Source organism: Halichoeres trimaculatus, unplaced genomic scaffold (genome assembly GCF_033239565.1).
Source record: "Halichoeres trimaculatus isolate MK-OKI-2021-1 unplaced genomic scaffold, fHalTri1.1 fHalTri1_scaffold_15, whole genome shotgun sequence".
Classification (NCBI taxonomy): domain Eukaryota; kingdom Metazoa; phylum Chordata; class Actinopteri; order Labriformes; family Labridae; genus Halichoeres; species Halichoeres trimaculatus.
The window spans coordinates 24,762,865-24,993,414 of NW_027437193.1; the positions used below are offsets into that span (position 1 = coordinate 24,762,865).

Here is a 230,550-nt window from a genome sequence, read left to right on the forward strand (position 1 = left end):
TTGTATCCTCTGTTTCTCATTTTATTATTATTTTGTTTTTCTGTTAATATAATTTTTGTATTATTTTATTTTATTTTATTTTACTTTATTCTATTTCATTATCATCATTTTTCTCTTTATACTTCTGCATATTTGTTTATCTTAACTTTTTGTATATTTTATCTGCGTTTTCATTATTTTCTTGTCAAGTGTAAGCACCAACACACCAAGACAAACTCCTTGTATGTGCAAATGTACATGGCAATAAAACTTGTTTCTGATTCTGATTCTGAATATTTCAACTCTTTATTTTATGTAGAGGAGATTTTAAGAAAACACGCCAGTTTATCATCTCTGCAAATCACATCAACTCTAATGATGAAAAATAATTTACTTGTAAGTAGAGAATTTTCAGTGCCACTTTTTGGAACTGAGATGTTTATAAACCCTTTAAACAAAATAAAAAAAAATGTCTGTATCATACTGTTCATGATATATTTTTTTAATATCACATTCAACACATTTCTGGACACTTTTTATTCAGGTTTTTTAAGAATTATGTATTCTTAAATTGCAGAAAATAATTGTTTTGAAAAAACTTGATGACAATAAAGATGTGATTCTCACTGCAACTTCTAGAAAATAAGTATGTGGATAATTTCATGAGAGCAGCCATTTTTTAACAGGGATCGCTTATCAAGGGATCAATCGCTTAGTTCTCATAGCTAGCTACATAGATATATAGATATATAGAAAGATATATAGATATATAGATAGATAGATAGATAGATAGATAGATAGATAGATAGATAGATAGATAGATAGATAGATAGATAGATAGATAGATAGATAGACAGACAGACAGACAGACAGACAGACAGATAGATAGATAGATAGATAGATAGATAGATAGATAGATAGATAGATAGATAGATAGATAGATAGATAGATAGATAGATAGATAGAACTTTGTCTCTTCTGCAGTAAAAACTGAAATTTGTCTTTGACACGGCTCTGTGTACAAATTTAAACACACTTACAAACACAATAAATCTTGTTTTGAAAACTGGAGATGTATTGATTTTCATTTTATGTCATTTCATTTATGTGTGAGACCAAGTGTGTTTGTTAAACCCTGCGTGTAATGTGGCTCTTTGTAGTACCATGGTAATTTTTGTGGCTCTTGATCTCTGAGTGGTTGGCCACCCCTGGTTTAGAGTGACCAATTAACCTGGTGAGCATCTTTTAGGACTGAACCCACCCATGCACACAGAAAACATGCAAACTCCACACAGAAAGGCCCACCGGCAAAGCTGTGAATTGAACCATTGCCCTTCTTGCCGTGAGGCTGCAGCGCGAACTGTTGCGCCACCGTGGACAGCAAAGCCATTGGTCAATTTTCTGACACATTTTAAACTCACCATGTAGAGGGCACCCTTCTTCCTGTTGCAGATGTCCACCTTGTCATCGTCCGGACTAGCTGGGGCGATTTCAGGTTTGGGCCCCAAAGCCTAAAGACAGAAGGAATGAGTCAATATGTCCTCATTCTGTGACTTGAATTCAGCATTGAAGTTTAAATCAAATGAACACAAATTACGATCTGAAGCTGATTAAAACTGATGAAATGAATTGATAGAATATAATCTGTGAATCTTACACACACACACACACACACACACACACACACACACACACACACACACACACACACACACACACACACACACACTCTAATGAGGCCTCTCTGGAGTTTACCCTCCTCTCGTGTTGTAAAGGAAGTGTTGGCACATGAGCAGGACATCACAAAGGACGTCATTGTGTCCACTCATTCCCACGCTGTCTAACTCACCAACTGTGACATGCATCAAAACTCTCACAGCTTCTGCATACGGGAAACTACTTTCAGTTTCAAACCTCCAGAATGAGGCCAGGATTCACCAGAGGGAGAGAAACAGGATACATGTGAGTGTGTGTTGAGTGTGAGTGTGTCACCTCTATGACAGCAGCTGGCTCTTCCCCCTCTTCCACCATATGTGTTTTTGCTCGGCCGTTTCTCTCGTTGTCCCTGATGTCGATGGCCACCCCAGAAGCCTTTAACCTCTCAAAACGGTTACACTCACTGCCGCACCACTGGTACACATCCTGAAGGAGGGAGAAAATGAGAGATTGAGGATTCTTGTTGCATCACAGTGGCGCTGTATTCACTGGTTGTGAATATCGTGTGTGTAACAGGCAAATGACCGTAAGCTGACCTTGCCCAGGTCGATAATGAAACAGTCTCCCTTGTTGAAGCTGCGCCAGCTCATTTCCACCTCTGAGGCTCTGATTTCTCTACGACCCTTGACATGCAGCAGCCGCTGCACGCTCGAGTCATTGGTCACCACATGCTGGAAACCTGAGGCCACGCCCCCTTTCTGTGACCAAAGAATTACATGAGGTTATTAACAGGAAGGACTAATACATTCTGGGTGCCAATGGAAAATGGAAACTTGGTACACTGTGTGTTTTACACAACCTCAACATGTTGGCCAGGGGTTTGTAACAAAAGCACCACTGAGATGTTTAAGGCAGGATGTGTGGAAAACGGTGAGTGAACAACTCGCACAGTGAGGGTGAAATGAGTTTCACACATCAGCATAAAACCTCAAAGGGTAAAAGGCTTTACATTTTTTAGCAATATAATGAGATTAACATGTATGCAACCATAAATCACAGCCAACAAACCTTGAACACATGAAATGAAACTAACATGAGGCCTACTTCTAGAGAGGAGGAACATGTCTGTTCTGTACAGCAGTTTGGTACCTTTGGGGCAGGGTTTTCCTGTAATGAGCCGTCCTTTGTGAAGCCAGTAAACAAAAAAGGTATTTACAAGACATGCAAATGTAACGCAGCAAATGAGAAACAGATGCACTCTCTGCTGGAGGAAAACAGCCCTGTGACTGCTTTGATGGAGGGATTTGATGGTTTTGAACATGCAGAAGTTGAACTCAGGGCCTGTCATTCCCTGTGAACTCAAACGAAGAGGGACTTCTTGTTCTTAAAACGTCCAATGAGGGTTTTAGCATTCAGCCGCAAAGGCACAAAGTCTGGTTAGCATCTGGAGGAGTGGATTTTATTTATTCCAAAATGGAAACCACATTTTTGCTGTTTGTGTCTCTCTGAAGACAGAGGCAGTAAAATTTTCCACTGCAGAAACAACACAGGCTCAGTTTGTGTTAATGGCAGAACCGTTTCACCAAAACTATGAGGAGATAATTTGGTTAAGTTTGGCCTCTTACTGTTTTTCTGTTTCTAAAAAACATTGTGGCTAGATGTGCGCTAACATACGTTTGTGTAAGTGTGTTTGTTGTGTGTGTGAGTAACTTTTCTCTTCAAGTGTGGAGCAGAGTTTCCATCCTCAAGCTAAAAAAAAAGCAGCACACAAAGCTTCAGGGTAAGTAAGACAAACTGAAGCCAGATGTAGGTTGGGAGATGAGAATCAGACAGCTGGTTTAAAAAAAGAGAAAGCAGAGAACTGGTCTGGCTTGTGTCTCTTGAAGTGTTCCTCAGTGAGCAGACGTGGTGTTGCCTGAGCTGCACTCAGTGTGTGAGACACACCCTGAGAGGCTGTTGGGTAATGTTGCTCTTCCTCTGAACTTCAGACTCATTAGCTTCTCTACACGGCAAAGTCCACTAGATGCTGACAATCATTAAACCTTTGTCATATTTTTGCTTCAAAGACACATCTGACACAGTTTGTTGTTCACTGTCAATGCTAAGATCATAAATAAAAGGGTCAATGCTTTAAACTTCACTAATTTGCCAGTTCAATAATCAAGAGACACTGAAATCTTTGTCAAACATCTTTTCTTGCTAACTCTTAATTCACATAATGCCCATCAGGAAGGGGTTGGGATGTATGTTCTACAATAATCTAATTTTTTTTTTTTTACCTTCTCTGTCTGTCTTTTGATGCTTGTGGTCTAAAGTTTCAAAAATATGGAGCAGTTTAAAGGAAACAGCTCATACTGGCAGCTTTGTTACAAGCTACAGCAGTGCTTCAATCTAAATGCTCCTTATGCTACTAATAAACTCAAAATAACAAATCTAAAATAAAAATGTTCAGCTTGTGTTATGTTTACAATAAGAAGCGTGTTAGCTGACTGTCATAGTATGCTAATATTAGCTTATTAGTCCAACATAAATATGACACTTTTACAAACTTTGTGTTGCAATTTCAGATCTCACTTGTTGTTGAGTAACCATCTTAATTTAGCATGTTAGCATGCTAGCATTTGTTCATGAGTCCTGATAAGCAAGTGTATTATTTTTATTTTGTTTTGACTTTTTGTTTTCAACTTCAGTTCATTCAGTTTTTAAATGCTTTTTTATGCTTAGTGTTTATTTAGTTTTTGTTACATTTTATCTCAGTATTAGTTCAAGTCTTTTTGTTTTATGGGGTTGTTATCAGGGGTAAAATTCAAAAATGTCAGAAAAAGCATTTTGTTTTAAAAACCAATAAACAATGATGAAATGTCTCATTCATTTATTTTCTGAACCGCTTATCCTGTTTAGGGTTGCAGGTGTCTGGAGCCTATCCCAGCTGTCATTGGGCAAGAGGCAGGGTACACCCTGGACTGGTCGCCAGCCAATCACAGGGCTGACACAGAGACAGACAACCATTCACTCACACACTCACACTCAATTTCGAGTGCTCAATTAACCTGATGAGCATGTTTTTGGACATGCTCATCGGGGAGAACATGCAAACTCCACACAGAAAGGCCAAGCTGGGAATCGAACCAGTGACCTTCTTGCTGCGCCATCGTGCAGCCCATAAAATGTCTACCTTAGTGTTATTCTGTCTGGCCACTGAGTGGATGGTAAAAAAAAAATATTTTCTATATAAAATAGATTGACAGAGACAAAACTGAAGACATTCTTGTCATAGTTTTAGTTTGTTTTGTAAACTCAAACTCTAAGTCAGTTATCATTTTGTAAAGCCTTGCTTTAATTTGTACTTCAGTTTACAAAACAATTTTTTAATATTTTTTATAATGTTTTCATTATATTGTTATTTTGATAATTTTTGTTGACAATAATTATCTTGTTGATGAGCAGCTATAAATTGTGAGCAAGCAACAAATCTGTTAGGATTTCATGGCCATGGGTAAAGTTACAGCACTAATAATGCCATTAAAACTTAATCTGAAGGGAAAATTAAAATCCATCTAACAATTGTTGGCTCTTCTTTTTGAAAACTCTTCGGGGTGTTTAGCTGAAGTCAGCAGATGAAACCAATTCAGACCATGACTTTGTTTCATGTTAACCCTTAAGTTGAGGAATTTATTGGTGGCTGAAAGTCATGATCATCAGGAATTTATGAAACAAGGTCACATACAGTTTAAGATGCAGATTACAGGTAAAACAAACTGATTTCTTGACTGCACACCTTGTATCAGGAGTGTTGTCTTTCAGATTGGGACACTACATGTCTGAAGTTGTCTCCAGCGTACGGTTAAACCCACCTGGTACCTGATTCCCGACCTGAAGTACCCCAGAAAGGTTTTGGATTCACAGTTCTGCACCTCTCTGAACTGCACAGGACGACCACCCAGGAAGTCATCCAGCTGTGTGGCAAAGATGGCTGCTGCTCCACTCTCATCCTGTGAACACTCTCCCCCTGCAGGAAGGAGACTTTTTTAGTGTTCAGACACAAACTGCATCACATTAACTGTCAGGGATAAATCTCTCTTACGCGCTAAAAGTTATGGTGCATTAGACGAGGAAATGTTAGTTTCTGCAGTGACCTGACGGGACCTCTCGGGAATGACTGGAGGATCTGAATCATTTTAACCACATCTGCAGCAGAGGAGCTTTGTATCCTGTTATTACCATCTGATGGCACTCAGGATGGATAAACTATTACATAACTGTGCATGATCAGCATTGATTGTTGACAGACGAATTGAATGTGCATTCAGCTAGTTTATGCAGCTTCTTACACAGCGCTTCAGAGGATATTGCGACTAAAACTTCGCCTGTGTGCTGGCATCAGAATCGAACTGGCAGCACCAACTCCAAACACGGCTAAGCCTGTGTCTGTGGCCTGGAGGGGTTTTTCCAAGGGTGACTCATGCTGTGGTTTCTCTAAGGGCTCTGTTTCAGTTATGCAACCAAAAGTTTGGAGACCATGAGAACAAAATTTGAGAACTAGAGGATTAAAAAAATAGCTGTGTGTGATTGTCTGCTCTGTTTAGACCTGTAGTGAAAGCAGACAGCACCGTGAGGGAGCTGGGTGAAGGAGAGGAATTTCACAACCTGGTGTGGCTTGGATAGGTGTGTATCTCAGAGGCTCAGCCAGCAGAGGTTTTATGAGCTCAGAAAACAGCTTCATCTGGTTTATCAAGGCTGTGTAAACCACAATTGTTGTGTGAATCAATTAAATGAGAACACTTAAGTATCTCTGTCTTCTTAAGCTACAAGAAACCAATTGCAGTTTGTACTTTCATACATTTTCATTTGTTTTACTGGTCAGATAATTTCTGCCAATCCAGGACAATGAAAAAGAAGTGAAGTATCACGATATAATGTGAAAGATAAAACAGTAATGCAAGATCATTTTCGTATTTTTAACAGAAAAACAAATGTTGGGGCAATTCGTCATTAATCAAGTAGAGCCTGCACAGTGCTGCACAGAGGAATTTGCATGTTGTTTAGATATTCTCCTGTGGATGCTTGGTTTATCTCTGGGTACTCCAGGTTTCCTTCCTTTCCCTCAGTCCAAAAACATAATCATGAGGTCATTGATTGGTCTAACTTGCAGCACATGAGTTGAATATAAATGTTTTGTGCATAAATGTGTGAACAGCTGTCTGTCCCTGTGACCTGTTCAGGGTGTAACTCAGCTCAACGCCCTGTGTCAGCTGTGATTCGCTCCTAGAATGGATGGATAGATGACACATCATATACAATTAGACAGTTTTCAAGCTGATTTTATTAAATCATATTTAATAGTATCTGTGTATTCAGCTGCAGAGCCAATGGGCTATCCCTACAATCTGATTGGCTATCCTGAAATTCAAAACCATGACCAGCTATCTGCATTACAGGAAGCAGCACTTATATCAGAATCTGAAACTTGGGTTGTTTAAACCGGCTGCTAGAAGCTTCTCTGCATTTCATTTTCTTCTTTTGGTACTTTAAGTAATAACTTTGGACAAACATCTTCCTCTTCACTTACTTAAATATTTCTGCCGGCCTGTTGCTAGGCGCCGCCCTGTCAACCTTGTATTTGGAGTGGATCATTACTTCGTATGGCTCATAAGTTGGTCTTGACACCAAACTTTTTGTGGCTTCAGTGATACTTTTACTAATTTTTCTCCTGTGTTTGTCTGGAGATCCTACATGTAACCATGGCTGCATTGTTTACATGTGAACTCAGCTGTTAGCAGCCTGTAGCATGTCAATGCTAACTGGTGCAAGGCCTGATGTCTTCCCACAAGCTGAGGAGGAGGTGAGGACGACGTGCTGGTTCTCAGCTGTAAGCTAAGAAGTGACGACATGAACCTGTCCTTCCATCCATCGCTATTGGGAACCTAAGATCTATCTCCAATAAGATGGATGAGCTAGCCGTGCTAACCCAGCAACAAAGGGAATACCAGAATGCAGAGTAGCGTCATGCTATTCACAGACATGGCTAAAGGAGCTAACATCGGACACCAACGCCACATTTGAAGAGCTTCACCTGCTGTGAGCAGACAGGATCCAGGAGACAGAGACTGAACAGACTGCTGAAGAAGCTCAGTCCTGGACCCTGTGGAGGTGGAGGCTGGCTGAACTGGACAATGATGGACAAGCTGTCATCATCTATTTTCTTATGGACCTTTTTGCACTTTCTATACACTTTCTTACTTTTGTTTTCTTGATTGCTGCTGTGACTTCAATTTCGTTTTACTTGTAACAATGACAATGAACTTCTATTCTATTCTATTCTATTCTATTCTATTCTATTCTATTCTATTCAGTTACCAGAAAATGAAAGGTCTGCATGAGACTGAAACCGTTTTTTGGATTTTTTTTAAACAAGAGGCTGGATTTAGAGCAAGAGCTCATACTTTTTAACACACTCGGACACACTTCAAAAGTCAGCACCCCAGTTTGTATACCATGACTTTTTCATTTCAAAGTAACTTTTCTGCTTTTCAAATGAAAATAAAAAAATCAAACCAGGTCTGAGGAAAGAACTGAAACCTGGTTTTATGAGGCACACAACTATACACCAACCCCATCATTTTAGCTTAAAAAAAAGGTTGTTACAGCAACCAAAATGTGAATTAAAAGACAAAAAATGTTCTCACGTGACTGAACATGCTTCATTAAAATGTCTTCAGAAATGTCCTGTAGGACTATAAAGAACAGTCCCATCTTCAGCCAGAGCTACTCTGTCCTCTAAGCATCCCACAGAGGGGTTAACTGTGTGATTTCATGTCTTACCCAGCCACATGTGTAAGTAGTATGAGGGGGCTGAAGTGGTGTAAAGCAGCAGGTAGGCATCCCCAACGTAGAAGCTGCCATACAGGGCTTCAGGGACCGGCTTCAGATCCATGTTCTCAATACGCCACACCTGCAGGCCCGGCTTCTTCCCAGCAGTCAGAAACTCCTGATGGGAAACCATGATGTCGCTCTGGATAGATATGAAAAACACAGAAACACGAATAGAAACAGGAGAAAGAGGGTTTCATGCTTTTGACTTATAACTTTGTGACATGTAGCATCTTGACAACACAAACCAAACGTTACATAAGAGACAGTTTGTTTTTTTTCTTCTCGTTGTGTGTTTCCTCGACGTGATGTTTCTGCGCTGTTGTTGGTAACATCTGTGTGACACAAACCCACTGTGGGTATAAATAAATGTGGCCATATGACAGGAAGCTTCTTGCCTTATTTGGACATTCAGTGTAAAGACCAAACCAGAAAAACTAGTTCCTTGAGCTGTGATGAAAACAGCAATTTGCAGTGCTGCTGCTATGAGACATCAGTGAATATTTCAGATATCATGACTGTTTATTGTTTTTTAAGGTAAATATGTTAAAACATTTTCAATGTAACAGGATAAGCTGTTTGGAAACACAGTGAAAAGCTTTTAAAGACTACTCAAGTTGTCACTTTAACCCAATGAGTGCACGGTCAAAGACTTTGTCTTGATTTCTGTGAAGAAAGCAGACAAAGGCCATAAACCTGTCCAGGATAAGAGGGTATGTATATGACTGAAGCTGGATTGATGCCCTTTGAACCGCTAACAGTGAATATTTAATCAGTAATTTGCTTTCCTGAGCCAACAGCAGAGATATTACTCCAGTACACACCTGACCTAGTTTGTTTACACACCTTTTTATGTGTTTATTGTTGATAAGGAGAGAAAATAAGAAGCCATGTCCTTATTACTGCACAAATCTTACCGCATCTACTAGCTTTCACCATCACAGTCACTTCGTAATGAATGTTAACATTTGGAAAATAAATAAACCTTGGAGTTGAGAGGTTGTAAGGATTAATGTTTTTAAAGATTACACAAGATTACAAGACAGATTACAAGTCACTGTGGCAGTAGGATTACTGCTGATGTTGACTGATGACGCAAAATGTAACTTCCTCACAAATGTTACAGTTTACAATCTATATTTCACTCTGTGATACTTCTCTAGTCTGCAGGCCATGCATGCAGAGGGTCATGAATAACAGCATCAACAACCTGATGCATCTTCCTCCAGAGCCTTCAGTGCTGTTTCCCTATTTTCAACTGGACAATATTACAAAAATTAAATCTGGTAAATGTATCACACAGCTGTCCTGGTCACACACTAAAGCTCCCATTATTTTACAAAAAAGTATCAGGCAAGCAGGTGAGAAGTGCTTTTTAAATGAAGAGATGAGTTAATCTGCTGGTGGGCCACCAATCCAGGAAGTGATGATAAACTAGAGCTTAGGGACTCTTTTTGAATCGAAGCTCTCCATGGCATACAGTACATTGAGAGGATGCTAACATGAAACATTGTTGGACCCAAACAGGGGCGCAGAAGTAGCAGCAACATGTTTTGTGCATCCTGGATCATCCCTGGTATTTTTTAGAAGTGGAGCAGTGAATGAAAGTATCATCTGCATATATATAAAAACATTATGACTAGTACTTGAGATATTAATTGCAAATACCAATGGTCCCAAGGCTGAGCCCTGGGGCACGCCCTTTATTTTCTCAAGAGAGATGAGATGGTGCCATCAGCTTGTTTGCCAACTTAAAGCCACCAGACCGGCTGTATCTTAAATAACAGCATTAATTCCAGCCACAGATGAATCTGTTTATCCCCCATCATTTAGCATTCAGGGGTTTTATTGCAGAGTTTGTTTTGCTTTGTGTAATAAGTGTCATGTTTCAGCCTGCAGAGTGATAACACTGCAGAGCTCTTCCTGTAACAGGCTGGTCAATAAATGCAGCATCATGAACAAAATGTTCAGACCACTTCAGATTCATGGAGGCTTCCTGTACAGAGCTTAATGCACCCTGTGTAACAGGCCTGTGACGTCATGCAGAGGCATGATGCTGCAGATCTTTGAGCTGGAAAAGCATCTTTGATGGGAAACGTCATCTGATCTGTGTTTCTTCTGCTGCTGCCATAGCAGGCTGGAGTCTGTTTCCTCTTTCCTTCCTCCTTTTACGGGAATAGGTTCATTTGCAAAATTAAATCAAAGATTGCATTTAAAACTGCATGAATATGAAAACAAAAGCATCAAATGAGCTCTGTCGCTCTTAAAAGTTGTTATATTCACACTTTGCACAGCCCTTTCCTTTTTTTAAAGTATTACATAACATCTAAAATACAACTTCCTGTACTACAATCGCAGGATTTTCTCCAGCTCATTTACAAAATAAAAGCGGGGCATAACAAAGTGTCTTCTCAGGAATAAGCATTAAAACAGTCTATTTCCACATCATAATAAACAGAACTGCTTCAGTTCCTGTTGTCGATGCTTTCTCCAGCTGCTCTGACTCACAGCGGCGAAATGACAGAGATTTTCCACGTCTGGAAAACCTTTCATTCAAACTTCACGATCATGATCAACTCTAACGGCCTCATTGGACCAGAAGAAAAAAAACAACAAAGTATGCTTTCTAACGAGAAATCTTACTATGGATCATGAAAAAAAAAACTCGTTACAAACTGTTTCAAAGTCCAGAAAGTCGCTAACTGTGCATGCAGCTTGTCGAGTGGAGAAGAAAAACGGTGAACTCACAGTTTGTGGGATGATCCACGCAGGACAGAGGAGCAGAGGCGCTGATTGAGGCTGGAGAGGAGGGAGTGAGCTGTCTATGCTCAGGTCTAATGTTTAAATGTGAAGTATAACAGCAACAGGAGGAGCAGGAGGAGGAGGAGGAGGAGGAGGAGGAGGGAGGGTCCTGGTTTCGCTGAAAGGGCCGAAAAGAGCGAGATCTGATTGGTCGAAGAGCAGCAGCGAAGATAGAGATGCTTCTGTCAGACTCTAAAGGCGGATTTCCTCAAAGCTGCATCTCAAATGTGTTGGGTTTGATCAGAAACATCTTTAACGTACTCAAAGTTTCTTTCTTGTGTGAAAACTGTGGACTGTGAGCTCTTGCTGTTTTCTGTGCAGGTCCACAGTGATAAGGAGTAAAGAGAGTTTTTTTTCTGAGGCAGCACTTAAATCAACTGTGTATATGTTTGAATTGAGCTTTAACAGGCGTGTGACTCCAAAAATAACAGAGAGTAAAAGGTGCCTCCCTTTGGGTTTCCTGTCATGCACCAGTGGACTGTTTATTTACATAAAATAAAAAATAAAAAGGAGACATAAAGAAGTGACTGTATTATTATTAATATTATTATTATTATTTGCAGAATATAGAAAAAAGTATATGAAACTCTAAACAGAGTAAAAATCCAGTCAATAATTTTCTAAATAATATTTTTGTGTGATTATAAAATTGTAAATGTGATGCTTCCATTTTTATCTGTAATGAAACTGCATTAAAAATTATATATACATATAAATTTTTGATACAAATTTACAAAATGTATGACATTTCAGTAAGTTGCAAAATTTAAAAAATTTCGAAATTTTAAATATTAGCAAAAAATGTTTAAAAAATGTGCAAAGAAATGCAAAAATTTGAAAAATGTTTGAAATCTGAAAAATTTGACAAATTTTGATGAATTTGCAAAAAAAAAAGGTTATTTCCTTAGTTTGCTACATTTTTTAAAAAAAATATGGAATATCAAAAATTGCCAAATATTGGCCATAATTAAGAAAAGAGGAAATTTGCAAAAATAAAAAAAATAAAAAATAAAAAAATAAAAAGGATTTTGTTTCTAGATTTGAAAAAAAAGTCAAAAAATAAAATAAAAAAAAGTTAGTAGATTTTCAAAAAAAAATCGTAAGCTTTTTTGCAATTTGTGATTCATATTTGGTTCAAAAAATGTTGGCACATGAATTTTATTAGTGTCGGTGTCTTTAATCATTAACACATTTTGCGAGAAAAATTCTGTACTTAATTTTTTTTTTAAGCAACAAGGAGCCTCTGCAAAGGAGTCAAAGAGCCGCATGAGGCTCCAGAGCCCCAGGTTGAAGACTGTTGCCCTAGGCAGGTCACAAGGTAGACATTTGATTAAAAGGCATTAAAGATATAGCAATAAGACATTAAACAGCAATTGAACAATGGAGGAGCCAGACTGTTTAGAATCCTGAACAAAAGACACAGACTAAATTTGACCTTGTCTTCGTTCAAAATGCTCTATGCAGACTCTGAACAGCTCCCCACGCACAGCTAACACATGGTTTACAACTGTGTTAGCACTGAGTACAAAACCTGCTCTGCAGCAAATCCCTCCTCAAACCTGAAGGCACGCTCACACAGGTCACACCCATAGACTGTAAAGAAAATATATTCATTTTATATACAGTCTATGGTCCCACCTGGACTCTACCACTGTATTTTTACTGTCTTTGCAGACAGTGTGTATGTTTGCATTGCCCTTCAGGCGTGATGAGAACCTGGTTGTACACATAGACGTTAAGCACACATGGAGGTCACTGTGTACACCCTGCAGAATGGAAATTAAACACAGACAAGAGGCCTGGCATAAGGACACAGCTTTGGCTCACAGAGAAGTGGGCATGTTACAAGTTTCATAACTTTAAACCAAACTTAAGTGGAAATATAACCATACATGCAGCTCACTTCTGCTTTAGTGTTGTTATGTACACAACTGACTGTAAAGATGAAGCTGAAAGTGATTAAAAACAGCTTCTATCAACATTTTAAAAGGAAGTGATTGGGGAAGGTTAACTGTTCTCACAGGCTGTTTCATCACAACTTTTTACAACACAGCGCTCAAAAACCTTGCGTAAGTTATTAGTGACCTGTATGGAGAACACAATGGCACAACTTCAAAGCTTTACTGTGTTTACTTTTAAAGTCCTGCTGTTTGTGATCCATTATGACTGCTCATTGAGCGATTTCAACAAGAAAAATGTTTTTTTTTTTTTTGTTCCTACATATGGTACCAGACTTAACCTTGACAGGAGAGACGTGTGACAGAACTTTAAAAAGAGGAACCACATATTTCACTGTCATTGTTTCAACCCGTCAACATGTCTGCATGTAGCTAAGTATGGAGTTAATGCTGCCTCTCTAAAATCAGCTGATAACAGGACGTGACAGACAGGCTGAATCTGCAATCTTATTGTGCCACGCGCTGACGGTTGACCAAAGCACATCCTCACTTACTATACAACCAGAGCGGCATGGATCAGACCCACAAGCGGAGGCTTACGCCAGGAGGAGGGAGAGGAGGACACCGAGGCAAATGAACCAGAAAGAGTCGCCAGTTTATTAAAAAGATCAATCAAGAGGTCAAGTTTAACCCAGTTGATTAAAAAGTGTTTTCTATCAAAGATTTGTTTTAGCTTTTAAATGTGAGCCACATTGAAGCAGTGTTATAAAAATGTAAACAAATACAATTAAGCGCTCTGTTTTCTTCTTTTACCAATTTACAATGTAGTTTTTCATAAGGCTCAGGAAAAATGGGGTATGGCACTTTTTGAACACAGGCCTCATGGGCCCACAGTCAGCATGTCAGGCACCTAACACGTTTTTTAATGTCACAACTTACCCCAAGCAAGTTTCTCTCAACTGTGCCTGAGTGCATTAGCGATGAGCTAGTCTGGCTAACAGCTAACAGCTGATTTTTTGTTGTTTTTTTCCCTCACGAACTGAGCTGTGTCTGCTTCAAAGCACAACTTCTTCACATGTGGACTAAGGACTAAACTGTGCATGTTCAGAGTAAATCAGGTGATTCCTAACTTGTTCCTGACTGGAGGGAATTCATGTGTAAAACTGACCCATGTTACAACTGCCCCCTGTCTCCCCTACTAAAATTTTATTTGTTTGTAAAACAAGAATTTGTGTTATTCATAAGAATCTGGCCTTTGCTTTGACCTTGCTTTGTTTTTGTTTTTAGTTTTTTGTTTGTTTAAATGGAGATGTTTTTAAATGTCCTGATATTCTAATTAAACACTCCCGTTAAACCTTATCATCTGGTTTAATGTTTCCTCCTTTTCCCTTTCAGAGCCTCGAGATTAAGATTCAAAAACAACAACACTGGTCTGCTGTTGTGACAACAGAAGAAAATCACTCATTCCTATATTTCTACATGTCACAGAAACTTGCCAACATAAAGATCTGTGACATTCTTCTGAGTTATACAGTAAACCTAAGGTGACCTTGAGTGTTAAGTGTCAGTCACTCCACACCTCCTCCAGGAACAACAGCAAACATCTCTTTGTCCTTAAGTGGACACAAAACGGTCACTAGGAGACCCACTCCCACACTTTAAAGGTTACGTTTAATGAGGCAAAGGTCAGAACCTGCAGCTCTGTGATTGTGGAGTCGTGTGTGGGAGGAGATAGCATTGACCTTTCATCAATGCTCGCCATTAGAGATGTTTTTACCCAGCCAAGATAAGGTGCAGGGTTAGCGAATGGTGGAACAACACTCCTGCTCCAATCCATTAAATAAAGTGTTAGAGATTGTTTTAAATATTACTTTCACTTTCATTTGATACATTTTTCTTTACATTTTGATAAAATCTTAAATTTATCTAAGTATTCATTTCATGTATTGAGTTGCTTTACCAACTGAGAGCATTTTATTTTTGAACAGTGCAACAATTAAAAAACAGAGTAAGACGTTAATGGGGCAGAACCTCCATAAAGGAAGGAGGAAACCGTCAAACTGTTTCTGTCACTTTTAAATCAAAGTTTAAAAAGTGTGTTTAAGAGGTCACAGTGCTCAGAGCAGATTTCTGTTTCTTCACTTAAAGGTATACTATCTGAAGTTTTGCGTATCAGAAAGAAATTTGATTTACGTCCCACATCACAATGATTTAACAGGTTGCTAACATTCAGTGAAAAGACTCATTGATTTTTCCAGAAAGCTATTATCAAATGATAATAAATCCTGTTTGGTGTCTGTGCAGCCAGATAAGGGTCCACATCATCTATTTCACCCCTTTAGATGCTATGCTAGAAGCTGTGAGGTGTATCCGCTCAGATCACCTGTACTGTTAACAAATCTGATCAGGTCTGGAGAAAGAGACATTTGTGACATGAAGATTAAAGTCAGACAGAAAGAAACAATCACCTAACCATTGTTTGAATCTTTCCATCAAATTAACTCAGCAAATCAGCCCAACATCCTGATGTCAGTGAGCAAATAAGGACTTTGTCGCTCCTTTCCTTGCACTAATACTTTATTGTCGGGTGCAGACGCAGTGAGACGCAGTGAGACGCAGTGAGACGCAGTGAGACGCAGTAAGACGCTGTCAGCTGTGGTTGGCTCGTGTGCCAGGCAGACAGTTAGTCTGAGTGCAGCGTGTGGTTAACGTGGACTCAGCACAGTCACCTGCGGCTCTGGGTTGTTGCACTGCAATTATTGTGAGAGCTGGTGAAAACCAAAGCAAGGGGCTTCAACGGTTAAACTCTTTCATTTCAAACTTTTAAAGTCAGGTAGCTATTGTTGTATTTTTTTGAAGATGTTTTGCTTTAGAGAAAAATAAAAAACTGTCTAAACTGAACCAATACTTAACATTTTCACTGATAGAATTCGGCAGTATTGATTAAGATCTACTTTGACCTCAAGGGGCACTACAACCCATGAAGGCCTAAGTTCTCCATGGGTTTAAAGAAGCAGTATTGAGTCTTTTTAGGGTTTTACTGTCCTTCTAGTACCCTTGTGGAAATTCACATGATTTACAGTATATATATATATATATATATATATATATATATATATATATATATATATATATATATATATATATATATATATATATATATATATATATATTTCAGTCTCCATCTGAAATTCTTATTTTTAGCCGCCGTACCTTAAAGGCTCCCCACTCAACAAACCCCCTTTCCTCTTCAATGTGACTTGAACAGTCGGAGCAGACTTATGACCTAATCATTTCAGCAAATCAGGAGTTAAGTTCTTGTGATTATCCTGTGATATTCATACTAAAAACCATCTTTATCCTGCTTTAGGCCACTGAGAATGATCTCTTTAAGTCATCAGAAAATATCTTTAATCTTTAATTCCTGATCCAATAGATGACTTCACTGAAAAAAAGTGTGCCTTCACCCTGAACTTAGAACAGTGACTGTGTGAAAAGCCCTGAGTGTTGGTGTAGTGCAGACATGGGGAGACAAGACTGTACTGAGGAAGTCCCAAGAAGGAACCAGAGCTCAGCTATATGGCACGTTATAAACCGCTGAGTGAACCACATCCTCCAAATTTTGAATTTCTTGTCATACAAGAACTAAGCAAGAAGAGAACACAGAGACAGAAACTGTCCTAATACTGGAAATACTTAAAAAAAACATCTGCCAGTCCATGAACACGTTTAGTTCAGATTTCTGTTCCCAGCTTCGTGGGAGAGAGGACGTGCAGGTTTGTTTACTGTGATGAGGATGATTGCAGTCTTTGCCGTCTCCTGTGGCAACGCACACAATCACATGAACAGCCCCCCTCCCCCCACGCAGACAGGAAGTAATTCTCTGTGACATTCACACATTAACAGGTCTGCTGATGGTCAGCCTGTGAACGCAAACACCTCCTGTGACAGCGGTGACGACTGGAATCAGAAACAACTGTTGATGTTTTCTGATTGTCATGCATTTAAATGTAATCTACAGAGGTAAAGATGCAAAAGGTTTGTTATAAATCTGAATAAAATGCCTTGGTAATGCAAGTTAAGTAAAGTAATTCTATTTTATTCTATTCCATATTTTCCCTTGATATGTAAAGCGCCATGGCTTGCCTTGATTCCACTTAGTTATGCTGAGAACCAGGATTCTGTAACTTCACATTTTTTCTGAAAGGGGATACATCTTTTTTTAGGGTTCATATTGCCATATTTTAGCCTACAACATATACACATGCAGTGGTTTGAAAATCTGCACACATTAAGTACAAACATCCAGCAGTGTTACTTTATACCCATCTTTAAATTATGGGACGTATAATACCCCTCTTTAATGGTAATATCAGGCCTCAAACTTTTTAAACTCACTCCAAAGAAACACAGTGATGTGTAAAACAGCTCTAAGAGTTAAAACTCTCCACAGACCTCATATTTCCAAAGTTCCTCTTATGTAATCAGCACAAGGCTTCCAAATCTAATTTAACCAGCTTCAGTCTGCATTAGATTCAGCTCAACCCCCACTGGGTCCAGAGCCAAATTCTTCTCCTGCTGCTGCCAGTTGTTCTGGAAACACAACCCCACGGACACTGAGGGTTTTGGTTGAGACAGATGCTGGAGTAAGACCGCTTTTATATCTCCCTGGCGAACGACCAAGTCACATGATCGTAGACAAACGAATAAGAAAGGAAAGGAAAATACTACTTCATGAACCATTTTATTCAGTTAGCTTTTATAAAACTGTGTACAAATATAAATACCAGATAAATACATGAATTGCTACATTTAAACAACATCACAGTAAATCACTTTCATAACAGTGATCATCCCACTGGTCGTTTCTCTGATGGAAGAAATGCATCCAGATTTCAGTAACGCACACACTGAAGCAGCAGACTGATGAGGAGTGTCCATGAATACAGGACTTTATTACACATACGTGATCCCACAGTGATGACACCAGAGTAAACAGCTGTTCTCCTCCTGGTCGCCCACTCAGGGACAGCTCATGTGTCCTTGATGTTTCTCTAAAGACAGGAAAAATAACATGGATCAGGAACACTTCAATGTGTTTACACTGTATTCACACCGTCATGTGTTTCGCTAAGGTAGTTTGATTGATACTTGTTTGACTTTGGTGGAGCTGAGAGTAGAAAAGAAAACACTATAGATCAACAAGGATTTCTTTGTAATCAGTGTTTAGTAAATGTAGTGAAAGTAATGAGTCATGACATGGTCTTATAACCTTAAAAAAACACCAAGTTGCTTCTAACAAGATTTTTTTGTCCGCCAAGTAGTCCAAAACCCTAAGATTTAAAATTTGGATGTTACAAAGGAAAGAAATACAAGAAAAGCTGGAGCCATTGGTTGTACATTAGTAAAGATGACACGCCTTTATCTCCTCCCATCATCAAAAAAGTGAAGCCAAAATACAGCCCTGATAAGGATGGACATACAGTGGGGGAAATAAGTATTGAACGCGTCAACTTTTTTCTCATCATATTTATTTCCAAAGATGCAATTCAAACAAAATTTCTAACAGACATTGGTATTAACTCAAATAATCTACACATGAAAAGAAATCACAGCATTCAGGTCCATAAATAATGATTATGTGGAATTAAGTGTGATAACACAGGAAAAAAGTATTGAACACGCTAACTGAGACTCATCTAATACTTAGTGGAGAAGCCTTTGTTTGCAATCACAGCTTCCAGTAGCTTCTTGTATGTTTGAACTCATCGCTCAGGTGTGATTTTGGCCCATTCCTCTGCACAGATTGTCTTTAAATCTGACATTTTCTTTGGTGTCCTCTGGTGAACCCCTTTCTTTAGTTCTTTCCACAAATGTTCAATTGGATTGAAGTCAGGTGATTGACTAGGCCATTCTGACAGACTGATTTTCTTTTTTTTAAAAAAAACCATTTGAGAGTCAACTTTGCCGTGTGCTTTGGATCGTTGTCCTGCTGTAAGGTCCAGCCACGTCTCATCTTCATCATCCTGGTGGATGGCAGCAGATTCAGATCAAGAATTTTCCCATACATGGCTCCATTCATTGCTCCCTCAATTATATGGAGTTTGCCAAAACCATGAGATGAGAAACAACCCCATGCCATGATGCTTCCACCTCCAAACTTCACTGTTGGTTTAGTGTTTTTGGGTGATGTGCAGAGCCATTTCTCCTCCAAACATGGTATGTAGTATGACAGCCCAAAAGTTCAGTTTTGGTCTCATCTGACCAGACAACATTCTCCCAGTATTCTACAGGCTTGTCAAGATGCTGTTTAGCAAACTTTAAACCAGCTTCAACATGCCTTTTCTTGAGGACTGGAGTCTTGTAGGCTGAGCATCCATAGAGGCCATGGCGGTGGAGTGCATTGCCTATTGTTTTCTCTGTAACAATTGTACCTGCTGCCTCCAGGTCTTTCTGGAGCACTTTCAGGGTGGTCCTTTGCTTGTTGAGTACTCTTCTGACTATCTTTCTGACTCCCTGGTCAGAAATCTTCAAGGAGCTCCTGTGTGTTGCCTGTTGATGGTAAGGTGGTGCTTCTTCCACTTGCGAATAATGGCCCCAACGGTGCTGACTGGAATATTCGGGTGCTTTGATATAAGTCTGTAACCAGTTCCATTCTGATGCTGAGCAACAATCAGGTTGTGAATGTCTTCAGAGAGCTCTTTGCCTTTACACATCATGAGGTGTGTCGTATTTAACTGCTTAGTGAAAAAACAACATTTTTTATAGGACCATCAATTTGCTCTAGCCCAGCTGATGTTGGTTTGCACTAATTGGAAGTTCAAGTAATAATTACTGACAGATTTCAGGTGGTATGGTGCATTTCCTTGCCAAGGTATACAGCCTTACCATGGTGTGTTCAATACTTCTTTCCTGTGTTATCATACTTAATTCACCATAATCATTATTTATGGACCTGAATGTTGTGATTTCTTTTCATGTGTGGATTATTTGATTAATACCAATGTCTGGTAGAAATTTTGTTTGAATTGCTGCTTTGAGAATAATTTTGATGAGAAAAAAGTTGACGTATTCAATATTTATTTTCCTTACTGTATGTGAAAGACTCAAAGACTTTTCCAATCAGGACACATGAATCATTTCAAATCAACTGACTGACTAATCTCTGCACATTTGAGACATAGCTCCAGTTTTTACCTGTGATGGAGGGCAGCCCTCTTTGGGAAATCGCCGTGGAGCTCCACAAAGACGAGTCCTCCTGCATCGCCAGCGTCTGATTAACAAACCTCAGCATCCCTGTCAGTGTGCTCATATCCGTCCCCTCCTCCTCCTCTTCAGCTACCAGCGTGCTCATGGACTCCCTCCTAGACTCACTCGTCTGCTCCTCCTCCTGCACACCTCCATCATCCTGCCTGTCCAGCATGTATGTAAGTGGGTTAAAGGAGAGGTCAGAGGTCGCTGTAGCCTCAGTGGTGTTCAGGCCATGCCAGTCATGGTCCACCGTAGACAAAGATGAGACAGAGGAGCAGGAATCCCATGGCTGCTTGCTCAGAGCCTCCTTCAGTGTGGCCCTCAGGCTCGGAGGGAGATCCAGAGAGGAGTCGATGCTGCTGCTCTGCAGGGAGTCACATGTTTGGTTTGACAAACAAGGAGCCGAGGAGTGCTGGAGGTGTGTGTTAGGAGGAGGCAACAAGAGTGTCCTGTGGTGGGATGGGGAGTACAGGTGAGGGGTTGGGGCAGTTGTCTGTGACTTTCTGGGTGAAGACAGAGGGAGGTGAGGAGGGGAGAAGCTCTGTGAGGAGGGCGCAGCAGGGACGGAGAGAGTGTGGTTGTAAAGATTCTGGCGGTCAGCGGCTCGCTCCAGACTGGAGATCCTGGCCTGGAGACGGGTCACCTCAGACTCCTGCTCGGAGACAAAAGAACGCAAACTGTGACTGAACAGAAAATTCTCCAAACAATGATTTTTACTGAGACACCAGCAGGCCTGATGAATGTACTGACCAATCAGAGGCTCCGTTATGAATGTCAGCCCGAAGTGTTCACAGTAAGACGATAACATCTGTCTTTCTTTGAAAGCTTTGAAATGAGCATGCAGAGTGAAAAGCAATCTTTTCACGTCAAAATACTCTAATTTCAATTTCATTTCAAGTTTTGTTTGGCAGATGGACAAAAAAAATCACTGAATAAAAACCTGAAGATAAAAATCCCTCACAGCAGAAGTGAACTGGGACCACTAAAACACATAGTTGGTAATTATTCTGAGTTCAAACTGAATGATAAAAATCTGAGATGGAAATCAGAATTCTGTTTTTGTAAAATTAAATGAAAAATCATCAGAACTCCAGAAACAGATTTGCAAGATTAAAGACTTTGAAAGTAATTTTTTTTTAATTAAAGTTTTTCCAAAAATTCTGACTTTGAGGCCACAATTTTCTTTTATCTAAATTTAAGTCTTGCGTTTTTAACTGATTCAACCTCACATCAAAGTCATAATCCTGTCTTTTATTCTCAGAGTTCTGTATTTTTTTCTGAGATTAAAGTTGAAATGAATTCACTATTTATTTTCCAAACTGCTTATCCAGTGCAAGGTTGCAGGAGATAAAATGTTCATCTTCTCCAAATCTTGACCTTAATATCAGATTTTTTTCCCTTTTTTCCTCACAATTCTGAAAGTAAAATCCTGACATTGACAATTTTGACAGTGAAGATTTTTGGCGTTGACGTTTTCTCAGAGTTCTGATTTTAATCTCAGAATTTTCCAAAGTCAGAAAAACAGGTGGACTTTTTATGAGCCTCACCCTAAACAAATCAATATCAATGGCACTAATCTTCGTCCAAACTCTCCAATCCAATCCACTTTATTTATATAGCACACATTCCAAAGTGCTGCACAGTAAAAAAACAAATACGACTAATTAAAATAGCACAACGAAACTAATAGGAGTCATAAAAACAAAGGGGTTAAGACCATAAAAAACATAAAAGGACATGCTGAATTAAAAGCCAAAGACTACAAATGAGTTTTAAGACGCGATTTAAAAGTCGTTAGGGTGGGGGATTTTTAAATTTCTTGCGGCAGGTCGTTCCATAAATTGGGAGCCACCACGGATAAAGCCTCGATCACCTCGGGTCTTTAAACAGGTTTTTGGAACCAGAAGGTGAAAGTGATCAGCAGACCTCAGGGGCCGTGAAGGAGTGTAAATATTGAAAAGATCAAAGATAAACTGAGGTGCTGCTCCATGTTTAGACTCAAAAACAAATAATGAAATTTTAGGGGTGATGTGTGCATGTTTTCAGTGCTCCTGTTAAAAGACGAGCAGCTGCATTTTGGACGACTATACTCTCACCCAATAACTGTTTGTTCACATAATTACTGTCTGGGAGCTCATGGTTGGCATGTGACTGTTACACAGTAAAAGTGCCACAGTGTAAACTTGCACTGATTCTTTTCTTTTTGAAAATCTGCCACAAAATCAGGTGCTTCAGATCACAACAATCAGAGAAAAGTCTGAGCCAGACTGAGGAATGTGAACACCAAAGTTTCCATTGTTTGACTTTTCCTAACAAGTGGCCTCCTTTAAAACAAGGAGGAAAAAAGAGAGAAAAAAAACAAGAAAAAGATTTAAGAGGTGAAATGTTGGCAACTCTATAAAACTGGGAGAAAGTCAGCACAGCGGTCACATGCAGGGAAAAGACAGATTGAAGTGGGTGATAAGAAATTAAATGTGTGTGGGTGGCAAAAAGATGCTGGAGATCAAAGGGGTTTGTGGAGTAAATTTGCTTATTGTAGAAACTAAAGAGGGATTAAAAAGATGAAAAACAATTAACTGAGGTGGAACAGAGTCACACAAAAGTTTAAATTTTTACAGCCAGTATTCAAACTCCTTCAGCCCTGAAACTCGAGTCAATAAAGAGGAAATAACTGTACCTTGATGAGGAGAGACTCGCTGGAGGTCTCCATGTCCTTCTCAGAGGTCAGGAGTCGGCTCTGGAGCTGGCTCGTCTGGACTCTGGCCTGATTTAACTGAGCAGCAAGCTGCTCCAGCTGGACCTGAAGGAGACTGTTCTGGGTCCTGTTCTGCTCGTACAGGATCCTGGTTTCTTCCAGCTGGGCTTTACTCTGCAGGAGCTCGGTCTGTGCCGCGTCTCTCTGAGTCTGTAGTCGGCCGAGTTGGTTTCGAGTGTGATCCAGCTCACTCTTGGTTTGGTCCAGCTGGGTTTTGGTCTGATCCAGCTCCACCTTGGCCTGCTCAAGCTGGTTCTGGCTCTGCTGAAGTTTAGCAGTGAGGTGCTCCTGGGAGGAGCGCATGGTGGAGGAGATCTGCTCAGAGACTTTGAGGAGCTGGCCTCGAGTCTGCTGCACTGACTCCAGCTGGAGGGGAAGAGAAAACAGGCACATGAGACGAGTTTGATTTGACATGTTGACATGTTTGGTGCTGTGAAAGGTAAGGCTGGCACAAAGGCCAAAGCAGGGTGAGGAAAATGTTTATCATCGATAAGCAGAAATCAACATGTTGTCATCTGTCTGTGGGAGAGACAGAGTTTTAAGAAGAGAAACTGAAAATGAGACAAAGAGGGAACTCACACAGTGATGCTGACGTCTCAAAAAGAGGAAAAGAAATCAGACAGAATGAGTGAAACATCTGTGGGGAACAAGACCCAATAGACCTTTATAACATATCAATAAAAGGAAGCAGTATGATGAAGTGTTTCTTTTGATTATCACAGAAAAATTAAGACCAAGCAAAAAACTCTTCATGGAAGCTTTGAAACCACGTAAGAGATAAACTTTTTTTTTTCAAGTTTAACTCCTCGTCCTTCCTCAACCTTTCATGAAAAGTTTCTACACATGCACTGCAGATAATCTGTACATACATGTCTCAGCATACAGAGACATACTCATATCAAGCAGTAACCTCCAGTCTCCAATATGAAGCTGAGAGTCCAACAAAATCCACACACACACACACAAAGCAAAAAAAAAAAGATCTTTACAGCAAAAATAAACATGTTTACAGCGTGGATTAAAAAACGGCATGGGTCTGGATCACTCAATTCTGTATCAGCACAAACTTTACAGCAGAGGGGGTGTTTTTTTTTTTTTATAACTCTTTATTTTCAGAGTTATCAAACTTACTATTTCAGCTCATATAAGTGCATGGCTGACTTGACTTTAATGTATTTACTTGTGGCTATGTAGCACTGAAACGTGACAAGGAAGAAACTTTGTGACTCAGTTTATGTCGTAGTTTAGTAAACAGGCTTTATTTGACACTATTTACTGTAGCTGTGACTTGTAGGTGGCGTGTAATGTTAGTGAATCCTGGTTATGTTCTGCCAGTGCTCAACTACCAACCCCAACCTCACCAAGCAGAGCTAACGCTAGGGATGGGTATCTTTCATATTTGAAACGATAAAGGACTGATGCTCGGTACCTGGCAATCTGTACCGGTACTCAACAAAACCAATTCTCAGTACTTGTTTGTGTTTATGTGGTAAGAAATATCAATTTGTTTGATAATAGAATTTTATTTTTTTTCAATTTAACATATTTATTCTTCAATATATGACCTTGCAATGCTGTGTTCATGTTCAGCATGGAAAATCACCTACTCTTCTACTCCCTCACAGTCACGAGAATGCATTTTGGTACCTAAACATGGTACCCTTTGGTTTTACGTGGATCGGTACCAGGTACTCTTGACAGAATTTGGTCGGTACCTATGGAAGTACCTAATTACACCCATCCCTATCTAACGTAACCTCACTCTTCATTTTATTGATAGACTCTCAAGTTTGAACAGACCACTGCAGAATAACTGCTGACTGTGGGTTGGAATGAACATTATCACAAACAGTTTAACCCGTGTTCTAGCTTTTGGGCCATGCTCTTTCAATCTCCTTTTAAGCTTTCTTCTCTTCTTCAGTTAGGCTCCAGTGTCCACCATTACAACAAAATTAATCCAAGAAATAATTTAGCATAGGAAAAAACAGATCTCTTTTCTTACTACTAAACTTTGTCCGCCGGCGTGGTGTTGTCATAGAGACTTCTACGTGCCGTAAATTGATCTGGTCCTGGCCGACCCAACCACAGGTACTGAGAAATGGCACTTAGATAACCTGATAATCTCATATCAAATCATGGATTATGATCAGGCATATACACTCACCAGCCATTTTATTAGGCACACCTGTCCAACTGCTTGTTAACGCAAATTTCTAATCAGCCAATCACATTACAGCAATTCAATGCATTAGGCATGTAGACATGGTCAAGACAATCTGCTGCAGATCAAACCGAGCATCAGAATGAGGAAGAAAGGTGATTTAAGGGACTTTGGACGTGGCATGGTTGTTGGTGCCAGACGAGCTGGTCTGAGTATTTCAGAAACTGCTGATCTACTGGGATTTTAACCAACAACCATCTCTAGGGTTTACAGAGAATGGTCCCAAAAAGAGAAAATATCCAGTGAGCAGCAGTTCTGTGGGACAAAATGCCTTGTTGATGCCAGAGGTCAGAGGAGAATGGACAGACTGCTTGGAGCTGATAGAAAGACAACAGTAACTCAAATAACCACTGGTTACAACCGAGGTCTGCAGAAGAGCATCTCTGGACGCACAACACGTCCAACCTTGAGGCAGATGAGCTACAACAGCAGAAGACCACACCGGGTGACCCTCCTGTCAGCTAAGAACAGGAAACTGAGGCTACAATTCACACAACAACACCAAAACTGGACATTTTCAATGAAAAATATATCTCAAAGAATGGAATGAAAATGGAGGATGACATGGATCATCAGTACCTCCTTGTTGTGCAGCTCCCTCTCCGCCTCCAGCTCCTGCTCTAAAGAAGAGATGGTGCTCTGCAGCCCAGCCTCCGACTGCAGCCAGCGAGCCTCCTTCAAAGCCAGCTCCTCCTCCACGCTGCCCAGCCGCACCTCCTGCAAACACACACACACCAAACTTACTACAAGTGGCAGACAAACAAAGCAAGTTGTTCATTCTTCCATTTATCCTCATTTACCAGGTGAAGTAATAAACTGTGCTCTCGTTTTTTTACCTTCTCTTTGTTCTGCAGCTTGGTGGCATCCAGCTCTCGGCTCAAAGCCTGACAGTGACGACGAGTTTCCTCAAGCTCCTGCAGAGAAGTTTGAAGTTTCTGCTGACAGAAGTGAAGCTGCTGTGTGAGCTCCTGGGACTCCTACATCAAACACACACACACACACATATGATCAAGAATCAAGGAGTGATCATTTGTTTATTAGAGACATCTGCTTTCAGGTGTGTGCATTTAGTTGATGATGAATTTCACTGAAACAATCCCTGCACGCTTTGAGACAGTTTGCAGGTTCCCTGTCAGATTTCATCGACATTTTCTGCTTCAACGTAAAGAAGGTTAAATTTAGTGATTAAATGAATCAAAGTTGACTGACTTTAACACTTTCTTACACATTTTTTCCTCTTGTTGCTCCTCACCTTCTTATTTCTGTCTGTGAGCTCTCCCAGCTCCCGCTCTCTGTCCTCCAGGCTCTGCTGCACCGACTCCACCTTCCTCTCCACCTCCTGCCTGTGAACTCTGATGGCCACCTCCAACTGGGCCAGCTTAAAGTGACACGAGAAAATGTACAAAAAAAGGGCAGAAAAAGTGAGATGCAGTCAAACAAAAACTGCAAATGAAATAAAATGTACTGATATTTGTTTTGTTTTATTTCCTACCAGCTGTGCTCGCTGCTGCAGCTCCCCCTGTCTTTCCTTCAGTGCAGTGTCCATGTCTAAGACCTCATGAGTCCTCTCCTCCAGCTCCCTCTGGGTCTCACTGTGAAGCCACAAACACATTTTTTAACTGAGAAGTTTATTAAACACCATTTCATCACCAAGTAACTAGATTACTCAAAGAACAGGCTGGGTGACTGTGTTACTTCTGCTGACTATGAGAGTCATGGACAGAGCTTTGGTTTGAGTGTTGAAAGAGGTCATTTCAGTGCCTTACTGAGCAGAATGGGGCTTGTGAACACGACTTTGATTGATCATAAAAAAGCTCTGTTCTTGATTTAAAGGTTAAGTTATTTATAGTCGTCATCTGCTTGTTCATTCTGCTCTGCTTCTGCTCCGACAGTTTTTTAACACCAGTCACTCCGTTTGTTGCTTAACGTCTACCACATGAAGCATTGTGTTGTTTTCTTCTTTTCCAACAGGAAATTACTTATGGATCCAGTTGAGTGCTCACCGAACAATGAATAATATTCAATGTTATGATTATATTTAAGCACAAAAACACCCACACAGCTCTGCACCCCACTGAAACTGAAATAAGATGCTTGCTCTCCACTCTGAGCTGTCTCTTGTCTTTGTGAGCAGGATGTAAAGAGTAAGTCCTCGTCATTTTATTAACAAGTCGATCTATGACCAGCATGACTATTTTCCAGTTCCTATCCAACTCACTGCCTAGAGCGAGCAAAATGCAGCTTGTCCAGATAGATAAATAAATAAATCACAAGATCGTGCTAAACGGCTCAACAGCTCCTTTGTGCAGGGGTTGAGCCTCAGACAGCTCCTGTTTGATTTAACTCCTGATTATTGATGATAGAAAGAAGCTTAAAGTGACAGAAATTAGATTTTTAGGTCATCTAGATGTGAACTGTTATTTTGATCCCTGAAAACTTCAGAGTGTAACAACATTCACAGAAACACTACGGTGCAGTTACCACCAGCTCGTAGCAAACGGTGAATATTTGACCTCATGTGTTAATTGCAATGAGGCTCATTTGACTATAAATGGACCTGTTTAGCTTAAAATTAATGTGTAATGACGCATTTACATGTATAAGAAAAAACACTGACACAGAGAAGAGACTCAGCGCAGCTTATGTAGCATTTTAACCCTTAATGAGTGCTTTGTGAGTTAGACAATGGTGTTTAGGGCCATTTGTACACATTTGGTAGCCACATGACCCTCCAGTGAATCGGGCTCAGAGTGATTCACATTTTGGGTCAGAGATGCCTTATGAATATATATTTTTTTAAACTACAATAATGTCACACAAAGATTCTTCGCCTGTTACTACACAACCTATGCGTTTTGTCATTTTGTCACACAGAAAAGTGCTGGACAGGGTTTATTGTGCTACTCAGACCTTAAACCTCTCGGTCCACAAAGCCAGAACAGAAACTGGGAAAAAAATCTTTTGGGTATTCTGCACCCCACACCTGAAATATAAAGTGAAATAAGTTGAAAATCATTGAGCTGGTGTCATTTAATATTTCAGATCCTAAATGAAAGACCTTGAAGCTGGAGCTGTATGTCTTGACCAGGTGTCCTTTGAAAATAAAAGGGTTTTTTTTATTTCAATGGGATCACCCTGGTTAAATAAATATAAATGTCACAAACCTGGGAAATATGTGGAAAACAGCCCCCACCCCACTCCCTCCAGAGAAAGGAACACATAACACATCACAAAGGTTCCACTTAGTGTAGTATAGTAAAGTAAATCAATATTCATATAAAACAATTCATATTGTAACATCTCAAACATCAAGGGATCAGGAGTAAGAATAACACAGTATTTTATCTGACAGAGAACAGATGCTTCATGGGACACTGCAGCAGAAGCAGGAGCAGGAGCCATGGCTGTGCTTGTGTGACTATTGTTGTGTTAAAAATACAAGTGAGTATTACATTTACACTGAAAATGGTTCCCAAACCGCCAGAAAAACAACAACATACGATTTCAGCCAGAGGTTCATCCTCACCTAAGCTGGAAAGTCAGTTTTTCCACCTTCTCTTGCCGCTCATCTGCAATTGTCTGGGTTCTCTGCAAAACATCCCTGAGTGTCTGTAGCTGCTCCAGAGTGTCGGCCAGCTCTTTCCTCACTTCCTGAAGCTGTTCCTCCAGGAGCTGGACTCGTCGGATGCTGTTGAGCCTGTCAGCCTCACAGCGATGGAGCTTCTCCTCCAGGTCGACCACTGAGAGAAGTGAGAAGAAAATAAAGTAAGACGAGGCAAAGAGGCTGGAAAATAGTAGAACAAATGCAAAATAAAACTGTGACATACCAGTGTCAGTCTTTTTATCGAGCTGGTTAGTCGTGTTTCTCAGAGTTTCCTCCATGCGGCTGATGTGAGACGTCTTGATGGCAACATCTCTCCTCAAACGTTTTAGCTCCGACTCCTTTGAATCCAGTTCGCCTCGGCACTCCTTCATCTCTGAGGACAGCTGGCTGCAGGACACAGAATATAACACAAAACAGAACAAAAAACACATCATTTCTGATTAAATGAGCTGTAGTAAAGAGAAAACTTGAGGCAGAAAAAGTAGAAAACATATTGTATTTAATATATCATTCCTTACCTTAATGTGAGCACAGCCCCCATCTTGAGTTCAAAGAAATTAAATCCCTTCAGAACTATTAGAGCTGATAAACTGAGCTACACAAACGTGCCTTTTTGTGGCACGTTTAAACAATCAACATGATTCAGCTTTGAAGCTTTTAAAGCCACAAACTAAAGCAGCTCGAGCCTGAGCACATCAGGCTTCTATCCCCACATTTATACACTCGCATGAACAGGGATGAAAGTGGCCGGGGAAGGGCTTCTTTCTGCCTGCAGACATATTGAATGTGGTGTAATCATGAGACTGTCCCACTCTCTGCTTTAGCTGCAGGTCAGTGAGACAAAAAAACACTGAGAATGTTCCGACAGAAAACAAAAGACTCATTCACACCGCTTTAAATGGCTGCAGGATTAAATGAAGATATTATGCAACATTCACAAAAAATGTACTTAAGAATATTTGGCATTAGTATTACTATTTCAAATTATTCTGTTAATTAATGTTAAAAAATGTTGCATATCACTGTTAAATTAATAAGTTGACCTTTCTCAGAACTGAAAGATGTGATTTCAATAAATTTTTCTTTATGAATTGAATGAATGTAATCATAAGAAATTGAAGCAGATCTGAAAAACTAAATTAAATAACATTTTAAAGTACAGCTGGGTCTCATATCCACAGCGTTTCCTCCTCACTCATGGTTACAAAAGCTGTCACAACAAAAATCAGCTCTAATTTCATAACTTTGGTAACCGTAAGTGAGGAGTGAAGGCAGTAGATATGAGACCCTGCTGTTCATTTAAATATTGTTCTTCAGGGGACACAGGTTGTCTGTGCTCCACAGCACTGACTAATGGTCTGTGCTCCATGGCACAGGGTCCTGTTCCTACTGACTTTTGCAGTGTGTTCCTAATGGTTGATATATTAATGAATGAAATGTTTGACTGGCCTATCATGCTGTTTTGACTCTTTTGGAAAATGTTAAAAGATATATTTATTTATTTTTGACACAGTCAGTCCACACCACATAGAGCATGGACAGCTGATCGATGCCACAAGAAGCACAGACAGCTGGTACGTGCTGTGACGCACAGCCTAACAGTCTGTATAATGTGGAGCACAGAGAACCTGTGCCACTGCTGCACGTCTAGAAGTTCAGCAGGGTCTCATATCGACTGCATCCCCTCCTCAGTCACTGTTACAAAACACAGTCACAAACTAATGATTTTAAGTTGTTCTTACTTAAACAGTAACAAAAGTTAAATCTACTCAAAAATCATCATTTTCAACTGAAAACTCAGACATTTGAGTAAACTGAACTTAATAACAAATTTTAAGTTTTCATAGCTTATTCAAATGGAGTATTTTGAACTTTGAGGTTTACGGTGCAAGATTTTATATTTTCAAATCACAGTTATTTAAAACACAAGTGTGTGGTTTTGTGTCCTTACCTGACAGATTCAGAGAGTCGTGTGTTCTGCTGCTTCATCTCCTGCAGGTTATCGTCTCTCTCCTGCACCTCTTGCTCTCTGTTCATTGTCTCATTCTGCAGGGCGGCTCGGGCTCGCTCCAGCTGCTGCTCCAGCACGGACACCTGTGGATAGATACAATGTCAGCTGGATCATCATTACTTTCCTCATCAGTGGAATAAAAACATATGGAGATCAGTGCTTTAGAGAAATGTGGTTGGAGTGTAGATCAGAAAGCTGCATCATGATGGAGGATCAACATACCCAGGATTCCTCTGCTGCTGTTGGCCAGAAAAAACCTTCAGCAGTCGTTAGAGGAAGGAAAAAAGTATCAATATCAGTGTTGCAGCTATTTGACCAGGTTAATGCCGGCGGTTGATTGATTGTTACTTTTCTGTTATCTTGAGCCAGTTTGTCTATTCTCCTCGAGCCTCTGGTATCAACAACACATTTTGTCCAGGAGAAAACTGCTGCACACTGCTGTTTTCTCCATTTGGGACCATTCTCTGTAGGTCCTGGATGGCTGTGTGTGAAAATCCCAGTAGATCAGCAGTTTGTGAAAGACTTCGACCAACCTGTCTGACACCAAAACCATGCCTTGTTCTAAGTTAAATCCTCTTTCTTCTCCATCATGATGCTCAGTTTGAACTTCAGCAGATTGTCTTGACCATGCCTACATGCCTAATTGCATTAAGTTGCTGCCATGTGATTGGCTAATGAGATATTTGCATTACAGATGTAACAGATGTAAACAAATAGTGCTAATAAAACTTAATCCCACATTTCCCTTACACAACAAAATAACGATAAATGACTTAAAGTAAACTGACCGAGTAAATGTAACTAATTAAATGAGTTTAAAAATGTGAACTCTGCATTTCTTCTTCAGGCTCTTGGGAACTAGTGTAAAAGTGGGCTTTGCTTACCTATTTTACACATAGAAAGAACCAGACACAGAACAGGATTTTGGTATTCTGGTGTATGGTTTTTAGAGTGCAGTAAAAGCTGTTTTATCTTACAGTGTTTGGGCTGGTTTGCAGTTTTGACCCCGCTGACCAGATCATCTCATGATGATTTAATCTTAATCTATGTATTCACACATATTTGTGCTAGCTCACACTCACACAGCACATCAAGAAGGACCTCTTGGCTTGATCCCACTTTGCAAGCCATCTGACCTTCTACTCAAAACGAAAATAACGATTTCTTTAATAATCCGTTCCCTTTAGCAACTGACCTGTCATTTCACCCACATCAGATGTGTACGGACAGATGCTAAATGTCTGTGTCCATGTACAGCTTTACTGACTGAATGGTGCTCATTTTGCTCTGTGTGTTGTAAATGACAGAGTGAAGCCAGATCGAATGTACCGAGCTATAAATGAAACAAGTTCAGACAAGAAGCAGTGATCCTTTAGCACGAGTTGTATTTGGTAGATTAAGTTTGAAGAGCCGTCTGTTACAGTGACGCCTCTCAGTAAACACTGCAGACTGATGAAGCAAATTAGAGCTTCACAAAAGAAGTGAAGAAGTGAGAAGAGCTCAGCTGATGAACTTCCAGGGGTGGGTATGAGCAAGATACGATACACATCACAATACTTGGGTCACAATACCATAATATCACAAAATCACAGTATTGTGATATATTGGGATAGACTACACAGCTAACTTTTTGACTGAAAGCAACTTTTCTATTTTATTGTGGTTAAAATAATTAAAGTCTGTTGCTGTGTTTTTATAAATACACTTAGCTTAAAAACATAAAGTGATGCAAGTTTGCCTCTTAAACTACTGTGACATTAAACTGATGTTGCAAAAAAATTGATTAGATAAAAGATGTGGTCCGATGGTAAAACTGAAAAATGTCACTTGGTGTAACCAATGTTACTCATAAAAAATCTAACATAGGACAAAACATGGCGATGATAATTATGTTATCCGTCTACTAAGCTGTAAAAATTAAACTTCAAGTTATTTCAAACCAACTGACCCAAAAATAGAGAGAAAATATTGATGTTTACAGCACCAAAACCCACATCAATAAGTTTAGGAATAAAACATTTTGAATCTACTTAAAGATCATGTCTATTTTACAGTTTATGGGCAACATACAGCAGAGTAGCTCTTCAGCGCCATCTACTGCAGTGGAGGTGTTAAAGACGTATTGTACTTGAAATTGACCTTAAATATGAATTTTTATTGTAACAAAAATATCGATATTGAGAGTTGAAATATTAATATTTTATTACAGGTCAAAGTGTCGAGATAATTTGCCATACCAATATTTATCACACCTCTAGTTCTAGCTCCCACATCCACTTTCTGCTCCTCTTTTAGTGCTGCGTCTGATAATAACAGTGTCGTGCATATTGCCACAGATGTCGCTCTGTTCTCCTTGTTTTGGCTTCTCATATGTGCACATATGACAGAGAGGGAACATGTGTTCTCCCACTCCAGGCTTGGGTTTTTAACAAAGGCAGGTGACAGGGCAGGGAGCTCCTAGAATATGGCCATACCGCCACATTGGGTTGCAAATAGGTGGTATATTTCTGGTAAATTTCAGGTAAGTTTCCTGAAAGTTTCATGAGAAATCAAGCTTGGGAATATTAGAAATTTTCAGAGTTTTATTGCTATTAGCTTTGTTAATTTTTCTAAAAATTTGATTGCTAAAAAATTATTTTATTTTTCACCATTTATGGTTTTTGTTGTTTGGTGAAAGAAATCATTTTCTGATACTAAAGATGAAGACCAGTCATAACAAGACAGCAGCCACTGATGATGAGGTCCAGCTCCTTGATGAGTAGAAAGCCTGGCCTGAGGAGAACCTAAACCAAATACTTTGACATCTTTGAATTTTATGTAATTTTTTATGGTTTTTGTTGGTCTGTGAAAAAGACCATTAAAGTTCTAAAGTTCTTAAAACTGATATTTGTCATTTATAAAATGTTGTATCAGGCATATTTACGAGTAGAGGTGTCCCAGTCCAATATTAATATCGGATATCGGTCCGATATCAGCAAAAAAACAAGTATCGGTATCGTATCGGAATGCATCTAAAATCTCCGATATAAGCAGTCCATTCCAGACTCCCCTCCTGCTGTTTTTATTTGATTTATTTAGGTTATTTTCTGGGTCTTCTTATTTATTCTTTATTTTATTCAATTACTATTATTATGTTTAATGTTAAAACTTCTGTCACCCATTGGTTAATAATAAATGGGTCAGTTTTTCCTCATACCTACTGTTGCTGACTACTGTTCTTTGTTTGAATAATATCACTTAATTAAGCCTTTTCTAACATGACAGACATACTACAGAATAAGTAATAAAAGTATGCATGTTTAATGCTGATATCGTATCGGATTAATATCGGTATCGGCCAATACTCAATGCTGCAGTATTGGTATCGTATCGGAAGTGAAAATGTAATATCGGGACATCCCTATTTACGAGCATGTTTGCTTATGACAAATATTCATTCCTATACTCTTGACAAATATTAATTCCTATACTCTTGACAGTTAGACTCTTTTAGGGGAAAATTCCCTGAAAGTTAATTTATAATGTCATTTGAAAATGTTGGATTAGAGTTGTTTGCATGCGTATCTACCTGTAACAAACCAAAATGTTTAATATTTGTTGATTTCCATCAGTTTACCTTAATAACCGAAAATGTAATGGAAAGTTTCCAACTTTATAAAATTGTCAGAATTTTGCAACCCTACCGCCAAATTTAACTTCCTGAAGGCAAATAAAGAAAAGCTTTTTAGGAGAGTTGTCCCGACTGAAATGTCTGTCGACAGCAGGGCAGTGAAACAGAACATGTTTAAGAAACTTGGCTTGTGTTTGTAAGATTGGTGAATTCAGTCGATTAATCTTACTCAACATTTGTTTTAATACATAACTTGTATCATGGTATTATGAAAGGGAGTTTGGCCTTTGGCGGCCCAACATGGAATTCTTTGTGACTAGATTAAAAAGCAGAAAGTCGCCCAGAGGCTGAAGTTTCACTGTGATGCAACTTGTTTGTGGGAACCCATAAACTGGAAATTTGAGAAGGTTTTAGATATTAGTTGATACTTATTCTACAAGTGGTATTTTCCTCAATTATGTGTAATTAATGCATTAACAGTACATCTGTTTGTTAAATATGATTCACAGGGAGTTATAGACACACTTTTTTTCAGAGGGTTTTATTGCTTGTTAAAGCTGATGTAATTTTCCGTTCCTCATTTGACTTTTTAACTCTTTGCTCATTAACTTCGCTTGTGATGTTCATAAAGTAAAAGGAATGAAAAAAAAGAAAGAAAATAAAGTAAGAAGAATGTAAATACATACAACATGTTCCTGTTAAATCTCAAACCCAGCCTCATGGTGTTTTAAATACTGGACACAGCTGTACATGGACCGGCCTACCTGTGTCTGCAGCTGGCTCTGACTCTCCTCCAGTTCAGAGATGTGAGCGGTGCTCTCCGTCAGCATGGTCTGCTGCTGCTGCAGGGAAAGCTGCAGCTGCAGGTTCTTTTCGCTGGAGCTCTGACACACCAGACTGGCACTGTGGAGCTTCTCCTGAAGGGAGGACATCTGAGGGGGAGAGACGGAGGAGAAAAATCAGCCTGAGAATCATGTGCAAGACGCAAAGACAGAAATGCTTACAGATAATAGTGGTCTGAAAGTTTCCCACAGAGCATGGCAGTTCACCTTGTCGTTGTTCTTCTGCAGCTCGGTCTCATAGTTCCTCTTCACCTCCTCCATCTGCTGCAGGTATAAGCTTATCTGCTCTCTGTATGCTGACAGGGAGGACTGCAGCTCACACACCTGATGTGCAAACAAAAGTCAAATCATCCTTTGGTTGTGGTACATTTCATGACGTGTCTGCGGTTGTGTGAAAGTTGTTTTGTGTTGGTCCAAAATGTTGATCATGTTTTTATACAAACCTTTGCAGCAGATTGAGTCGCCTCCTCTTTGAAACTCTGCAGCAACTCCTCACTTAGTCTTTCATCAGCCTGCTTCTGCTACACATTAAGCAAAATTAAAGTATTTAGCATGTACCAGGGTGGAATCCTAACTGCTGTGCCCACTTGTCGCTTCAGCACCTCCAACTCACTGAATTTTTGAGTCAGAGCTCTTAAACTGTGATGCAAAATTCCCACATTCATTTACTACAAATGGCACCAATTCAAACCTCTAAGAATATCACCGACCTCACCAGGTGATGTCAGATACATGTTGGTCCTTTGTCACAACTATCCCCACTACTGGGGTAGGTCCTGACACACGCTGGGGTAAGTTGATACAGTAAGACAAAAAAGGGAAAACAGAGGTCACGCCCCTCAAAAAGAGGTTTACTGAAATGGAACAATCCAGAACAATGTCTCTCTCTCTCTGTGACTGACCATAACTCACTTCCTGTTTGACTCAAGAGTTCATCCTTAACAGTTTGTATGCCCAAATACTACAGTGTAGCTGCGTAAAGAGCGCATAGGTCTAACAGAAAACTGTGTGTGTGTGTGTGTGTGTGTGTGTGTGTGTGTGTGTGTGTGTGTGTGTGTGTGTGTGTGTGTGTGTGTGTGTGTGTGTGTGTGTGTGTGTGTGTGTGTGCATTTTTAATTTAAGTCAAAGTCAGGTGACAAATGGTTGTTTGCATTTGTTTTTTTTTGAGGAGCAACATTTCATCCTGACCCTCAGAGAAAACCCTGCTGCTGCTCCAGAAACCCACACTGGGATAACAATCGGTCTGGTAACCTACACTGGGATATCACTGGACCCTCAGCTTCTTCAGTGATTTGTAGTAATGGCAGATCCCATGTGCCTTCTTGTCTGGTCTGACTGACTTCCTGTTCTTTGTGACTTCATTAGAGGCTTTAAAAAAAAAAAAACATCTGCAGGCACACCTCTGTCAGTCTGTCTTTTCCACTGCGCGGCCGTTATGTAGCATTTCTAAATTCAGGAAAATGTTCTTAGTTGAACAGAAGGGGATGGTTGTGATACTTTATAAAGATGTGTTACAACCATCACCACCCCTGTCAGCCAGTGTTTAGTTAGCTGTATTAGCACAGTAAAGTAGATTAGCATGAGAAAATGCACAACATTTTGCCTGGAAAACTACAGTTTATTCTGATATAAGTCAAATGGTTTTATCTGGAACAGTATAAGTCCTAAACAAAATATAGTCTTCACTTTTTTCTCTATTGAATCTGCATGCAACTGTTTCCAGCTCTGACAGTCATCCTGTGTGACCAGAGTGGAAGTGGGTAAATACAGAAATGATCACATGACTCCTATATTACTATATTATTGGTGGAATTGGTGATGTTAAAACTATCACCATGTTACAACCATACCTGGTCTCCCCTACTTTTTATGGTTTTAGTATCTTAAACTCAGGCAACACTCTGTAACTTCTGTTAAACTTGGAAGCCCAAAAGGGAAAGGGGTTTCAAATTAGCCCTAGTTTGACACCATCTACTTTATGAAGCAGTACTTATTGCATTGCCCCTGTCGAAGCAAATTCATATGAATAAATAGAGATAACAAGATTAGTGCTGACCTGTGTGAGCTGGTCTAAGGAGCTCTGCAGCAGGAGAGCTTCTTCCTGAGCATCGTCTCGCTCCCTCTGGACAGTGCTCAGTTCCTGCTTCATCTCCAAAACCTGAGACTGAGCCTCCTCCACAGACAACAGCAACTGCAGGAGAAAAAGATCATTACATACTGAAGGGCATACCACATCTGCATTTGACTCCTCTGTCTTTTTCTAAAACAGTTTTTGATTTAACGGGTAAACCTGAATAAGCTTGGTAAACAGAGGCTTAAAATTTTAACTGAAACTTTAAAGATTAACTGAAAAGACAGAGAGAGAATTGTGTTTATAGATCACCATTTCTGTTCTGTGCTGCTGCTCATTGAGCTGTTGAGTGTGAGACTGTCTACACTTCTCCAAAGACTGCTGGTACTCCCTTTGTTTTTTGGTCATCAGTGACTGGTAATGCTGCACAGTGTTGCTTTTCTCCTGTCATCACAAAAAGAAAGAGAGTCCATTTGCATGTAAGCACAAGTACAAGCAACAGGTAGTGGCAGCAGCTAAACAATGACCAAATGAACAATAAACGATAAAACAATATAAGAGCAGAGTTATACCAGCAGCTGATTTTCCAGCTCGGTGTTGGTCAGCGCGGCCTGAGTGTAGGCCGAGGTTTTTTCCTGCAACTGTTTCTCCAGCGCAGCAGCACGAGCAGTTTTTCTTTTTAACTGAAACGAAACAGATCACAAACAAACTGTGAGTTTAATAACTAAGACTGATGAGCCTGAAAGCACGCTCAATGTTATCCCCCACAGGGAGTTCTTATTAACAGAGGTAATGTTTTATTAATTTGTGCTAAATAAATACAGACTGATTCATAGTTGATTGATTGATGTTACAGTTAATATTCTCACCTTTGAGAATTAGTAATGAGCAACAAGCAGTAATATGTGTTTTATAAGCCTGTCAAAGCTAACATGATGATAAGACGGTATCATCATTTAAACATTTAGTGCAGGGAGAACCCTTTGAAACTTAAAAAAATTCTCCTTAAAGTTCTCTTAGAGGTCACATAAAAGCTTAGATGATCTGTAAAATAAATTTATGAGTTATTATTAGTGCAATTATTTGTGATTTAAAAAGTTCTTTGTTTGACTGCCCTAATGGTATTTTGTATTTATTGCTACCTGTTGGTTGTGGCTGCCTGTTGCAGCAGCTCTCTCTTCCTTGTCCATGTCTTGTAATTATTTCATCTCTTTTTCATCATTTTTGCATTTTAAGTGGATCATTACTTTGTATGGTTCATTTGTTGGTCATGGACACCAAACTGGTTTTGTCTTCAGTGATATCTTTTACTGTTTTTGTTCCTGTATTTGTCTGGAGATCCTACATGTAACCATGGCTGCATTAATTGTTTACATATGAAATCGGCTGTTAGCAGCCTGTAGCATGTCAATGCTAACTGGTGTAAGGCCTGATGTTTCCCCACAAGGTGAGGAGAAGGGGGTGAGGACGACATGCTGGTTCTCAGGTGTGAGCTAAGAAGTGACGACATGGACCTGTCCTTCCATCCATCACTATTGGGAACGTAAGATCTATCTCCAATAAGATGGACGAGCTAGCTGTGCTAACCCAGCAACAGAGGAAATATCAGAGGGCAGAGTAGCTTCATGCTATTCACAGACATGGCTAACGGAGCTGACATCAGACACCAACGCCACACTGGAAGAGCTTCACCTGCTGTGAGCAGACAGGATCCAGGAGACAGAGACTGAACAGACTGCTGAAGAAGCTCAGTCCTGGACCCTGTGGAGGTGGAGGCTGGCTGACTGGACAATGATGGACAAGCTGTCATCATCTATTTTCTTATGGACCTTTTTCCCCTTTCTATACACTTTCTTACTTTTGTTTTCTTGATTGCTGCTGTGACTCCTCCTGAATTTCCCCTTTGGGATAAGTAAAGTAATTTCTATTCTATTCTATTCTATTCTATTCTATTCTATGATGTTAAGAAGGTTGAAGATGTAGCCCTTCACAAGAAAAATTTGGTGTTTAAATGTCAAATTTAACAAATAAAGTATAGTTTTTGAAAAGAAAGGGTACTATCATAGTGGATTACGTTTTCACCTCTTTCTCTGTGTCTGTGGCCTGGCTGACTTTGTCCAGCAGCTCAGTGTGGAGGCTTTGGTACTGTGAGGCTCTCTGAGCCATGGAGCTCTGCAGGGTGGAGATCTCCTCCTGGGCTCTGCTCAGACGCTCCTGAAGACGCTCGACCAGGCTGTTCTGTTTGCTTCGTTCAGTTTCTTTTGACTGCAGCACTCGAAGAAGCTGCTGATAGCCTTCACCTGGGAGAAGTGGGTGACAGGGAATCAGTGAAAATACAGTTTTACAGTTTCATTTAGCAGACATGTCGTCCAAAGTGATGACAACACAAGCAAGAATTCAGACAGGAGAAAAACCTAGTTAGTGCGACAACAGTGCTACAAGTTATTTGGCGGCAGGTGCTGCCATCAAGTGCAGGATTTTTCTTTTTTTTGAAGTAGTGTAGAATAATCTAGCCAGCTAACCACAATTAATTGCTGCAACAATTTACAGCAACCTTCCACAACAGTTCAGTAATAGTGCTAATAAATCAATAAAAACAATAAATGAAAACTAAATAAACTTCTGTTTATGCAGTTTGGTACAGCGATGTTAAGTTATTGGCTGTAGTTTTACCTTAAACACAACATTTTATTATCAAATGAACATTTCTGAAGTACAAACCTACCTATCTCTGTTTGACAAAAACATCTACAGAAATGTTTCAAGTGCTACAACTGATGCAGAGTGAGTCTTTCCCTGACATAATTCAGTCTTGGTAAGCAAAAAGTAATTCCAGATTCAGAAAAGAATAATTAAGTTAGAAAAGTTGTGTATGGAGAGAAAAAAGCAGGAGGCAAAAGACAAAAGACTCTTTGTGTTTATACTACACGAGCAGCTTCACTGAAATGATAATGTCTGTAAATAATCCTTACTTAACACTTGATGAGGTAAACATGAGGTATGTCACAATACCTGGCTTTAGCTTGAGCAGGTGTGTAGTTCCTGAATAGTCTACATGAGGCAACATGCAGGGCCGAGTACACAATGCCCCCCCAGCAGCCTGCAATTATATAACACATGAGATCAGCAAACACGTAAATCCCTGCACAAGACCAGTGATAAAGATGACCGCCTGTTTCTGATAATCAAATGGAACCAAAACCAGTTTCCCGAAAACAAATACACTCTTCATTCATTGGTCCCTCAGGTCTACCTCTGTGGGATCCTGAAAAATAACATGTGATACGGAAGCACAACAGACAGAGTAACTCTGTGTGTACTCCTCTTCACCTCTCGTAGGTGCAGCAGACTCAGCACCGCCTCCAGGCTGCCCAGCTCCGTCTGGCTCTGCTGAGCTTCTCTGAGGCTCTGAGCCGCCTTCTGCTCCAGACTCTGGGTGAGGTGTCGTAACTCTTCGCGCTCCTTTTGCAGAGAGGCCAGCTCCCTGCACTCTGTTTCCTGCTCCCTAAGCCTCCTTTCCACCTCCTCCAGCCGCACCTGGAGGCTGGCAGCAGTGGACTCAGATCGCCTCACGTCTTCCTTTAGCCGACTGAAACGCAGACAAGAGGAAAGAAAATATAAAGATATTTCTAAAAAATAAAACTCCGCTACAATCTTACGGCTTCTAGTGATGAGATCATAAAATCAACCATAGGTGCAAACCTAATTGTTTGGTTTTGCTCAAGCTTCTCCCTTTCAAACACTGAACACTTCATTTCCAGCTCCTTTTTTTCTCTGTCACACACAATGAGGCTCTCCTTCAGTTTGCACTCACTCTCCATCACCTTTAAGACACAAATAAGCATACCTGGTTATGGCTTTTTCACGTTATTTGATATCAAAAACATCAGATTAGTAAGAAATAATGTTTAAATAAATCAGATGTACCATTTTAAGCTTTATGGAAATCGTGGCTTTGTATTCCTTGAATGCTTCTTTGAGTTTCTCAGCATTTTGTAGAGCTTGATTCCTTTGTTGCTCCGTTCTGTCAGGGGTGAGGAAGAACATCAGTAGTTCAAATATGACTCCACCATTAGTATGTAGAGTCAACAGTTAAAGTCAAACACTGCATAGAGTTAGAAAGTGGCAGGAAGGGCAAACTGCAGATGAAATAAAAATAGTGTTTGAGTTGTTTCTCGAGGTATCAAATTTGTTTATGCACAGAAAAACAAAAAACAGGATGAAGCTGTGAGCAGCATCACCGTTTGCACAGCGCTGTTACACCGTCCAGCTCTTCTCTGAGCACAGCCAGCTCCTCACTGAGATTTGTCACCACGATGTCACTTTGAGCTGCTGCTTCCTGACTACACTCTGCCCTCAGCTCTGCCGCTCTGTGAAACAAACACAAGTAGTCTGAATATCAGAGTGCAACCAGCTGGTGGTCAGATTGAAGCTTTCTGAAGAAGGATGAATCATAAAAGGCTACAATTAAACATGCTCCAGAACAAAAAGTTAAAGATCAAAGGTCAAAGGGGGTTGTTTTATATATAAATAGACAAGACCATTGTAAATTCATCAAAGCAGAAGAATGAATTGACAGTTACTTGAGATCTTTGGCCTGAGCCTCAAGCGCCGCTTGAAGTTGACAAATCTGTTCACTCATGACTGCGACATTGTTTTTAACTCCAACCCTGGAGCCCCTGAGGCCAGCCTGCAAAAAAACACAGAGCATTTATTTCAAATACTTTATGCTTACATAACAGACTTTTTAAATGCTATTACTTTTTGTATTTTAGCATCAGGGTGAAAAACTTTTTTTTGCAGACTAAAGAATAAACTAGAAAAGCCCTCAGAGAGCACAGACCTCCACCAAGCATATTGTGATTGTCACCAACACTTTAGTCCTACTTTAACGTTATACTCCCTTTCAGCAGACTGTTTGCTACAATTAAGTGTTAGTTGCAGGTTTGTACGATAATTTGTTTCCTGACAGTGTAAAAAATGATGATGACCCAGTACATATTTCATATTCGAGATCTTGGTATCCAGAATATTGCCAGGATCTGGATCGTACTTTCACATCTGTCAGAAATTATGGTGACCTTGTCTTGTGTTGTTTTGCAAAGCAATCCAACCATTCATCATGGAGTTATATACACATATGGTGAAAACAGCCCTATCTCACAATGATAAAGAATCCTTTAAAAAAATCCTGGATCCAGACGGTGATCCAGATCACCTCCAAAATTGAATCACTTCTTCCTTATCCCATTTTAAACATTTCCTGAAAATTTCACCCAGATCTGTTTGTTACAATTATGTTGCTCACAGACAAACAGACAAATTCTCACAAAAATATAACCTCCTTGGTGGAGGTAATAAAATAAGAACACATAGTGCCTCAGTGTAATCATTTGCACTCGAATGTGTGATATGAGAAATCTAGTTAAATTAATAAAAAAAATAAAATAAATAAATAAATAATAAATAAAATAAATCAATAAACGGTTGCTAGGCGCTACCCGGGTAGCTGCCTGTTGCAGCAGCTCTCTCGTCTTTGTCCGTTTCTTGTGGTTTTTTCGTCTCTTTTTCGTCGTCTTTGTGTTTGGAGTGGATCATCACTTTGTGTGGTTCGTTGTCGGTCACGGACACCAAACTTTTTGTGGCTTCGGCCGTATTTTTTTACTACTTTTCTCCTGTGTTTGTCTGGAGATCCTACATGTAACCATGGCTGCATTGTTTACATGCAAAATTAGCTGTTAGCAGCCTGTAGCATGTAAATGCTAACTAGTGTAGGGCTTGATGATTTCCCTCGAGCTGAGGAGAAGGAGGTGAGGACGACGTGCTTGTTCTCGGATGTGAGCTGGGAGGTGACGACGTGGACCTGTCCTTCCATCCATCGTTGTTGGGAACGTGGGATCTCGCTCCGGGGGATGGATGAGCTAGCTGTGCTAATCCAGCGGCATCATGCTGTTCACGGACGTGGCTGACGGAGCAGACATCAGACGCCGCGACACATCGGAGGAGCTTCGCCTGCTGTGAACAGACAGGATCCAGGAGACAGAGACTGAACAGAGTGCTGGGGAGGCTCAGTCCTGGACCCTGTGGAGGTGGAGGCTGGCTGGGCTGGAGAGTGGTGGACGAGTGGTGGACGGGATGTCGTCATCTAATTTCTTATGGACATTTTTGCACTTTCTATACTCTTTCTTACTTTTGTTTTCTTAAATGCTGCGGTGACTCCTGAATTTCCCCTCGGGGATAAATAAAGTATTTTCTATTCTATTCTATTCTATTCTAGTTTGTGCTGTGGATGATTGAAATACCTGCGTCTTAAAGGAGGCCAGTTCATATTGCACAGCATCAAGGTCGGTGATGAGCTGTTCATCCTGAAAGCTAAGACAGGCGTTCTCCTGGCGCACACAGCTAGTTTTCCTCCTCGGAGAAAGAGACTCCATTTCTCTGACTGAGGCTGGCTGACCTGATAAAGAGAAGAGTTTTTAGTTAAATTATTGTTGCCTTGATTACAGCCAAGCATCTTGCTAGAAAAAGTCAAAACACAACGTTTGAATATTTTCAATTCAGAATGCATGCATATTTCTGTACTTGTGTTTCTTTGTGAGGACATGATTGTGCTGTGTTTGGTTCACATACTGTCACTCTGTCTCTAAAAGAGTTGGAGTCCGGTTTGCTTGGTATGTGAACAGCATTATAATAAGGAAACAATGTTTACTGTGTCCCTATGGTTACATTCAGGTCTTGCTGGACCTTTCACATTTTTTCAAGGCCCAGAGATGATAAAATGATCCACAGAGGAAAGTTTATGTGATATGTCAGTGATGGGTCACATCTACAGAGTTTGACCAAAGTTTTGCCCTTACGCTGCCTGACTGTCTTAATTATTAAAAGTTTTTTTTTTACTGTGAATACTGATATGTAGTATATGGAGCTTACTGTGGAACCAAACTGAGTTGGAAACGTTAAGTCTGTGCACCATAATCTGCTGCTGCACCCGTCCACACTTACTGTTTTTTATTACCATCTCTTAATGCTAATTATTAAATACAGCCATGCAAATAAATCTTATAATTAATCCAATTCCTTATCAAGTTGCTTCGAATGAACCATAGAGAATTTAGAACTATGTTTTTTTCTATGCTTGATTACTGTATTGAATCTAGCGGGTTCAAACAATTCCCAAAGATCACAAGAGGAGGATCCATTTCTCAGCTCAGCATTTATTCTGGTTACAGGTATGGTAAGGAGCCAGAGGAATGAGCCCCACTATCCAGGAATCAATTCAATTTGATTCAGTTCATTGTTTTATGATTAAATTCTGAGTATGTCATGTGGTTTTTCATTCTTTTTTTTTTGTTATCACTACTGAAAGTCTAACTGAAAAAAATATTAAATGTTAAAATGACCAGATATAAAAGGAATAGTGAATAATAACACCTTAAGTCATCTTGATACACAAGTATTTCCAAGACATCATAAGACATCTATATATTTCTTCATATTTTAGACATGTTTTGACTTTACCAAGACGTCTTAAGGCATCTTAGCAAATGTGTCTTAAATCACATCTTCACTTCTTGAGACACTTTGATGGCTGGGTATGAACCCACAGCTAGTGTCATGTTTCAGATGTGCTGACTAAGTATTTGTTCAGTTAAAAACAAAAATAAAAAATAAGCATGTGTGAATTGACCCAGAGCATGGAGCTAGGAGAGTAGGTGAAAGTTTACACAAGGTCAAAGAGACTTCACAGACACAAGCTGAAGACAGGAGCTATCCTTCTGTCTGCCAGATAAACATCAACCCTTGTGATGCCGCTACTGTATATTTGCTGACTAGTAGTTTGTCATTCCCCGTCCTTCTCCTTGATCAGGAGCACAGCTTGGTTTGATTAGTCCACATGTTAATCTACTTTCCTGAAATGGAACTGACTATGCACCAATGTCTATACTGCTTATATTATCATGCATGTTTTCTATGTTTTTGTGTCTAAATTTGAATCTGCTGGAAATGAAATTGCCTTTCAAGGGACAAATTGATAAAATGAATGAATGAATGAATGAATGAATGAATGAAGGAGTTAGGTCAATCATTACAAAAATATATGACATTACAAATATGTTCCCTTTATAAACCATCATTGTTCACAATACAGCATGAAGGCTGATGATGTCTTGCATGACTGAATGGGTGTGTAACCCTTTGGTTCAAAAAGCTCTCCCTCATGACTCTGGGGTGCAGTAGGGTGGGCTTAAACCTCCAGCCATAGCAAGTCTCTGACATGAACCAGAGAGGTCTCTCCTGACTAACACAGCCTGACAGACTGTAGAAGATGCACATGGGAACAGAAGGATGAAGGGAAAGCAGCATGGAACTAAGGTTTACTCTTGACTATACAGGAAAAAAAGCTGGTTTCTTCTGTGTTTAAGTCATGTTGTAAGCTTACCTCTGTTTTTGTCACAACCTGTGCAAAATCAGCTCCGTCAGTTTGAGCGGACTCTTCAATCTGGTGACATCTCCGGCTAAACTGTCAGCGTACTCAAACATTAGACTATGGATACATGCATGTGGACTTCAACTAGTTTGTTGACGCGTTAGTGAATATTTGCAATGTACCGCATTAGTATACCTTTAATTTCGTCAAGTACAGTAGAGGGAGCAAACTAGCTAGCATGGCTACGCTCGCTAAATGTAAACAAAGATGTTCGCCGGATTAACAGGTTGCTGGACAGTCACGGTTAAAATGTCGTTACTTCAAACCAAAAAGCTACCAAATGAACGAGAAAGCATCAACGTTTGGAACTACGTCCACATTTTGTCTACTTCTCACATGCGAATATTAAATGTGACTCAAACTTTTCCAGTTACCAACTGAAGATGCAGCAGTGCTGTGCCGGACGTGAACGATCCGACTCTAAGAGCCAGCCTTTTCCAGGAAAGACACTTGGTGAATAGCTAAGATGTTTGACAGTTGCAGGTCAACAACGGCACGGAAACTGGATTGTAGCAACGCGCATCCCCTCAGAGATCATTTTCTCCAAAACAAGGCAGATAATAACAAGAAGAAACAGGATCCACACTTGGGACTTTATCAATTTATGTATCTTTTGCAATACCAATCTATTTTATGTTATGATTCGCTGAGCTAATCGTCATACCAAATGGCGATGTTTTTACTATTTAAAGTTCATAAATAATTAACATACAATGAGAAATTGAACCTTGTGTCCTGTCTGAGATGACTCTTGTATGTTGGGTATGTTAAATATATTAGGTCAAATGGTACAAGGTATATATTGTTAGTAATGAATTTACATATTTTGCATTACATTATTTTTGGTAATAATCTAATTAATGGATCAAAAAAAATCTGAGGAGCCACTTGCGAGCCGAAAGAGTCGGCTCTTTTAAGTGAGCCGAGCCAAAAAAAACGACTCACTAAAAAGAGACGGGATTCTACAAGGCAAAAAAACTCGAACGGTTTGTAAGTCATGTCCCGCCCAGGTTCTTAACAACGCCTCCTGTGATTGGCTCATACAGACTTGTCTGCGAAGTGACTGGTGCAGATGGTTGTCAGTAACAGCAGCCGCGAACAGTGGCGCGTGCTCTTAAAACTGTAAAAGTTCAACTGTTGGGTCGCAACTTACAATAAAGAATTAACATCTGATCAAAACAACAGCTCAAAATATCGGCTTTTATTTATCTTTTTACTAAACTGGTTCATAAGTAACACATCAAACTATATCGTGATTTATAAAAATGTAATAAGAAGAATCTCAAGGAAAAAAGCAGACTTTACATGTATGCTCTTTGGATACAGAGGCCTGTTGACAGCCAGTGTTAGCAACATGTAAGCTGAAACTGGCTGAACAGAGGTGAGAAGCTTCAAATGCAATGACTACATCCATTCACCGAAGAGGTATCAACGTCGAAAAGGTACGTCTATTTAAACAACTTTAACATCCCAAAATAGAGATAGCCAAACAAACTGAATATCTACCTCTTGTAGTTACATACAGCATATTTTCCAGTGGTTGTTAAGTGTGGCAGTAAAAAAAAAAGAAAAAAAAGGACCACTTGTTTTTGCTCATAGAACAACATGCATACATATGGGCAAAAGCAACAAGAGAAATGCAGCATATGACAAAAAATACTGACCAACAACACTGAGAGAATAACTTAAATCTAAACTTCCTGTCAAGCTGCAAATGTCGGCGCCTTTGTACTACAGTGAAGTTTTGAGGGCATATCCTGAGCGTGAAGACTACATGATGATAAAAGCAAGGTCCATTTGCATCTTTATGTTGACATTTTGTTTTTGGACCCGTTACATGTTGCAGAAACAAAACAAAAAAAAAAGTTAAAACATCACACAACCCAAAACCTCTCCTCTATAAAGCCATATGGTCACTTTATAGACTGAAAATTATCCTGGCCTTTCTTGCATAGGCAGCAAAAAGCAAAAGAGCTCTCAGTTTATGAAAAAAGGTATACAACATTCATATCAACACTTCATTTTCTGAGATACTATCTGATAAAGTCACAACGTAATAGGTCCTTTAATGATTTCAATGTTAATCTTTAACCATGTACAAATCAAAACGACGGGACAAATTTTCTTGGGTGTGGGCTCCTGAAAATGCACACAATGAAATTGTACTCTTTTTGGAGGAGCACTTTTAAGTTATAATACATATAAGCTTAAACAGAGTTATAACAAATCTGAAAATTAATGACATGAATTAACACTTGAAACGCTGCAAAGCCCAAATTATGTCTTAGATGAGATGAAGGCCTCATGAATGTTTGATATGTGCAGTACTTATTAAAAAAGAAAACCAGACTTCTACCCTGCTAAAAAGAAAACAGGCATATGAGAAAGTAGTATAAACAACAAAACAATGTAATTTTATCGTAGTACAAATCTATAATATAACATTTGCAGCAGCAGCTCTTTTGTTTTCAGTCTCACCTTGACTGCTCACACTACTTCTTATGAGCAAACTTAACAAAACATGACTGATAGATGTCTGCCCAGACAACAAGAGGTACTCAAAGATGGGACCAGAGAAGAATGGGACATAGACATACATTTGTCATAATAAAAAAAGGATGTGTTTTAACCAGAAAATCAATGACTGCTTAATGCATGCTTTGAAATAAATGGCATTTTTGTCCCTCTTTCCACCCTCACTGACATGACCATGTAATACCTGACCAGCTACATTCTGTCAAAAACGTACAGTTTCTTACTTAAGTGGTCTGGAAATAAAAAGCATACTCTGGGTGTAAAATAAAGCACAACAAGTCAATGAAAGCCTTCAGGTACATTGCAGTGATCATTTTTTTGCCCCTAAAAATGGAGATGATGTAAACATTCAAAGCAGACACTGAAAGCACGAAGCAGGAAAAGAAAATGACAACGAGTCATCTTGTTCAAGGAATTCTAATTTTTAAGCAAAATAAAAGACGTTAATAAATGCTATATGATCACCCTGGACTGCACTGACCCAGAAGGCTTTACAGTGAGCTTATCAGGCAACACTTCCTGTGGTCTATTCTAAATGAAGGCAAACATCAGTTAATGTTTTGAATGCATGCTGTGTACACATGTCCTCAGTACAGCCATTAACCTCCTGCCGGTTAGAAGTTAGAAGTGATGTTGACAATGATGAGTCTAGGAGGCAGTAACACCTTCCCACTCCACCAGGTACTGCACCTTGCCATCAAGGGTGACCCGTCGAGCTAGGACTTTGTACTTTTCCCCACAAGCCAGCCGCCCTGCTGCTCCAAAATAGCTGCTGATGGAACTCTTGAGGTGAGAGAGCTGACTGTTGGGGTCCATGCCATGAACTATGTCTGAGGAGTGAAGCCCTGGGAGCGGGCTCAGCACTTCTGTTGCTGATGGGTCTGGATCTGCATGGTTGGGTGGGGGGATCTCTGGGTTGGGGGGCTGCAGGGTCCGCCGGGGCCGCCCTCGTTTCCTCTTTAAAGGTGGAGCTGAAACAGGCATGGTGCTGGCTGTAGTGCGCGTCTTGCTGGAGCTACAGAGGCTTTGAGGTTCATGACGAGGAAAGAGGAAAAGAGACAATGTGAGTGACAGTTGAGATAAGTGTGAAGACAAGAAATGACAAAATGGTCAAGGACACAGCTCTTAGTAAAAATGGTTGAATTATTAGTTGTGGCTACATTTCCATGAGGAAAAAAATGGCATTCTTCTGGCACTAGATGGCAGCACCTGTGGCCAATGTAACTTGAAGCACTTAGTCACACTTACTAAGGTTTTTCCCTCCAATCTAAATTCTTGTTTGTGTTGTAAGGCCCCTTGGACAAAAGCGCCTGCTAAATAAAATTGTAGAATTGTGGAACAAAGAAACAGAGTCTAAAGTTATTTAGGGCTGTTAATCTAACAAAAGACAGAATCAAGCTTGGCAACTTGCACACAGCTTTATGTCATGATGCTTTAAGGGGCAACTATACTTTGTCAGCAAGATGATAAAACAGCTGGACTGGCTCTCAAATTTGATAATTTTCCAAACTGGACCTGATGAAGTGTATTACATGTTCTCTAATCTAAGATGTCGCTCATCTACCAAAACAACATTTGGTTTGGGAACCAGAGCAGCTTCCTTTAACCCTCACACAGACAGTTACAAGTGTAACAGCCTGTTCGATGCAGTACTGTTACACCTTTAACTGTCTGTAAAGTCACAGGAAGTAGGGGCAAGTCATTACTATTAAATCATTTAATGCCAATTTCAGAGACAAAGGAGTGTTAATCATGGGATATTAGACGACTTTAAGATAGGCCCCCCTCTCCCTGCGGTTAGTTAACAGCTTACATATCTACAATACAGTTACTGAACTTTATTGTTGTGGTCAAGCTGAATACGACACGGTCCGTTTTATTTTGAAAGTCACTTGGTCTTTTAAGGGGTGTTCCCGGTCACAACTTCCTGCCAGACCGCTGACTGACCACAAGTTTGCTAATGTAACAAAGGGGTAAGTGTGCAGTCACATGCAGGTATACCTGGACTGTCTAGAAATGCTAGTTGAGGTAGTTTCTGTGGTGCTCAGGGCTCCCAGGGATTCCACATCAGAGGACAGCAGAGACCGCTCAGTCCTGGTGTAAGAGTTGTTGAATGAAACAGAAAAGAATTAGACGAAGAGCAAAGTTGTTAAAATAATCAGTTGATTTATAAATCAGTCAATAATTCTTTCACATTTCTACTCAGATCATTCAGTGTATTTTTGAAAACAATGCAATACCATGACATCACCTCTACAGAAGTGAATAATCAGAGTTGCTGAGGGGGAGATCTCAGTTCAACTGTTGCACTTACTTGATAGAGGTTAGGTGATCCAATGTGTGGGACTCCAGTGGTAGAGGTTTCCTCATTTCCTTCAGAAAATAAATAAATGAATGAGGAAAAAAATTAGTGTGTCTCAGCAGGTTTCTGTTTAATCTGCCAGTTTTTAAATTTCCTCTGCTAAAGACACATTGTGAGACTACGCTACAATGACGCACAAACCAAATAAGATATACTCTGAGATGTACACACACACACACACACACACACACACCTGGGATAAGAGTTCACTGGAGCGTTGGGGTTTGGCTAAAGAACAGGCTTCTTGCTTCCTCTTTTTCTTCTTCTTGTCTGTGCCGTTGGTTAAAGTACTGCAAGCTCTGGAGTAACGACAACATCTTGTCAAAACAGCTTCACAAACAATGACAGCTAATAATAGAATGATGGTAAAGCCGCCAGGCAGCATGAAAGAAATGGGGCGGTGCAGGCAGCTCATGATGACATTATTTCTAATGCAGACTGCAGGACGGTAAACACGGAGTCTCACTGATTGATAAAAGTAACCACCATAAGATTTCACATGAGTCAACACAAAGAACACACTGAAGAGTACAGTTGTACGTGTTACAGGACTCAGGTTAATGAGTCATTCAAAGTTGTGCCGTTCATTTTTTTATGGGTTCCAAACTACCAGAAAAATTTAATTTGCTTGATTAAAAACTCCCTACATACCCGACTGACATAATTCCCACCCTACCTTATGCCAGTTAGGGCCTTATTGGACTTGCAACCCTTGATAGTGATCTCATGTGAAGCCCTCTCCATCATCCTGCTGGTTGGTTCCTCAGAGTTTGGGGGGACAGGGGGGAAACGGATCCTCAGCCCAAACAAGTGCTTCTTCTTCTTGACTTCCTTCCCTGACATGAACCTGGAGGAGACAGAGTGTGGAGTCAAAGTCAGGTAAGAAAAAAAAACAAGGTATGGTCGAACACAAACCAGAGAAGGAGCAACTTACATGCTGTTGTTGTTGTTTAATGCCTCCAGAACACATTCATATCGCTCAGATCTTGGAGTGTTGGCAAGCTGCAGAGATGGAGGGAGGGAGGTCAACAAACAGGAAGAACAGGGTGCACAAAGAGAAAAGAAAGGGTTTTTTAGAGTCCTTACCTCCCCCAGCTGCAGCAGCTCCCAGTTGTCATTGATGTATGTCATCAGATCCATCTCAGAGTCAAAGTACTTCTTCTTGTGGATCACGCTCAGGTTGTACAGACTCAAGTGTGTGACATCATCCCTAAAACATTTACGAGAACTGTGTTTTTACCTTATAAAGTCTGTTGTGAAATAATGCCATGAAAAGAGAAACAAATGTTTTGGGGATGGAAGAATTGGGATTCACAGAGCTGCCTAAATTTCAAGACTGGGCTTTTTTTCTAGAGGTCTTCACCATTTGGAGTAAAAAGGGCCTCCTATCTTGAACTACATTTGCTTTTTAAAGGAGCAACCCCACATGTTTATGTATTTATTTACCAAGTATACTGTTAGAAAAAAAAAGCTATCATAATCTTGAGTTGCACTCACCAGTTGAGGGGCAGTCGGCTGAGGTACTCTGGTCCGGCGTTGCAAACAGAACAAACAAACAAATAAAACCTAAAATTTAAAAGAAAAAAAGTTATTGGTGAATAAATTAAAGTCCGGAATTGTATGGTGTCCAAAATTTATAGTGAGAAGAAAGAACATTTTATACAAGCTAAACTAATAAAATATGAAAACATTGAGTGATCTGAAGAACGGATTAAAAAAAAATCATTTTCTCTTCTTAAACAGTCAATATGATAAAGATAAACAAAGTATACAAGAACTGGAAGTTTTTTGCTGTGATTCTAAATTGATTAAGACTGGGGATGGAACGGTTCGTGAAAAACACAAACTGGTCGGTTTTCCCTCCCTTGGTTTGGGGCGCGTGTGCTCTGTTCAGTTTGTGTTTTTCTTTTTTCTTAATTTATAGCTTTGTTGAAGAGAGTATGAAGCTCCAATCATATACATGCACAATGTGAGGCGGAGGATACAACTGATCAGTTGCGACTGCAGTAAAACTGTGAGTTTGGAGTCTGACGCTGAAGCATGTTTTGATCGCCTGAATGAGCAGCGTGTGCTATCCTGAGCCCCTCCCCTATCCAAAACACAGAGACAGTCCTCACTCGCAGCAGATGAAATCACGTTAGTGTGTGTCTTATTATGGTCACTTCTGCCGCTCCCCAGCCCAGATAAAGGAGGATGGTTGATATTTAGACATTAAAAAAAACAAGAATGAACAGAATAAAGTTGATTTATAGTTCTTAACATATTTATGATGTTGAGTTTTACCTGCTTTCTGTCTCTCCCACATTATTTCTCTCTCCTACAAAGTCCATGACAATTACATGCAAATGAATCATTATCCAAATTAGACAGTGGCGTCATTTAGTGACTTTTAGTGACTTCTGGGACAGACGATAGGGACTTTCCCTACTGAGGAGTTGGCATGTTGAAACTAGCAATGTTTCACTCAGCTTTAATGATGTTTCAAATGACAAACAGCCTCATTCTTTCAGGTTTTTCATAACTATACATGAGATAATTGATTAAAAATAATCTGTTAACAGTGGATTATTAGGGTATACAGTAAAAATAAAGGTGTTAAAACAACAACAATGTACACTGAACCAAAAACAATTACTACAAAACCGTGATAAGAACTGAATCGTGGATTTTGTGAACCGTTCCATCCCTAATTGAGACTGATTTATCTTCTTGTGGCACCAACTGTGAACACTTCTAATAGATTTAGTTTTGTTTGGTTATACTTGCTGTACCCAATTCCTGCCAACCATTTAGAGGTCCCTTGCACACATTTTTTTTTACCATGATTATATTATGAAACATAGAGATATAAATTTAGAGTACCTGTCCCCATAGAGCATGGGCATCTTTAAGCACTGCAGACAGGCTTCATGGAACCACTGCTGACACCTTTCACACCGCAGCATCTTCAGGAACCAGCTACAGGGACAGAGGAAGAGAGAGGTACTTGGTGATACCAGGAAAGGTGTTGGAAAGATGTGAGTTCAAACACAGGCATACTTGTTACAGGGATGCTGAAGCCTGACCTATGACATGTTTTACTCACTCTCCTGGACCTCCACAGTAGCAGTAGCACTGCTGGTCATTGGTCTTGTGACCCTCATCCCAGACCAGATCCTCCAGAGCGTAGGGGAAAGACAGATGAAGCCCCATGTGCTGCTGCTGAGGCCCATGCTGTAGGTAGCCTTTAGCAGCTGCTCCCCTCCTGTGTGAGCTTCCTCTCTGTAAACAGAAACAGATCAGATGTTTGTTTCATCCAAAAAAAGATGTGTAATAACATGTACAATATTCAATCTAAGAATATTCTCCAGTGACTCATGCAAAAGACTTTCATCATAAAAATACTGCAAATGATACATCACAAAAATACAGTTTTTATGTTCCTGTAGTCAAAACAATGCTGTACCTTCGGCATAGAGGTGAGCTCACACTCCGAGCAGAGCCACTTGTCGTCTGAGTCGATGACAGAGGCATCGATGATGGGGGTGTGGCACAGCTGATGGTAGCCTAAAAAACAATCAACAAATATAAATGATGCTTCAGTCTACTGTACTTTTTCTTAAAGTGTGGCTAATGACCTAAATTACAATAGACATAAGCTTTAAAGAGGTGGTATTTATGCTTTTGCAAAAAAAAAAAAAAAAAAAAAAAAAAAAAAAAACAGAAAAGGTAATGTCAAAGTTAAACTTTATTAAAAGTCAAGACTGAACATGGTCCAGGTTCAAGATTGTGAGATAGATGTAGGATTGTGTAATCTCTGGATAAGACTGTGGACTGCCCTGAAGTCTCGTTCACTGAGGTTACATGGGTTTAACACACGATTTGTTCAATTTGTGACATCACCTGTTGGTGAATCTTATTTAAAGAGTTATTTAGTTGTGTGAAAAGTGATCAAGAGAGTTAGACACCACCAGCAGTACCTTGTCCACATTTGTCACAAATGACAATCTCATTGGGTTCCTCTGAGGTTTCATCCTGGCATATAGAACAAACAATGTCATCATCATCATCATCTTCATCATCTTCATCCCCTGAAAAAGACAAAAAAAAAAGTCAATGCATAGGATCTCAACTTCTTCTTTCACACACATGAGGCCAGCCACACTTCTGACAGTCAGGGTAACTTAAGATACTGTTTCTCTGAGCTTACATTTATTCATCATCTCCACTGGAGGTCAGCAAAAAACAACTATTTTAAAAACCAGTAAATAAGCACAACACTGTGTGCATGGAGCCTGTACACTGTCACTGGGTTTTTTTTGTGCTAGACGCTGGGGACAGTTAACTGCCAGCATCGGGGGAAAGGAGATAAGACAGAGGAGGAAAACATTGCGGTGTGAAAAGTTTTTTTGCAAAAACTTGAGGTCTGCCTTCCAATTCCAAAAAACGGAACAAATATTTTACAACCATAAAAAAGTTTAAGTTTTCAGATCTTACCTGTCTGAATATCCTTCCAGAGCACCCAAGACTTTGACCGATCCTCAAAAACCACAAAGCATCTCTGCTTGTCCTGGTCTATCTGATGGAGACAAATAAAAACAAAGGTTTATTTCTTCCTGAACACTAATCTATTTTGAAGCCTATTTCTAGTCTCTTTGCATCACAAAGGGATGGGATGCAAGGGGACATCTATTGTGTAAACTGTGAGGTCACAAAATCCATAGGACATCCTGCAGTTCAGGGATTGATGGAAGGAAGACACTGCATCAAATGAACAATGGTGCTCATCTAAATGTAAATTCAAGGTTCCAGAAAACCGGAAGAAAAAGGCGAAAAAACTATTTTTAAATCTGAAGCCCTCCAATCCAATGGGCAAGATACCAGAGGTCCTTGCATGGATGCAGATTTTCAGGAATACGAATCAGGTGGTGGATCTTGGATAAAAAGCTCAGAGAACTTTAATCACTGATCCTTCAGCACCAACCTTTGTGATTGTCCCCAAGTAGAACAAGCCGTCTGACCAGCGAGCCAAGACATCCTGTCCTTCTGTAAACCTGTCAGACATGCCGTCCTCTCCATACTCTCCCCTCACAGAGAGACTGGTAGGAGACAAGGGCACGGCCTGCTGGTGCTGCCGCTGGGGATGAGCTCTGTGATGGACAGACAGGTGGTCCACAACTCCTGAGTCTCTGTAAAACAGGAAGGTAGATAGGAAAAGCATAAGCAGAGGGATGGATCAACAACAAAGGGTAGAACAACATTTCCAACTGGTGGAGTTAAGGTGTGGCTTTAAAGCATTAAAAAAAGAGGCTGCTTGGATTTTGCTTTTAGTCAAGACATAGCTCATGTCTAACCTGCCTTTGAATTCACATCCAAAAATTAAAAATCAAGCACTAATGAGAAAACACTTAAAAATATCAACTGCAAATAAAAAATTAAGCTTGTTAGACACTCAATTGCACCGTTTTCTTAACTTAAAATACTCAGAAACAAATATCTGACGGTTTTCATCTTTAAACCTAAAACTTGCATCCTAACCTAAATACTGTCCATATGTGAAGCTGTGATACTATCATGATATATTGTGTGGTTTTGTTGAAAGATTTAAAACAATGGCTGAAAATGAAACACGTGCTATTTCCACCTCACTGGACACAAACAGGTGATTATGGTCACAATTAGTGCTAATTGGTAATTAACTAAAGCCTTGCAGTCACTGGAATAGCTTCAGGGCAGTGCTGGTTGTTATATAATTTACCATGTCAAACAGAGTACACGTCCAGTATAGCATCAGTTTTAGGATTTTCATGTTGACTGGCGCTTCAATGTGACAGCCGACAGTTTAACACACACAATCTCGCCTGATAACATTTTGTGATCAACTGTTCTGCTTCAAAACTTGAATAATTCATGAAATGTTGTAGATGATATGTTCTATTTTCTTCTTCTTTCATGCCCTTGCCCGTCAGTCACAGACTCCCTTTGTTCAGATTCTGACTGGATCTGGTCTGTATTAGCTGCTGCAGATGAAGGGCGCAGTTTAAGATGGCACTGCGAGGTCAAACTTATTGCAAACCATCTAGCCACAAGCCAGGCCCAGTTGTTAGCATGATTAATCCACATGCAAAGCCGTTAACCCCGGATAGGTCGCTGACCGTCGGACCCACACCCCCCACAGGAGGAAAACATGATGACAACAATACCTCATTCGGTCACCTCCGCTTCTACAAATAGCTTAAAACGGTCAAATAAAAGCTGATTAGGGTGGCCACTGAAATCCCGCTTCTTCGATGGTTCAATCTATCTCAAAGGTGTACCGCGAAAGCTCGAGGGGATCGTGCCTTTCTCAGAAAATAACAAACGGTTCATTTTCCCCTAACACATTCGCCATTTTGGTTTCCCGCTGATGATCGGGGAGTGCATTATGGGAAGCGCTTAAACGCCTGCTGCTGGTTGTTGTGGCTCCTACGTTCATCTTTTTTTCAAACATTTGAAATTGTAGGCAGGGCATTCACTAGGCACAGTATATCCGCCTCTTAAAGACGTATGATAAGATTTACTTTCTGCGGTAAAACATGTAAGCTGTTTAGTCATTTGGTGTGGATACTAGTACACGAAAACGTTTAAATTAGCTTAATTAACAACAGAGATATTTAAAAAAAAAAAAAAAAAAAAGCTTGTATTTGTATAGAATTTTTAAAAGGTAAAAGAGTTTTTTGCTTGAAATATCTTACAGAATTTTGATCGCTTTAACATCACCTGATGCCAAAACTTAAGGTGATAGTGGGACATACTGCCCATGAAATGACCGGAAACGTTATATGACAGAGCTGCTCTAAAGATACATTCGGCGTCGCGTTGGGGGCGGGGCTTCACGCGGGGCCAAACAACAGGTGAATCTCAATGACCCTGGGCCCTGTGGACTCCAGTGACATCACCTGGGAAGTGGTTGAGTGGAGTCTGCTAAGGCTCAAGTTATGGGACAACATTTCAACACATCTAACATAACCTGCCTGTCACTGAGTAGCTCACCTGATCAGCAGTAAGAGTTTGGGTTGTGTGAGTTCAGACACTGAGATTGAGCCAAATATCTTCTCCATTCTACACCAGTGGCTGCAAAAAAAAACAGCAGTTCATTCTGCTAGAAAGAACAGAAACAATATACACACTACGCCACAGAAAAACAGACTTCTGTAGCATTAAAAAATAAAAATTACGGCATGATTTAAAGCGGCTGAGGTCTGAGTACCTCGTTCCTCTTTCAGCACACACTGTGGGGGGGATGATTTCTTTTGAACCTGGCAGTGTAGAAGGTTTCAAGATCACAAGTTGAACCAACCAGAAGCACAGCTCAGCTGACAGGTGGGCAGCCCTGTACATGTTAGTGAAGATGCTGCGTTCCAAACAACCCAGAGGTCAGGATTTTGTGAGTCCTTGTTCCAGACAAACTCGGTTGGATGTACAAAAGCAAAAAAATATATATAAAAAACATGGTTGTCGGCAAAGTGAGGATTAATCAAAGAGCAGTTTCAAGCAGGTTTGCTCTTAAAAAGTGCTCTTGTGACAGACTTAATTGACAGATTTAATTTCAGATATTGTTTGCTGCTGCCGAACCAAATTAATTACATATTAGCTTATCAAGTTAGCTACATTAATGAACTTTACTTACGTTCGAACAGGTTTTGCTGTATAATTTTCTTATTACAATGGAAACTGGAGAATGTCATTAATTTTATTTTTTTATTTTTTTTTATTTTTTTGACATTTTACTATTCACATGTGGCTTTTCAGGGGTTGCTGCCATTGTTGTGTGACATAAGATGTACCAATCTTGGTAAAGTCAGGGTCGATTTCTTCTCTCTGACTTTCCCAGTCAGCGGCCGGACATTTTGTCAAGTTGGAAATTCCTGACCTCTGAGTTGTCTGGAATCCAGCAAAAGCACACCTTTTCAATATAGTATCTGACAACAGAAGGCTTCAAAAAGCCATATGAGAAACAGATGAGTGATGTCACAGAGACTTCATCCATATCTAATACAGTCTTTATTCTTGTGTAAATGCAAAAAATGTTAAACTGATTCTTATATGAATAAGTAGTCTTATCCTTTAATAAGTGTTATTTTCAGTGATACTTGGAAATTGATGAGATATTAACAAAATGGGATCAGATGGTTGTCCATAAATTAGAATTGAATAATCCCACATAAACAACCCACAGATAACATTTACTAACTGGTTAAATCACCAGCGACAATGACACATTTGTGGTATCATAAATTAAACTTGATAGATAAGCATGTTTTAACTTATCTAATGCACATGCAACCTCTTAAAGTGATTCGGATGTGACGTATAATTAGCCACCGACTTTGAGCTTCTAGGCTTTTAATTTGAAGGGGAATAGCGGAACTTCATTAACTCCTGCATGCCATCTCAGCAAAGTCACAGCTTTAGAGTCAAAAAGTTATAAAAATGGTTGGTTTAAAACGTAAATAACACGGAAGCAATGACAAAGCTGTGGCGCCCATTTTGTCAGAACCTTAATTTTTCATTAAGGCTGCATGTGGGGGGGACATACACTTTGCGCATGCGCCATGAACCACAGTAATTTTTTTTCCAGCTGAAGAGATGTGTTGCCGTAGTTGAAAATCGACAGCTGCTTTAGCAGAGCAGAGGCGAAGGCAAAGTGCAATGTCTGAGCGTTTTACTCGAACTTAACCCATCGACAATCCTGGATCATAGTGGACCTAGGTGAGGCTGGAGTCGGATGATATGGGGTCATTTCCTCCTGCTTCGTAATTAATCGTTTCGTGGAGAAGACGCTCACCCCCTGTGTGTTTTGGATGATCTCACACAGCCAGGTCCACGTATTGAGATGATCTATTTCTGTGATGGCGAAGGGTCTGTTTCCTCGGGCCTGGGTGAAAAAGTCTTTCTACTTCCAGGTAACACCACTGCAAGAAAATATTTCATGACATGAAATCGATAAAACACGTTGTTGATAATCCCGGTTGTGTCTAATCTGTTATTCTGTGCATAACTGAGCCCTTATGGTGTCACATCTGACTGACAGCTGGCCGTAAACACACAGTGGGGCTGTGGTATCAATCATAACATGAGCTGAATGAAAATATCTGCTGAATGTGACTACTGTTGGAGGATCAGTGGGAAATTGTTCTGCTGATCAGGAACGATTTGCAAAAATCAGACTACTGGCCCACTACCACGGAGGTTTTGTAACATGTGAGTAGACAATAACACATGCCAGGAATTGTCACATAGTGCCAGGACGGTATCTCTGGTTGAATCCTTTCATCCCACTAAATTAAAAGTTTTTGCTCCTCATTATTAAACTGAAAAGAAAGACTTTCATTAAAAAAAAAAAAAACACAGAAATTGAATCACCCTAAATAGTGCCAGAGCTGCAATAATCCTCGTGATAATGTGGTTGAACCTCCTGATTTGGGTGTCAGAGGCGTGCTGCCAGCCACTCTTCACAGTACAGTAAGGAGATTAGGCAAGAGGAGCAGCACAGGGTTTTATTTGGCCCCAGGGAGGATAAAAGATATTGCTCCATTATGACTTATGGTGCAAGTTTATCATAATAGGTGTTGCAGCCTGTGGACTTAAGTCCTCTGATAGTGTGATGTTCAGGAGGTGTATTGCATTGCAGAGATTATCTAATATTTAACCTCACCAGCCTGTTTCCTGCTGCACCTAGATAAGTTTACAGTTTTCATTCTTTGCTTGCTAAAATAGACTCAAACATACACAAACGAAACTATGCATATGTGTTTTTTACTCATTTCTACATTGTTATGGTCTCTGTATATAGAAAAGTTAACGGCGGATATTGTGTTTACTCCAGTGTAAATGTAAACTTCTTCTCTTCCTCTGTTTTGCTTAGAGTTTAATATTAGGTGTAGAGGTCAGTTTTGGTTTAGCTCTTCCAAATCAATCAGTCCATTTTTATTGTTTGGGATAAATGTCAGTGAACTAACCAGAGCCTGACACACGGTGACTTTTGGAGGTGAAAGGTGGTGAAAACATTTCTCCAGGGCCAGAATTTAGCCAAGCCTGCAAACTCCTGGTAATGTAAAATTGAGCACCTGCGAGTTTGTAGAGGCCATGGAGTCTGGTTTGCATCAAGTCTCTTTTTCCTAAAGAGCATGTTTACAGGCAAATCTTATTCCTTTGTAGAAAAGTTTGTCTTTATCAGTCCATCTTCAAGATCTAAAGGTTTGAGTTCATCCAGTGACTCAGGTTTATCAGTAAACAATGCTCTTGAATATCCTAAAAAAAAAAACCTGTTGGACTGGACTTAACAGCTTGGTGACACAACCTTTGAACATCCAGCGAATCATTTTGTAATCTGCCTGACACAAACTGGAGACAGCTTGCCCTGCCCCAAGGTCATCTCTAAAGGGAGTAGAAGAGAAAGTGATAGTTGCCATGGGTCAAACCTCCTGATGACTGAATGTGTATGAATATGTGACAATGGGACTCCTTTTGCAGCAGACTGGACTGTAAGAAGTCCAAACTTCATGGGGGTAAACTGTAACTAAATCACACTGTTGACAGCTGGTAATCCTACAGTCTGCACTCTGAGGTTTTCATACTGTGTGACTCTGCAGTCTGAGCAGTTTCCCTGCCTCTTCTGCTCATTTTTAGTTCCCCTTTCACTAGTATCATGTACTATAAAGTAGATTACTTTTTTGCTTATTTTAGTGGGTGAATTATATGTATTTTTTAATCATATTCTCTATCAAACAACCCCACATTTGCAAATCATTTCAGTAATAACTTTTTTTTTTTCCTTGAAATATGACTCAGAAGCAATCAAACGACTCATGTGAATGATAAATTACACTTAACCAGTCATGATGTTATAAACAAATGAAAGACTGGGAACCAAAAATACCTTGTTCCAAAAATATCTGTCTTACTTTCACCAGGATTAATTCAAAGCCTTTTTTCAACTCAAAGAGAAAGTGACATTGTTATAAAAGCACCAAAAATAAAACAAAAGTTTTGCAGCCTGTGAACTTGAAATAGTTGCAGTATTAATTAGCCAAGAGTAAATAATATGCATAAATATCATCTAATCAGTGTTCTCTTGATCTTAACAAATTCATATCCCTGGGGCAGCTTTAGCTAACACAGCTTCAGTTCAACTCATATTATTGTACCGTCATAAAATTCAAGAGCTTGTTGACATTTGGCTTCAAATGGCAGTGATCACTGTGTGTGTACAGTGCTGTCTTAAGTTATGACAATTACTTCACGTGAGGCTCAGAGGAAAAGGAGACTGCAGAAGAACCGCAGGGAGCATGAGGAGGATAAAGTCCTTCCACACTCAGGTTTCACTTCTTTATCATCATGTGTTTGCACGGACACACACTTCAGACAAAGACTGTGCCCACATGACCCTTTTATCCTCCTGCTATGTTGTCCATGTGCATTACATGCATGTTTTCCATGAGCGGCTCCCACAGCATTAGACATGCAGAGAGGAGGAGTCAGATCTGATAGTTGTGTAGCTGCTTTGTACTCCCCTGATAACTCCTCTTCCCTCCCTGGAGGCCCACTATCTGTTTGTGCATCTCTGCAGGACGCTGAGAGTTTGAAATTTGGTGTCTACGGCTCTGGATATGAAGCTTCTGCCCATTCATACTTATGTGTGTATCACACTAAAGGGAGCAGCAGGCAGGGATGTTATGGTTTGCTTGGAACTATCTCTGAAGCTCACATTGGGCTCACATTAGAGTAAGTCTCACCAAAAAGCCTGAAACCTTGTTAGGAATTGCATTTAATGTTCACACTCCACAAGTAGTCACATGTCTTAATCTTTAAACAATCTGTATAATGGCAGAAATTAAACCGTATCTGTCTGCCCTTGGTATGCCTCATCTATCCTGTCTACAGTTTGTGAGAACAAACAAGAGATCTTCTCACCAGGTCAGACTCTGTTTACAAAATACAGTTATCCCAGCACGTCAGAGATGAAAAAGGCTTGTTTTTGCTCAGTCACTGCCTCACAGGGTGCATGTTTTGTTGGGATTTGGAAACTGTACTGGAGCTGATTCAAGAGGAACAGCTCAACATGCTGCCTAAATACACAGAACATAAGCTCCTGCTGCCATGTGATCAGAGCCCGAATCAAAATCACTTTATCCTCACAAGTACGGTGCTTTGAGAAGAGAATATTAACTAACAGGCAAGTCACAAAGAGCTGCTGATACGACAAATGTGACCAACATTTTTTACCTACCCGTTGGCCCTATGTACAGTGGCCCTGAGAGCTCACTGCATCACTTTGACAGCATGTGCGCAGCATTTAGAAAATGCACTGCAAAGACCACAACACAATGGAAGTGTTTCCAGAGGACACTTAAAAGTGATGCACATCTGCTGGTACGCTTGTTGTTGCGGGGGTGGGGGGTGTGGGGGTTCAGTCGCAGCTCTATTATGGTTATCTTTCCGCCAGTTGTATTGGGAAATGAGGTAATAAGTGCGTGTTTTTGATTGATTTAACATTGTATTACAGTACAGGTCGCTCCACATTACTGCGTAGTGGCTTCAGCATTTCCAGTTACTGAAAGAAGGAGTAGAAAGTGACAGTAAACGGTGTTATGGAGGCATAGTTTAAATAAATAAGGTGTCTGCTGGAGTTGCCTAAAGCAGTCATTCCCAAAGTCTGGGTCCTGACCCAAAGGTTGGTTGCCAGAGATTTTTTATGGGTCACCAAATTAGTTTTTAAAATGTTAGCCCGAAATTCATGCTTTCCTTGACCAGAAGAAGTCTCCCCTTCGCCATTTTATTTACTGTCATAGCTGATTACGTTTTCATTGTGAAGGGTTAGTGCCACAATGTTTACTGTAACTGGAAACATGTAACTGTTTTTTAGAAGTCTGAAGCCATGAGCTGGTGCTACTCAAACAACCAAAGCCAAACCACCGCATGTTTCCTACTGTTTTACAGCGCTCAGAGGAAAACACCGTCACTGTGTCACCATCACACATATGAAAGAGCTGACCCATTGATTACTTTGATCATTACTTTCCAAAAAAAGATTTGAAGTCAGATTAAAAACCTCTTTGAGTTTGAAAGTCCAAAGTCACTGTCAGATCTTGGACGGGCACCAGCTGCAGAAACGGTCTGTTACAGCTTGTTACAGCTGTGCAGTGACGTCACGCCGAAAAAGAGGCATGGACAGATGCTGTTACCTTTATTCTGGATGAAAATCGCATCTTAATATCTTGTCTTGAGTTTCACTTGACTGGGATACAATCCTGAAAGCAAGCAAGCTAAATGCAAGTATTTTCAGAGTGTAATAACAGAGCTGAAATGCATTTGTCAAATTTGTTAGGCCTGTTTGCTGCTACCAAAGATGTCAGATGATGCAGAAACATGATTAAAGAACCCTTTTTATCCTGTCAATTTATTCACAGACGACATATTTTAGATTGGGTCGCCTGAAAAAAGTTTGGGACACACTGGCCTAAAGTGTCTGTCAATGATATGCGGAGTGTATACGTCCAGGTATCTAGTACAACACCATGTAGCAAGTCATTAAGGCTTTAAAGTGTGTTTTTATTTCTTTGGAGCTTTGAAGGTAATTTGCTAACACTAGCTAGCCTTAGCTAGAAGACTTGATTTCGTTTTTAAATTCAAGGGCTTCAGGTCAATCATACTTTACAGTAAGTTTAATTATGTGTCTATACCTCTCACTTCAGGTGTTTGTACTTTTATAAAAGTAAAGGGAAGAAATGGGGCTACTAGAGATCTCCTTTAAAGCTCCATAATGGCTTAATACAAAACTATATAACAAGAGATTCTTATTTCATACATTCAGCATGTTATTGAGCTCTTAATCTACCAAAACACAAGTGCTAACCTACAATGTAGGTTAGCACTTGATGCTAACCTACATTGGAAATTGCATTAATATGCTAACAGTTAGCATACATCGATACATCGTTTTTCCAGGTAAATATCAGCTTTCATCGTTGGACAAATAAATGTACAAAACTTCCTCATAAGAGATTCATTGTTTATCCATTTAGCATGTTATACCTCTCCTACACCACACAACAGTGGTGTAGGAGAAGGCTAAAGAGCTGTCATCCTGTCTTTAAAAGAACACTTACGTACGATCACATGTAACCTCCTTCAGCGTGTACATAAAATAAGCTACAATTAAACGCAACAACACAATTTTTAACATCAACCACACAGCAACAACGGAAACGCACAGTTTTGGATGATTTAACAACAAACACTCAGCTGTGGCTGAAAATCCCCTGCAACAACAAGCGGGCCAGCAGATGTGCATCACTTTTACGTGTCCTCTGGAAACACTACGGTTGTGTTGTTGTGTATTTGCAGCGCATTTTTCTGATATGTTGTGTTGTGGCATTTGCAGCGCGTTTTCTAAATGCTGCGCACATGTTGTCAAATTGATGAAGATGTTTTCTTAATTTGCACATGCTTTTTTCAGTTGCAGCGCTGTGAGCTCTCAGGGCCACCGTAGCTATGCCCCTGAACTACTGCCTTTAAACATGATATGACCACTTGAATGTTTAACTGATTTATTCAATAAAAACATGAAATCATATAATTGTAAGTGTGGTATCAGTTTAAGCAGACTGTGTCTTTTGTTTCGATTTACATAAAGATCAGAACACATGTATGACAAATTTATGCAGAAATCCAGGTAATTCTAAAGGGTTCAATCACTTTTCTTGCAACTGTAGTATTGTATCGTATGACATGGTATTGTGCTCAAGTCAATTCAAGTTAAAGTGAAGATTTTTCTTCATTAGTGTTAAATTGTCCATATTTGCTTCATCACATTTAAAATTTTTTAAAAAAAAGCCACCGATTGAGTTTGCCTTGCACAACACCCCAGAAACAATACGACTTCTGTCTAAAGAAGTATTGTGAGACATGTGACGAGTGCATCCTGTGACACTCCTGGTAATTTCATTTTCTTTACCATGCCATAACAAGAACGGCACGGCAGGCTGGAACAACTGGATCTGGACTTTCAAATTACTCAGCAGCTAAATGAGCCTGCGTGGCACATGCTGACTAATTGGCCAACCAGTTTGATGCTGTTCGACACATCTCACTGTCACTATGGTAAAGTATTATATGATCAGGTTTGATTCAGGGTGTTGGGGCTTATTTGGATCAACGTGCCTTCTGTGTTGATATAACTTTATTCTTTCTTTGCCAGCTGAAATGGAAACAGTATGATTTTTGAGGCTGAGAGCTTCTTTGTCTGCTCTGTCCTGGCAGGCTCGGATCTCCTTTGTGCGGGTGAAGTACCTGTTTCTCACATGGCTTACGGTGCTGGTTGGGAGCTGGGTGATCTACGTGCAATACTCCACCTACACGGAGCTGTGTAGAGGACACGAGTGCAGGAATGCCATAGTGAGCCAAAGCTTCATTAGTTTACTGACTTGTTTGTTTTGGTCAGAGTCATTTGAGAATTTTTTTGTCATGGACATGCATCAAAGTTATAATCTAGACCACAAACTATGATGTATGTAAGATCTATACAGATGATAAGAGCCTTTGATCATCAGTGTGAATATAAGGGATGCATGAAATGTTCTCTCTGTTTTTATGAAGTGTGATAAATACAGGAGGGGAATCATCGATGGCTCCGCCTGCAGCAGCCTGTGTGACAAACAAACTCTCTACCTTAGCAGGTGTCTCTCAAACTTGCCAAACAACCAGGTAAAAAAATGACTTGACTCCATTGAACATTCAGTACTGTTAGTGCTCAGCTTGTGTAATGTTTGATTTTCTGCTCGCCAGGTATACACAGGAAGCTGGGGAGACCGTGACGGGGTCATTCGCTGTAAGTTAGGGGAGGTAGTGCACTACGAGCTGGGTGAGGAGCCAGAGCCCAGGAGAGAAGTCCCTGTGTTCGACAAACCCACCAAAGGAACATCAGTGGAGAAGTTCAGAGAGATGGTCTTTAATCACCTCAAGGTGAAGGACTGAAAGTTATAAATGAGCAGATGTTTTAGACTGGGACAGGACTGATTCAGGTCTGAGACAATGACTCTTTGTTTGTTTCTTTCCCCCAGTCTAAGCTTGGAGAGCAGGCCAGCCTAGCCAACCTTGTTAGCCAGATCCTCTCTGTCGCTGATGGCAACAAAGATGGACGAGTGTCACTGCCAGAAGCCCGCTCTACATGGGCCCTCCTACAGATGCATGAGGTATCAAAACAAGCCACTGAATCACAGAATGAACCATCGTTCAAATCCATATTAAAAATCCCAGACTGATCTAATCACTAGACTTCAGTTTGGCTGATACCAATATTTCTTCTGATGCAACTGTGAAAAGCAGAAAAGACTGGTTACCACGACTGTTTCTATTTAACTACAGCGATGTTCCTCTGACCTAGCATGAATGTAGTTGGTGTTTGGCCTGGTTCAGCACACTGAAAGCTAAAATAAGATGTGCTATTATTAGCCACACTTTGACAACTTTAGTTTTTGACACCCTGTAGATTTACTCAGTGTAAATCTATCAAAAATGGGATTCCTGTGTCCTTGTAAAACAGAGGATTCAGCCAAAAAAAAAAGTCAAAAACAACACTGAGAGTTCAGGAGTCAGATGAGGTGGTTATTTTATTTTACAAAACATTCAGGAAATCTACAGAATCAGTCAAACCAAAGTAAAGTAACTCAGCCCTACAGCAGGCTGGTATACCATGCTCCATTTGTACTCGGAAGTCGGAATTTCCGACTTGTAAGTCGGAGCACCCACACCACCCCCGAGTTCCCACTTGGAAATTCCGAGTTCAGGGGCAAACAGTAATTAATGCTGCTACTATATTCTTTTTATTTTAGAATTTCTGACTAGTGATTGTCGCAATAAATCAGCCGTACATATAGTATTGATCTATGCTTCTATACAGAAATACTGCTGTTATGGCAAGTTTTTACTACTTGGCAATTGGATCACCCAACTCGGAGATGACATCATTCCCACTCCCGACTTCCCAGTTCTGAGTACAAATGGAACGTAGCATTACTTACCACACACACAGTGGGCAAATGGCAGGCTGCTCTTTTAAAGTATCCCCTGGTCCTACCCTGATTGAAAAAAATGGGTGAAAGGGAAACTAGAAAAAAAACAAATCTCACTAAAACATAACTAAATACCAGGTACTAAAATCATTTAAAGAGCAAAACTCAAAATATGTACTACTAGAACGACGATGATGATTACTCGACATTGCACATGTTTCAGAGCAACGAAATTACATGTCAGTTTCATCTAGGGGAGCACTGATCACGATTTTCTGGCCAATCACCAATCAGTGATCTTTAAAATGCACCAGTTTGGGCCAATGCCGAAGTTTCCCAGAGGTATATAAGATCAGTTTCATATGTACAGATGGGCCAATCACTGATCCCCCAAAATTAAGGAAATCGGCACTAATTGATCAGCCGACCGATCGATCAGTGCATGACAAGTTTCATCCCGTCCAAGGAACATACAAAAAGACAGTGGTATATAACGGGGAGGACAGGAGTGGGAGAAGCAACACAACATTAAAATTAAGCCAAAGGATTGACTATGGGCTGAGAAAAGACACTCAGGAGCTCCACACTGGCCACTCAGGCACAGGTTGACTCACTTTGAGTAATCAGGGAGCTGTGAGGGAAATGGGCCTGGTGAAAATGCATGGAAAACCTTTTCAAGCTCCCTTTTTAGGCCTTGTTCACACGTAGCCGGGTATTTTCAAAAACGAATACCACCCCCCTTATTTGTTTTTAAAAATACTTTGTCCACACACAGCGGGCAAATCTGCCAGTGAGTGTGGTTTGAAGCATGCCAAACCCATATTTGTCTGTGTTTTTCAGACGTAAAACCCGTGCCAGCCAATCAAAATGAGCCCCCATCGTTCAGCTGTACGATTGAGAACCAGAAACTCTGTTTTTCAGCGTCTACACGAAACCAGAGTTTTCCAAAATCTTTACTTTGGCCGGAGTTTTCAAAAAACATCATTTTCAGTGACATAAAACTGAGGTTTCATATTCCCAGATACCCAGCTACATGTGAACATGGCCTTAGTCTTTGTTACCAAAGAGCTTTAAAAGGCCCTTTACAATTTACAAGAATCTGATCCTCTTTGAATTTTATATTGAATTAAATTTGAATTTTGTTGAAGTAGCCTCAAAATCAGTGATGGGAAAATACAGATTGTTGATTTCATTTTCTACCGTTGACTGGTGTTGCGCTCGCATGAAGCACTTCAGAACATCAGATCTTATTTGCCAATCAAAAATAGTCTCTAGTGTCAGGTGAGATTAATATCACTGTTTGTGATGCCCTCTGAGATGTAGAAGGGGAGAAAAGTCCATTTCCAAATATTTTAAAGATTTCTTCTCACACAATGATGTTCATGCAACCTGAAAATACTCTTTGAGCGCTGTCTGTCTGTGTTGTGACTGATTTTTGCTCTCCTCAGGTTTTGCTGGGCCTCCTGCTCCAGGACCGCGGCCACACTCCTCGCTTCCTGGGTTACTGTGGGGACTTGTACATGACGGAGCGAGTCCACTACGGGCCCCTGTATGGTTTGTCTCTACCCTGGCCGCTGGTGTCGTGGGTGCCCAGTGGTGTGCAGCGCACCATGGACCAGTGGTTCACTCCCTCATGGCCGCGTAAAGCAAAGATCTCCATGGGGCTGCTGGAGCTGGTGGAGGACATCTTCCACGGCACGCATGGCAGTTTTCTGATCTGTGACCTCACAGCGGCTCACTTTGGTTACACAGACCACCATGAACTACGCCTGACCAACACCCAAGCCGTGGTCCCTGAGAACGAGTTCAGGCGCTCCATGCGGGGGTTGAAGTGCGAGACGGATGCTGACTGTGTGTACGGGGTGGACTGCCAGACGTCTTGTGATGTGGCGGAGAGACGGTGCAGAGAGGAGCCGCTTCAGCCAAACTTGGCGAAGGCGTGCGGTACACTGAAGGACTACCTCCTGCGGGGGGCGCCTTATGCGATGAAGGAGGAGCTGGAGAGACAGCTGTACGCCTGTATGGCTCTGAAGGGGAATGCTGGACAGATGAACATGGAGCACTCGCTCATCCTGAACAACCTTAAAGCTCTGCTGTGGAGACAGATCTCACACACCAAGGACTCGTGATGAAGACGTGCAGTCCGCTCTGTGATCAGACCGGTCTGTTTCCCATGGAGCTGAGGACTTAAAAGATACTGTGATTTAAGAGTAACGAACACATGAAGTTTTTTATATCAACTCGTAACACTTATGATGGTCAGACTGAAGGAGAGCTACCTCCTGATTTTGAAGTTGGAGGCCGGAGAAACATGTCAGCTAAAGTTTTGATTTGAGGATTGAAGTCAGCTGAATAACTGCATGTCACCATCAGTCGCACTTAAAATATGCAGCCACATTTTGTCTTTGTAGTCTTCACCACAGAAGAATGTTAGAAGAGTGCTATTGAAAAGCCTACTTGTAAACTGATTTTTTTTTATTAATCTCAAGAGCTGCCTCCTCCAGAAGATGTTGCTGATATTGATGTGCTTACACGTTAAAGAGGAAAGACAACGATGTGAAAATCACGGAATGAAATAGCACTGTTTGGTGATATTCAATATTTTGATTACTTATAGAAAATCCACTGAGAAGACAAAAACCAGCAGTTAGTTCAGCTCAGATCCTCTCAGTGCTCCTCAGAACAGCCCAGGGACTTTACGCTGACTTTACTTTTCTTGCACTTGTTCATTTCTGAAAGCAGATGTGTAAGTAATTGAACTCTTTTTGGCCTTAAGCTTCAGCAGTTGGAGTGGATGAAATGAAATTCAGTGCCATGTGTGGTTACACATGAGCTAAAGTTTTCATGCAATGATTAACTTATTCAGCGAGGCATTTACTCAACAGTCTTTAACTTCTTGTTCTTCGACTTGAAGTATTTTTATGGCAAAACATGTAACCTCTTTAATTCACAATTCTTAGCAACACAGCACCTGAAAAGTGCAAAACATACACTCACCTGCCACTTTATTAGGCACGCCTGCTCTTTAAAGCAAATCTCTAATCAGCCAATCACATGGCAGCAACCAAATGCATTTAGGCATGTAGACACCGAGCATCAGAATGGGGAAGAAAGGTGATTTAAGAGACTTTGAACGTGTCATGGTTGTTGGTGCCAGACGGGCTGGTCTGAGTATTTCAGAAACTGCTGATCTACTGGGATTTTAACCCACAACCATCTCTAGGGTTTACAGAGAATGGTCCCAAAAAGAGAAAATATCCAGTGAGCTGCAGTTCTGTGGGACAAAATGCCTTGTTGATGCCAGAGGTCAGAGGAGAATGGACAGACTGGTTGGAGCTGATAGAAAGACAACAGTAACTCAAATAACCACTGGTTACAACCGAGGTCTGCAGAAGAGCATCTCTGAACATACAACACGTCCAACCTTGAGGCAGATGGCTACAGCAGCAGAAGACCACACCGGGTGACCCTCCTGTCAGCTAAGAACAGGAAACTGAGGCTACAATTCACACAGCAACACCAAAACTGGACAATAGAAGATTGGAAAAACGTTGCCTGGTCTGATGAGTCTGGATTTCTGCTCCACATTCAGATGGTAGGGTCAGAATTTGGCGTCAACAACATGAAAGCATGGATCCATCCTGCCTTGTATCAATGGTTCAGGCTGCTGCTGCTGGTGTAATGGTGTGGGGGATATTTTCTTGGCTCACTTTGGGCCCCTTAGTACCAACTGATCAAGGTTTAAAGTCCACAGCCTACCTGAGTATTGTTGCTGACCATGTCCATCCCTTTATGAGCACAGTGTACCCATCTTCTGATGGCTACTTCCAGCAGGATAACGCTCCATGTCATAAAGCTGGAATCATCTCAGACTGCTTTCTTCAACATGACAATGAGTTCCCTGTACTCAAATGTCCTCCACAGTCCCCAGATCTCAATCCAATAGAGCTCCTTTGGGATGTGGTGGAACGGGAGATTCTCATCATGGATGTTCAGACAAATCTGCAGCAACCGTGTGATGCTATCATGTCAATATGGACCAAACTCTCTGAGGAATGTTTCCAGGACCTTGTTGAATCTATGCCACGAAGGATTAAGGCAGCTCTGAAGGCAAAAGGGGGTCCAACCTGGTACTAGCAAGGTGTACCTAATAAAGTGACCGGTGCGTGTATATCATTATCCACTGTTACAGAGTACGCCATTAATATTATAAAATTATACTTCTGCTTAAGGAAAAAATAAGTCAGCTGATTTTCTCAAGCAGCTTTGCTCATAATCTTTCAACGTAGAGTTACGTAAACTGGTGTACATAATGCATATGATGGGGACTACTTTCAGCTGTGGATGAACACACAAAGAGTATACCAGGTAGGGTTTCAGGTAGCAGAGTGTATGTTGTGTCTTTAAAGAAATCAGTGTTACTAATGTTAATGGAGGAAGATGTGACCCAGTGCAACACTTTTTAACTTGTTTATGCTGCTTTCAGCTCAAACTGCTTTTAACTGAGCACAGAGAGGACCGCGTCAGGCTTCAACTGTGCAGACGTTACATTAAGATGGAGTCATTGCTGGTCCGTTTTCCAGGGTTTAGTTGAGGATAAAAATATAGAATATCACCAGATTTAAAAATGTAACCAACACTGCCTCTACTTGGAGTCAAAAGACTTTGAAAAACCAACGCCAAGGAAGAAATGATCTGGATTGTCATGATGACTGTCTCGTCTATGAAGGTTGAAAGCAGACACTGTGATATTTGTCTGTCAGTGTTTCAGACGTCTTTCGTGTCAGTGTACATCAGTCTGCTGTACGTTCTCCATCTGTGTCTCTACCAACATCATCAATGCTGCATCAACGACACAAGAGAAGTGTTGATGTGTTTCAGTTGCTTTGTGAATGTTTTGTAGTTTGAACCAGCGTGCTGTTTCACATTATCTCTGGAGTTTATGTCTCAGTGCCATAGCATCATGCTGAAGTCATTTCTGAATGTTTACCACCGTTGATGGTGGAAACCTTGATCTATCTGAATGCTTTTTACAGTTTTTTCCAGAATTATTTCCAGACATTGCTGTTATAAAGTTGCTGTGACAATGTTCTCAACATGACTCATTTTACCACTTAAAACGTGCACTTCTGAACAGACGTGACCGGTGAGCATGTCCAGCTTGTGGTCAAAGCTGCTGTAGAAGTTTGAAAATGTACAAAATGTTTACTTACTGAAGAAACCAGCATGATTTTGCACAAATAAACAACACACCACTTCACTGTAACCTCCCACGTGTTGTTTTTACTTCACACCCACTCACACATTATCAAACTTCTCATTAAATAACTATCCACCCTTCCAAAAAATACATAAAGTAAGAACAGGCAAAGAGAAGACGTAGGCTTGAGTTTGAAATAAATTTATTTGTTTGTGACGTGTGTTGTGTATTGCGGCAGAGCGCCAGTCCGGCACCCCTAACCGTCCCCTTCTTCTTGTTGTTGTGCTCGTAAAAAGCTGGCCTTCTTCTGGGCGACGCGATCCTTCCTCTGTGCCCGAGATAACTTGGCGCGATTCCACCTGACAGGAAAGAGGCACAAACACAACTTCATTAACATTCAGCACCGTGTCTGTCTGCTCAGCACTGGGAGTGTCCCAGTACAGCCACTTCATGTTAGCCAGTGTTGATAAAAGGAAAGTCATTCTCCCCCTTGTATCAACAATAAATGAGTTTTAATAGCTACATTTTCACACTGAGAAGCCTTAGAAAACACAGGAAATGACATTTTGGTTCAGAAACATCTTGTTTTGAGGAGAAACAATCTGAAAACAGGAACCCACCTCTTCTTCTTGACGTCTTTTTTGGGTTTCTTTTCGTGTACAGGGTTTGCTCTGATGCTGGTGTGCGCTTTTTTGTACATTTCTTCAACCTTAAAAAACAAAACACAGTTTCAATCAAGCATCACTTTTGGTCAATGCACCTTTTTTAGTCTCTAAAGAGCAGATCTCCAGCACCAAAGATTTCAGTCTGCTTAAAACTGTGGCAATGATCTGTGTTTGCTTTGGCTCATCTTGCTTCTCTCAGCCCCGTCTTGAAAGGACAGTAAACATCAGCTACTGCAAATGAAGGACCAACTACATTTTGCTCAGCGTGCTTTTTATCATCATCAAGAAGCTGAAGAAGAGACAGCAAACACAGGAGTCAAACCACAGACAAAATACTTCATTTCACAAACTCATGTTCTTAGACCTTTGGTAAAAGTTTGCAGAGAGCAAACAACCATGGCTGAAAGTGTTTACAGAAGAGCATACATGCATATGCGGCTTATGCAACTCTGACGAAACACCTGATGGCATTAAGTCATATTTGACCTGTGTCTACTTCTGGCTGTTCAGAAACTGTGTTGTGCGTAACAGAAACTGAGAATTAGTTTCAGGGGTAAGCACTTGTGTTTTCTCTAAATTGTGGTCAGGCCAATGTAGATGTGCAGAAATCAAGAAAGCTGCAGCAGGGACACAAGGTGCAAAACACCTAGCAATTACATAAAAAAAAACTTTACAGGCTGCCTTAAAGAAGGGTGGTGGAATCTTACTTTATTTTTATCAAAAGTTTGAAAGTTTATTTAAAAAAGGATTAGTGCCCTCTGGTGGACGGATCATGTGGCTGAGGGTCTTGCTCTGATTTAATTTGGAAAAGAGGATTTCACAAAACTCCGAAGAGTTTGCTCAGGGAAACAATCACTGAGGGCAGTACATTCATTTAGGACAGGGGTGGCCAACCTGTGGCTTGCAAGCCGCATGTGGCTTAGTCTTTTGGGGTGTGGCTCTTTGATCCAATACTAAAAAATATATGTATAAATCTATATATTGTTATGAGTAGTGGTTTGCTGATCAATATAAAATATTGATATATTGATGCTAATGTTGGGATCAGTATTGATCAATACTTGGGTGATGAGATTGATACTTAAGTTTCGGTTTCTCTTCTCTACATGTGCTCCTCTCAATTGCTCATAGCTATCTAGATAGATAGATAGATAGATAGATAGATAGATAGATAGATAGATAGATAGATAGATAGATAGATATGCATTCATTTTCATTTTATGTCATTTCATTTGTGTGTGAGAGGTGAGAGGAAGCGTGTCTGTATGACCGCGTGTGTGAGATGTGGCTCTTTGTAGTGCCACAGTAACTTTTGTGGCTCTGGGTCTCTGACTGGTTGGCCAGGCCTGATTCAGAATAACGATCTGACCCAGGCTATGATAATTACATGTAAAACACATCAAGCCATGTTTTTGAAGAAGTCTAGTTTCGTCTCTTACCGTGTCTGGCGTGATTCCGTTTTTGATAAAGCGAGAGAACTGTTTCTTGTAGGCGTCCTCGTCCTCCTCCATCAGGTACGACATGTAGTCAGCCACGTTCATGCCCATGATGTGTTTCCGATGCACCTCTGCGTTGAACTCTTTGCTCTCCACATCATAACCAGGGAAGCGTTTCAGACTGGAAACAACAAGGAGCACCAATCAGGTAATGAACAGATCAGCCCCTCTGTGCTTGCACTGCTCAAGTATTCAGCTTATTACTCATGCTGTCACAGAATAACAGGTATTTGCTTTGGCTCATCTTGCTTCTCTCAGCCCCGTCTTGAAAGGACAGTAAACATCAGCTACTGCAAATGAAGGACCAACTACATTTTGCTCAGCGTGCTTTCTATCATCATCAAGAAGCTGAAGAAGAGCCAGCAAACTAAGATTATGATCAGAAACATTTTAAAGAAACCACAGGCAAGAAGAGAGTTATGTCAGACTGAATGTTTAATCTGACAAGGCTCTCAGAAATATGATGTCAGGTGAGTGAAAAGTGGGTGCTTCTTTTATTCATTCTCACCTGTGAGGAATAGCCAGGCCTCCATCCACAGCCCCCTTCAGAGCTCCAAACACTTTGTTCCCTGTAGTTGTCCTGGCAAGGCCTGCATCCAGGTAACAGGTGAAGGCTCCAGGTTGTCCATCAATGCTCTCTACGTTGAACTCATCTCCTGTCACCTCCACCTGACCCTCATAGACCTGGTCCATGCCAAACTTGTGCAGCAGCTAAGGAGAAAAGGACAAAGATGAGAGGGTGTGCAAAAAGTCTTTCCCTAGAGTGATTGAATGAGTGGTTTCAGAGGTTTCTGCATGCGTTTGTGCTCTTACCCGTCGAGCCAGCAGCAGCCCAGTGCAGTAGGCCGCAGCATAGTTAGTAAGGCCAACAGTGATACCATATTTAGACAGCTCATGAGAGTAAGCAGCACACACGATGTGGTCTCCTTCAATCTTTGCATAGGCAATCTGAAACAGACAGAGGAGGGGAAAAGAATGAGCCAGGTCGTTTAAAACATGTGATCACACGTGCTTCATCCAGTCTCTCAGTCACTGACCTGGCAACAGATGTCTCTGTTGGAGAACCTGACGATCATCCTGTACTTGGGGGTGTTGTACTTGTTCTTGTCCTGCACAACCAGCCGCTTACGAGCGTAGAAGTCAGTTTTTCCCTCTGCAGAGTTGACAAGCATCAAAGATTATTGAACACTTAAAAAAATACACTTTTCCAATGCATAATCTGTCAGGGGTAAAGAGTTTGGTGATAATAACGATGCGACTTACCTCTTCTTCTTCTGAATTTGACTTCATATCTTTTGAAGTAGGCCTTATTCTTCACCACTTTGACGAAACCCTGAGGGTAAGAGCAGAATGAAACATCTTGGTGGATTTTGAAGTAAAAGTAGTCCTTGTATTACGATAATAATGAACGCATAATCGGTATTTTGGACATCATAGTCACAGCAAAGAGAAATAAAAGTGTTTGAGCAGCTCTCCTGTGGGTCAGCTGAGGTTTCATCAGCCATGGAGGCGCCACGCTGGAGCTCAGCGGTTCACCGGCCGAGTGCCACCGAGCTCACACAATCATCCGTTAACATCTGATTCTAAATCCGCCGACAGTTATTTTATGAACACGGGAAAATCTAAACACAGCCAGACAAACTGTGCTGCGGGGATATTTATGTCGAAAACTCACCATTTTAAGGGATTTTCCACCTCTTCCTCCCGGTCTCTGTAGCCAGCCCTTGTTAACGGAAGTCCTAGGCAATCTGTGTATGGCTGTCTTAACAGGATGTGACGGCAGCTGCAGCGCCCCCTGCTGCACGGGAGGAACTTAGCGCGTGAAAACCATCCAGCAGGGGGCAGCGGCGACACAGACAGAGCGTGGGTTCAGCTTCTGCAAGTCTCTTCCAGATGAGCCACTGTTTGAAATAATAATAATAATAATAATAATAATAATAATAATAATAATAATAAAATTCTTCTTCTTCTTCTTCTTCTTATTATTATTATTATTATTATTATTATTATTATTATTATTATTATTATTATTATTGAAATTAATAATAATAATAATAATAATAATAATAATAATAATAATAATAATAATGAACCTTGTTCATGCTACAAAAATGTACTAATGGTGAGTGCAGAGTGACGGAGCTGCACCTGAGTAAGCAAGTTTTGGTGCCTTGCTCAAGGGCAACTCACCACTTCTCCAGCTGTCAGCCATATTTCCAATTCTGGTACCAGCAAGTTTACAATGAACTCTTAGCATGTAGAAAGTTGTTTTTGATACGTTTATCCAATGATCAAAGTAGTCACTGGTTTGCCTGTGCACTGTATTGTGCTCTTGAGTCAGAATGTCAGGAAAAATGAGAGGTAAGTTTGATTTAAAGGGACATTATGTCATTTTAAAGAATGGACTGAGCCACTGACACACATAAAATGCTTCTATTCCTCACTCACCATACTTTAAGATAATATAAACACAAAGCAAACTGTTAAATAATAAAGACATGATTTTAAAAAATCAATATAGTGATCATATAATGATCTGTCACCCACCCATAACATTTATTCTAAGTGTAGAAATCTCATTTAACTGCTTACCTAGCCTAGATAGGGGAGTGCTTATAAATATAAGAATTTCCTGTAACAATCTAATTTATTCTTTAAACTAACTGAAAGTCTGGACAGTGACCATTAAAGAAGGAAAGGTTTTCTGAACACGTCACCTGACAGCAATGATTAAGGCTCTCGTCTTCTTTTAGACATCTAGAGCACGTGTAATGTTTTTTAAACCAGTTCTATTGACCCAGCATCCATATGTGTCGTATAACAAAAATCCTAGATAAATTGAAAATAATGGGATAAAATATTTGAAATTACGAAATCTCAGGTGAAGCTTTGCTGGATTCGAAATCAAGGAGAGGTCACAATATTTCACTACTTCATCAGAATCTGACACAGATCATTGAGTCAACAACCAAAAAAAAAATGTTTACAAACATGCTGGGAATTTTACAGTAGTCACACATGAAAAAGTTGATCATTACAGCTGTGGTTTTTGATATCATCAAAGTGGCCTAAATTCACCTCTGACCTCTATTTCATTGTTAAAAGTATGTTTTTAACCAAAACAGAAAATTTTTACAATAACTGTGACTCTCTAAACAGCAATGATTCATCTTCTTCATCCCTTGTTCATCTCCACTGCCAAACAGCTTGATCTTTAATCATGCAGTTTATGTTGCAACAGAGATATGATCAAGCTTTTTGAGAAGCAGCAGCAAAGCTTATGATGAGGTTTTCACATAAGCAAAATGTTCACCCAACTTCCCAATCTTGAAGCAGAAAACACCTTGGAGTTCTCAGAAAAACTAAAACATTTCTGTAAATGCAAATCAGACAAAGTCAGATTCGAGAAAGATTTTTTTTTATCATTGCAAGACTAAGAATGTTTAGTGGTGGCTAACATTAGAAAGAAACACAATTCAAAATTACGAGATTTGTATTTCTTAATGACAACAAAATAAAATTTCATTAGACAAAGAGAGTTTTAAATGTAAGGTTGGCAAAAGCCACTGTAGTCTGGCCCCTGCTGACACATCTCTATCTGGGAAAAATGCTATGCTGTACCAGTGTATGTAAGTAAAGTTTTGACATTCAGCAGCAGTTACAAAGAGTAATATATTACCAAAAACACAATATGACACTCCTTTTTCCAGACAGCTCCACCCATGAATCTCTGCTGTGATTCATGGGTGTGCTGAGCATCACACTGGTGGTGTTAATCAGACGATTCAGGATTACTCCACAGGTCCCAGAGTTCATAGACCTGAGCCGGAGTGTTTGAAGAGATAAGAGACCTGATATTATAGAAGCAATCGGTTAAACTTTCCAGAAAATCAACACCTCGCTCAAAGTGCTGGATGAAATACATTTGACAAATCAAAGCACTGACACTTACTGTCCTGATCACCTGTGATTAAATCTGCATTTATTTCATTTGCAGGGTCAGACTCAGACTCTTTCTTGATCTGTCAAAAGCTTTTGTATGGACCATGCTGTTTTACAGCATAGGCTTCTTCGTATGGCTCTGTCAGATCATGCAGTTTCTTGGTTTACAAATTATTTGAGTGACAGAACACAATGTCTTAAATGTGATGGTCTGTGTTCTGAATTTGTGAGTGTCCATAAGGGGGTCCCACAAGGTTCAGTATTAGACCCTCTTCTATTCATCATGTACATTAATGACTTAGGACAAAACGTGTCAGACGCCAGTATGCATCTTTTTGCCGATGACACAATTATATATTGTTTTGGCATAACCCCAGCTAAGGCTATTGAATCTTTGCAGAAAGCTTTTGATGTTGTCCAGCACACTCTTCAAGAGCTGAAACTAGTTCTTAATGCTGATAAGACCAAGCTAAAGTTGGTTAAAAACTCAAACAAAAGCTCAAAGAATACATCTCAAACTCTCCCCACAGTGTTAACTCTTGAGGGTAAAGTCAAAGAGGAGGTTCATCTGTACAAATACCTTGGTGTATTACTTGATGACTCCCTCAGCTTCAAGCCTCATATTAACAATCTAGTTCAGAAACTCAGACTGAAATTGGGATTTTTTTTTTGAAACAAATTTTGTTTTTCCTTCGAGTCAACAAAGCGCCTTGTCACTGCAACATTCGTATCGATTTTAGATTACGGAGATTTGTTGTATATAACTACCTCAGATCAATGTCTTCGACAGATCGACGCTGTGTATCATACCTCTCTGAGGTTCATTACCAACTGTAGGCTTTGACCCATCTGAGAACTGTATTCTCCAGTGGGATGGCCTTCTTTGTCCACCAGGAGGCTGGGACATTGGTGCACTTTCATTTATAAGGCCATCCTTGGACTACTGCCTTCCTACATTTGCAACCTGATCACTCAGAGATGTGTTGATTCCTATGGTTTGTGCTCAAACGACCACTTGTTGCTTTCAGTTCCATTTGCCCGCACAGAACAGGGTATTTGTATACTCTGCTCCTTCTGCATGGAACATGTTGCGAAAAGACTGGGAATTAACTGATCTTGTTTCTATAAATGCATTCAAATCCAGACTGAGAGCACTTGAGACAGCCTCCTCAAATTGTACCTGTTTTTTATAATATTAATTTTGATTGTAAATGGCCATAATTCTACTGTGTAACTTTGCTGCCTCTTGGCCAGGACTCCCTTGAAAAAGAGGTTCTTAATCTCAATGGGACCTTCCTGGTTAAATAAAGGTTAAATAAATAAATTAATAAATAAAACATTCTGTGCTGGGACACAGACGGTAGTGCCCAATCAAGCAATACACTCAACAGTAGCAGTCTTCAGCTAACTGTTAGCAGATAGAGAACACAAAGTACTTTCTGTTGTGTGAAGGTATACCTCAAAGTAGTGAAAAAAAAATGACATTATGAATGAACTGCAGACAACCAGATGACTTGAGTTGTTATTTGTGAGGTTTTAAGGAGCTAAGAGAGAGATTTTACTGCCCTTAGACTGAATAAGCTATTTTCTACTTCTACTCTCTATGCTAGGCTAAGCTAATTGGTTGCTACCTGTCAAGTGGAAGCTATGTGTCTTTAGCAAGTATGGTATTTGGAAATAACTATTTGTCATCCAACATTGAGAGAAAAGTTAAAATTGTATCGAATGTGTATATTACACTTGTTTTAGCTGGAGCGTCATTGTGTTCAGGGGTCATTTGATTGCATTTGGTCAACAAATCATGCAATGATTACCTTCTCAAACGATAAACCAGTAGTTCTGTGTAAGTCTATCAGTTAACTGTATCAGAAATACTGAAAATAAGGAACCAGGATCTTCTGCTTTTCTGTTCAAGCGAGACGAAGATAAAATCCCTCAGTGTCACTCTGGCTGCAGATGTTTTCAACATTAGATAAGAAAAGTCAAAGTCACGCTTGTAGACGACTGCTCAAGCTCTGTTTCTGCAGAACTGATTTCACAACAAAGACAAATGTCCAGTCATCTCTGGGCCGTAGAGGTCAGCAATTATTGATGGTTCACAGCAGGGGCGGAGGGGCTGGGCTCAGGAAGTTGGGTTATACAGATGGATACATTTTTCTGATTTAGATGTTCATTTACTGAGCTTGTTTAAAGCTTGGGTTACCAGGATGAGGGCTTATATTTTGCTTGTTTCTTAAATCCCACTGCCTTCTCATGATTTCATTTTCAAAGTCACGAATAAAACTAAAGATAACTTGAAGGTCACAGTGGACTAAAAATGACTTGCAGAAAGTTGCACATCCACAATGTGTGTACAGCCATAGCACAGATAAGAAGTCTTTCCTTTCCTGCCTCTTTTCTCACTGTTTACATGATTTTCAATAGCACGCAGACATTTTGAAGGTTAGGAATAGTTACACTAGTGGCGAAATGCAAGTTTTTGGTCCTTTAAAAGCCTTAAAAGGTAAAAAGATGTTGACATGCATTTAGCTCACTGACCTATCAGTGCTTTACAGCAATGGAGGAGCAGATAGATTCATTGTTCCCTGACAGACAGTTAAGTATACAAAGCACACTGAGTGAAAAAAATATATATATATCCTTTACTGAAAATTAATTCAGTTCAAGGTCAGACTGAATATCACAGGAAAAGCTGGGATGGAGTTGAAATAAGGTATGTTAGTCCACAATCTATTCAACCATCCAGAAACAGACAAAGTGGAAATATTACGTGAAGACATGCTAAAAAGAGACCAAAGGTTATGGAGCATCTGCTTTAAGAAACTGGCACTTATAGCCATTTATTTTGGACAGGGATGGGTACTGAATTAGGTACTTTAATAGGTTCTGACTGAATTCTGCCAAAAGTACCTAAAACCCTTTTGGATTTAGGTAAACCCAAAAGGTATCATGTTTAGGTACCCAAATGCATCCTTGTGACTGTGAAGGAGAGGAAGAGTGGGCAATTTTCCATGCTAGACACAAACACAGCATTGCAGGGTTATATGTTGAAGAATAAATCTGTTAAATCGTTTTTTTTTTTTTAATTTCATTGTTAAACAAGTTGATATTTTTTACCACATAAACAGAAAAAAAAGTACCAATAATTGGTACCATTGAGTACTGGTACCGATTGCCAGGTACTGGGCATCGGTACCGTATCGTTTCAAATGTGAAAGATACCCATCCCTAATTTTGAAGATAGATTTGTAGGAACGAGTCACTATATTCACAAAACAGTACAATACCTTGATGAATCACAATGTGTTTAATTGTCTGCATGAAATTATTTTTAAGAACTAAATTCCCTCTGACAAAGCTACAGAATAATTGAAGGCATCTAACTGAAGTCTTTTCTCAATTAGGGGTTGACTTAAACTCTTGACCTCTGACTTTTCAAATGCCCCCCACAATGACCAGGAAGCACTGAGCGGGTTTCTTCACATTCACGCACCCAGTGGGTTTCTTCACACTTGTGAGGGAAATTTACAACCAGAAACAGTCTGGTCTGCAAACAGGGGGAGCTGCTGATCACAGTGATGGATGAGGGAGCTGATTTGTGGAGTGTTTACAGCATAAATTCAAGCCCAGTTTATTTTCATACGAGAGATGATTCCTGTGCTTGTTCCGTTTTCACACTTTCTGTTTTGTTTTTTTTTGGCCTAATGACAAATGGTGAATGCAGCTGTACCTTGTATGATCATAAAACAGTATTTGGAGTTAAATCAGAAGATCTCACTGGCAGCAAACCCTGAAACATGAATCAAATCAATGTACAGTTAGAAAGAAAACTAGCCTACTGCTGCAGGAAGACACAAAGAGACGTTGGTGGAGCGAGTGTGTGAAAGAACTCTCTTGTGGTCAGCAGCATTCAGTAAATCATTCTTGCGTTCACACTTCAGTCTCTATCTGGGGCCTGCAGTGTAGACACAGAGAAGATTTCAGGGGAGGGGGTCTGCTGGCTGTTGAAGCTGAGGAAAACACGTGGCGCACACAGAGAGAGTTAAAAAGAGAAAGGGAGGGACGTGACGTTGTGGTTAGAGCTCAGGAGCCAGAGGAACCTGTGAGGGGATGAGATAGCATGATGTGGTTTCTATTGGGATGCCACAGCAGGAGTGGAGGTGCTGAGGTGAACGCACAGACTGAGTGCCCAGGACTTAACACAGACATGAGACAGGGGAAGTCCGTTTAGCCACAACATGGCCACTGTGGCATGAATCCATTGAGTGCACTCATGTGACTTTATTTGAGAAAAGTAGAGCCCTGATTTACAAATTTCTCCTGAGTGGTAGAGTCGATTGCCCAATTCCTGAAGTCAGAGGCCAAAGTGTCCTACAGACTGTATGGGACACTGAACCCTGGCTGTGTTAATGTGTATGAATGATACCAGCTAATACTGATGGTCCCTGATGTGAGCTGCCTCTGCCATCAGTGTGAAAGCAATGATTGATATGATCAGAAAAGTCTGAGGACAAGTCCATTTACCATTAACTATAGTCTTTTATTGAATTTCATTGATTTATAGTAGAATATGTTGATGAAATTATTAGTGTATTCCAATCCAATACAGCTTTATTTGTATATTGCTCTTGTATAGCAATGTTGAAGAAGTAAAAAGTCAATAAAAAGCAATATGATAAAAATGGGTTTCAAGAGGAGATTTCAAAGAGGACACTGGGTTTTCCTGTTTTGAGGGAAGAAATATTTCATTAATTGTTTTACTATTATTACCTGTTAAGGGGTTTTGCTGCAGCAGCAGTATTAACATTTTGGGAGCTGACTTTCTTGCCATTTCGTGCCAAGAGGGAAGAGCTAAAGAGGAGGACAGCAAACACTTGATTTTTATTCAACTCTTTAAAAAAAAACAGGTCAGTTAGCACAGTTAAAAGTACCTCCGATGATCTAAATGATAACACCACAGATAATTTTCAGAGGTCAAGTTCAGGGCTAACAGTTTGCTAACAGCACCCACGTGTCACTCAGATTGATCAGACCAGAGATTATTAGAATAGAAAAGAACTTTATTGACATTGTAACAAATACCACAAAATTAAAGTCACAGCAGCAATCAAGAAACAAAAGTAATAAAGTGTATAGAAAGTGCTAAAAGGTCCATAAGAAAATAGATGATGACAGCTTGTCCATCATTGTCCAGTTCAGCCAGCCTCCACCTCCACAGGGTCCAGGACTGAGCTTCTTCAGCAGTCTGTTCAGTCTCTGTCTCCTGGATCCTGTCTGCTCACAGCAGGTGAAGTTCTTCCAATGTGGCGTTGGTGTCTGATGTTAGCTCTGTTAGCCATGTCTCTGAATAGCATGATGCTACTCTACCCTCTGGTATTCCCTCTGTTGCTGGGTTAGCACAGCTAGCTCGTCCATCTTACTGTAAATAGATCTTGCGCTCCCAATAACGATGGATGGAAGGACAGGTCAACGTCGTCACTTCTTAGCTCACACCTGAGAACCAGCACGTCGGCCTCACCTCCTTCTCATCACCTTGTGGGAAGACATCAGGCCTTACACCAGTTAGCATTGACATGTTACAGGCTGCTAACAGTTGAGTTCACATGTAAACAATGCAGCCATGGTTACATGTAGGATCTCCAGACAAACACAGGACCAAAAGTAGTAAAAATATCACAGAAGCCACAAAAAGTTTGGTGTCCATGACCAATAAATGAGCCATACAAAGAAAGGATCCACTCCAAATACAAAGATTACGGAAAAGAGACAAAAAAATTACAAGAAACTGACAAAGAAGAAAGAGCTGCTGCAAAAGGCAGCCATAGCCAACAGGACGGCGCCTAATCTAGTAACTGTGCGACCACTAGTTTGTCACCCCTAGATATGCAGAACCTCAAACATTGATGTTATCTAAGAGGTGAATTGTGTTTTTTTTTTCTTAATTCAACCTCGATACAGCTACCAAGCATCAGATTTAAAGGGTATCATCATCTACATACCAGGGTGTCATGGGGCTTTCTTGAGCTTGCTTCCCTTTTGGGCCAAGCCTTCCTCAACAAACTACATTCATCCCTTCATATTCATCCCCCTAAGTTTCAACTTGAGTGTAAGACACAGCTTACAGAGACTTATGTAGACCTACATCAGCAAACTTCAGCTTCATCTACATCACAGACTTCACTTCATCTTCTCCTGAGTGACCACTGGACTTTGTTAGTTCTCATAATGTGAGATGTGACTTTGGCCACAACTAGAATTCAACTCTAGTTTCTGTAAATTTATCTGCAGTGAGTCAAAAATCAAGACAACACGTGTGCGCACTGCGCCGCACTTCTCTCCCTTTGTCAACATTCACATACATGTGGTATGAAAGCCTCAGATTTATTTAAAACTATGAGGAGTCCCTCTCGTCTCGTCGCGGGGGCTGAAAGGGCCCCGAGGTTTAGCTTGAGAAAACGGCGAGAGAATAACCTCAAGGTTCACCAGCACAAGTCTTTATTTAACACTGCGACTGTGATCTGCATCTTTGGTTAAGAAGACAGACAGCAGACGGTGGGAAAAGCTTTGTAAAGAATATAAAGAATAAAATCTCCCTCCTATTTTTACCTCTGCTGCCATCACAGCCGCTTGGCCCTGAGTTTTCAATCACGTACTCGCTGTGCGACCTGATGAGTGAGAATCAAGGCCTGTGTGGGGAAAGGTGGTCTGAGGGTGAGAGCAAGGAAGAGGGGGTGTCAGTGAGAGACAAAGAGGAGTCTGTGGCAACACTGATAGCTACACTTCTCTCCTCAGCGTTGGTTTCCTGTTCTGAGTGAGTGTGTAACCCTGAAGGTGTCGCATACAGTGACCTTCTCTGACCTCCATCTATCTTATTCTCAATGAAGCATAAAGCTGTGAGTCAACAGCAACTGAATAACACATAAATAAAACCTTTCAGAAATCATTATTTGATCTTAGGATGTGAATGGAAAAAACAGGCTCTGCTGAAAAAAAGACTGAATCTGGACTTATCTGTCATACTCTGTGTATGTGCTGCAGAAAATGTGACATTAACTTTAACATGTGTTCTTGGTTTCATTTTAAAGTCTGCAATCATAAACTTACAGGAAAACAGATGTGTGAAGTTTTGTCTTTGCTCACTGTGGGTGAGGAGTCATTAGTGGGAGGAAGAGGGGAAAATAACAGATTTGTATCTTTTAAGAAGGTGAAAGGTGAGATGTCAGTAAAATCAGTACTGTGAGCCATGTTCAAGAGTTGTTGTTTTTTTAGACAAAAAAACAAACAAAACAAAACAGAGGAAATGAAAATGATTTAAAGTTTTAAAGTTGTGCTTTTTTGTTTTTTCTAATTTTGGAATCTGCTTCAAACTGGTAACAAAATCATTGAATGGAAATATTTTTGCACATCACTAACTGTTTAAAGATTGCGGACGCCCTTATCAGACATGAATCAGTGTATTTGTTTGACTGTCATGGCTGACTAACATAAACTTTCTGACAGAGGCAGGGAGGGAGGGGAGGAAAGCCAAAGAGTGTGAAGCAGAAAGAGATGTCTGAGAAATACAGAGTGTGTGTCATTTTTTTTGTCAGATGGTTTTTGTGGTGTGTCTCTACAGCAGCTTGAGACTGATGCTTGATCATTCAGACTGACTGTGTGTGTGGACAGAGGTGGGACAGTGGCAGTGCTGCCTGTGTGAGTATAACATGTGTTTGCTATCAGCGCTTTGCTTGCAGCTCTTTAAACTTGTCACAGCTGCGTCAAACAAGCCCGGTTCCCACACCGGACCAAGATCGATGCTTTGCTTTGTCAGACCTTGACCGGAGCCTGAAATCTTCGCTATGATTTGCTTTTGTGCCTGGCAGATTTAAACCAAAGACTTTTTTCTCTCAAAGATTTTTTGTTTTTTATTGATTTAATATTAAACTAAGGTGTAACTAATCTGCGTTTCTTGAGAGCAGAGCCTAATTTCCCCCCGTGTTTTGTCCATGAGGGGGTTCTGTGATGTAAAACAATCAGGCTGAAGCAGTGTCACTGTAAAGTGAAACCTCGGCTCTCCAGCAGCAGGCTGCTGCTCAGAGCGGCCGCCCGCGTCTCATTAACAGGATCACTTTACAGCCAGTCAAACAAACAGCTCATTATTCATCCAGGCCTCCACAAACACAACTTTTTGTCCGAATAAAACCTCAAGGATTTCATCACGGGCTTCTTTTTTATCTTGTGGCTTGACGAAAAGGGCGTTTTTATACATAAATGTTGTGGTTTCATTTTGGGTATGGGGTTATAACAAAATTATGAGGCATTGTTACAGAAGGAAAACGCCACATAAATGAACATAACAAATATATTCACCCTGCTTGACAAAGAAAAAAAATCCGGGGATTTATTTTAAAGTGTAAGACTTGATTTGTTAAATAAGTTAAATAACTATCCATACATTTTAAAGATGTACACTGTAAGATACATATGCCTCGAGTAAAGTAAAGAATGTTAAATATCCGTGTTTCTCTTCTTGGATGGGCCTCCGTCACTTTTTATTTCAGACCAATTTAGAAATACAATATGACTTCTCCAATCTCATTTCTTCCGGGACACTTTTGAAGGGGAAGGGGGTCCAGCTTCTGGCCACCTGCCCAGTGACACCTGGTAAACGATACAGCTGCTTTGCACATGCGTAATAGCCTGCCAAAAATCCCAACGCTGTCCTGCCTGTCAACCAATAGCGTTCCAATCTGTCCAGAGATAAAGTCAGAGCAGCAGAGAGGAGAGGAGTGAAGTGGAGGATTTCAGATCTGAGCAGACTGAGAGGAAGCACTAAAACATGCCGAGGTCTTTCCTGGTGAAGAGCAAGAGGGCCCACAGCTACCACCTGCCCCGCTACCCGGACGATGACTGCGCCAGGCTGGACACTATTCTGGCACTAGTGAGCGCAGGTAGGTTGATTTTGTGCGCAATTACGCAGGGAGTTGGCGGAGAGTGAGATCAATTCCAAGAACTGGAAATGATTCACGCGTGGACTCCTTGATCACTTTCCTTTCACTCCACAAAACACTTGTTGCATGTCATGTTTCATCTCTTTCTCTTTATCTCTGCTTTTATCAGAGAATAAATGTCAGGCTGAGCTGGAGCCGCAGGAGGATGTCATCGCCGGTGATGACGGACTTTCTCCAGGGTCCAGGCTGCTGTCCCCGGGATCTCTGTCCTCCAGCTCCCCGCTGAGCTGCGGAGGCAGCGTGTGTGACCGATCCTCAGACTGTGATTTCTGGCGTCCCCCTTCTCCCTCTTCCTCACCAGGTCTGTTGCATTGCTTTTTCATTTAGATGTTTGCGCTAAACAAGAAAAAGTTTGATCTTTTTTTAGAACAGGAGTTAGTCATTCATCTGATGAATGTATCTAGGAATTAAAGTTTTTTTTTATTATTTGACAATGGGTTTAGTAAAGTGGGTTATTTACTGTAAGGTTTCACAGTTCGTTCAACTTTTTCACAACACTTCAGAACTACACTTTGGATTTCCGTCCACTCACACCAAAACTTAAATTAACTTCCAGATTCTGAAAAGTGCTCCACTCCTTCAGCGGAGGAAGGCCATCATTTCAACATCCCCATCTTTCCTTACTCCTGGACTGCCTATTCCGGCTCGGAGCTGAGGCAACTGGCTCAGGGACCTTATCATCATCATCATCATCATCACCACCACCGACACAATTACAGGGAACCTCATTCCCCAGCATACAGTGCAGAGGACAGCGGCGTGGAGCAGCTTTACGCACAACGGGGCCCATCGTCCGAGTGTTACCAGGACTTCTCCTCAGCGGGCCAACAGATCTGCAGGATGCGGGACGAGCTGTACCTGGATGTGAAGCAGAAGCAGCGCGGGGTCGAAATCAAGTCCGAAGGGGACTTTATTTGTTCCAATCCACTCGAGTCCAGCGGATCCTTTAAGTGCATTAAGTGTTGCAAGGTAGGTCGTCATTTACTGATAACACTAGTTGCGTGCTTTAGGTTTACAGAGGGTTAAAATGTGAAGATAAAAAAAATAGATTAGGATTCAAATGTAGGCCTAAATTAAGAAAGTTGCTTTCATTTTTTCTCTTGTTTTATAAACTGTTGTCTATGTAACGCTAATTTTGAATTTGCATCTTTTTTTTTCTGTCCAAACACCTCCAGGTGTTCTCCACTCCTCACGGGTTAGAGGTTCACGTGCGGCGCTCGCACAGCGGCACGCGGCCTTTTGAGTGCGGGATCTGCGGGAAAACCTTTGGACATGCAGTGAGCCTGGATCAGCACAGGGCGGTGCACTCGCAGGTAAATGCCTGACTCAGATTCAAGGCCATAGTCTCCAAATCCGTTGCTGTCTTAAATATTTGGCTGGTTTAAGTTTTCTACAATGAGACTTCGCTTGTTTTCAGGAGAGGAGCTTTAGCTGCAAAATCTGCGGCAAAAGTTTCAAGCGCTCCTCCACTCTGTCCACGCACCTGCTCATCCACTCGGACACGCGGCCTTATCCGTGCCAGTATTGCGGGAAGAGGTTCCACCAAAAGTCCGACATGAAAAAACACACGTTCATCCACACAGGTGAGAAAACGCATTCATCACTAAATTTAGAAAAAGAAAAAAAAAACAGGAGGGAGCAGAAATCAGTGTCATGCGTCAAACTGTCTCCACATTGTCTGACATTTAAAAATGTCTGCTCTCATCCCATCTCCAGGTGAGAAACCGCACAAGTGCCAGGTGTGCGGGAAGGCCTTCAGTCAGAGCTCCAACCTGATCACGCACAGCAGGAAACACACGGGATTCAAACCTTTCGGCTGTGACCTGTGTGGGAAAGGGTTTCAGAGGAAAGTGGACCTGAGGAGACACAAGGAGACGCAGCACGGACTCAAATGAGCTCGAAATCCTGCACTTTATATGAATGTAACCAAACTGTGTTTTATTTTATTCTATTTATACTGAATTGCAATGATTTCTAATGTTGAATGTGGTTAATTATGTACCCTGGGTTACTCTGGATTTATGGCGATACAGCTTATTTATCAAATCTGTTTTCACGTCATTATTAAAGCTAAAAAGCAAAATAAAAAGACAGTTTACTCTAACTTCATTTTCTCTGCAACAATACATCAAGTTATAATAAATAAACCCCTCTGCTTAATGAAAGCAGAAATCCTGCTTTTTCAGCTCAGCCATTTGGTCATAAAGTCAGAGATTAAACATTAACTTCTGCAGCTCAGTTTTTTTTTCTGTTGGGAATTTACAAGCCAACATTTTTCATTCACGAAACAGAAGAAAATTTGGCATTGTTTATATGTTTTCTAAGTGCTTATCTTAAATAAATTAGATTACATGTGTTTTAAAAATGGCAACATATTTAGAAGCTTTTAGTACCTTAAAATAATCAAGTAAAAAAAGAGAAGTAGTGCCAGGCTCTGCATGTCCTCCACAGCTCAGGGCTTCTCTGTCTCCTCCTTTAAAGACAGGAACGTTGTGTCGCGTGTGCCACCTGGTCAAAACCAAATAGTTTCAGACACACACACATTGTTAACATACTCATATAACAAATGCCATTACGGTGCCATAAAGCGCCATGTGAAGGAAGTCTGGAGGAATAGCATCATTTTTATGACAGCTGGAGCACCAGCAGAGTACCCTCATCGTGTTTTCACAGGGAAGAGCTGGGTGTGATTTATTTGGCCCTGCAGAGGTTAAACATCCAGGGCTCTAAAACTTCAGGGATCTGATTTGCACAAAGGACACAGATTGTGTGCATGAAGTCATGTTAGGACAACAAGGAGAAAGTTCAGACTCCTCCTCATATATCCTGGATTAGACAAACCACAAAAGGACGTGATCATATATTAAAAGTTATGGTAGAAACCAATTTTATTTGTGTAAATTAAATATACCAAGATTTTTTTTTAAATTCAGAGTTTCTGAGTGTTTGTGTCAGTGCGTCAGAGTTTTTAACATCTGCACTAAGTTGAGAAGGTCTTGCTGTTGTAGGCCAAGCTCCTCCATCAGTGTGTTCAGATAAACGGCTGACGCTGGTTTCTCCAAGGCCTCACGAACAACCAGAGACACCTCAGACAACCTGAAACACAAATGTTAAAATCACAAAAATGTAAATGTAAGCTTCATACACACCAAGACCCAGTGATCACAAAGAGAGTAGGCTATTTGGTTTTCTTAAGATGTTAAAATATTTCAGTTACATTTTTTTGGAAACCAATAGAAGGCTTATGTTGTTTTGAGAAACACCAGCTTCACAGAGTGAATTCAGTCTTTTTGCTCTCTGTTTTGTTCTCATGATACTGGAGCAGGATTAACAAAAAAAATTACATTTTCTGTTTTAGCATTCTTTAAGACAAACTTCAACCAATGTTTTTTTACAAGGTTTAATTTTAATGCTGAAAGCTCTAACTGCTCTCTGGGTTCAAAGAGTTAAAGTGTGTGCATGAGAGGCCGGAGCTAACGTGATGACACCGGAGCAGCGATGGGTAACGTTAAACCAGAAGGCCTGGTCACCTTCTGTAAGCTAGCTAACGGTAATAAATCAGAGGTTGTCCAGCACGAAGAGAAGTAGTCTTAAAAACAGGATGTGACGTCCATTCATTTGCTTTCATGGAAAATTCACATAATGATGACACTTGGTGTTAGTGTTTATGGGAAATACAGTCTTTTTAATGGAAAAACAAAACCACTGTTATTAGAAGAGTTCACCAGTGAAAAAAATCTGCGTTTACACGGAAACACCGAGGGACTGAAAACGCTGTAGTAAGCATGCCAGGCCTGTAGGTGGTGCTATAACTGTCTTGTCCAAAAGCCGCTTTTGGGAGACCTCCACCGAAGTAGAGTTGAGCCTATCTACTTATGTATTGAGAAATACTAAGATAAAAGATGGAGCGACAGATGCACATTTTGAAAACAGACAGTCAGACGATACAGCAGAATGAGCAGGACAAGCACAACACGGTAGTCCGCGACGATCGGTACTGTTGTCATGTTGTAAGCGCGCGCGAAGCGGAGTGTGACGTCAGCGTTTCCACTGAAAACCCCGGCTTACCATTTACAAGGCAACAGTGTCAGCAGCGTTTCAGAAAAATCCCACTATGAAGGCCATCTTTTAAAAGTTTGCGTTTTAAGTCGGCCGAAACGCCGTATCCGTGTAAACGCGAGGCTAAAACGCTACAAAACTTTTGCGTTTCACCATAAAACCGTTGTCTATTGTAGCGCCCCCTGTGGACAAAGTGATACCTCTCATCTATTTGCTGATTTTGTCTTGTTTGTGTGTAAACTGTGTTTTCCAACAAAACTTTACTTTTTTGCAGTCAAATTTTGCAATAGTCCAAGAAAAAATTATTAACAATAAAAACAGAAAAATAGAAAGTTTTTTTTGTAATCTTATTATTCTTTATGGTACATCTCACCCCCTGCAACAGCTAAAAGCTTTGAAAATAACTTTATAAAAGCTGTCAGTTCTTTTATTAACAGTCTACTTTGTTTTTGTACATCAAACAGAGCAAACTGATAGCCTATTTATTTCAGTCTAGTTTATGGCCAGCTTTAAACTCCACACAGGAGCTTTCTGGTCAAATTAAAGTCAAAATCTTCACATACTTTCTTCAGGTTTAAAAGTTACACCTTCAATTTTTCATCATGTAAGAGGAGATTTGAATAAGACCATGGATTTTGTGAAGGCCTCAGCCTGCGATGCTCTTTTACTCAGAGGTGTTTCTATTGTTTGGTCCACTCTTTGATTAATTAATCATGTTAAAGTCAAAATACTGTCATGACTGATTGCAGACCCACACACAGCTCCAAATTAACCGTTTGCTACCTTCCAGCCGGCCTCCGTCACCCCCTCCTCTCTACCTGTGTGGAGGTGCACTGCTGCTTAATCTCAGGTTCACCCCAGGGTCTAGAGTTGCAGGGGGACCATCTATTATTCAGCCCGCCTGAACAAAAGAGGCCGGCGTAGCTTCGCAGCTGCCGTGCAGCAGACAGATAAGACAGCGCACCAAATTATTCATGATGGAGGAATGGACGGATGGAGACGCTTGGAGCTGAATGAAATCATCGAGCAGCAGAGGAACATGTGACAAAGAGAATAAGTGTTTCCAGAAGGGGAGCTGATTAACAAAGAGCGATCACTACGAGATAACAGTCAAAAAGTGCATGATCATGTGGCTTGTAGGTTATGAGGAGGGTCACCAGGTAGACAAAATCAAATCCTATAGCAGCCGTTAGATGATTTACCTCTTACATGTACTGTCAGCTGTTCAAAAGAAACTGGAAAACAAAACCAAGCCTGCTTTCCCAAAAAAGATTTAACCCTAACATTTTTAAATCAGCTGAATGTTGTTGAGCATTTTGTTTGAGCCTGTTCAAATATTTCACCAAAGCTAACCTTCCTCCTTCTGAAACTTCCACTGGTGCCTGGTTATTTCTGCAAACTTTGATAAAGGGAGGAGTTTTCAGTCAAAAGATGCAGACTGCTTTATATTGACATTGATAAGTGTCGCCTCAAACTGCAGAAAACCGTCCGCTGTCTTCAGTTAAGCTCACAATACGAGTGGAGATGTTGATGCAAACAGACCCGGGGCCACAGAGCGAGTCATAAATCTGACACAGCCGCACATCAGGTGAAAGTTTTCCCAGCCTGGGGTAATTTGTAGAGCCAGTTTTGCGACAATGTCCACACAGGAACTGTTGTTTGTGTGAGTTTGGACTGAGAGTGTGCAGGACTGCGTGTGTGTGTCCTGCATCACGGATCTGGAAAGGGGGTAATCAGGTAGAGATAAGGCCAGGAGGCGTTGGTGTGTACTTAGACGGGAGCAGCACGGAACTGTGTATGAACTGCCAGAAACACACACACACACACACACACACACACACACACACACACACACACACACACACACACACACACACACACACACACACACACACACACACACACACACACACACACACAGACCATATGGCACAGGCAAAAAACAATCCCACACCAAATCTTCTTCCTCCAAACGCACCATGAAAGTTTTTTTAAAGTCAAAGTTGTGACTTTGCTTTGATTGAAAACTCTTTGGATTTTTTTTTCCTGCAGTAGGAAACTGAAATGAAACAGTGACAGCAAACTTTGGTCTAGTTTTAAGTCGAGTCACCTGTTGTCGACACAGAGTTCAGTTTCTCTTATCCTTCAACAGCTTCAACCAGTTTTTTTTTAATATTCACACTTTTTTGAGTTTTCACACTGACAGTTGCACACACCCAGCCAGAGGAGAACAATGGTGGTGAGTTCGCTGACAGGGTGTATTTCTTTAGGAACCCTGCTCTTTAATGTTTCTCCTCTTAAACCCACTCCCCAGCATTTTCACAGACTTAAAAACTTACAGGTGAAGCAGAACCACAGCGATGAGGGTCCACTCTGGAGTTTTGTGGATGATGTTTGTGTTGGTAAACCTGTGGTCAAGACAAACAAAGCAAATCAGATCTTAACTGAGACGTTTCTCAAGAAATGACGACAGAGCATTGTGCTGATAACTGACAACCACGTCTGTGAAGGTGTAAATAATCAGGTGTTATGATTCATTTTCCAGGAAAATAAAACACACACAACACCACAGTGACTTCCACAAACACTTGTAGCGTTACAGCAGTGATGTATGTGCGTGTGACAGCGCTGTGAACATGCTTACGTTTAACGGCTCATGTCAGAGAGGCCTCTGACAGCACGGAGAGAATTCCTGGAAGCAGGACTGTGGAGGTGTTGATTTAAAGTCACTGCTGCTGAAAACATCCCAACCAGCCAATGAGAACGAGTTCAATCTGGCTCAAGTTTGAAGGACGTCTTCAGGAGAATACTGACAACTGGTGGGCAAACTAAACATTACAATAACTGTCCAGTGGTACACCACAGTGTATGGGGCGCTGATTGTAAAGTTTCACACACTACAAATGACAACAAAATTTCTCCACAATTAGTTCTGAAACATCACTTTTTCTGCAGATTTAGAGAAATATTTGTCAAATATCATAGGTAAACGTTGAATATTTTATCTATATGTCAAATGTTTATAAGTGTTATAAATTAATGTCCTGATTCTAAATAGTTGGCTACGTTTCTAAACATTTAGTTTCATTCTAAATATTTAGCTAAAACTAAATACCTATCAAAGATTTATAAATTTTAAGCAAAGATTTATAAATATTGAGGTGCAATTTCTAAATATTTAGCTAATATGCAAATTCACACTTCCGACCGCCCGGTAGTACCAGAAACCAAAACAATTAAATTACCAAAATAAAAGTTTTGAGGGAACGATTTTGAGAATGTGAAGCTCTACTACTTCAATGTTGGCCACAGAATTTTAAAACCATCAATGGTGGACCATCAATGGAAGTGGTGTTGCTGTCATGCTTCATGGTGACCAGCAGGGGGCACCAAGTCTCTTGATCAAATCTCTACTAAAAGATCAAAACAGAATCCAGTCACTGAAAAGGAGTTCAACACTCGACTTAAGCACTGAGTATCAACAATCAGTCAACTAACTCAGAGGAAAGAAAAGAAAAGAAAATCCAAGAAAAGAAAATCAAAGAACAGAAATTTGTTGTTTTCTCTGGCCCTTTGTTAAGAAAATGCCCTTTTCACCAGGAAACTTCATGTGAGCTCATGTTAAAACAGGAAAAAGATTAAAAGTTGAGGACAAACCATTTTTATCTCAAGAATAAGTAAACAAAAGAGGCAAAGAAAGATGCAGAAACCCAGCAAGTAGCTTTTCAAAAGCAACAAATACCAATATCTGTATTGATCTCAAAGATCTATAATGATATAACTCAGCTACAAAGATGGACATATGTACTTTATTTATCCAGTACTGAGAAAATAAAGAAGCATTGTGTCTTTAAATCTTCCTTGAACACAAACCCTGATGTCAGCAGAGTGATTTGCATTTTCAAGATGTTTTTAAATCTCAGCTAGAAAATCACCAGGGACACATTTTGGATAGTGCATGGGCGAAATTTATCAGTGCAGAGAAAAAGTGTGTGGATGACGGTTTCTGTGACCTTCTGCAAGAAAAAACCTGCAGGGAGGCGTGTGTGTGTGTGTGTGTGTGTGTGTGTGTGTGTGTGTGTGTGTGTGTGTGTGTGTGTGTGTGTGTGTGTGTGTGTGTTTGCTGCACTGACCTAAATGTTCTGATTAGGTTGTTCAGGTCAGTGGAGACATCAGTCATCGTGAGATGCAGCGGACCAACGATGTTTCTGAGACTGAAAAACAGCGAGACACAAGGATCAGAGAAATGAAACAATTTTCAACATTTTACATTCATTATTATTTTCTCTAGTAAAATTCATTATGCTGATTCACACACACAACAACGCTGTAAACCCCAAAGTTCAAATTACTCCATTGGATTAAGCTATGAAAACATAAAATTTGTTATTAAGTTCAGTTTACTCAAATGTCTGAGTTTTCAGAGTTGAAAATGATGATTTCTGAGTAGATTTAACTTTAGTTGCTGTTTAAGTAAGCACAACTTAAAATTATAAGTTTGTGACTGTGTTTTGTAACCGTGAGTGAGGAGGGGATGCAGCCGATATGTGACCCTGCTGAACTTCTAGACGTGCAGCAGTGGCACAGGTTCTCTGTGCTCCACCTGACATGGACTGTTTGTCTGTGCGTCACAGCACGTACCAGCTGTCTGTGCTCCTTGTGGCATCGATAAGCTGTCCATGCTCTATGTGGTGTGGACTGACTGTGTCAAACATAAATAAATATACTTTTTTACACTTTATTTAAAAATGGACCTAAATAGCATGACAGTGCAGTCAAAAATTTAATTTATAAATATATTAACCATTATACACACACTGCAACAGTCAGTACGAACGAGACCCCGTGCCATGAAGCACAGACCACCAGTCAGTGCCGTGGGGCTCAGACAACCTGTTCCCCCTGAAAAACAATATTTTAATGAACAGCAGGGTCTCATATCTACTGCCTTACCTCCTCACTCACGGTTACCAAAGTTATGAAATTAGAGCTGATTTTTGTTGTGACGGCGCTTGTAACCATGAGTGAGGAGGGAACGCTGTGGATATGAGACCCAGCTGAACTTTAAAATGTTATTTAATTTAATTTTTCAGATCTGCTTCAATTTTGTATTATTACATTTACCTAATTCAAAAGGCAAATTTATCGATATCACATCTTTCAGTTTTGAGTAAGGTCAACTTATTATGTTTTACAGTGATATGCAACATTTTTTAACATTCCGTAATATTTTAATTTGTAACAAATAACAGCAGGTTAATTTGATTAAGAAATTCGGTAGAATGATTTTCCATAATCATCATAACTACTTAAGATGTTGAGTTAAATTGACTTATTTTGTTACTTACTTTTTTCAAAGTAACCAGTTCACATAATTTTTCAAGTAAACTCGAGGTATCCAGATTTACAGTAAACTCATTATGGACAGTTTGAGCTAAACTAAATTTAGATTTAAGTACTTCTACTGCTGAAGAAAAGTCACAAGTATGACACAGGTTTATAGCCAAAGGCACAGATGAAGAATATTTGACATATTTTCCTGTTAACACGTCCACACAGTGAAGTAAATACACACCAGCTGTTGAGCTTCTCCACAGTGATTCGTTTCTGGATGAGGTGCTGAGCGTGAGAGTCAATGAGCGGCAGAGCAGGGTCCTTCCTGTTCAGGCCCTGACGGTGTGAGGACATAAAACATGACGTATGAGCACTGGGAATCAAACTTCACAACACAAATTAATCCTCTTAAAATCTGTTAATTTTTATTTTTCTTTCACCCACCTTTTTGTCATCCGACTCTTTCCCCTCCTCAGGCTGGATGCAGGCCCCTCCATAAAACTCCCTGACCCTCAGCTCCATCTCCTGACTCTCTTTTCGCAGCGTCTCATAGTCTGGAGCTGCAGCCGACGGCTTCTGAACCCCTCCTGCACCCTCATCATCAAGATCATCTTCATCCAGTTCTTCCTCCTCCTCTTCTTCTCCAGCTTCTTTGTCGTCAGCTAAAGAAGCACTGATTGGATGACTGGCTCCGTACAGAAACGTCAGAGTCTCCTGAGTGCTCCACTCTTTCAAAGTTCTTCTCAGGGACTCCAGGAGGCTGAGCCGGATGGATTCAGGTCTGGCTCCAGCTGTGTGGTTCTTCAGCAGATCTCTTAGGCCCGCCGCTCCTTTCTTACTCATACCCACCTGGGTGATGTTGAGGCCTGGCTGGCCCGTCAGCCTGTCCGTTGAAGAAGGGGGATGTTTGCTCTCTGTTGACAGGTCTTCACCCTCTTTACCTGCTGCAGAGTTTGGACGATGTGTGTTTCCTGCTTGTGTGGCTGCAGAGTGAACAGGCAGGGGAGCAGAGGGAGGGACTGTCTCAGATAAACTGCACAAATCCAGCTTCTTTGCAGCCTCCTCCACTTTAGACTCCTCTTTCCAGCTTTGCTCCTCTGGACCCTGCTCTGCACTGGGTTTGTCTGTCTTTGATGAGAGCTGCTGCTTTGGTTTTTTAGGATCAACTTCGGTTTCCCTTGGATGTGACTTCTGTTCACTCTCATCATTCCTCATCTGTCTCTCTTGTTTCTCTTTCCTCTCAATCTTTCTTCTTCCTGTTTCTTCTTCTTCTTCTCCATCTGGATCAGTGCGTTTGGGCATGTGGCCCCAGTGCACTCTGGGTCCCTGTCGCTGAGAAACAACACTGGAGACAAAGTCCTGCTCCTGCTCGATGTCACTGCCGTCACTGTGGTTCAGGCTGGCTGCATCAGGACGCTGCTGAGTGGTGTGAGGGCCTTCAGGCGGAGCAGTGAGTGGGTTTTCAATCTCTTCTTCCTGTAGACGTCTCTCCATCAGCATCACCTCCTCACCTGAACTTCCACTACCGGAAAAAATGGTTACACGCCTTCAGTCTTTGTATAATAAACCTGTATCACCTTTAGAGTTAATAAACTATTAATGTCATACACACCCGTCTCCTTTCTTCATCAGTTTAATTTCTGAAGGGCTGTCAATAAAGAAGACAGTCAACAAACAGTTTTGATATTCAGAAAATGATAACAATAAATGATCAGTTTAGGACAGAAGCAGCTACAGCACATACCTCTCATGCTGCCTGAGCCAAAGAGGAGTTTTGGATATCTGTATCTCAAACTGTTTGGATGCTTTGTAGCAGAAATTACTACAAAAACACTGATCACCAGGGAGGAAGCACAACGATTAGGAATCTTCAAAGGATGTGTGAAAACAACACAACATTATTTTTTAAAAGGCGGAAATATCAGCACTCACTTTGCGCTCTGTGATGTCGTAAACTTTGTTGGTCTTTGTGGAAATTTTAAACTGCTGAGTTGGGATCTAGAAAGGACAGAAAAAGAGAAAAAACAATGAAAATAAGATGATTTACAACTGAGTGGTTAAGAGTGATGTTCAGTTTCTTACCTTGCCCAGTTTATTTGGACAGACGGGATAGCCACAAAGTTTAGCAATGGATCTTTCCTCCACAACATCTTTGTAATTAGCAGGAGCTATGAGTCTCGCCTGTTGGGAAAAATATACCAGAGACAATGTTGAGTCAATTTGATAAAGGTGTCAAACCTAAGTAATAACAAAAACATCAATTTTGGAATTACTTTTTTACCACAGACGTCGAATTCTACTACTTTGTCTTTGAAAGACCTTAAAACCCCCTTCTTTGTCAACAGAATGATGACATGTTTATCCTCAAAACAGAAAAGGTAAATCTAAAAGTGAAGGGCAGCTCCGGCAATTTAAAAAAAACAACATAGAATTGTTTTCTTGACTATTTTCAGTCATTGACAGTCACCCGACCGCCCCCCCACCCCCCCAGCACTTGCTCATTTGGTAACCTCCTTGTAATTATTTATCTAATATATTATTAAAACAATTTTATTATGTTGAAATGCTGACTCAGCATTTCAACATATTGTTATCCTGTGACTTTATTCCACTTCTTCTTCTTCTTCTTCTTATTCTTCCGTACGTTTTTTGGCTCTTTTCACAGCCTTCAAATTTTGTCCGATTTTCACCGTTCAACTTTTAAACTATTCAGCTTGTTTAGGAATAGTGTGCTATATCTTTTCACTTTTCTAACTATTAAACTTTTTGATTTATTCAGCTTTTTCCAAAAAAATTTCTCTATGTTAAACAGATGGGAAATTTCAGCTCCTCTGACTAAAATCTGCTTCAACTTCAACAAGCTCTAACTTCAGCTTACTCCCACTTACAGACTTCATTTTTGCTTTAAAATGTTCACTGATCTTTCCACTACTGATATCTGTAATAACTTTTTTAATATCTTCAACTGTTTTTGAGATTTCACTGTATAAGCGACACAAACTTTTCACTCTTTTCACCTCTCCTCCTGCTCTCAGAGGGCGGAATGTTTTCAATTTGACTGAGAGAAGCAGCTGCTGCTTCTGAAAAAAACTGCCGATTAACCTGCCATAAAATTCTCAAACTTGACTCAAATCAAACAAAAAAGGCTGCTACTCCTTCAACTTCAACTGCTTCTACCTTTTGCAGACTTTGACTCGAGACTCTGTTCACACATTAAACTGGTCCTATTCTCCTCATCTCATTTACACATTAATCATAGATTTCTGCTTTCTTCTACATTTTTGAGATTTCACTGTTTGGTTTCTCTCTCTTTTTATTTAATTATTTTAACTTTTGTAGGCTGATTTACATTTCCACTGTATCCACTTTCTTTATCCACTCATTGTCTGTGCCTCATTTCTCTTAACATTTTTTTTTTCCTTTATTTTACATTTTCAGTTTTTTCCACTTTTATTCAAACTTTTCCAGCTTCAGCATTTCAACGCATTTGCTGCAAGGAAATGCAACTTCTCTAGTTTAAAATGTTATTTAAAATAATTAAAATAAAATTTAATTGTATGTGTTTGTATGCGTGTGTATGTATATATGTATGTATTGATTTAATTATTTTATTGGGAACCTGATTTTATGTTTTCTAATTTTCTTTGAATGCAGATACAATGTGTTTGGTTTTGTTAAGGAAAAAAAAGAAAAAAGGAACATTGTATATTTCAAATTTATACCATTGTATTTCCTTTGATTGTGTCTTCAATAAAAAAAATACAAAAATAAAAATAAAAAATATGTTATTTTGAAATGTGTGCCTGGTTCTGAGCTTGATCACATCTTATCATAAAATAGAACCTATCTTTTCCCTAAGGATCAGTAAAAGAAAACCAACATGATAGTGAGAAGCACTGATCAAAAATTGGGGTCTGAAAAGAAACAATTTAATTTCTCAGACATTTCATAAGGAACAATTATCAAATAATTCCCTCTGCCTCATTCAATGTAATTCTTAACTTTTATAAACTGATAACAGCCCTACCATCATAGAAAAGTGAGAAAGAAACACCACAACCATCCACATGGGAAAATACAGAGACCTATATAATTTTTACAAATCCTGGTTATGTTGAAATATCAACAGTCAACGTGGGACCAATCTTTGTATCTGGTCTTGAAACTATACTGACAAAGGGTGTATCCATAGTTCAAATCAAATCAACTCACTTCTATGCTTTTCTGTGTTAAGACCAACCCCAGCCTTCATTATCTTATTAAACATGGTGGATGACAAACTATGATATAAACAATATAACGTGTATTTAATTCATACCACGCCTACTGTGGAGGTTTACATTAATTTCTGTTAGTTAAGAAGATACACTCACCAAACTGAAATCATCTGCTGAATACCTGATGATGTATGCATGCTAGTGTCAGATTGGTTGAGTATCAGTATGTGCTGATACCAAAGCCCAGGTATCTGTATCAGTATCAGCCTAAAAGGTGGGATCAGTGCATCTTTACTTAACCTACAAAGTTATTCACACACTTTTTCTATTAGAAAAGGCTAAGCTATACTAAAAAAAGTTATGGTAACACCTGGATATGAAAGGAAGATTACAGTTTTCAGGTTTCTCTCCAGCTTGTCAAGTAAGGATAAAAGTTTCAGCTGTGCATACTTTGGTTGTTGCATTGTTAGAATTTGATATGAGCCATGACGGTGAGTTCATACACAGTCAATGAGGAAGTCTTCAGCCACTCTGTCCTCCAGGAGACGCTCCACCACCTTCACAGCCCTTTTCTCCAACTCCAACTTCTCCCTCAACTTCTCCTTCACCACCTCTCTCCTGACACAACACAGAAAACACATGTTGACATACTTTCTGCAAAGTGTGGTTAAAGTATTCACATTAAGAACACAACGCCTGTTGGATTATGATGCGGCACAATCATTGGTGTTGAACACACAATAAAAGAAAACCTTTTCCCACCTCCTAGCTTCTTCTTCCGCTGTAAGTGCTTTGATTCTTTTCCCACCTGTCACATGAAAAAATGAATGAAAGATGGTTAAAATGTTCAGGGTAGTGTTTGTGAATGAGTTGTCAGTGCCGTGTTTACAGAGCTATTAGCAACTCCCAAAGCGCCTGCTTCAAACGCGCCCATAGTTGTTGTGTCAGGCTGTACATGTATTACAGTATCGCTAAATATTAATGCGATGAAAAATTAAAAACCCAACAAACCCTTTTTGGAGGATTTAGCTGAGCCTCTTCTCTGCTCTGTCTCCATGCTGTTTGTATTTTCTACGTTTTCAACTTTGAACCTTGACTTATTTCCGGGTACGGCAAGCCCTATGGACAATTCATGAGTGATGAGAATTTTGTCTCTTTTTGGAGAGTTGATTCTTTTGGCTCGACTTGTCAAAAAGAGAGGGTTAGATTTTGTCTAAATGAATGTATAAAACAAAATTAAAATAAGAACACAATTAATTAACAGTATAAAATACAAACATTTTATTAAATGTGGCTTTATTCATTTACGCAACATAGTATGTTGAGACACAGTACTCCCGTGAACATACTAAACATGGAGAATAGCCCTACAGATATCTAATTATAAAGTAAAATGATCAAAAATCAATCTCATTAGGACCAAAAGGTCCAATCTTTGTCTGTATGTTATTTATACATCTTCTGACTATTTTCAAATAAACAATATAGACAAGCTTAGCCAATCTAATAAGGAAATATGTTTTAATGTCTAAAAAAAAAAATGAAAGAAAAAGAGGAAGAACCTGCATCCTGGTAAAAGTTTTAGCAAGTCTCTGGCAAATCGGCATTAAGAAAAAAAAATTATACAAAAATGAATCAGCTCGAACAGGAGCCGGTTCCCGTCGTTCACTCCGAGAGTCGGTTCAGATAGCGGGAACGTTCGCGATCGACACATCACTCGATTCATCCTTGCAGCTACCTCTCAGTCTCATCAGTTAGCGTGGTTTCTTCTCACTGGGATGTTTATATGGAACATGTAGTTAGTTGAGGTTTGTATCACTCTACCATCGTCCTGTTTACCATTTCACTGTTGGTCTGTACTGTTCCTGTCTTCGTGAGCGGGGCTGAAGAGTTAGCAGTCATAGGTTGGTTCCTGTCAAACAGCTAAGCTAATACAGACTCTTCTATTCTTGGTCATAATTATTACCAAGAAATCTAACTTGGTTTGGTGAAGTAAATGAAGAATAATAATGAAAGCAGAACAGAAAACCTTAAATGAAAATCCAAGATAGGTCTTATACTTAAATCTCTTATCGTTTGTAGCTTTCTTTGTTTTACATATTAGTTATTTTCTAGCCTTTTAGAAAGTATTCATTTTTCACCTTTATGTCAATTTCGGTATCACAAATACATCGTCTACGATTTACAGCCATAGTTTGTAGCTTGGACCTTCAGTTTCCAGTCTGTTGACATCAGTCCAGAAAATTTTATTTATATTTTTCTTGCATTTCCAGAAAGTCTGTGTGTGGTTTGGTTCCACGTGGTTACAAAATCTAGAGATTGCAGTTTCAAGTTAAAAAAAAAAAATCAACTCTTTTTCTTTGTCTTTCTCAAAATTCATTAAAGCTGTCTTTAAATCTTTAGTAGCTAGAGTGGTCAGATGACCAGGAGGAATTGTTCAGCTCAGTGATTTTAATAATTGTTGTTTGTTATGATGCTGTATGATGAGTGTTGTTTATGACATGACATTTTGTGTTTGTTGTGAAGGATTATTGTGTGAAGAAAAGTCGTTTTCAAAGACAGCAGGGATGGCTCTGGAGCAGCTCAGTGATGTGGTCCAGAGATGCGTGAGTTATGTTTGATTACACCCACACATAATAAATGCACCCCTTAATTTTGAACTGTGGCTTTAGCATCTTGTTTCAGTTCTCCATGGTTATGTTATCCAGTGTAAAGATTTTTTTATGTGGTAAAAGTAACAGCTCCAGTTTAGCTGTAACTGTTCACCACCCTAGAGGTTTGGAAGTAAATCATCAAGGCATTAAGAAGTCACTGTATTACACCATTACCAACCAGTTTTACCCAAGTATTAAGTTGTTAAAAGAAAGAAACTTTTCATAAATGCAAGTAAATTAAAAGTCACCTTCAATTTGTTTATCAATCAAAGGAAAGTCTGTAAACAAACAGGTATACTCCTGGATCAGAAGTTGTTGATATACAGTTAAACCCAGCTGGATATCAAGTGATCAGTAATCTCTTCTACAGCAAGCCGTCCCTGACGACAGCTACACGGCTGAAGATCATGATGTCTTCACCATCGCTGGACGGACGTGCATCGAGGAGGGACACAGCGCTCATGTCCTCAGCATCATCCTGGATGAAAAGAATCAGGTACAAGCTAAAAGCCAGTTTGTATCTTAGTGCAGTGTGCACAGCCTGTTTTGTTGTGACACCCTTTTGTCATCTCTTTCTTTAGGACATAGTGAGGTGTATGGGTTGGAACCTGCTGCCCCCCCTGATCCAGATTCTTCTGAAGAAAGAAGACAAAAACCTGTCTCAGAGCCTGGCCATTTTCAAGCATCTGCTGCAGGTTTTCCCACTGTTCTTATCAGGAGTGAATAGACATAATCCTCGGTGTCAATCAAAGAATAAAATCATGTTTAAGCTTAATGTTTAGACAGAACTGTCCTGTTAAAGCTCAGCCGTTGTTTTCCAGACCTGCAGACCCAAAGAGCTGCTGATTGGTCTGTTGGAGCAGCTCGAGCATGATGACCCTGACACCATAGCAGAGAGCCTCCATCTGCTGCTGAACCCCCTGCAGACAGGTGAAGAACACATTATTAAAAACTCTTAACACTTACATAATAAATATAACCACATCTCAAGCAGAGTCCTCTCCATGTCTTCACTCTCAGTGCTGCTGTCCCTGGGCAGCCGTAAGGCGTCCTCTCTTGGTATGACCCTGTCCTCTGTGCTGGACCAGGTGGCCAAACTTCCTCTACCTCTCACTAAGGAGCAAGAGGAGGATGACGTCTTCTCGCTGTGTCGCTGCTGCACTGATCTAACAGAGTTTGTCAGACCCTTTGTCCACGAGGCTAGGCTAAACACCGTAAACTTTGATGAGAAGAACGCAGCGGGTGAACCAGACGGGGTTAAAGAGGACGAGCTGCGGACAGAGCTGCTAAAGTAGTGAGTGGATGATTTGAAATGTCTAAGGAATCTGCAACCTTTACTCTCATAAGAGCTATTTACCTCAGCTCACCTGTATTAAAGTCATTACAGAGCCACAAAATCTGCTTTATCTTCACAATAAAGACAAAAATTTATAAAATTCTATAGATTGTAAAAATCTAGCAAATATTTATCAAATCAAGAAGTTTTTCAAATTTATAAAAGTGCATGTTTTTTTATTTTCAATAATTTTTCAGCTATTTAAAAAATAAAAATAAAATAAAAATTGGCAAAAATTTCAATGAATTAAGAAATTTCCAAAATTTGTAATTATTATTTTTTAAATTTCAAAACTTTGCTTACATTCGTAAAAAAAAAAAAATTAAGTAATAAATTTGCAAAAAAAAACGAAAATTGTGAAATTTCAAAAAGTTTCAAAAATTCCAGAAATTAATGACATTTTTAAGATTTGCCAAAATTTCCAACACTTATTGAAATTTCCAGAATTTATTTTAAAAAATAAATGTTTTCCAATATTTGAAAAATTAAAAATTAAAATGTAAAAGTTTGCAAAGAATTAAAAAGTAGTGAAATTTAAAAAGTTGCAAGTATTTAAAAAATGACTTAATTGCAAAAAAATAAAAAATATAATTTCAAAAATTTGCAGAAAATTAAAACAACTAATAACTGTTGAAATGTTATAAATATGCAAAAAAATGTTATAAATAAGTAACAATTAAGAACTAATTTTGAATTTTTAAATTGAAGTTTAATTTGTTTGCAAAAAAATATTTTTTGGAAATAATACTTGAATATGATAACATACATTGTAATATTGCTAAACTCATTATTTTTTGTTGTTTGCTTATGTTTTGCCACGTATCAATCATGTACATTAAGCAGGCACGCATGATATTATTTAGAGTCAATGCCCTTTATTATCAATTCCTGCTGTAAGAAAAATAAAAATCATTTATGTCATTAAGATTTTTATTAAGCTACAAGGAGCCACCGCAAAAAAGTCAAAGAGCTGCATGAGGCTCCAGAGCCATAGGTTGAAGACCCTTGGTCTCACTGCTAAGACTTGTACATGAGAGGTCTGCCTGTCTGCCTGTAAGGACGTTTTTGTGTTCTGCAGCTGTATGAAGACTCTGAGTCGTCCTCTGCTGGAGGTACAACTGAAGGATCCTGACACTCTGGATGTTTCCCCTCTGAGGAATTTCGCAACAGAGATACTGGTATGAAAAATCAGCCTTCTGGGAACTATTTTATTTATTAGCCCTAAAATACCTGTCAAGATGTTACTTTTTAGTTTATTTCTACGTTAAATATGGTGTAAATATTTAATGTGTTTCTGTGTTTTGATGCAGGAAACCCTCAGTTCCATTGGAGAGTCCCTCCCTGCTCTTGTGTTTCAGCCTCTGCTAAAAAGGAAACAGGTTCCAGGTTTCCTCGAGGAGGAGGTGCGTTACCCCAAGGAGTCTTTAGCCAGCCTGGCTCACCTGGTCTTTGTCCATCACCTGACTTCTGATACTTTCCCAAGTGTTTTCAGGCAAGTACAAATAATCAACTTATCATGATAAACTTTAACTTTTAACCCTCTGTGGTACACACAGGGATTCCAGCTAGAAAAAAAAAAGTTTTGGGTGATTTTTTGTCTTAAATTGATTAAATAAACATAATCCAAAGAAATTTTCAAAAAAAAAAATTCATAGATATTTTTGGGGTTTGTTGCCTTCAAGCGAAATTGTTCCATAATGGTCAGTAATGAAAAAGGAGAGTTATTTTTCAAAAACCCATGGAAAATAATTGTCACCTCGACAATGCATGACATAAAAGTGTAAAAGCTTAAAAAAAAATAACTCTTTTTATAAGACCTCATGTCTGAATGTTGCCTGCAAGCAACTCTGTACCATTGAGGAACGCCCCATTGAAATGAATGGGTCAAGGAGTACATGAGATATTTAACGAAAGACTTCACGTTTGTAGCTTTCAGGAGACAGACTTTTCAATGTGGGAAAACTGTGTGGAGGATAGAAGCCTGTGCTCTGTAAAGAAGGCTCACAACAGTTACTCTAGTAGACCAGAGTCTTCAGTGTTTGTTTGAACCTTACTAAAACCAACAACAGATTTATTCAGGTGAAAACTGAGGAGGTCCAAAACAAATTAATGACCACTTTACTTGTTTATTGATATGAACATATTTTTTTTCTAGACTGAGAAAGACAAATTAGAGAAGTTATTGGACAGTTTTGAGTGGAGAATTGGCCGAGTTGGTCCTTACAAGAAAGTCTGCAAAAAGGGATTCTGTGTGACCTCCAGAGGGTCATATGACAAATTCACACACTGTTATTGGTTCCTTAAGGTCTTTGCCCTTTTTTAAAAGTATTTCATGACAACTAGCATGTACTGTGTGAGTGTAAAAGGCCAAACATGGGTATGTTGCCGAGAGGCCTGGATCCTGATTCACCAAAAGGACTTTTTTTGCACTGGCTCTTAAATTTTGTGACTGAAACAAAAATCCATTGATTGAGGAAAAAGTCTGATAATGATTCCTCCTGCTGAAACACTAAACAACGAAAAGCTGAATGTGTAGTTAATTTTTCTGTCTGTGTCTGTTTTCAGTCCTGTCTTTATTCTGCGGTCAAACATGGAGCACATTCACCTCCTCCTGTCCAGGTGGGTTCAACACAGTTTGACAACACATCCTAATGGAGTCAGAAACTTTTTAGTAAACTGATTTTCAATAACTACAGATCTTGGTTTGTTTCAGTTTTGTTTTTGAACTCTTTACATTAAAAACCTGAAATTTGTTTTAATGACAGAACTGATGAGTCCAGGATTCAGAAAGGACTGGTGAGTTCAAGTGAAACATCAAATTTAAGATCATGTTCATGTCAACGTTACAAAACATTCTTTATACCTGTGAAGAACTTGCATCTTATCATTTTTAAATAAAAACACAGCAACTCATTAACTTTTTTTTGTTATTGTCTGATCTGAGACTCCTCAGGTTTACAGTAGGGGAAATAAGTATTGAATGTGTCAACGTTTTTCTCATCAAATTTATTTCAAAAGCTGCAATTCAAACAAAATTTCTACCAGACATTGGTTTTAACTCAAATAATCCACACATGAAAAGAAATCACAATGTTCAGTATGACAGCCGAAAAGTTCAGTTTTGGTCTCATCTGACCAGACAACATTCTCCCAGTATTCTACAGGCTTGTCAAGATGCTGTTTAGCAAACTTTAAACCAGCTTCAACATGCCTTTTCTTGAGGACTGGAGTCTTGCGGGCTGAGCGTCCATAGAGGCCATGGCAGTGGAGGGCATTGCCTATTGTTTTCTCTGTAACAATTGTACCTGCTGCCTCCAAGTCTTTCTGGAGCACTTTCAGGGTGGTCCTTGGCTTGTTGAGTACTCTTCTGACTATCTTTCTGACTCCCTGGTCAGAAATCTTACAAGGAGCTCCTGTGCGTGGCCTGTTGATGGTAAGGTGGTGCTTCTTCCACTTGTGAATAATGGCCCCAACGGAGCTGACTGGAATATTCAGGTGATTTGATATAAGTCTGTAACCAGTTCCATTCTGATGCTGAGCAACAATCAGGTTGTGAATGTCTTCAGAGAGCTCTTTGCCTTTACCCATCATGAGGTGTGCCATATTTAACTGCTTGATGAAAAAAATAACCTTTTTTATAGGACCATCAATTTGCTGTAGCCCAGCTGATGTTGGTTTGCACTAATTGGAAGTTCAAGTAATAATTACTGACAGATTTCAGGTGGTATGGTGCATTTCCTTGCCAAAGTATACAGCCTGTCCATGGTGTGTTCAATACTTTTTTCTTTTGTTATTGTACTCAATTCCACATAATCATTATTTATGGACCTGAACGTTGTGATTTCTTTTCATGTGTGGATTATTTGAGTTAATGCCAATGTCTGGTAGAAATTTTATTTGAATTGCAGCTTTGAAAATAATAATACATATTATAAGGAAAAAGTGGATGCATTCAATACTTATTTTCCCCGCTGTAGATGAGTGTCTCAGCTGTGATTTTCGCTGTTTCCTGTCACACAGGAGCTGTATGAGAAGAGTCTGGTGCGGGTGGAGGATAACAGTCTGCCTGCAGATCTGCTGGAGATCAGAACCTTCCTCACAGTCCCTCAGGTGAGCAGATATTTAATTTTCACTTCACTGTTATTCTCCTGGAGTAGAGGCTCATTTTAGTCACCCTCATAATGACTGAGCTTTTTGTTTACAGGATCTGGTGAAAGTCATGACGCTGTGTCCGCAGCATCATTTGGTAAGAAGACAGCTCAGCTGTTTTCAGCCTGCACAGCTCTGATTACCCTCTCGTCTGGCTTTAATTCACAAGTCCTCATTTGCATTTTTATTCTCTGAATAATAAGTTTTTGAAAAAGAGTGTTTATCATTTTCCCCTTCTTCAACAGAGAACCAGAGGGCTGAAGGTTTTCCAGATGAGCATTGATAAGTTTGATACTGAAGCCAAACACAATTTTTTCCAGTGAGCTCCATTTTTCCCTCCTTAAAGTCATCAGAATTACTTCCCTGCTCCGTGTTACGGCATATCGACCTTTATCCCCCGCCTTCTTTCAGGTTCATGCTCAAAACCAGTAAACACTCAGGAGTTGAAGGATACGTCATCAAAAACATCAAGAATCAGATCGATGCTGCGCTGCAGGTGAGTGGCCACATAAAATTTGATGTTGACTCTTCTTGTTCACCTATTATTACGGTTTAACAGTAGTGTCCATGCAGAGCGCACAGTGTAATTCTGTCTGTACTCTTTCTGTCTTCAGCCAGGTAACGGTAACGCCTGGTTTGAGGGAGTTCACCTGCTGCCTCTGCTGCGTAAAGTTCTCAGTCTGCCAGACGGCCCAGAGACTGATCTCCTGCAGAATCTGGACAGGTCTGTACCCGCGCAAGATCTGAGACACAGGAAGAAGATTAAACACAGCAAAAACAGACATTTTGTTCCTAAAGCATCATTCTCTGAGTTCAAGATGTTGATGTCTTTGGGAGAGTTTTGTTTGTTTGTGAACAACATAACTCAAAAAGTAACAAACGGATCTTGATGAAATTTACAGGAAATGTTCAAAATGGGATAAGGAAGAAGTGATTACATTTTGAAGGTGATCTGGAGCACCGTCTGGATCCAGCAATTTTTTAAAGAATTCTTTATCAATGTGAGATAGGGCTGTTTTCACCATGTGTGTATATAACTCCACCATAAATGGTCGGATTGCTTTACTAAACAATACAAGACAAGGTCACCATAATTTCTGACAGATGTAAAAGTACGATCCAGATCCTGGAAATATTCTGGATACTAAGATCCAGAATATGAAACATGTGCTGGGTCATCATCATTTTCAACACTGTCAGGAAACAAATTATCGTACAAAGCTACAGCTAACACCAAATTGTAGCAGACAGTCTGCTGAAAGGGAGTATAACATTAAAGTAGGACTAAAGTGTTGGTGACAATCACATTATGCTTGGAGGAGGTCTGAGCTCTCTGACTGCTTTTCTTGTTTGTATTGTTATGATATCTTGGGCTTTTTATGCTTTATTACAGATAAAGTCAGACTGATTTTTTGTATATCGATCACTAAAATATAAGACATTTGTTAAAAGTAGTTTTATCACATGAAGCTGTCTGGAGTTATCAGAGGTTTGTACAGTAGTTTTGTAGTAACTGATCTGAAAACTGTTTTCATGCTGTTTCTAGAGCTCTCTCCTATTTTCCATGTAAAAGCAGTTGAGTTTACCCGGATCTGTGTTTTTCTTGTATAATATTTTTTATGCCTCCTTTCATGTGTTTTCAAACAGAATAATGGAGTCCCTGAACCTGCTGCGTTACCTCGTCATCAGAGACAAAGTAACAGAAAACCAAGTGAGTTTCACAGTTGCAGAGCTGCTCCAAGGATTTTGTTATTTATTTATTTTTTTTGCTTGAATATATCAAGAGCCTTGGTGTATCGTTGTGTTTTTTTCTCTGCTGCTGTCGTGACCTTAGACTGGGATCTGGACTGAACTGTATAAAATAGAGGATACTTTCATGAAGCCGCTGCGTGTCGGTGTGAACATGTCGAGAGCACACTATGAGAAGGAGCTGGAAAACACCATGGAAACCAAAAAGAAAAAGGTCAAAGGTCAGGACAAAACTCTCCTATGTGAGGTGACGCATGTGTTGGTTTCATTGTTGAAAGTCATGTTTTTAAGTACAGGTCAGTTTTGACATCTCGAGTTTGTGTTTTCCTGCAGAAAACTCGGTACTGTCGGTGAGCGTTGGCGACGAGAAGCTGCCGAACATGACGTCAGAGTCACAGATTCAGGTCAGCGTCCGTTTCACATTCATGACGGTAAATTTTGACTTTGCTCTGAGCTTACTGAACTGTACCGTGTCCTCTCAGGCTCTGCACTCAGCGCTGCACACGTTCGACATGATCGAGAGCGTGTTGGTGCGAATAGAGGAGCTCACAGAGGTGAAGGAGACTCTTTAGATGGTGACCTCTTCATCGCCTCAGAGGCCGAGGAAATGTAACAAAACCTTCAACTGTTTTCAAAAAAAGAGCCATGGAAGTCACTGACACATCACTGGGAATTACATTTTTACTTAAAAGTTGCATAACAGTGTCTTTAAAATAGAAGACTGTACAGTTTGTATCTCTTCAGTGTTAAATGTTCAAAGTTTTGTTTACAAAACTGTTTATTCTGACAACTTTTATACTTACTGTGAAGAAAGTTTCACAAATACAAAGTGACGTCCTGGTGTTGAAGCAGAATGTCACTTCAAATGTTGAATAAATTCATTTCTCTCTGTACATTTTCCTTTTTTATTAGAAAATCAAAACATTTAGTTACACATTTACATTTCTCAACATTATAAATTAACACAATTGAAAACACACTTTTACACAGGAGCGTTTGCCACATAAAAATCTTTCTCACCTTCAAATTTAAACGTCTTTCATACTTCAAAGAGAAACTTTATCTGCCGGTAATGTTTGATGGCAGTTTGATGCACAGTACATACAGGTTGTTCAATCTCACTTCATTCAGACAGACAAGAAACATTTTCCCATTTCAGGAATTTTACTTTTTGAGATTTTTTTTTTTTTTTTAATCTTTCGGGGATGGACCAAAACTGAGTTGATCTGTTGCTCTGAATCAAACACTATTTAACGACAGATCTGAAGTCACTTTGTACCACAGTTGCCATGAATCCAGGAAGTAAAATCTATGTAGCATTAAGAAGGAGAGATAATGTGAAATGTATCACATTACTTCTCTGTTGTGTAGTTTTTCTGTTTTGCTCTAAGCTGCAGTCAAAGGACGGACTATTGACCATTTCCAAAAAGGATCCAAACCTCTTTTTCAGTTGGGCTGTAAACTGTGACAATATCAAAGCCTCACTGAGTTTTTCATCCTGAACCGAAGCTTCAGAAGCTCATTGGTCAGCTCTCCTCCTGGTCTCACAGACCTCTGAACAGTGGGTGCTGCAGGGCCTGAGCAGCTGTGATCCTGGTGGCAGGGTTCAGGTCCAGCAGCCGGTCCAGCAGGTCGTACGCCTCATCAGGAACGCTGTCCCAGCCCCGCTCATCATCCTCCTCCACCGTGCTGTCAGTCTGTGAGCTCTGTCTGGAGAGGCAGGCAGTGTCTGCGCTCCCTGATCGTTCACGCTGTTTCTGAGGAGCTCTGACATCTTTGTGCTGCACCCTCTGAGAGGATCGATGTGTCGGAGTATCATCTTGGATTTTGAGACGACGGGTGGAGGCAGCATCTGTGCTTGCTTCAGGAAGAGGTGTGATTTCATCATCAGGAGACGGCCTGCGGCCTCTCAGGGTCTCACAGAGCGCTCTGAGGTCCTGTGGAGGAAGCTCCCGACTGCACACCACTGATTTACCTTTAAACAAAGAAACCAAATACTTCATCACCAGCACAACAGCTGAACACATCACATCACAACAGTTAGGTGGATTCAGTTATCATGGACTGTAAATGATAAAAATGTAGGCTTTATGACATCACCCATCTGTTTTTGATAAAGAGTTCTGAAGACTATCAATGACAGAGACCATATCGGAAATTCTGACCTCAACTGGGCTCATCAAGTTTGGATGCAGTAAGGTGGCAGGCCTTTAGTCTCTTATAGGGATGGAGTGGTTTATGAAACAAAAAACAAACCATTTGGCTTTTTTCTTCGCTTTAAAACTCAGTTCGAAGTGAGTATGTAGCTCCGATCATACGCATGTTGATGTTTCTGATTTGGAAAATGAAGCACATCTTCTATAGCGGCCATATTTGTAGTGGCAAGGGCCTCACGTACAGGTGCCTGTCGGTCACGTGACCTTGAGCTGTGCCTCTGAATGGGTGAGCTTGTGATCTTAATATCCTCTGAACAGCCCCCCGTACAGTGTGTGCCGGTAGTAAAATTAGTGACTCAGACAGGAGACGTTTTTTGAACCAGGCTGTAAATGGGTTTATTTCTGCTTTGAAAACGTGTTTTTTCTGGCTTAGTGTGTATGTGACTTCCAGTACTTCCTGAGCCAGCCTCAAGCAGACACTCAAGAAACGGCAGATTTTAGCACTTCCGCGTTGTCTCATATTCTCAGACCAGAGGTTGCCGCTTGTGCCCAACGCAAGGCCAAGAATACAGCTGAACAGTTGTGGGGAGGCGCGTGTGTTGTGTATATGACGAGCTGTGAGTCGTTCTGCTGTCTGAGAGCAGACCCCTCTAGCAAGTTTTTTAAAGACGACAATTTTTACAACTTTTCTGGAGTTTGGAGTCTGACAGAGTCTGAAGCGTGTTTTCATCACCTGAATGAGTAGTGTGTGCCATCGTGTGCCCCTCCCCTATCCAAACACAGAGACAGTCCTCACTCGCAGCATATGAAATCATGCAAGTGTGTCTCATTATGGTCACTTCTTTCAGTCCCCAGCCCAGATAAAAGAGGAGGGTTGATATTTAGACATTAAAAAAACAAGAATCAACAGAAAAATAGGTTAATTTGTAGCTCTAAACACATTTATGATGTTGTGTTTTACCTGCTTTCTGTCTCTCCCACGTTATTTCTCTCTCCTACAGAGTCCATGAATATTACATGCAAATGAGTTATTATGCAAATAAGACAGCAGCATCATTTAGTGACTTTTAGTGACTTCTGGGACAGACGATAGGGACTTTCCTTACTGGGGAGTTGGCATGTTGAAACTAGCAATGTTTCACTCAGCTTTCATGATGTTTCAAATGAGAAACAGCCTCATTCTTTCAGCTTTTTCACGACTATACATGACATCATTGATTAAAAATAATTTGTAAATAAACCAAAAACCGTGGTAGGAACTGAACTGTGGATTCTGTGAACTGTCCCATCTCTAGTCTCAGGGTGCCCACCTGTCAGTCAGCCTTGCCCATATATGAGCAAAACTCATGTTTAGTAACAAAAACGAGTATTGATGCTTGTTCTTATTTTTGATCAGACTGCTGCACAGCAATCAGACCACTTGTTTTACTTTTTGTTTCTGCTGCTAGCAACTCAGTGCTTTCTCAAGTGATGAAAAACTAAAATGAAAACACACCGAATGCCTTGGCAGCCTGGGTGGTCTCTCTGGAGCCTCTTATGGTCATGATCTGAGTGAGGGCAATGAGGTCATCGCCGGCTTTAAAGAACGGGTAACGTCCACTGAGCAGAGAGAGCAGGATCACACCGGCCGACCACACGTCGATGGCTGCAGCACAAAGAATACGAGAGTGTGAAACTGTGCACATTATGATTGATTAGAGAGAGAAAATAATTAAGTTAACCAAGTTTCTGTTGATCATGGTTTGAGAAACCGACCTGTTCCTTGGTTTGGACACTTTGTGAGGACTTCTGGTGCTCTGAAGCCCGGAGTCCCAGCCCGGGGGGCCACCTGCTGCTTCCTTTACACAAATGGAAAATAACATAAAGTTAAACAAAACAACACAAATCAGAGGTAACAGTAAAAATAAATTCCAAAATCCAGTATCAACTAGAAAAGCACTGAGAGCGTGCAGACCTCCTCCAAGCATATTGTGATTCTACCATAACACTTTAGTCCTACTTTAATGTTATACTCCCTTTCAGCAGACTGTCTGCTACAATTTGGTGTTAGTTGCAGGTTTGTACGATAATTTGTTACCTGACAGTGTTGAAAATCATAATGAGCCAGTACATATTTCATATCCCTGATCTTAGTATCCAGAATGTTGCCAGGGTCTGGATCGTACTTTTACATCTGTCAGAAATTATGGTGACGTTGTCTTGTATTGTTTTGCAAAGCAATCTGACCATTTATCATGGAGTTATAAACATATGGTGAAAACAGCCCTATCTCACAATGATAAAGAATCCTTTAAAAAAATCCTGGATCTAGACGGTGATCCAGATCACCTCCAAAATGTAATCACTTCTTCCTTATCCCATTTTGAACATTTCCTGAAAATTGCATCAAGGGCTGTTCGTTACTTTTTGAGTTATGTTGTTCACAAACAAACAAACGCTCCCAAAAACAAAACCTCCACATTGGAGCTAAAAACTTCTATATGTACAATTTCATGATTAAAAATACCAAGATCTAGGTACATTCTTTTTTTCTTACACACATTTTGATGGTTTAAAGAAAAGACAAACATTGTTGGTTTGTGTTTCATTCATTCAGTTGCTGCCTTTTTCTATTTATAAAAAAATATGTGTCTTGCCTATTACAGTAGATTATAAGACTTTGCATTGACTGTGCATTTACCATTTTGGAAAGAAGTCAGCAGATTAGACAAATCACAGCTCAGTGACCAACAATCGTGTATACTATGTCTAAAAGTTTCTTGTAAGGGTGGTTCTGTTTTACTTTCTCGTATCTGTTACCTGGACATGCAGATGTTGCAGACACGGTCCGTCTGGTGACAGTTACAGGTGAGGCCCTGCTGTACGGACTTCTGAGGTTTCTGGAGGCTGCTTTGGGTCCTGACAGGCAGCGGGCCCTGCTGCCTGCTTGCTGCAGAGAACCTCCGGGTGGCTGGGTCCTCTGTTTTTGTCGGCTTTACCAGCTAAAAGAAATATATATATATTTTTAATATACGTTTGTGTGTATGTATGAGTGTTTATGTATACATGTATGTATTTTTTTTTCTTTTGGTTATTTGCTGTATCATCATTACTATTATTATTTGGGACAATTCAATTCGATAAAGGTTGAGTTTTGACTCTGATTAAAAAATAAAGTTAAAAAAAAAGGAATATTTCATAAAAAACCCACAAAACTATGACTCGATAGAAAATATTAACTCAAATTTTTCATTCAGTGGTTTTTCCACATTCTGCAAAACATTTTGAACCAAACTAAAATCTGAGCAAGTGTTTAAGCTGAAGTGTTAATAAAAATGTCTAATTAGATTTAGTATGAGACAGATGCACCTGACACCTTTTTTCCTCTTTCGTTTTTGTCTTAAAACACTTTTTTTGTACTTGTTACATGAATTTGGGCTTGTACCTTTTTTTTTACTAAAAAGATTCAAAAACTGGTTAAGATTTCCTTTTTTGGAGTATACCTTCTGCTTGCTCACCTCTGTCTTCACAGCGGCTTGTTTGGTAGTGGTGGATGGAGCTGGAGCACAGCTGTTCAGGTTCCTCTCTCCAAACACCGGCCGAGGCACTTTACGCAGCCCTGTCAAATCCTGGAGAAACAAACACATGAGTCAGAATTTAGTTTGAACCAACACATGAGTGAAGAAAGCAGAGGGTAAAGAGATGCACTGAAAGGGTGTTTTTTAGATATCCTCACTGCTCATTCCTCACTCTAAGTCTGATTTTTTGGGTGAAATAGGTTTCACTTCACTCTTCGAGGACGCTGCTTTCACAGGAAACAGAAAGAAAAGAGTGGGACAGAAGTATTGAGACAGAGGCAGAGTGAGACACCTTTGTGTGCTTTGTGCGCGGAGCGGAGGTGGCGACAGTGGTGGTGACAGTGCGTGCTTTTTTAACCAGAGTCCTCTGAGAGGCTGAGGAAGATGTGGCGGTGGAGGAAGAGGAGGGGGAAGGTGGTAGAGTAGTGGTCTGCTGTGGAGGTGGAGGCAGTGTGGCTGGAGCTGTGGTGGATTTGGAAGGGAGTCTGGCTGCTGCTTTGCTCTGCTGTGCTGCTTCGTGTTTTCCTGTGGCCCCTCCACCTTTTTGCGAAGACCTTTGCCTCACCACCTTCAGCAGCTCAATCCGGGTGTCTGCTGTGCCCTGAGCCAGGCCGAAATCCACCAGCGCATACCTGCAAACACATTTTAAATAGAGAAATGAGTAAATCAATGAGAACTCATTCCCCTCAAGTGCAGCTAGGATGCCTGATTAAACCAACAGTCAGAGACCGACGCACGGCTGAATATGTCACAGAGAGGTGTGGCTGCTCACATTCTGCTGCTCCTGTTGTAGAGGAAATTGTTTGGTTTGATGTCCCGGTGAATGATACCAAACTGATGGATGTGTCTCAGAGCCTTGAGCAGGTGGTAGATGTACAGACGGACTTCTTCGAAGCTTAATGAGCCAATAATGTCCTGATAAAGACATTTTGGAATGATCAGAAGTTTGGCTTTGATTCATAGTTAGGGGGATGTATCAAAAACAGCCTCTTAAAGTGAAACAATGTACATACCACAATAGGTTTATGCTCCATATAAGGCATGACAATCACTACATGGTCCTCCTTCCTGAAGCAGTAAGTTACCCCCATCACATTCTCTCTGCCTCTGCAACATGTGGAGAGAAATAAAGAGGGAGCCATGAGATGCAGGAAAGGAAGACAAACCTCTCACTGCAACACATAAAATAACTGTTACAGTAACTCTTTAATAGTTTTGTACAGCCTGACGACCAAAACATGAACATAAAGATGAAGCACATTACAGGTTTAAAATGCCTAAAATCAAAAAGAATAATACACATTAATGATAACGTAACAATTGTGTTTATTTCTTTGCCAAAGAAACAGTATAAAAGCAAAATCAGTAAAAGAAAAAGGCTTTTTATTTCTAGATATCAATGAGTGACTCTATTACAAGGGAAACATTTCAGGTGTACAAAAAAAGTGAAAAAAAATATATGTGCTTTTTTTGTTTCATATTCTATTTGATTGCAAATGATACACCTGGAATGTACTTAATTCATTAGTTAGCAAGCTTAAAGTGATTCCCCGGGATGGAACAAGTTGGGTCCTATCACAAGGTTTAGGGCAGAAATTACCCCTACAGCAGTGTTTTTGTGCAGCTGAAGCCCAGGGCGCTCGCACCAAACACCCCCTCCCTGCTCCTCTGCCGGTTTCCTCTGCACTCAGACGGGGCCAATTTTTACTTGACCAAAAAACACAAATTAACGGACTCCCACCCAAAAAATCTGATATCGTTCTGCATTCACGCTTTATTTAGAGAATTTTCAGCGCGTTACTTTCACACAAAAACACCGCTAAATAAGGTTCTAGTTCTCATTGTGTCTCTTCGTCCTGGCAGACTACCTGCGTTTGTTTATATCTGGCACGCCATGCGCACGGACTGATAAACTAAGCGGCGAGCGCCTCGTAGCCAGCTGTGGCTCTGCAGCGGAGGTGGCGCCGTTTTACAGCACGATGAGAACTAGAGCCTTATTTAGCGGTGTTTTTGTGTGAAAGTAACGCGCTGAAAATTCTCTAAATAAAGCGTGAATGCAGACCAATATCCGATTTTTTTGGTGGGAGTCTGTTTATTTGTGTTTTTGGTCAAGTAAAATATGGCCCCGTCTGAGTGCAGAGGAAACAGGCAGAGGAGCAGGGAGGGGGTGTTTGGTGCGAGCGCCCTGGGCTTCAGCTGCACAAAAACACTGCTGTAGGGGTAATTTCTGCCCTAAACCTTGTGATAGGACCCAACTTGTTCCATCCTGGAGTATCACTTTAAGCTCTAATGAATTTTTAAATATTTGAGTAACAAAATCAAAAATTGGAGCATAATTTTGTCAACTGGGTAATGGACAAAAGTTGTCACTATTTTTTAAACATAAATCCATAATGTACTGAATTTAGAGTTAGATAACATTTCTATCCAAGGACAAACCTGTCTCTACAACATTAAATATTGTGATGGGTAACATGGTTGACAGGAAACACGGGTTGACATTTCCTCCATTTTTTGGCTCTTGTGCAAACTGCAGACCTTTAACATTGCACCCCTGACCTCCATCACCTCATTTATCTGTGCATTTTATTCACTTTTTTTTAACATTCATAGCAAGAACACCAGGAAATGTTGGTATCACTGTTGATGGACAACTAAAGCGCACCCTGTACAGAAAATCATTTTGATGAAATATTGATGAGGAGGAGTTAAAATATGCCACACTTTCTTCATGGTTCCCACAAAAAAGGATGCGACATCAATTGATATAAGTCATGAGACTTTGGAGCAAACCATTCCTGATTTATAGGCCTTTTTTCAATTTGTAACACGGTTGACGCTGATTTCTCAGCCACACATAAAATGTATTATTTCATTCATATAAATTATCAAAAAAGTTTTTAAAACAACTTTTTCATGTTTTAATGATTTTTCTAAACAAATAATAGTGAAAATAATGTTCACAAACATGTATTCTAGTGTTAATTTTGAAGAGCAAACTTGACATTTGAGAAATCAGACGGCACAAAAATTGCAAATTCCAAAACATGGTTTGAATTTTTAGTCAAATAAATTATGGAACCAGTTACAGTGTTCGTAAAGTTGATAAGTATATCCCACAGACCCAAAATGTACCCCTAACTATAGAATCACTCTAGTTTGCTTACCCTGCAACAGTGAGACACTGGAGCTCAGCAGCAATGCGTGTTGGATGGCTGGTTGGGATGAGGTGCTTTAGAGCAAACATCTCTCTCCTCCCATCCCTCATCTGAGCCTCACCCAGATACACTGAGCTGAAAGTTCCTGCAGCACAGATACACTCATCACAACCACTTTACAACAGCTATTATTGCATGCAGTCAGTGTGATGTATGTGTTATAGAGTGATTACCTTCTCCTATTTTGTCTATGATGTGGAAAACCTTCGCCAGCTGAGGAACAGATCTGTAGAGTGACTCAATGTCGAGCTCTACATCCTCTAAAAGAAACAAAACAATAACAGAGGCGCATTATTCTCTTTCTGGATAATCTAACATGGTCCTTACTCGCAGCAACTGGTATACAATATATTTTGATACATGTTCTTCAAAGAAGGATACTGATTTGTTCAGAGAAGTTGCAAGAAAAAGTATGTAAAGCCTATGGAATTACCTGGATTTCTGCATAAATGGGTCATGAATGTGTTGATCTTCATCTTAGTCACAACAAGTGACAAACACAGTCTGCTTAAACTAATACCACACAAACAATTATACGTTTTCATGTTTTTCAGGGCTCACATAATTTTTCTTGTAGCTGAATATTTGAAAAAATCATATGTTTTGTGCCCCCCTCACAATTATATTTTCTTTACGTATGGATAAGATATTACAAAATAAAATTTTACATAGAAGAAATGTAAATTTTGGGACAAAAAATCGTTATTTAACTATATCAAATTAATCGTGACGTACTTACAACTGAAGTTAAGTTCATATCATTTATCTGCATACTTACTAGGGATCCTGCTCCTCCTGAGACTTCTGTCAGGTTTACAACATCCACTTGAGCTGATGCCCTCAGTACAGACAGGAGATAGCTCCATCTAACAAACGAATGAGAGTCACCATTAAAGCAAACGAAAAAAAAACAAAGCATCGTGATTGTAAATGCCACAAATAAAAAATGCTACTTAAACTTTGTTAAGTTATGTTCTGTTGGCCATTGTCAATTTATCGATTAGTTATTGGAAATCAATAATAATAAAGCAAGATGGGACCGATTGGAGCTTATTCGGATCTACGCTCTCTCGTCTTCCTCATTCACAGAAACCAACAGGCTAATGTTAGCCACAGCCTGCCAGGCTAACTTCATCTGTTTAGTCAACAGAAACAAACTTACCTCTTCAGGTGGTCGCTTATCAAGGCAACTTCACGAAATAACAGTCAGAACTCACTAAGCAGCCGTGTGGTAATGTCCCATCGGTATAAAATGAAAGACTGAAAACTAACTTGGTGAGAGTGTCGCTCCAAAGATTTGTTGAGAAACACAGAAAGTAGCTTTTCCGCCAACAACAAACTCCCCGCTAAAAGTGACGTCGAAGACTTCTCGCGCTGCATCACTAAGATCTCGCGATATCTCGCCACCTCAAACAGACAAAGCGCAAATATTCATTTAATTTGTGCAATATTGTGCTATTTAACAGCTGTTTTCAGCTTTAAAGTGAATACAATATTCAATATATTGATTGAAGATCAATAGTTTTGATGAATAAGGCGCAACTTTTTATTCTTTTATTTTTATGTAAGCCCTGTCGAATTTGTTGGCAAAGCATATCTTGGATCATTCAAGAAAAAAGCCATGAATCAGACAATAAACAGATACTTTATTGCATCAAATAACATTTGTAAAATTTAGAATCAATCTACAACTTTTTTATTTCCAGTTTGAATATGTAACACTCCTTAAACACTCAACATACCTATGGTGTCAACCTTACATTTAATATCATCTTGAACACAAAACATTGTCTTGAATTCTAAGACAAAAAATTGTTAAAATATGCCGTCAAATATCCCAATGAATGCTTCCTCTTCTTTGTTGCTGTTGCTGAAACACAAGTAAAAAATGAAAAATGTGTAAGTTTGTTACATAAGAGCCATCAAGTCAAAATAAAAATAAATAAAAGGTTTTTTTCCTCTACCTTCCTTTGACAGATGAGTTGATGCTGGCTTGGGTGATCACATTTGAAAAGAAGTTAAACCTTGTGAGTGGGGCCACTTGGCTCTTGCTCTGCTGGGGGAGGTATTCAGGTGTTTTTGTGATGATCTCTGTCCTGGAGCTGCTCTGTCTCTGAACAGGTAGGAGGAAATGCAAGTGTTACACACGTGCCATCGCTCAGCAAATCACAAAACACTCGGTAAAATTTCTGAAAGCTTTCTACCGGTAACTTATATTGAGATTTAGATAGGGTTTAGGGACTAAAATATACATAATTTTGCACAAGAAGAGAAAAACGAATCATGTTTTTTTTTCCATCGTGCACAGTTTGACATTTTCTTGATCATGTGCTCATCTTGCATACAAATGCAAAAGCAACATACTATAAATACCTTCTTATGGCAGTCGAGAGTGATTCTGCTCTGTGGTCTCACTGAGACTGATGGTGAGGGTCCTGGCCTTACAGGACACACAGTGGATGAAATTGACCTAAAGAAGACAAACATTTTTACTTCTGGCCAGAAAATGAAACCTCAGTGATTTATTGGATGTAATTGGAGGTAATTTGTGCACTATTTTGTCACACCTCAGTGGTGTTCTGGCAGAGGTGGTAACACACTGTTGATGGAGTAACAGCGGTGTTGCTGCAGCAGGAAAATCTACACATGAAATACACATTATTTTTAATATCCTCTTACAGTAATCCACAACATCCAAACTGCACTAATTGTGCTTCCTTCCTATGATTGATTTGTCAAACTTTCTTTTACCTTTCTTGTTGTGGTCCACTGATTTCTGAACTGGAGCAGCACATGAGACCAAAGATGTCTCGCTGGCATGCACCAGATTTTCATCAGCAAAGTCATCCCAGTCGTCATATTCATTTCCGAGATCAAAGCTCACAGTGGGTATAAATGAGTGTGTTGCATTTTCACTGAGGACATCCTTGTTTGACACGACTGGAGAGTTCTTTGGGGGAGCAGGGTTTGTTGGCCTGTTCTGATTCAGAAGATGTTTCTGGTTCTGAGGTTCACAGTTCATCCACGCTGAGGAGCCTGAACACAGATGAAGAAACAGTGATGATGAGTTAATATCATTATTGTGACTAATCAAAAGTAGTGGTGGGACTTGATTAAAAAAATTAATCGAATTAATTATGCCATTTGTAATTAATTAATTGTAATTAATCGCATTTTAATCACTTCAATATTCAACATCAGAAGCAACACTTTTCAAGCTAAACAGATTTTGGTAGAAGACTAAATCATTGAATATTCTCATACACAAGTTTAAACCACAAAATCCTGTTTATTTTGGTCAGAAGATGTTTTTTTTGTGGACACTACTTTCAAGTAGATTCATCAGCCATAATGTGGTAAATAGTGCTGTCAGGAGATTAAAAAATAATCAAATTATTTACAGGATTTGTTATTAATTGATCTAATTAATCACATTTTAATCTTATATCTGCTTAAGGTCCCCACATAAAGAATTTGAACTGTAGGGCATTACAAATTATAGTGCATGACTGATCAAATGAATTCATTAAAAAAGGGAAGATTTGTAAATCTTTTTTTTTTCAACTGGTCAATATTAATTAAAATGTCTGTGTTCCCTGCCATTGACATTGGATGACTGTTTACTGCGTTTATAGAAGTAAATTATATTTTTCAGCGGAGGGAGGCGGGGTCTGGTGGAGCTTGTCAATCAAAATCCTGCTCGTAAACTACTGTGGGTGGTGCGCTCTTTGGATGAGAGCTCAGCATGGATATGAGGAGAAATGTGAGATGACAGAGACAAAGCGAGACGCTGCAAGTCAGAAAAGTTCAAGCAGCTCACTCTGACACGAAGATGTGTCACAGTAGTTCAGAGAGAAAGAGCGGCGCCATCGTGAGAAAAGACGACAGAGATCATCGAGGGATCAAAGGATGGAGCGTCCAAGATGAACACGATCAAAAAAGTTTGAAATTTCTATTTTTTGGACCAAAAACAGGAAGAGAGACATAAAAGAAGACAGTCCACTCTTCTTAAGTAACTTTGGTGTTCACAGTCAGAGAAAACAAGATTATTTGGGTCTTAAAAGATCATTCAAGATGCTCTGAAAATGTCTGGCAGCCAATGAGTTAATCTTGCGTTGATTTTTATAACGCGTTAATGTGCGGTGTAATTAATTAATCTAATTAAAGCGTTAAAGTCCCAGCCCTAATTAAAAGTAATTTAAAAATAGTTAATGAAAATGTTATTCTATACAATGATATAAGACAAAATTGCTTATTTAGTACAAAAAGAAAACACACTTTGACTGTAAGCATGAGCTGAAGCAGGAGTCTGTACAGGTTCCTCCATCTCAGTCATGTCCAGCAGGTAGTCATCGTAATCTAAAAGGACATATGAGTCCAGAAACATAAGGAAACAGTCACAGGCCATGTAAGTGTTTAAATCTGCAGTGTTGAGGAATATGATGATGAGTCTGTGTTTTATTTTAATGCCACTTGCTTACCAATGTCAGCACAGTCCATATAACTGTCTGGTGGCCGTATGAAGTCCTCTCTTGTCAGATCTACGGCCTGAGACTGGCTTCCTCCACAGCTTTAATAAATGACACAAGACAAAGACAGAATTCAGTATCACAGTCAGTTTCCACCAATGTTACTGTAGCGCCTGTATCAAACTCTTTTATTTGCAGTGAAAAGAATATTGTTATGGTGTCGCTTACTTATGAAGTAAAAAGTGTAGCATGTCTCAGTGAATACCTGGAAACAGTATGTAGCCGATCTTTGGGTTTGTATGAAAACTCTTGGATGTTGACAGACACAGGCTCTTCTCTCATTCTCATCTAGAAAAACAAAACATAAGACAAACTTATTTAGCCAACTGTGAAACAGAAACAATGTATCAAACCCATCTATCTATCTATCTATCTATCTATCTATCTATCTATCTATCTATCTATCTATCTATCTATCTATCTATCTATCTATCTATCTATCTATCTATCTATCTATCTATGGTGATGTTACCTGTCCTTTATTTCTTTATTACATGGGTTTTTTATATAACTGGTTCAAACTTGTTCCCTCAGCAGAAATTCAGCTCCTCCATCATTGACATTTCTTTTAAAATGATCTTAACCAATTGTGACTTCAGGGTGACTCATCTGCTTTTTCTGCAGATTCAACATAAGGACAAGGGAAAGCAAGGCAGGTGTTCTTCTTTGAGGATAAAATAGTGTATGGGAGCACCCTGAATACACAGTTTTGAATGTGATCTATTCTCAGATTGATATCTTTTGTGATTGTATAACACAATAACTTTTGACTAGTTTGAGGTCAACAGCTCTTAGGTTTTTGTCTGTTTTTGCATCGTGAAAAGAGAATGATTCAGGTGTATACCAGCTCCAAATATTTTTTTTTATTCTCTTTTTTTTAGCACCTCACCTTGAGCCGTTTGACAGGAGTTGGTGCGAGTGTTTCATTCCTGCTCCTCAGGTCGTTCAGATAGGAGGAAAATTCTTGATTTGTTGATCTCTTTCGTGCCACAGTTACGCCTACTTTACCTGAGGAGAGCAGCACACATGAGCTCTAATTCACAGTTAAGGTATACAGTATGTGCTCTAAGTATAGACAGGCATACAGAGTGAAGCACAGATCGGAGCTTAAAGTGAACAAAGAGACAAATTCAAATAAAAAACAGATGGTCAGTACTCACAGCAGTCATGACCACAGAGATCTTTGTTTTTGCAGAAGTGGTTGCATCGTCTTTTGTTGCCTGAATCTGATGATTCGTTTAATGTTATGCAAAGAGAGAAGAAAAAAAAAGGTATATTTTTACAAAATCGTAACACCAGAGTTTGTTTTTTAAGGCTCAGAAAGGAGGACTGGGTGAATCCTGTATTCAAGAAGGTGTGCATTTCTTTGTTTTTCTATGTAATTTTATTATGTATGTAACAGTATCATCTCAGGTGACGTACCTGTGTCAGTGGCAGGTGTAGCATTTCCTCTCTGAGCTGCCGCATGAACTGACGGCTGTGGTTTCACTGAGTGTTGCTGTCTCTGTCCAGAGGGGTCATATGATGTGTGATAGGGATTTTCAGTTTCAAACCTCTTGGCTTTGGAGAAGTACACATTGAACTTCTGCTGGATATCCAGGCCAACTGTGGGAAGGAAAATGGCTCAAATGCACATGAAGTATCTCCCTTTGTACAGCTGGGATATCTGCAAATACTGTAAAAACTTCTTCATGTGAAACTCAAAAGCATTTCTGAGGTTAACCGTATTCTGAGCTGATGAGATTGACGCTGATCTCCTCTCCTTTAGAGGCCTTTGTCACCTCAATCTTCTTCAACCAGCTTCCACTCTTCAGCAGCACCAGGTCCCTGGAAGAAGAAGGTGCCTGGTTAAAATCCAATACACTTTTGATTTGAAAATCAAGCTTTTTTAGAAAACTGGTAAGCTCTGATTTCCTACAGCAAAATATGTGAAAGCCTGCTGATTTTGTCTCACGTGAGTTTTTGTAGGAAGACCACTTTATTGTCAGAGTCTCCGATAATCAGAGAGACGTAGTGGTGGTCGGGAGCTGTTCTCCTGGACCGCAACTGTGCCTGGTTCGTCAGGCTCACCTTCAGCACGATCTCAGCCATGCTGTAGCTGTACCTGGGGAGCTGCAACACCCCAACAAGAAGAGGGGAAAAGAACAAAGACGCTATCAAATCAGACCTCAGCTAAGAAGAAGACTTTTTGGGAATAAATATAATAAAGCTTTCACCTGCTCCAGAGTAACATCATACTTGGGGAGATGTATGACAGACTCTCTGATCAGGTTGCCAAACGGAGGATGTCTGTTGACAATCTAAACAAAAAGGAATTTGAACAATCTTGACCTGAATTGTTTCCAGACATTTAGTTGTGACTGTGAGATTTTGCGACTACAGTGTCCCAAGGTGTGAACATCTCTTCTAATTCCTTTTAAATATTACTTGTAAGAAATGATTAAATTAAAACATAAAGAAAAAGTAGTGTTTCTGGTGTTTTCTGACTGACCAGCTCAAGCTCTCTGGGATTAGTCTGCTCTATTTTGCTGAAAGTGGTGAGTCCAGCGTTCACCATGGCAGCTGACAAGGTCGGGCCTGAAATACACAGTTTATTATTTATAATACTTATGATTAGTTTGATGTTTACTTTATAGAAAGATTGATTAGTAAAGATACTTTGTGCATGGAAACCACTCTACCTATTTTCTCCAGCTGTCTGGAAACATACGGTGAGTTTTCCCAAAGCCTGGCTCTGAAGCATTTAGCCAGGATCAGGGAGTTGAGCAGAGCAGAAAACTCTATCTTGGATGTCTGACTCAGAAACTCGGACAGGCCTGATCAGGATCAAAACATAATAAAGCTGAAATATTAACTCATTTATCCTGTTACTTTTTGTTGTCCCCAAATTTGGTCCACATACATTTGCTGATGCGCATCCCATTCCTGAAGATCTTTGCTGTATCCTGAGTAAGTCCAAACTCAGGGATTGAGATGCAGCTTAACTGTGCCTGAATCAAGCTGAGGACAAAGCAACGATCATAAAAGTTACAGTAACTTCACAGAAAATGAATACATGAGCTGTTTTTCGAATGGTTTTCCGGAGAGAGGGCATCGACCAAAAAAACCCACCAGTTCACTTTCATCTCACTAGATCTGATCTTTCCCTCCAAAGGAAACCTGAACAAACAGAAAGAGAAGATCTGATCCAAAATAACAAAAGAAAGAGAGGTGGTGTTGTTTACGAGGATGTTAGTTTAGTCAATGTCTGACCTGATGGTGATCCTGTTCTTGTCCCGGTTCAAAGTGTTCAAAGGTTTTTTCTCGTTCACTCTGAGCTGAATGTCGCTGAACTCTTTGCTCTTTGAGACCAGATCAATCTGCACAGACACGTCCCATCAAAACAGCTCCTTCTTTCAATACCTTAATCTACACTGCCCAGCCACAAAAAAAGTGGCTACCAAAAAAAAAAGGTCACACTCTGATATTTCATTGGACTGTCTTTAGCTTTGATTGACGCATTCGCTGTGTCATTGTCTCAATAAGCTTCTGCAATGTCACAAGATTTTTTTCCATCCAGTGTTGCATTAATTTTTCACCAAGATCTTCATTGATGATGGTAGAGTCTGAAAGCTGCACAAAGCCTTCTCCAGCACATCCCAAATTTTGGGGTTAAGGTCTGGACTCTGTGGGGGCCAATCCATGTGTGAAAATGATGTCTGATGCTCCCTGAACCAGTCTTTCACAATCTGAGCCCGATGAATCCTGGCCTTGTCATCTTGGAATATGGCCGTGCCAACAGGGAAGAAGAAACCCATTGATAGAATAACCTGATCATTCAGTATATTCAGGTAGTCAGCTGACCTCATTATTTAAACACAGACTGTTGCTGAACCTAGACCTGACCAACTGCAGCAACCCCAGATCACAGCACTGCCCTCACAGGCTTGGACAGTAGGCACTAGGCATGATGGGAGATCACTTCATCTGCCTCTCTTCTTACCCTGATGGCCCATCACTCTGGAACAGGGTCAATCTGGACTCTTCAGACCACATGACCTTCTTCCATTACTTCAGAGTCCAATCTTTATGCTCCCTAGCAAATTGAAGCCTCACTGATTGCTGACTGACAGCGGTCAGACTTCAATCTGGGTGAAAAATTAATGCAACACTGGATGGAAATAAATCTTGTGACATTGCAGAAGCTTACTGAAACAATGACACAGCAAATGCATATCGCAATCAAAGCTAAAGGCAGTCCAACAAAACATTAGCGTATGACTTTTTTTTTGCGGCGGCTTCATTTTTGGGCAGGCAGTGTATACAGAATCTTAATATTGACCGGCATTTCGAATCTGCCAGAATCTAATTTAACAACATTCATCGTCACTGTGTGAACCAGGTAGGTTACATACCAGGTCAGGCAGGTTCTCAGTGCCAGACACTTTGCTGAATTGTTTCATGGTGTCAAAGGCAACACAGTACCTCGCCATCAACCTGCCGACCTCTGAAAAGAACAACAGGCAACCAAACAGCTGACTTTCTTGAGTGTTTGTCAAAACTAATGAAAGAGGAGTGTGGATGAACAACAGTCAAAAATAGTGGAAAAAGATACAAAAAAAACTTTAAAATGTGCAAACAAGTGACTATGGTGTCGTCTGTACCCGTTGGTTTAATGTTGATGTCTTCATCCATGTGAATCAGATCCAGGGAGGACAGAGAGTTGAGATTCTTCAGACACAGCTCTGTGATACAACAGGACATTGAAACATTCAAATTACACTTTGGTTAGCGGAGTAACTTGCACAAGATTTCAAAAGTCATCAACGCAAAAAAAAGAAAAGAAAAGAAAGTCCTGGCCCACCTTGTAGTTTTGCTTCAATCCCAGATCTGTCCAAGTCAGCTGAGAAACCTGAAAGCGAATTTGAACAAAGAATCTCAACACTGACTTTGATACAATTCATTGTTTTTTTGCCCGAGTTTGGACTCCTGACCGTAGTGTGTGGGGTTCTTCAGCGCTCTGATGTAGAGGAGGGTGGAGCGTATCCAGTCCAGAGCCATGTTGACATCACTGATGGTTTGGAGGACAATCTCAGCATTCAGGTGCTCCACCAGGTGACTGTGTAAGCTGGAGAAAAGAGGTGTACGGTTACCTCCTGAGATACTGTTTAATCCCTCTCCTGTGAGAACGCAAAGATCAGGAACACAGACAAAAAGAGCAAAAAGACAGAGAGACAGAAAAAAAGCAAAAAAGTAAAGTGACTGTGCTGAAATACCTGCTCTCGACGATTTCTGCCCCACTCATAAGTTTCATGTATTTGTCTTTGGTTTCCATCTTGGTCATGATCACTGCAGTGGCGGATGTGTCAAACTAGAGGACAGACACACGCACTTTTAAATCTGTTTGTAAACTACCCCTACCTTTACGAGACCTTCAGATGCCTTAATGTTGACTTAAAACTTTTAATGATCAACATATATATATATAAAAGTACATTTTAATCAAAGCAAACTACAGTATTTTTAAACGGGGGAAATATTTGTGTATGTTCTCAGATATGAGTGAAGCAACATACTAGTTTAAGGGTCTGGAGGCTCATTTAAACTGCCAAAATGTTCCTCTGTCTAACAAATCAGTAAATCATTCAGTAAAAGATAGTGTGTGTTTTTTGGACTCTGTGTTACATTACACTTTCAGACAACATTTACAAAAACGAAGTGCGGTGGATTCAAAGCGAGCTATGTAAACAGCAACCACACCATATTCAAAAAGGCTCGTGCATCTAAAGGTATTCTGTCTGGCTAAACCCTTCCTGTAATGCTGACTTATGTTTCCAATTACAACCTTAGCAGCCTGTAAAAACGAGGACCTTCAAACGACCTACATTAGTCTGGCACACTTGGCCTGAGAGATTATGTTGCAGCCGTTGCTGCCCGTAAAACAGCTACTCAAAGCCATCTTTAAAGGCAATTTTTAACTCATTAGTCAACCTCGATGACAAAATGTGCAAATTAGGGAGCAGGTTTAAAAGCCGTGTAATGAAAAACTGCTCAGACCTGTTCCTTTTTTTTGTGTTCCAGCACCAAGCTTTCACAAAAAATAAGCCTTTTTTCTGGCCTTACTTGTGGTCTTCCAGCTCTTCCTATCATCTGCAGCAGGTCAGCCTCGCTGTACTCCTCACAGGAGCCGGACACGTACTGCACAGTGGACTTAATCACCACCAGATGAGCTGGTAGGTTCACCCCCATGGCCAGAGTCCTGGTGGTAACTGCGATGTAAAAAAAAATCAGACTATAGGCAGAAGTTCAGTGGCCATGAAATATAACACAAAGCTGATTTTTAGTTGTGCCGGCATGTAGTCAAAGTTACTGTTTCACACCATGCTCAGCTCAGTTTGTTGGCATGGTTATGATTAGGAAGCACCAAAAACATTCAGAAGGTATCAAATTTAAAACAAATACTTTCATTTTGTAATCTTAGTTTCTTCTATTTGCCTGAACAGAAAAGAAAAAAATGCAGTATGGATGGATGTTACTGCAACAATATAAATAAAACTTTTAAAATTTTTAGACACATTTTTGACCTAACTGTTGTTATAAAACTTGGACTGATGCCTTGTGTGGATTAAATTCTGTACAAATGAAACACTGTACGAGTGCTGTGTTAAACCTGACATACTTGTCATTCTTGTCTGCAGTATAACAAAGAAATTAGAAACACAGATCCTATTGCAAGGTTATACAGTTACATATCCCTTTACAGCACAGGATAAAACATTGTTAGTGGCAGAGTCTCACAGAGGACAGGCAGGTCTCCCACAGTAAAGGCGTTTTCTACCAACTTCCTGTCAGACAAGTCCACTCCTGCATGGTGGAAACCCACACCTAACATCACCAGATCTGGACCACAGACAAGACACAAAAGCAGCGTTGAAGAAAAGTGACCGTCTATGAAAGTGTGTCGCTGATGAGTCTTCACATTCACGGTTCAAGATAAACTCACCTCTGAGTTTTGAATCCAGAATAGAGTTTGCATATTTCATCAATCTAAACAAAACAAAAAGTGGGAAAATGAAATAAAGATAAAGTTCTCTGTAAAATTCACTTTACTGAACAACAAAAGGTCTAACAATGGATCAGTGAGAGATAGATGAATGGTAAAAACATACCTTTGCTTGTGCTCAATACTCATAATGAAGCGAGCATCCTTGGCTAGAACCGTAGCCGACTGCTGGGCTCCTTTCCTCGTAGAGCAAAACTATAAAAGAAAATAATAATTTAAACACAGACACACCAGTTCCCATTAACTTTTATTAGTCCAAACACATGGAAAGACACAGCAAAAGGTAAATACGGATTTGTCTGACCTACCACAAGTGCAGGCTTCTGGTCTGAGTACGTTTGAATGATGCTGGCCATCTTGTAGTTGAGAGACAGGTCGAATTTGAACTCTGACTGGTTTGAGCTGCAGGGGAATCCCAGCACCACCTTCCTCAGCTTCACGGGGCGGTGGCTCTCATCCATATCCAGATATGCAGCTGGGCCACTCTCATTAGAAAGCCAGTCTGCTATCTGATAACAGACATTTGCCAAAGCAAACATGGAAGTATTACCGCCAGAAAAATATGTCCACATTACCTTCACGATAACTTTCCAACTTTCTTCCCAGCTTACGTCAGTGATATTGGGTATAGTGGCTGATGCAGCCACAAACCTCATAGAGAGGTCTTTTCCTGGATTCTGTGCTGTCCTGTACTCATTAACAGCCTTCATCCTGCTCACCACCACCTCCAGAGTGGCACCGCGGGTCGCATCCTTCACTACATGCACCTGGGAGAACAAAGCGTGTGATGTGAACATGTTATTAACTTTTTGTCACTATTTTCAGTTGTGAACAAATGTAGCTGTCTTTCACCACTAAAATCTGTGATGAACAAAAGAAAGTGCATCTCATGCTGACACTAAGTAGACAGACTGCACGCACAATAACAATCCAAGGCCCAGAACATGATGTACTGTTTTGATGGCTAACCCTAAATGAAATAGAGCACTGAGGGGAGGAAATAATGATGTTCTGTAGGCAACGTGACATAATTAAACACAATTTAGAAATTACATCTGCTGGTACAAAAAGCATCCACTACTCTGCAGATTATTAAACATTGCTTATTTTAAAAAATGGACTTGTGAAAAGCAACATCTTAAAAGCGCACTGACCTCATCAATAAGAAAAAGCCTGACCAGCTGTAACAGACAGTTGTCCTTCCATTTTCTTGTCATGCTGTCCCATTTTTCCTGTGAACAAGAGAAATGTCTCATTGTGAATTACGGTAAGACTTCTGCTTTGTGTGACACATGAGTTTTGACATGCAGTGTAGTTTCACACACAGGAGTGGTCAGGATGATGTGGGAGTCCTGTATCTCAAAGAAGTCATCGATCTCTGTGTCACCTGTCAGCTCTTTACAGCTCAGCCCCAGAGGACCGAACTTCTTCTTCCAGCTCTCGAAGCACTGACTGCACAGAGCTTTGATCGGGGCCACTGGCAACAACAAACAGTGAGCACCTTTACAAGCCAGTTCTAGCGTGACTGGTAAGAACAACTTTTTAGATATAATGCCAAGCAGTTTGCAAATATTGATTCAATATTCTAGAGCTTTGTTCATATATTGAACTAAAAAGATCAGCTCACTGTAGACTGCTTTGATGTCTCTCCAAGGCTCAGATGTCTCCATTAGCAGGCGAATAATGGCCAGCTCAAACAGCACAGTTTTACCAGATCCAGTGGGAGCACATGCCACAAAGTTCTTATCTGTGTACAAAACCTGTAAGCAAACCAAACAGCAATTCAACACACATCTGATTGATTATTAAAAGACAACTATTGTTGTCATCCTCTGTATTCGTCCATCAACCTGTGTTTTGATCATGCTTACATCATCCAACGCTCTGGACTGAACGTAGTTGAAGAAGGGAAAGTCGCTGAAGACAGATCTGAACTTAGAGGCTGTGTTGGCTGGGTTAAGGAAATCACATTACTTCACTTGAGAAACTACGATACAGGTTCAAATATTCTCTGACCTATTTTAATTGTCACAAAAATGGATACGGATTTCAGAAACTGGCCGCAAAACCCCAGCCTCGGAGGACCCTGAAACGTAAGCATAAAATACTGAACATTTATTTTAGTGAATGTGACTATGAATTTTTAACATTCATTACAACATTCAAACAAAAAGCAACAGCTCTTACAATAAATTAAGTAAAATTGTTATTTATCACATTTATCTCAAAAGGTTTAGACAGTTTCTTCAACTCCTGCTGATTTTTTATCCACCACCAAGTGACCACGATTCATTACAATGAAGCGGTCAATGGGGGGAGCTCACCTCATTTCACCTCATCACACCCAAACACACAGTGGCAGCTGCTGCCATGGCTAGACACGTGCATGCTCATTAGCTGCAACACTGTACAAAAGCTACACGAGTGTTATTTTGTAAACCAGTCATAGGCGGTGAGTGCAGAGCCCGTGTTTGACTGTGTTTATGCAGTGCAGCAACCTTCTATGCGGAGCGGCTGAGGCGTCATGGGCGGAACGAAGGCTCTCTTTGTGCCCTTGTCCTGCATCACAGCATGTGCTGCCTGCTGCGGGGGTCGGCCGCTCGCTGCAGATGAGCCCAAAGGAGGGGGTGAGAAGGGGGGCCCAGGGAAGAAAGGAGGAGCTGCTTGGCCAACTGTCGCCCGTGGCGGCTGAAGAGGAGGAGGAGGAGGAGGAAGAGGAGGTGCAGTCGCCATGGAAACCTGACAGGGAAAAGTTTGAGGTCTAGATGCTGTCTGGCTGCTGCCGCCGCCGCTACTGAGGTCATCTGTTTTGGACGAGTCACCTCCATTGTTAAACACCTGAACCTTGAACAAGCTGTTGTGGGTGGGGGAAGAAGATATGCAGAGAATAAAGAATTAGCCAAGGAGTGAGGAAGAATATGGAGAGGGAAACTATTGATAGACTTGCAGGCTCATTTATGGGCCTCTAGAAACCATGCTAAATGACTTTTTAAGTATCTTTAGCATGTTTCCTGCCCATATGTCTTTTTCTCCTCCAACAAGTAGAGAAAATGCATTTTATCAGAGCCCTGTATAGACTTGCATGCAATCATCTTAACATAAACTTAACAAGTAAAATACACTTGCCTTCTCCTCAGAGGTGGGTCCATAGACAAACATCTCCGGTTGATGTTTGCATGACCAGAGTCCTGTGGTGTTTCATCTCTACCTCTGCTACCCTGACAGGCACCCTGAAAGTAATCCCTGAACTCTTCACCTTCCCAAAGACCACCACATGTGCCAGTGTGGCTGCCACTCTGACTCTCTATCTCTTTCTCATCATCTGTGTAACTGTAGATAGTGTTTATTTTGGATGGTAAGAGCTGAAGGCCAGCTGATCCTTTAAATGGAGGCAGGAATTTCTTGGGTGTCTGTGAAAAACCTGTGTAAGCAAGAGAATTTTTTTATCAAAGCAAGTTGTTAACAGCCACAGTTTGATGACCACGATGAGCTTGTCTCACGACATTTAGGTAGGATGTTCAGCTACTTGGTTCACTGGTTATAAGAATTTATAGCAGCGATGTAACCATTCCAGTCAGATCTATTGAGAATATGCCATAAAACCCAAATCAGAATTTCTTACTAAATCCCTGGATAGTAATGAATGCTTTCAGGCCTATACATGTGATGGCGACCCTGAGTCACAGAGATAAATTTAGCATAGCTTCAATAGGCCTGATACTGAGCAGTTATCCAAGTCAAGTGAAATGGAATTCCCTCTTATCCAGAGCATAACATACTGTAAAGAGCAGAGAGAGTCTCTGCCTCCTTCTGCATATCCTGTGTGGCAGGGATCTGAGAAAGAGACGGAGGTGCTTCAAGATGCCATGGACTGACTTCCTGGTGCAGCGGCTTTCTGTCAAATACAGTTCATAGGTCAATGCATTCATGTATATCAGAGAGAAAGATGAAATATAAATGAATTTGGGAATATTATTTTGTACTCACATTTTGTGGACAATGGGTTTTTCAAAAAAAATATTGTCTAGGGACAGCACACAGTCATCTGAGTCCAACATCTCAGCTGGTTATGAATGTGCTCATACATCTGGATGTCATACAGTCAATGAATCTTGGCTAAAAGCAGGGAGAATGACCTTTTAGTAACAAGCGGCAATTTAAATAACCATATCTCATTTTATGTATTTCTTTGTAAAAGGTGTTTGTATTAAATAAGCAAAAAAGTTTAGATATTTTTTGGTAGTAACTGTTTAGGTCTTTAACTAAAAGATGCCAAGAGGCTCATAATAGTTGCCGTAATATACACATGGCACTAGTATCGTTAAATGTATAATAATTGTGTAAATTTGACCACAATTTGGGGTTTTGAAGACAAATTCATACTACATAGAATTGAAACACCTAAGTAAATATAAAGTTTTCAATAATTCTGACAATTAAGATTTAACACCCAGAATAGTCTGAGGTAACAAACCTGGGTACTTTTCACAAGGCCCATCTGCTGGTCAAAGATACTGTAAATAACATTTTTGCAATGATTCAAGACCTTTCTATTATATTTCTGTGACATAAAAGGCGAGTTGACATATCTAACTTTAGCTAGCTTTTGTGACGAGCTAGCAGCATTTACATGAAGACAGTTTACCACCAGTGATTACTTATTTCAACACGTAGGTGCCTCACATAGCTCAAATAACAAACTTTATTTGTAAAGTGTGAATATAAATTGTAAATGTTTCAGTTACTCACCTTTAATGCAAAAAAAAAAAAAAACATCTTAGAAATCTTAAGTGTTTCACAAAGGCAGAGCTGGAGCTGAAGCTAACCCCCAAGACTCCATTGACGTCATTTATTTAATGTTATGGCTAACGTCTCTCTGAAACGTCCGTTCTACATCCAAACAGTTAAAGCCTATGATAAATGATTTAAAGAAAGTCTTTCTTAAATATATTAATGTATTTGTTTTAGCTGTGATTTCATCTTCTATCAAAATATAAACATGTTGGCTATTCAAAAACTAGAATATAACTTTAATTTATCATACTTAGTGCTATTTTTGGAAAGGATAGTCTGCAGACACACTGGGCTGGATATGACCGAACCGGCTAATCACCTGCTACAAAGGCAACAAAGACCGGTGAGGGGACAACCATATGGGTATAGTGGTGGACTCCTTCCTGTGTTAGAAAAAAAAAATATTTTCTGTGTTTTAATGATAAGTTCAAACAGATGGATTATTGTGATTTAAGTGGTTAAAAAAACAGAGTCCTGGTGAATTTTATCAATTATTACGGTGATCAACCGTCATCTGCCAGAAAAAAAAATCTGCTACCCAAAGGAGATGGTCATTAACTCGGGTTTTTTATGCCTCCCATCTGGACTGAACCATTGCAAATCTTTCGGGGGAAGATGGCGCCGACTCCAAACATAACGTGTCGAAACCGTAAGAGACGGTCAATTGAGTAAAAGTTGAATCATGATCGTTTCCTTTTATAGTGGCGTTAGTAAACGATAAAATTGAGGAATTTACGTTTAATGTAACGTTAAAGCCAGATATTTGTACGGTTACCCTTACAAAAGAAATGATCTGGCCCACACCAGACCACCACGGAAAATGGCGACGGTAAAATAGATGGAAGACGAAAGTGAGATATTAGTCAATGCAGCGTTTAAATTGTGCCCTGTCCTCATCTGCACCGCTTGGAGGTAACGTTCGCTTGTTTTCATCATTTTCTTGATTTCTGTAGAGTATGTAGATAGGGTCGATTGTCATTAGATATAGTTTAGCCTGAGGAATAGGTTTTGGTAACAGCCTTAATGGAATGGTCTGCAGCTCCTGCAAGCAGCATCCAACAACACAGTGTGATATAAACGCCTGTAAAACGTAACGAAACATACTGGAAACCGAGTTTTAAGAGTAAGATTTACCCTGCTTTCCCACATGTCTGGAAACCAGTCCAAACTATTGTTGGTTGGGAGATAACTGAACTACTAAGCTGAAAGTTTTAGCTGCACACCAAATCCACAACTGTTCGTCTAAAGCACTATACGAGGCACATCCTTTTGCCGTTTTCCTGTTTTTCTATCTAGGTTGAAACACTTTTAACTGCCAGGACAGCATTCACATGGTATGACACTTTTATTGTCCTTCAAATCCAAAACCTCTCACACCGGCGACCTTGTAGTGTTATAAATGGCCCCAATTCATCTTTTCATCAGCATGCCAAGTATAAATACATTTATTAACGTCTAATTCTAAACTGTTAACAGCGGTTGAGCGAAATAGCCAACACTGGTGACTCTGTAAACATTGATCTGAGAACTTTGAAAACAAAAATGCTAACTGCATCGAACAGGAACTACTTGTTTCAACATCTAACTGATACACTATGGGTCACTTTCGATGTTGGACGTGGAAAAGCCTAAATGGGTTCATACCACTGTTTCACTTTCAATATTTACTGAAACATGCTAAATCCTCCAAGTAACAAAGATCTTAACAAGAAGGCTAAACTATCTTAACCATCTTTGATTCAAACCTAGAGCTAATATTCATTTCTTGGGCCACTTCTTACGTTTTACCTGCTAGTTAGTTTCTTAACTAGTTTCTTGGTCAATTTAATAACAAAACGGTATCAAGAAATCTCTAAAAATTTCTCAAATCTGATATTTTTCATTGACAACTATGAAATCTTAAGTTTTTTCATCTAAAAGGATAAAAGCCGTGAATTCATGGTATCTAGAACATTAACTAAGTGATGTTTGATTGTTTTCTTGTAGAACCAAATTTTAATTTTCATCATAGTTTATTGTAAGACTTGCCATTAATTGAAATATTACGTTAGCGCTATTAGCTGAAATCTGCTATTTATGTTTTCAACATTTCAGCCTTATTAGCAAAGACAAGTGTGATGCACTTGTCAAAACTATTGACTAAACATGGAGACTGCCTCATCTTCTACCATTTTAAAAAATTTAGCCAAGTTACCACCTAGATGAGCACAAACATTTTGCCAGGACCTGGTCAAGAACCTCTGGTCTTGTAAATGTAGCTGATGAGGAAGTGTTAAAAACTGCAGTACCTCAAGTGTCCGCTTGGGGCTGGCAGCAGAAGCACAGGACACCACATACAAACCTGTTTAAAAAAATCGAATGTTCTTTCAAGAAATTGCATGACAAGTATGAGTCTCAAATGAGTTCACACCTCCCACACAGAAGCAGTTTAATGTTGTGTTTGGATTCAAATATGAGAATATCTAATTTTTAAAAAATCACTCTCAATTTACAAGTTCCCAAAGACGTGAATCTTCCAGGTGGGAAAGTTGCAGTTCCACGCATATGCTTCATTCGCTGCACCCAATTTGCGGAACTTTCTTCTACCAACACCTTTACATAGATAGTACAGCTAAACTAAACAGTAAGCCGTTCAGTATGCGTGTTACGCTCTGGAGGTGACCCATGCTCATTTAGCTCGCAGTGCAAATATGAGTTTCACCACAGCATGAGCCCCAGCATGTCTCAGAGTTATTGATAGGGATGGGTACCGAATGAGGTACTTTTATAGGTACGAACCTTATCCCATCTATAGTGCCGAGTACAGGATCGCGTAAAATCAAATCGTACCATGTTTCAATACCTAAATGTATCCTTGTGACTGTGAGGGACCACTCCCTCACAGTGGGAGTGGGCGATTTTCCATGCTGGACATGAACACAACATTGCAAGTTTAGATATAATGAAATAAATGCTAAATTTAAAAACTTTGATATTTTATTATCAAACAAATTAATATTTATTACCATATGAAGACACACAAAAGTACCAAAAATTGGTAGCACTGAGTGTCAATACTGATTGCCAGGTACTGGGCATCACGCATTGTTTCAATGTAACAGGTACCCATCCCTAGTTATTGATTATGAATATATTTTTAACAACAGATGTCAGACACTGGTTGGCAGTTGGATTAATTCTAGTCAGTCTGCTTGTTTCTTGCCCTGTTATACATTTTTCTTGCTAAGTTACAAGTGCAACACAATAAGGACTTATGATGAAGGGGTAAGTAAGGAGTGAAGTAGTGAAAATAGTAGAATTAATGTTCACATCACAGCTATGACTTCAAACAAACAGCTATGCTTGCTAGCTAGCAAGCCAAAACCATAAAATGAGTCGATTTTCTCAATTCAACCTTTTTTCTACCCGCTTACTCATTTTGGGGTTAAATGTCTCCTTTAAGTGTCCTGGCCAAAACACCAGCAGCTAGACTCGGACTTGCAATTGCATCTCAAATATGGCTTCTGTCAATGATAGGCTTCAAAAAGTCCTCTCAGAAATAGATGGGCTATGTCACAAGTAATACATCCATAGTGGCGGATGCTTCATTTCTTTCTTGTGTCGATCTTGGTTTGACAAACTTATTGTACTCATTTGTAAAGAGGAAACAGCAATCCTTCCCTGATCAGTGATCTTCTTTGTTCAGGAGTGGATGGGCCTTTATCAAATGGGAAAAGGTTTTGATGTAATTTTTGAGACAGCTTATTGCTTATTTGGGTTTTTGTTGAAAGGAACTCTGAGAAGGCTGTACTTTTCTGTTTCAGGTCATGGCAGCTGAAATGTCATGTCTGGCAGGTGTTGATGAAGATGACAAAGATGCTGAACCCGAGATCAATGCCTTCACACTACTGCAAGAACCAGTGAGAATGGCGCAAGATTCGGCCTCTTGCACTGATTCTTTCAGCAAGCCTTCTTTGAAACAAAACAGTGTCCTAGATGCTCTGTCAAACACAGATATGCTGTCCTCAGTTGGCTTGGGCAATGGACCATCTTCGCACCAGGCTACACAAGCCCATGATCTCAACAGTTTGTCCACGGAAAAAGAGGAGGGAAAAAGCATCACTCCACTAAAAACTGTGCAAGAAATTGACACTGCAGGAATTTGGGGTTTTGACGAAGACTCACCTGATGACTCGTTGGATAATTTTGGTGGCAACACTGACCTTCATTGGGACCCTCATAAAGAGTTTATGCAGTTTCTATGGGAAAGCCATGGTGACTCCCCTGGTGAGGAGCCCAAAGATGAGGTACCTTCTGCTAATAATCGGAGAAGAAGAAAACGGAAAATGGACATGGTTGTCATGGTGGACCCTTCAGAGGACCTTTATCCTGATCTGAGCCCAAAATCGTCTGAGGAGTTGTCCGATACTGACGGCCAAGAAGACTCTGATCCTGTTAGCAAAAGCCATGGGTCAAGGAGGTTTTCCAAGTCATCAACAGAGAAAGTTTCCAAGTATCCCAATGGATCTGTCAAGGCCATCAAGGACATTCTTTGCAATGGACCTGCAAGGAATTCGCATGAGAACAGTATAAGTAGTGGAATTTCACCTCTGAAAAGAAGGCTAACAACAAATTCTCATTCAGAGGAGAAGCCAAAATGTTACCCTTGCTCAAAATGTAAGCTCGTTTTTAAGAAAGAGCATCATTTGCGCCGACACATGAAGTCCCATGTCGACCATCCTAACATCTTGCCAAAGCCCTTTATATGCCGTGAATGTGGACAGGCCTTCAGACAAAGCAGTGCACTCATTACGCACATGTCTGTCCATCAGGAAAAAAGAGAGAGACTCACCAAAGAGGTCAAAGGCACAAACGATAAAAAGAAAGACGAGGGAAAGAAGCTTTTCTGCCCTCAGTGCCCATTTGTTACAAACTGCCCGAACACGTTTGTTCAACATGCAAAAACGCACGAGAAGGACAAGAGAAAGTTTAGATGTGACAAGTGCAGCTTCTGGTCTCTGAGTGAAAATGATCTGAGGAGGCATAACATTTTCCATCACACCGTGATCACAGTTGGAAAGCAAGTTGAGAATAACGACCCTGAAACTTTTGCCTGTAACATTTGTTCTTATAAAGCTTTAAGCAAAAACGTTTTTAAAAACCACCTTCTGCGGCGCCATCAACAAACTTTCGAGGATTATGAAGCTTTGCTGCTTAGTGAGAAAAAAACATCATCATTTAAGGAGAAGCATGTGCCTTCTTGTGAAACACCCGAAGATGCAGAGTTTACATCAAAAATCTTGATTAAAGATCACATCAGTTCTAAAAGAGCGTCTTCACCATGTGAGTCCAGTGACATTTCAGACTTGTTTGGAAATACAAAGATTAAGAGAGTTCCTAAGTCCCAACTTACAGAATCCAAGCTCGACAAGTCCATTAATGTTCTCTTGTCCCGACAAAGACATGGAAAGAATAATGCAGAACAAAAGAAGGAAAGCAATAATTGCACCACATCTGCCCAGAATTCCAAAAGTGACAAAGACAGCTCGGATCAGTCACCACAGACATTAGCAGTCAAGGTTGAAGAATCAGGTTTATCTCCAGTTCAGGATAGAGTGCCATCCAGTGAAGGCAAAAGTGACCTGTACTGCAGCAGTGCAGCAGCACTGCAGGTGAATGAGGATCAGTCAACTGTCAAAAAGTCCCCATCTAAACGGAAGATGTCCACCCCGTATCGCAATACCTCCGAAGAAGACTCATGCTTCATCTTACCAAAACCAAGCTCCAAGAAAATAAACCAGGAAGAGGACTCAGACTCCGATGAAAGAGACGTGTACAAGTTCAAGGAAACAGATTTCAGCAGCAACCGTTTTGACAAGGACATCAAGAAAGAGAAACCCAACATCATTTACACATACAGCAGAAGAATGTCCATGAGAGGTGCTCTGCAAGCGTCTAAAAGGCTGTTTGAAAAAATAAAGACTGAAGAGCAAGAACAAGATGACCCTGAAATCAAAGAGGAGAGCATGGAAACCGAAGTATGTGAAGAAAACTTCGACACCCATCAAATACCACTTAGTGAATCCCTCTCAGACGATGCGTCAGATGTGGAATCTGACACAAAGACCTGTCCATATTGTCCCGCCATCTTTGAGTCAGGTGTTGGGTTGTCCAACCATGTCCGAGGGCATCTTCATAGGGCTGGACTGAGCTACAATGCACGCCACGTAGTGCCTCCCGAGGAGGTTGCTTCCCACGACAGAAGGCCACGAATTCGACGGAGGATATCTGCGTTCCGCAGATTGAGAAAAGGTACTTGGCTCAACTTCCTACTGCTCTCTAGTAAAAGCCATCTGGTGTCTGGTAACTTATTCCAATTTTCCTGTCATTGGCTACTTTTACATGCAGTCAGTAACCCTTTCATATTCGTAATGCTAGCGATAACCCAGTTGCGCAAGAGCCATGTAAACACCAATAACCCATTTTTAAAAAACTGAATGATAACGTTCCAGTTTTTAAAAGCCTGTGAATCAGCCCTGGGTTACCACTTTCCTAACCGGACCATTGGGTCATGTATACACCTATTGGGAAATCCCCATCGAAAGGAACATTAATGTGTGTTCTACCTATGCTCTGTTCGCAAGGAATCTTGGTCTTTTGAGTACAGGAAGTCCGCCGTGCTGCTGCTGTTGCTATGGTTGAAGATGCAGAAATGACTCACATTGCTTCATGATGTTCTCTGTGCGTCGAGATGTGGTCCATGCATTGCTGTTTTGATCGGGAGACCATGTAAACAGGAATAACCCTGTTTGCTCACGCATGTAAATAGGTTATTCCAAATGTTTCAGAAACCAGAATATTGACCTTAACCCAAAAATTGACTGCATGTAAACGTAGCCAATTCATTTTGATGTTGTAAAGCTTGAGTATTTTGAATTTTACAGTTCAAAGTTAATGGTTTGTAATTTATTTTTTCTTTTTTTTCAGCATTACAGATGGAGTCAGACCCTGAGGCTGTGAAGAGCGTTCACTCCTGCCCGTTATGTGGGGACTCGTTTGATAACAGGACTGGACAGTCCAACCACATACGAGGCCACCTCAAAAAGCTTGGTAAAAGCTTCTCCAAAAAGAGCAAATCCCCGTTATTTTTACTCCGGGAGCTGATGCGTGACAAGAAGGAGTTTCAGCGAGCACTCCAAATTTTAGGAAAGAAACGAAACCATTTCCAGTATGGTGTTACACCAAAGCTGTCCAGTGTTGATTGTTTCAGGTCACACAACGTTGGAATCCCCAAAAGGAATTCTATTTCAAGTGTTTGCACTGAAACCGGACCCCGAATACCCACATTTTCTTTAGCAGAAATGGAATCTGATAAAAGGCAACTAGAGACTAAGCTGGATGTAAAAAATTCACTCTCTGGCACAACTGCCTTAATAGGAATTCTGAAGAAGAGGAAATGTCAGGAAGACGCCAGACCAAAGGGGTCCTGTCAAATGTCCAAAAACGCATTTGCAGTTTCAAATGGTGAGCACTGTCCAGGATCCAGACTTGCATCTTCACTGCCAAAGTCAACATCAGGTAAGTTACTGCCTAATCTTTGTAACCACATACCTCAAGGTAGAAATCTCCTCAAGTGCTCTAAAAATTTGGTACACTCAGAAACCTTTGATCACTTAGAGATGTTTTTAATTTGTTGTTTAAAATGCCAAAAAGTTTGTCAAGGATCAACCAAAATGCTTTGAGTTTTTTCATAATCAAACCATTGTTATAAATAGTATGAACTTGCTAGACTAACGTAGATTTAAAACTCATCAGAGAAGGGGTTCTGTGTAGTGAGCAGGCAGTTATGCAAATCAGAATCTTGATAGGGTGAGAAAAGTCATCACACATCATGGTCTTATTCACACCATCAGGAGTTATCTTTGCATAGCCAACCACTCACTATACATGATTGCCTATTTTACCTAGCTACCAACTAAAACATGGACAATCTGACAAAGAGTGTTGGTTTTAAGATGATTTTAATCCATTGAAAGTTATTTGTCAGTTCAAAATTAGTTTATTCCACAACTGGTTGCGCCTCCTGAACATTTCCATTGAAAGTAAGGTTAACATGGGCAGGATATGGCTGGGATATTTATGTTAGCATTTCTGTCCTCATTTAGCTCTCCTTCTCCTTAGCGCTTTGTAAGAGTGACTCAGATGTGACAACTTTAAGCACTGTTTCTATGAACACAACCGCCAATGCTTGAAGCAATTGGCAACCTCTGGTCTGAAGATATGAGGCAATTTGGAAGTGCTAAAATCTGCCGATGGTGGAGTGTCCGCTTGAGGCTGGCTCGGAAAGTACCAAAAACCACATATACATCAAGACAAAAAGGCAATATTTACAGCAGAATAAATTGGTTTACAGCCTGGTATGAAATAAATGTCTCCTATCAGAATAGCTAATTTATCTAACAGCATACACTGTACAAGGGAGATTTTTCTTCTTAAGATGACGAGTTTACCCAATCAGAGGCACAGCTCAGCTGATTGACAGGTGAACGCCCAATTGCCGTTAGTGAAGAGGTTCAAAACCCGCCCCATTTCCAACATGGCTCCTGCCGACAATTTGCTTCAAACTGTTTCAGAAACAGATGGATGGCATTACAGAGACTACGTCCATTTATTATAGAGTCTATTTTTTACAGTCACTTTTTAGGGATCAACCACTCAGGGGTGCTCTGTTGTTGCCTCTGTTGCCTCAATCTCAGGATGGGATCTTGCCCTACTTGTCAGTATCAGAGATGTCTGAGGTCTTGTTGCTGCACAGGCTGCTCCTGAACCTCAGCTTGTAACAACTACTATTTTTGAAACCTCAAGACTAGAATGATACAGATACTAACATTTTAGCCACAGAGTCAATAAGCAGATTTGTGTGTAATCATGTTGTCCAAACATTGCGTTAACTTTTGAGTACTGAGATACAGGGTTGTAATCAATTACATTCCAGTATTCATCTCTGCTGGATATTTAGTCATTTTAACCAATACAAAAACTCACCAATGTGTTATTATGATTCAGAAATGCTTAAAAATTTTTTCTGTGATATTAATCTTGAATGACTGAAGGATGTGCCCTGTCACCATAAAAATGAAACACAGCGTAGATAAGATATTTACTGCATATGTTAAACAGTAGTAGGTTTTTACATATTTCTTTCTTTTGTGTTTTAACAGAGAAAGGTGAATTCAACAGGAAGGTGTGTGTCCATTGCAATGCAACTTTCCATAGTGGCGTTAGCTTGTCAAATCACCTCCGGGCATATGCAAAGCGAAAAAGGACTGCCTTAGTGGAAGGAACAAGTAAGTGCTAACCCCTCTTCAAGCTTGTCTCTTAAGACAGAAAATAATAATGTTACCATGTCGAGTCCACAGTTGTAGTTTGGGGCACATAATTTCTTTAAAGCACTGGTCATTTTATCAATTGGTATTTCTTGGTGAAATTGCCTAATGCCTACGATGCTCAAATGACTATCCTCTACATAATAAAGAACAAGTAATAACCATAACTGACATAACAAATGAGTAACTTATTTTATAACCAAGTGTTGTCACATATTTGCTAATGAAAACAGCTGTTTTAAAGCCATGTTGAACTTTTATTCTCACAGAGCTCAGTGTTCATACGTCCCCATTTTTCATTATGTTTCTCATGCAGCAGTGTTTTTGAAAGTTAAATCCATTAACTGTGTGGCTGCAGCATGTAACCTTAAGGCTAAGACAGTCTGTGAAGGCGTGCACCACAAGAGGGGGAGAGATTCAGACCAGAACAGGAATAAGAAACAAGTATACAATTGACTATTCAAGACCTTGGTTCAGCCTTGATTCTTTGACACCATGGAAAACAACCATACAATGACAAACCATGAGTCTGAATAAAGCGAGGATTCAAGACACTCATCATGCTGGTTTACTGGATAATACAATATTTTGCAATTTACTTTTGTTTGATCAAAACATCTGAAATTCCCAGTGATAGGGACTCTGAGAAGCTTTGCACATTTGGATTAGGAGTGTGTTGCTTCAAATTAAGAACCCAAATTTGGTATCGTCTGTCTTACAGCATTTGACTGTAAAATAAGGAGACAACGCTCAAGGCCTGGTCCAAAGAAGAAGACACTGCCCTTACCACAGAGTCCAGAGGAAATGTATAGACTCACCTGCAGGTGAGTTTATGTTATTCAGAACTTGGTTCAACAGTCGTTTTTGCTGCACACTGATGAAATAAATTGAAATCCTACCTCAAATTATATTTCCCTAACGGCTGTTCAGCTAATCTGTCAGATAATGTCAGCACACAGACATGCACACACAAACACGCCTTTGTTTATCAAGCTTGGTGTTACCTTTTGGAGTAAAGCATGCTAACAGGCTAATGTTTGTTAACTAGCACCAAGTACAGCTGAGCCTCACTGTTATGGGCTCACCAACATTTGCTGTTCATTCAGATGGGATTATTATTTTATCTAGAAAATTTAAGGCAGTTTATTTATTTTCTGTCAAGATTATACACTTAAACAGACGTGAACCCTGTGTTTTTAAGAAACAGTAAGTTTGGTTCTCCAACAGGTCTAATCTGGATGTTTTTCTATCCCGAGTCTGTTGTACCTCCGTTCCACTGTTTCATACGAAGTCAGGTCAATTGCATCAAGATGCAGGATTTCTGAGATGACCAGGTCATGAGTAGTGCTCTTAAAGAAACATATTGAATTTGCTGTCCGCAGGTGTTGTTAAAAAAAGATTCATTGGGCAAATATTGTGTTAGGACTAATGAAGGTTAAAAAAAAAGGTTCATGTTTCAACATTGTAAACACGTTCTAAAAACATGGTATCCCTGATTTTTGGATCAGACTTTACACAAGTTCCTGAACAAGCTAAACAGTTCAGCCAACTGTAAAGAAGATTGCATCCCCAGATCTTACCTGGATTTCTAATCCTTTATATTTCTTTTTAAAAACCTGTTTCCAGGTTTGATTCAACCTGATTTCTTAGATCCTGTCAGACAACTTTGCATGGCTGGGTCTTTGAGATTACCAAAGTTATCTGGGTTCATTTTGTTATGGCACAGAAATTTGACTGTGGCTGTTTTCCAAACCACCTACTACAAATTACATGTGAATGTAGTATGTAGTAGACACTACATACTGCCTACTGCTTTTGCTTGTAGTATGACTGTTCTGTTGGGTCTGTTTTGTAGTGCACTACTCTGGTTTCCAGTCTCAGAAGGTGGAGCTACAGATTATGTTGTTTTTTGCCTTTATTATAAATATACAAATCAATCTATGGGCAGATCTTGGTATTTGGTGATTTTGTTCATCATATCACACTGAATCATAATTCTTGGTTTCTAATCTTAAACCAAAAGTTATACTGTTGAACGAAAATAAATCTGAAAGGGATTTTTATTTATTACAGCTGATGGAAAAACCGCTTCTATAAAATCCACGAATGGTTTAAAAAGTTTATTAGTGGTTTATATGGGCTTTATGTTGTGTTTCTTCACATCACTTCACTTCTATCTCATGGACGGTCTAACATTAGTGTTGTGTTGTAGTTATAATGCTGATTAATTCCAGAAGATGGCGGTAATTCACCAAAACCTACCACCTGCATAGACAAACAGTGTTAGCGCCGTGCATTGTGGGAAACAGTATGCCAGGTAGACTGGTCCGTTGCATACTGAGATATTTTCCTGGATCAGTAGGACATCAGGGGATTTTTAGTACACTGCAGATTTTGCAAGTTTTCACATACTGACTACTACAAAAATAGTAGGCACTGCTAGTGTAGGTGGTTTGGAAAACAGCCTGTGACTGGACCATCTCTTGGCATGTTGGTAGCATGATATAAAACCATAAACGTGTCTAATCATCATTAATCTCACCTTCTGTTTGTAGGTTCTGTGACCTCGTCTTCCAGGGCCCTCTGTCTGTCCAGGAGGACTGGATCAAACACTTACAGAGACACATAATGAACACTAGTGTCCCACACACGGGGCTTGGCATGGTAGAGGTCGCCTCGCCGCCCAAAACCCTCAAGACTGACCAAGACAGCTCTCTGACGGCCACAAACGCTGCCTCTTGAAGCCAGTGGGGCCCTTTTTAGATTTCACTAGACTGTATGTGTATGTACATTGGGTGTTGTTTCACTTCTTTCTTTCTTTTTTTTTTTTTAAGTCGTTTAAAAACTGGCCAAAAGTACAATAATGCTCAAACAGAGATGATGTTGGAAATTCAGAGAGATGATAAAGTTAATTATTTTGGATATTGTTACCTCTTTTCTGTTTGTACATGGTTTCCAGATGGACGGACTGTTTCTTTCTTGTTTTATGCAGTAATGTAGTGTGGAATCCATTTCTAATGAAGACAACTTTTACCTCAGATTTCTCATGGTTTGAGTCAGTTTTTGTCTAATTTGGGAGCACGTCTCCTCTTTATGAATTTTCACATTAACAAGAAACATTAAGTCACATTTTCCTTTGTACTGCGCCATCCTTGTTTTGAGGCCACACAGGATTACTTCGACAGCACCCAGAAGCTCACCGTAAACAGCTGCAAGGATCACAGTGAGCTACTGGACAAGAACAAAAAGAAGTGTCTGCAAAGTTGTTATGCATAGAAAGTGTTTTATAGAATTTCAGTAAATGCATTGTTTCTAATTCATATCCAGACATTTAAACTGAAGGTGGTTCAAAAAGACCCAGCAAGCACAACTAGTGCTGAGGAAACCTTTCATTCAACATGTCACCTATATTTAATGTTTAAATATACTGTTTTGAGATAATTTAATTTTAAATGTACTATATCACATAGATACAATGCTTCAAACATTTGTGTTGTTCTAAATAAAAACAAAACAAGGAAACAAGTTGACTTTTTTTCCCAGTCACTTTTTGCACAGTTTATGAACACACAGTTTACAAAGGTAACAAACTCTCTTGAAGCGACAGACCTCGTTAACGTAAATACTGACAGAATGTGAACTGTGACAGACTGATGAAAGTTCATGTGCTGTAAAAGAAGATTAAAAAAAATATCTCCCAAGTATTCAGACAAATCATGAATGACACGATCAGTGAGTGTTCGCTGTACACCAGAGGTACAGTGTCAATGTGAAGAAGGCAGTTTCAGTCAGAGCCGGATCTCAGCGAAGACTTAGGGGGTGATGGTTTCTGTCACTCGAACATGCTCCTGCCCTGAGAGAGAAAACAGTAGATTTAAGCAATATGTAAGGTGTTTCTACAGAGCACAAAACAATCTGGGTAGAATCCACTTCAAAGTTATATTTTTGTTGGGTTTTATTTGCTATTTCTAACAAGGTGTACCGGGAAAGTAGATCCACATTCAGGATGTTTTCTGTGTTGTTAAAATGCTCCAGCTATGCTGTGCTCAGGTTTCCTTTGGTTACCACAGGTGCCTCCACACTTCATAGACATACAGCTTTAATAAATTGGCAATATAATAAAGGCAGAAAGAGTTTTATATTCATCACTGATTTAATTCTACAACTTGACTAACTGCTAGAATATCTACTCGATATTCTACCAAGGAAATACAGTGGGGAAAATAAGTATTGAACGCGTCAACTTTTGTCTCATCACATTTATTTCCAAAGATGCAATTCAAACAAAATCTCTATCAGACATTGGTATTAACTCAAATAATCCACACATGAAAAGAAATCACAACGTTCAGGTCCATAAATAATGATTATGTGGAATTAAGTACGATAACACAGGAAAAAAGTATTGAACACGCTGAGACTGATCTAATACTTAGTGGAGAAGCCTGTGTTTGCAATCACAGCTTCCAGAAGCTTCTTGTATGTTTTAACTAATCGCCCACACTACTCAGGTGTGATTTTGGCCCATTCCTCTGCACAGATTGTCTTTAAATCTTGAATATTCTTTGGTGCCCTCTGGTGAACCCTTTTCTTTAGTTCTTTCCACAAATGTTCAAAGGGATTGAAGTCAGGTGATTGACTAGGCCATTCTAACAGATTGATTTTCTTCTTTTGGAACCATTTGAGAGTCAACTTTGCCGTGTGCTTTGGATCGTTGTCCTGCTGGAAGGTCCGGCCACGTCTCATCTTCATCATCCTGGTGGATGGCAGCAGATTCATATCAAGAATTTCCCCATACATGGCTCCATTCATTGCTCCCTCAATTATATGGAGTTTGCCAAAACCATGAGATGAAAAACAACCCCATGCCATGATGCTTCCACCTCCAAACTTCTCTGTTGGTGTAGTGTTTTTGGGTGATGTGCAGTGCCATTTCTCCTCCAAACATGGTATGTAGTATGACAGCCCAAAAGTTTAATTTTGGCCTCATCTGATCAGACAACATTCTCCCAGTATTCTACAGGCTTGTCAAGATGCTGTTTAGCAAACTTTAAACCAGCTTCAACATGCCTTTTCTTGAGGAATGGAGTCTTGTGGGCTGAGCATCCATAGAGGCCATGGCTGTGGAGTGTACTGCCTATTGTTTTCTCTGTAACAATTGTACCTGCTGCCTCCAAGTCTTTCTGGAGCACTTTCAGGGTGGTCCTTGGCTCGTTGAGTACTCTTCTGACTATCTTTCTGACTCCCTGGTCAGAAATCTTACAAGGAGCTCCTGTGCATGGCCTGTTGATGGTAAGGTGGTGCTTCTTCCACTTGTGAATAATGGCCCCAACGGTGCTGACTGGAATATTCAGGTGATTTGATATAAGTCTGTAACCAGTTCATTCTGATGCTGAGCAACAATCAGGTTGTGAATGTCTTCAGAGAGCTCTTTGCCTTTACCCATCATGAGGTGTGTCGTATTTAACTGCTTGGTGAAAAAACAACATTTTTTATAGGACCATCAATTTGCTCTAGCCCAGCTGATGTTGGTTTGCACTAATTGGAAGTTCAAGTAATAATTACTGACAGATTTCAGGTGGTATGGTGCATTTCCTTGCCAAAGTATACAGCCTCTCCATGGTGTGTTCAATACTTTTTTCCTGTGTTATCGAACTTAATTCCACATAATCATTATTTATGGACCTGAAGGTTGTGATTTCTTTTCATGTGTGGATTATTTGAGTTAATACCAATGTCTGGTAGAAATTTTGTTTGAATTACATCTTTGGAAATAAATGTGATGAGAAAAAAGTTGACGCGTTCAATACTTATTTTCCTCACTGTATATCTAAGGTATATGTCTTAAGACACCCAATGTCTTCAAGACACAAAACCCAGTCTGGGTGCACCCTATGTCATGTCTTGAGGCATGAGTGGCATCTTCAAATTTTTGTTTTAAGATGTCTTAATCTTGATGGACAAAAATGTCTTGAGATGTCTTGATTTTGGTTATTAAGATGTTTTTAGACACTTTGATGGCTGGGTATGTAGAGATTAAAGAAAAACACCCCATAGGTAAGACATTTTAACATAAGGCTAAATTCTGATTGACAATGCTGTTTTGGACATGAGCGTGTCATACACTTTACGTTGCTATGAGTGATACAGCTTTTCTAAAGTTCTGAAAGCAGAACTGCAGTGTTAAGTGACAGTTTTATGGAGGGTAACGAACTAAAAAAATTACCTGCAGGAAGTGTTCAAACTGAGGTTTCAGCTCCTTCATCATGGTTTCTGCTTTGTTGAGGCAATCATGTCTCTGCCGCGCTTCAAACTCCTTTAAGAAATAAATCACCATCATCATCTCTTTAGCTTGACTCCTGTGTGGTCATTGTTGAAGGACATTTCGAATAAAAAATGATTCTCATCATTCCACCTGACAGGAGTGTTACCTGTGTGTTCATGAGGTGTTCCTGAGAGGTGATGTGAGTCTGCACTGACGATGCTGATGTGGCGACGAAGACTCCGCAGGCGGCACAGCTGAAGAGCTCGATCTTAGTCATATGGTCATTTTCCTGCAGAGCTGACATAACAAAAGATTAGACCCTGTTTGGGTCGAAGCTGCTCTGAGTGATGATCAACAGTGTATCACTGAAGCTGTTTACCTGGAAGAGCACGATCCTCTATGGCTCGGCTGCACTGATGGCTTTTATACAACATGATGTCCTGCAGGAAATAAACCGATCGTTACTGATCATAGTGTTATCTCTGTATCTATTAAATCACTTCAGCTGATCCTTCGCAGTTGACTGCTTTACACCTTAAGTTCATGCTCCACTGTGGAACTCTTCTCTTTGACTGTGTTTCTGAAAGAATCTGATACAGTTTCTCTTGTGTGAAAGATTTCTACATAATCTCATCTTTTTGGGTCAAAGGAAGAATAATATTTGCACAGACTCACGGTTAAACCAAGAAAACAGTACTGCGATGTTCAGTATTTAATCGTGGGGTGTGCAGTCTCACCTGGAGGAAGGCCATTATGACATCATCGTAGTTATTGTGTTGCTGGATGTGCTCCATGGTGTCCCAGTGACTCTTGCTCTCCAGGTGATCCTCCAGCTCCTGACCATTCGCCAACTCCACATCACAAAGATCGCAGCAGATGGGATTCCTGACACAAATTTAAGACAATCAAAGTTGCAGAGTTTCAATATTTACAACTAAGACACAGTCTACAAATAGCTTTTACACAGACAATCCTGTTGTTTTTGATACTCTTAAAGTTTGGCAGCAATTTAGATGTTATTCTAAGTTTTTATCTGCATCAGTTTTGGCTCCAGTATATAAAAGTTATTTATTTCCCCCTTTAATGTTAGAATGTTAGACTCGACTTTTTTGCAGTGGTATAGTAAAAGTATCAAGAATTTGTATGTAAATGGGGTATTCTACACTTTTTCTTCTTTATCGTCTTCATATGGGCTACCTCAGTCACATCTCTTCAGATACTTTCAAATAAGGCATTATACATCCACCTTTTCTAATTTCCCTTTACTTCACTCTAAACCTCCATGGATTAATGTGCTTCCTTTTGACCTACATCAAAAAGTATTAATTTCTAAAATTTTATAACTGTCTTTTCTCATTTCCAGATAGCGCAACTGTCAATGCTAAAGCTAAGTAGGAACAGGAGCATTTGTAGCAGATGCCATAACACTCCATGTAATCTTAAGTCATATGTTTTTTTTATGTCCAGAGCTACATGACTATTGGAATGGGTACTCCAGAACTATGTCTACAGTGCTGGATTTTAATTTACAACCATGTTTTCATGTAGCCATTTTTGGTGTCCCACTGAAATACTTTCAAATGTTTTATCTGCTCAGCAGGAACAAATAATTGCATTTGCATCTCTTATAGCGCGACAAACCATATTGCTATGCTGGAACTTTCCTAAGACTCTGTCTTTTCCCCAATGGCTTCGGGAGGTCATGTTTTTTTCTTCAACTAGAGAAAATAAAGTGTACAATCAGAGGCTCCAGGGATGACTTTTTTCTTATTTGGCAACCCTTTGTATCTCATTTCAATACCATGCAGCGTTTACCTTCTGATCAATCAGAGTGCTATCATTGTAGGTAGTTGTCATCTACCCCTTTAGTGTGAGGCACAATGTGTGTGTATATGTCTGTCTGTGTGTGCATGCAAGTATCAGTCTGTCTGAACAGGTTCTAAGTTCAGATGTGTGTTCACTGGGCTTTGTTTTGATATTGGCAGTCATATGGTACTATTTTTATTTGTTATTGTAATACAGCTTGTTAACACAATATTTTATGCCTAGAGCAAAGTCTGTTTAAAACCCCTGAAAGTGAAATTGTATGCAACATTTTTATTATCATTTATCTATTTATTTATTTTTGCTGCTATTGTACCAAATTTACATTTAGTGTTTTTGTGCAAAGATGTTGCTCATCTGTGTTTTGTGCAAAACAGGATGTTGTTCTCCACTTGTTTAAATAAAAGTTACAAGACAAAAAAGACACAGTCTGCATCGCTCTTGGGAGCTATAATGGTTCTTGAGACCAAAGTTGCAACGGTGACGTTAAGACATCTCTCACTAAACCATTTCACTGTTATGTTCAGGGTGGGAACAAGCGGCAACCTCTGGTCTAAGAATATGAGACGATGCTGAAGTCCAAATTAGGCTGTTTCTCTGTGTTTCTCAGCTGTGTTCGCTTGAGGCTGGCTCCGGAAGTAGCAGAAGTCACATACACACCAAGCCAAAAAAAGCTAATTTCAAAGCAGAAATCAACCTATTTACAGCCTGCTTCAAAAAACGTCTCCTGTCTGAGTTGCTAATTTTACTACCAGCACACACGGTACGGGGGGTGAATTTTTTTCTAACTCTGCAGTTCAGAGGATATTAAGATCGCAAGCTCCCCCAATAAGAGGCACAGCTCAGGGTCATGTGACCGACAGGCTGTAGGCGAAGCCCTTACCACTACCAATATGGCCACTATAGCCGATGTGCTTCATTTTCCGTTTCAGAAACAGACAGGTGACGTCGGCAAGACTACGCCCATGTTTTATACAGTCTATGGTGGGAAGCATAAATTTTGCTAACAAACCAGTCATCCTAACTCTTAGTTCCCCAGGTTCTTTGTATAAAAAGGAAGATCTATTAGCATTGATTTTTTTGAGTGATCTGTCAGGACTGAACAACCCATCAGATTACTTTTTTGGTGCTTCTGTCAAAATGAGATAATTCAACCACACGCTGCTGGTATGACTGACAGTGTAAACATACTCAGTAAGAAAGAAAAAGAACTCAGCCAATTATCTTTGCTGATGATTAAAAAACATTGATACATAGATCTAAATCCTAGCTACTGTTCTGAGTAGTGTGTACATGCAGAGACATAAGGGTGTGTCATCAATGACATCATCTTTAAACATTAGGGAAACAGGAGTTTGAGTCTTACTTGTCCATTACGACACTTCGGCTCCCAAGTCTCGACACCTTGTTGATAGGCGGGGTTTGGTCCAGTTCTGATAATCATGTAAAGACACAGTAAATACATGTTAAACTAGGTTTAAAGAGGAAATTTATACACAAAAATTACACATGGTAAACCTCTTGCTATAGTGATTAGAAGCTAATTATCCATTAAATGATGTTTCCCCTGAAGGTAATTTAAAATGATAGATCCCAGCTTCACTCAGATGTCAATTTACCCATTTTATTGAATCCCAAATGTGGCGGATAGTCCCGCTTTAACCGGGGAGGTGATAATCTGACAGTGGTACACTGCAGAGAAGAAAACAAAAGAAGCACAGGGTCACACGCTGCACATCCAAGGTAAGCAGTAAGTGCTGCAACAACAAAACAGGCTCTTTCTCACTGCTGCTTCACCTTACCTTCGCTATTGGTGACACCTCTCTCCTGTAGTCAGGGACTGTGTAGTCTGGGGCTGTCATCCTCTCTTCTCCATTGGTCCTCTGCCCTCCATAAGATGGGGGGAATAGCTGTGTGGTGGTGGAGGAGCTTGGAATAACCCTCTCAGGGCTGCAAACTCTGTGGTCCACAGGTCTGTTTCTGGGCTCACAGCCTGCTGGGACAAGTGGATCAGTTTCTGGACTGTAAACCTGCTGTTCAGTTGGTCTATGACCTGGACTGAGACCCTGTGAGTCCCTGAGACCCTGTGAGTCCCTGAGACCCTGTGAGTCCCTGAGACTCTGTGAGTCCCTGAGACCCTGTGAGTCCCTGAGACCCTGACTCATGTTCGGTATTGTAACAGAGCCAAAGTCCAGCCTGCTAAGGGGTCTGCTCCCAGGCCTCAGGACAGTCGAGTTCCAGCGGCTTCCTTCACTGCAGCTTCTTTCTGGAGACAAACTTTGACTTTCCACGTCCTGAGCGTGTGTGGAGTGGTTCTGCTCTGGGCTCTGAGGCATGTCTGTCTCTGAGTCTGATGAGGCAAGATCAAAAGGATTGTACAGCTCATCCCTGAGGGAGACAGAGGGGGAATGTATTTGTGTCTGTTACATGTTACCTGTTTATTTTACAGTTACACATTTATTGTAAAATAACTGTAAAGTATTCAAAAAATGCTTCCAGTGAGCAAGCAAACTAACAAGTCCTTGAGTCTCTCTGTAAGGCATTGCAACAATATTGACCAGGGAAGCACTGATGTGAAAATTTAGGCCGATACCGATATCAATATTGCTGTTATGGTCAATAACTGACATTTACTAATATCAATACTGGTAAAACAAAAACAAAAAATCTCGACACAGATGATGAGTCGAGGTAGCTCAAAGAGAAAAAGCATGATCGCAAGAAAAGACGAACATGGAAAGGATCAAAAGATGGAGCCCCCGAGATGAACATGATCAAAAAAGTACGTTTTGGTGTTTACATAGCCATAGAAAACAATATTATTTGAGCCTTGAAAGATCGTACAAGATGCTCTAAAAAAATGACCGGCAGCTAATGAGTAAATATTGCCCTACTTTTACTAATCAGCCGATACCAATATGTAAAAAAAAAAAAAGACCAACATCAGCGGATACCGATATCAATACCAATATATCGTGCATCCCTAATACTGACACTTGCACTCTCAACTCTAGAACTGTAAGTCACCACCAGCTAAAAAGAGAGGCTTAAATTTAAGGATTCTGACATTATGTCCATTACTTGGATTTCTAACATCTCAGAGCAGCTTTACCTTTTTGGACTGGCTGTGGTGTTTTCCTCAGAGGGGCCCTCTTCTTGCGCATCTAAAGGCTGGAATGAAGACTTCCATTTCAAAGGAGCAGGTCCTGAATTATGTGAAAGGCAACAAAACAATGAAGCATTTACATGTAAAGACTCAGTGCATTAGAAATAAGATTATGCAGAACCTCAGTCACTCAGTAAATACCTGAAACAAGTTAGGCTTGGCTAATTTCTGTTAGCTTCTCAATAATAGACCAAAAATAAACTGTAATGATTTGGAAAAAGACATTAAATATTTGCTTAAAGTTTTATGCAGGGTTGTATTCAACTGTTCTCTTTAAAGTTACAAATCTTCAGATTCATCAAGTGTCTCTACTGAGTTTTGAGATGTAGTTGCATTTGAATGCAGTTAAAACTTTAAAACTCTTTAAAGTAATAATTATTTGGACAAAATGATTATGTCTTAATTGCCTCTGTACCTTGCAACTAAGCATAAATGAACAACCAAACATAAGAAAAGGACAAGATCAAATCAGGACCAAGTCAAGGAAAAGAATAAAAAAGGGATTTCTGTTAAATAGAGAGAGTGTACTAAGTGTCAGGGTTACTGACGCTAACGGATTCTTCAGTTTATTGATCAACAGTTAAATATTAGTAACCATATCAACAACTTTAATTCTAATACATCTAACTGCATCTTAATAACTAAGTTAAGGACATATAATGCCATCTTGACCAAACATCACATATCCTTGATTTAAGTCTTATTAAAATTGCAATGATGATGATAATAATAATAATAATAATAATAATTATTATTATTATTATTATTATTATTATTATTATTATTATTATTATTATAACACACACACACACATTTCCTTTCAACTTTCCAAGTACAGTGAGATAACTACACTCCAACCAAATTAACTGACATAGCCCTGTGTGTAAATCTTGATATTCTGTCTTGATGCGTGGTTAGGTGTCCACATAAGTTACCTTCAGGTTTCTGAGCCTCAGAAGTGGTTTGCATTTTCTGTTCGTACTGGGACAGCTTCCCTGTGATGAACTGCATAGCTTCTTTGTAGCCAAATGGTATTCTTTGTCGCAAAGGGTGGGAAGAAAAAGACATTTCAAGACAACTTAATGCAAATTAACACGTGGTCAACACATCTGCTTGTTTAATGGTGTTAAAACTCTGCAGCCAACACAACAGCAAACATATCAACACTTAGCATTAGCTCCTTGACTCTTCACAGGATAGTTTATTGATAAAGTTGCTCAAGGTGACAGGCGGTCTCATAACACGCCCTCTCAAAAGACAAAACATAAAAGACAACTTCAGATGTGGATATTACAGAAACAATTATTTCTATTTTCAATGTTATTTTTTTCATCACATAACGTAAACAAAAGGTCCACATTAGCTCACAGCTAGGTGTCGAGGGTGTTACCTTTCCTGCTGCGCCTTTTTCTTCGGTCGTTTTGAAGTATGTATATGTCGTGGAGGCGCTGAAGGCTTTGAAGGAACTGTCTTTTTCTGATTGTTCATGTTTGATTTCGTTTTAACCGATGCAGGCAGGTTTGCATGTGCTATGAGGGCAGGAGTGAAGCTAACTCAATCACAACTAGCTGGCTAACACATACTGACACCTGCCGACAGGGGGCAGCATGTTGCTACAGATGACAGACCCGGATGGACCTGGCTCTGACGCCACAGAAAATTAAACACAACTGTGAGAGTGGATAAAATGACATTTAGACGACAAATACGTAACGTTTTTTGTTTTTCTTTTGAGGTTCGCTACTAAAAAATTAAATAAGTTAAACCTGTCATGGGAGTTCACATTAATGTCAGAAGCACAAGACTTCATTGATGAAGGTCTAAAAACACAACTGTTTCCACCTTGTGTCTTCCATAGGACAAGTAAGTTTAGGTTATGTACCAGTGCATATTTGATTGATCTTTCAAAAAACAAAACCGCAGCTGGTTAGTTAACCTTTGAGATTTCTACAACTCTGAGTAGCTCTGGGCCTGCTACAGGTACATCCTTTCAATCGTGAGAACAGAGTGGCCTTTGTGTCTGCTTCTTTCAGTGACTGTCCCTCTGTCTCCAGTCCCCCTGAGTCCTAATAAACCCCTAAGGTCTTTTGATTTTGTTGGTCTGATAAACCCATTAACTGCAAATGTGAGCAGAGGCAAATGTTGTATAAAATGATCAGTAACTTGATTAGCAAAATGCATTAGTGGTTTACTAAAGCATGACAACCTATCAGCAAGGCCTTCCAGATCATATCCCATCATAATGAACCAGGACTGTGACTCTCAAGAGCAGAAAGGTCATGCTTCACATTCTCAGACAAGTTTGGTTACTCCCAATTGCACTGCACTCCCTCCAATTTGACTGCTGAACAGAAGACTACATACACACACAACATGCATGACCTGTATGACATGGTGAAGAGAAACAGGGAATAAACAGAGGAGGTATTGTTAAACAATCAACAGGACTCACTCACATAAACGTTACAGAGGTCTCAAGTCCCTGACCACTGTACTGTGTATCTGAATATGATGGTAATACTGGCAAAGATCTCCTCTATAGGATTTTATGAATGGATGAACATGAGACATCTATATTCATTGTGTTAACATCATAAGTCTGGTGACAGAGATTATAGATTATGTAATTTAAGCCTTATGAGTTAGAAGAAAGGAGAGGGAAAGGAGGTACAGCTTCTTAAAAGTCAGTGAACTGGATAACACATCATGTGGACTGTGGGCTGGTATGGACTGAGCAGGTTAAGACTATCCTAGTTCCCATGAATTTACTGAGGTCACTTCAACCTTATTCCATCTGTCTCCTCACAGCACTGGAAATAAAAAATAAACACATGGGTTTAAAGGTCATTATACAGAAGACCAGGGAGGACAAAATTATTTTTTATTAAGTAATTTTATTTTAGTGATTTTATACCTTCATTCAGAATATAAGACAGTGGGTAGAGGACAGAATGGGAAACTGATTACAGCCTTTTCACATGGTTCATGTACTTAAAACCACCAAAATAAACCTGCTGCTGGGATATGAACCTTGTTTTCTGATCAGATCCAAAGGGCCTTGTATAAAAAATGAGAGAGACATGGATTCTAACAAATTGATGTTACTTTTACATTAAACTTAATTGTATAGTTGATGCGACAGAGACATACTTTAAATATTTTTGATACCCTTTAATTTCATGAAATGTCTTTATCAAAAGCATAGCTCTAAAGTATTTAGAGCATTAAAAATTATTTAACATTTCCAAATGAAAATGTCCTTTTTGCCAGGTAAATCCAGCCTATGCAGTTTTTTTGTACTTGTTTTGGTACTTGTTCCTATGAAATGCATACAGTATGCAACGAGGTGACTTTATGAAGGCAGTGTTTAAAATAATAATAAGTATTGGCTGTAAATGTGTCTATAAATCAGTCCAGTGAATGTGGCATATGATATGAGTAATGAAAAATAACATGTCAAGTCCAAACGTGAGAATAACAAGTCTAATCTTATTAAGTGTTCTCTGAAATAAGTATTTTGTCAGAATGTCGGACAGAGATATGCATGAAAGATTTATGTAGATCAGGTTTTTGTGATTGTAACCGACATAAAGTGAAGCTTCTAAGATCAATTAAAGTGCTTTAACTTTGTGTGGTTGTTTCTTTTCTTTTCACATTTCCTGTTTTTAGATGGCGGCAAAACAACTTTGATCATATCTGTGGTAATGTGTCCAAATTCTAAAAGAAATTCACAAGTTTCCTACTTTTAGTGAAAACCTCAAAGCTGCATTTGTGCATGTCTCATTTATAGCAGCAGAGCACTGAGTTAAAGCAGAGTGTTGAGTAGAAGCTGAGTAATGACAAGTCATTCATCTAAAACCTTGTTTATTGTGCCATAAAGCAGTGGACTTTGAGCGTAGGATCACAGAGGTGTTACAGCAGCTCTCAGGAGGAATACACACTGTATACACACCTACACAGATATACACTGAAAAGAATGAAGGCAGACATGTTTGTTGTCAATATACAATTCTGACATGTGGAAATAATTAGTCCTACCTGTGACCTGCTCTGTAACACATCTTTAAAGCATGATTTTAAAAAAAAGACAGTCAACAGATTTCCCTTTCTTTTATCAGCTCACGTTGTTACTAGGACATGTTATCACCAAGGACATTCAACGATCTCCAAATCATTACATTTTGTGCGTGTGCAAATGATTACTATAGGCCTTAGTATACAATCTCTACAAAAAGAAGATAAAGGTTCATTTCTGGTGCTTAGTCTCCACCTGAGCTTTACAACTCGAAACTCATTCTGTCAGCTACAAGTCGATCAGAAAAGTTACATTATTTCAAGAAAAGTGGAAAAGCTACCAAGAAGGAAGTGTTTGCATTGTGATGTCTGGTATAACATGTAGACAGATCTGCATGGATTGAAAAAAAAAACTGACACGGAAACATGAAATATTCATTTTTGGCCTTTTGTTTGTGAAAGCCCACACTATAAAAAAATAGCAGCAGTTAAGGCAAAAAGATTGTTCCCCGTGGTTACACTTATACCTGAGTACCTAAACATGAAATCTACATACCGTGCTATTAGAGGAAACAGTTTTGGTCTAGAGTGGTACCGCTAAACATCTAATGTTTTTATACTGAAAGCTACGACAAAACTGTTCCCTAAAGGTTGCTGAATAAGATCCTCAGCAACAAGAGAAACCTTATCCGTCTATTTATACATAGGCATCTATGACACCTTATTAAAATAATCATTAAAACAAGAGATGATCTGATACAAATATTTCCTTTCAAGTACCGACTGGGATACCTGGACTTGAGTACTGTACTGAGTATCCCTCTGACACTAGTGTAATTTAAAAAATATACATAACATTGTTGGAAAAACACTGATTGTTGTTATCTTGCTAGCTCTGATTACCATTACATGCTGCTAGCACTGCTCTGTTGTTTGTTATTGTCACATCATTATGTACCATGATTAGCCTTGTTGGAGGCTGGTTGTTTACAGTGTTTGATGAGTGCACTGACAGGTAAAACTGCTGATTCCTGTTACTGATTTTTAGGCAATACTGGAGGCCGATACCAGTATCACAAAACTTCTACAATGCATCAATTTCCAAGGATATTACGAAAAAAAATGTTACTCTTACATCCATTAAACAGACTTGTCATGAGCCACCAGAAGTGCCAGCCTGGCTGGGTTTTTGTGCTATAAGCCACTAGTAAAGGAGGCAGGGGTCTCTTGGCTGATACTCTCCTTCACTTCCACGGGCAGTGCATCAAAGAGGTGGTCCTCCACAACCAGGCCGCTCCTGCGCAGCATTCGGCAGTTCCCCAGCTGGGCGGGCAGTCTGTCCAGACAGTTCCCCCTGAGCTCCAGCTGAGTGAGCTGCACCAGCTGACCCACCGCCTCTGGCAGCACGGTGAGCGCATTGTTCCCCAGGCACAACACCTTTAGCTTGTTGCATCTGAACAGAGGCTTTGGCAACACCTCCAGCTTGTTGGAGTTGATGGCTAAGTGCTGCAGGTTGTGGAGGAGACCTACATCAGGAGGGAGGATTGTGATGGAGTTGTGGCCCAAGTCTAGATGCCGCAGTTTGGGCAGCGTGAACAAAGCTGGAGGAAGGGACTCGAGTTTGTTGTGGGAGAGGTGCAGAGCCTCCAGAGACTTGACCTGTCCGATGGATGATGGGATGGTGATGATTTTGTTGTGCCACAGCTTCAGGCAGGTCAGTCTCTTCAGGTGCTGGAAGCTGATGATCTCCTCGATGGTCCGGATGTTGTTGGATTTCAGGTCAAGCTCCTGCAGGTTGGTCAAGCTGAAAATGGCATGGGGGATCCTCTCTAGTTCGCAGGTGTGCAGCTCCAGTTCGATGAGACTTGTCATCTTTTTCAGACTGTTCAGTACCAGCAGTTTAGTACCATCGTTGTGCACCACCAACTTAATCAGATGAGGTGAAAGCTCTGTAATGTTGGTGGGCATTTTCGTGAGGTTGCTCTTCAAACATAACGTCTTCAAATGCCTCAAATCCCGCATGGACTCGAGACCAATCATTTTGTTGTTTTCTGAGCTCAGGTTGCCGATCAGGTTCAGCTCCCTCAGACTCCTCAGTAAGTACACCCATGTTGGGATCTCTGCGACATCTGTGAACTTGACATGGAGGCAGCGGAGATGATCGCGCAGGAAAGCAAAACCAGTTTGCTCCACTTTGGCCGGACAGTGACAGAGATGCAGCTCCTGCAGGCTGGTCATCTGAGAGACTTTAGCCGAGAATCTCACCTCAGGAATCAGCTCCAGTTTCAGCACCTCCAAGTCAGTGAGATCAAACACAGCATTAGGAAGACCAGAGAGCATGAAGAGGTGCAGCTCTTGTTGGTCCTGTGGGTTCCTGGTAACCAGCTGTCTCAGTTTTTCAAAGGTCCACTCGTGATTGAGGCTGATCTCCCTCAGCTTGTTTTCGCTGACCTCGGACAAGAAAACGCCAAAGCGCTTGGAGTAGAGTTGGTCGTATTGGTCAACCATGTGTAAGAGGAATGCAAAGTCGTTTTTGACATCAGGAATGTCACTGAAGCTGCTCTCTTCTCGGACTTTCTCAAAAGAGTACTCTTTCAAGGGTCGTCGGAACACCCAGAAGAGCGAGTATAAGCAGGCCATCCCGTAGATCAAAATCAACGCCATGTAGCTAATGAGCAGCTTGTTTAGCATGAACGCCATGTTGTGTGTACAGAAGAACTTTCTGTATCCTGTAAGCTGTTTAATATCTGGTTCACAGTCATGCTTAAAGTTGATTTTAGCCAAAAAGGTTGATGTGTAGGACAATATCAGAATAAACTTGACTGTTTTGACAACGGTCTGCGCTACATAAAGCTTGTAGATGAAATCACTGTCCTCCACATGAGCTCTGAATTTCCTCACTTTCTCAAAGAGCGCTTTGGCCTGCTCGCCATCTTTCTTGTCCAGGATTGTCATGCTACTGGGGGCCTCTGCCATGGGCTTATCTGCAGAAAACTTGACTCCAAGCATGGGCGTGGTTGAGTTTGCATTTGCACCATCATCCTTTCCTTCGAGAGAAACCTGCTTTGGTGCTGAGGGAGTACCGGTTAACCTTTGTTTGTTCTCCTCAGAGTCCTCGCACGCTGTCTCAGACAAAGCCTTCGTTGTCCAGGGAGACTCAAAACATCTGCCCAAAATGGAAACAAAATGCTCAATCTTTGAGCTGGTTTTGGGGTACTTGAACCAGAAGTTGCTGCTGACCATGAGGACCAGGGTGTGGATGAGGGTGAGGTATGGAAAATACTTGGAATACCAGGGCAAGGCAACGTGGTAACAAATTTGGTTGATGAAGACATACTGTTGAAAGTCCAAGTTGGTCCTAACTCCTGTGGGCTGAGGCTGACTGGGGTATTTCTCTGACATCATAGACGTGTGTTGGTGTGTGGTGTGGATCTCATGGACGATATGGTCCGGCATGTCCTTTGTGATGAGGGGGACACTGGTCATGATGGGGGCCCCAGAGGCTGTGGATGAGGCCTGTGTGGTCTGCTGAGGGAAGGAGTTTGGTTTGGGTCCTGTAGCCTCCTCCGGGTCCTCGAGACAGGGAAGACAGGCCACCTGGTCCTTGGTAATCTGCATGGTCATGGCAAATATCGCCAGCATGAGCATAACCAGCCCCAGGTAGTCCATGAAGACGTCCCACCATGGCTTCAGGATGCGGTACGTCGGCTGGATGTCGTTCAACGAAGCAACCTCAGTAAGTGTGAACATCACTGCAACAAAGGAGGAGAAGTCTGTTTAAATACACAAATACTTTATAACTTGTTCTACAGTCACTCAAATTCTGTGTTTTTAGTCAAAACTTAAATTTTGATTTTTCATGGTTTTGTTGTCCCCTGGTACGGTGTTAAAAAGGAAAACAGGCAAAACCAAGAAAAGAAAAGAAATAAAGTAAAGTTAGGGGTGATGTATTTACCACACAGTCATTTATTTATAAAAATAACATATTTGGACGTGCTGCTATGACCTAGTGGGTTGGGTTGCACTCACTATGTGGCTAGCCCTATAGCTCTTGTTTCAAAACCAACCTAAGATTCCTTAACCCAACGTCACTCCCCACTCTCACAAGGTTTCCTGCCCTGTCCTCTTTGACCAAAGTCGGGAAAAAACTAACTTCTATTTTCTCTAAGTACTGTACTGTGTGTATTCCTGACTTAACGCTCCTATGAGGTACTTTGAAGTTTTACTGATTTTGACACTCCTTCTGTACCAGGGGGCACCTGGGCGCCCACAAGAACCACATAAGGTTCCCGTGAGAAATGTTACCAATTACGTTATTCAAATGGAGAAATTGCATCTGCACAAACCCAACACAGAGATTAAATTTGAGAGTTTGGAGACCTTTTTTGGCACATTGTGGCATCAGCTTGCTTTCATGAGACCATTTTGGTGGTCCCAAGGTTGTGTCTCTTCTACCATATCCTTATGTCGCTTACTTCATTACTGAACTGTTGCTCTTGTATCAACAACTTTAAAACTTTTTGTTCTATTACTACTATGTACCATGGACTGACAGCCATGTTATGTTGTGTGTTTTTTTGTTTTTTGTTTTGTTTTTTTGTGTGTGTCTTGTTTGTTTGTCTGTTTAACTGTCATTCCTTAATGTCCATGTGTCCTGTATCTTTGTACTTGAGTTTATTTGTGTATTTGATCAAAATAGGTTCTGGTGTATTCTACTACCAGCATATTGATTATTGTAAATTGAAAAATCTGTAAATAATATATATATATATATATATATATATATATATATATATATATATATATATATATATATATATATATATATATATATATATATATATATATATATTAAAAAAAAAGAAAAGAAATGCTACCAAAAAACAGCACTGGTCACAATGGGGCTACTTCCTACCATCAATGTTGTGTAAATCATTAATAATAATAGTGGAATAATAAACATTGACCTGTGAAGAGTCTCTCCCCATAGTATTACCACTTCTACTATGATTAGTGTCATTAAAAAGTGATCTTTGCAATTCTGTTCAGGACATCTGTTTCAGACAAGTAGCCCGTCGTGCCAATCGGCTTCAAAAAGTTTGGTGACCCCTGCTCTGGACAAAGTGATGCCCAATTTATCTTTGTTGATTTATTTACCGGAAGTTTCAGTTAGTTTCATAAATAGTCTCGAACCCCTCACAGGAGCTTTAACTCACATTTAAAGGTTTTGTTTAGTATGGCAAACAAGTATGTCTAATAATCAAGTTTTTTTTTTTTTGAAAAAGAGGTTTAAGAGCGTGAGTTTATAAAACCAGAAGAGGAAGCAGTTCCTATACTAGCAGCTGTACACGGTGTAGATGTGTAACCATCACTCCATCCCTGAGAGCCTCGCCCTCCTCTCGTCCCTTTGACTGTTTGGTCTCGTTTCATTCAGTAATGTTTTAATGATGTTAAAACACAGAGCCAGGGTTTAGCTAAATCCAGACTTCTTACAACATGTTATTACTGGAACAGAGCAGAAGCCTTTGATGTCGGGATAAGAAGTGCTCTAACTCGTCTGACTCACTAAGGCATTTGGCACAAGGATGTTTTTTTTAGGACCACGCTGGTTTTTAGTGAGACCATGTGTCACTTTCTGCATCCGGTAAACTGCTTAGGTGACATATCACTTCCTCTCCAGCATGCAATGCATACAAAAACTTTCATAGAAAAACTCTTTAAAGTAGGATTTATGTACTTCCTTAAGTTAATAAATAATGGATTTTCTTTCAGCCATCGCATTACACTGGAAAGCAATATCTCAGTGACATGTTTTGAATATTTCATACTGCACACCAAGACAGAAGACATGCTGAATCTGGCTGGACTGCACTCAAAATAGGATTCATTTTTCATGAATAGGAATGAAACAGTTGTAGAAAAATTTAGATTTGACTTAATCCTGTGAGGTATGAATGGTATTTGATTTTTTTATTAAGCAGATTATATTTCTCTTCAGCCTCCACTTGCCAAAATAAAAAAAAAATCTTTTATTCTTTTTTTTCCCTCCCAACAGAAATCATATGCTTTGTGTTTTAACAAAACTTTAAAACTCCTGAATATCTATAAATATCTTCTTGACTGACTGTGACAGTGTACGTACACAACATTATTAACTGTTTCATGAAGCTTTTTAGGGTTTTAACATCCTGACTGATTTTATCAGCTTTAACTCTTGACATGTACTCTCATTACAGCTTCAACAACTATCAGTTTCTTCTAGGCCTTCCCTCTGCAAAAAGTAGAGATAAACAGTCATTACAGTTGGTTACAGTTGAACAAATTTTATTTTCAGTGTTGTCTGCTCCAGCCTGATTTGACCATCTGATTCAGTGTTTAACACTGGACCTCTGTATCACTGGAGCTGTATGAAAATGCAGCATGTAAACAATGAATATATGACTGATGTTTAAATAATATGTCTACAAAATTTTCAAAAGAGAAAGAAGCGCTATCTAACTTTTCATTGCTCCAATATTAAACATGTTCCAGTCAAATTCTCCCTAATACCTAAATGTAGCTCTTTAAGTGGGGCTGGCATTTCTAAGACCTCTGTAGGAGTTTAAGCAGGACAAATTCACAACATACCAATATAGTCTGCATTTTTAACATGTAAATTACAAAGAAGAATGTTTAATAGTGCTTTAACTTGTATGTTTTCATTTACTTAAAAGTTACATTATTTTAAAAAAATAGGCTTTGGAACTATCTGATATGATCGCTGTGCATCTTGGGACTTGTGATACAGCAGCAACGTGCCCTCTGATTGAACTCAGGTCAAGCATTCAATAGTTCAATTAGTGATGACCAAACTCCATCTAGCTGCTTTGTTTTTAGTGTTGCTGTGACTTTCCCAAGTCTGATAAGTGCCATAAAATGACTTTTATATCAAACAGTCTGACACCAGTCAGTCAGGACAGATTCAGATTGGAGTAGGTACACAAAGCTAGAGGTCTTCCTCTTCCCTGCAGGAGTTAACCTTACATCATAGGCTTTTTATAGCTTAAGTATTACATTAAACTGAAAGACCTTCTGTTTGTTTATTTCCTTTTATGATTCTTACAATACTGATAGCAAATTGTGGGGTTGTTTTAGATTGTAAATTAGAGCATTGTTCAGATGTTGGCAAGAAGTTCAATCAACGTTCATGTTCTGCTACAGTGACGAAGTTTACAGGGCTGCTGCTGTTTTTATTGCCAACCCAGTTTTGACACATATGGCAGAAAAGTAAACTACCAAAGAAGTAAAAAGCCATGGGGGAGGGGGACGCATCTCCTCTGATCTGGATTAAACCTGTAGAGGAACCGGCTACTCTGAGCGCAGATTGCATAAAACTCAGAACACCATGTGACAGCAGCATAAGCATCACATAATTAAATCAAGGCATGAATTTAAACATGGCTTCCAGACAATTAAATAAACCTAACTACGGGCAGGTCTGCGGGTGAAACATGGGCTCAAGATGGAGAAGAGGAGCGTCACAGAACGGGCACGAGGATATGTTATAAACATGTTTCTGCAGGCAGACACCACAAGAGGAAATGAGATATCTCCGTGGCTGAAAGAAACGTTAGACTTTTGTCTCCCTCACGTGAGGGTTTCTTGCGCAGTAAGTTGTCTGTTGGCGTACCGGGTCAGGTGACTTGTTGAAACATGTGAAATTGAGAAGCCGCATGTGCCCCGTTGTTAAACATTCACCCCAGGTAGCCAAACTAAAGTATTTTCTAAAAAAAAAAAACATTTCTCCTCGATCACGCGGGAAGACAGTCATACGTTATATTTACTGAAAAAACGTATACATTTATAATCAACGAAAATGTACTTACTGCCTACTGTTTGGTGTTATCTCAATCCAATTATTTCTTCCACAGCCTGCATGCCACTTTTCGCTCCTCACTCAGGTGCGCCTCTAACCTAATTTCTCAGCCCCGTTAAACATTACGGTAATGACGCTGGTGAGTCGAACAAAGCTCCGAACAACATTTGTTGCTGACAGCCCGGTTTGTCGGCAGCCTCCTTCATAACTGAGCCCGGGCAGCGGCACCGACTGCTTGGCCGGGCGTTAAACTATAAGCACAGGCAAACCTCCGGCACAACGTATTCCTAAGAAAAGGCAGATCCAATATGGAGCCGCACGGACCGCTGTTGTGGGTGTTATGGGCGCTTCTGATTGGAGGATGTCATTACGGCACCTTCCCGAAGACACCGCCTGCTTGCCGGCTGCTGGTTTATCAGATGCTGCATTCAAGGAGCGTGGAACTTAAATGTTACCAACAGTCAACGGCACAAAAAGTTCACAATGATGAATGTCCACTGTACTTTGATAACATTAGATTGAATAATGTAAGTCACATAATCAGACACAAGCGTTAAATGGGCAAACACATTTAAACAAACAAAAACAAAACAAAACGATTTTCTCAAGCCTTTTGGCCACAATCGCTAACTGCGTAGCTAATTTAGAAAAACGGACGTTACTTGTTAGGAAAGGGAGCAGGTTAGAGCGGGGCTATGAGTGAAAACTCTGGGATTTCATTTTCAAAAATAAAATCCAACTAAATGAATTCGTTCAGTAAATGCAGTCGATAAGATGTGCTTACCGCCAAACTGTTGCTCCAATTCAGTGCAGGGGTCACACAACTGGAGGCTGGATTTGTCAAGTTAGTCTAGCACAGGCACAAGAAGGTATTGTTAAATTATACAGGGGGAAAAAATGATTCTTAAAAGATAACCTTTTCCATTTGAATCCAGATCATGTGTGGCATTCGCAATCAGCACGAACCTTGCGCTTTTTAGATTAAGTGAGGAATTTATACAAGGACTTTGGGGATAACGCTCTCTTTTCCCATGGTATATGAATGCATCATTGAGTTCCGTGTCTTTGTTTCTGCCTCAGACGCAACAGAATGCCTCATGGTGCTAAAATGACTTTAGCTGACTAGTTAAGATTACTCACATGTGCTTTTCAAACACTCTTCTTTTGTTAGACATGAGTCATTATGTTGGCAGCAGTTTTCGTTCCATCTATCTAATTATTTATCCACTTATCTATTTAATTCATCTTATCTTATCTTATCTTATCTTATCTTATCTTATCTTATCTTATCTTATCTTATCTTATTTCATCTTATTTCATATTTGCAAACTCAACAGTCAATAGGACCCTGGGTGCTGAAGTCATGCATCATTTCCAGCTCTGTCTGGATTTGGTTGATGATGCACCGGGTGGAGGAAGTGTCTCCTCAGTTGCAACCCATACAGGTTTCAACCGGTCCTGGGCTGCTGGCACTCTGTTCTCCCTCATGCTACCCTTGTACTTTGAGTGGAGGAAAAAAAAGAAGGAAGGAAAGAAAGAAAGTAGGAAAGCAGCCAGTGGGGTGTGTAGTGTGATAGTGCTCCTGTTCACAAGATCAGATTTGGAGGTAGTGTGTGTTACACTACACTCACAATAGGTTTTATCAGAGTTCTTAACATGGTCCACAGAAAGCAGGTTTGTAGGGAATATGTGCAATATGGTCAAATGTTAGCATACAGTTGAGAAAGTTTCTCTTATGATAACCAGGTGTATGGTGCACTCAGAGACCTGGGCTATCTGAAGGAGACAAGTGAAAGATTAGAGAATGTAAAGGCACTTTACCTTCTGACTGGGGTCACATGATTTTCTCTGTGATTCCTCCACCCATGTATTATCAATACTGTACAACATGGGTTCTGTGCAAACTGTATGATAAAAAGACCATGTTGTTACTGTCTCTTTTCAGAGACACAGTAGAAATATATAACACAGGTGGAGAGAAAAACGCTGGTCTGAGATCAGTATTCTTTTCTCCTCTGTTTTTAAAAATCATTTCATGAATGCAGCTGAAGACAATAACTATGTGCCACTAACTATAACAAAAGCATTCAAAAGACTGAAAGAATGGTTGTTCCTATGGGTTCCACAAACCGGTTTGTCCTTTTTTTTGCATATGCTGCTGATAGTGTTATACATATGTATATATAGACATGAACACATGCAAAAATACAGACCACACTCAGACACACATGCTGATGTCAGACCTGCTGAGAAAAGAAACGTGCCTGGGGGCTGAGAAACTTTCCCAGAGATACATTGGTTTTTCATGTGTCATGGTAAGTTGAGAGAGGAGAGGGAAAGGTTTAAAAATATTTTACAGGTTTGATTTGATGTCACACTAAGTAGTGGTGGGTTGGACAGAATGAGATTTTCTGTCTGAAAAAAGCTCAATCAGGTGAAAACCCTCAGCATGAACCTCCTTTCATTAATGTATGAAGTCACAAATGTTAGCTGCACACCACTACCTACTCTTGTGTGAGGTCTGTAGGGAAGAAGTAAAACACGCACAGTCATTAAAATGTTGACCAAAGCCACAAAGCAGCAACATACCCAAACAAACCTGTTTCCATGGGGATTAATGTCCTATAAGCACGGTATGCATGGTGCTCTCACACATGGTGGGGTTGAAAATTCAGGATTGGATTAGGTAATGTTTTTTTAAAAGTGTATCAGATTACAAACACTGCTGGAGGAGTGTGCACTCATGCTATTAGCTAATGCCTACATCTTTTGTTATACTCAGCATAACATTAATGAAGAGTGGCAACATGGTGTGACCCTGGTGTAACATTCAGGAATGCATGTATAAAAAGCCTAGACTCGTTGAGACAGTCAGCTCTCTCTCTCTCTCTCTCTCTCTGTGTGTGTGTGTGTGTGTGTGTGTGTGTGTGTGTGTGTGTGTGTGTGTGTGTGTGTGTGTGTGTGTGTGTGTGTGTATGTGAGCATGTACTCGCTAGTGTTTGTCTTGGCTCGAGACAAAGACAAAAACTGGGAACACGTGCCTTGTTTTCCCTCTCTGCTCTGATACCTGCATGCTGGTCTCTGCTTGTTCTCATCATTGTCCAGTGTACCCTGCATTGTCTGTCTTACTTGTTACTGTTTGTGTAAGTGTAAACCCACAGGCTCAGTCAGTCCAGCTGTTTTTAGTGAAGGCATATTCAAGACACTACAGTGCTTCTCAGGCATTCATTTCAGACAGAAGACACTTGTAAAAATGTTGTACAAAGATGAAATAGCTAACATGTTATCTCAACTCTTTCTCTTATCAGCAGCAGTAAATAAACACATTTGACAAGGCTGTTTCCAATATGTGAAGATCAACTCTTGACATCACAAGCTGATGACAATGGATGCCCAACTTGATTACTCAGAACAACAAAATATGATTGTGTTTATGTATTTTGTTCCCATTTCATTTTGTTTATTTTATATGCACATAAATGATGCACAAACAAACATTACACATATTAAAACTAACAGCCTGTTTTACAATTTTTCCATGGGTAGGCCTTCAAATGCTCAAAACCATCAAAAAATGCAGAAGACAGTGCAAAAAAAAAAAAAATAAATAAACAGAAATAAAAAAAAAATAGTAACAACTAAATAAGAAACCAAATGTAACCACTCACACCATTGTAAAATAAACAGTAAAACAGGAAGCACAAAATCACACATGACTACATGACAACCAGCTTTTCAAAACTGGTTTCAGTTTTTGTTCAAAGGGATCTCAGCCAGAGTCCATTACAATATGCTATTCATGGTAAACTAGCTTACTACTAAATATGTCCAACCACTGTGTGAGATATGTGTTTTGAATAATCATTACATGAAAACAGATCACTGTTATTATCATCCTAAAGCATTGATATAACTGCTGGACTCCGGCAACCTTGGCATCTTCCAAACCTAACTCACCCTGTTTACTTAGCTCCACCTGCTGTTGTCTCAATGCACACTGATTCTTTTTCCAGTTTTAGGCTTCCAATTTTGTTAATAAGACATTTTCTGATAAAAATACAAGGATATATCCAAAATTATTTACGATTGCACACAAACCACATCTATTAGGTTATAAATGTCAGTATTAATTTCACCACAGATGAAGATTTGTGACTCTGTCACCACAAATCTTGTCAACATAAAGTGGCTCTTTGTGTAACTGTGAGGTTTCCTTCAGGGGCCTGAGATGTGTGCTGCCAAGGAGCAGAGCAGTCACAGATTGGTACAGAGTCAGAGACACAGACTGGTACAGTCTGACAACATCACGGGCCTTTTATTATCAGATGGCTTCAAATGGGAGAAAATGAAACAGTTTTGAGAATATTTAGATTCACTAAAGCTTTCAGTGACCATACAACAACTTTTTTCTTAAATGACTGAAAGAATTGAGACATTATTGTGATGATTAGCATGACTGGCCAGTGATAAGATTGTGTGTTCAAGTATAATGTGACCACAACAGTAAAAATTCCAGTTTTGTGTATTGTTCTGCAATCACCTAAGCTGGTTTGATCCTAAATCTCCAGGACAAAAAAACACAGTTTAGTGCTATTTGGAAAATTTGATTAAAGTTTGGTCACATCTTTAATCTGTAAATAGAAAATGCCAAAACACAAAACAGTTGGTCAGTATAGCATAATTGTAAATAGAATCCTTGATAACATATGCATCATAACCTTTACAGAGCTATTGTTCGCATTTATAACAGAAAGAAATACCTTTACATTGAGCTTTAAAATATTATATATTAATAAAAGATTGTTTTGGTTATGTCCTGGGAAAGCCATACTACAGCAGTGAAAATTTAATTCAGCATCAAATTCACCAGGGATATAATGTCAATTTTTACATTATTATTAGTTATCATTACAAAATTTGATGCTTTTATTCTTTATGTGGCCAACTTTAAGTCATATGATTCCATACTGTGGAACAAACACAGTACAAAGGGAAAAATCGTTTTTAAGTGAATTTTTGACAGCCGAAGTTCGATTAAAAAAATAAATTAATTGCATAAGTTTGGGCCTGTGAGCTCGCCGTAGTCTGGTGGACACGTGATCAGTAGAGGTTATAAATACAAGTGGCTCAGTTGGTTGTTTCTTTGACACACACAGGAGGAGTGAGGAGTGACATGGCGTCGACAAGCCGGTGGGTAGCAGTTAGACTTATTCCATCACTTTGCCTGTCTGTATGTGTGGCTTTCGGTTCATGGTTTTGAAAAAAGGCTCCAGACGGCCGCGGTTAAAGACGCCTGTCCTCTATCCAGACCACTTCGCCCGTATCGGCCTCTTAACGTGTGCGCTGTATTGTGCTAGGATAGAGCTAATGTGCTAACTAGCGGACTAGATGTTGCCAGAAGTCTCCATCTGTATCATCTTTTCTTCTCGCTCTGTTGTCGTCCCGCGGCTTCCCCCCCATAATAACGTAAACATAGCTTGGACAGCTAGCCTGCTATTAGCTCTGCCTTGTTTTCTCTGTATAATTCAGATGGTGTGGTACGAAGCTGAAACTTCAGCTCACCGAGTCTTGTTGACACCAGCAGCCTGTTAGCAGCACAGAACGCGCTGTTTTAAAATCAACACCTACAAACACGACCACAGCTTCACCACATTTCGTCCTTAGGCAAAGCAAGTTTATGTTGCGCAATTCGGCTACAGGTTATTCAAAGTGTTTTACAGAGACATAAATATAACCATTGAAGGAGTCAGCAAAAAATATTGAAAGAAAACAATTTAAAATGAGAGAGAAAAAAACATTTTGTGTCAAGCAAAAACAAATACACGATTTGCAGCGGGGCTTAAAGTTTCGCCCTCTTTGGTCATTTGTCGACAGAAGGTTCAGCTAATTGTTAGTCGTGATATATTCGTACATTGGTGGCTTCTTGTTAAAATACAGCGATGAGTGGGAGTCTTTAAGTGGACTCGTGTTTTATGGCCCTGATTTGACTCTTAATCACTGGATCATGTGTTTTACCTTCCCCACATCTCCGTGGCATCTTTGATATATTTGTGTTTGATCCATGGTTCATGGCTCTTTATGTCATGATAACCTTATGATATAACTGAATTCATGTTGGTTTATTGGTATGAGACAGTCTTATTTCACCCTGTTGGGGGTCTGTTTTGCAGACATGTACAATTCTACTACATTTTTATCTTTTACCTTTATTTCCCTAATGTATCACTTTAAAGTCACAAATTACAGTGTGTGTGCATTAGAAATGATCAACAAGAGAAAATGCTGTTATACCTCCTGTGTTACAATAATTCATATCCTGAAAACACATATTTTATTATATTTTATTGTATGTTGATGAAAATTTACTTGGTGCCAGGAGCAGAATTCCCTCTCTATCTGACTTGGCATGTCACTGCTCCATGACTTGTCATTGTGCTGCTTATGGCATTTTTGCTTCATTTCGGGTGGTTTTGTCTGTTTATCTTAAGCAAATTTAGATCATTTGTAATTTATAATTTCTCACAGAATTGCTATATTATGGTAATGTTATTGTGGGTTGTTTACTGGTACCCTGTCATGACCTTTCCTGTTGTTTTCAACCCTAATATGCATTACCTGCACCTAAACTATGTTTTCCTCTTTAATATTCTGATATTCATTTTTTATTAACTGCTTATATTTCTCATGTCTTCCTGTTTCTCTAAATATATTTTATTGAATACATAAACATACCTTTTTGACATATTGCTCACTACAGTTCATATTTATACATTTCTTCAGCTGTATAGATGAATTTTTTTAGGAGTTGGGAAGGGGAATTAAGTGTTGATGGGTCCTCTCCTCACAGCTCCTCTCAACCCCACCCACGATTATTCATACACGTGTTTCCTTTTTTATTGATATCTTCTTAAACATCACTTTACTTCTGTTGTTGTTGTTGATGCAGTGGAGATGGCCCGGCTCTTCCCAGAGTTACATGTCCCAACCACCCAGAGGCCATACTGGTGGAGGACTACAGAGCAGGGGACATGATTTGCCCTGAATGTGGCCTTGTTGTTGGTAAGAATACGTTTTTCATAAAGTCAGAATACTTAGTTCCTTTATTTCTTTTTGAGATTAGTAAATTGAAAAATTTCTTTGTTTGAGTCACAATTTTTCTTTATTCTTAAGTATTTTTCAGGCTTTTTCTGCCTCTGTTCAGAGCAGTGGTTCTCAATTGGGGGTAACCTACCCCTGGGGGTGCAGAAGGTACATAGTATATTCAAAAAATAGCAGCCAAGTAGAATTTCTTTAACACTGTTCATCAATGTTTGAATCAAATAGAAGTTTAAGTTCATAAACTGAATATTATATCCAGTGTGATATTCAGTTCTGTTATACCTCACAAAATAATAGTCTCCTCATTCCAAGATAATAACACAAACTATAGCATCATGGTTGAGGCATAGCAGTAATTCTGCTGAAAACACGGAAGGACATGCAGTAAAGAAGAAAAAATACTCTTAGTACTTGAAAAAATATGCTCAATGGGATTTACGTCCACAGGTTGCAACACACTCAAGGCATTGAGATTTTTTCTGGGGGGATAATTCAGCATTTTTATATTTTAACAAATCTATTTAAAATTAAGTTAATGCAAATTTTGTGACAAATGTTTCATTTTTTGTTAAGCTAATCATTTTGATTTAAGAACAGCCTTTTATTTTGGTACAGAAAAGGGCACCATGTCTGTATGCACAAATCTTTTCTTTTTAAATAGCTCTAGTTTTTTTTATCTTAAAGCTGGCGAAGTCGTAATGTTTTGTGTCTATCTGGTCAAAATTTTCAGAGTTAACAAAAATGTTATTGTTTAAAAAGAATATTTCTTAAATCTGTTTAAGTCTTCCTCTCCAACCAAAGCTGCTCTGTGCTTGTTAGGAAGTACTCGGCCAAAAAAAAAAAAGATAAGCAAAAAACATCTCACAGTGGGTAGATCACTGAAAAAAAGTTTGAAAACCACTGATTCAGAGGATTCAGGATGTTGGATAGAGTGGAGAACGATTTGAACCTGACTGACAGCTTGAGGGTAACCTCATGGAGGGGCTGGACCCAACCACCAGGCTAGGCCAGTGCCCCTGTGGTCTGAAAGTTTAAAGTATCTGTACACACAAAGGTTTTTAAGAACATGGCTCATCTGAACCTGTTTGGCTGGTGTTTGCCTGACATAAAATTGTTTCCTGCTTTTACTGATGTTAGATGTTAATCTACAGAATCTTCCAGCTTGGGATGGGTGCTGGATCTGGTACTTTTATAGGTACTGAATTCCATTTGTAATACTGAGTATCGATTCATGTTTAGTGAAACAGTACCATGTTACGGTACCTAAACACATCCTTAAAACTATGAGGGAGTGGAAGAGAAGGCGATTTTCCATGCTGTACATTAACACAGCATTGCAAGTTTATATATTGATAAAATGTCATTTATATCATTATATATTGATCAGATATGTTAAATTGAAAAGCTCTAAGATTTTATTTTTCAAAAAATTATCAATTACCACATAGATGCGCACAAAAGTACCAAAAATTGGTACCATTGAGTACCCATACCGATTGCCAGGAACCGGGTATCAGTGTTGTTGAATTTCACATGTGACAGGTACCCATCCTTACTTCCAGTACAGTCTTTATTTTGTGTTTTATTCAAACAATTAAGTTCACTTCATTCAGTAAATGTTGTAAATTTACATGGTCAAGGTTTATTTACTTGAAGACAGGAGAGACATACATATACAAAGTGTGTGATCCTCAAACCCTGCTAACATGTGATACAGACAGTAAGACAGAGCTGTTAGGAACACAGAGTTTCTCTCTAATAAGCCCCTGTGCACAGAGCAGGTCTGACGGGAGATGAGACACACCAGCCGCTCTCTGATGAACGCTCAAGTGCCCTCTCCTCCTGCTCCCATAGCTTTGTCTGGCCTCAGAGGAGCTGAGTGTCACGATGCCTCCCTACAATAGAAAGACTGATGTATGGTACTGAGGAAAAAAAGGGGACTGCCTAACGGGATTAAAATATCAGAAATCTAATCCTGGACAATGCTTCACCGTGACAAGAACAAACAGTTCTGACAAATAAAGAAACAAACGTATCCCCCACCATCAGCATCATCTCATATTTGATCCTCCCTTCATCTCAAATTTGATTTAGCTGAATGATGTCAGCTTTGTTTTTATTTCTGTTTCTACTTCACAAAATGAATCAGTGAGATGAAGAGTGACCAGGGTTAACATACAAAATAAATCAGTGAGATTCAATGAGACACAAAAGAAAAATGAAAGAATATCTGAACATGAGGACTGAGACAGTATTTCCTGTATCATGGACCTGGACGCCTGGAGACGGGTTTTCAGGTGGGAGCGGCGCTAAAGATGTCAACATCTTTGCTTAATCACTCCAGGGGGATATAACAGAGAGAGACACACTCACACATTTACTGTGTTTACAGTCGACTCACTAAACACCTACCAAAATTCATTGTCCCCATCAACTATTATGATCTTATGATTATTGATCTTCAGTGTTTGTTGGTTTTTCCTGGTTTTTATATCATTAAAGACAGACTTAGAAATCAGTCAGAGGGCAGGAGCTGTAGTTAGTACAGAAGGATGAACAACTTTATTAAATGCAAGAAAAAAGATGTCTCGGTTGAGAAAGAAATTTACAGCACCTGTTTTCAGGGGGACATTGTGCAATGTGATACCTCTTAAGACAAATTTGCAGACAGCAGATAATCCAAGAAGCCCATCTGTTTCTCCTCAGGTGATCGTGTGATCGATGTGGGCTCAGAGTGGAGAACGTTTTCGAATGAGAAGGCGCTCAAAGATCCCTCCAGAGTGGGAGACGCCCAAAACCCTCTGCTCAACGGAGGAGACCTCACCACCATGATCAGCAAGGTGAGAGCCAATTCCCTGCTGTTTCTAAACTAATGGTTCAGTTTCCATTCAGTCAGCTAAAAGAACAGAAAAAGAGATTTAAAATCAGAGTAATTTTCAGTGATGAGTTTTTTGTTTTGTTTTTAATCATTTCACCTTTTTCAAATATGTTTATTAATTTTTCAAAACAAAAATAAAAAATGAATGTACACAAACAAAAATGGTTTCACAGTCAGACAGATAGGTGGAGGACTCAGAATTTGCACAAAATATACAAATGAATTAGGGATGCACGATATATCTATACTGAGAAAGTATCCATACTCTCTGTTTTCAAAAAGTAAACAATACCACATGTTTTAAGAATTGATACTCCAAGGTAGAGCTGCACGATTTGGGGAAAAGGTGCGATTTGCGATTAGGTGGACAATATTGCGATTGCGATTGTGCTTGCGATTTAATAAAAAAAAGTTGTGTCATGATGAGTCTACAAGCTTGCTTGGTTATCATGGAGAAAAATCTGAATTGCATGTGCTGACATTGCGATTGCGATTGCGATATCCTCTTTTGCGATTACATAATTGCGTGTGCTGACATTGCGATTGCGATTGCGATAATCGTGCAGCCCTACTCCAAGGCATTTTTTTCATCTGAATCAGAGACATTTTGACTCAGGCAACTTGTGAGTCTGCAGCCACCGAGCTGGGTCCTCCCTCCTCTCTGAGGAGTGGGCGAAGACTTGCTCTCCTTCCAAAGTGTTTGTGTGTTGTTGTGAAGTTAGACAGTGAGCCTGTATTATCTATGTGCGTCGATGCTCTGCCGTTTTCAGTCCAACAAAATTGTTCATGTGCATCTGAGGCCATGTCCACACGTACCCGGATATTTGGGAAACCGCATATATTTTTTTTATACGTTAATACCTGTCCACACGAAACCGCAGCTCTACGTCACAAAAAAACAATGTTTTCTGAAAACTCCGGCCAAAGTGAAGATTTTGGAAAACTCCAGTTTCATGGTTTCATGTGGACGCTGGTAAACAGAGTTTTGAGTTCTCAAAAGTCACAGCTAAATGACTGGGGCTCATTCTGATTGGCTGGCATGGGTTTTACGTCAGGGAAACGCTGCCCATTATGGGTCATAACATTGAGCTGCACTCACCGGCGGATTTACCCGCTGCGTGTGGATGAAAGTATTTTTAAAAACGAACGAGGGGGGATACTTGTTTTTGAAAATACCTGGCTACGTGTGGACATGGCCTCAATCATCTGATCTCTGACTAACTCACAGTTTGATTTCCTAAGCTGCTTGTAAAAAGAATGACTGAGTTTCAGACATCAGCTTCAAGTTTCAGCCCCCTGTGAATCGGCCGCAGCTTGTCATAAAAGCTGTTGCAAGTGAAATTTGGCATTACTTGACTTATGAAACCGACAGTCGTGGCGGCTTTGTAAGCCAATAGACCCATCAAAGGCTGTCTATGAAGCTTACTATTGTCACACACTGAGGAAATACTATGAACATGATGAAGCGCCTCACTGTTCAGCATCCTCACCTCCTTAAAGAGCAAGAGAGACAGATTGAAACAACGTGCCCACACACAAAAGTCAAACCAGTGTCAGTTACTTTGTGACAAACAAACTAGTTCACCAAAACTTGTAGTTCATACGACAAATAATCAGTGTCGTAAACACATGAGCTGCAGAGCACACAGCCCTGAGTCACAGAGCTGTGTGGTGTTGACACAGTTCAAATAAGCCACAAGTAGTTTTATAAATTTAATGATGATAGAAATTTACAGGAGACACTGAAGTGTTGCATCTGAAAGAGCTTAAACAACACTGTCGGATTTTTTTGGAGTATTCATGTTAAAAGTGTGTTATTCAGTGTCTCAACACACACGGTGTGAGCTAAACTACAGTGTGATGACCATGAAAACAATAGATGGATGTTAGAGTCTGACAGGATTATTTTATTTGCTCATTACTGTACAACAATGTTTTTTTCTGGTTTTCTATTTAGTTATATTGTAAACAACTGTATACAATTGTATAAATTGTCAAAGCACAATTTACAAATCTCCCTTAATTTTTGAATGTTTTAGGTTTTGCCATGGTATTGATTAAGTATCGGTATCAAGATATATTAGGCAGGTATCTTATTGAATCATAATTTTGGTATTGTGACAACACTAATATAAACACATGTAAAAAACATAAACACAAACAACAATACAAATAAAAGAATACCTGGCAGCCATTAGGCAGATTTCAGCTTTGATCTAAACAAACCCTCTTGTTGTCATATATGACATGTGTCTAATGAAATGCTTTCTTCTTGTCATGTAATCTGCGTGTCAGAAAGTAAATGAAATGTGTTCAAGTATGATCCTTTGCCAGTGTGTTACCATTTCACCCTTTGACATGTGTTCAGATCACCTGCAGTAACTGCACAAACCACATCCTCAAAGTTATCACTGCGTCTCTCCTGTGTGTTTCAACGTGTTTCTCCACCACAGGGAACAGGTGCAGCTAGCTTTGATGAATTTGGAAACTCCAAGTACCAGAACAGGCGCACCATGAGCAGCTCTGACCGAGCCATGCTCAACGCCTTCAAAGAGATCAGCACCATGGCAGACCGCATCAACCTGCCCAGGAACATCATAGTAAGTCGAGTCAATCTTCTTTTTTTTTTTTTTTTTGGAATCCTGTGGATAAAATTTAGCTCTTGTGCTGATTCTCACCTTGAATGATGTACGTCATCCAGAGTCTAATTCAGCTGGAAACAAATTTGTCTTATGTGAAAATTTGACCTTGTAATATTTTTCCATCCATCAAGTCTCATCACTCCATGGTTGACTGATTCACATGTAGCAGTCAGGTGCTGCTGTTAGGAGTAAAACTTAGGTTTTGGGGGAATTGAAACCTTGCATGTGTCACAAAGATGCTGACGAATCGCTGAGGTTTCTCATGAAAATATGTGCAAACGATACTGCAGAGCGCCCGTGGCAGTTAGACTCAGATTAGGCTCAAACTTTTGGGTCACAAAACAATGACCCACTAAAAATTGAGAAGTATCAAAGCAATGTTTTGGTTTTTTTTCTCTGCAGGACAGAACAAACAACCTGTTCAAGCAGGTTTATGAACAGAAGAGTCTAAAGGGACGAGCCAATGATGCCATCGCTTCAGCCTGCCTCTACATCGCTTGCAGACAAGAGGGCGTCCCCAGAACATTCAAAGGTCAGAACAAACATTTCTTTTTTGCCTACAGTTATCTTCTGTTTCCATACGGCGGGACGGCGCTCCAGGAAAATTCTCCATAAACAAACCTTCAGATGTTTCACAACTAAAATCTTTAAAATATGTTGTCTGTACCTGTGTTTAATCCCCAGAGGAAAGACAATGTGCAGTGTTAATGTTGGCAACAGTAAGAATGTTTCTAGCGTCACCCTTTTTCTCAGAAATGCAAATGAAACGTTACATTATTTTGATGAATGTCACACAAATCTTTTGGAAACGGCTCTCATCTTTTCCTGGAAAACACTCAGACAGCTGCTTTTCAGAATCACTCAGTGGGATTCAATCTGTGCTGAGTCATTATGAACTGGAGACAGAAATTGTCTCTTCGGCTTTAGAGATGAAAACATCCTATTTTTAGAGGAAAGGAAGTACCATTTGTTTTGTGCATGTCGTCTTTCACGATGCGATCATGGGGGTTGTGGTGGAGACCTCGCACAGAGGACACTGAATGTCTGAAAGGAGAGTCACCTCTTCACTTCCTGTCCTCTCCCCTCTCAGAGATCTGCGCCGTCTCCCGGATCTCTAAGAAGGAGATCGGCAGGTGTTTCAAGCTGATCCTGAAAGCCTTGGAGACCAGCGTGGATCTCATCACCACTGGAGACTTCATGTCCCGCTTCTGCTCCAACCTGGGCCTGCCCAAACAGGTGCAGATGGCAGCCACCTTCATCGCTAGGAAGGCCGTGGAGCTGGACCTGGTGCCGGGCAGGAGCCCGATCTCTGTGGCTGCAGCCGCCATCTACATGGCGTCACAGGCCTCTGCTGAGAAGAAGACCCAGAAAGGTGAGTGACAGAGCAAATACACAACTACAGCTGAACTGCCGCCGTAGGAGCCGACGCTCCTTCATGTTCTGTTATTATCAAAGACTGTGTTAAATATGGATGTAGTCTCAGTGATGTCACCCTTTAATTCCTGTGGGATGGGAAACAACTTTACTATTAATCCCTGGATTGGGATGGTACAGGATAAAAGGTTAACAGGAGCAGTCAGGAGTGGGAACCAATTAGGAAGATCAAATATAATTTGTGACGTGGGCGTTTTGTAGTTTTGTTTCAAATAAGCCTGCACTCTAACGCAAGTGAAAAGAACTACACTTCCCAGAAGCCAACAGTAAATTAAAAAAGAATGAGGAGAAAATCAAATCAAATTCAGCATACTACCTACAAATTAAAAGAAGGGGGAAATGGGAGCGGGATAGGGGTGGGAGTCGTTCTTTTTTTTTTTTTTTTTTTTTTTTTTTCCTTTCAGGACTGTTAAGTACAAAAATATCAAAATATATCCACTCATCTATTACACTCCCTTTTATTTACAGGTATATAAAGCTAGAAAAACTAAATAAAACAAAACAACGGGTGTCACACTACCTCATTTTCCATGAAATTTGACTCACAACAGTTTTCAATCATCACTCACAATACTCAATATTCTGGTACATAAGGCCATATATTAGAGATACTCAAAACAATTAAGGCCTCCTCACTTTTATATATCTTATCCATCTGGACCACAACTTTTTAAATTTCTCAGATTGTAGTTTTAATGCAAAAGTCATTCTCTCCATAATATAGATTTCATGAATAATTTCTTGCCAGTCCTCCAGTGTTGGTGCATTGGGTTGTAACCACTTCCTTGTAATAGCTTTCCTCAGGAGTGGGAATCATTTTACCAGGGGTGGGGCGGGACAGGACTTTTGTTTTCTGTGGGAGTGGGATGGGACAGGAGTGAAAATCCACTCCCGTGTCACTCTCCAGACCACAGGTGGAGCTGATTGTTCAGGTCAAGGGGCAACACCTCGTTAAGAGAAGTGTTGAATTTTGCTCTTCAATAAAAATCTGGCATGAAAAAAAACACATTTACTGCCTGGTTCAAAAAACAGCTTGGGTCTGAAGCGCTAAATTCTCTATCAGTGAATTTAGGATCACAAGTTTGTCCAATCAGAGGCACAGCTCAGTTCATGTGACTGAAAGGTGCCCTACAGCTGTTAAAAAAGAAACTCAAAGCCCACATCATATCCAATAAGGCCTCGACCAACAATTAGCTTCAGTACGCTGTATCAGGGACAGAAAGGTGATGTTAAGGAGACTACGTCCATATTTTATACAGTCTGGGGTTCAGTCTACAGTCTAGACTTTAGCATCCTAGTTGAGGACCTGAGGTCACAAAGACCTGGGTAAGACTAGTGTGCAGAAGCTTAACAGTAATTCAGCAGCAGTATGAGGAGAAAAAGAAGTTTGGCTCACTATCGGACTCTGAAAACATTCTCCACGTTGCAGATTTATACCCTGAATCCAACTGGAGGCATGACGACCGACCTGTGACTGAACTCTGATCAGTGATTATATCTGAGCAGGCCAGACTCTGCTTACTGCACTAATGGAAACCTCTTAACAGCCTCCACTTTGATCAAAATTTAATTTGTAACCTCCAACAAGGAGGTTGTGCTTTTGGGAGAGTTTGTCTGTCTGATACTTTTTTAACATTTTTACTCAAACCGATCTTGATGAAATTTTCAGGAAATATTAAAAATGGGATAAGGAAGAAGTGATTACATTTTGGAGGTGATCTGGATCACCGTCTGGATCCAGGACTTTTTTTAAGGATTCTTTATTATTGTGAGATAGGGCTGTTTTCACCATATGTGTATATAACTCCACCATAAATGGTTGGATTGCTTTGCAAAACAATAAAAGACAAGGTCATCATTATTTCTGACAGATGTAAAAGTGTGATCCAGATCCTGGAAATATTCTGGATTCCAAGATTCAGAATATAAAATATGAACTGGGTCATCATAATCTTCAACACTGTCAGGAAACAAATTATCGGACAAACCTGCAGCTAACACCAAATTGTAGCAGACAGTCTGCTGAAAGGGAGTATAACATTAAAGTAGGACTAAAGTGTTGGTGACAATCACAATATGCTTGGCAGAGGTCTTTCTTTCTATCTATAAACAGATCTCAGTCCCTGAGATTGTGCATTTTCTGATGTTCAGATGAACTAAAAGCTCAGTGTGTTTTGCTTTCATGCATGTGGGCAGACTTCATTTACTCGGTGTGACACATTTAAAGTCACATAGTTTCGCCTGAAGCTGCAGAAATGATGGCCTCCCTTTGGCTGGTTTTGTACCTCCAGGTTCTCCTGAATGTGCTGAATGCAGGAAGCGTTTTCTTCTCTCAGTCTGGCTCTGAGTCGTTTCTTGTTTCTGACTCTTCCACAGAAATCGGGGACATCGCCGGTGTTGCAGACGTTACGATCAGACAGTCATATCGGCTCATCTACCCGCGCGCCGCAGAACTCTTCCCTCCAGATTTCAAATTCGACACACCGGTGGACAAGCTGCCCCAGCTGTGAGGGAGTCGTCTTTACTCAGCGGCGATGTTTTCTGCTGTACTTACAGGATTGTATTATTTCTTTTTTTTAAATCATATTTGTGTTGGATTTGGAAGATTTCTCTCGTCTCTCCTAAGACTCTGAGCCTTTTCAAAGGCAGAAATAAACGGACACATTCCAGTGCTTAAACAGCTGGCTGACTGTGCTTACAGTATTTCATTTGAGTGTGTATACTGTATCATGTATATATGTCCAAGTGGGAAACATTGACTGATGCTTGCAATTTTAGGCTGGTTTCATACTGTATACATAAAAACCTTGTTTTTTGTAGAAAATGACCAGGTTCTATTTTGTTAGTTTGTTTGAATTGTTTCAAGTAATTTAAAAAAAATAAAAGATTTTCATTAAAGCATTGCCACAAGTTTATGTCTTCATTATTATTAAGTACATGCCTCTTCACACAGAAGCTTTGGATCCAGAGTGAACCACAGGTAGATTGAGCTCACACCTGTCATCCTGTGCTCAAGGGTCAGGGCTAAGGTTACAGAGGGCTGGAAAATCTCTGGTGAATTTCAGGGAGTTTCCTGAAAATTTCCATGGGACTTTTAGCTCGGGAATATTGGAAATGTTCATGGGTTTATGCCAGTAACATCAATGAATTTTCTAAGAATTCCTGGAAAACTTTGGCTTCAAACTTTTGTAAATTTTTTTTTTTTTCTTGTTATGAGCTTGAATGAGGTTTTCAAAAGCAATCTTCACTGAAACCACATGACTGAGTTCAAACTCAGCTGTGTACCATGAACCAGATGTGCGAACAATTCCAAGAACATTTGATTAATCAATCACGACTTAATGAGCCTCCAGCCTTTCCACTGAGACCACATTTCTGGATTTGGAGTCCAGGAGTCCTGCCATAGAAAGTTTTGATGATGATGTTGAGGTAAACATATTTTTAGTTAATTTAAATTTTTGTAATGAGCACATTTAAATCAAACTAATGGATGTCCATCAACCTGTCTTTAGAGGCTAGCTACCAGAAATATTTGGGTGATTCTTCAATTAAAGGAATTTTTCCATCCCCAGGGTAGATTTTCAAGAAAAAAAAAAAGTTTTTTTTTTGTTTGTTTTTTTTTACAAAAAACAATTATTGTATATGTAAGAGTTAGGTTGAAGAAGCTATGAAAACTATAACTGTCTCAATAATGATACTTTCATACTTTTTCTGTGTGTTTTTGCGCTTGTCCCTAACCTCGGTATTTTAACATCCCCTCTTTAATAAAGCAATGAAAGTGCTAAATTCATTTAAATCTTTACTTTACATTTCCTCATAACAACTTAAAAAGACATTTTTCAAATTCACATAGATTATATTTGTTCAGTTTGCTCAGTTTGTTAAATACCACATCTGTCATTACATCACATTCAACATTTTTTTAGACTTATCAATTAAAAAAAAAAAAAAATCACTCACATTGTGGCATGCTAATTGGATGCGAGTTTTTTTTTCTCACATGCACCTGGGCGTTTTATATTTTTGCCACTTGTGGGCTACCGTAGCTCAGGTTCATGACAACACAAAATAGCATTGGTCACTTGTGGGTCACCTAGTGCAAGGTAAATACATCCTGTCATCTCGTGGGATGTTTGTCTGCCCAGTCTTAACTTTTTCATCAAGATCATGTGCCTTTTTGGCATGAAAAGCTCTTCTCCACACTTTGACTTGAATAAGTCAAAGTTCAGGTCCAAACTTAAAGATGAGCATCTTAAAGCCATACTGAGGGTCTCCGCATATGTGGGTAATTTGATCTTTTACACACTCTGATGTGAGAGTTTGTTTATAAGGTGACATTACCAAACAAGCTACTATTTGAATATTTTAACTAATTAGTAGGAAATTTCATTTTTACATTGTATGCTAGCTAACCTGTTAGCTTAGCAAGTCAAAAACTTAACATTTTCTGCAAAAAGTGAAATTTATCATTACCATCGCACAGGTAACAAGCCCAAAACACACTGAAAAAGTATTAAAATATCATTGAGACACAGTTACTTTTTTCATTAACTTCTTCAACCTAACCCTAACAATTTTTTGGGGGAAAAACATTTTTCATCAATTTACCATGGTGACAGAAAAACTGCCTTGATTGAAGAATCACTCATTTGTGCCAATATTCATGACAGTTCGACTCAGTTATGAAAAGTTCCCTTACAGTTATTGTATCATGCCATTGAAAAATATTGCATTAGACATGTTTACATGCATGTCAGTTTATAAAAAAAAACCCTATACTAACATGTAAATTACAGTGTTAATGCTGTCAATATAAATTTATGAAAATTCCCCCAAAATTCCTCTTCATTTCTGAAACTCCCATAGAAAGTTTCCAGCTCTAAAATTTCCTGTAATTTCTTAACCCCAGTCAGGGATAAAACTCAAAGCAAAGCCACTATTACAAATGTTTAATTTGTGCATCATGATGGGCAACAAACGACTGCAGCAGTCTTTCTTTTTACACCGGGGTGAACAGCAACAGTTGTGATTGAGTGTTGGTGTACCATCCTTTACAGTTTTGTTTTGTTCTGGCAACAACATGCACAAGCAAAGATAAAAAAAACTTTATACAATCTATTTTCATCATTAAGAAACGTAGATAATTAAAAACTATTGATAAAATTAGTGCTTTCAGCTTAATTGTGTACATACAGTATGTATATATAATATACCCTGCCCTCCCCTGTAGTGATTCTTATCAACAGGTCTCCAACATTTGAGTCAGTTCATAAAAAAACGAGCAAAATGACACAAAGTCATCGTCTGCTTCACTGAAAATTCAACTGATCACAGAACAGTGAGGGAAACTTTGACACGGCGCTGAGACAGAATCACTGAGTTAAAGATGTTCCCAAAAAAAAACTGCTCGGCCCTCATCTGCTGAAGATGCTTCTGCCTTGTTTGTCGTCGATTTCAGTTCAGTCAGGTGTTTGAACCGTGAGGAGGAGCCGTTGTTGTTCTGCTGCTTCCACAGGGACAGGATCAATTTGGTTTGTGTAACTTTGAAATGAGACACTTTAGAGTAAAAACTTTGAGGTAAACAAGAAAAATGTTTTCAGATCCATCGAGAGGATCCACCAAACAACTGTCATTAAACTTTACAGTGAATAAAGTCATTGATTTAACGTTACAGTTTGACGTGTCAGCTCCAATCACAGAGCTGTTTGACCACTAGAGGGCACCAGACTAACACATTTCATTAGAGGGCATTTCTAATCATGAACTTATTCCAAAACAAAACAAAGTGATGATTACTTGTACAGATTAACACCAGATGAATTTAAGCTACAGAGTATTGTTGTTGTGTAGTTTATGGCGTCTGTAAATAATGATCAGGCCTCTAAACACAAAGACATGTAGTGTACAGACTCTTCCGTTTCAAGTCATGAAGCAGCAGTAGTAGTCAGGATGTTAGTTGCTGTTCAGTGCTGATGCTTTGAGCTCTTCTGATTCACTGAACAACAGTTTGAGACATGATCACGGCAGTAATGTCAAACTTTACAGTGAGATAAAATGTCCTAAAGCTGTGGCGAGGGCTTTGCACATCGAGGAAAAAAATACAACAATAAAACTCGACTGAATATAATCTGTACAGATCAAAAACACGCTGACAACGGTGACGCTGAATAAGATGATTGTAATGTCGTCTTCTTCTCAGAGTTCATATGAAAAACATTCTCAGTGGTCAGACAAAGGACACGGCTACGTGTGCAGGAGGACAAAACATCTCCCTCCTCCTTCACTCTCCAACAACACATTTCATTTGTTTTCTTTTTCTTAAAAAAAAAGTTCTTCATGTGGATTAAAAAAATAAGTGGGGTCCTCGGGAGACTTTTCTTCTCAATGGCACAGAGTTTTGAAGGCTCAGGGAGCCACGTCTGCTCCTCTTCTTCAACGATTTGGGCAGAGTTTAAAAAAGAGGGAAGCAGTCATCATGTGTTTGTTGGTTCACAGTGTGTCTGTCTGTAGGTGTGTGTGTGTGTGTCTCTGTGTGTGTGTGTGTGTGTGTGTGTGTGTGTGTAGTCGAGGGGGGTCAGGTGGAGCTAACACCAGTCAGCGATGTAATCAAAGTCAGAGAACAGGTTCTGCTCCTCGGAGCACAGCACTCGTGGTTCCCTGGGCGGGGTTAAGATCGGAGCCTCTGAGGTAAATTCATCATCGAAGTTGCTGACGTCGTTAGCGCCCTGGATGGTCGGCACGAACGGTGGCTTCACCTTCTTGGACAAGAGTCCGTTCCAATCCATATTCTACAGTGAATCAGACAGGTCAGTTAATTTAGAAATATGAGGAAACAGATCAGTGAAAGATGAGGCTGCTCTACACCTGTCGCCTAGGTTTATGTTAGATTAACTTAACTTTGCATTTACATGAAGGAAAAAAGTGAACTGAGCACACAGGCTCTCTATGAAAATAACAAAAATATATCTCAGTATGGCTGATAAAAATGTAAAAATAATTCAAGATTCCCAAACAATTGACAAGAAAAGTGACATAATCTCATTTTGTTACTCACCCTGAAGAACAGATGTTTCTTGACCTCCTCTGCGTCTTTCTCTCCTGCTCCCAGTCGTCTCTCTGGACTCCTCCTCAAAAGCTGAAGCACAAGGAGGATCATAAATTGTGAGAAAAATACCGAAATATAAACATTTTCACAGAACAAACAGCTCATGCCCTCACTAAAGTCTCTAATTCAGGAAAACGTCAGCAGGGTTGGCGCTTTTCTCAGGAGCCGTTTACACGACAACGTTTCATCTGAAAATACTGAAACAGTGAAAAAAATCTGCGTTTACACAGAAACGCTGATGAACTGAAAACACTGTAGTAAGCATGCCAGGCCTGTAGTTGGTGCTATAACTGTCTTGCCCAGAAGCCGCTTTTGGGAGATCTCTACCGAAGTAGAGTTGAGCTGATCATCTGGTGTACTGGTGAATACTAAGTTAAAAAGTGGAGCAACAGATGCATATTTGGTATAGAGACAGTCAGCAGATACAGCAGATTGAGCAGGGCACGGTAGTTTGCGACGATTGTAACAATGGTACTGTTGTACTGTTGTATGCCTGCGCGTGAAGCGCAGTGTGACATCATCATTTCCACTGAAAACGCCTGCTTACTGTTTACACGGCAACGGTGTCAGCAGGGTTTCAGAAAAATCCCATTCTGGAGGCCATTTTCACAAGTTTGCTTTAAAGCTCGGCTAAAACGCAGTTTCTGTGTAAACATGAGGCTGAAACACAACACAACTTCTGCATTTCACCCTAAAACCGTTGTCATGTAAACGGCCCCTTAGGAAACAGCGTTTCAGACGACCTAAAACACAAACTTTTGCAAACAGCCTCCTGAGTGAGATTTTCAGAAACGCTGCCAACACCGTTGCCGTGTAAACAGTAAGCCAGCGTTTCCAGTGGAAACACTGATGTTACACTCCCCTTCGCGCAAGCGCATACAGCAGGACAACAGTATCAATTGTGGCGAACTACTGTGTTGTGCTTGCGCTGCTCATTCTGCTGAATCTGCTAAGTTTAATGAGGGTATACCCCACTATTACAGGCGCTAACGGCAGGATTAGGCCTGCTCGGCTTTCCAAGGGGGGACATTGTGCGATGCGTTATCGATTGAGACAAAATATACAGAGACAGTGGACAATCCTTTGGAAGTGTGGCAATGTGTAGCCAGCGGCTTCTGGACAAGTTATAGCACCACCTACAGGCCTGGCATGCTTACTACAGTGTTTTCAGTCCATCAGTGTTTCTGTGTAAATGCAGATTTTTTCACTGTGTTCTAGTGTTTTTGGATGAAATCTTGTTGTGTTAACGGGGCATTATTTTTGAGCTCTTGAACTTCTACACACCCTCCTCATGATGGAGATGGCCTCTGTTGAGAGGAATCGTGGGTAGCGGACTTCATCATTGACGATACTGTCAAACACCTCCTCCTCATCATCACCGGGGAAGGGTGACTGAAAGAGATGAGCCAGAGTGAAGAAGATCAGCCCAGGAGTGGCATGGATCAGCAGTCTGTGACTCTGAAGTGAAGTTGTGATCTTTAAACATCTTTGTTGACAAATGTGTGCTCACCTCTCCAACCAGCATCTCAAAGATGAGGACGCCCAGACCCCACCAGTCCACGGCGCGGGTGTACGATGTTTCAGTCAGAACCTCAGGGGCCAGAAACTCTGGTGTGCCACAAAATGTACTGGTTCGGTCCCTGAAACCCATTCCTGAAAACACAGACAGGGTGGAGGCTGTCAGAGCTCAGTGTGGAGGAATCTGTAACCAGCGTAGTCAGGCTGTTTGTTTCTGTCTGATGCTGAAAACCTTCAGGATAATTTGGTTTTCCACTCTACCTTCTTTGCAAAGCCCAAAGTCAGCGATCTTCACATATCCCTCTGTGTCCAGGAGCAGGTTGTCCAGCTTCAAATCTCTGCAGTAAAAGAAGATTGTTGACTTTAATCCTCCTCCAACAGAAGATTGTCTGAACTGTTTTGTTTTTTCAAACTGCTCACCTGTACACAATCTTATGTTCATGTAGGAACTGTAATCCCAGTACGACACAGGCAGCGTAAAACCTGCACAGACATAAAAGACGCAGATGTTCACTGAGCTGTGCAGCAGAAACACTCTAACATAGAGACTAAACTGCTCTTGTGTTCACTCACACAGCCCTGGGCTCAGAGAAAACATCAGCGTGGATGTGCATCATCAGGTCTCCTCCTGCGGCGTACTCCATGACAAAACAAACGTGTTCCTGCGTCTGGAAACAGGCGAACAGGTTGACCAGGAACGGGTGGCGGACGCTGTTCACCGTCTCAAAAATTCTCTTCTCGCACATCAGACTGTCAGAGACGAAGAGAAAGAAATGACCTCTCAATCTCTCACATATATGACCGCAGCACTACCTGAAGTGTTAGCTCAGTGAGAAGTCTGAATATTCACCTGTCCACCTCATCTCGAGCCACAATGTCTCCTTTTTTCAGAGCTTTGATGGCAAACATCTCTCCAGTGCTCTTATATTCTGCTAACAACACCTGAGGAGGAGATGCAGCCGAGAGAGAAGAAATCATTTAGAGACGTTCCCCAAAGTTTCTATCAATCAACTGAAAGAAAAAGTCTCTGAAAGCTGCTGGAAACAAGGAAAAAAAAGCTTAACTGAAAAAAAAAAATCAAAATCCAGAATTTAAAATGCATGATTAAAAATAAACTCTGGGTTTTGCTTTGGACACACCAGAAAAAAAAACAAACAAGAAACAAACAACACACCTTCCCAAAGTGTCCGCGTCCGAGTACAGCCACACATTTGAAGTCCTGGAGACTGAAGTGGAACTGCTCTTCATCCCTGGAAAACAGTGAAAGTTCAGAAGAAGCTGTTTTTATAAGACTGTTGACCATGCCACACCTCATACAGAGCAGGAGCAGACGGCTCAGTTCACCTGCACAGCCTGATTCACAGCCAGGGGGCAGCGTTCACAGCATTGGTACTATTTCAACACAATGGTCCTCATTCATCAATCTTGCGTGGGAATTAGTGCAGATCTGGGTGTAAAAACAATCCTACGGCAACGTTCACGTGTGATTTATGAAACGTGCGTACCAGGGCCAATCACGGCGTACACCTGAACAGGTGTTGATAAATGTGGCGGCTGAAAACAATCGTCATTTACATAACAAGCCCCTAAATATTCAAGGTTCAGCTGGCCCAATCCACAGAATGTACGACATGGAGGTACGCATTACAGAAAAAGGGAACTTCTACATACTGGTAATCAACAACCCCATAGCAACAGAGGTAGAGAGGAAATGATGCCTCCTTTTGGCAGCCGAAAAAAATGGCGAAAAGTAGGGGGAGTCAGAAAAAACTCACCTGCAAGGGAATCACTGCAGTGATTCAGCAGTGTGGATGTGACAAACTAAAATACAACAGAGTTTTAAACATTTGATTTACACAGCCTTTGTTTTTACTTTGATTAATTAATCCGTGTTGTCTGACTATTAGAAGCCACAATATCATTAATTGTTAACGTTCAGGTCCAGAAACGTGTAAAGTTGTCTTTCAAAAATGTGTTTGAGCTCTGAAAGAAGCTGCAGACTCCAGACTGAACCTGTCACAGACTGAGGAGGGAGCGGAGCTGAAGTGTGTCAATCGTGCACAATTACGCACGGGTAGCCCAGAGTTTTATGATTATTCGTACCACGAGACGAGCACATTGGTTGTGATCTCATGTAAATGAACGTCTTTTGTTATGAAATAGTCACTTTTTCGCACACAGTTTACGTTTATATGATAATATTATGAACAGTGAAATAATCATCTTCAAAGTAAAACCTGTAATCAATACAGCTTCCTTAGAAAATCCAGGCTAAAAGTTTGATCCAGCATTCCTCTGAATGTTCTCGGCAGAGACTTTACCATGGACATGAGAGTGTAATAAAAACTGATTACAGCCTCTCTATTTTTAAATTTTTCTTGTAAGTAAACCGATAGAGGAAACACATTTTTTTTATAGGGAAAAATCAGCTGACAGCTCGCGCAGCTGCTCTTTCATGGCAAAGTATTTCATAGACTAGCAGAAGAAGAGTGAAATGTTAGAAACATTCTTGGTGTCATATCTAATTCAAGGATCTCAATATTAATCCAAGAACATCAGATTTTTTTTTTCTGTAAATGTTTTGTGCTAATATGATCTAATAATTCTCCTCCACAGACAGATTTCCCTCGCTGCACCGTGCTCCCCACTGACATGAAAATACGTACACAAATTCAGACCTGGCGTGGGATTTGAGCGTACCCGACACCCACGTCCAGATTGATAAATGCTGATCTGAGCCTGGAAAAGAGAGCACACCCATTTTGCAGGCGTACACACGTTTGATAAATGAGGGTCACTGTCATTATTCGTCAATCATCCTCATCCTAGTCTGAACACTGCAAAGACTCAAAATCGAGTCAAGAATGTCCTATTCCTGATTAAAATGTCTCACATCTAGTCAGATTACATAGAATTTTAAATGTATCACCCAAAACCACTTGTTTGAAACAAATTTTCATTTGAAAAATAATCGCTCTTTACCTAAACAAAAATGTGTTTTATCCCATTACTCGATTAATCGATGGAATACTCGAATAATAAAATACTCAACAGCAGCAGCCCTATTACTTTATTCTCTTTATTTACGTTAACTAAACAGGAACAAGAGCTTTTAACCACATGGATCCTACTCAAGTTTTCTTTCAACTTTTTTTAAAGCTGTTGAGGAAACTGATCCTGATCACACACAGATGGCTCTCCCACCTTATCTCGTTGTCTTTCTGGAAGGCGATGAGCTCCAGGTCTGGATGCTGGATTTCGTGCTCTGCCCCTCTGTCCAGGTCCGGCTTCACCGCTATGCTGTTCCTCTTATTTAAGAAGTCAAAGGAGGCAAGTGCGTCCTGCAGAGAGGACAGACGTTTAACAGATTAACTCGTTTCATTTTGCTTCCTCTGAACACGTGTTGATGTAATCACTGAAACGCTGAGTGATCGATGCTACGCTACATGAATAACATCTTAATGATTCAAACTCAGAGCACATTGTACCTGAACCTCCTCTTTGTTGGGCAGTTTGTCCTGCACCAGAGGTTCTCTGTTGTCATCAGGTGCTGGGTAGTGTTTGGGTCCCGGGGTGGGCTCCTTATCGAAGTCAAGCTTGGTCACCAGTGGGTCACTACATGTGGGACAGCTGTGTTAGCATCACATCTGTCTCATGGTTGTTTCATCATGTGTGCGTCAGTACACGAGTACCTGCTGGGTGTGGGGGAGCCAGGCAGGCTGCTGGGCCCAGTGTCAGCCGCCTGTGGGCTGAAGGAGTTGGTGCTGACCGTGGGGATGGCTCTCCTCACCAGGCGGCCCCACGTGGCGATGTTGATGTTCATCTGAGGAGCTCGCAGGAAGGTTTTACCTGTCGTCAAAGACATGGGGAGAAGAGGGAGGAAAGTAAGTAAGTAAGTTAGTAAAATTTATTTGTAGAGTGCTTTTCACAGATAAAAATCACAAAAACTTAAAAGGGACTAAAAAATAAAATACCAAAAACAAAAACAAACATCATCCAAAAGCTTTCCTAAATAACAATGCTTTCAAGTGCCTTTTAAAAGAGAGAGACAGAGACAGAGACTGAGTCAGCAGACAGACAGAGTCAACAACACAAGTAGAAGACGAAGAATACACCTGATTTAAAAAAAAAACATTATCTCTTTTTCTGAAGCTACTTGGAAGCTGTTTAGTCAAAACTTGTGAAACATGATGACCTTTACACTTTGATTTTGGAAACTGAAAGTTTTTAACTTTAAGCTCACCTTGTTGTTTAGAGAAAATTTTCTTTTGTCTTTGCAGTTTTGGTCGTCTCTCGATGACTGGATTGAAAAATGTAACCTAAGCAGGATAAAACATCTAAATTAGAGAACCAATGACGACAAATGTTTCATCAACAGCTTTTCAAACGGTGGATGAGGTGGAACACACACATTCAGATAGATTTTAAATGGGGCACAGTGTTTGTGTGTTAGACTACCTCAGCAAACAGCATCCCCTGTGGCTCCAGATACAGACACATCCCATGGCGCTGGTTGTCCAGGAAGTCCTCAAGCCGCAGAAACTTGACTGCGCAGAGAGAACGCCAATCACGCCAGTAGACCGAGATCTCCAGCTCCCGAGACTGAAGGTTAAAGAGACACACAAAAATAAATGATTGAATAAAAAGTAGAAGAAAACCCAGTTAGACACACGGATGTAGATCATGGCAGAAATGACAATGTGTGTGTGTGTGTGTGTGTGCGTGTGTGTGTGTGCGTGTTACCCGGTCCAGCTCCAATGTAAACTTCTGATCCCAGGCCTGGTTACTGACCGGCCTCCAGCTCGTCTGTCCTACAACTGTGTTATCGAGCTTCAACACCGCGCTGATCTCATCTGTGGAAACACACAGGAGTTCAAAATGTCCCGACCTCATCCTAAAGTAACGTCTCAGATCAGATTTAGACGTCTGTCCTGTCCAGCCGTGATTCAATACTAACTTTGTTAAAGCTCAACCTAATCACAGATTTATTCAAACATTTTACCAACGGTGTGTGAGGTCGACTTACTGGAAAGCTCCTCGCTCTTCGTCAGGTTTCGCGCGCTCACACCACGGTTTCGGTTTGCTCGACTGATGAAGGACGAGCGCGTCTCGCTGGGGCTCCAGCCCGGCAGTGGGACGGACGCAGCTTTGGAACGACCGGGAACATTTTCCAGAAGGTCCTGACAGCCCATGAGCCTGACGTCTAACGTGCCTGGAAGGGAGGGAAGGAGACACACGTCCATGAATCACAGGATCTGTCTGATTCAGCACTGTTCAGGTGTCATCCTGCACTTTATACACATCTAAAGTCTTAAAGGTGAAGATTTTTAATGTTGTTTTTTATGATATGATTGTTTACTTGGATTAATCTAGAGTTCAAAACAAACCATTAACGTCTCAAAGTTTTGCTTCTTTGCAGCATAAGGTGTACATAAAGCCAAAAATTTTCCAAAAAATCAACTGTGCACCCTTTTATACGCCCTGTGTGTGTACTGTGGAGCATTGGATGACAGACAGCGAACACTCCTTCACAAAGACTGGGAGGCAGCGGCAGGCAAGTTACACTACCGTATGCTGGTGGATTGTGGATGCATGGGCTACAGTAACGGCTGCCTCTGTTGTCAGAGCTTTCACGAAAGCCGGCATCAATGTTAAACCAAAACCAGCGAGTCTGACTCAGACAATGATGAGCAGGAACCCTGAATGTTGGACACTGAAATAGCTCAGCTGTTTAATACCGAGGACAAAAATTTTGAAAGTTTTGTGGCACAACAGTGAACACGTCATTTACTAAATTTGATGAAGCTCACTGTTTAGCTTTCGCTGTTTCTTTTACAGTATGTCTTGAAAGGTGCCCTATAATACAGTGCGCCCTATGGTGCTGAAAATACGGTGTAAAGAAAAGTCATTAAAGGCTTTAATTTGAAATTTTTGGGATTTTTGGGGATAAAAAGAATCTTAATTCTGCTCCAGGTCAAAGTACATCATCCAAAAAGCAAAACAAGAATTAAGATGCAGGCAGTGGAGGGAATTAGTGAGAAGAATTACATTTTCCTCACCCAAATAATAAAAACACATCACACTCCACAGCCGTGTGGAGAAACTGATACCACAAGAATCTCAAACTCTTGTTTATCCTTGAGAAGCTAATGCAGAAAGTTTGTCGACCTTTTGATAAAAACAACAGCAGGTGAACCATAACAGGGCATGGTGAGGGCAACTTTTCTTCCTATTCAAGCATAAACATACCAAGTAAAAGGAGACCGTGAGGAAATCAGAGGAAGGGACTCCTCATAGGATGCTAACATGTTCGATTGAGACTCGGGAAGAAGGATGGGGCGTAAAGAGAGCAGATTCAGATTCAGATTCACTGACTTTACTCAGCTCCTGTAATCAACTGATTTTTTTTTATTTTACTCTCTTTTATAAGATAAAACACAGTTAACTACCTGTGAGTGCAGCAGGTTTGGTTACGGTGCTGTACTGGTTCTGCGTGGAGATGATGCTGGATCTGGGACTTAGAGCCGGTGAGGACAACAGGGACAGCTCTTCGATGATGCTGATGCTGCGCGGATGGTTTTTAGGCAGCTCGTTGAGGCGCTGCTCCAGAGAATATCGCAGGAGGTCGAGCTTCTGACTGGACTCGTTGAAACGAGCCTGGGCCTGCAGTGAGAAGAGACGCAGCGGTGAGTTTGATGTCAAAGGAACAGGGGATAGAGGGTTTTACACAGCACACCACAGGAGCCTCTACCTCTGAATGAGCCCTTTTCTCTGTGACTTTTCCCGAGCCCAGGAGTTTCATGACGTTCTTAGCTCCTTCAGCTACGGCAGACTCTATCTTCGCGTGGTGGCACAGCTCCTCCACGCGGAGGTCCAGTGGGCTGATGATGGGCTTGTCTGGGGGAGAAAGGGAGAGAGGACATGGTTCTTCACTTCTCTGTCAGGTGAGATGGTTTCAGAGTAGGGGTCTCAAACTCATGCCATGGAGGGCTAAAAGGCTGCAGGTTTTCTTTCCGACCAAAACCTCCACCCGCTGATATCACTGATTAGTCCCTGGTTTCTGCTTGAAAGTGAGGTAATCAGTGAAATCAGCTGGTGGAGTTTTTGGTTGTAAAGAAACCTGCAGCCTCTTGGCCCTCCATGGCACGAGTTTGACATCCCTGATTTTGAGGATACTGAATCAAAGTGAGGCTCACCCATCACGTCATTGCTCTCAAAGTTCAGCTCAGTGGCCTGGCTGGCTTTGAGGATCTGCATCCTGATGAACTCGATCTTCGTCTTGCTGTCCTGGAGCATCTGCTGAGCCGTGGCTAACAACTTGCGATCCTATGAACAAAAAAAAAAAAAACAACCAATCAGGTGATAAAACAGCTTGATGCACTTAAACATACACTTTGAAACATTAACTCAGAAATATTAATGTTTCTTCTTCTGGGTCATTGAAGCCTGCAGGATGTTAAACTACTGTAATGCCGTCTTTCGTCACTTATCGTGTTGTGTTGTCATATCACAAACAGCCAGGATGCTGCCTCATGCCCTTAATAGGAGCTGAAGTCCAAGTGACCACACGGAAAATCTTATTCATGAGGAAAAGAGACGGAGGAATCTCATTGTGTGCCGTAATTGTTGACCCTCTTACACTCCCAAACACACACACACACACACACATGCACACACACTAACACACGTCCAGTGAAGTAAGCAAACTCCACCCAGAATTCCTCTGAAGTTTAAATCCTGGTTGTTGCAGCGTTCAGGAAAAGGCCTCTGTCCAACAGGCATTTCCTCTCTGACATCAGAACAGGATTATTTCCAACTGGAAGGTGCCTCTGTTTGTCTGTCTGTCTGTCTGTCTGACAGGCAGCGGTCACTTACACAACACAACGACCCCCTCCAGGATCTCGTTCGTTTGTTGTACTGCAGTGATCGGCTGAAGCTGACTTCAAACTTGAGTGTGGTTGGGTGGATTTGAAGGACGTGGAGGATGTTTTTCTACCTTTCTGATTTAAAATTGGAAAAATCAATTCAAAGACTGGGAATACTTTTTTATTTTTTGTATATTATAGTTTCTATTTTAAGTGCATGCATGGCATCAATCCTGGGATGTATCAAAAAATCACATTTTAATTCAAATTCTTAATTTCAGTCTTTGTTAATAAACTGGAGTACTACAAGGTTCAAAACTTGGTCCTCTCTTATTTGCTATCTATATAAACAACATCACATCATCCATTACACATTGTAACTCCCACCTTTATGCTGACGATACAATTCTATACTGTTTTGCCCAATCAGCCGTTCAAACCTTTCAGCAAAATTTTCGATCAATTACAACATGCTCTGTCTGACTAAAGACTGGTTCTCAATCCAAGTAAAACTAAACAGTGTTATTCTCCTTCAGAGGCGCAGACATCACTGACAGTAGTTTTCACATCATCGCCCTCTCAGGACACAGCATTGACAGAGTATCTGAGTATAAATACCTTGGTATTTGGTTAGATTAAAAACTCACCTTCAAATTTCATATTGGTTTCCTGACCCGCAAACTAAGATAAAAAAATTGTTTTTTTCTTCAGGAACAAAACTAACTTCCCACTGCGAAGTAGAAAGTGTGTTATTGAAGCTGTTTTTTTATCTGTTTTAGATTATGGTGATGTTTTTTAAAGAAATGCCTCTGCTCTTACACCGCTGGCCTCCATTGATCACTCAGCCCTCAGATTCATCACTGGGGAAGGTTACTCCACCCACCATTACACTTTATATGAAAAAGTGGGCTGGGAACCCCTGAATCAGTGGCAGCTGCTGGTCAGTCAAGGAGGGGAAGCTCATTTTTTTCTGGCCAACATCATAAATTTGTTTATTGAATTAAACTTAAATTCTACCCTCCGTTCCTTTTCAAGAAAATGATCTGTGACCCTGTCGTACCAACCAGGTGTTTTGAGCTAGACTGCTTGAACGGCCTTGGCCCATTGTGTTGCGGGTGTAAGACTTGAGCTGCTTTAAACAGGAGAAGCTTCTCTCTACAGAAAATGCTCTGGTGGAGGGTTTTTCTTCAAGATCGCAGACTGGCTCATTTTACTGTCAATCAAAAAGGGATTCGGCCTCAGACAGATCATCCAATCATCATGCAGAAGCCCAGCGTCCGGGCCAGCCCACTGTCTCATAGACCCCCAGAGACGCTGAGCGTCCGATGGGCGGGACAAAGCCCAGCGTTTATCCAATGACCGTCCAGTTTCCACAGTGGAGCAACCCACTCTACGCTTCCCCGCTGAAGTCAGAAGACGAAGCTGAGCTTCCCTTGCAGTCTTAAAGCAATCGCCCCTGCCCTGAATGTAAGACATGACAGGCACTGGTTCTTACTGGTTTATAAAGCCTTACTTGGTAAAATGCCATCATACATAACATCTCTGTTAAATCAATGTTATAATCAATATCCAACAAGATCCAGTGACCTGCCGATGCTTTAAGTTTCACAGGTGAACACTTGATTTGGAAGAACTACTTTCAGCTTTTCTGCTGCTTTCACCTGGAAAATCTTACAACAAACATCAAAACTGCAAGAACTTGTTTCTTTTAGTCAGTTTAGAACAATGATAATGAATTACACTGCTCTTGAACTTAACTGTTCTTAACCGTGTTGTTCTGTTGTTGTTCTCTGTACTCTCTACATCATTTAAAATGAGGGAACACCCTCAGTAATGTTTTTGGGATTAAATACAGGCTGAATGAATGGATTGGAAAAAAGTTACCACTTTTCTCCAGTAGAGGGTGAAACTTTTTGATCTGACTGATGTGATGTGTATTATATGGGAAAATACGACTCCTGATATAGCGTGTAGGCACTGCCATCATCATGTAACTTTTTCACATGGTCTGGTGATAAAAAAGCAAATGAAAATATTTTAAAAATCATAAATATAGGAGAATCACAATTTAAATTTAATCAGCACCCCAAAAATCGTAATAGGATAGAATCGCAAGAATGACATATCGTCACAGCCCTAGCAAAGGCATACAGGTGAAATGTTGAAACACTTTTAAAGTGAATTATTCATCTGAAAATCCACAAATCAATCCTCAACTCCTGCTTTTACACTTTCCAAACCACAGCTTGTTGTTTTTAAACCTCTAACGTCTTTCTTATCTGCACAAAAAACAAAGTGTGAAAGTGATTGGATTGTGAGTAATTGTGACAGATTTTGTTTTCCAACAGAGCCGAGCAAACTGTTTATTTCTGTCTCTAAGCTAAGCTAAGCTAAGCTAACCAGCTGCTCCATATAGATGAACATTCATCACATCTGTTATCAGAGAGACAGCAGAGCGTGAAGCTAAGAGTGTAACTTCCATAACTTCAGCAGGTGATATTTGGTTCAAGTTAGGCTTTACATATCCTTACACACACACACACACACACACACACACACACACACACACACACACACACACACACACACACACACACACACACACACACACACACACACACACACACACACACACACAGACGTACACACTCACTATAAAAGTTTATCACTGGAGGAGATATGACACTGCCTGAAACTCTACACCAGACTGAAACGTCTACTACAAAGTGGCTTCAATTACCTCTGACACAACAGCCTGACCAGCTCAGCGCTCCAGCTGTTATTAGTCCCAGGGACTCAAACACACACACACACACACACACACACACACACACACACACACACACACACACACACACACACACACACACACACACACACACACACAGAGTAAATTACAGTGTTTCTCTCTGAGCATTAGAGGAGCCACATGGACCAGCAGAGCTCTGTGAACAAACAGTACACATGACACACAGTATGTGTCAGCGCCTTCTCATGTTTCCTCCTCCTCTACACTGAAACTATAAAAGCAGAGCCAGCATGCATCGCTCCACCCGCTGCAGACTGAGGACAGCTTTCAAACCAGGGAGAAGTTTACCGACTGAAACTTAGTGAGGAAAGTTAGCTTTTGTGAAAACTTTCTTTGTCACTAGAAAAACACGTAGCGACACTGCTACGTGCTATGTGAGCCCAGCAATCCTTAAAAACAGAGTTTTCAGTGTATGATGGATGGTTTTAGCATCCTGAAAACAAGATAAGGATAAAATGATTACTGTAGCCATGTTAGCGCCCCTAGCGTCCTTTTCTCACCACGCATCAGAGAGTGTGCTCTACCCGATCTTACAGCTCACATCAATAAAGTTTCAGGGGTGTGAAGAAGCTGTGGAGCCAAAAAAGTGATAAACAAGGACAGCCTTGCTTCAGCAGTACAAACTATTGTAGCCACAGGTGGAGAAAGGAGAGCAAAGGAGAAGAGCAGGAGTCAGGTGTGTGTGTGTGTGTGTGTGTTTGCAAAGCTGGGGTACAGAAGAAGCACAACAATAGAGGTGTTGATGGTCATTAACGATCAAAAGACAGCAGGGCTAAACAGACATGGGTGGTTATCATAATAACATAAAAGCTGAAGTCTCAGTGTGATAAATATGAAGGCCTGAAGAGGCTGAATGAACGGCTGGATCTACAGCCTGTGATAAAATAGAAGTGTTAGGTGTTAAATAATCACGATCACGACATCAATCAAAATAATTGCAGTCATAATTTTTGACAAAGTCAAGCAGCCGTAGTCAAAGGCAGAAAGGTTTTTAGTAGACGAGGAAACAGGAGTCACCTCTGAGATATAACAACACATTTGGAGCAGATTTTTTAAATATGTAAACTCTGACTACAGAGCCTTAAGTAAATCAACCCAGAGCATTGGTTCATTAAGAAGACTGCATGCATTAAATCAAGACACAACAATATTTCTTCATCTGGTTCCAGCAGGGCAAGGATCTTTCAGACAACAAACTTTTTATGCCTACTTTAAGGGTTTTCTTTAAAAGCACAGTCAAAATAATTGTTTAGTGAGACTGAGATGTGGAGATAATTTCATGATTAATATGTGTTAACTGATGCTGGGGTCTGCAGAATAGGTAATGTATTACAGTTTTATTACCACTGCAAAGAAGGTCATGTTTTTGGGAGAGTTTGTATATCTGTGAACAACAACTAAAGAAGGTCTCTACATGAAAATTTCAGGAAATGTTTAAAATGGGATAAGGCAGAAGTGACTAAATTTTGGAGGTGGTCTGGATCACCGTCTGGATCCAGGACTGTTTAAAGGATTCTTTATCAATGTGAGATAGGGCTGTTTTCACCATATGTGTATATAACTCCACCATAAATGGTCAGATTGCTTTACAAAACAGTACAAGACAAGGTCACCATAATTTCTGACAGATGTAAAAGTACGATCCAGATCCTGACAATATTCTGGATACTAAGATCCAGAATATGAAATATGAACTGGGTCATCATAATTTTCAACACTGTCAGGTAACAAATTATCGTACAAACCTGCAACTAACACCAAATTGTAGCAGACAGTCTGCTGAAAGGGAGTATAACATTAAAGTAGGACTGAAGTGTTTGTGTATATAACAATATGCTTGGTGGAGGTCTGCGCTCTCTGACTGCTTTTCTAGTTTTAAGTTGTTTCATCATCAAAATGTTTGCTCTTTGGAATTTCATGCATGCAATACCTAAAAAAAAAATAGATTTCTTTGGGTCTGAGTTAAAAAAGAGCAAACAGCTCAACTTTATAAGACAAGAAACTCTAATTTTGCACTTAATATTCGTATGAACTAAAGATTTGGCTTCCAAACTGGTGGTCTGTAAAGACACCTGACAATGCAGAAGACAACTCTTCTCATCGTAAATGATAAAGAGTTGCTAGAGGACTTTGTAGAAAGTTTTCCAGACAAGAATGAGATAAAATGGAAAGTGAGCTCTTATTATTGATAAATGTTCGGCCAGTGGCTCGGGATGTGAACCAGTGCAGTAATCCATCGCTGAACCAGGAAGTTAGTTCATAATCTCTGTTAACAGATGACTTCTTCTATGACAACAGTGTGAATCGGACTTGTACTGTTAATCTTTATTTCCTCAAAAAAGAAAGTTACCACTGTTTCCACCTTTTAAACTTTTCTGTAAATACACTTCACAGTCAAACATAAACCCCCTGAACCTGTGAGTCATGTGACCCCTCCCCTCTCCTCACCCCCCTCTTTAAGACTCCTACCTTGGAGGGTCCGTTGGAGTACATCAGAATCATGTTCTCTGCTCCCTGTTTGACTTTGAGCTCGATGTCGTTCTGTCTTTTCAGCGCGGCGAGGCGGCTGCTGCTCGTGCACATTCTCGTCTCACTGTTGGGGGTGTCTGGGGTCAAAGGGCAATCTGAGGGGAGAAAAATAGACACAACTTAGGATGACTTATTCTTACCCTTTGAAAACAAGCGCAGACATACGAGTCTGCATGTGTTAGCAGAGACTGTCACAAATACACGCTGACTGTAAACAGTCACTCAGCATGCAAGTGCTATTTTTGGCTGCCAGCCACTTTTGAAGTGAGATAAACAGTCCTGCAGTCCAGTGAAATGACCTATCAGTGTTTACAACAGCCTGTCAGGTAGCAGCTTCAGAAGTGGCCGAATGAATCCAGAGGGAGCTGCTGTTCAGTTCTGTTAAAACAAGAGTCTGTCAACAGCGCTCACATCTTACAGGAGGCAGAACTTTAGAGAGATGAATGGTGTCAAAAGGAGGCTTCTTTTGGGACAAGGTGCAGGCTTCGTTACTCAGAGAAAAATGAAAACGTGATTGAAGAACATCAAAGTTGAGACAAATGAGAAGTACGTCTTTGATTACATTTGTTGTAATGCTTTGATAGCACTGCTGTTCAAGTTAATTTTCTGTTTCTCTTTGACTCTCAAATCTTCTTTGAGCAAAGCCTGCAGTGATGTTTACAGTATGAAACTACAATTAACTGAGAAATAGGTGTGGGTACTGAATTAGTTACTTTGAAATAGGGATGGTCAAAACCACTTTTTACGCAGACTGATACCAGTACAAGTACTCCTTCTTGAATACTCACCGATACCGACTACCGATACTGCTAGTACTTTTGATGCATAAAATTTCAATTAACAGTGACAGATCATTTTGATCAAAGGCAGCACAGTCACTTTGCCATTAAGTCCAAAATAAAAAACAAACAGCTCTCTCTGAGTTATTTTTTTTGTTCAAACATTAAAAGATAATGTTTAAAGTGCACAATAAAACGAACAACTGTCAGAGTTTAAGTATTTTTTTAAAGTAAAACAGTATAACTGTTAACTCTCCCTGGTTCATTCAGCAACAACTGGCGTGGAGGACTTAACTTGACGTAAGATTTTTTTTGAGTATTGGCTGCTGGTATCGGCAGCTTTCACGAGTACTGATACCTTGAAAAAAGGCTGGTATCGGCCCGATACCTGGTACCAGTACTCGCCCACCCCTACTTTTGTAGATACTGACCAAATTCTGTCAAAAGTACCGGGTACCGATTCACGTGAGATCAAAAGGTATCATGTTAAGGTACCTAAACACATCCTTGTGACTGTGAGAAAGAGGAAGAATAAGCGATTTTCCATGCTGGACAAGAACACAGCATTGCAAAGTTATATATTGAAGAATAACTGTTGAATTGAAAAAATATATATTTTATTTTTAAACAAACCAATATTTTTTTACCACATAAACACAAAAAAGTACCAAAATTTGGTACCTTCGAGTACTGATGCAGATTGCCAGGTACCGGGCGTCTGTACCGTAAAATACAAAATAAAAGTCACCCATCCCTACTGAGTAATAACGATAAAGAGTAAGACAGCTACTATGGTGACACAACTATTGATGCAAATCAGGTGTAAGAAGCCAGGACAACAACAACAAAAGCACTCAGGCCGTTTCAGTTTCTACTACATCACACACACAAAACGTGAAAACAAATGCCCTCTACCCCTTGACCACAAATCTGTGCGATGAGCTCATTGTTTTCTTGTGTGAGGGTTTTTTTTTGTCCTGTCTGGACAAGAAAAGTTCAGAGAGAGAAAACCCCTCCCCACAGTGATCACAGCAGCAGAGCATGACACATTTTCTCTCTCTCACACACACACACTCACACTAGAGGTGGGCAAAAAAACCTGCTTAACTTCTCCTGACTTGACTTGCAAGTTAAGTTTCTGTGTCATACAGGGGAGTCCTTCGTGAAGAGTCCCATAAAGAGACGCAACACACCCAGAAAGCAAGAAGAGGACTTTATCAAAAGGAACTGATAAAACAATAACCTGTGAAAACAACTTTAAGACTTAAAGCTAATTTCTCTTTCTTAAATATTCAAACCGGAAAAGTAAGCCACATGACTTAACAAATACCTAAAAAAGAGATCTTGTCTTTAGTCGAGCTCAAGAGGCCTGACTGACATCAGCAGAGATTACAGTGACGGGAAATCAGTTATTTTTGAAGACGCCACCAAACACACACAACAGCAGGTGGGCCTCTGATTCATCCACTCAGCATCTAGATAATTCTTTGGACACCTGCGGGACATGAGCACAAAGGAAGCACACAATTTTTGAAGAGAGCGTTGAAAATGATTCATTTAATGACTTTTAATAAGCCGAGAGCTCAGCGGCTGAGGTCTCCGATGAGGAGGGGAGGATGATGCTTCCTGGAGCAACTCTTTCTTTAACAACACACAGAAAAAAAAAACAATGTAGAGAGGCAGATCTTCACTACATATCAGAGTGAGCAGGTTCAGGTAAAAAAAGAAGCAGAGGAACAAGGTGTGAATTTAACAAGGCTCGGGGCAAAACTGACTGCAGCGCTCATACCGTGGCGTCACAGTGGTTACACAAAGATCACATAAGATCCAGTCTGAAGGGTTTCCTCTCAGAGTAGGAGGGAGATATTTGGTCAAGGTTGCGTCGAGCCAAGAATTCCAGCACCCCCGTCCCTCCCAGCGTGGTTCAGCCCCTGCTCGGCCACAGGACCAGATACCAAGCTACTGAATAGCTACAGGGCTGATGTCACAGCTGGACGGCTGACAAGGGGAACCCTCCCTCAGATTAACCGTGTGTTTATCTGATGAGAAGGCAAAAAAGGAATGTGCTAACAGTCCTCTCCAAATAATTACATCACGATCAGGAGAGCTGGACCTCAGAGGAGCATGGAGGGTTTGGATATGATGTGATGGCTGCTGGCTGGAGAACACGCCAGACTTGTAGTCTTGGGGCAAGTCTCTTTGTAAATGAGATCATATGTGACCGAGGGACTAGCTGCTGACCTGGCATAAGAGCTGATGCTCCCAGACGCCGCCTGAGAGAGACTCAGTCTGAGTGGTGGAGGAAAAACAGACCCAGACTCAACTTAAGGAACACTCAGGAGTCAGTTGTTGTCTCCAGTGTCCGAACGAGTGTGTCCTATGACCAGCAGGCTGACCTGCCCTCAGTTCCTCAACATCATTTTGTGACAGGCAGCGACATTCTGCTGGCGACGCATCACTTTAAAAAAGAAAGCCCTCGTTCATCAGATAAAGAGTCAGAGTCAGGCTAAATTTGTTCCCACTTAGGATAAGCATTTACCAAGACAGCCTCCCTTTCCTTCTCCTGCGCGCGCACACACACTCACACACACACACACACACACACACACACACACACACACACACACACACACACACACACACACACACACACACACACACACACACACACACACACAGATCCATCCTCCCTTACTTCCTCATGTCAACCAAACCGGGGGGATGTGATGCTAACACACAGAGACAAACACCATTCCTTCTCTTCCTGAATTCACTCGCTGCCACCACCAAATACCACATTTATGAGACAAATACAGTGACACAAGCTGAACGCACACCGCTGTTGTGGTAAACTCTCTCTGAGCTCCATTGTTGTGGACAAACGCACAGGAGCAGGCTTTCAACAGCCTCGGAGAGGAACAATCGGCGGCTCATTGTAGCCGTCGGTGGAATGTGGAATGCAACAATGTCAGCCTCTGGAGGGTGAGTCACCTCCAAACACTCAATGAGCGCTGTGTGCTTGTGTGCTCATAGGTGCTGCTGCTGCTGCGACACAATGTCACCAAAAGTATTTACCCAGCAGGGCTGAGGATTTGTAGGACCTGGAGTTTCTGAGTGAGAACAGAGGGCAAGAAAAGGTGGTTTCATCAAAAATTGCTGAGGCAGAATAAAAATTATACTCTCTGCTCAGACTGAATGTCAAGAAGCCATAACTTGGGACACCATCAACCCGAAAAGTCACAGAAATAGAGTTGATCATATCATTTCATATATTAATTAAAAATATATATAAAGATAAATATCTGCATAATTTTCATAACCATATATCACTATTCCTGTAAAAACACAGCTGCCTGTCTTTTTTCTTCTAATTATGAATAAAGTTGAAAATTACTGGCATTGGTACCCTTGCAGTTTGCATCTATCTATACATTTGCTGAAGTGTAAATTTGGATCGAGATATTATTATTAAAATATTAGTTCTTTGAAAAATATTTAAGACTACATCACCCTGAATGCAAAAGCAGCATAATTTAACCATGAGGGAAAGGATATAGGATTTGTTCGTTTCTAGTAATTCTTTTTGTCTCTTTTTTGTTATTTTTGTATTTATTGTTGATCATTACTTTGTATGGTTCATTGTCTTCTGTGATATTTTGCTATTTTTTCCCCTGTGTTTGTCTGGAGATCCTACATGTAACCATGGCTGCATTGTTTACACGTGAACTCAGCTGTTTGCAGCCTGTAGCATGTAAATGCTAACTGGTGCAGTGCCTAATGTTTCCCCACAAGGTGAGAAGAAGGAGGTGAGGATGATGTGCTGGTTCTCAGGTGTGAGCTAAGAAGTGACGACATAGACCTGTCCTTCCATCCATCGTTATTGGGAGCCCAAGATCTATCTCCAGTAAGATGGACGAGCTAGCTGTGCTAACCAGCAACAGAGGGAATACCAGAAGGCAGAGTAGCATCATGCTATTCTCTGACATGGCTAACAGAGCTAACACTGGACAACGCCACATTGGAAGAGCTTCAGCTGCTGTGAGCAGACAGGATCCAGGAGACAGAGACTGAACAGACTGCTGAAGAAGCTCAGTCCTGGACCCTGTGGAGGTGGAGGCTGGCTGAACTGGACAATGATGGACAAGCTGTCATCGTCTATTGTCTTATGGAACTTTTTGCACTTTCTATACACTTTCTTACTTTTGTTTTCTTGATTGCTGCCGTGACTCACTCTGAATTTCCCCTTGGGGATAAAAAAAAAGTATTTTCTTTTCCATTCTATTCTAAAAGCATTGCTTCTGTTGTTTCTGAGATATTTCATACATGAGAATAACTCAAACATGAGGCGACAGTGAACTCAGTCTTTCACAAAGATTTTACTCAGCCCATTATCAAGTCTAATTTGACCTTTGTGCCAAGTTTGAGGGAATTAAATGATCATGTCTGAAAAAAGAGAAAGGTGGAGAGTGGACAGATGGATGAACAGATGGACTACAGACATGCTGTCCTCAGAGTCACCTCACCTCCCACCATTAGACTCCTTCCAAACATCTCAACTCTACTCCCAGTGCTGGGAAAATTACCTTTAATCTACAGCTTCAAAAGGAGAAAGTGATGACTTCTGGGAAAAATGGGACTAAATAAATAAATATAATAACAAATGAATATTTTTTATATATTTACTCCTGTTTCATGCTGTAATTTCCAAACCTGCATTTGTTCCCTCAACATAAATATCATCTTGTTCAGTCATACCAGAGCGGCTGAGTGTTGAATTTAGAACATGTAAATAACTCTGGCCATGCTGTGTCCGTTACCTAGCAGTTCTTCAGGGTCTTTGACCACGATGTGAGCGTTGAGCTCTTGCAGCTCCTGATGAAGCTCCTCCACCTTCTTGTTCGACTTTTTCAGCATGTTGTCGACATACGCCAGGCTCTTCTTGTCTGTGGTGACCTAAGAGGGGAAATGTTGCGACATTAGAAAACTTGATAACTGATAGTGATGACTTGAAACCATGAGGAGTATGGCTCATGAAGGGGCTTTGTCTGACTGGCCTGTAAATCCAAAAACTGACTGTGAAGAAGTTTAAAGTTTTCAGTATTTACCACAAAAAAAGAAAGCACCAAGAAAGAATTTGCCTGTACATGATGGGGACATAGGAGGGAGCTTTTCAATGAGTTTTTACATCAGTCTCTTCAGTTTTAGCTATATTTCACAAAGTCTGTCTCGTTCAGTAATTCAACCTAATAGAAAGGAAACACTAACTACGAAATGTGAAAAGGACTGGTCCAACCTTTCGTAAGTTCTCGGCTCCTTCTTTGATCTTCAGCTCTTTGCGGATCTCGCGGCGGATCTGCTCCTTGATCTCGTCCAGCTTCTGTTGGACCATAGTGTCTGACAGGTCCAGGTTGTGTCCCAGACCCAGCCGCTCCGCCACCATCTGGCCCCTGGCATCCCCCTGGTGGACATCAGCAGACAAGGATGAAGAGAGCAGATGAGAGAAGGTGATTTAGAGGAGGACAGCAGAGGAGGAAAATAGGAAAGCAGAGAAGAGGAGGAGAGGACACAAGGAGGTTAGTAATTCAGTCAGTAAACAGACAACGCTCGCAGCTGTGACAAAAGCACTGAAACACCTGTGTTTACCAACAGCTTGAGACACTGCTTTGAGAGATGCCTTTATTTCAATCTATTCATTCAATCTTGTGCTCTATCATTTGTCTCTATTTTTTCTGTTCGGTATTGCCTCCTAATAAAAATATTGGAAAAAAAAGAGATGCCTTTATTTCGATTTTACAGCAAAAACAAGCTAAAAGACTTTTTCAGGCAGGTTTCAGGGTCTTTACGATGTGATCTGTAAAAATCTGTGGGCTTCTCAGCAGCTTCATCTGCTCACTGTCAATACCAAACAGGTGTAAGACAAAAAGTCATAACTTTAAAAAAGGTAATTGTTTCCTTGAGGTATTTAAAACTTCCTTTAAACTTTGACATTTATGGCCTTCGCTGCTCCAGAGGTTAAAAGCGTGACTGAAATATCTTTTGTTGAGTTTGAGTAAATCACTTTCTAAACAGAAAGATCATGTATCTTTAGGTCAGGTTTAACACACTCACATCCATAGGACAGACAACAGACAAGACAACTGATTGAAAACAATCGACCCCCCTAAGAAGAGTAATTTCTGAAAAGACAGGCTGAAGAACGCCAGATTCAAGTGTCACAATGTAACTGTCAAGTAGGGATGCACCAATCCAGCTTTTCTGGTCCTGATACCGATACCTGGGCTTTTGGTATTGACCGATACCGATCCTGATGCGATACCAGTTAAATAATAACCTGCATGCTCTACTGTGGGATAAGACTGGTAATATTTTAAGTTTGGTTGAAAAAATACTTCAGAATTTACAGAAATGACTATTTGACTGTGAAATTTTATACGTTGCAGACTAAATCATAGTTTAGCCTTAGTGTCAAGTTTGGGCCGATCCTTTCCCACGGATATTCGATTGACGATTGGCGCCGATACCTGATACCAGGATCAGATAGGTGCATCTCTCTAATATCAAGCCATCCCCAAATCAGAGGCAATGTGAGAGGATCTGTTGTTGAGAAGTCCAAAGTCTTCTTTTCAGATGAAAGTATAGAGGATCGAGAGTCTGGAGCACGAGTCCAAAGTGTTTTCCTGAAGTCTGTGATGATTTGAGACACCATGTCAGCAGCTGGTGTTTTATCAAGACTGAAGTCAAGTCTGAGTGGTAGATCTACTGATCTCTGATCTCCTGGTCCACAGCGATCAACCAGGAGAGCAGATTTCTAAACTGTTTTGAAATGTGTTGCTGGCATTTAAGTCCATATGTGCATGAAACACTCCAACAATTCAGTTTCTTTGCATGTTTCTGAACTGAATTCTAAACTTAATTTTATCCCCCTGTGGGACAAATTAAAGTTAACATTCTAAGACTTTTTGTCAAACAACCCCTGAGATATCCCTGTGACATCCAGGAGCAGAGACAATGATCCCAATGACAACACTGAACATTTCCTCTCTAATCTGCAGGCTTGAAGTGATTTGCAAACTGTCTGTCCTAATCAACATTTCAAACAGCACCCTGACTCTCATGGGATGTGGGTGTATTTCTATGATATGGCTGTCTTTGATTGGTCAGCCAACTCACCTGACCTGATCTGCCTTAGAGAATTCATGGTGTATTTTTCTGGAGGGAGATGAGACCCCAAAAACTACAAACAAGCTGATAGTCGCTTTTGGAGCAACGTGAGCTTCAGTAACACCTGAAAAACTCTGAGGACTATTTCATGATTGTTTTTCCAGGATTAAGACCCCATTTACCATGAGTAGTGAATCCTGGTTCAGTGCTCATCTACCAACTCCAACCTCACCAAACAGAGCTAACGTAACCTCACTCTTCATTTTATTGATAGACTCTCAAGTTTGAACAGACCACTGCAGAATAACTGCTGACTGTGGGTTGGAATCAACATTATCACAAATAGTTTAGCCCCTGTGTTAGCCCTTAGCTCGCGTTCTATCATTCTCCTGTTTAGCTTTCTTCTTCTCTTCTGTCCTTTTTATTTTTGACAGTTCAGCTCCAGTGTCCATCATCACTACGAAATCAATCACTAGGCCTGTCACGATAATCAATAGATCGATTAACCGAACGATAAATAAAAACGTCCTCAGTAAGTTTGCCAGCCTCGATAAACTGACACAAGCATGCATGTTTGTTTTCCTCCTCTCTTTCAACCAAAGAGGCTGAATGAGAAGATGGCTCACTAAGTCTATCTTTCCTAACATCGGGGTGCATAGGTTCTATAGAGGATTTAGCGGATTTATAGCGGAGTGAGCATCTGTCAAAAATGCGATCTTTGGGGTGAAGATGGGGCTGCTCGCGCATACACACGGAGAGAGCTGAAGCGAGCGTCCTGAGGGGTACGGAGGAAACACACACTAATATGAGTGATGACACAAAAGATACGCTTCTTAAGCCGCCTGCCACAGTCCCAGTGTGGGAATATTTTGTTTTTTATCAGAATGAACAAAGTGTGAGCTCATGAACACCAACGAGCTGATATGTCGCATCTGTTTGAAAATAGTGGCGACGAAGAAGAAGAAGGGGAGGTGCAGCGGAGCCTTGTTCTTTGACAATCCGCTCTTACTGAGGCTTTTGGTCTGCAAAGTAAATAGAAATAAAAGCGCCAAATGGTGGGCGCTCAAAGACAGATACATTGCCAAAGAAATGCAGCCCTTCAATACGGTTGAAAGCCAGAAATGTTAAAATGTTTGACAGACAGTACGGATTGACTGGGAAAAAGTACATGTTACAAACAATTCAGGAACTTTATAAACTCCCTTTTATTTAGGCTATAGTTTTTATTGTTTTTTTGTTTTTTTGTAGTTTCGTTTTTTCTTTAGAGACAGGGTCTATGTTTTATTGTTTTTGATTATTATTAATTATTTTCATTGAGATGTATTTTTTTCTAAAAGAGAGTCCATTTCATTTTCATTGTATTTTTTTCTCTTTCTTGTTTGTTAAATTTATTTTATTTTTTGTTTTATTTATTTTATTTAAAAGATCCTGACCTTTTAACTACAGTTAAATACTCTTTAGAAATTAAAGTTTCTTGCTTTTGATATGCTGTACTCACTTTATTATCCTATTAATTATAATTACATCAATGAAAAAATGGAAAAAAAAAAATAATATTGACAATAATATCATTTATCGGCAATAATATTTTGGAAAATTATCGTCTAGCAAAATTTGTTATCGTGACAGGCCTATCAATCACAGAAATCGTTCCCAGCAGAGATAAACATAGATCTCTCTTCTCCCTGCTAAACTTTGTCAGCTGGTGTGGTGTTGTCATAGAGACTTCTACGTGCGCAAATTAATTCAGCCCTGGATAACCCTGACCACAGGTACAGAGGAACAGCATTTAGAAATCACCCTATTTTGACACTGATAATCTCATTCTAGATTGTGGATTACAATCAGGCATGTATCTCCAGGTGAAACCTTTTCAAGATCACTTAAGGAGTCCTCACAGGGTACGTCAACAGGCTGAACACCATAACTCCACACCATTAATAAAATGATAAAATGCTTTAAAAAAATGGCCCAAAAAAGTACTGAGTGAAAAATAAACTCACTTTTAAAAAGTGGAAAATAACTCTTCCTCAAATCCTCCATTACACAGTAAATATATAATTTTGCACATCATAACAAGAACATCTAATATCCACCTTTATGACTCAAACTGCTTTAGTGTGTGAGTCTATGACTTCATTCATGTGTGACAACACAGTCTGCAGCGAGCTTCATCCTGGAACATTGTGGTGCTCACGTTGTTTATCTACGTGCCGTAACCTGCTGCTTGGTTTAGCCGGGTTAGTTGATGTCAATGAACAGAGATTAGTGTCAAACTGTGTGCCATTCAACCGAAGGTGAGGAAGTTAGTGTAAACAACAAACACACAAGCTGTGACCCAGGAAACAAAGGCACAGACACAGTGATGTTCCAGCTTTCAAGCTCAATGAGCAAATATTAGTGTCAGACTGTATGTCAACAGAGGCCAACTACAGTGTGGTATGTCTGCAAACATTTCAAACATGTCATTCACTCCAGCATCAGCAGAGTGTGTGGATCAGCAGGACTGGAAGTGAGTTCCTCTCCTCTGAAGTAACTGCTGAAGTATGAACTTGTTTTGCTGATCTGCAGATATGCAGCGACGCTTTCAAACCACGTTAGGACACACAGGTATCAAGTGTATGATACTAGAGCTTACACTAGCTTCTCACCTTTACCTGTGCATTCACTGCTCCTGAGAGCACAAGCTGCATTTGTTCAGGAATTATTATCAGGACAGAATCCAAGATGGAGAATTAGACGCACTTTGTTTTTTTGTTTGTTTGTTTGCATCATCAGCTTTGTTACTGACGGTGTGCCAGGGTTTAGCTTCATTAACTGTGAGAGCACAAAACAGAACAAATGAGCTCCTGTGCATTGTTTTTGTGTCCAGGATAAAGACTAGCTTGTTTTTTATCTGCTGTAATGAAAAAGTGCTTCACATTGCACCTAAACTGAAACTAAAAATATCTAAACCTGAGCTTCAGAGGTCAGAGGCTCCTGCAGCGCCCCCTGACCGTCACACGCTGAAGCCAGCGCTGTGGAGTGTTTTGAACTTGAGCCAGCCAGTGTGCGTGGCGTTTAACCGCTGCTGTCACTCAACATTTACCTGCATCCGCAAAGCCGTCACCGTAGCTAAAGAGGGATTAGAAGAGACTTCCTGAATGGCCTCAGCTTTAAGTTTGGCATCAGTTCAGTGGTGTGTTGGTGACACTTGTTGATCAAAGGAAACATCTTTGATTATCCGAGCATGACTGTGAATAATCTGTTTACCGCTTTCATGCTCTTTGCTTTGAAAACAGCTTCTAATTTTGCATTAAAAGCTGGAAAACATGACCTTTTCAATGTATTACACAGCTGCAAGTTCTTTACCAAACCATATAACTTGAGCCTACCAGCAATCAAAACTATAACAGGCCTTAAATTGGCTGGTTTGTCATGCACAGCGCATGGTAATTATTAAAGATCTGTGAGCTCAGATGTTGCTGGAGAAGTTGTCACAGCACAGTTAATAACCTCGAATCAATCAAAGTGTGTCCGTGAGTTCAGATAACAGAAGTTATGAAGCCGATGAAATGAAAAGGCTGAAGCAGAGCTGAAATGAAGCCAGCGTTTGTTATGAGAGAATTAGCTTATTCTATTAATAAAGAGGCATAATGAAGTGTGAAAAAACAGCACATCACATCTCTGTGACTACCACGAGATCTGTGCCATGTTTCATTCAAGCCATTATTTATTTCACTGTAAAAGAAAGCAGTGTAACCAAACAGTCGTTCACATTCAAGCTCGATTCAGTTTACGGGTTTAAACTTAAGGGTAAATATTATTAAATAAAACAGCCTGAGGAGAAAATTCTCTGTCTTACCATCACTTCATCGCTGCCACCCAACTCCATCATCAGATCAGTTGAACAAACCAGTACACGCATGTTCTGCTGCCTGGCTAAACTTTGATTACATGAACTCCAAACACAGAGGGAGAAGTTCTGCCGTCGATGAGAAAGCAACGATATCCACACGGGTTAGTCAACACCACAGCTGGAAGAGGCTCCGTCAAAGCCGCGTTCATTCACTCCACTCGTCTCTGGTTTTCTCACATTTTGCACGCTCCTGCTAACACAGGCCATTGACATCAACAGGGAGGATAAACTGTCCAAGCAGCGACAGCCAAATCCCTCTTAGCTTTAACACTGTGAGGTCAGAGCAGCCCAGAATGGGATCTAATCTTTCTCCAGGGAGAGGACGGAGGCTAAAATTAACCCAAGTTAAAAACAAAACACTGACTGTCCATTGTGCCCCCCGTGTCCATTCATGTCTGAGTGAAGATGCTGGACTGTAAAGATGTGTTTTACACACAGGGAGCACGTGAGCTTATCAGTCATCAATGCTTTAAAGTTTGCACTCTGGGACATAAAGCAGCACAGATCAGTGAAGGCTGTGGTGATTTTTATCCATGAGGCCGGGCCATAAAACCATCAAGATAGGAGATCAGGATAAAACGTACACTAAGAGGTTGATAAACTTTGGAAACTGGTCAAATACTCCACAAAACAGCACAAATGGTGGAACACGCCTGATTTCCACAGCTGAGGAGAAACTTACATTTCTCCTGAAAATTAACTAAAAGTTCAATACAAAGACAAAGATCACCAACAAGGCACTGAATGAGCCTTTCTGTTATCGTCCAAAGATAGGAAACCATTAAAGGGGACATATCATGCTTGTTTCTCCTTTTCACTATGCCAGACTAGGATGCCTGTAAAGCATTTCTGCCCTCAGTACAAGTCATTTAGTTCCTTCATTGCTCCACAATAGCGTTCTCAATATCCTTATTTTAGGCCATTCTGAATATCTCGCTGAAACGCTCCGTTTCCAGAATGACCTCCAGTAACCTCGCAACGTCACAGCCCTTTGTGCTCTGATTGGTCAGTTCTATCAGAGGGGCGGAGGGGGTAGAGCCAGGGGGCGGTTTTTGCAGCATGGCAGTATTTACAAAATCGCCACATTGAATGGGGCAGACCGAGCGAGTTTGCTGTTTGCCAAAACTTCACCGTAAGGCATTGATAGCACTAATAAAATGTCAGAGTGTAGGATACGTCCTTTTGTATTGGACCCCGAGTCAGACCTGGATGTTTCTGCAGCTCAGGAGGAAGAAAATCCACCTCGACACAGGTCATCTCAGGACGCTTCAGTGTGGTGAGTCAAACCGGTACTGTAACATGTATAGTTTATACGTTTATACTCGGCTCTTGGTGGGTGTATCCCTCGGTGGCGGTTGTGTGACTAACTGACATCACAGAGGAGGAGCTGCTTTATCAGATTACTCCAATAAAAAGAAAGGATCCTCTTGTCATCACGAAGGTCAAAATCTCAGAGCCAAATGTCAATGACCTGTTTTCAGAGGCATCAAATCTCGTTCTAGGATATCAGAAAAAATACAATATCTAATTTTTTGAAAATTCAGGGGGTGTAAGGTCTTGTTTTCAACTTTATTATTTTATATGCAAGTATTACATCACGGATCAGCATGATATGTAACAAAAAGTAGCATTAACAGCTCAGCTAGCAGCCCCCTCACCAACATTCAGTCTCAGCTGATGTTGTTTACATGACACTGGTTTTATGTAAAACTCTTGTCAGTCAAGTGTAGAGGTTTTTAAAAAAGAAGAGACTGATGCAGATTTTCAAATTCGTCTTAAAGGGAAACACTGAAGGAATCTTAATCCAAAAGCAACCTGAACGCCAAGAAAGAAAAAGTTTATGGCAGCTCAGCTTGCACTTCATCTAAGGTAATGTCCACACAAAGCCTGGTACCTGGGAAAGTGTGTTTATTTTTATACATTTAAGCCTGTAGACCACACTACATTAACACTACACAAAACTGCAATTTTATGTCACTAAAATGATGTTTTCTGAAAACTCCAGCCAAAGTGAAGATTTTGGAAAACCCTGGTTTCATGGTTTCATGTAGACGCCAGGAAACAAACAGCTTGGTTCTCAAACGTCAGCTGAATGACGGGGGCTCATTCTGGTTGGCTGGCACGGGTTTTACGTCTGAAAAACACTGCCAAATATGGGCTTGAAATGCCTCGAGACATACTTATCCCTGGATTTTGGATGGAAGAATTTTTAAAACCAAGGATGGGTACCAAATTAAGTACTTTTATAGGTACCGATCAAATTGGAATTGGAGTGGAAGAGTAGGCGATTTTCCATGCTGGAAAATCAAGGTTCTGTATCAAAGAATAAATATGTTGAATTGAAAAGATTTTATTATTGTCAAAATAATTATTTATTACCACATAACACATACAAAAGTATAGAAATATGGTACCCTTAAGTACCGATACCAATTGTGAGGTACCGGGCATCCATAGCGAATCATTTCAAATGTGAACGGTACCCATCCCTAATGAGGGGGGGTATTCGTTTGTGAAAATATTCAGCTATGTGTGTACAAGGCCTTAATAACCCAAAGAGCATCAAAAGACAACTTTTGTAAATGCCAACTTTATTTATGAATTTAAGATAGCCTTGCTACTATAATCTTGGAGTTCTTATTTGGAAACTTTTACAACTTTTATAAACTGTACGCTATGGTTAAATTAACTAATATCGATGAATCATGCTTTCCAAATTAAGAATACAATACTTGCATGACTGTTTTTCTCCATTTATTTATTTATTTTTTGATAATCATTAGGGCCTGGCTGTACACCAGCCCCTCTGAAAGCTGTCTAACGGCCAGTTAAAAACAAAAGCATAAATAATTTTGCGAAGATGAATAAAACTGTTGTCTGAGTTTCAGAAACAGAGAAAAAATAGTAGAAAGTAGGGCTGAACTTGATCGAATTGAAACGGACATCACAATGCAATAAGATGTTTTCAAATTGCAAAGGCGGCAATTTAAAAAAAAAGTTGTACGTACACAGACCAGCAGGAAACAAAGTAACTTGTGCTTGTTCTTCCTTAAAACCAGCAAAAATCAACATACTGGTTTTTCAGGTTAAAACCTGTGAGCTACATTGGGATGACTGTGGCTGGCAGAGTTCACTTTATTCTCTATAGTTTGTTACTCTCACAAACAACTGGAGGTCAGTAAAATTCACAGTGGTTCTTTTCTTTTTCAGTTAAAAAGTGCAATTCACACATTTTTACATATTTCAGTGGTTGAGGAAAAACATTGTTTGTTATTTACATTTCTGCCCTTCAGTTTGTGTTTTGTTAGTGAGAAGAGATCAGTGAGATAAATTTAATATTAATATTTATGTTCAGACAATATTTATTTTTTATTTGATAAATTTATTCAACATGTTGACATATTTGGTTGAGCCAGAGTTTTGATCTTATTTACATTTCTGCATTTTATTTTGTGTGAGATTCAATGAAAAAAGGGTTTAAATTCAGTTTCATATTATTGTTGTTCATACCAGGCCTGTTCTGCAGTGCTTTGTTCCTTTCTCTGATTTTATTCAAGTCATTTAATGATAATTAAAATACATGTCTACAAAGCTTGAAGTTTAATCATTCAGTTAATATTATACTGTCACTGTAATAGTTCAATAAAGATGTATTATTTGTACATATTCATGCACCAATCATCTCATTTCATCATAACATGTAGGCCTGGCCTAGAGGAAAGAACTGTTTATGTTGACACAGCATCCTTTGTTGTGTTGGTCTCTGTGTGTGGATATAAACTACAGAGATGAGGCTATTTACGTTGTGATATGTGCATCATTACAGCAAATAAAACCTTAAGTTAGATGATAACACGTCTGTAAACACTAGAGAATGATCATAATAAGAATGGAGCCAATTTTCTCCAGTAACTGTGTGTCTTATGTGCTCACACCGGGGAGAACTCCACCATGCGTCATGCAGAGCTTGGGGATGTAAACGCTCATATAACTTCAAGCAGTAAGTGAACAGAACCACAGCCAATCAGAGGAAAGGAACCTCCGAGCTCTTTCTCTTATTGGTCACAGGTGAACCAGGGAGAGGGTGCAATTGCAAAAATAAATAAATAAATAAATAAATCACTGGGCAGCATCAGGCGCACCAGTGCCACCGAGAAAAAAAAATTGGTCGCACTCTGGAGCCCTGAGGACTCTTTCAATTTTTAGGTACTTCTTGTGCTGTGAAATCATACAAAATTATGAAAATCAATTTTTTTTACTTTTATTTTCAAAAATATTTTTACTAACAGAAATTAACAGAAAACAAACATCATAACAATGTTTTCCTGTGACAGGGCCCTAAAATACACTTAACACTGTATAGTTTCAATACAGAGATGGAATTTCTCTCTCTCTCTCTCTCTCTCTCTCTCTCTCTTTATATATATATATATATATATATATATATATATATATATATATATATATATATATATATAAACACACACACACAAATAAATATCTATTTTGATCAATGTCAAAAAAATTAATTCCCCCTCCTTTTGGGTCAGGAGCCTAAAACTATGGAGAGTCAAACTTTTGCCATGTTCCCTGGCCGTAGTTAGCATCTCTGTCTCAAACACACTCACGTCTGCCTTTCTCCAAGTGAGAGCCCATTATTCTCTGGGCAGCAGCAGCACTGCTCACATTCAGAGATTATTATGCACGCTGTCATCCACCAACTGAGCTGATCAGGAGGCGAGCTGCTTCGGTATCAGGGTGTCTCAGCTTAATAGCTACCTGAGCGGAAAATCTGAAATCATCTCCTCTGCTTCTGGCAGATAGATTTATGTTGGGAAAATACATCCCGTTAGCCAAGATAGAGGATTTCTATGTGCTCAGTCATAACCTCCCCCAGCTCTCTGGAAACCTCCTTCCCTCCTCTATAGGTGCTCACCTCAGAGGAAACTATAGTTTGCTGATATCCTGGTCCAGAGGCTCCTTGATGACTCATAGGTAAAATGGAGGTCACAACTCCTGGAAGTGGAGGAGTAGTGAGGGGGGAGAGTTTCTCCTCTTTAGCTCATGCCTTGCAGAACTTGTTTGAACTGCAGCTGACTGCCCAGCATGGCTTAAGGACAGCGTGAGGACACCCGAAAGGGCCTATTTTACTACACAACAATGCAAGGAAATCCATGAAAGGCCAATCAGATAAGATGGAAATAAATCAGCCAGTAGAACACACAATGTCTGCGCTCTGAGATCAAACAAAGAAAGTCAGTCCAAAGAAAAGAAAGAAGGCGTCCTTTTGCAGGATTAGTTTCACCTTTGGTTTCTCTGTGAGTGTAATACTTCCTTTGGTTCTTTTACCTGTTGGGCTCTTTTCATTTCTTGCTGATGCATTACCTCATCAGAGGAGTGACGCTGAACCAGGACTCCAGACTTATTAGGTTCAAAGACGAGTAAAGGAGGGATTGTAAGCAAATGTTTCCACTCATCGCAATCCACAGATTTTGATGGATGGAGGGAGCTTGTTCTTGTCAGTGCAGCTCTGCTGCGTACTTGTAAGCTCCATGTTTTTTCAACAGAAGAAAAGGTGTGAAAGCTTCTTGTCCATTTAAGTGAACAAAAAGAGGACTGATCTGCAGACTACTATCCAGGAAAACTTTATTTTGAGAAACTCACTCATGCAAAGGAAAAGCTCTGTTACCTACACATGTTGAGCTTGTTAAAAGGCTCCTCAACAGCCTGAGACATGAAAGGAAACTGTGAGGTTAAAGCAAACATTGGGTCTGGGCCTCCACAGTAAGCAGGTTAACTCACTCTTAAAGCCTGAAAAGCTCCTGCAGCAAGAGCTCCGTTCACACAATGGGACAATGGAAAAGTTGAGGGCACTATCCAGGCGCAGGCTTTAAATACTGAGCCCTTTCCATTTCTGCACGCGGCCTATCTCAGCCTACAACCTGACACCCGCTCGTCTCACCCCACAGCTGGCTGCACAGTGTTGGTCACAGCCCCTGTGCTCCGTCGCCACCAGAAATAGCAACACAGGCTAACAAACACTGATCCTACAAACGTTCACACCCACCTAAGACATATCCCACACAGTGTCAAACTAAAGGTAATGTCTCACACTACAGGGGGTGGTTTCTGAGCTGAATGTACAGCACTTATTACCAGAAACCAAACACTTTGAATGAGACAAATGAGGCTGAGTGATAGAGTGTACTAAAGCACCTGTTGCTCTGCTGATCTGATTCCACTCTGTATAATTTCACAGGTTGATGAATGCTAACGAGCTGGCCGACCCTGACACCAGCCTGACACAGATACATATTCCTATTGAAGTAGACTTTGAGAAAGACAAGGCATGACGTGGTTGAGTAACTGTTGTTAAACATCTGTCGCTGACAACAAACATCATCCATAATAACAGTCCAAACACAAAGACAGTGCTCTACAGATGACTTCAGGAACACAACGCCCGCCAGCTGAAACAGACAGGTCAGCTCGACTTTCCACTTCAGTACGCACATAATAAACAGGTGTTGGGGACATAACTCTGACATTTAGCTCTTAACTTTAAAAAAGCACATCTGGGGAAAAGCACCACGGATGGATTTTGCTTACATGCTTGGAGCTATAGTCTTTATTTGAATGTTAATCCCATTTGAGTCCATCCTTTAGTTTTACAATAAACTTTTCTTTATGAACTTACAATGACATACTTGTTAGTTGATAATCTATTGTTTTCATGAGATATTAATATTTCAGGAGTATTCTCATGTCATTATGTTCAACAGTTGAGGGTTTCTGAAACAGGAAGAACCTTCAGGAAAACAATACAATAAAACAGTATACATTGTATTGCTGAAACCTGAACTACAAACACTCCGTGCAGCTCGCAACAATGTCAGCTAACCCTTGTAACTGCTCGGCTTGCAGCTCCTTCCATTAAACTTCTTCATTTTATTGTCACATGTTTTTTTCATGTCTAGATTTAAGTCTAAGGGGTGGGGGGCTCCCTTGTGGATGAACTTTTTTTGTTTTCATTCGCACTACACCCCTTTCTTGTCAGACACCAACCCCCAACAAGGAAATAGAGATTCATTTACTGACTGTGTTAAGTTTTTGTAGGCTAGTTAGTTAAACATAAAAAGATATGATCTTTATTTTAGTTTTACCTTACAAAGTTTGAACTGAACTGGGCCTGTCACGATAATCAATAAATCGATTAACCTCACGATAAATAAAAACGTCCTTGGTAAGTTTGCCAGCCTCAATAAACTGACACGTGCATGCATGTTTGTTTTCCTCCTCTCTTTCGACCAAAGAGGCTGAATGAGAAGATGGCTCACTACGTCTATCTTTCCTAACATCGGGGTGCATAGGTTCTATAGCGGATTTAGCCGATTTATAGCGAGTGAGCATCTGTCAAATGCGATCTTTGGGGTGAAGACGGGGCTGCTCGCGCGTACACACGGAGAGAGCTGAAGCGAGCGTCCTGAGGGGTAAGGAGGAAACACACGCTAATATGAGTGATGGCACGAAAAGATACGGTTCTTAAGCCGCCTGCCACAGTCCCAGTGTGGGAATATTTTGTTTTTTATCAGAATGAACAAAGTGTGAGTGCATGAACACCAACGAGCTGATATGTTGCATTTGTTTGAAAATAGTGGCGACGAAGAAGAAGAAGGGGAGGTGTAGCGGAGCCTTGTTCTTTGACAATCCGCTCTTACTGAGGCTTTTGGTCTGCAAAGTAAACAGAAACAAAAGCGCCAAATGGTGGGTGCTCAAAGACAGCTACATTGCCAAAGAAATGCAGCCCTTCAATACGTTTGAATGCCAGAAATGTTAAAAATTATTGTTTTTGATAAGTATTAATTGTTTTCATTGACATGTATTTTTTTCTTAAAGAGAGTCCATTTCATTTTCATTGCATTTTTTTTCTCTTTCTTGTTTGTTAAATTTATTATATTTTTTGTTTAATCTATTTTATTTAAAAGATCCTGACCTTTTAATTACAGTTAAATACTCTTAAGAAATTAAAGTTTCTTGCTTTTGATACGGTGTACTCACTTTATCATCCCATTTATCATAATTACATCAATGAAAAAATGGAAAAAACAATCAAAATAATATTGACAATAATATCGTTTATCAGCAATAATATTATGGAAAATTGCTGCTAGCAAAATTTGTTATCGTGACAGGCCTAAACTGGACCTAATTTTATGTTTTCTTTTTGAAAGAAGTTCCTCCATGAACTCTTTGGCGCTGCAGACATCTGTGTTTAGCACAGTGTTGAATCTCACAGTGCTGCACCTGTTTTATGGACATCTGGCACTTCGGGTGGTTGTATGACATTACAACCAGGAGCTCATAAAAACAATTTCAAATATACATTTTAAGAAGAGATACCAGAACTATTCTGATTTTTCCCCAGAAAAGGGTTATGGTTTTGGGGGTCCAAATTATTACAGTTTAGCAGAGATTTGCATTGATGTGCATAAAACAACTCATCATCAGCCCTGATTGGTTAATTGTTCTCCCAGTCTACCAAGTAAAAATAATAAGTAGACTACGATAATAACCTTGTTTATCTTTTGGTGAGATGCAAAACCTATGAAAAATAATAGAAACAGGTGCTCTTGACTACATCTGTTGTATCCTGTCTTTAATTTCTTAATCTGAGTGTAACAAAGTCAAACGTGCTCTTTTTGTCTACATGTCCAAGTTAATCTATGGGAGGATGTGATAGTCTGAGCCATATTTAATAAACCATGTCACGATTCAGCTGGTTCTCTAAACCACCTGTTGCCTCAGTGATCAGTTTCAGCTTACGCCTGCCCAAGCTATCAAAATTCATAAAAAACATAAACTATAATGGTCATTTTCAGTGTTTCTTTTTTTATGGTGTAACCTTTTCCTCCCCAAATCCTCCCAGTGGATGACTCATATTTTATGAGTAATCAGATTTCATTCAGATACTGTCATTAGGAGCACATCGATAAAGCAATGAATGATATTGTACAAAACGTTATTAAATAAAATGGTGGGTGATTGATGGGTATTTAGACACTATCTTAGATAAATAAAGATTTATTTGCGTCATGACGTCACTCGAGTGAAACCACATTGATCAGTGAGTCATGACCGCTCATGGAGAATAATGAAACATGCCTGTAACGCTTACATTACGCTATTCATCGTATTTTTGATAGTAAAATATGATTTTGCATAGTAGATACGGCATTTTATGGCTTGTGTCAACGTCGCTCTGCTGGTTATATACTTCTGAGTTTATCTGACATGTAACGTGTGTGGAAAAAACTTTACGTCAAGCAAACCAGTGAACACCACTCAGAAAATATGGAATCAGTCTCTGATGTTTTTGAGGAACATCTTTAAAACAGTGTCTACACATTAGCTTGTGAGTGGAAAATTGTTTATTTCCCAACGATAGTGCAGGGTAACATCGTGAGGCTGCAGACCTGTACGTTAACGTTTCCACGCATTATTCTACTAAAATTAAAGCCGTTACAACGTTTTACAGTAACAACCTCTAACGTTATTTAATTTAACATTTTAGTTTACGCTCTGAATGATGGGTTTACAACTTGAGTATTTCAGAAGAAGTAACTTTGGATAATTGTTTCCCAGGCCTCAATCCATGGATAATTCCCAGACAACCCTTTAGGAGCTAACAGAGGCCATTCACTTTTAACATATGAGTACTAACTCTCTACCGACTCAAATTTGATGAAATTTCGCTGCTTTCACTCTTAAAAGTGAACCCTTGGGGAAAGTTTGCGCACTTTTCTCAACAGTTGTCAACTTTTCCTACCTGCACGGAATCGGCGGCCATCTTGGTTTTCGCCTTTGAATCAAATCCTGCGGGGAGAGAGGAGGGGAGGTGGAACTCCAAAAACAAGTCCTGTTTTAAGTTTCCCTCTCTGGCGACTAAAAGACGTGGTTATTTTGACCAAATCATCGGTCATCTCGAGTAACCGAGGACTCCCATGCCGTCTTCACACCTCGAATGTGCGGTCACACCGACCTAGAGGGGTCCAGGAGGTTGGACTGGTGCTCCCAAATAAGAAAGCTGAAGCATAAATCTGTCCCAGTGCAGTTGGAGAAAGAGGCGGTGGTTACAGTGGAAGAGTCCGCCCAGAGGAGCTCCGCTGCTGCTGCTGCTGCTGCTGCTCGTAGTGTTGGTAGTGGAAGTGTTGGTGGACTGCTCACAGCCCGGGACAGTTACCACACACGTGACCAAAACTTTACATTAACTTGGTTAAACTTTATTTGATATCCAGATATATGCCGTTGTTAACAATAAACTCGTGAAAAAGAGTGAAGAATAGGGTGCTTTCAATTGTAAAAAAAAAAAAATCAATGCACGAAAAGGTATGAGGCTAAAATAAAAGAAAGTATGACATTAATACAATAAGAAAGTTTTTAATGAATTCTGTATTTTTCAAATAGAAAAAGTACATCCAGCTGTTCAAACCAATTAGAAAATAAATGGAATAAAAATACAAGTTTTTTTAAATAATCCTAAAATCCTAATGGTAGCCTAGTACTAGAAGCAACAAAACTGTACAGTATTTAAAGTTAAACTGATCAATAAGGTGTATGACTCAAACAGCAGTTGAAACAAAATATTGAACAGAATACTTTATAGATCCCTGAGGGGAAATTTCATTTCAGTTTAATTTCATAGTTTCAGTTTACAAGTCCTGTTTACTACTCTGTCAAATTCCCCTGTGTACTTGAAACTCACTTTTATGGTCAATGGTAAAAACAGATAAGATTTTGGGGATTTTTTTAGTCATTCCTTGTAGGAGAGAAAGACACAGTTAACAACTTGCCTTAAACACACAACTTTGCATGTCCTTTATTTTCACGTTGTATATCATATGTTTATTATGTTTCATTTTGTTAAGAAAATAATTCTGACTTGTCATGGATCAGTACTTGGACATTTGAAGAGCCTTTTCATATCTTTTTGGTACTTAATAAAAACTATGCAGAATAGAAATAGAAAAATAAAATTAAAAAAATAATGCATTCCTGCATACCTTACTTTTCTTTGCTGTGTGACAAGTGAATAATAATAATAAAAATAATAATAATAATAATAATAATAATAATAATAATAATAATAATAATAATAATTAACCTTTTGTTTAAAAAAAAAAAAGAAAAGTAACTGTGTGTTGACAGCAAATAAAGTACAAAATCAGCCCATTTCACAGACAAGTAATTAATATTTCATCCAATTTTTTTCATATTTAAAAGCATTTTTTTTCTTTCTTTTTTTAAAAATCTAATTTGTCTCTAAATTAATTCCACAATATCGTAGTGATAACTTTCCTTTAGAGATACTATGCATTGGTTTATAGTTTGATTTGTTGGACAAAAGTTAACTGGGGAACCACTTTTTTAAAAAACTTTCTGGCAAGTCTTTGCTTACTTCCCTTTAAAAATACAAAAACACATTACAGAAAATTAATGTCAGAAACATGTTACACTTATAAAAACTTGATTAGACTACAATTGTAAGATGCAAGAGGTTGGTAACACTTAAAAGTGGACTTAAAAATTAATATTTCTGTTTTTTACAATTTCTCTTAATACTCCATTTAAAGTGTTTTAGTTTATACATACAATACATTTTTAGAACATGTGTGACACAGGTCAGCTAATGGGATAAAAGGAACAACCTCACCCTGTGAGATGCCTTAAACAATGTTATTTTAATTCAAATTTTGTATAACAACTCAAAAATTCCCTCCCTGAAAAGTGATTTAATACTTGACAGATAATTAGTACTTTAATGATGCTCATCAAGCTATGGTTGGAACAAAAAGACAAAACATTTCACTTCATCCAAGCAGAGATACACACAGAGACTGAGTTTATCTCAGTGTTAAATCAGGAGGAGCTGCGATGAAGGAACCACAGGACAAACACTGAAGACCTCATCGCTGGGCCTGGTGTCTGACATGTCACACTTCAGTGAGAAGACTCACTGCTGCACAACATAAGCCTGGACTCATGTGCTAGACACTGTAGGACGCACTCTGTGCCCATTGTGTATCCAATGTCATTACTAAAATATTTTTCATCAAAATCATAGATATAAAAGTTTTATCCTTCCTTCAGCTGGTTGCACAGTTCACACTATGGACTGTCATCATTCATCACTAATGCTTTCTTAAGATTCATGAGAAATATCCTGTTTTTCTTTGGGCGGGCAGATGTATCACTTCCAAAATGTGAGATAAAATCTGTTAAGGTCGGACTGGTTTTAAACAAAAACTCAAAGCTAAAGATGTATCTGAATATGTGTGGGGTTTTTTTTATGAAAGAATTCCTAAAATGTAGTATTCCATTCTATCTGGTGTTTAAATCCTTTACTAAAATTCTCCCCCTCTATCTATCCCTCCTCCTTTCAGGTTTGTATCTTTAAGTTAATGATCTTGCAAATACTACAAGAATGCAATGAAATTGACCACTGAAGAAATGAGCTTTGGAAGTTTTATATTTTTATGACTCATTGGTTTGAGTTTGGACAGGTGCTGACTCCAAACTCTAATGATGTCAAATAATCCTGCTGTTACTGTAAATGTATGAGTTGAACTTTCCTCCTGCTTTAGAAGAATGTGGAAACAGCCCTCTAGTGTCAAACTTTCCTCAAGCATCCCACTGCAGAGTGAAGCCCAGACAGTGGCATAACAAAAGCTAATATGGAGTAGAAACTTCTGAGAGGTGGTCATGTTGAATTGGGGTAGACCTGACTCTTGATATCCCACACATGTAGGATTTTATATATAAGCTCTGATATATTATCTGTGTTTGAGTCTTTTCAAATATTCAGGGCGGCACTTTATATCTTATGAGTTACTCACTTTTAGTTATTATTTGTCGCTGCCTTGTTTCTGTATTTTTTCTTTTTTTATGGAAAAGCTCTTTTTTCAGAAGTGCTAAATAAACAAACAAATTTTTGTTATGATCCCAGTTTATCACAAATAACAATCCACTCATGGGATTATTAATCCTGTCAACAAATAACTCACGAGGCTGTTTAAACGTAAGCAGTTTGTGGTTTTAAGATCGTTTTCTGCAGCAGCCTCAGGAGGGTTTGTGCTAAGTCCTAAAATGCTACAGGTCAAACTTTTAATAAGCAGTCTGTAACCCAGGCTCCCAACTAGCGAGGTGTGGGGGAGTGACACTCTCAGTGTTTATCTGGGTCAGGAGTCCAAAAGCAGGAAGCTGGAAGTAGAGT

The 230,550-nt window shown here is 40.1% G+C and overlaps 15 protein-coding genes across 18 annotated transcripts in view; 5 read left to right on the top strand and 10 right to left on the bottom strand.

The window, feature by feature from the left end:
- The window catches only part of scinlb (scinderin like b), a 19,265-nt gene extending 7,895 nt beyond the window's left edge, over positions 1-11,370 (bottom strand). The window contains exons 1-6 of the mRNA XM_074688394.1: positions 11,254-11,370; positions 8,458-8,647; positions 5,490-5,644; positions 2,232-2,393; positions 1,972-2,121; positions 1,401-1,490 (exon numbers count right to left, since the gene is read on the bottom strand). Of these exons, the coding sequence (XP_074544495.1) occupies positions 1,401-1,490; positions 1,972-2,121; positions 2,232-2,393; positions 5,490-5,644; positions 8,458-8,638 (738 nt within the window). The 5' untranslated portion in view covers positions 8,639-8,647; positions 11,254-11,370. The remainder of the gene's footprint in view (positions 1-1,400; positions 1,491-1,971; positions 2,122-2,231; positions 2,394-5,489; positions 5,645-8,457; positions 8,648-11,253) is intronic.
- A 6,613-nt stretch (positions 11,371-17,983) lies between these two features.
- ccdc18 (coiled-coil domain containing 18) lies at positions 17,984-46,523 on the bottom strand. Its single transcript, XM_074687731.1, has 25 exons — positions 46,011-46,523; positions 43,873-44,027; positions 42,154-42,260; positions 41,812-41,940; positions 41,498-41,594; positions 41,273-41,394; positions 40,901-41,159; positions 40,583-40,670; positions 39,653-39,870; positions 38,143-38,253; positions 37,883-38,014; positions 37,556-37,690; positions 35,943-36,020; positions 35,707-35,823; positions 35,422-35,589; positions 30,988-31,130; positions 29,260-29,423; positions 28,959-29,172; positions 26,925-27,024; positions 26,685-26,810; positions 26,269-26,409; positions 26,012-26,149; positions 23,134-23,577; positions 20,403-21,108; positions 17,984-18,259 (listed from the first exon to the last, which is right to left on the bottom strand). The coding sequence occupies exons 2-25, from the start codon at positions 44,002-44,004 to the stop codon at positions 18,228-18,230; spliced, it is 4,101 nt and encodes a 1,366-aa protein (XP_074543832.1). The 5' UTR covers positions 44,005-44,027; positions 46,011-46,523; the 3' UTR covers positions 17,984-18,227.
- Positions 46,524-47,244: 721 nt separating this feature from the next.
- Positions 47,245-57,402, bottom strand: mtf2 (metal response element binding transcription factor 2). The gene is made up of 15 exons (XM_074689335.1): positions 57,138-57,402; positions 55,919-56,123; positions 55,432-55,513; positions 54,915-55,025; positions 54,401-54,501; positions 54,041-54,216; positions 53,818-53,913; positions 52,453-52,521; positions 52,042-52,165; positions 51,890-51,957; positions 51,632-51,802; positions 51,149-51,254; positions 50,908-50,966; positions 50,595-50,687; positions 47,245-49,617 (listed from the first exon to the last, which is right to left on the bottom strand). The coding sequence occupies exons 1-15, from the start codon at positions 57,140-57,142 to the stop codon at positions 49,242-49,244; spliced, it is 1,842 nt and encodes a 613-aa protein (XP_074545436.1). The 5' UTR covers positions 57,143-57,402; the 3' UTR covers positions 47,245-49,241.
- A 2,420-nt stretch (positions 57,403-59,822) lies between these two features.
- dipk1aa (divergent protein kinase domain 1Aa) lies at positions 59,823-71,576 on the top strand. Its single transcript, XM_074688605.1, has 6 exons — positions 59,823-59,879; positions 66,238-66,372; positions 66,574-66,681; positions 66,763-66,939; positions 67,038-67,169; positions 69,437-71,576. The coding sequence occupies exons 1-6, from the start codon at positions 59,826-59,828 to the stop codon at positions 70,115-70,117; spliced, it is 1,287 nt and encodes a 428-aa protein (XP_074544706.1). The 5' UTR covers positions 59,823-59,825; the 3' UTR covers positions 70,118-71,576.
- Positions 71,577-73,373: 1,797 nt separating this feature from the next.
- rpl5a (ribosomal protein L5a) lies at positions 73,374-77,142 on the bottom strand. The gene is made up of 8 exons (XM_074688604.1): positions 77,025-77,142; positions 76,613-76,682; positions 76,387-76,502; positions 76,163-76,297; positions 75,858-76,060; positions 75,293-75,470; positions 73,809-73,897; positions 73,374-73,547 (listed from the first exon to the last, which is right to left on the bottom strand). Exons 1-8 carry the CDS (start codon positions 77,025-77,027, stop codon positions 73,445-73,447), a joined length of 897 nt encoding a protein of 298 aa, XP_074544705.1. The 5' UTR covers positions 77,028-77,142; the 3' UTR covers positions 73,374-73,444.
- Positions 77,143-88,089: 10,947 nt separating this feature from the next.
- gfi1aa (growth factor independent 1A transcription repressor a) lies at positions 88,090-90,301 on the top strand. The gene is made up of 6 exons (XM_074689124.1): positions 88,090-88,221; positions 88,391-88,582; positions 88,838-89,250; positions 89,457-89,594; positions 89,699-89,864; positions 89,998-90,301. The coding sequence occupies exons 1-6, from the start codon at positions 88,110-88,112 to the stop codon at positions 90,174-90,176; spliced, it is 1,200 nt and encodes a 399-aa protein (XP_074545225.1). The 5' UTR covers positions 88,090-88,109; the 3' UTR covers positions 90,177-90,301.
- On the bottom strand, positions 89,781-102,993 carry rpap2 (RNA polymerase II associated protein 2). Its single transcript, XM_074689123.1, has 13 exons — positions 102,903-102,993; positions 102,654-102,699; positions 102,395-102,509; positions 99,757-99,855; positions 99,607-99,672; positions 99,419-99,507; positions 99,287-99,322; positions 98,119-99,196; positions 97,916-98,010; positions 96,474-96,554; positions 94,680-94,748; positions 90,675-91,377; positions 89,781-90,137 (listed from the first exon to the last, which is right to left on the bottom strand). The coding sequence occupies exons 1-12, from the start codon at positions 102,946-102,948 to the stop codon at positions 91,233-91,235; spliced, it is 1,965 nt and encodes a 654-aa protein (XP_074545224.1). The 5' UTR covers positions 102,949-102,993; the 3' UTR covers positions 89,781-90,137; positions 90,675-91,232.
- Positions 102,994-103,588: 595 nt separating this feature from the next.
- On the top strand, positions 103,589-112,577 carry glmna (glomulin, FKBP associated protein a). Of its 2 annotated transcripts, none has more exons than XM_074687749.1 (19): positions 103,589-103,699; positions 104,418-104,497; positions 104,916-105,041; positions 105,127-105,240; positions 105,367-105,475; positions 105,566-105,839; positions 106,960-107,059; positions 107,192-107,373; positions 108,447-108,500; positions 108,647-108,677; positions 109,902-109,991; positions 110,086-110,127; positions 110,276-110,349; positions 110,442-110,526; positions 110,645-110,754; positions 111,678-111,741; positions 111,865-112,000; positions 112,113-112,183; positions 112,262-112,577. In XM_074687749.1, exons 2-19 carry the CDS (start codon positions 104,459-104,461, stop codon positions 112,349-112,351), a joined length of 1,791 nt encoding a protein of 596 aa, XP_074543850.1. In that variant the 5' UTR covers positions 103,589-103,699; positions 104,418-104,458; the 3' UTR covers positions 112,352-112,577. The 2 variants fall into 2 exon arrangements, with proteins under 2 accessions (XP_074543850.1, XP_074543851.1); XM_074687750.1 differs by having other exon boundaries at positions 103,596-103,795.
- Positions 112,578-112,751: 174 nt separating this feature from the next.
- Positions 112,752-122,099, bottom strand: cdc7 (cell division cycle 7 homolog (S. cerevisiae)). 3 transcript variants are annotated; one of them, XM_074687747.1, is made up of 12 exons: positions 121,873-122,099; positions 121,489-121,576; positions 120,884-120,970; positions 120,660-120,795; positions 118,506-118,599; positions 118,265-118,407; positions 118,061-118,124; positions 117,433-117,543; positions 116,735-116,916; positions 115,691-115,773; positions 115,431-115,580; positions 112,752-113,754 (listed from the first exon to the last, which is right to left on the bottom strand). In XM_074687747.1, the coding sequence occupies exons 2-12, from the start codon at positions 121,574-121,576 to the stop codon at positions 113,324-113,326; spliced, it is 1,569 nt and encodes a 522-aa protein (XP_074543848.1). In that variant the 5' UTR covers positions 121,873-122,099; the 3' UTR covers positions 112,752-113,323. The 3 variants fall into 3 exon arrangements, with proteins under 3 accessions (XP_074543848.1, XP_074543847.1, XP_074543846.1); XM_074687746.1 differs by having other exon boundaries at positions 118,058-118,124; XM_074687745.1 differs by having other exon boundaries at positions 117,785-118,124.
- Positions 122,100-122,525: 426 nt separating this feature from the next.
- Positions 122,526-135,014, bottom strand: hfm1 (helicase for meiosis 1). The gene is made up of 35 exons (XM_074688623.1): positions 134,780-135,014; positions 134,153-134,232; positions 133,909-134,041; positions 133,607-133,758; positions 133,436-133,513; positions 132,893-133,048; positions 132,590-132,790; positions 132,388-132,476; positions 132,222-132,265; positions 132,017-132,118; positions 131,342-131,487; positions 130,495-130,589; positions 130,213-130,346; positions 130,083-130,130; positions 129,883-129,963; positions 129,634-129,725; positions 128,492-128,598; positions 128,351-128,398; positions 128,142-128,239; positions 127,921-128,055; positions 127,731-127,816; positions 127,456-127,539; positions 127,194-127,351; positions 126,963-127,066; positions 126,662-126,844; positions 126,400-126,465; positions 126,129-126,247; positions 125,445-125,527; positions 125,192-125,280; positions 124,989-125,069; positions 123,462-123,746; positions 123,278-123,350; positions 123,084-123,180; positions 122,675-122,823; positions 122,526-122,580 (listed from the first exon to the last, which is right to left on the bottom strand). The coding sequence occupies exons 1-35, from the start codon at positions 135,012-135,014 to the stop codon at positions 122,526-122,528; spliced, it is 3,966 nt and encodes a 1,321-aa protein (XP_074544724.1).
- A 2,660-nt stretch (positions 135,015-137,674) lies between these two features.
- On the top strand, positions 137,675-149,841 carry znf644a (zinc finger protein 644a). The gene is made up of 6 exons (XM_074687742.1): positions 137,675-137,987; positions 140,879-143,366; positions 144,042-144,632; positions 146,276-146,401; positions 147,162-147,264; positions 148,996-149,841. Exons 2-6 carry the CDS (start codon positions 140,882-140,884, stop codon positions 149,180-149,182), a joined length of 3,492 nt encoding a protein of 1,163 aa, XP_074543843.1. The 5' UTR covers positions 137,675-137,987; positions 140,879-140,881; the 3' UTR covers positions 149,183-149,841.
- A 255-nt stretch (positions 149,842-150,096) lies between these two features.
- LOC141803752 (uncharacterized) lies at positions 150,097-159,336 on the bottom strand. The gene is made up of 11 exons (XM_074687751.1): positions 159,086-159,336; positions 158,631-158,731; positions 157,642-157,735; positions 156,332-156,917; positions 156,149-156,221; positions 155,896-155,962; positions 153,443-153,590; positions 153,085-153,145; positions 152,872-153,002; positions 152,667-152,756; positions 150,097-150,293 (listed from the first exon to the last, which is right to left on the bottom strand). Exons 1-11 carry the CDS (start codon positions 159,181-159,183, stop codon positions 150,273-150,275), a joined length of 1,470 nt encoding a protein of 489 aa, XP_074543852.1. The 5' UTR covers positions 159,184-159,336; the 3' UTR covers positions 150,097-150,272.
- Positions 159,337-160,635: 1,299 nt separating this feature from the next.
- lrrc8da (leucine rich repeat containing 8 VRAC subunit Da) lies at positions 160,636-169,921 on the bottom strand. Its single transcript, XM_074687744.1, has 2 exons — positions 169,575-169,921; positions 160,636-165,461 (listed from the first exon to the last, which is right to left on the bottom strand). Coding segments are annotated over exons 1-2 (2,559 nt in total). The 5' UTR covers positions 169,576-169,921; the 3' UTR covers positions 160,636-162,903.
- A 4,738-nt stretch (positions 169,922-174,659) lies between these two features.
- On the top strand, positions 174,660-186,519 carry gtf2b (general transcription factor IIB). Its single transcript, XM_074687752.1, has 7 exons — positions 174,660-174,754; positions 176,511-176,623; positions 179,369-179,502; positions 181,994-182,140; positions 182,585-182,714; positions 183,273-183,554; positions 185,993-186,519. The coding sequence occupies exons 1-7, from the start codon at positions 174,738-174,740 to the stop codon at positions 186,124-186,126; spliced, it is 957 nt and encodes a 318-aa protein (XP_074543853.1). The 5' UTR covers positions 174,660-174,737; the 3' UTR covers positions 186,127-186,519.
- A 1,946-nt stretch (positions 186,520-188,465) lies between these two features.
- On the bottom strand, positions 188,466-227,506 carry pkn2a (protein kinase N2a). Its single transcript, XM_074687743.1, has 23 exons — positions 227,107-227,506; positions 211,515-211,679; positions 211,039-211,174; positions 205,383-205,537; positions 199,436-199,565; positions 198,991-199,136; positions 198,689-198,902; positions 197,266-197,451; positions 196,983-197,092; positions 196,698-196,841; positions 196,483-196,558; positions 195,932-196,088; positions 195,728-195,854; positions 195,444-195,580; positions 193,414-193,489; positions 193,090-193,181; positions 192,813-192,989; positions 192,660-192,722; positions 192,501-192,577; positions 192,232-192,374; positions 192,006-192,113; positions 190,671-190,751; positions 188,466-190,404 (listed from the first exon to the last, which is right to left on the bottom strand). Exons 1-23 carry the CDS (start codon positions 227,125-227,127, stop codon positions 190,201-190,203), a joined length of 2,925 nt encoding a protein of 974 aa, XP_074543844.1. The 5' UTR covers positions 227,128-227,506; the 3' UTR covers positions 188,466-190,200.
- Positions 227,507-230,550: the final 3,044 nt, after the last annotated feature.

Coding starts and splice junctions, on each gene's coding strand:
- ccdc18 (XM_074687731.1), bottom strand. CDS start 44,004: ATGGAGTCTCTTTCTCCGAGGAGGAAAACTAGCTGTGTGCGCCAGGAG. Junction 36,021..37,555: donor CCTTAGACCAGCTCACACAG/GTCAGCACTAAT, acceptor CTTAATGTGTAG/CAGAAGCAGGCTGATGAAAG. Junction 35,590..35,706: donor TGCAGAAGAACAACGACAAG/GTGAACTGCCAT, acceptor TCTCCCCCTCAG/ATGTCCTCCCTTCAGGAGAA.
- mtf2 (XM_074689335.1), bottom strand. Junction 51,255..51,631: donor AAGGCCCTAACTGGCATAAG/GTAGGGTGGGAA, acceptor TCGTTACTCCAG/AGCTTGCAGTACTTTAACCA. Junction 49,618..50,594: donor AGCATTTCTAGACAGTCCAG/GTATACCTGCAT, acceptor TGAACCTCAAAG/CCTCTGTAGCTCCAGCAAGA.
- dipk1aa (XM_074688605.1), top strand. CDS start 59,826: ATGGCGAAGGGTCTGTTTCCTCGGGCCTGGGTGAAAAAGTCTTTCTAC. Junction 59,880..66,237: donor AAAAGTCTTTCTACTTCCAG/GTAACACCACTG, acceptor CTGTCCTGGCAG/GCTCGGATCTCCTTTGTGCG. Junction 67,170..69,436: donor CCCTCCTACAGATGCATGAG/GTATCAAAACAA, acceptor TGCTCTCCTCAG/GTTTTGCTGGGCCTCCTGCT.
- rpl5a (XM_074688604.1), bottom strand. Junction 76,503..76,612: donor CAAATTCAGAAGAAGAAGAG/GTAAGTCGCATC, acceptor TCAACTCTGCAG/AGGGAAAAACTGACTTCTAC. Junction 73,898..75,292: donor ACGGAATCACGCCAGACACG/GTAAGAGACGAA, acceptor TTGTTTTTTAAG/GTTGAAGAAATGTACAAAAA.
- gfi1aa (XM_074689124.1), top strand. CDS start 88,110: ATGCCGAGGTCTTTCCTGGTGAAGAGCAAGAGGGCCCACAGCTACCAC. Junction 88,583..88,837: donor TTCTCCCTCTTCCTCACCAG/GTCTGTTGCATT, acceptor ATTAACTTCCAG/ATTCTGAAAAGTGCTCCACT. Junction 89,865..89,997: donor ACACACGTTCATCCACACAG/GTGAGAAAACGC, acceptor TCCCATCTCCAG/GTGAGAAACCGCACAAGTGC.
- rpap2 (XM_074689123.1), bottom strand. CDS start 102,948: ATGGAGACAGAGCAGAGAAGAGGCTCAGCTAAATCCTCCAAAAAGG. Junction 99,673..99,756: donor GTCCAAATAAACTGGGCAAG/GTAAGAAACTGA, acceptor TGTCCTTTCTAG/ATCCCAACTCAGCAGTTTAA. Junction 99,323..99,418: donor TGGCTCAGGCAGCATGAGAG/GTATGTGCTGTA, acceptor CTTTATTGACAG/CCCTTCAGAAATTAAACTGA.
- glmna (XM_074687749.1), top strand. CDS start 104,459: ATGGCTCTGGAGCAGCTCAGTGATGTGGTCCAGAGATGC. Junction 105,042..105,126: donor TCCTGGATGAAAAGAATCAG/GTACAAGCTAAA, acceptor CTCTTTCTTTAG/GACATAGTGAGGTGTATGGG. Junction 110,128..110,275: donor TGTGTCCGCAGCATCATTTG/GTAAGAAGACAG, acceptor CTTCTTCAACAG/AGAACCAGAGGGCTGAAGGT.
- cdc7 (XM_074687745.1), bottom strand. CDS start 121,576: ATGGAGCTATCTCCTGTCTGTACTGAGGGCATCAGCTCAAGTGGATGT. Junction 120,971..121,488: donor CAGGAGGAGCAGGATCCCTA/GTAAGTATGCAG, acceptor TGTTTCTTTTAG/AGGATGTAGAGCTCGACATT. Junction 117,544..117,784: donor CGCGCACAAAGCACACAAAG/GTGTCTCACTCT, acceptor TTGTTTCTCCAG/GATTTGACAGGGCTGCGTAA.
- hfm1 (XM_074688623.1), bottom strand. CDS start 135,014: ATGGCGACTGCACCTCCTCTTCCTCCTCCTCCTCCTCCTCTTCAGCCG. Junction 125,281..125,444: donor CGGCTACATACTGTTTCCAG/GTATTCACTGAG, acceptor CATTTATTAAAG/CTGTGGAGGAAGCCAGTCTC. Junction 123,351..123,461: donor AGTGGACCACAACAAGAAAG/GTAAAAGAAAGT, acceptor TTTCATGTGTAG/ATTTTCCTGCTGCAGCAACA.
- znf644a (XM_074687742.1), top strand. CDS start 140,882: ATGGCAGCTGAAATGTCATGTCTGGCAGGTGTTGATGAAGATGACAAA. Junction 144,633..146,275: donor ACTGCCAAAGTCAACATCAG/GTAAGTTACTGC, acceptor GTGTTTTAACAG/AGAAAGGTGAATTCAACAGG. Junction 146,402..147,161: donor TGCCTTAGTGGAAGGAACAA/GTAAGTGCTAAC, acceptor TCTGTCTTACAG/CATTTGACTGTAAAATAAGG.
- LOC141803752 (XM_074687751.1), bottom strand. CDS start 159,183: ATGAACAATCAGAAAAAGACAGTTCCTTCAAAGCCTTCAGCGCCTCCA. Junction 157,736..158,630: donor TGAGGCTCAGAAACCTGAAG/GTAACTTATGTG, acceptor CACATAATTCAG/GACCTGCTCCTTTGAAATGG. Junction 152,757..152,871: donor AACACCTCATGAACACACAG/GTAACACTCCTG, acceptor TATTTCTTAAAG/GAGTTTGAAGCGCGGCAGAG.
- gtf2b (XM_074687752.1), top strand. Junction 182,141..182,584: donor ACCTGCCCAGGAACATCATA/GTAAGTCGAGTC, acceptor TTTTCTCTGCAG/GACAGAACAAACAACCTGTT. Junction 182,715..183,272: donor CGTCCCCAGAACATTCAAAG/GTCAGAACAAAC, acceptor CTCCCCTCTCAG/AGATCTGCGCCGTCTCCCGG.
- pkn2a (XM_074687743.1), bottom strand. CDS start 227,127: ATGGCCGCCGATTCCGTGCAG. Junction 192,723..192,812: donor TTCTCTGAGCCCAGGGCTGT/GTGAGTGAACAC, acceptor ATGTCTGTGCAG/GTTTTACGCTGCCTGTGTCG. Junction 190,405..190,670: donor AGAAACATCTGTTCTTCAGG/GTGAGTAACAAA, acceptor GATTCACTGTAG/AATATGGATTGGAACGGACT.